This window comes from Pseudonaja textilis, chromosome 1, assembly GCF_049901715.1.
Source record: "Pseudonaja textilis isolate UNSWEBS1 chromosome 1, rPseTex1.2, whole genome shotgun sequence".
Lineage (NCBI taxonomy): Eukaryota > Metazoa > Chordata > Lepidosauria > Squamata > Elapidae > Pseudonaja > Pseudonaja textilis.
The window spans coordinates 10670282-10872420 of NC_141990.1; the positions used below are offsets into that span (position 1 = coordinate 10670282).

Genomic DNA, 202139 nt, shown 5'->3' on the forward strand with positions numbered 1-202139 from the left:
GCTTGACATCCAAGATTATGATTCAACGTGTTATGTGAAGCTGGAAAAGTAGAATGAATCAAAGCTGGTGGGCTGAAGCCAACCACAGTTTCACACCAGAGGAAAACGTTTAAACTTCAGAATGGCCTTTTCAAAGATGTCCAACCTTGGCAACTTTTAAGATTTATGGACTTCAATTCCCAGAATTCTCCAGCCAGCCAGCCAGATTCTCTGGAGAATTCTGGGAATTGAAATCCATAAGGCTTAAAGTTGCCAAGGCTGGTCACCTCCTGTATTAGTTCTATCTATTTAGGTATGTGCTTATAACTAAGTGCTGTACAAAACTTAATTTTCTCCCATCACCACAACAATTGTGCAAGGTAGGCTAAGCTGGCAGGGAGGGGCCAACCAAAAGGAGCTTCCAGGACTTGGGGAGGGTTTTGCAAAATCTTCCTCCAATTCTTGACCTACCATCTGACCCGACTTAGACCTCACTTTTCTTTCTCCAAAACCACTTCCGATGCTTACACACACACACACACACACACACACACACACCACGCCCCATTTAACGGGCCTTTATTATTAGGGCTCGGCTGGGCAGGCTGGTAAAGCTGTGGGCTGTTTTGGTTTGCAGACTCACACACAGCGGACGGGGAAGGACGCCGCCGCGGGGGGGGTGGGGGGTGGGTGGGTGGGTGTGTGTGTGTGTGTGTGAGAGAGAGAGAGAGAGAGAGAGAGAGATGCGGGGGCCTAGCTCTTCCTTCCCCATCAAAACTACAACTCCCAGCGTCCCTTTCGGCTTTGACCTGGCGCCAGCTGATAGAGGGATTTATATATATATTTATTTAAACAATTAAAAAAAATAGAAAAAGAAAAGAAGCCTTGAAAAGAGAAAGCTAGACGAGGCGAGTTTACAGCGGTGGCGGTTGAATATTTTTGGGGGCTCTCCTTAGCCCCCCCCCCCAAAAACCCAAATAATCCTTTCCTTGCTAGGAAGACGCGAGGACTCCGCGGGGTGGGGGGCGATGTGCAAGCGGTGCCGCCCTCGGTCCCTTTTCCCGCGGATGCCCCGATGAACTCGAAGGGGCATCATCTTCCCCGGGCATTGACCAAGCGGCCAGTGCAATAAAAGCGGCGGCGGCGGCGGCGGCGGCGCTGCAAAAGCTCCAGCCCCGATCCTTTCCCCTCGGACTCGAAGGGGCAGCTGGAGCCGGGCCGGAGCCCTTCCCTCCCCCCACCCCCCTTGTCCGCCCTCCCACCCTCGCTCGCTCCGGCGCAGGGCAGCTCTCTCTCGCAGCAGCACCAGCAGCAGCAGCAGCAGCAGCCGCCCTGATGCCGAGACATGGATAGAGCCACGGTCGCGCGTGGAGGTGCCCAGAAGATGGTCGAGAGGAAGGAAGGCGGCGGCGGGGCAGCAGCTGGAGGAGGAAGAGGAGGAGGAGGCGGCGGCAGCGGCGGCGGTGGTGTTGGCGGTGGCTGCCGCCGACCCCGGGCAGCCGGGCTGGGCCGAGCCGGCTACGCTCTCCAGCAATGCGGCCAGCTTCAGGACCTGATCGACATCTCGCTCTCCAGCTTGCAGGGGCTCCGCACCAAGTGCGCCGCTTCCAACGACCTCACGCAGCAGGAGATCCGCACCCTGGAGGTAGGCAAGAGCCAGGCGCCCCTATCCGCCCGACCCACCCGCGGGGGTAGCCCCTCAAAAGATCCCCACCATCCTCAGGGCGCGCAAGCAGAAGCGTCTAGCTTCCCACCTCCGCCTCCCCGCTCGTCGCTGCCCCCTGGAGGGTCTTCGGGGCTTTGCAGCTCGCTTCCCTTGATCCTGCTGTGGGGGTAGCCGTGAGGGTGGGTGGGTTTTTTTTTAATTTTTATTTTTTTTGCGTGGGGTGGGGTGGATGGTTGGGTATCCGATCCTCTCCGGCTTCCTTCCCCGAGGAAGGCTTTTTCAGACACGCGCGAGAGATGTGCGGCGGTTGGTGTAAACTTTCCCGGCCTTCCTCAAAGCCACCGTTCTCCCAAAATGGGTTTATTTTAGAGTTTTGTTTTGTTTTGTTTTGTTTTTTGAGGAGAGGGGGGTGTTATCTACTAATTGAAATCCTCCAGACTTAAACTTGCCAAGGTTTGGAGACCCCTGATCTAGGACTTAAGATCGTGGAGTCTTTTATTCTCCCCTCAAACTCTTCGATACGCCCAGGTTGGGAGACGGCGGTTTAAGTAGATGCAAAAAGAGATGCGGTGCGTGGTTTCTTGCCACTCGTGAAGGCGATGAGCCCCCCCCCCCCAAAAAGGACAGGGATCGAAGCCTTGCTTGGGTTTTGTCCTTTTAATGAATCGACAGTAATGTTAGGAGCGTGTTTGGATCTCGCTGGCAGGTTGTGTCTTCATTATACCCCCCCTTCCCCAACATAATTTACCCATCATTTACTTCACTTTCCTGGGAACGGGAGTTGCTTACTCAGCGGTAACTGCCCCTGTTTGAAGCGACCTTACATTGGTGCGAGTGAAAGATAATATTGTTCTCTTTGACTCCTTTGACAAGGCGTAGTAATCCTTGGTTGACTTAACCGTGGTTAACTGAATTACGCCCAATGTACTGAATTCATAAGACACACTTGAACCAGGGATATCTGACTTCCGTCCAAATGCTAAGCCTCATCCAAAACCCTCTTTTAACCTAACACCCATCTTGGGTGCGCCCATCTTTTTCTGTATGGATGAGTTAATTTATATTGCCATCATCCAGTCAGTCATTCCCCCACCCCTAGAAATGTTAGGTACTGGAGAATTATTTTCCCTTCAGTCTTCTCTCACCTGTTGTGGAAAGGTGAGTCTGCTTGCAGTATACAGGTATAATCCCGAATAAACCATACCTCTTTTCCAATGGATGCTTCTGTTTATCGAAGCATGTTGGTTTATAGATCGAGCCACTTTTCTTATTTTGCCTGAAAATAAATTCCTCCAAGCAACGGATCAAGCAGCCTAAACAACAGAAAACACTTGATAATAGAGAAACTCCCGAGAGAGGGATCCAAATGGCTTTTTGCCAATCTTTCCTAAACTGGCTTATTTTTTATAAACGCATATTTTCTTGGGAAAGAAAAAAAAAGGGAATGTGTATATAATGGAGTGTCTCAATGCATTCCATGCTGCAAGGAAAGGAAATGCTTGCTTTTTGACTCGGAGGGGTGGACATAAGTGACTATCTTCCTGCAACAATAGATTTTTTTTAAGGGAGGGGATTTCTTTGCCCCCTTCCTGCTTGGATATTTTCGACTCACCTTGGTGGCCTTTACTTAGACAAGATATACATGCTGGCATCTTGGGGTGTATTTATTTGTTAGAGGTGGGGGGAAATGAAGAAAATTAGCTCCTGTTTTGGTTCGTGTTCTCTCTGTTTGCATAATATGCTAAACCAAACCAAGCAACCATATTTTAACATGTGAACCCAGCCCAGTGGTGGTATTCAAATAAAGTTGCCACTGGTTCGGTGGGCGTGGCTTGGTGGACGCACTTTGCACGCATGCCCACACTTTGCATGCACGTGCGTGCCAAACACGCACTTTGTGCGGGCGCAGAGGTGTTCTAAGTCTGCACGATGGTGGTCACTGCAGCAGTTGCCGCGCGGCGCTATTCTGCGCCACACAAAGCAGCTGCGCTTTGAATTCTGGCCATAAAAATGAGTATGGGAGCCCGGGCGGGTGGGCCAACCACAGAGCAGTGAAGAGAACCGGTTCGGTCTCCACTGCTCATTGCCTCTACAGGTTCTCCAGAACCGGGCAGAACCAGTCGAATACCATCACTGACCCAGCCTATGTTGGTGATTTGTGGTAGAGGCAGTCCTCTACTTGCGACCACAATTGAACCCAAAATTTATGTTGCTAAGTGAGAAATGTGTTAAGGGAGTTTTGCCCCATTTTACGACTTTTCTTGCCACATTTGTTAAGTGAATCACTGCAGTTGTTAAATTAGTCACACAGTTGTTGGGTGAATCGGGGTTTCCTCTTTGACTTTGCTTGTGAGAAGGTCGCAAAAGAGGATCGCATGATCCTGAGATACTGTGATCATAAATGTGAGTTAGTTGTCAAGCATCCGACTGTAAATCACACGACCACGGGGATGCTGCAACAGTCATAAGAAAAATGGTCGTCAGTCATTTATTTCAGTGCCATTGGTCACTAAGCAAATTGTTATAAATCAGTGAAGTTTTTCCCGAATGCTATCACTCTGCTAAACAAATAATTCCCTCGACACTGTTCAACTATTACGAAGTCTGCACTACTATTACTATTAATCTTCTCATTACTCCTTATCACCCATCCCCTCCCACTTGTGACTGTAACTTTCTTGTTTGTATCCTTACGATTTATATTGACTGTTTCCATGCATTTGATTGCTTATTGTACCGTATGACTATCACTAAGTGTTGTACCTTATGATTCTTGACGAATGTATCTTTTCTTTTATGTACACTGAGACCATTTGCACCAAGACAAATTCCTTGTGTGTCTAATCACACTTGGCCAATACGAATTCTATTCTCTTCTATCAAGTACTACCTGTATTGTGAGTTGTGCCAACTCAGAAAAGTGAGTTGAGTGAACACAGTTAAGTTAGTCCTACACCTTGTCTGATCTCAAAAGACAAAGTTAAGTGGGGTCCTTGGTGCTTTCTGAACTTGGTTGTTTGCTTGCAGACATTTCATTACCCAACTAGGTAACATCTTCAGTGTTAGAAGGGAGTGGGGTTTGCTCTGTCTTTATATATGATGACTTGCCCTGTCATTGTAGGTGGGAGTGTTGTTTTCTCCTTGGTTGTTTGTTTGTCTCTGTTGGAAGTTCCTTGATCGGGGCATTGTTTACTCCTTGATTGTGGATCAGGTATTAATCGTGGTGTTAATCCCTGCTTATTTGGGTGCTGATTGCTGGCCAAGAGGGTGTTTTGGTCATTTTATTTCCTTTTTAGCTTTTTGATTCTCTTTCTTGAATAGTATAAATGTAGGTTATCTTATGTGCCTGTGAATGGCTGATTTATCTTCCACAAATTCCCTAGAGTTTTTGGATTTATCTTGGTCTAGGACAGGGGTCTCCAACCTTGGCAACTTTAAGCCAAGCGGACTTCAACTTCTAGAATTCCCCAGCCAGCTTTGCTGGCTGGGGAATTCTGGGAGTTGAAGTCCGCCAGGATGCGCTCACGGATACGCTCTGGTAGTCTTCTGGCCATCTGTCCTGCATACAACCTGTTACAGTAGGTTAAAATGTTAGGGGGAATAGGATTGGACCTGGTTGATAAATGAACCTACTAGGACAGGGTCTCCAACCTTGGCGACTTTAAGACTGGTGGACTTCAAGTCCCAGAGCAAACTGGCTGAGGAACTCTGGGAGTTGAAGTCCACCAGTCTTAGAGTTGCCAAGTTCGAGACCCCTATGCTAGGATATATCCAAGGTTATGGGCTTAAATAGAAAATAGAAAGAAAATCCTGAAAGAAGGGAAAGATTTCCCTATGGGTGTAGGGAAGATAGCTATACGTAGTGATCAACTGGAGTCAAGTTCGATTTGCAGAGTCTTTGCTTTTTTTTTTTTTGATAATTGTATCCTTCTGCCTATTTTTATCCATGAAAAACAACAGCCATTATTTTGATTTGGGTATTAAGCTCATTGCGTTAAACCATTCCAACCCTCACTTCCAAATTTTGAAAGGTAAAAAGGCTATTGATTAACTGCTCTTAAATAAATGAACAAAGTGCAAGAGGTTTGCTTACTGAAATTAAAATTTAGTTCATACCCTCAAAGCAAACCAGACAATCTTCTGCACAAAAGCTTTATTCAAGAGGGGCGCCTCAGTTTTGCAATTTATCCAGTTAGCACTTTCTGGTGCTAACACTTCTGAACTTGCAATACCCCCTTCCCCTCTCCCTTTCCCCCTCCCTCCAGCCTGGATTAGCCTGGCATGCTTAACCAGGTCAATAGCAGGGTAAGCTTACTGTGGAAACATAAGCAGCAGGTCAGCAGTGGGACAGCATCTAAGTCTCACCTGTCAGTCCTCCAAGAAAAGGAGCTGGAGGGCTAGATAGGCAAGAGGGTGGAGTTGCAAACTCTCCAACATGGCGCCCTTAACTGATGGGTTACCGGCACAGTCTTCAACTCTTGTCTCCTGCTGCTCAAACAATAGGGAAGGGTTTCATTTGCATATTAAATTCTCCTCTGTATTCTCCTAGTATTAAGGGCTTACAAGATCACCCAAGCAAAAATGTAAAAAGGACAAATTATAATAGAATAACAGAGTTGGAAGGAACCTTGGAGGTCTTCTAGTCCAACCCCTTGCTCAGGCAGGAAACCTTATAGCATGTCAGACAAATGATTATCCCATCTCTTCTTAAAAACTTCCAGTGTTGGAGTATTTACAACTTCTGGAGACAAGTTGTTCCACTAATTAATTGTTCTCACTGTCAAGAAATTTCTTCTTAGTTCCAGATTGCTTCTCTCCTTGCTTAGTTTCCATCTATTGCTTCTTGTCCTGCCCTCAGGTGCTTTGGAGAATAGCTTGACTCCCTCTTCTTTGTGGCAGCCCCTGAGATATTGGAACACTGCTATCATGTCACTCCTAGTCCTTTCTTTTCATCAAACTGGACATACCCAGTTCCAGCAACCATTCTTCATATGTTTTATCCTCCAGTCCCCATATCATCTTTGTTGCTCTTCTCTGCAATCTTTCTAGAGTCTCAACATCTTTTTTACATCGTTGCGACCAAAACTGGATGCAGGATTCCAAGTGTGGCCTTACCAAGGCATTATAAAGTGTATTAGCACTTCATGTGATCGTGATTCTATCCCTCTGTTTATGCAGCCTAGAACTGTGTTGGCTTTTTTGGCAGCTGCTTCACACAGCTGACTCATATTTAAATGGTTGCCCACTCCGAGATCCCTCTCACAGTCACTACTCTTGAGTGCGGTGCCACCTATACTGTACCTGTGCATTTGGTTTTGCTTGCTTAAATCTTACTGTTTTCACCATTGAATTTCATTTTGTTACATAGCGCCCAAAGTACACAGGGATCCCTGTTTTGTCAGAATGGCAATATTTTCATACGGTAAATGTGATCCTTTATTGTCAGTAGACAATGCTCTGTCCAGGTTAGTGACTGACTGGATTAAATACTACAAATATGTCATGGTTTTCACTGAGTTTATTTGCTTTGGGTGGAAATGAGACAGGGCTTTATTTTTATGTGATGTGAGATTGGTAGATAACCAGGCTGTGCATGGAGAATAAATGTGTGGAAGCAATCACTTAGAATCCATCCATCTAAGTGTTTAGATCCTGGTTGTAATCGTTTTGTATACTCTTCCAAGGGTTTGGTAACATGCTGCCCTCCAGTTGTGTTGACCCAAACAAGACAATGGGCTTAATGAATAGTTCTCAACTTATAACCATTTGTTTAGCGATCGTTCCAAGTTACAATGGCACTGAAGAAAATGACTGGTCCTCACATTTAAACAACTGTTGCAACATTCCCGTGGTCATGTGATCAAAATGTGGTGCTTTGCAACTGGCCTGTGTTTAGGACTGTTGTAGCATCCCAGGGTCATAGGATCAAAATTCGTGACCTTCCCATCTGGCTTCTGACAAGCAAAGTCAATTGAAGGAGCCAGGTTTGTTTAATGACCATGTGATTCACTTAACAACTTTGGCAAATTCTGGTCTCAACTGTGGTCATAAATCAAGGACTTCCTGTGCCACTGAGCTGTGGTGGCGTGGTGGTTAGTATGCAGTATTGCAGGCTAATTCTGCTCACTGCCGGCTGCCAGTAGTTTGGCAGTTCGATTCTCACTGGCTCAAGGTTGACTCAGTCTTCCATCTTTCTGAGGTTGGTAAAATGAGGACCCGGATTGTTGGGGACCATATGCTGACTCTGTAAACCCCTTAGAGAGGGCTGCAATAGCACTGTGAAGCGGTATATAAGTCTAAGTGCTATTGCTAACTGAAAGGCAACCACCAGGCTTTGCTTTCCTGCTTTCTTGCTATTGTTATCCTGCTTGGTATGTAATAAGAAGCTATCTAACCCAACCATTCTTCATTCCCATTATCAATCCTGGACTATCAGCAGAGAGCATATGTCATCCTTGGAAATGTCCGTCTTTGTTAGAGCAGGTCGGCAGTGGAATCAGTGACCCAGAGAGGTGGTGACCTCTTAATTGGAGATCTTCAAGCGGAGATGCTCTCATTTGAAAGCCTTTCCTAAAGATTACATCATGGGAAGCTGGGCTGTTGTGCTGCCAAGATAATTTTTTTTTCTGGGAAACAAGGAATCAAAGAATTGGAATGACTGTTCAGTTTGCAAATTGGTTCGACCGTTTGATACCTATCAGAACATGCATGTTTAGGCTCTTGTTTTAGCCCTTGGAATCCCGCTGTAGGGATAGCTTTATAAGCTAGATCAGGGGTGTCAAATTCAAGGCCCAGAGACCGGATCTGGCCCATGGGGTTCTTAGGTATGGTCCACAGTACCGCCCTGGAAATAGGAAAGGACTGGCCCGCGGTATCTGTGCCAGTGAAAATGGAGCTTGGCCCCCCTGAGGTCTGTTTTGTCTGGCAGAGGGTTGCAGGAGACTATTGCAGCCGAAAATGGAGCCCGGGAGCCTGTTTTCGCTGGCAGAGTGCTCAGGCCACCACAAGCACACCCCCCCCAACACAAATGATATCATGCTGGCCACACTCATCCTGGCCATACCCACCCCGGCCCTCCAAGGCCAAGCACAACCCTGATGTGGCCCTCAATGAAATCGAGTTTGACAACCCTGGGCTAAATTATAAATAGGTGGTTTCTATATGTTCTGCTTCTCTGTGTGGGAGCCGCAAATGTTCCTTTGGTAACTTTCTTTGGGGCTATTTCCATAATTTTTGGTATCTTCAAGACAGTGTAGACTCCTGATAACTGCCTGGAGAAGTCTCTGAAGTTTTCTTGGTAGGATTTTAGAAATGACTTCCACCTTCCTAGATTTGAGAGAGATGGACTGGCCCAAGGTCACCCATCTGGTTTGTGCCTGAAGCAGGACTAGAACTCGAATTTCTGGTCTCCTAGCTTCTAACCTATTATCTTCACTACACCATATTGGCTCTCTTTCCAGTCTTGGTCCTTCTGTGATCTTGTGTAATTATGTGCTTGGCCTGTATTGGAAGAAACCACGGAAGACAAGAAAATGAAGTCATCAGTAGTCTGTTGGACATGCTTGGTGGGGGAATTCAGTGGATTATATTAGAGCTGATACGGGCACCTTGTAACCTACCATTTATGGCTCATTTTAGTCATGCCCAGCCAGCTTGGTCAATATCCAGGGATAAGGAGAGCTGGTTTGCAATAGCTGTGATTGCACATCACTCTGTGTTGTGCAAACTGAGCCCAAGGGGATCAGTGTATGTTCCATGCATTGTGCAAAGTCAGATAATCGAGCTAGCTAAGAAAGTCATAGATAACTATGTCTTTCTATTTGATCTGATGTTTGATGCTCCAATTCCTACTCCACTCTGGTCTGCTCACAAACTAAAATACATTGCACACACACAAAAACAAGTGAATGAGAGAATACTATTGAGGAGGTAAGAAATTGCAAAGTAAGTTAGAAAATAGCAATCCAGACTATATACAATCTGTAGCAAGGGATCTGTCTACCCTAGCCCAAATCCTGAGAGAACAGACAGGTATTTATGGCCTTCTGAAATGTCAGCATATTAGGAACCATGGGGAACTTAGGGGTGGGGAAAATCTCATTCCAGAGGGCAAGTGCTGTTATGGGGAAGGTGTACTTCCTGGGTCCCAAAAGATGACGCCATTTAATCAAAGAGATGACAGGTGGAGACCCAAACTATCAAACTGACCATGGCTGGTCCTGTGAACGCAGTCAAAAATCTGAAGAAGCCATATATGCCAACTTCTTCATTGTAGCATCTTGAAAGGTGGGATCCTTGGTGCTCTCTGAGCTTGGTTGTTTTTCTGGCAAATGTTTTATTACCCAGCTAGGTAATATTAGTGATGTTGCACTGATGATGTTAGCTAGCTGGGTAATGAAACGTCTGCAGAAAACACCACGGACCCCTACAGCTTAACCCTGGACTCTTCCATTAGTATCTTGAAAGGTGTTTGAGGATCTGTGATACATCAGTGGTTGTGATTTGAGATGTTTTGGTTGGTAAACGGAAGTTTTACTTCACTGCAGTTTTACAATAGTTTAATTTACTCACCGCCATTCTTTAAAATAGGTGCCAACCAATATATTTTTGTCCCTCTTTCCGCTCTCTCACCTGGAGTTTGACTGGGTTGTCTGCTCTTCAACACCTGGTGAATAATTTCGGAAGCTTCCTGCCCTTCTCATCGCTTGAAACAAGGTTGTAGAGAAAGTGGCAGGATGAAAAGAAAAACCTTAATTACTAAATTGGTTGAAGTTTCAAGATGCCACATCCAACGAGACATTAATTCATTAATTCATCTCATGTAAAAATGCTGAAATCTTGTATGATTTTATGCTTCTTGCCCCCAAAAATCCATTTTAATTTGTGCATTGATTTCAGATATTTCAGACCATATCCCCAGATACCTTGTTGCTGAATTTTGTCTTAAATTATCAACTGGAAATTTTGGTGAGAAGATGGATTTTTTTTTTCTTTACAGTACTTGAGCTTTCCAGCAAAATAATCCAAACCAAACAACCTTGACATTTCTCCAAGAACATTTGGCTCCTACAAATATGCAACAAATATGGGAGATAATTTTGGTGGAAAGGATTATCCAGTCCTCCCACTCCCATGTTGTTCTTTTTACAGCTGATAGAGAACACAATGCCTGTGAGAATGTCTTTGATGCGTTCTGGTCTCAACTAAAAGCACGTTGGGGAAGAAAGCAGACTGCACAGCCCCAATGGCAACCTAATCTTTGATTACACAACTGTCTGTGGACCTTCTATCAGCCTTATGATAATTCTCAGAAAACATAAACCATGGTGGATGTAACCAAGTGCTTTGTTTGGGATTGTGCATATCAGCCTTGGGAGGGGTGGAACAAAGCCGATGATGTCATAATAGGGTTTACCAGATCTGAGCCTTCAGAGCTGACCAGCAGATGGCAGCACAAGAGCTAGTTGTTTGGGTATTTCTTTGCTTCCATCTAGAGATTATCCAAGGGGTTGCATTCCAGATCTGATATCTTAGTAACAGAAGACCCTGATTCACTTAGATCTATAGTCATTCAGTTAACAACCATGGCAAAAACTAAAAGCACGTTGGGGAAGAAAGCAGACTGCACAGCCCCAATGGCAACCTAATCTAAACAGAGCAGGACTTGTTTAACAACTGCCTTGCTTAGCAATTAAAATTCTGGTCCCAATTGTGCTTGTAAGTTGAAGACTACCTGCAGTAACAAGGCCAGAATGGGAAGGGGGAAAAAGTGTGCATGAAAGAGAGATGCAGAGTGTCAACATCTTGTTGTTCATCTAAAAGGGAACAGTGTTTTGTATGAACCTGATCATTTGTGGAGGAAGCGGCAAACTATGGGTTAGCATACAGTCTGGAAGTCTGTCCTTGTGTGCTTCTCCATTTTTTCCCTCTTTCATGTTGTTGGAAGAAATATTCATCAGGGTTCAGTTCCAAGTGGGGCGAAAGACACTGGAAACATGGAGGCTGATTGGAAAGATGGTTTAAAGGTGAAGCAGAACCACCAAGCACATGTGATTCTGGGTAGCTGACCACATGGAGTGGAGAGTGACGGTCATTTATACCCTCTCTCTCAAGTTTTGAACTTGAGCTTCCTGTTCCTGTGGCAAGAGCATTTATTCTATTGGTTGCTGTGGGGTCATAGCTAACTTTTTAGGCTGTCTGAGTTAAGTGTCAACCCTGACATTAAGTTTGATTGGAGTTTGGACTCTCTGAGATGATGTAATGAGGAGGCTAGTATCTTGAAAGGGTGTTGGGCCATTCTTGTTGTGTCTTAATGGCTTTCCTGGTTTGGATCTTGAGTGAGAGCTGATCCTTCTATTCTACTTAATTCTGTCTTTGTTCAAAATATCCTGTCTTGAATGGATTACCAAATTTGCATTTCTAAAAGTTGGCCTCAGCTTAGTATCTGCTTGGGGGCAGGGAATTGTGGCTCTGAGTTTCTGTCTCCCTTAAGATTTCTATTTCTCTTTTAGGGGAAATATAATATTCTGCCTTTTTAATATTTCCTAAAATATTTCATTCTTCTAGGAGGGCTGGGTACTACCTTTCTACAATGTGAAATTGTAGGCCATCTTCTTCTTGAACCTCTATTAAGACTAGAGAAGACCTCCTGAGTTGGATAAACATCACTTAGCAGGCCACCAAGCTGACTGTTCCTAAATTAGCTTGCAAAGAATCCCTCCCTATTATTAGGCAGAGTAAGGCTGAAAGTTGTGATTTGGTGTAAGGCTGTTCTTTGCATAAGGTGCCTGCGAAATTGGTCTCCTGTTGACAAACAGGATTTCATGTCCAGGAAAGGAAGGGTTGGGAGCTTGTAGGCAAGTGTAGGAGGAAGTGGGTATTTGCTCTAACCCAGTATTATGTGTCCATAACATTTAGCTGCTTAGTAGCTGCCTTGAATTAATCTTTAAGTGCTTTGATTCCTGTTGAGAAAAGTCAGACCACATGGGAAGGATCTTATGAACGGGATTATATTGGCAATCCACAGGAGGAAAAACGAACACTTCCAATAAGTTCAAATCTGAAGCCAGGTAGAAGACAGAGGCAGTCCTTTGAGGAGATCAGGTGAGGTGGCCTTATAGGATGGTAAATTTAGGGGGGGGAAGAGGGTCGGAGGGCAGGTTCTGCTGTCTATAGTCCAGGGGTGTCAAACTGTGGGCTAGATGCGTCACGCGCAGGCCACGCCCACCTCAGCTCCATGAAAGGGAGAACGTTACGATAGGTCATCACACCTGTGGTCTACACAATGAGAAAAGCAGAAGAACCGGCTCGCATAGAGGTGTTGGTAAATTGTAGATGATAGATCTTTTGCTAAAACTGGCACTAGCAGAATATATATTTTTTTTTTGCCATTTTTATGCAGTATATGTTGGAGGTGGTGACCCTTCGAGAGCTGTATGCAATGAAATTTCATTTTAATGTACGCTGATTAGTGTACATTTAAAGTGACAACGTTTATTCAACTCAACTCAACTCTACTGTATTTATTACTGTTCGTATCATCACAGGGGTTGTTTATGAGTGATGGTATCAGTGACTGCTCGCTTAATAAAGAAAAATCCTGTAGTTAGATGTTCAAAATGTTCTGTTGCGGCAGTTTCCCTTTTGAAACTCACTAGATCATCTCTGGAATGACTAAGCTGATGTGGTCTAGAGTGAAAATGGAACGTTCTGAAGTTCTTTGGAATGTTCTAACTCCAGAACAGAACATTTTGTCAATTCTTACTTTTGTAGCATCTGGAGGATTAACCAAGGGATCCTTGCATGGCTTCCATTGGGTCACATGGCATATTTTACAAGAGGCATTTGCACTATCTTAGATCAGCTCCTCCTTGCCTCTGTGATTCCCGCATCTTCTGTTCAGCAGCTCATCTGATTTATTTCTATAGCTTTGCTATTGTTCAGCTGGAGGAACATTGAAGGGCTGGAACTTGGTGGAGTTTAGCCGTCGTCTGTTGTTTTGCCGTTGGTGGGAATTCTTGCCTCACTCCTTGAGATGTCAAGAAAGCATTGCTTCACTCATGCTATGATTTCTCTGCTGTTTTAATAACACGAACAGACGAATGGCATCATGGTGGTTTTGCAGACTCAGCCCAAAAGAGACTGCTTAGAGGTTCTAAAATCAAATCAAACTGATACTAGTTGGATGCTACTTTTTTTAATGTCTGTGGTTGTTCAGTTGCAAGTTGCCTAGATAATTTCAAGAGAACTTCTTTGCTTTTCCAAGAGAAACTCTTTCTGAAGGTTTGGAATTAGGAACCAAGCACGGTGGTTGAAGGGCTCATAATCCCCTTCATCAAATGTTCGAGGCTCTAGTCTTAAGAAAAAAAAAAGGACATGAGACAGGGAGGGGAGAATGGACTTGCTTTATTATACTTGTTTTCAGGGCTGGGCTTCTGTGGGCTCGCAGGGATTCGGGAGAGCCCCTAGCTAAGATTCTGCGCAGTTCAGAGATCCCCCAAATCCCATTCCTGGCTGGCCCCACCCACTCCTCCCCTCCCCTCCCGGAAGTCCCCATGCGGACCATTTTGGATGCAGGTAAGTGCAGGGCGAGTGCAGAGGCTCAGGGAGGGCAAAAACCGGCCTCCGGGAAGTTCAGGAAGGCCAGAAGTGGGCACGTTTCCAGCTTCCAGAGAGCCTCCGGAGCCTGGGGAGGCAGTTTTCGCCCTCCCGGAGGCTCAAGGAAAGCCTCCGGAGCCCGGGGAGAGCAAAAAACGCTTTTGAAAAATCACAAATGGTGAAAGTAAGAGGAGAGACATATAGGGCTTATGAATAAATAGTAGTTAAACAAGCCACACTTTCACACCAAATAGTTACTTAACACAGGTAAGTGACACAAGACGTCTTGTTTCTTCTTTTGATCTGCCAGCCGTCGTCGGTGAATTCTAGCTTAACAGGAGAAATTTGGTCTTCGTAATTCCTTTTTTGCAAAGGCTGCCTGGGGAGAGAGAGAGAAGCGTGCCCCCAGCAGTCCTTCTTGCCCCTCCTTTCAGTCTTTTTGTGCAGGCGTCGGACAAAGTGGGTCACGTTCAGTGTCGTGGGGCGTAGCTGAAAGATGATAGCGCATGCTGCCCTGTTGTAGGGCGAGCTGCGCATATGTTCGCACAGGTCTCCTTTGGTTTTCCACCTGCTGGATATTTCCACTCTATTTGCTGTGCATATTTAACTACTACAAACAGCCTTGCGGCTGCAGAAAGCTCTCCAGGGACCCATAAGCTCAGAATTGGCCGATGCTGAGAGCTGCATGGGGAACTGAATTTACAGCTTGTTAAAACTTGGTTTGGGAGTTGTCAACGAGCTGGGTATAAAAGAAAGGAAGGAAGGATGTGGTTTGGAGTTACAGAGGGTTTCACTGGAATGAGACTCCTGAAGGCTCTCCTGGTTTGGGGCTGCACTAGTATATTTTTGACTGCATGGATTGGTTTTTATCTGGTGGAAACAACTTTATGGTTTTGTTTTGTTTTTAAAGTGTCTAATTTTCCTGACAGGTTAAATTGACCGGGGGACACATTTATATATTGAGTAGCATGGAAGATATTGTGGTTGCTTGATACCTAATTACTGTAAAGCTGTTTCTTCTATGCCCACGCTGTTTATTTCTTTTCCTCTGGGTGGGCAGACATAGTTCAGTAAAATCTGGAATATAGGCAGTCACTATTTTTATTTTCTAAGAATGACTAAGTGGATCCAGAGATGCCTTATAAATACAGGTCGTCCTCGACTTACGACTCCAATTGAGCCCAACATTTCTGTTGCTAAAGTGCAACATTTGTTAAGTGAGTTTGCCTCATTTTATGACTTTTCTTGCTACAGTTATTAAGTGAATCATTGCATTTGTTAATGTTACTAACTGTTCTGATACACTCCCTTTTCCAACAAATCAAACACAATCCAAAAGAAACAGAAACCTTGTAACGCTTTTACAAAATAATTAGATGGGATAAGCACAAGCCTTGCCAAACTGTGCGAGACTTGCCAAAAGATAACAGACAAGAAATAATTTGCAATACAAGAATCTTCAAATACAAACTCAGGATACTGGAATGTCCACGAGGCTGGTGTTTCAAAACGTCTTTGCCTTCTGCAAAGTATGTTCCTTTCACAGCTGGCTTTTACCTTCTTGAAGGAGGGGCCATTACCTTGCAGCCTTACTCTCCATGCTGTTGTAACTGCTCTTTCCCCCAAGCAATCCTGCACGCAAGCGCACGTAGCACAGGCTCCTCAGGAACCTCCTCATCACTGCTGCCAGGCCCCACAATCTCTGAAGGCAGCAGTCCACTCTCTAATGGTCCTGGCCCCTGATCTGAGTCCTCGCTGTCCTCAGCCGTCCACACCTGCGGCTGGCTAACCACAACACCAACACGGTTGTTAAGTGAATCTGGCTTCCCCATTGACTGAATGTCAGAAGGTAGCAAAAGAGGATCACATGCCCTCCAGGGCACTGCAGCCGTCATAAATATGAACCAGTTGCCAAGCATGTGAATTTTGATCACGTGACCATGGGGATGCTGCAATCGTTGCATGTGTGAAAAATGGGCATAGGTTACTTTTTTCAGTGCCTTTGTAACTTTGGTCACTAAATGAACTATTGTAAGTTGAGGACTACCTGGAAAAGTGATGATAGTTGCTGCACCTTTCAGGACATTTGTCGTGGTTTGGGGGCAAGAGAGATACTTCTGGGCACCCTAGAACAGTGTTTCTCAACCGTCACAACTTGAAGATGTGTCAACTCCTAGAATTCCTCAGCCAGACTGCTTTTAAGATCAGAAATCAGAAGTTGATTTGCTTTTAAACAGTAATTTGATTTGATTTACTTTTAAACAGTAGCAGTGGATTCCAGAAGCTTGGACTATACCAATCTTGGCCACGTTAAAATAGCAGTAGCACTTAGCGTCATGTACCACTTCATAGTGCTTTATAGCCTTCTCTAAGTGATTTAGAGAGTCAGCATATGGCTCCCAGCAATCTGGGTCCTCATTTTACCGACCTTGGAAAGGTGGAAGGATGACTCAATCTTGAGCCAGTGAGGTTCGAACTGTTGGTAGTCAGCAAGAATTAGCCTGCAACCACTGCATTCTAACCACTGCACCACCATGGCTCAGCTCTGTTGACTTCAGCCCCCAGAATTCCCAGTTGTGGCTGGCTGGAGAATTTTGGGAGTTGAAAGTCCACACAGATTCCTAGAAGAAGAAAGAGCCACGTGGGAATGAGAAGAAAGGTAGTTTAAACTCTTATCAAGTATCTTTGGCTACCAAAGTGGACGGAAGTGTAACCTGTCCATTGGCAATTTACAACATTAAATTTGGATACATAGAAGCTAGATACGTGGAGGTAACCTAGAACTAAGGAGAAATTTCCTGACAGTTAGAACAATTAATCAGTGGAACAACTTGCCTCCAGAAGTTGTGAATGCTCCAGCACTGGACATTTTCAAGTAGAGAGATTGGACAATTTGTCTGAAATGGTAGAGGGCAAGGATGTCAAACTCAGGTCGTCACAGTGGCATCACGTGACGTATCAGGACTTTTTTCCCCCTTCGCTAAACTCGGCACGGGCAGCATGTGACACATCCGGCCTGTGGGCCGGGAGTTTGACAGCCCTGGAATAGGGTTTCCTGTTTGAGCAAAGGGTTGGACTAGAAGACCTCCAAGGTCCCTTCCAACTCTGTTATTCTCTTCTCTATTGTTCAGGGCAACATATTTCCAATTGTGTGTGGGTTTTGGTGAGGATTGAGACTGATTGATGCAAAGATGCAACAACAACAGCAGCAGCAGCAACAACAACAACAATATATGTCTTGAGGATGTGATTTATATGCCAATTTCCCTCACATCTGGCTATACTCTCCTTCCTCAAAAAGGAAAAGGAATGTAGATTTGATTTGATATGAATTCTGGGGAGGTGTTTTTTTCCACTGTTGCTTGTTAGCCGGGTGGTATTTTCTGCTCACAGATTTTCAAACTCCATTCTTCCCAACTCCCATAACTCGAAGTTCATGTATACGTCTTCGGAGCACGCTAGCCAGATGGTAGCTGATACCTGAAATATTACATGCAAAGCCAGCCCAGCTCAGTTTGCTTTCCCACCTACTGTGCCTTACACAAACACGGGTACAGTTTTGATTTGATGCCTGGAATAGAAATAAAAGATAATCTTCATCTTCTTCTGATGACAGGCCCCTGGAGTTTTCTTGGCAAAAATACAGAAACGACGAGCAGTTTTCTGGGACATTTTCTTGGTTTCTCCAGCTAACTTGCAACTGAGAGCCACTGCAATCTAGCAGTGAAGGTGATAGACTAGGACCGTGATGGCGAACCTATGGCATGCATGCCGGAAGTAGCACGTACAGCCACCTTCACTGGCACACAAGCCATCGCCCTAGAGAAGGTCTACTGCGCATGCACGCCTTCTGCCCGCCCACCAGCTGAGCTTTGGGTAGCTGCTGTGCATGTGCAGGGGGTGCGGGGGAGATGCACCAGGGGTGGGATTCTACCAGTTCACACCTATTCGCTAGAACCAGTTATTAGAAGAAATTACTGGCCTAATCCTGTAAGGAAGGCAGGAAGGAAACATTCTGGTGTTGCTTACATAAACTGACTCTCCGTTAACCCTTATTACATTCTTGGCAGGACTAGACTTCCTGTCTCAGGAACATCTCTGGAGTTTTTTTCCCCCTGCTTTGCTGGTACTTTGCTTGTGTGGAGTGACCATTCAAAGTTACAATGGCACTGAAAAAAGTGAATTATGACCGTTTTTCACACTTACGACTGTTGCAGCATCCCCACATCCATGAGAGGCCAGGCAAGGAGATGCGTGCCTCCATGTGAGTGATGTTGAATTGGCTATGCCCAGCCAATCACATGACCACCAAGCCACGTCCACCCAGTCACATGACCACCAAGCCACGCCCACCACCTAAGCCATGCCCACAGAACCGGTTGTTAAAAAAATTTGAATCCCACCCCTGAGACGCACGCACATGTGCAGAAAGGCACGGGGCGTGCAGCAGGGGTCATGCGTGCATGCGCAGGATTGTGCGACACCCGGATCATGTGTGCATGCGAAGAGGCATGCGCAGGGGGTCGTGCACACATGCACAGGGGGCGTCGGAGGTGCATGCATTGCCTTATGGGTGTTGGTGTCCATGCATGTGTGCACACACTTTTGGCACATGATGGTGGAAAGGTTAGCTATCACTGCACTACGAGTACAGAGTCTCAAGCTAGGAAAACCCACTCCATCAATTTGGGCCAGTCCCTCTGTCAGCCCCAAACAGTATCAGCCTCTAGGACAACAAGCTAACTGTAGAATAAGCCCTCCATTGCATCAGTCATTGGTGGTTTTTGTGCAGTACGGTCCACAACAGTCCCAACAGGAGGCCTTGTTAGGGATACACCCTAGCAGAATCTGCACGGCAGTCAGGCAGGCAGGCAAAAATATGTGAGATAAAGGTTTTTGTAGCTTACACTCAGTAAAACAGATACACTGTGCTAGTTAAATAGTTTATTCCAGCAAGAGTTTTAGCATAGTTGAACAGTCCATATATCATTCACTAGTTCAGTCCATTGGGGGATTATTCAGTTGCAAAGTCCAGTGTCGAAAAAGAGGTCAGTAAACTTACAAATATCAGTCCAGTAATATATCTCCTCGCAGTAGAGATATGAAGAAGTCAAACCTCCTTTCTTCCTTCAGCAGCAGGGAACACACAGTTAACAAGCCATCAATCAGCAAACCAGCAGGTTCTCTTGCTCCCTCTTATGGCGGTTTCACAACCGCACCCAAAATTACATGCTTGGCAGTTTAAAGTGACACACACTTAAACTTATTATCATAGTTTATATATATTATTTTACCCAAACTACGTTAGGTAACCTTGTTATTCCTAACAGGCCTCTGCAACCAAGCAAGATATGTGTTAAAAGAAAAAGATCTAGCTTCAACTCTAGGATTTCCTGGTGGTCTCCCATCCATCAGAGATGGGAGTCCAGCCACCCTGTGTTTATTTCAACAAACTTTGGATAATCCTTCAGACCAACGAGAGCTCATTGCTGCATCTGAAAGGATGTCATTTGCATGGCTGGCAATTCTGCTTCGCTTTATCAAAGAATAAAACTTGATCCGGTCATGGCTTATTGTTTAAAGCCATTGTGTCTGCTGAACAAGTTCTTCTTGGAAACCCCCTCTCCCCTCTCCAATGCTTTGATGGGGTTATTAAGAAGACTGCCTTGATAAATTTGGGGAGTTTTTAAACGTGTGCCCGGCAGCAGTGCTACGGTATAGGAAGAACTGTGCTTCGTTTGTCATTTGGAAGGCCTCACCTCGATCATGTGGCCTCAATGTGGACTGCTGGCCTAGGAGGGGCTTTCCTTTTAGAAAGCAATAAAGTAAAACGTGAAATGGGGTTAGTAGGATTTTGTTTCGGTGATTGCAGCACCACTCAAAAGCAGAACATTGAAGAAAGATGCTGCACAGTATGGAGATGAGTCTCCAGTTTCTGCAGAAGGAAACACATGTGGCTGAGAATGCTGTAAGAAAGACTTGACTATCAGATGAAAAATGAACTTTTTCATCTGAGTTCCTTCCTTCCTTCCTCCTTTCCTTCTCCCTCCTTCCCTCCCTCCCTCCTTCCCCATCAGTCATCTTTTCCTTCCTTCCTTCCTTCCTTCCTTCCTTCCTTCCTTCCTTCCTTCCTTCCTTCCTTCCTTCCTTCCTTCTCCCTCCTTCCCTCCCTCCCTCCTTCCCCATCAGTCATCTTTTTCCTTCCTTCCTTCCTTCCTTCCTTCCTTCCTTCCTTCCTTCCTTCCTTCCTTCCTTCTCCCTCCTTCCCTCCCTCCCTCCTTCCCCATCAGTCATCTTTTCCTTCCTTCCTTCCTTCCTTCCTTCCTTCCTTCCTTCCTTCCTTCCTTCCTTCCTTCCATCCATCCATCCATCCATCCATCCCTCCATCTACCCACCCACCCACCCACCCATCCGAACTGTCTTCCAACACTCGAGGGATTGTAACAAAGAAAAGGGGATTGACTTCTTCTCCAAAGCACCAGAGAGTAGGACAAGAAATAAGGGGTGGAAGTGTGTTAAGGAGAGATTCAACCTAGAATAAGGAAAAAATTGTTTGACAGTGAAACAATTAATCAGTGGAATAGCTTGCTTCTCGGAGTTGTGAGTGCACCATCATTGGAGTTTTTAAAGAAGAGATTGAACAACCATTTGGGATAACATAAGGTGTTGGACTAGAAGACCTCTGGCATCCCTTCCAGCCCCTATGATTCTATTTCCTCCCTTCTTCCCTTCTTCCCTCCTTTCTTTCCCCCTTCCTCCCTCCCTCCCTCCTTTCCTCCCTTCTTTCCTTTCTCCCTCCCTCTCTCCCTCCCTTCTTTCCTTCTTTCCTCCCTTCTTTCCTCCCTCCCTCCCCTGTTGGACCATCACATTGCCTACAATTACCCTCTACTTGCACTTTTGCAGCCTTGGGAGGGAAGAAAATTGCAGCATTTTCCTGTTTTCCATACGGCACTTTGCTAAACAAAGTGGGAAACGATGGTGTGAAGCTATCTGCAACTGTTTGTTGGTTGGTTGCCTTCCTTCCAGCCTCTTAGGCTGGGCGGTGTATAAAAACCAGAACACCCTCTGTGTGTGTGTGTGTGTGTGTGTGTGTGTGTAGAGGAGAAGGGAGAAAGTTCTACCAATAGGCTGCTGGGAACTTGTGACTGTTCTATTGTGGTTTGGCTGCTAAAAATACCTTGCGGTCTCCCCCCCCCCCCCTTTTCAAAGCAAATGAGAAGAGCCAGCTGGGGTGGAGTGAAGCAGCGCAGCAGTTCGGCAAGAGCTGTTATCTGTCTTTCTTGTGACATGGCCTCCCGTGTGGACTGTCTGAGGTTTAATAGCTCTCTCTGTTGCTTTGCTCTGAAAGTGAAATGCATAGTTTCTCAACCTTGGCCCTCTGAAGATGTATGGACTTCAAGTCCCAGAATTCCCCAGCCACCATCTCCTCCTCAAATAGGCTGCCAGGCGCTAGTAATTAGAACAGCATGCTGGCTGAGGAATTCTGGGAGATGAAGTCCACACATCTTAAAGTTGCCAACTTTGAAAAACTGAGGTGCAGAAGTAGAAGCCTCCAAGGCCAGTTCCTGAATGACTCTCCAAGAATAGATGGGCTTCAGATCCTCCCCCAAAAGCCCTTGCTTTCTTGGGCCACAGGGCCTGCCTGTTGATGGCATTGGGGTTTTTCACCTATATTGAGCACAGGGCCTACTTTGTTTTCTGATGACATTTTGCCATTGATCCTTAATAATGCATTCAGGGATCTTTTTTTAAAACATATATTTTTTTTTGGTCAAGATTCCTGCTTTTGTTGTCCTGTGTGCCTGCTTGCTGCTTTATTTTAGGCCAGGGGTCCCCAGACTTGGCAACTTTAAGACTTGTGGACTTCAACTCCCAGAATTCTCCAGACACCAGAATTCGTCAGCATAGCTGGCTGGAGAATTCTGAGAGTTGAAGTCCACAAGTCTTAAAGTTGCCAAGTTTGGAGACCTCTGGTTTAGGCTACGGGAGCTTCAGCCTCATCCCACACTGTTTCAGGAATCCAGGGAGTGGAATACTCACAACCAATCCTCACACTTATGGCCCACTGCAATGTCCCTGTGGTCACATCAAGGAGAGAGAACCAACCTAGGACCAAGGAGAAATTTCCTGACAGAAACATTAATCAGTGGAACGACTTGCCTCCATTTGTGGGTGCTCCAACATTGGAAGTTTTTAAGAAGAGATTGGACAACCATTCGTCTGAAGTGGTATAGGGTTTCCTGTCTGAGTGTGCCTGCATGCTTGCCCATCAGTCATGTGGAACCGTCTCCACCCCCACCGGTCCACAAAGCTGGAAAGGTTGGGGACCACTGTTATAGATAGTCCTCATTTACCAACTGTCAGCTGGTGCTCCATTCAAAATCCAAGAAAGAAATATAAAAAAGATATCTTTTAGTGGAGGTCAAGTGGTAGCAATAAAAGAATTCTGAATCTGAGGAAATAGGCACGTAAATCACATATACAAAGTGATGGCAATGTTCCCACCCCCAATAGTTCAAATGGTTCCTCCAATTAAAAGGTGCAATTGTCATCATGTGGACATCTTCAGGTGGTGATGAGGCTTCTGTCCGTTGACCTTGGCATAGTTTGATAAAGGTTTGCAGCTGCATATAGAAAAGAAAGCTAAGCAAGAAATAGAAACCTAAGCAAGAATGTACTCTCCGCCCCACCTCAGTTTATACAATACTAGTTTGTTACACCTCCAGCTCACTTCCCATACTTTTCCCCCCTCCTCCCCCCGTTATTTATGACAGCCGAAAGATGCAAAGCAAAGGAATAAAATCTTGAAGGCTGACACCAACCATGTGTTCAGCGACGGAAATCACGACACTGCTGAAAAAGGAGATTTAGAACGCTTACGTTTTGGCTGTCACAGCACTCGTGAGATAATATAATTGTGATTCTGGGTGCATGACAACCAGTCACACCTCGGTGGTTGGACTAGATGACCTACAACAGGGGCGTCAAACTCGATTTCATTGAGGGCCACGTTAGGGTTGTGTTTGACCTCTGAGGGCCGGAGTGGGTGTGGCCAAGGTGGGTGTGGCCAGCATGATGTCACTGATGTTGGGCGGGTACCTGTGGCGGCCCGAGCGCTCTGCCAATGAAAACGGGTTCCTGAGCTCTGTTTTCAGCTGTGACAGCTTCCTGCAACCCTCTGCCAGCAAAAATTGAGCTCGGGAGGGCTGTGCGCAGCCCTCGTGAGTTCCGTTTTCACTAGCAGAGGCATCGCGGGCCGGTCCTTTGTTATTTCTATGGCAGCCCCATGGGCCAGATCAGAGCACCCCGTGGGCCAGATCCAGCCCCAGGGCCTTGAGTTTGACACCCCTGACCTACAAGGTCCCTTCCAACTCTTTTAATCTGTTATTATTATTCTGTTATTAATTGCAGCATCCTATATTAAAATGGCCATTATTTCTTAGCTCCCCTACTGGCTTCCCATGATCAATGTCAAGCTGGTGGAAAAATTGCATGTTGCTCCGGTGTGTTGCTTGCCAGCAGCAGCCTTACCTACCTGCCAACCTGCTTGCCAGCTGCTTGGGACTCACTTAAACGATGTGCAATTCTTAACTACAGCAATGGGCAGTGCCAAGTTTGCCTTTTGTGAAACGATGTGACATTGTGCCTTATGATCACATTGCTTCTCAATGGAAATTCGAATCCCACTTATCTTAGTTAACCAAGGTCTACTGTATTGACAGGAATCGACAATCATGAAATAAGGCTGAGGCTAAGACTTGATAGGGCAGCAATGAACACCTTAGAAAAGTCATTCAGTTGCTGCGATGTGTCTGTAGCCACAAAGATCAGAATTGTGCAGGCAGTGGTTTTTCTCTCTGACACTCTATGGAAGTGAAAGTTGGACTTTATAGAAGCAAGAGAAGAGACTGACACTTTTCAACCTTGGTGGTGGAGGAGACTCCTGAGAATACAATACAGGTAGTCCTCAACCTACGACCACAGATGGGGCAGGAAATCTGGTTATAAATGGCTATAGTTGAAGGTGCAGTGCCCATGGGACAAATCCCTTTTTTTTTTTACATTTTTTTTTGCAACGATCATTAAAGGAACCATTGCAGCCATTAAGTGAATCATGCAATACTTAAGCAAACGGCGCAGTCTGAATGGTTTTTTTTTTTTGCCAGAAACTGTAGAAAAATGTTGACAATCACTGTCATGTGATCACAGAACCAGATCTGTGATCTGGATGTTAAAGGCAAGCCAGTTGCCAAGTGGCTGAAATGTGATTGTGTGACCGTGGGAAGAGGGGTGGGATATTTTATGATGATCAGAAGTGCATTAAGGGGCTGTGAAGCACACCCCTTGTGAAGTGTTGTATACTGAACAGTTGTAAAATGACCCCTTATAAGCTAAGGACTCCTTGTAGAAAGCCAAGCAAACAAACAAATGCATCATTGAACAAATCAAGCCAGAGATTCCCATTGAGACACAAACAACCAGGCTCGTATTATCCTACTTTGGATGCATTATACAAAGAAGCTGGGAAAGATGGAAGGAAAGAGAAGAGGAAGATGGAGAGACCCAATTACAGAACTTTGGAATTGCTAAAGGATCAGGTTAAGGACGGATCATCATGGAGAGTGCCTGTTTGTGTCCCTGCTGAGAGTTGACACCAACGTAATGACATATAAGGGCAGGGGTGGGATTCAAAAATTTTAACAACTGGTTCTGTGGGCGTGGTTTAGGTGATGGGCATAGCTTGGTGGTCATGTGACTGGTTGGGCGTGGCTTGGTGGTCATGTGACTGGCTGGGCGTGGCCAGCTCAATATCACTCACATCGAGGCACGCGTCTCCTTGTCTGGCCTCTCATGACTGTGGGGATGCTGCAACAGTCGTAAGTGTGAAAAATGGTCATAAGTCACTTTTTTCAGTGCCGTTGTAACTTTGAATGGTCACTCCACACAAGCAAAGTATCAGCAAAGGAAGGGAAAGAATGTAATAAGGCTTAATGGAGAGGCAGTTTCTGTAAGCAACACCCAGAATCAGTGGTGGTATTTGACTGGTTCTAGAGAGCCGGTAGCGGCGATGAGCAGTGGAGACCGAACCGGTTCTCTTTGTTGCTCTGTGGTTGGCCCATCCGCCTGCCCAGGCTCCCATATTCACTTTTATTGCCAGAATTCAAAGCGCAGCTGCTTTGCGCGGTGCAGAATAGTGCCGCGCGGCAACTGCTGCAGCGACCACCATCGTGCAGGCTTGCATGAGGCAAGTTAGAACGCCTCTGCGCCTGTGCAAAGTGCATGTTTGGCGTGCGCGTGCACGCAAAGTGTGTGCAAGCGCAAAGCGCGGCCAAGCCACACCCACTGAACCAGTGGAAACTTTATTTGAATACCACCACTGACCAAAATGTTTCTTTCCTACCTTCCTTACAGGATTAGGCCAGTGATTTCTTCTAACAACCGGTTCTCCGAACTACTTAGAAAGTTAACTGGTTCTAGCGTATAGGTGCGAACTGGTAGAATCCTACCCCTGTATAAGGGTCTATAGGACAACTTGCTGGGACCAAGTTGCTGCGGCCAGTTCACCATGGCCAACTCCCCATGAGACAATTCACCATGGCCAACTTGCAACGGGACAAGAGTTAGATTATTATCAAAGAAATGGGGGAATAGGATCATTAAAGGATACCAAAGGACGGACAAAATGAAATGAAAATGACCAAAATTAAAATATTTTTATAATTATTTTAAATAATTAAATTGAATTATTGAGGTGTTCTGTGGTGTGTTGGTCAGCAGTGAGTTGACTGGCGATTTGGCCGGGGCGACTTGTCCCATTATAGCATATAATCAATCAAAAGTTTATGATTTGCTATTCTGTGACCTCAGAAAATTATAATTCAGGGGTGTCAAACTTGATTTCATTGAGGGCCGCATCAGGGTTGTGTTTGACATCGGGGAGCCGGGGTGAGTGTGGCCAAGGTGGGCGTGGTCAGCTTGGTGTCACTCGTGTCGAGGGCGCCTGTGGCCAGATTGCTCTGCCAGTGAAAACGGGCTCCCGAGCTTCGGCTGCGACGGCCTCCTGCAACCCTCTGCCACCAAAAACGGAGCTTGGGAGGGCTGCAAATGGCCATCCTGAGTTCCGTTTTTGCTGGCAGAGGCACCGCGGGCTGGACCTTCACTGTTTCCACGGCGGCCCCACTGGCCAGATTTAAGTACCCTGTAGGCCAGATCAGCCCACGGGCCTTGGGGTCAGTAATCCGTAGTTAAATAAACTACAGTTTATCAGAGTGTGTGAACTTTACATTGTCCTGTTAGGTTCTTGTAGCTACCAAACTACAAGAAGATAGAGGATGCCTTGTACAAATATGGGAAGGTCAATGCCTGGATGCAGTTATTTTTCACCCTCTCAAATCCTGAATATAGATAACACTCATTTTTGTTGACTTTGCCCAATCTTTGCCTGTGACCATGCCTGTTAGTGTAATCCCCATCTAGTCAAGGCAGATCTTAAGAGGAAAACGTTTCCCAGTCTCTGCCTACAGTGAATAATTTGAGGAAAAGAGAGAAATACACACCCAAATAATCCTTTGTGTAAATAGAAAACTTGTATGACAGCAAAGAATGAATTAGATACCTTTGCCTTCTCCAATTTTATGGGTGTGTGTGTGTGACAACCTGCACTGTCCTGATGACACTTGTCTAATAGCCACAAGCACAAAGGATTTGCAAGGTCTGCTAATAAAGTCAAGGGATTTAGTGAAAAGAATGGGACTAAAATTACATATAAAGAAGACCAAACTAATGATAGCAAGTACAACGACCAGCCTTAGAACTGACAATGAAGATAACAAAATGGCAGATAGTTTCTGCCTTTTAGGTTCAATCATCAACAGTAAATAGCAATAGCACTTAGATACCGTTTTATAGTGCTTTATAGCCCTCTCTAAGTGGTTTACAGAGTCAGCATTTTGCACCCAACAATCTGGGTCCTCATTTTACCCACCTCGGAAGGATGGAAGTCAATCTTGAGCCTGTGAGATTCGAACTGCCAAATTGCAGGCAACCAGCAGGCAGCAGAAGTAGCCTGCAGTACTGCACTCTAACCACTGCGCCACTGGAACAAGCTGTCAAAAATATGTTGCAAATCAACACTTAGAGCAACCATGAAGACCTAGGAAAAGGGGTTCAAGTACTGTGGTGTGTCTGTATCAGTGTTTTCCACTCTTAGCAACTTTAAGATGTGCGGACTTCAACTTCCAGAATTCCCTAGCCAGCATGGTGTCAGCTTTGGAAGCCATATTACTACCAGAAGCTTCCACGCTGCCACATTCTGGCTGGGAAATTCTGGGAGTTGATGTCCACACGTCTTAATGGTGCCAAAATTGAGAAACTTTGATCTATACCTACAAAGATCAGAAATGTGTAAGCCATAGTATTTACTGTGATACTCTGTGGAAGGGAAGGTTGCACTTTGAAGAAGGGAGAGTATTGATGCTTTTGATGTTGGACTCCCAAGAATAACTGTGGACCGCTAAGAAAACAAACTGATGAACCATTGAACAAATTAACCCAAAGTTCTCACTTGAGGCACAAACAATCAGGATCAAGTTATCATATTTTGGATATATTATGCGAAGGCCCAGCTCTCTTCCCTGATGCTGGGAAAGATGGAAGGAAAGAGAAGAAGGCCACTTATGGTGGCAAGTGGTCCACAGTTGGAAAAGTTGATGGACCAGGATTTGGACAGACTGTCCCGGAGAAAAATCTTTCTGGGGGGTCAATTTATTTTCCAAAACATCAGAAGGCAACACAAGAAACAATGGATGGAAACTAATCAAAGAGAGAAGCAACCTGGAATTAAGGAGAAACATCCGAACAATGAGAACAATTGGCCAGCGGAACAAGTTGCCTTCAGAAGTTGTGGGTGCTTCCAGACAGCCACTTGTCTGAAATGGTATAGGGCTGTGATGGCGAACCTATTACACGCGTGCCACAGGTGGCACGCAGAGCCATTTGTGCCGGCACGCGAGCTGCAGGCAAACTTACCTCACTGTGCATGTGCATGCCTCACAGCTGATTTTCGGCTGGTTTGAGGCCTTTTTCGACTTCCTAGAGGCTTGGAAAAAAAGCCTCTGCAGGCTGAATAGGCCCGTTTCATCACAAAACGGGCCTATTTGGCCTGCAGAGGCTTTTTTAAGCCTCTGGAAGGCCGAAAAAGGCCTCAAATCAGCCAAAAATCTGCTGTGAGGCGCAGTGCAGGTAAGGGGGTATGGGAGGCATGGGGGGGATTGCGCACGCATGCGCAGGGGGTTAGGGGGCGCATTGCCTTTTGGGTGCTGGCACGTGAGCGCCAGTGCACACACAATTTTTGGCATAGGAGCCCCAAAAGCTCAAAAAGGTTAGCCACCACTGGTATAGGGTCTCCTGCTTGAGCAGAGAGCTTGGACTAGAAGACCTCCAAGGGTCCCTTCCAGCTCTATTCTGAGAAGTATCAGCTACAAAATCAATTGTGCAACAAGCTAGACTAGGCCAAAATGGGTCTGGGAAGTTTCTGGCTTAGTGTCAGAAACCCATACATTGACTGAAAAGGTTGTGTGTACCAGAAGATTATGTTAAGCTATGGTGGAGTGCACTGTGAATTACGGAATGATAGCTTTTTCATGTTTTTCAAGCATACCAATCCTGATCGGTTAACATTGATTTGGGATTATGAGTGCTATGTAACCTTTGTGGTTTTTTTTTTTTTTGTAGAGTAATTTAGCTTTGTTTCTCATTGCAAAACAACAAAACTCAGTTCTCCCATGCCTTCACACTGCTGAAATTTAATTCCCACAGCACTGTCTTAGGCCTAAGAAATTTACCCATGTAGTAGGCTCTACTGTTATTATTATCTTTCTCTTTCTTTTCTCATCTTCTCATCTTTCCTACTATCTTTTCCTATTGGTATCTTAAGATTTATCACTTGTTGCTTGTAACGGTTATGATTAATGATTGTAACGTTGATTGATAATCTATGACCTATCACTTTGTTGTTGTATGTGTGTACACTGAGATCGTATGCACCAGAGACAAATTCCTTGTGTGTCCAATCACACTTGGCCAATAAAGAATTCTCTTTTATTCTAAATAGGAACACAAAGACTCTTGGGATTGTGCCGGGTATTAAATGAACAGATGAGCTTTGGTTCTTGAGTTTTGGCTAGACCATTATTACTTTTGCATTTCGGTCAGGGGGCACCTTCTTAAACCTAAGGTAGAGCTCTGCTATTCTTCCTGCATGAAGACGGAGCAAAACACCCCAAGATAGAGCCAAGACTCTTCTCATCCTGCTTACAATCTTTGTGAACGGCTACCTTCTGGGAGAAGATACAGAACAATTAAAACTCGGACCACACATTTTCTGAACAGTTTTTATCCCAGAGCTATATTTGCATTTAACAATGAACTTAAAGGACCACCATCAGTGAGCTGTTGGACAGTAGTATTTGGTCTGTTGTGTGGATGTATTGGAAGAATTATCTTTCTGGGTTCAGTTCCAAGTGGGGAAAAAGACACTGGAAACATGGAGGCTATTTGGAAAGATGGTTTAATGGTGGACAGGATCACATGCCCTGGTGAAGAAAGAAAAAAAAAGGCTGAGATGCTGAGCGACCCTTAGTTTTATAACCTCTGTTGGGCCCCACCTTAGTGTTTCCTGTTCCTGTGTAAGAAATGTATCCCATTGACTGCCAGACTCCCGGGGCAGGGGGTCTTAACTAACTTTGTAGGCTTTGTCCTGGACCACATGGCTTCACCTGAGTGTTGGCTGATACAATCTTCCCAGGCCAGGTGGTGAGATGGTAGAGACCTTTGTTATGTGGAATACACTGGCCCAGGCCTTTATGGCCCATTAGCAAAGGTGAGGGGGCTGAGTTTCTGCCTCTCTGAGGTGAGTTTCTGCTTCTGAGTTTCTACTCTTTTTAGGGGGGAATATTCTGCCTTTTTAATATTTCCCAGGATATTTCATTTTTCCGGGAGAGGCGTGGGTGCTAACTTCCTACAGATGTTTGTGTGTTTTTAGGGGGTGGGGAATTTTGTTGGGTGGGTGGCTGTTTGGGGATTGTCATATGTGTGTGTGTGTGTGTTGGGTTTAGTCTCTGGGTGTTGTGTGAATTTCGTTGCATGTATACTGTGTAGATACGTACAAAAACAATAAAGAATTCAAAAATTCAGATTCAAGATGGGCAGTTCCACAGTTGAAGATGTATCAGCTGTGGGGTGGGCTTTCCTTCCCTGCTCCTTCCACCCATTGATACAGGTAAACCTCAACTCACAACCACAAATGAAGGTCACAAAAGGGGATCACATGACCCCGGGGACACCACAACCGTCATAAATATGAGTCAGTTGCCAAGCCTCTGAATTTTGATCACATGCCATGATCGTAAGTGTGAAAAATGGTCATAACTCCCCTTTTTAAAGGGCCGTTCGAACGGTTGCTGAATGAACTGTTGTACATCGAGGACTGCCTGTATTTTATGACTTTCCTGAAATGCTGCTTTTTGGGATGGTTTATCAGCCTGTCCACTCTTTCAGTAATTCTGTTGGTTTTGCAGTGACTAAGCACCTTCCCTATCTCAGAGGTACTTTCCCTGCCTTCACAATGTTGCTACAGGCAAAAGGGAAATGATGGGGCTCTCTTAGCTTGCGACATGCTGTCTTTCTCAATCCTTGACAGGTGTTTTTTTTCCCCCCTTCCATGTCTCTCTGAGTCTTGGCAATTGGTGGAGGCACCAAACAGCTTCTTAAGACATGGTTTGTGTCATGCCCCTGGTGGAGACTGACTTTGAGGGAGAGGAGGAACAGCCGACAGGGAGTGGAAGTGTGGCTCCAGAGGTTGTGGAGGAGGCTGGGGAAGGGCAGAGGCCGGCTGGGCAGTCAGAGGAGGACCCAGGCCCATCCCCTCTCCATCCTAGGGCATGCAGGGAGGAGAGGATAAGGGAGAGACATGGTCTACTTGGGAGGAGAGGGCCTTGATCCTCTTCATGGGCTGCAGCTGTGACAACTGGATAAGAGGACGGACATGCGTATGTGCGAGTGATGGAAACAAAGCTTGGAAATATCTCTAGTTTATTGTTCCTCTCTGAGTTTGGTGTCCTTCCCAGTGTGTGTTCTAATATATGTGGATGTCTTCAAGCCCTTATCTTGCCTGGTTTGTGTTGTTTTTTACTCTTTATAATTTAAACAGCATTTTCTCCTTCTTGTAACTGCTTGTTTGGGAGTTTTTTGTCTCCAGTCGAGGATATTTGGAGCTTGGAAGCAAAGTGAAGGAATAAAAGGGTCTTCACCTGTTTTTTTGTGTGTGTGTGACTGTGTTTATTTTGTATCCCACCCTGGGTCATCACAGTTTGTTTGTTTGGGTCTGCTGTTTGCATCTTCATTTTTTAAAAATATTTTATTGTACATTTTTTGTTATTATTCACCCCATTTCCAATTTTACAATGGCAGTGTACTGGCTGTATCAAGTCCTTTTTGAATATACATCATAGTATACAGCCTGGCTATAACTCATATTCTCGTAGTCATACAATATAGTCCGGGTGGTCAGCAACCCGCAGCTCTGGAGCCACATGCGGCTCTTTGGGCCCTCTGCTGTGGCTCCCGGTTGGGTGATTCTACCACTGGCTGGCCCTGCCCCTCACCCTCCCCTCCCCATCACTCCTCACCTGGTCTCAGAAGGTAAAACACAAAAACCAGAAATTGGAGGGAGGGAGGGAGGACGAGAAAAAGAGAGAGAGAGAGAGAGAGAGAGAGAGAGAGACCCATTTCTCAAAGAAAACACCAGGAGCCACAAAACCTGGGTAGGTGTGGCAGGCGGGGTGTGTGTCATGTGACATTGAGTTGGCCACGCCCACCCAGGTTTTGTGGCTCCCAGTGTTTTCTTTTCTGTGGGGGTCCAAATGGCTCTTTGCGTGTTTAAGGTTGCAGACCTCTGGTTTAATCTCTTTTGAATACATAGTATTCTACATCATAATTATAACTATTATTTTCATAGTTGTACCATAACAGACCATTACATTTATCACTCTATACACTTTAAACTATATTCACGAACAGTCCGATAGTGATATTACTTACATTGTGTTGTTCTTACATATTTCTATGTATCTGTATTTATTTCTATTTTATTAATCTTCTTTTCGTTGTTAAGTACTAATCTCTGCACCTGTTATTTAACCATTTATACAATACATCCCATGTTAAGTAGTAGTCTGTTTCCTCTTTGTCTTTAAGTTCCATTGTTAACCTGTCCAATTTGTCACATTCTAATTTTTTAAAAATTACCTTAAGACATAGTTTTTGAGTGCAGCATTAGACCTTTGTTGAGGGGGATGCAGGCTACCAATCAGAGCCTCGCCGGGAGTGGCAATTTTGTAAGTGGAAAATAGCAAGGGGTCATGAGTGAATTAATTCTGCACGGCTCTTTTAAATACTGAAATGGGGTAGTATTTCAGAGTTAGAAATTCAGAGAAGAAAAGGTATTTTGGCGGTTTCTGTTCCAAATATCAAGCTGCAGAGGATGGCTGTGCAGTCCTGATAAAATATTTATTAATTTCATTTATATTTATTCAATTCAAATTGCCACCCACCTCACATTCGTGACTCTGGGCAGCGTACAGTTAAAACATAAATAATACCCCCAACCCACAAAAAATACCCACTCAAAAAAAATAAAGCATCCATACCACAGTGCAAATGTTGCAAACAATGACAACTATTTATTTTTGGTATTTATTTTCAACCCATCTCACCCTGTAGGGTTATTCTGGGTAGCTTAAAACAATGAAACGATACAATACATGAAATAAAATAAAAATGATAAAATGAAATAAAATTTAAAAAGGATACCAATAATGAGACAAATGTAAACACAACAATAACAAAACAATAGAGATAAATCAATGGAAGTACAATAGCATAAAATGAAAGATGATTTTTTTTTTTAAAGATGCAGCTGCTTTAAGCAGACAAGTGCCCTGGGACTGTCTTTCTTCACTCTGAAATGCTGTTTTGCCTTCCAGATGTATAAGACTGCGTAGTTCATTAAATGCTTTTCCTCTCTTTCACTGGATAAGGAAATGCTTCCTATAGCCTTGTGTTCATGAAACTTTCTGGGAAACTCCAATATATACTGTATAATAAACTGTTTATGGATTTGCTATTCCCTGGAATGTGGGTATATTCATTGCACGCTTTCATGTGTGTAAAAATATGAATTCAAGTAGTGCTCTTGGTGTGCAAATCTTTAAGGGAGAGCAATAGATAGAGATTGCATAAGGAATCTTGAGCATTAGAGAGATGATTTCATCTCGTATCTTGTGCAACCACCCTGCTGATTATAGCCTCCGATTGTGGTGTTTGGGATTGTGTGTCCGGCAAGCATAAGTGTAGACTAGAAGTTGCTGATGCATGCTGGACTGTTGAGAAAGAAAAAAGAAAAAAAAACCCAAAATAAGTCACTGTGTGTGCTTCATTAATTATAGAAAGCCCTATGAGTGTGTTTGACCTTTTCAAGCTGTGGAAAGTGCTTAGGAAAATGGGAAAGCCAGAACGTTTCCTTAGCCTCCTGTGAAGCCTATACATAGAACATAGAATAACAGAGTTGGACGGGACCTTGGAGGTCTTCTAGCCCAACCCCCTGTTCCAGCAGGAGACCCTATATCAGGGTTTCCCAACCCCTGGGCTGCAGACCACTACCGGGCCGTGGCCTATTTGGAACCGGACTGCTCAAGCAGTGGGCTGGCACGCATGGTGCGCAGCTCAATTTGTATGAGCGGTGGGCTGACACATATGCGTACACACATTCGGTTCGACTTGCGTGAGCGGAGGGCCAGTCCGCCATTCATACGGCCCTGTTCCACCCCCCTCCTTGCTGGGCCGCCAAGCCATAAAGGCTGGGGCCCGCTGATCTAGAGGTTGCAAACGGATGACAGGAGCCATTTACCCTTTACTTTATTTATTTGTTTGTCAAACATGTACAAGATAACAAGTATAAGTATGAACATAAACAAGAACAAAAGGAATAAATACAGATAAATAGGGTTAGTGGGCACACTGGTGCGCTTATGCATGCCCCCTTTAAGGACCTCTTAGGAATGGGGTGAGGTCCATGGTAAACAGTTTGAGGTTGAAGCTGTGAGGGGCTGAGGCTGTAACAACGGAGTCGGGTAGGGCGTTCCAGGCATTGACCACTCTGTTGCTGAAGTCGTATTTTCTGCAATCGAGTTTTACCTTGAGTTTGTATGGGTTGTTTGCCTTTGTATTATTGCGGTTAAAGCTGAAGTAGTCGTTGACAGGTAAGCTGTTGTATTAGACAATTTTGCTAAGATCGGACCACAGGCGGTACAGTTCTAGATTGTCCAGGCCCAAAATTTCGAGCCTGGAGACATAGGGAATTCTATTGTGAGTGGAGGAATGGAGTACTTTTCTCGGAAAAATACCTCTGAACCTGCTCAATTGTGTTAATGTCCAATGTACAGTGCAGGTATATTAATTTAATACCTCAGTATTAAAGATTACACAGTAGGATCACGGTTAATACAGGAACAAATAATAACACCATTGATCGTCATGAAAAAAAAGGGCAGCGTCTAACTGTGGAGACACGAAGGAAGTTTAAACAAAAGGATTGCTTTTCCTGTCATAAAAACAATGTGCTCCTTGCTCTAAATAGTAAAGACTGTTACAGCCTCTTTGTTCTACCTTCTCACTGCTGTGTGTGCGTGTTTGTGTGTGTGCCTGCGTGTGCGCGCGCATGCTTTCAAGTCAGCATCAATGCTGGCGATTGCCTGGATTACTCCCTGTAGTATTCTTGGCAAGAATTGAGAAATAGTTTGCCATTGCCTTCTTCTTAGAACTGAGAGAGAGGCGCTGGCCCAAGATTTCCCAACTGGCTTTTTGCCTAATGTAGAACTAGAAACCAGAGCCTCCTGTTATCTAGCCTATTGCCTTAAACGCAGAAGTGGTATTCAGCAGGTTCTGACCAGTTCTGGAGAACCGGTAGTGGAAATTTTCAGTAGTTAGGAGAACCGGCAAATACCACCTCTGACTGGCCCCGCCGCCATCTCTTCTCTGCCTCCCAAGTCCCAACTGATCGCCTGTATCTTCTTTTGTTGCCCTGCACAGGAGAACGGAGCTGGAAAGCAGGTTAGTGGGGTGGGGAGGGAGTGGGATTTTGCAGTAACCTTCCCCTAGGAGTGGGGAGGGAATGGAGATTTTACAGTATCCTTCCCTGCCACACCACCAAGCCATGCCATGCCCACCAAGCCATGCCCACAGAACTTGTAGTAAAAATTTTTGAATCCCATCACTGCTTAAATGCTATATCAAACTGGCTCTCACTGCATTCATATAACGAAAATCTTGCATATCATGACAGTAGTGAAAAGCCATCTATAGCAATCCTCAAGTTACGACCACAATTGGGATTGGAATTTTAGTTAGAAGTCATGAAGATCATAAATTAAGGCACCCAAATTGTACAGCTGTTTTATGGTGGTTGTTAAGCAATACACGTGGTCATAATTCCACAAGTCGAAGAGCTAGCCCTGTCCGAAGACGCCAAAAGCGCATGGAACGCTGTTACCTTCCCACCAAAGTGGTTCCCTGTTTTGCTACTTGCATTTTTACAAGCTTTTGAACTGCTAGGTTGGCAGAAGCCGTTGACAAGGAACGGGAGCTCACTCCATTACGTGGCGCTAGGGGTTCGAACCACTGAACTGCCGACCTTTCTGAACGACAAGCTCAGCGTCTTAGCCTCTGAGCCACCGCTATTAATTCATAGTTAATAATAACTATAAAGCGGTATATAAGTCTAAGTGCTATTGCTATTGCTAAATGACCGGTTCTAAGTCAAGGACTGTTTGTAGCCTATGCACAAGCCACATTTCCTTCAGAGTGTGACTTCCTGACTTGTGTGTAGTCTACAAAAAGAAGGACTAGAGGAGACATAATCGCAATGTTCCAATATTTGAGGGGCTCCTACAAAAATGATTTTCCAAAGCACCAAAAGACAAGACAAGAAACAATGCTTGGACACTAACCAAAGAGAGAAGCAACCAAGAATTAAGGAGAAATTTCCTAAGCAATCAACCAATTGAACAGCTTGTGAGTGATCCATCACGAGAGGCTTTCAAAGTGAGACTAGATAACCATTTATCTGAAATGATATAGGGTAACAGCCCCCAATCTTTTAAGGCTTGGCAGTCTGGTGGGATGTGGGAGAAGGAAACTGGGCCACACAAATCAAGCTGTGTGTGGGGGTGTGGAGTTCCTGCCACTCCCGCAAGTTGAACTGTGTGCATGCACACCTATGCACTAGCCTGCTATTCATACAAGTTGAGCTGCACGCATGTATGCTGGCCCACTGCTCGCATGGCCCAGTTCCAAACAGGTCTCGGCCCAGGGATTGGGGCCTGCTATTGTGAACCACCAGGAGCCCTATTGGTAGTATGTACATCAATATTACTACTACTACTGCTACTGAAAATAATAACAGTACAATCAGCTTTCTTGGAGTCATACTGGAGGGATTTAGTAATTATTTGGATGTTATAAAATTTATTGGACTTAGGACTGTTGAATTTGCCAAAGAAAAAGTTCTTTGCGTGGAACTTCTGACATATTATGACAATACTTCCATGACATTATGAGACTAGCTGGGAAGTTAAAAAAAAAACACATCCTGTAAAAAGGCTGTGGAAAACCACGTAGATATTGTTGCCACAAAAAACTGGAGAGTTGAGCTCGACTCAGCAGTGTCTTTGCTTTTAGATAATCAAGGATTTTGCATCTGTTGCCTTGAGGAGATTAGAAGTGTTCATAAAAGACCGATAACCTCACCGGTCTCAAAATTGTGACTTCTAAGGTAATAATCACAGATAAGATAATTTCTTTATCCCAAACATCTGTTTGCAGAGAAAGGAATGGATTTGTGGACTCAACGCTGGGAGGATCCAAGTTGTGGAGATCAAGAGCGGCCTAAGGCTTTGGCAAAAGTTGGTTTGATGTAAATGTGGCGTGTCCTGCTCCCTCTTGATACGCTGGCATGATTTTTATTTCATGTAGGGACGCGTGGTCAGGAAATATAGAATTGGAAAAGGTAATAGATGCTGTGCAGCCAGCTCTCTCATCAGTTGAGAAGGAGGGGTTGCAACTTAGGAAAAATGCGATTGAACAAAAAGTGATTGTAGGTCTTCTTGCAAATTGGCAATACGTACATTTTTTAAAAGGCAGGGAGGGAGGGAGGAAGGCATAGAAGGAAAGGAAAAAGGAAGGAGGGAGGAAGAGAGGGAAGGAATGGAGGGAGGAGAAGGAAAGGAAAGGTCAGGGAGGGAGGGAGGAAGGAAGGGCATAAAAGGAAAAGAAAAAAGAGGGAGTGGGGAAGGGGGAAAATGGAGGGAGAAGAAGGAAGGGAGGGTGGGAGGAAGGAAGGAAAGGAAGGCTTTCAGTTTCTGGTATTTACTTGAACAAAAAATATCTACTGTAAGTGATTGAAGTCCTGTTGCAAGGTACTTTTGATTCCAGTTTTGTCATTTCTGGATTTGGAAGTGCTTTGGCTGGCAGATTGTGGTTGTCCATCCATTCTTTTAATGGGTTTTATCTACCCTCTCCTCCATCTCTTTTAATTAAATGGTCTTTCTTCTTTCAATCAGTGTCAGCCAAGAAATGCCAATAAATTATTCACTACTGCACTGACACAAGGGAGCAATTACCTCAGTGGAAAGTGCTGAGAAAAGACAGGATTATTCTGTCTGGCGACTGGGGAGAAAATGCCTTTCTTTAATATTCTTTTGGGGGAGGGAGGAAATTGCTGAATTAGGCCAAACACCAGAGCAGAAACATAATCAGCAAAGGTTACATTTCCAGAATAATACAAATTTGATGAATAAAGTCAGAATAGTGGACTTTGCAGGGCAGGTAGTCCTTGCCTTACGACCACAATTGAGTCCAACATTCCTGTGGCTAAGCAAGAGGGTTGTTAAGTGAGTTTTGCCCCAGTCTACGACCTTTCTTGCCACAGTTGCTAAGTGAAACATTGCAATTGTTAAATTAGTAACACTGTTGTTAAGTGAATCTGGCTTCCCTATTGACTTTGCTTGTCAGAAGGTTGCAAAAGTGGATCACATGACACCCCCCCCCCAACAGTGCTACTGTCATAAATATGAGTCAGTTGCCAAATAGGAGAATTTGCCACTTGAACTTTCCTGGGGAGAGCTAAGATAGCAGTCAAAGTGGACGTGACTGGTGCTATGCTGGCTGGAGAATTCTGGGAGTTGAAATCCACAAGTCTTAAAGTTGCCAAGTTTGGAGGCCTCTGTTTTATATAGAAGAACTGGTGTTAACTTCAACCTACAGACTTTCTGACAGCTTCTCTCCGGACTGAGTTGGTTTAGCAGTGTCCTGGTTCATGTATTAGACTTAGCTGCAGCTTATTCTGCCATGATTCTTTAATAAATCACAAATGTCTGGATTCATGCTTAAGCCAAAAACAAACAAATAGCAGTTTGACAGAAAGCAGAAGAAATGATTGGGAAATGCCTGTTAGGCGTCACCTCCCAGAGTTCCTAGCCAGGATGCTTGGAATTCTGGAAGTTGAAGTCTCACCAATCTAGGAGGGGCCACTTACATGAAGTTTGTTCCTGAGCATCCAAAATTCACTAATTTGTGGCAATGTTGATGTTGTGATGTGATCACAGTCTCTCCACAGAATTGCGACCTTGGTCTCTCAAATCTATCACCTAAGATCCAAGCATACAAACATACGTGTGTGTCTGTATGTATATGTAAGTGTGTGTGTGTGTGTGTGCATACACGTATGTATGCATTTATAAATGAATGTATAATTTTATTGAAAAAGTATTTTACGTAGTATTAGACTACAAAAGTTTAAGGGAAAGAGTAGAAAAAGAAATAAAAAGATAAAAAAAGAGAGAAAAAAGATTTAACGAAACAACTTTTAATCTTTGCAGAAGTTACTACTGTGACTGTTACCACTTCCACCTTCCCAAATTACCAAATTATCTTAGTTCCCTTCTTCCAATAAACAACACTTTTTAAAAGCAGTAAGCCCCAAATAACCAATTATTTTTTCTCTTGTTTTCAGCAAAAAGTCCATATAGGTAAGTCCTCAACATATGACCACAAAATGAGTCCAAAATTTATGTTGCTAAGTGAAACATTTCTTAAGCGAGTTTGCCCCATTTTACTACCTCTCATGGTAGTTGTTAAATTAGACAAACTGTTGTTGTTAAATGACTTCCCCATTGACTTTGCTTGTGAGAAAGTCACAAAAGTGTGTGTGTGGGGGGGGGAGAATCACATGACCCCAGGACACTCCAGCTGTCCTAAACCTCAATCAGTTGGCAAGTGTCTGAATTTTGATCACACGACCATGGGGATGCTACAATGGCTGTGTGAAAACTGGTTGTACGTCACTTTTTTCAGTGTCATCGTAACTTTGAGCGGCCACTAAACAAAATGCAAGTTGAGGACTACCTGTACTGTAAAGGGTTTGCAGACTTTTATAAAAGTAGTTACACAATTGATCCTTCCCTGATCCACTTAGGGAAGGTCCATGTAGCTATTTCAGCAACTTCTAACCATCTTCATAGTCCTCACTGTAAGTATTTCTGTATTTTTCCATCTTTGTGCACCCTTTTTTAAGATCCTAACATTTCCACCTGAGGTATTTTTATTGGGGACTTTACCTGAAAACTATAGTAAAGAAAAAAAACATATTTAATCATACCTATATTAACAGCAGCTAGAATTGTATTTGCTCAAAACTGGAAAAATGAAAAGATTCCGATAGAGGAAGAGGTGATTATGAAAATATTGGAATGTGCAGAAACGAGTAGATTAACACTGGCAATTAAAGAACAAGAAACAGCAGAATATTATAGGACAGTGGTTCTTAACTTTTTAAAAGAATAGCCCCCTTGAGCCATTGAGGAAGTTATCATCACCCCTCTTCCCCAACATAACCTCTCAATCACAACACAGGGAAATAATTCTTCAATTTATACAAACACGTTTTTTGGTTTCTTTAAAATTGTCATCAGGACATATCGATGCAAGTAATTTATTTCCAGTCTTTTTCCCATATCTCAACTATGTGAAAAATTCTGATGCCAACCCATCACTTTACTCCCAAACTTTGTGATACATGTATTTCATTATTATATTATTTATTTAAGACACTTAAATGCAATGACCACCGAAAACAAAATTCAATTGCATGAAAATGAAATGTCCAAGAAAAAAAACCCAGTAACATTTAATGATTTAATTACAAGTGAATTTTAAGGTGCAAAAAGAAATATAAAAAGGGCATAAGAACAAACCGCAGTGCAGGAACTAAGAATTTCAAGATGAAAACTCTGAAACTAAATTAAGATTCGAGGAAAATATATATTCATGCACACTGTAAAAAGGGTTAAAAAGACACAAAGAAAATTTTTACAGAAGGAAAGCAACAAAAATCAGAGCGACAAATTTAATGGGTAGAGTGACAGAGGCTGCTGCGCAACGCGCATGAAGATGAGCGATGTGTATTCACATATGTACGGCGTTCAGTACTGAAGCTAGCTGGAGGAACATTTTAAAACACAGTTCAATCCACTAATAGCAAGCGATCTGATATTTTTGTACAACAGATATACAGCGGTTCACTGTATGAAAAAAGTCTCAAAAGTCCCAAAACTTCTCGCTCCATCGCCCCCATATCGCTCCCCTTCCATTCCTTCGCCCCCGTGTCGCCCCTTTTCGTTCCATTGACCCCCTGAAAAACAAAATTGCCCCCCAGGTTAAGAGCCACTGTTATAGGATATGGGAATAATTTTATAAATGGTTGGAAAATAAAGAAGCTAAATGATAAGATAAGGTATATAAGGTTGAGTAGTTTGTAATATGAATGTAATCTTGATGAGAAATGTATACAAAATATAAATACTTGCACAAGATATATGTACCCAATCGACACACTGTATAACTGAAAGAAAGATTTATTTTGTTGGAAGAAATACCCTTCTGGATTCAGTTCCAAGTGGGGAAAAAGACACTGGAAATATGGAGGCTGTTTGAAAAGATGGTTTAATGGTAGACAGGATCACATGCCTTGGAGCTCCAAAGTGAAAAGGACGATCACATGCTTCAAGATGTTGGGTGAAGGAAAAGAAGAAAAGGAAAGTGATGTTGAGAATCCCTGGGTTTTATGCCCTCTGTTGGGTCTCACCTTAGTGTTTCCTGTTCCTGTGCAAGAAATGCATCCCATTGGCTGTCAAACTCTCAGGGGCAGGCTTAGCTAACTTTGCAGGCTTTGTCTGGACCATACGACTTCACCTGAGTGCTGACTGATGCAATCTTCCCAGGCCAGGGGGTGAGATGGGCAGAGGGCTTTGTTATGTAGAATACTCTGGCCCAGGCCTTAATGGCCTGCCTGTTAACAAAGGTGGGGAATGAGCTTCGGCTTCTGAGGGGAGTTTCTGCTTCTGAGTTTCTACTTCTCTTTTTAGGGGAAATATTCTGCCTTTTTAATAATTCTTAGAATATTTCATTTTTCTAGGAGAGGGTGGGTGCTAACTTCCTAGACTTTAAAATAAAATAGAATAAAACAAAAAAAAGATCCTAACATTTCCCTTGTTGGCCTGGTTCTTCTTTGTCTTCCCAAAAGCATTCTCTATGGAAAGCGATAATATCCCTTTTTATTGGGCAGAGTTTGAATCCCTGGCGTGAGGCATCAGTGCCTGCTTTCTGTTCCAGTTGCTTTCCGATGCAAAGGGTTGTTGTGCACTCCTGCTGGAATGCATGACAGCATGTGGAATGGGAATTCTCCCTGCCCCTTCCAAGAGAAACACGGGTGGATCCTTTGAACCTTCCCCATGTGCAGCCGAAGGATGCTTTGGCTTGCTTCTTTCCCCAAGGAGCTGAACCACTTGGCCCCGCAGACGAAGCTGGCCGAGATCTGCTAACTGACTTCATGCTGATCCGGTGGCAGCGAGGGAACAGGAAGGAGGAGTGTGGGGGGGGGGGGTGTTGGCTGTGACGACAGAGCCGACAGGGTTGGACCGGTCTAGCCACCCTGCCTCTGATAAACTGCTATACAGTTGGAGCCAGGCGTGCAGGTAAAACTCTCGAGCCGTGGACTTCCTGGTGGGAAGAGCAGCCGCTCAACTACAGCTGGAAGAAGTGATGGTTTGCGCCAGGTAAGAGCCCAGAACTGGTTGAGGACATGTTTTCCCTCCCGGGTGCTGTGACTCTGGGATCCCTCCACTCCTGCTTGCTCTCCAGCATCTTGGAGAGGCGGATAGATCAGAGAGACAAGAAAGGGCCGACGCTTGGATCCACTTCTTAGTAAGAAGGATATTGTACGAGGCTGCACAGTTCAGAAACCTCTTGAACGTTGCAGCCGGTCTCAGTTGGTTTAGCTTGTGGGAGTAAACCTCTGACTCATTACAGTGTGTGCGCTTTGGACTTTCGGTGTCAGGAGCTGTGTTTTCTTCTCACTGTGGCAGGGTCACGCCGTTTTTGTGAAGCAAAGAGGGAGCAAAATCGCACCTTTCCACTTTAAGAAGTTTGATTGTTTTATGCTCCTGTGCCTGGCAGGGTAGTGAGACTGCAGCTCTATTGTCCAGTGAGGGGAACAAACCCTCTGGAATTCATGGTTGCAAATCAGTTTTGTTTAGGAGTGATCAAACAGGCCAGCAAAAATCCAGGTGATCACGAGAGGGCAGCATGGGCTTGGGAGTTCTTTGCATCTTTGAGGGGGGCTTTTTTTTTGCAGCTCTTTCTGTTCCAATAGAAGGCAAAATTTGGAATTTTTTGCCCCCCCCGGATCTGGGGTTCTGCTCCCAAAGTTTTTGAACATGCGTTCACTTCTCTGCCAACCATTTTGAGATGGATGGCATGTGGGGCCGAAAAAACTTGTGCGAGACTCAATAACAGGAAAGGCACCTCTGAGAAAGCACATATGTACTGTAGAGGAATGTGAGACTTTAGTAAGAGGTGGGGGTAGGCAGGGTTTTCATCGCTGTTCTTTGTGGGTGATAAGTGGGGGGGGGGGGCAAAGCTCTGAAAAAAACCCCACATTTTCCTGTTTTTGTTCTTGCTTTCATGGATTTTATTTTGTTGCATCTGCAGTTCATTAAACATTTTCCATTTTCCTTCAGCCACACTAAACAGAGCATGGTTTTTCTAAAAAAAAAAAACAACTTTCCATTAAGAGCAGAAAATCGTCATCTGTCAATGGTTCAAAGTTATGTAGGAGAAAATACTTCTTTAATTAAATCTAGTCCTTTATTAACTTATAATGTATATTTATGTTCAAAGGAGCCTTATTAACAGGAAAGCATGCTTCTGATCAGGAAAGATCACTACTGGATTCACAGCTAAATCGTTTGCTGCTCTAAGGTGTCATTTGTGGAATAGATCTCAGCAACTTGAAGATGTATGAACTTCAACTCTCAGAATTCTTCAACCAGTATGGGAGCTGAAGTTAATCTTAAAGCGTGCTGGCTAGGGAAGTCCACACAACTTCAAGTTGTCAAGGTTGAGAAACACTGAGCTAAACTATGAATGATAGCTTATAAACACATTGGCTGGATTCACACAATCTGAAAAAAAACATGAATTGGCAGGCCATGTGATGCAGGCCACGTTATGCAACTCATTAACCTGGTGAGTTTTGTTTGGGAGAAGAGTAAATTTGCATTGAAAAAGATGGATCTGTGGTTTTTAAATTTACAATTAACATCCCACCTACCCTCACAGATTTATTCAGTGTTCTAAGGCCAAGGCCTGTAAGATAGAAGGAATTAAAATTGACTACCTTGTAGGGTTGGTTTATGGCTCAGTATTTTCCCTGCTGGTGACTGCTCCATCCCCAGTTCTCACAGGTCTCCCATCTTCCTGCAAAATGCCACATTTTCCAACATGATTTAATCACCTGGGCAGGTTTGCCGTACAATTTAGTCCTGGGGTGTTGGCATGCTTAGCAGATGATCCCATATTTCTAGTTGAAGGGATTAAATTGTTTTATAGCAGAGCCATTTTTAACCAGGGGGCTCTCCAGCTTTCTTGGACTTCAACTCCCAGGATTCCGAGTTAGGAATTCTGGGAGAAGAATTTTATAGGATGTAGCACTTGAGGCCCTTTGGCTCCTCAATGCTCTTTCAAAGATTACCATTAAATAGTAATTTTTAAAGTGCCAAAGAGGAGATAAATAATGAAATATCCAGGAAGTGATCATATTGTCTTCATGGAATTCTTTTAATTATGTGTAAAATGATGTTCCAGTTTTTTTCTTGGTCCCATTTCAATATTTAACTTTAACAACACTGCATCCAGTTTGGGTCACCATATTATAAAAAAGATGTTGAGACTCTGGAAAGAGCACAGAAAAGACCAACAATGATGATTAGGGAGGTAGAGGCTAAAACTTATAAAAAGAGGTTGCAGGATTGGGTATGTCTACTCTAAGTGAATAGAAGGACTAGACTAGGGGTGACATATCTCAGGGGTTGCCACAAAGAAGAAGGAGTCAAGCTATTTTCTAAAGCACAAGAGGGCAAGGCAAGAAACAATGGATAGAAACTAATAAAGGAGAGAAGCAATCTAGAACTGAGGAGAAATTTCCTAACAGGGAGAACAATTAACCAGTGGAAAGTCTTGCCTTCAGAAGTTGGGGAAGCTCTATCACTGGAGGTTTTTAAGAAGTGATTGGACAACCATTTGCCTGGAATGAGGATTGGAGTAGAAGACCTCCAAGGTCCCTTCCAATTTTGTTATGCTGTTATTTCAGTGGATCTCTAACAGAATAGTCAAAAGTGGTGTGCAAGCCTTGGTTTGAAGCCTTGCAAACTTCTGAAGACAATAGAAATTGGGCAACCCTGTGCCATAGGATGCCATAAGCACGTGAGGGAAAAAAATAGTAACAGTACTATAAAATCTCTTTCTAGTTGTGCTCCCGGGGGCGATTCCATGGCTCTTTCCATGGCTCTTTCCATGCGGATTTTTTGGAAACAGTATGCAGACGATGAGTTGCTAGCTTGTGGGATGTTTTTTTAATGCCTCTGTTTATTTACTGCTTTGGGATTCTCTGGAAGTTTCCCATTCAAGTGCCAACAAAACCAGTTTTTACTTAGCTTTCTACGTAGCCAGGTCCTCATTTAATATCCAGAATGTTTTGGTTCCTCGTTCCCTGTTCCCAGTTGTGTCACTCAGGAGAACAAGGTGGATTGGAAGTAGATTAGCATGCTAATTTTTGAGACTGGTAGGTGCTGGGGCCACCAGAGCACCTTTCCTTGTCTGTACTGTAAACAGGTATTCCTCAACTTATGTTCGTTGTGCTTAGCGGCCATTTGAAGTTACAATGGCACTGAAAAAAAAAGTGACATGTCCAGGTGTCACAGTTATGACTGTTGCAGTATCTCCGCCATTACAGGATAGCGATTTGGATGCTTCGCAACCATTGTTTATTTATGACAGTAGTAGCACCCAGGTGACGTGACCAATATATGCATCCTTCCCAGCTGGCTTCTGACAATCAATCTCACTAGAGAAGCCAGCAGGGAAGGTCACAAGTTGCAATCACGTGATATCCTGCTTAACAACTGCAGTGATTCATTTTACAACTGCAGCAAAAAAAAAGAAAAAGATCGTAAAATCAGCTGCGGTATAATTTATCATTTGGCATACAGTAGAAGACTGATACAATACATCAATTGGAGGAAAAGAATGTCCCTTAAAGCAGGGCTCCCCAACCTCCGGGCCGCGGACCGACAGCGGGCCATGCAAGTGAGCGAAATCCCATTTGTGAATGTGCGGGATTCAGGCAGTGCGCCAAACCGCATATACAGCCTCTCTGTGGAAAAAATGCCCTCCATGGAACTGGTCCCTAGCACCCAAAAGGTTGGGAGCTATCCCATTGCGTTAAAAAAATGTCTAAGTATGTGATTTATGTTGGTGTAATTGATCTTCATGCAAAACTGAAAATATAATCATACAATTATGAAGTGAATGATGTCAAACATCAATTCTGTCATTCTGAAGATGAAGAAAACTAACTTACTGGAGGAATAAAATTTATTTATTTTTCACATTTCTGAATCACCCACCTCCCAATGGGGGGAGGGGGTGTTCTGGATGGTGTACAATAAATTGTTATAAATATAAAATAGCATATAAATATTAAAAGTTTAGACACTTTAGAATTTAAAAGGAGAAAAACTGCTGGTGACCTTCTACCGCTGCACCATAGAGAGTATTTTAACATACTGCACCTCTGTATGGTTTGCCAATTGCACAGTGACAGATAGGAAAGCACTCCAGAGGGTTAATGTCATTGCCCAGAAGATCATTGGTTGTCCTCTCCCCTCTTTGGAAGAGCTTTATAGCTCCTACTGCTTTAAGAAAGTTCAAAACATTCTCAAAGATCCATCTCATCCTGGGCACCCTTTTTTGTGAACTATTACCATCTGGCAGACAGTGCAAGATAATAAAAACAAGGACAAATGGGCTGAAAAATAACTTCTCTCCCAGGGCGGTAACTCTGTTGAATTCTAATGCATAGTGCAATATTAATGCAATATCAGTAGTTTTCAATTCAATGTATAGAATGTGAAGGATGTGTGTTTGTGTTTATTTTCATAGTCATAATGTACACTGAAGATGGTTTTTAATTTCGTTGTACGAGGTGCAGTGACAATAAAGTAAACTCAATTAAAAAAAGGATGATTAAAAATTAGTTACAAAGGCGAAAGGTGGTTCTCAGGGCACCAACCAGCCCTACAGTCCTCTGAGCTCCCCATGCAAGGACACAGAGCCATGTTTTAATTCCTTTACAGAAGAGCAGGAAAGCTGGGGGAGGATATTGAACAGGGTGGGGACCAATAAATATATTATTACATAGGCTGTCCATCCTGGTTCAGAAATATAGGATTTGTTCTTTTAGGGTAAAGTTCGGTCAAATTTTGTCTGTTTAATCCAAAGTCCATTAAACCAAGATCTTGAAAACCAAGAGTTTGCTGTGCTGTGAGAATCCAGACGATCAGTTAATTCCGAAATCCGATCAGTTCTTTTAATCAAGGTCATTGATTTAATTAAGTTCATGTCTGAAACACCTGAATTTGCTGGGTGTGTAGAGAGTCCTTTGCTTTCTGTAACATTTGGCTGGATTCTGAGCTTTAAAGAATTGGAAAGTTTGCACACTTTTTAGATGGCATTTGCTAGAACAACCGTTCAAACTTTTTCCTACATTGTACAGGTAGTCCTCGACTTACAGCAGTTCATTTGGTGACCATTCAAAGTTACAACAGCACTGAAAAAAAGGACTGATGGCAACGGACTCATATTTATGATGATTGCAGTGTGATCCCCTTTTGCGACCTTCCGACAAGCAAAGTCGGTGGGGTGGCCAGATTCACTAAACAACCGTGTTCCTAACATAACAACTGCAGTGATTCTCTTAACAACGGTGGCAAGAAAAGTTCTAAAATGGGGCAGAATTCACTTAACAAATGTTTCACTTAGGCACAGAAATTTTGGGCTCGTTGTGGTCGTAAGTCAAGGCTTCCCTGTTGACTTGGCTTATCAGAAGATCGCAAGGCTCCAGGACACTGCAACTGTCATAAATATGAGCCAATTGCCAAGCGGCTGAATTTTGATCAGGTGACCAATTGATGCTGCAATGGTCATAACTCTGAAAAACAATCCTAAAATCACCTTTTTCAGTGCCGTCGTAACTTCGAATGGACACTAAATGAACTGTTGTAAATCGAGGACTACTTTTACTATAAATGCAGTTGCTAGATTTGTCACTGACTTGTTCAAAAGTGTGGAGGGAGAGCAAACTTTTGTGTCATTTGGATTGCACCTAATTCTATGGAGGATTTTACATTTTGTTTTTTATTCTTAGTGCTCCAGCATGGTTGTACATACTTGGGTTTTTTTTTAGTCTTGCCTCTCCTGTAAAAGTAAATTCTTTCTTGAGCTGAGATTGTAATTTTGTTGATATTGATGTGGAAGGGGGTTCATAGTTTCTTCTGGGAAATTTATTTTCCTTTGTTTTTGGTTTTTTTTTTTTCTGTCTTAAATGGGCCCAATCAGCTCTGAGATTTCCTGATGCCCCCCCATCTAAGTACTGATCGAGTCTGATCCAGTTTTAAGACCAACCAAGACTATCTGAGTTTATGATCTGCTTAAGTCAAAAGTTTCAGGGAAAACCAGATTTCACTTTAAAATGTCAGTAAGTAACCTGGCTGGACAAAGATTGGTTGGAAGTTGGTGGGTTGACCTTCTGGGAGACCTTCTTGAATTCTGGGAGTTGAAGTCCAGCAGTCTCAAAGTTGCCAAGTTTGGAGACCTCTGAGCTAAACTCTCAAGTTCTAGTCTTACTTAATAATCTTTATCAATGTGGGTTAGCAATTCGTTGTCAGCCTTTCTAGGTAAACCAGACAGGAAGCAGACAGGTAAGCAAATTCAACTTTATGTGAGGCCACATTAACAGAATTTTGCAAGTCTGAAAGTTCAGATCTGCTGCCTAGCCTCCTTTTATAGCCTGATAAGTTAGGGCGGATCTTTTCTGAGTTTCTCTGCTGCTTATGCTACACCCTCGGTTCTCTGCATCTCTTCCTTTTTCTCCCCAAGGTCATTCCCACATACCCTTATATCTGGGTTCGTTTGTTTTTTAATTGTCCTCTGCTTTGCAATGAGGTAGCTCAACTCCCCAAGCCTGCTAAGGATGAAACACCAAAATAGAATTTACTCTGTCCCTCCCTACTAGCGGACACTCCCACATTTGGACTGTTGACCTTGATGTTTTAAAGCCCAAAGAGCAGGCAATGGCTGCTAGTTCAAACACAATAATCTCGCTGTTCTGACGTCTCAAATCCTTAAAGAGTTACCATTATCACTTCTTTACAAACCACTTTCTCTGTTTTGGTCCATTCCCATTGGAAAGAAAAAAAAGTGGGATATCATTTTCCAGTACTGATAGTCCTCAACTTTATAGCAGTTTGTTTAAAGACATTTCGAAGTTACAGCAGCACTGAAAAAAGTGACTTATGACCATTTTTCACACCTACGACCGTTGTAGCATCCCCAGGGTCATGTGATCAAAATTTGGACACTTGCCAACTGATTCTTATTTATGACAATTGTAATGTCTCGGGGTAATATAATCTCCTTTTGCCACCTTCTGACAAGGCAAAGGCAAATGAAGAAGGCAGATTCATTTAGCAACTACAAATCTTAAAGTTGCCAAGTTTGATTGATTTAAAGTGACAATATGAAGTTAGTCTAAGTCTAAGTGGGATGTAAAATTGCCCTGAATCCTTGGGAGTTGGGTAAAATAATAACCAGGGTGATGGTGTGGATTTCAACTTTTGGCTTATAGGTCACCCCATTACAGGTAATTCTTGACTTACAACATTTTGCTTACTCACCGTTTGAAGTTACGATGGCACTGAAAAAAGTGACTTATGACTATTTTTCACCCTTACGACCGTTGCAGCATCCCCCCGTGGTCAGGTGATTTTCATTCAGGTGCTTGAGAACTGGCTCATATTTATGACGGTTGCAGTGTCCCAAGATCCCGTGATCATCTTTTGCAACCTTCTGACAAGCAAAGTCAATGGGGAAGCCAGATTCACTTAACAACCATGTTACTAATTTAACAGCTGCAGTGATTCACTTAACAACTGTGGCAGGAAAGGTTGAAAATGGAGGAAAATTGGCTTGACAAATGTCTCACTTAACAAAAGAAATTTGGGGCTCTATTGCAGTCATAAGTCAAGGACTGTCTGTACTTTCAGATGAAGAAAACGAGAGAGGAATGGAGTTAGTTGTTATAAGCCAACTAGCTGGCATCCAGATGACCCTAGAACAGTGGTGGTATGCTACCGGTTTAGACTGGTTCAGCCGAACCGGTAGTAAAACAACAAAAACAAAAACAAAAAAACCTACTGGTATGGCCAAACCAGTTCCTCCGACGATCAGCTGAGAGGATAAAAGAAGCTACAAGCTCATGGGCCACTCCTAGCTTTCTGTTTCTTCATCCTCTCAGCTGATTGACATGTTAGGGGCGCGCGTGCATATTAGTAGCATGTGCGCACACGCAATCGCTCACTGAACCGGTAGCACCCAAGGTAGGAACTGACTACTGCCCTGGAAGCTTGAAATCCTGCATTGCTGAGATAGTAACCACCATTCCCTACCCAAAAATCTATCAGAAGGTTTAATGCAGACTTGTATGTTTTAAAATAGTCAGAATTCAGCAGGAATAGGAAAAACCTAGAATGTTCGTGTGGACATCTGGGTAATAAAGTCTGAAGGTCTCAAAAATCTTGTTTTATCATCTCCGCTGTTTGTTGACCGCCTAGAAAAAGATACAGCTGTGACCGCATGGCTGACTAATTGCAGTGGCTGAGTTCATCCACTTTCTGGATTTACACAGTACAGTCATTGAACTTATGACCACAATTGAGCCGGAAATTTCTGTTGCTAAGTGAAACATTTATTAAATGAATTTTCCTGTATTTTACGACCTTCCATGCTCCGATTAGAAAGTGAATCACTGCAGTTGTTAAATTAGTAGTATGGTTGTTAAGTGAATCTGGTTTTTTTTCCATTGACTTTGCTTGTGAGAAGATTGCAAAAGATGATCACACAGCCCTGGGACATTGCAATCGTCATAAATATAAACCAGTTGCCAAGCATCCCAGTTTGAATGACGTGACGATGGGGAGGCTGGCTACCATGTTTGTTGTTAAGTGTGAAAAATGGTCATAGGTCATTTTTTTCCTGTGCCGTGGTAACTTCAAACAGTCACTAAATGAACTATTGTATGTCAAGGACTACCTGTACAGTGGAACCTCGGGTCATGACTGTAATCCGTTCCAGGACTTTGGTTGCAACCTGATTTGGTTGTGACTGGAAGTGAGACTGACTGCACATGCGCACACACACACACACACAAAAAATGCCATGGAAGGGAAAACCGCCACCCGAGGATGTACGCACAACCAGAGTCAAAAATGTGGATTTTTTGGTGGGCACTCGATTTGGTCGTGGTCAGAAGCGTTTGTGACCCAAGGTTCCACTGTACTTAAAAATAAAGAAATATGGGTTGGCTAGCTTTGCCCAAAAGACTAAGCCGCCAAACACCTAACTAGGGTTAAACCTAAATAGATTTAGCATCTTGAATGCATTCAGTCACTTAAGAAGTTCACTAAATTGGCCAAACCGAGCCTGTGTGTGTGTGAAAAAAACACAACGGAGATTTTTCTCAGTCGTAAAAAATTGAGACTGTGAGATGCGTTGGCTTAACCTCATTGGCTACTGAGCGTGTTTAACTTTTGAAATTCAGAGGTTTCTGGTCTCGAGTTTTGAACACAGCATACTTGAGATCAAAACCTTATATAAAAAGCCGAACTCACATTTGTTGTGTTTCCCATAGGCCTTTTCTTATTTCTTGTTTTGAAGTCTTGATATTGTCTATTTAAATCAAGAATTGGATTTTAACGTTTATCCTGAAATTGACAAATCCAAGGGTAGTTTTATTTTATTTTTTAAAAGAAATCAGGTCAGCAAACAAAAATCTATAAAGTTAGTTATAAAATCATGTCAGCAAACTTTGCTCTCCTGTGGTGTGTGTTGTTTTTCTGATGGTTTGACGTCATGTTTTTTCCCCCTTCAAAGGCAAGCTTGTGTACTGAGAATTTTGCTTAGTTATTGTATAAATAGCAAGGAAGGAAAATCAACTCTCTCTGAGGGTTTGACCCCTGGTAGCTTCATAAACATGCCCGTATAATTTTCTTGGCAATGCTTCGGAAATAGTTTTAATTGCTGCCTTCTGGGATTTTTTTAAAGGATGATTTCCCAGTCTAATTTTCAGTCCCCATGGAATGGTCTCCCATCAGAATACGGACCAGGCTTGACCCTGCTTAGCTTCTAAGCCTAGACCAGGTGCTGCCACTTGCTGAGGTGGTATAAATAGCCAATATATAATATTAACATTGGCAGGAATCTTGCATACGTCTGTGGGCGGGTGAGTGTACACATGCACATGCCATTTGATCCTAAAATATTGTCGTGCCACCGACACACTTTTAAAACTCGGTCCCTATTTTGGATAATGCATCTCTCGGCTCTTACGTGTATTCAGATCAACATTGAATGATATTGCCAGTCTATTTTACTCCAGATTCATTAAACTTCTGGAATAAGAGCCTTCCTTGGAGTAAATTACATTTAGCTTCGGGTTGGTTGGTGTGGCAGACAACGGAATTTTAGCTTGCAAAGTTAGAGATCTTATCTTGCGTAGAAGAAATGTCCATATTTGGGATGAAATGGAATTTTGGGTCGAAATGTGCCAAAGTGTGCCAGATTGGTGCAAACAACCAAATTCAAGAGCTTTAAGGACAGTTTTGGTCACCACAGTGTAAAAAAGATGTTGAGACTCTAGAAAGAGTGCAGAGAAGAACAACAAAGATGATTAGGAGACTGGAGGCTAAAACATATGAAGAACGGTTGCTGGAACTGAGCATGGCTAGTCTAGTGAAGAGAAGGAACAGGGGTGACATGACAGCAGTATTCCAATATCTCAGGGGCTGCCACAAAGAAGAGGGAGTCCATCTATTCTCCAAAGCATCTGAGGGCAGGACAAGAAGCAAAGGATGGAAATAATCAAGGAGAAAAGCCTAGAACTCAGGAGAAATTTCCTGACAGTTAGAACAATTAATCAGTGGAACGACTTCATCCAGAAGTTGTAAATGCTCCAACACTGGAAGTTTTTAAGAAGAGATTGGATGACCATTGCTCTGAATGGTCACATGATCATGGGGAAGTCACAAAGGTCATAACCATAAAAAAATGGTCATAGGTCACATGTTTCAGTGCTGCTGTATCTGAACGGTCACTAAATGAACTCTTGTAAGTCAAGGGTTACCTGTATTCATTGAAATTATGGAAAGTTGCACCCTGGTATGTGAGAAGAGCAATTGCAAAAGAGAAAAAAATACTAAATAAAATCCAAGAAAGAAATAGATATGTTTCTGTGTCCTTGTTAAAGGTGCACCTGCGAAGGTATTGTGATCCAAAAGGGATATATGTAAAAAATCAGCACAATGTGATTTTGTACTAAACACAGCTGGAGGTATCAGTTGTATTTCCGACAAAAGTAGGAATGTTATGCACATTTGTTGATTTAGAAAAAGTGTACAGTAGCATTAATATGCATGGATTAAACATTGTTTTAAATGTGTAAATATAAAATTTAAGCTTGGCTCCTGAATGTGATAGCAGTAGGTGATGGAAATAAAGCATCTGTGAATATAAATGAATGCTTAGTGAATGGTTTAAGACTTATCAAGGAGTACAGGTAAAACCTTCCTTAACAACAGGCCTGTTTAGGAACTGTTTGAAGTTGCAATGGCACTGCAAAAGTAATTTTATGACTAGTCCTCACGTGACCATTGCAGTGTCTCACAGACATTTCCTCACCATTTGTATGCTTCATGGCCAATTCCTGACAAATACAATCAGTGGGGAAGCTGGCTGTAAAATTGTAATTTGCAGTTACATGATGTCTTGTTTAACCACTCATGGTGACTTGCTTATTGTCCAATTGGAAATGTTTAGTTTAGTTTACTTTATTGTCATTGCACCTCATACAATGAAATAAAATACCGTCTTCAGTGTGAAAATAAACACAAACACACATCCTTTGCATTCTGTACAGTGAATTGAAAATCCCTGATATTGCATTAATATTGCACCATGCAGTAGAATTCAATAAGAGTTACTGCCCTGGAATAGAAGCTGTTTTTCAGCCTATTTTTCCTTGTTTTTATTGCCCTGTACCGTCTGCCAGATAGTAATAGTTTAAAAAAAAGGGGGTGCCCAGGATGAGAATGTTTTGAACTTTCTTAAGGCAACGAGAGCTATAAAGTGACATATAAAATGACATCATAAGTCAGTTGTATTTATGTGATGTTTCGCTTAGTGGCTGAATGGCTGGCCCCAATTGTGATTGCTTAAGTGAGGTCTATAAGACAAGGTCATGTTAACATACACACACACCCCGGACCCTTAATGTATGTAAGAAATGTTTGTAGTAAGATTAGTGGCTGGTATTGTGCATGTATTTGTTCTTGATGGAGAACTTGAATGTTACATACAGGTAATCCTCAACTTATGACCACAATTGAGCCCAAATTTTCTGTTGTTAAGTGAGCCATTGTTAAGTGAGCTTTACTCCATAATATGATCTTTCCCGCCACATTTGTTAAGTGAATCACTGCAGTTGTTAAATTAGTAACATGGATGTTTAGTGAATCTGGCTTCCCCATGGACTTTGCTTGTCAGAAGGTCGCAAAAGGGGATCACGTGACGCCGGGACATTGTAACCGTCATAAATAGGAGCTAGTTGCCAAGCCTCTGAATTTTGATCACGTGACCACTGGGATACCGCAATGGTCGTGTGAAAAACGAGCATAAGTCATTTTTTTTCAGTGCCTTCATAATGGTCCCTAAGCGAACTGTTATAAATCGAGGACTGCCTGTATCTTGCAGATGCAGACGGACCAAATTGAGGATTCAAAACCCAACATTATGGTATTTGACAGGAAAATCAGAGTGAATAATTCCAAATGAGGCAAGACCCTAAAACTAGAGAACTGCATTTGTATACGCTACTGTGGCAAATATCGGAATGGGGAAACGGCTATTTTCTTGCTATAAAAAAGTCACGTGATTATTCCAGGTCCTTCCCTTCTGTATAACTCCTGTGTCGGCCTGAACACTCAAAGTGGAACTTTTTAAAGAATTTAAGATTTCTTAAAAGAATAGGCTTTCTTTTTACATACATATTACAAGTAGAAAATGTGCAATTTTGCCACAATTGCAAACACTGGCAACACATGGTGTGTGTTTTTCTCAAGTCTGGGTTTTCCTGGGTATTTTTAGAGTTGTGTTGTAAGACTTCAATAACCTCAAATGTATTTGGGTAGGAACCAATGGGTGCTGCATCAAACTGTTGCAGTGCTCAGGGTCGGTGAGTCACTTTTCTTGGGTATTCAGTTTCCTTATCCATTCTAAGGAATAGAAATTCATTATTTAATTCACTTGCCTGCTGGTAAAAGAGAGCAGTATTCATCCTGTGACCATAATGTCTGCTCAATCCTCAGAGAGCAGTTATTAAGTTTTTCCAAATACTTTGAAAAATTTACATTGCCCCCAAATTCATTGATCTGTCTTGTTTTTGTGTGGATTAAGCTGTTTTGAGTAAAATAAAGACCTACCTCCCAAGCCCAAGGAGCTGCTGATACAGTTCTACAGAGGGATTATTGAGTCTGTCATCTGCACCTCTATAACTGTCTGGTTTGGTTCTGCAACACAAGACAGACACAGACTTCAGACAGTAATTAGGATTGCAGAAAAAACAATTACTACCAACCTGCCTTCAATCGAGGACCTGTATACTGCACGAGTCAAAAAGAGGGCCATGAAAATATTTACAGACCCCTCACATCTTGGACATAAACTCCTACCCTCAAAACAATGCTATAGACTAGAGCACTGCACACCAGAACAACCAGACACAAGGACAGTTATTTTCCCCCAAACACCATCACTCTGCTAAACAAATAATTCCCTCAACACTGTCCAACTATTTACAAAGTCTGCATTACTATTACTATTAATCCTCCTATCCTTCCTTTCACCCATCTCCTCCCACTTATGACTGAATGACTGCAACCTTGTTGCTTATATCCTAATGATTTTTATTGACTGCTTCCTAGCATGACTTGGTTGCTTATTGTACCCTATGACTATTATTAAGTGTTGTACCTTATGATTCTTGACTCTTGATGAATGTATCTTTTCTTTTATGTACACTGACAGCGTTTGTACCAAGACTAATTCCTTGTATGCTCAATCACATTTGGCCAATAAAGAATTCTACAACTACTACTACCCTAATTTATGTGTTACAACATTTGTATTATATTTTTCTTCACTTCACTACTTTCTGTTCTGTTTAATTGTGGCTTACTTTTTTAAAGCATTCTGTATACTATTGTATTTTGGTATTGCCTCTTTATTTACTGTCTTTCTAATCTAAAAATTCAGGAGTTTAGAAGGACTTTTTCTGACTAACAAGTGTTATGAAGAGTTCATAAACTCTTCATTCATTGAAAAAGGTTTGGGAGCTGCTGATGCATGGAATAGCTAGATCAGTGTGTTTCAAAGCTGACAAGTTTAAAATGTCTGCTGGCTGGGGAATTCTGGGAGTTGTGATCACCTGACCTTGGAGATGCTGCTATGGTCATAAGTTTGAGGTCCCTAAGGCACTTTTTTCAGTGACATTGTAACTTTGAACAGTTGCGAAACAAATAGCTAAGTTGAGGACTATGGTCCTCAGCGTAGGACCACAGTTGAGCCCAAAATTTATGCTAATTGACACAATTGTTAAATGAATTTTGCCCCATTTTACAACCTTTCTTGCCAGTGTTGTTAAGTGAATTATTGCAGCTGTTATGTTAACATGTTTCCCTGAAAATAAGACCCTGTCTCATTTTTTTTTGCTACCAAAAAAGGCACCAGGTCTTATTTTCGGGGGAAGCCAGCCACTGACTAACCTCACTTGCACGTGTCACCCCTGGTCTCCTTTTTGCTGTCAGAGGCCTTCAGAAACTTCTTCTATGGCCAGCAAAGCTTTCCTGAAGGCCTCTACAGCCAATAACAGAGCTCCAGATGATCTAGAACTTTCTTATCAGCTACAGAGGCCTTCAGGAAAGCCTTGCCAGCCTTGCTGGCTGTAGAAGAAATGGGCCGGCAAGGCAGGTGTCGGGGTGTGCGAGGCCTGGCTACAACTGTTCAAAAGTAAGTAGTAGGGCAGCTCCACCCTGCCATCCCCACCCTAGCTTAATTTTTACCCATCCACTCTGGAGTGGGCAGAATCTTAATTAGGGCTTGTTTGGGGGGTAGGCCTTATATTGGGCGCACGTGTAAAAACTAAGGTAGGACTTACTTTCAGGATAGGCTGTATTTTTGGGGAAACAGGTTAATAACTTTGAAACTTTTAATGATCACTGAATGAACTGTTGTAAGCAGGGGTGGGCTGCTGGGGCTCACAGGGGCTCAGGAGAGCCCCTAGCTAAAACTCTGTGGGGCTCAGAGAGCCCCCCATAACCTCAGATACACAAGCAGCAAGGAAAAGCTCTTAATAGGCTTAATTGAATTTCTGGGCATTCTGCCAAGAGCATTTCACACCTCGCAAAAGTGTTGCAAGCTAGATAAACAATCCACTCAGCACTTGCGAGGGAGAGCCATTGAAAAAATCAGATAACATAGCCACTAGCCCCCAAGGGGATTAATTCCCAAATAATAAAAATCACGTAACTCACCAGAAACTCCACTAAGACTCCAAGATCCCTCTCACAGTCACTGCTAGTAAGCCTGGTTTTACCCAGTCTTTTATTTAAGTATTAAATTAAATGCACGAAATAATAAACAACTTTTGGTATATATCTTTTTTTAGATAATTAGGGCAAAGAAGAGACATCGAGTAGGCCACACCCACCCAGTCACATGACCACCTGATCACATGACCACCTAGCCATGCCCACCCAGACACATGTCCACCCACCCACCCAGTCATTAGGGCAGAGAGCCCCTTGCTCAAAAATTTGAAGCCCACCCCTGGTTGTAAGTCCAGCTGTATTGTCTTTGTAGGATAAAAGGACGAAACAAGTATGACGTGCTTTGTGGGATATAAACCTAATAAGTAACAAACTGCCAGGTATAAAAGGCGAGCCCATGCAAATCTTCACTTTATTTCAGTTGCCTACAGAATGAGATCTTTGGGGCTGGAGGTGCAGTTCACCTGCTATAATGGGCCTGGCAATCTCGGATCTTCCTTTTGAATCTTGCTGAGTTAGGACTTGCAATGTCTCCACTTCCTCAAAGGTGAAACTGAGGATAGCAATAGGAATAGCACGTGTGATCTTACCATAGCATTATAAAGTAGTACTAACACTTTACATGATTTTGATTCAGAGATTTGGTATGAAGACTGTTAAGACCTTTTTCCTAATCTGAAATGGGCCGACAAGCCCACCAAAGTTGAGAAACCTTGTGACGCAATAATTTCATTTGGCTGGCTTTGCCTTTGTTTAGGGTTTGAATCCTGTTGTGGCTTGATATTCTAATTCAGGGATGTCAAACTCACGCCGTCAGGGCACATCATGTGATGTATCGGGACGTTTCCTCCCTTCGCTAAACTGGGCATATGAGCAGTGGTCAGTGCGTGGTGCATCGGACCCACGAGCCGGGAGTTTGGCAGCCCTGTTCTAATTGATAATACCGGACAGTGTTTTCCAAACTGAGCAACTTTTAAGATGTGTGGACTTCAACTCCCAGAATTTTGTACTGCGCATCCTAGCTGGGGAAATCTGGGAATATGAGTCCACACATCTTAAAAGCTGCCAAGTTTGAAAAACGTTAAGACTAGAGTGATGTGGGAATTCAGCCAATTGAGTTTTATTAAATAAAACTTTAGCATAGTATGGTGCAACATATGCAACTGAGCCAATGCATAGCACAGAAGGATATCATAGCAGCTAATTCAATTTTCCACACTGTCAATTATATTAATTTAAACTACTGTATATTATCTGTCCTCCTCCCAACCCTCCAAAAATAAGTCCTGACATTTCACTAAGTGTTACTTGCAAAATCTTTTGGTCTGGGAGTTAATTTTCTTTCTGGTAAAATATGCATCTCAGAAAATATAATTATTCATCTAGAGAAGCAATTGGTATATCAAACAATTTCCATTAAGAAATATGCCACTGAGACAATTAGGAACAGACCTCTGCCTCTTTCATTGTGTATTTCTACATTTTCAACAGATGTTTTCAATCTTCTGTGTTTATAGACGTGCTATTATTTGAAATTTTTGGCACAGAAATATTTTCTTTGCGTAGTTTGACCTAAAAAGCAGATGGGAATTTATTGGTTTGTTTTTTTAGCCTGCTTTTTTAAGGGTTAGAGGAGTTCTGTGGTGGGTATATGTGTGACCCTATTCACTTCCCTTTCCTTCCTTCCTTCCTTCCTTCCTTCCTTCCTTCCTTCCTTCCTTCCTTCCTTCCTTCCTTCCTTCCTTTTTCTTTCTCTCTTTCTCTCTCCCTCTCCCTCCATCCTTCTATTCTTTCTTTTTTTCTCCCTCCCTCCCTCCCTCCTTTCCTTTCTTTCTCAATTTACACACAATTGAGCCCAACATTTCTGTAAGAGACATTTCTTAAGTGAGTTTTCCCCCATTTTATGACATTTCTTGCCACGGTTGCTCAGTGAATCATTGCAGTTGATAAGTGAGTAAGCCGGTTGTTAAATGAATCTGGTTTTCCCCATTGACTTTGCTTGTCAGAATGTCGCAAAAGGGGATCCCGGGACACTGCAATAGTCGTACGTCTGAAACGGTTGCCAAGCATCAGAATTTTGATCATAAGATCATGGGGTGGCTGGAATAGTTGTAACTGTGAAAAATGGTCATAAGTCCCTTCCTTTCAGTGCCGTTGTAACTTTGAACAGTCACTGAAGTGTACTATTATAAGTTGAGGACTACCTGTATTCATCCGGCTCGTAGCCAGTTTGGGCTAACCGTGCAAAGGGAGAGGCAGAGATTGAACTGGGAGGGGCCCACAAATATATCTGATAAATGTCTCAGTGCTTTTCCGAGCATTGCAATAAATGTCCCCGGAAAGGAGGATTCCCCAGCGTAGTCCTGCCTAAGCAGCCTTTCCCTTTCCCCTACTTTACAGCCAGCCTTTCCTGTAACTTAAATGGGTAACTGATGCAAAAGGTCTTTGCGTAAGGCCTCCTTGTCTATCAAGATGTTAATGTCCCAGAACATGCACGGGCTGACCTGCCATGCAGAAAAACCCACAAAAACACAGTCGCATATTGTATAACAACAGGGAAAAGGTAGCTTTGGAGTCAGTTTAGAAGCTGGTTTGCTAAATGCAAGTTGCCAAGACTATAAGCGCTGTGTGCTATAAGCTCGAAGCATTGTCTACAGACCCCACACATCCATTTCAGGGTCTATTTCTGTTGCTCCCCTCTGGGAGGAGGTTTTTCTAGCAGGACTACCAGATTCTGTAACAGCTTTGTTCCCTATGCCATCTGTCTGGTAAACAAACAAGATTCGTTTTTTTCACCATGTATATGTATACATCCGAACTAGACTGTGTTGTTTCTCTGAGTCATATAATACCGGTATATGTGGGTAATGAAGGTACATGCATTATCTATCTATCTATCTATCTATCTATCTATCTATCTATCTATCTATCTATCTATCTATCTATCTATCTATCCATCCATCCACCCACCCATCTATCTATCTATCGTCATGTTTATGTTGTGCATATTGGAGTGGTGAGAGCTGTATGCAACAAAATTTCATTTTAATGTACGCTGATTAGTATACATTTAAAACAGGGCCCCCCAAACTTGGCAATTTTAAGACTTGTGGACTTCAACTTCCAGAATTCACCCAGCTATGCGAGAATTCTGGGAGTTGAAGTCCACAAGTCTTAAAGTTGCCAATGTAGACCTCTGATTTAAAGTGACAATAAAGTTAGTCTAAGTGGGATTTAAAATTGCTCTGAATCCTTGGGAGTTGGGTAGAATAATAACCATGGTGATGGTGGCTTTTACGTCACCCCATTACAGGTATTTCTCAATTTACAACATTTTTCTTAGTCACTGTTCGAAGTTACGATGGCACTGAAAAAAGTGACTTATGACCATTTTTCACCCTTATGACCGTTGCAGCCCCCCCCCCCCCCCAGTCAGGTGATTTTCATTCAGATGCTTGAGAACTGGCTCATATTTATGACGGTTGCAGTGTCCCAGGATCCCGTGATCATCTTTTGCAACCTTCTGACAAGCAAAGTCAATGGGGAAGCCAGAGTCACTTAACAACCATGTTACTAATTTAACAACTGTAGTGATTCACTTAACAAATGTGTCAAGAAAAGTTGTAAAATGGGGCAAAACTCACATAACAGGTTTCTCCCTTAGCAACCTAAATTTGGGGCTCAATTGTGGTCATATGTTGAGGACTACCTGTATTAAGACACACCATTTATTTAGAGGGGCTGCTGAAGAGGTGGGATGCAGGATGTTTTATTTTTTTTAGGTGCTTTTGTTTTTATTGGTTCAATGATCAGGCTTTTAAAAGGTACTTTTAATTCTGTTTGCTTCTGCTATTTAGTGAAATGGAGCCCCCCCTTGTACATGTAAACCGTGACATATAACCAGGGGTGGGGCTGCTGGGGGTTTGCAGGGGTTCAGGAGAACTCTTAGCTAAGATTCTGCACAGTTCACAGAATCCCCAAATCCCAGTCCTGGCTGGTGCCGCCCACCCCACCCCTCCCAGGAGTCCCCACCTGGCCCATTTTGGATGCAGGTAAGGGCAGGGCACGCATGGAGACTCAGGGAGGGTGAAAAACAGGCCTCCCGGAAGTTTGGGAAGGCTGGAAATGGGCCCATTTCCAGCTTTCAGAGAGCCTCCGGAGCTCAAGGCTGTTTTTGCCTTGTCCAGGGAGGGCAAAAACGCCCTCACCCCTGCCGTGGTGCAGGAGGCCGACTAGTCCACACCAGGGCTGGGATTCAAAAATGTTAACAACCAGTTCTGTGGGCATGGCTTAGGTGGTGGGCGTGGCTTGGTGGTCATGTGACTGGGTGGACATGGCTTGGTGTTCATGTTATTGGCTGGGTGTGGCCAACTCAATATCACTCACATCGAGGCACGCATCTCCTCGCCTGGCCTCTCATGACTGTGGGGATGCTGCTACAGTTATAAGTGTGAAAAATGGTCATAAGTCACTTTTTTCAGTGCCATTGTAACTTTAAATAGTCACTCCACACAACCAAAGTACCAGCAAAAGAGGGGAAAAAAAACTCCAGAGATGTTCCTGAGACAGGAAGTGTAATCCTGCCAAGAATGTAATAAGGGTTAACGGAGAGTCAGTTTCTGTAAGCAACACCAGAATGTTTCCTTCCTGCCTTCCTTACAGGATTAGGCCAGTAATTTCTTCTAACAACCGGTTCTCTGAACTGCTTAGAATGTTAACAACCGGTTCTAGCGAATAGGTGCAAACTGGTAGAATCCCACCCCTGGTCCACACCCACCATGGCCATGCCTACCCAGCACCGGGTAGAGAGCCCTTTGCTAAAATTTTTGAAGCCCACTTCTGCATATAAGCATTTGTTAGCGATAGTTCAAAGTTATAATGGTAAGGGAAAAAGCGATTTATGACTGTTCCTTATACATACAAGCGTGGCAACGTTCCCAGAGTCACGTGATCAAAATTTGGGGCACTTAGGAACTGGCGTCTATGATCCCATCTGTGATCGCCATTTGCAACCTTCACAACTGGCTTCCAACAAGCAGTGTCAATGGGCTGGAACTGGATTTACTTAACAATGATGTGATTCACTTAACAACTGACTGCAGTGATTCACCTAACAACCATGGCAAAAAAGGTCGTAAAATCAGGCACAATTCACTTAACAGCTCTTTGCTTAGCATTGAAAATTCTGGCCCCAATTGTGGTAATATTGGGTATTGTGACTGCATATTATGAATAAAACATAATGAAGATGAATATACGTCTCAGGATAATGGGATAATGTTGCAGGATCCAATCTGGGTCGGTCATAGGCGACTAGAGATTTTGTTTTCCAAGCTTTCAGACTCGTGCTGGAACTTCTCTGTGTGCTTTAGGCTGTTCTGTGTGTGATATTTATGTGGTGCCTGTTGTGCATAGCTTTTTAAATGTAGATTAGGGTGTTGATGGCTGACTATTAAGTCCTTGGCTATTGTTTCCTTGTGATGCCCAGCCCTCGCCTTCCAAGTATTTGATAAGCTGTGGGTAAATCAGAACTTCTGCTGATTGATGTGGGGCCTGTTTCCCAAGCTTCGATCACTTTCCTGGCTGTTTTTGTGCCTGCTCGTCCAACAATCTTAGTAGCTGCAAAATCGAATGTATGTCCTTGTTTATTACAGTATGTTATACCTTTGTGCAAGGTATGATCGGATGTCCTCTTCCAATAAAGCAGAATTCTGTTCTGGGGAATGCCACGGATTGTACTTTGGAACATCACACTCACGAAAGTACTGCCGTGAAGCCCCAAATCCAAGTCATGAAGATGCCCACGGCCCTGACCCTCTTCTTCTCGTAAGCTCACCGATGTAGATCGCAGATTGCAGGCAAGCCAATGATGGTTTCAGCCGAAAGAGATTTCACTGCGTCTCTGAAATGGAAATGTTGAAAATCTTGTCTACCTGGATACTCGCTGAAGCCACCTGTAACCTCAATGTTTCTGAAAGTTGGCACCTTTAAGCCAGGTAGACTTCGACTCCTAGAATTTCTTAGCCAGCCAGGCTATGTAACTCATAGGTCAGTGATGGTTAACCTCTTTGTAGTCGCCTGCCGAAAGTGTGCGTGTGTGCCTGCACCCATAATGCACTGTGTGCACGACCCCCTCCTGCTCACCTTGTCCTCTGTGCATGCTCACGTAACCCCCGTTCACCTTGTGCATGCATGTGTGTGACCCTCCTGGGCTCCCCTGTCCCCCTTGCACATGCATGTATGACCTCCCCCTGCACCCCATTTTAGGCCTAGTAGGGCTCCCTTCAGTCTCCTGGGAGCAAAAATGGACAACGGAGGGGCGTGCCACCCCCCCATGCTCCCCCGTCCTCTGCGCATGTGCACACAACCTCCCTGTGCACCCCGCCCCCTGTGCATGCGCACACAACCCCCTGCACTCCCCGCCCTGCACATGTGCACACAACCCTGCGCTCAAACTGCCCCCTGCGCATGTGCACGCAACCCTCCTGTGCTCTCCCCATTCCTGCGCATTCACATGCAATGCCCCTGCGCTCCCCCACTGCATGCGCATGCAACCCCCTGCTCTCCCCCCACCCCTCACATGCGCACACACCTCCTGCATGCGCCCTGCCTCCTGTGCATGTGCGGCAGAGACCCCAAAATCAGCTGGTTGGTGGGAGGAATGTGCTAATGCACGGTGGACCGAGCGACGGCTCGCGTGCCCACATGCGTGCTATAGGTTTGCCATCACGGTTGCTTGTGAAGTTTTAGTTTAGTTTACTGTCATTGCACCTCGTATAACAAAAATCAAACACCATCTTCAGTGCACATCCTGACCATGAAAATAAACACAAACACACATCCTTCACACTCCACACATTGATTTGAAAAGCCCCGATGTGATTGATTGAAAGTGATGTGATTGTTTGTCTATCAATCTCAGGGAGACAGACAGGTTGTTGGGCTAAACCGATGGTGGACCAGAGTGATGGAGAAGTTGCCTTTTTGCTTTTTTATTTCAGTGGATACAGAAGAGAAGACAGACCCACAAGAACCTTCTTCAAGTCCTGTTTGACATTGACTTCTGAAGTGGGATAGAATGGGCTGAAGGCTCATCCCTTACATATATAACCATCCCAATGTTTTGTTTATAACATATTCTGCAATTAGCTAAGATTTGCTTCTTCTTCTGTATTTCCTAGACTGGTCCAATGTGGATGATGTGATAAAAGTGCAACTCTTCATAGAAAATTAAATGGGATGTTTGTGATCCAGACTGCAGAGTCTGGATGCTGACCTTTGGCCAGTTCTTGTATGGAACTATATCTGGGAAAGGAAATAAAATTTGTGGTCCCTGGAACTGACGTAAGAAAGACTCTATTTCTATCTTCAAGCTTGACAGCTTTAAGACTTCTGGACTTCAGCTCCCAGAATTCCTCCTCCAGTCACATTAGCTCAGGAATTCTGGGAGTTGAAGTCCACAAGTCTGAAACTTGCCAAGTTTGAAGACCCTTGGGCTATATCAATGTTTCTTGGCAACTTAAATGTGGGTAGACTGAGGGATTCTAGGAGATGAAATCCACCTATCTTCAAGTTGTCAAGGTTGAAAAACATTGCTCTGTATCGTAAATGTATTAAACAAAGCAGAAAATTAGAGCAAGACAGCAGGCCTTTATTTCTGGAAAACCTTAAAAGAATAACAGAGTTGGAAGGGACCTTGGAGGTCTTCTAGTCCAACCCCTTGCTCAGGCAGGAAACCCTATTCCAATCCCTTCTTTAAAAACTCCAGTGTTGGAACACCTACAACTTCTGAAGGCAAGCTTGCTGGGTGGAAAAATTAAGCCTCCAAGTTTAACAACAATCTACCACTAAACAGCAATGGTGGTGGTGGTGGTGGAACTATAAGTTCATACAGTTTGTACAGTTTGTAGGATGGACAACTGTGAGCAGCTTTCACAGCTCAGTTTGGAAAAGAAAAGTAGTGTGGAATGGTATGCTAGTTTCATTCTCTTGTCTTTTTTTTTTTTTTACAAAACACACATACACACACACACACACACACACACACACACGCACAAACTGCTCTTGCTTTTAAATTAATTCCTCTTATTTTAGAGTACACTCCCTGCCCAGACTTTAAAAACAAAGGTGAGGACTCTTGAAGATATTCACAGGCTGTTCTAAGTCCCAAGAAAGCAACAGAAACAATTGAGTTCATCAGTTTTATGGCTTGTGCAAAACACACTATGAAAATCACATTGTCCATCTGGTTGGGCAAACTCCAGATATTATATTGTAGCAGCGTAATAGTTGAAATTGTTGTGTCGGCACTCTGAAAGTTGTTAGTTTGGACAAATTTGGTTTCAGAAAAAAACTATCCTGTAATCTGCAACTCTTACACTGCAAAAACATATGGACTACACAATTCGATCAGGGCAAAGCAATAGACGCAATCTACATAGACTTCTGGAAAGCCTTTGATTCAGTGGTACACGACAAACTACTCCTAAAACTAAAATCTTATGGTATCTCTGGACAACTGCATAACTGGATAGAAGCATTCCTGTCAAACAGACAACAAATGGTCAAAATTGGGAGCGTCCTATCAAATTCTGTACCTGTCAACAGTGGTGTCCCCCAAGGCAGTGTTTTAGGACCAACTCTCTTCATACTCTACATAAATGACCGCTGTGATCATATTAAGAGCAACTGTGTTCTCTTCGCTGATGATGTAAAGCTGTTCAACACTATAGACAATACTACTACCCTGCAAAAAGACCTCGACTATGTATCACAAAGGTCAATCAAATGGCAACTTCAAATCTCAACAAATAAATGCTCTGTCTAACATATTGGCAAAAAAAATCAGAAAATAAAATACAAGCTAAATAATCAAGACCTTGTTGAGGATCCAAACTTGGTCAAGGACCTTGGAGTACTCATCTCTAATTATCTAAGTGCTAGAGCCTACTGTAACGACATAGCCAAAAAGGCATTAAGAGTTGTAGCTTCTCTGGTAATATCACACTACTAACTAGAGCATACAAAACTTTTGCTAGACCTATACTTGAATATAGCTCATCAGTCTGGAACCTATATCATATATCTAATATTAACACAATTGAAAAAGTCCAGAAATATTTCACAAGAAGAGTTCTCCACTCCTCTACTCGTAGCAGAATACTTTATGCCACCAGACTTGAAACTCTAGACCTAGAAAATCTAGAACTACGCTGCCTCTGGTCCGATCTAAATATAGTATATAAAATCATACATTGCAATGTACTACCTGCAAATGAATACTTCAGCTTCAATCATAACAATACAAGAGCACACAATAGATACAAACTCAAGGTTAACCGAACCAAACTTGACTGCAGAAAATATGACTTCAGCAACAGAGTGGTCAGTGTTTGGAATACTCTACCTGAATCTGTGGTTTCTTCCCCAAACCCCAAAAATTTTAACCTTAGACTGTCTACTATTGACCTCACCCCTTTCTTAAGGGGCCTGTAGGGGATGTACATAAGCGCACCAATGTGCCTACCGTCCCTGTCCTATTGTTTCTTTTTATTATTCTTATAAGTATCTATCTCATGTATTCAAAACTATGTTTATTCTTATACCTATATCTTGTAAGCAATTGACAAATCAAATAAATACTAAAATACTAAAATGGTCTCAGTGTACATAAAAGATATATTCGTCAAGAGTCAAGAATCATCAGGTACAATACTTAATAATAGTCGTAGGGTACAATAAGCAATCAAATCATACTAGAAAACAGTCCATATAAATTATAAGGATACAAGTGACAATGTTACAATCATACAGTCACAAGTGGGAGGGGATGGGTGATAAGGAGTGATGAGAAGATTAATACAGTGGTAATAGTAGTGCAGACTTTGTAAATAGTTGGACAGTGTTGTGGGAATTACTTGTTTAGCAGAGTGATGGCGTTTGGGGAAAAACTGTCCTTGTGTCTAGTTCTGGTGTGCAGTGCTCTATCTAGTCTTAGAAAACATTTCAGGACATTAAAGAGATCATAAAGCATTTTATGACATAATACTAAGTGTCATAAAACAGTTCCTGTGCTGATGTCTCACTTGGCTATATAATTCAACATGGGCTATTTTCAAGACAGACGCATCTCTGAAAGTATCTCTCCTCCAAACTCCACCAGAAATGAGTCTTTGGGACCCCGCAAGGCATCCTGCTCCAAGACGCTGCATCATTCTGGCGGAGTTTGGGTGGGAGAAAGACTTCTGCTGCTTTCCTTGCATGAAGCCAAAAGTCTCTCTCTCTCTCCCCGAGAACAGAGCTGGTGACGGTATCCTGTGATCCCAAATAAAGAATGATTGATCGGTAGGAAAATGGGGTGGGGAATTTTCCTGCAGACTTTTGGGGGGATTTTCCGAGGGTCTCTGCTCCGCGGGATTTAAAATTATGAGTTTGGTGGTCCTTGAGGTCAAAAGGTTGCCGACCCCTGGACTAGAAGACCTCTAAGGTCACTTCCAATTCTGAGATCCACAGTGAGAACTCTGGAGAAACTAAGCAGTGACCGTAAAAAACAGGTTCTAAGCCTGGGGAACAAAATAAAAGTATTAAAAAGACATTCAAATGAATACTGTCTTTATTTCCTGGGTCTAAAAGGAAGGGGAAATGCAGTCGGGTTTTCAAGATCTTATTTTACTCTATGTCAATAAAGTAAACTTCTAGCCATCTTATGGAGTGTGTTTCCTGGCTTGGTCTACCTCGAAGGGCTGACAGGTGGACATCACCTAAGTGTAGGCAGCTTTCCCTTCTTTCTATAGTTGACTCTTGGCAAGATCTATGGGGGTTTAATGCCCTGGCAGTTTGCTCAGTCATTTACTTGTTCTCCCAGCTCTGGTTCTGATGAGCAAGTCCTACCCAGTTCTCAGATAACATCTCAAAAACACGACAGTTTTGCAAAAGAAAGAATTTCTTCTTAAAATTTTACAGTCTAAATCAGGGAGGGTCAACCTGGAACAGCATCTGCCCCCCAACCTCTTTTTTTTTTCTCCCCACCCTCCTGCCTGGAAAGATTTGTGGCTTCATTTACTGAAAATTGGTGTGCGGGGGTTTTCAGACTTTTGAGACAGGAAATTTATGAAAATTTTAGTATGGGCCCTAAAGCATGCTTGAATTATCTGAGTTGGAAAAATGAAGGAAGGCCCTGAAAGCTTCTGTCCATAAACCCAGGATAAATAAAATCTTGCCTCTGTCTCTCCACCACTTCCCACTTTAGTTTTACCCTGAGGAAGGAGCTGCTTAAACAGTTTCAGCTCTGGAGCACTCCAACTTTCCTTCTGGATCTAGCTCTGTCTTCTCCAACTTGGTGCCCTGAAGTTCTCAAGAACTTTCAGATGTCTAACTCTCTTAGTTGTTTCAGATGAACCATGACCATGCTGGATTGTTTTAACTGGAGATTCTAGACTTTGAGGATGTCATAAAGCATCACTTGTTAGTGATTTGCTAGGTCGTTGGAATTGGAGTTAGCAAATGAGAATCATGGGTCAACCCTGCATTCCTGCTAGGCAGGCCACAAGGAGGATTGTGCATAGTTCTATCCAGATGATACAAATTTGATCCAAACAAACTATAGGTAGTTTTCCTCTAGTTGATTTGGAAGGAGTAGGGAAAGAGTTACCTATGTAGAAAACTAAAAGGACGAAACAACAATTAGTTCATGAAAAATAGATAAAACTGAGAAGGTCTCTATATGGTGTTTTTTTTTCAAACTTCCTTTAGGGCAACTGAAACTTTTTTCTTCAAAATAAAATTATAATATTTTAAGGCCTGACACATTTATTCTGGCTGTGTGCTTTCGTTGCTGAAATTACTGGAAAAACAGCACAGGAAAAACTTTATGGCCATAGGCAAAGGAAAGATTGAGCATGTTATTTATCAAACAAAGAAGATATTTGTAGCTTGTCATTTCAGAATTTTTTTCCAATTGCCCCAGGTGGGGGAAGAGTATTTGATTTTAGATATGACTATGAAACTTGTTTTTTTCCTAAGCTGACATAGTGTAAAAAGCCATGAGAAAAAGTTATGAGTTGGCCCTTTATGGATTTTTTGCTGAAAAAAGGGAAAAACAAACTTGTGATTTATGAGTTTAAAGATCAGAAAGTTTATGCAAAGAATGAAATTAAGATGTAATTTGAGAGAGAGAAAACAAACTATAAACGTAACTATAATTGCTGTCAAGAAGATCGGAAGCCATTTCTTTATCTTTCTTTTTCTTTCCTTTCCTTTCCTTTCCTTTCCTTTCCTTTCCTTTCCTTTCCTTTCCCTTCCTCCATTCCTTCCTATTTTTCTTTTTTTAGTCTTTATTTTCTTTTATGTTTTTTATGGGCTGCAAAGATTTGGGCTGTCAACCTCTATCAAATCAAAATTTTGTACACAAAGGGGAAAATTTGATTTTAAAAACCAGGTTAGACAGGTCTACAGGGCTGCTCCAAAAAGTCAAAATGGCATCCGTGACAACACAAAGAAAGCCTTGCCGTCTTTTCACTAGATCATACATTAAAGGGGGAGGAGCTTCAGCAGTGTGATCTCAGTTAACCTCTTCCTTTTTTAAAAAATCATCCCTAACGGATGCTCCTGATGTTAATTTAAAAAAAAGCTTTTTAACAGTCTACATTAAGGAAAGTTGCAAGGGATTCTGAATACAAAAGTTTCCATCTAAAAAAAATACTAGAAATATTGAGACCTATGACATAAATTGGATTGAGGCTAATAATCTTATTACAGGTAATCCTTAACTGACCCTCCTCCAAAGTATGTACTTATTTTTTTTTATTAATTTAGAAAAAAAGGTGAAAAAGTGACCCATGACCAATCCTCACGCTTAAGACTGTCGTTGTATAACCCTGCACCACATGATCCAAATTCATGCACTTTGCAACTAACATGTATTTTTACAATGGTTGCAGCATTCCAAAGATCATGGGATTGCTATTTACGACCTTCTCAGGGGGCTTCCGAAAAACAAAATCAGTGAGGGAAGCCACTTAACAAACATGTGATTTGCTTAACCACCGTGGTAAAAAGTTTGCAAAATTGGGTATAACTCACTCTTAATCACCCTGCACAGCGATAGAAGTTCCCATCCCAATTGTGATCATAAGTCAAGGACTACTGTTGGAAGAAATGTTCATCTGGGTTCAGTTCCAAGTGGGAAGAAAGACACTGAAAACATGGAGGCTGCTTAGAAAGATGGTTTAATGGTGGACAGGACCACATTGAGGTCCTGGGCAAAAAAGAGCACATGGGTTAAGAGAGGGAGAGAGATTTATAACCTTTGTTGGGCTTTGAATTTGCTTCCTGTTCCTGTGGCAAGAAGTGCATTCTGATTGGTTGTCAGACTCCCATGGGGCCATGCCGGGTTAATTTGGTTGAACCTTGTGGGTGATGTAATCTTCCCAGGTGCCATGTGGTGAGATGGGTAGAGGGCTAATCCTATCATGTCCTGAGGGCCATGTCTTCATCCCATCACCCTGGAGCTGGAGGGGGTGGGGCCAGGGAGCTGCAGGAAGCTGCTTTGTCTTTAAAAACATCCAGGGAAATATAATATTCTGCCTTTTTAATATATCCTAGAGTATTTCATTCTTCTAGGAGAGGGGTGGGTGCTAACTTTCTACAATACTCTTGTTATGATCCCAGGAAATCTGTTTTATAATGCCATAGTTATTTCCCCCTTTTTATTATATTATTATACTGTAAATCAAGTCAGTTTCATGAAACCTTAGTTATTTCCCCCTTTTTATTATGTTATAAATCAAGTCAAGTTTCATGATACCTTAGTTATTTCCCCCTTTTTATTATATTATTATAAATCTTAATACATTTGTGTTGTTTCTCTACTATGATGTTTGTATAATGTATTTAAGAATCATTAATATTGCTTAAACAACAGAATACTGAGAATAGAAAAAAAAGATTAATTACAATTCAGCTGGTAATATTACGGCTCAAGCATAAAATAATACTGCTTTTTCATCTGAAATTAAGTATAGCATTGAAAAGAAACCACTACAACTGATATCACAATTATTATATAGTAGAGGTTTTGAACTTAAGATGAGTACTTGTTAAAGTATTACTTAGTGTGTGTGTATATACATACATACCCCAATGTGTGTGTGTGTGTGTGTGTATGCACACACACACACATATTTATAATACTTTGATTAATTTTAGTGAACCAAGAGAAAATTTCCTTTGTTCAGTTTACCTTCTTGTTATCAGACAAGATACAGTTTTCCTTAGCAGCATCTCCTAAGTCAAGTGATCACATTGTAGAGTTGAAATCGAATGTAGTCAGAAGGGCCTGGAAAATTGTGTTTTCTTAAAAGCTAAGGCAGGAAAATGGGGATGGAACGGTGAGAAAGCAAAAAAAAAAAATTGGAAGGAAAATAACATCAAGATAACTGACTAGATCACATGTTTTTTGTCTTGACAAGAAGGAATGTAACACAGCTTACATCCCCTCCCCCCCAAGTTATAAAAATTCAATTATTCCCATTTTACACATGTGGAATACTGAGGCTGAGCATTGATTACCAAGCAAAGGGAGTGTGAATAAAATACCTGGATGCATCCCTAACTGTTGACAGAATGAGCAACACTGAAAGGCCACCTGGTTTCAGTTTGTGAATAAGATGAAACCCATGTCAGTTCCTTCCCATGTTGCTGTTTCTGACTCATTTCTTGGAGCCATTTTAATCTTTTTCTCCTCCTTCCACAGGTGAAACTGGTCCGTTATATTGGTATCCAGTTACAGTGCAAGCTCAGCGTCCCCTTAAATGACAGGACGGTTGAGCTGAACAGCTATCCCAGGCTCAGCGACTGGTTGTACCTTGTTAACCTGCGGAAGGACGTCATCCAGGTAAGGCAAAGAAAGTCCATGGTTTTCTCATGGATATAATTGAATAATTGTCGTGGTTAATGACTATACAGTTGTGCTCATAAGTTTACATACCCTGGCAGAATTAATGATTTCTTGGCCATTTTTCAGAGAATATGAATGATAACACAAAAACCGTTTCTTTCACTCATGGTTAGTGGTTGGCTGAAGCCATTTATTATCAATCAACTGTGTTTACTCTTTTTAATTGATAATGACAACAGAAACTACCCAAATGACCCCGATCAAAAATTTACATACCTGGGCGCAAAACGTAATCACCGAACTGGTAGTAACACCGCTTGAATCCCACCCGTTTCTATCTCTGCAGAAAGGTATTCAATGTCTAATGCCCTGATTTCTTACGCCTTGTTATGGCTTTTGTCGGGAGGGTTCTTTGGGTTTTTCTGGCAGTCTGTTTTTGTGACATATTTTCTTCCTCAATACATAATCCCCAGAGTTCGTTGTCCATACAATGAGTTTGCTATTAAACCTCACCAAAACTCAACACAATTTTTGGGCAGATGTTAAAGTGTAATGAGGCTTTACACCATAACTTCTTTCTAAAGAGGAAACTTTGTGTGTGGGTGTTTGTCCGAATGGTTTGAAAGGTGCTGGCATGAGAAGGGTGTTGGAAAAGTGTGTTGGAATGCACAGAAAAAATCATTGCAAGGTATTTTTTTCCAACTGCTTATCCCAGATCTCCCTTTATTTGGAAAAGCACAGCAGGAAAGAAATATTATTCATCGACCTGCATTGTATTTCATGTCAGTCCTTCCTTTTGTGGGATGAGGTCTGACAGCTTTTGCACAATTTTGTTGACTTCTGCCTGGGTTTTCAAGTAAAGACACACATCAGCAAAATGCATGAGATGTTATCACGTCTAACCAATTTCCCTGCTCAACTTTCCACCAGGGGAAAAAGTAAACTTGTTTAGCAACACATTTTCCTGAACTATTACGATCTAATCCTGTGTTTATTTTAAGAATTGCCCAGAAAAAGTAGCTGATAGCTGGGGAATTTAACTTGTGAATGTCTGCTTTTATGTTCGGCAGAAAATAGCAAGTTTTTAAACCTTCAGGTCCGCTGAGGCAAGCAACCTTTCCAGGGGCTTTCAACAAAAAAAATCAGTAGGGGAAGCCAGATTCACTTAATGACTGAGTGATTCTCTTAATAACTGTGGCAAACTAGATCATAAAATTAGGCTCATTTAACAACCGTACCACTTCACAACAGACATTCCTGTCCCAATAAAATCAAAGACTACTGCACAGTACTTAATTGTGTCATACAACAGCCCCCACCAATATTTCACAGAAAATGCTTCTAGACTCACTTCCAGTATCTCGAGGATGTTTACCTTGCCCAATAACAATTTTTGCCAGTTTCATCATTTTAAGAAATCCCCGCTTGCCCTTCTTTCTCAGGATTGCTCCTTTAAATCTTTAAAAGAATCCACTTTTTAGGCAGTGAGATTTAGATTTAGTGTACATAGCATGCTGAGCCATGGCTTGTTAATTGTGGTTTGCTGAATAAAACATCATTGCTTAGCTTTGCATAACATCTTAAGTGCCAAATAAGGAACTTGTGTGCGAATCTTGAGTAGAGTCACTTACAGATGTGATAATTGGCCACAAATCACATGGAGACTAATTTTCATTAGAAAGAACGTCAGAGGCCATCAAGTCCAACTTCCCTTCAGTGCCAATTGAGGCTCTGAAGATTTCTGGTGAATGAACATACTACTTCATGAGGCAATATATTCCACCATTAACAGCTCCAGGAAATTCTTCCTAACCGCCATATTGATTTTATTCATAGTCTCTGAAAACAGAAAACAAGTTACCTCTTTCAGTATGCAATAATCTTTGATATATTAATCATGTATTTATTAATCAAGTGTACATAGCTGCCCATCTCACCAAAGGTGTTTTGATATCTGTAGCTGGAATTCTGCTGTGTTTCTGTGACTAATTTGCTAATTCAGTTTAAACTAGCTGGTTTGGTCTAGTGTTCTCCAACCTTTCTGCCTTCGTGGACTGGCAGAGGGTGGAGAGGGGAGCATTCTGCACCAGCGGCAGGCATGCACATGCACAGCTCCATTGCACGCGCCCACCGCTTGGGCAAATGGAGCCCACGTGCTCGCCTACTGCTCACGCAAGAGGGGATGTGCGCATGTGCATACATGCTCATCTGCCACTTCCATGGCCTGGTTCCGATCGGCTCAAGGTCCGGCAATGGGCCGCGGCTTGGGGACCCTGCTCTAGTGGTTAAAGCCTGGTCCAGAAACCAGGAGACTGAGTTCTAACCCTATCTTAGGCATGAAAGCAGCTGGATAACCCTTCTCTTCTCTTCCTTGATGGAGAATTTTATATTTCCTTTTAGTAATTTCATTCTTTTGGAGTCTGTCTAGATCTTTCTGACTCCCTCTGCTAAAGTGTTTGCACTCCTCCTAAGGGTTTTTTTTTTTTTTTTGCCAGTTCTTCAGGAGTTCACAAAGATCACAGCTAGCGGTTCTGTTAGTTCCTTCAGTACACTATGATGTAACCATCTGGCCCTCAAGATGGGCATTTGTTTAAATTAGCTAAGAGTTCTTTTATGCTCTCTTGTTCTGTTCCGAGCTGCAGCTCCCTCCTGCTAGTCACACAACAATGCCCAGCCACAGTTTCATTTCTCCTGAGAAAAGAGAGATTAAAAATATGAGCTACCACATTCTGCCTTCTTGCTGTCATCCATTACCAATGTGCCCTTTACAAAACTTCTGTGCTTTTCCTTTTGTAACTGATAATTGTTGTTGTTGTTTGAGACATTTCTTGCCAGCCTCAGCTCATTCTGACACAATCTCTATCATTTCTGGCCTTTCCCTTGTATCTGTCTTTGTATACATGTCCCCTTTTCTAAGGATGGTTTGATTATGTGCTATCAAATTGGAGTCGACTCTTAGTGACCACATAGAGGTAGTCTTCAACTTACAACCATTTGGGAATCTACAACCCAAATTTGAATTTCCAATGGTTGGGCTTTCTCTGTGGTCATGTGGTCAAACTTTAGGTGCTCAACAACATGGCAATAACATTTACACTTGGCTTAACAACCACCATAAAAAACATTATAAAATTATGACCATCCTGACATACTATCGTAATGGGCAGGCTCCATTATGATCATATGTCAAGGACCGTTTAATTGAAAGGTTTTCTCCATTCTGATATAACACGATATTTTGAATATTCTAATGATGTATCCATTGTGCTGTAACCAAGTCCCTCAGTCTTGTGGTTGGTCATTCTGTTTTTTTTCCTTCCACTTTTCCCCTTATTAAAGTATTATTCTGAGAGCTGGGCCTTTGCATAATGTACCCAAAGTAGGCTAATTTGAGCTACATCTTTTGTACCTCAACTAAGTATTCTGGGTTGATTTGTTATACATGGGAATGATCCTGGAAAACGCTCTGATAAAAGTCAGCTCAGACTTCCAACAGGAATATGGTCATGGCATTACATCTCTACATTGAATTTCATTTTGTTAGTCTTGTTTGAGCAACTTCGAGACTGCATTTTGGGACAATCTCCAGTATCTTTATTTCTGCAGCAAAAGTGGAATAGATGCTAGGTTTCTGGACAATCCCTTCCTACTTCCATGGTTCAGATGCCTCCTGTATATCTTTCCACCATTTCCTTCTTGCTGGGCAGCAACAACTGGATCCAAAAGCTCTCTCCATGCTATGGAAATGCGAATGCTGCCTTGGGTATTGGGCATCTCCCTTCTTGACCGCATCACAAATGACATCATTTGACAACACTTTGGTGTGGCTGTAATTATAGAGAAGATGAGAGAAGGTCGACTCCGCTGGTATGGACATGTCCAGAGAGCAGACCTTCCACCGTGGCCAAGACTGCGTACCAACTAAAAGTCAACGGCTGGTGACCTCGTGGGCATCCAAAACAGAGATGGCAAGATAAACATATCCAAGCTGCTGGCTTGCACCCTTGAGACGGAGCTGACCATGCAAAGTAGCATTCAATGGTCTGAAAAGCAGACCCTGCAACTGTGGGAATGTGCTAGGAAGAAGAAGAAGATTTCCTTCTTGAAAAGAGTCCTCGCAGATACCAAAGGATATAGCCACCTTTATCTTTCTCATCCCATGGTGGTCTTGATGACCACAGGTTAATCTACTGTTGTTACTGGCTCATCAAGATTATCTTCAGCTTCTTAAGATATCTGAACTTGCTATCCATCCTTAAGATCAGGTCCATCATCTAGACTCATCTACCTTCACTTCACTGGTGGAGAATTCAATCCTGAATCGGTTAGGACTAAATCAGATACGGTCATCCTACCCTCTTCTTCAGAGCTTCCTATCTGGTTAACCTAAGGTACTTTCTTTCAAAGATTGTCCATAGATATCTGGCTAAGTGAAGAACCATTCAAGAAATGAACATTTTAATCTCCTCACGTGTCCAATTTATTAACACAGCTTGATTTTTCATCCACAGAATGTCAACCTCGTAGCAGTTCCTCCCTTCTCTCTTTCATTGAACGGTATCTCTTTGAGGGAGATGGGTGGTTCAAAAATGTGGAAAAAAAAGGTCTTTTTTAAAATCTACAATTTCCTTTTAAAGCTTGTTATGAAGGATTTGGAAAAAGAGTCTGAGGATCATATGCAGCATATTACCGAGTTGGTATTATGCTATTTAAAAAGAAAAGAAAAGAAAACACTAATCTGTCTGGAGCCTGAACCTAGTGATCATGGTTCTTCCTTGCATTCGAGAGAGAGAGAGAGAGATTAGAGACATTTAAGCTGAGATGGGATTTAAATCTTCCCAGTGTTAATCTGACATGATAAACTGGTGCCTTCCAATGAAATAAGACTGCAACTCCTGTCATCCATACCAGCAAAGGCCAGTCAGGTATAATGGGTTGAGGCACACTGTGCCCCAGATTATTATGCACCTCCAAGATCTTTAACTAGCCCTGCAGATCCTTTTGCAAATATCTCCGAGACCAGGTGCAGAAGACCAGACATGTCACTAGAAGGCAAAATGTCTCACTTGCTTTGGCCACGTCACGTGGGGGGAATTCACTGAAGAAAGCAATTATATTTGGAAGAATTAGCGGTAAAAGGAAACCAAGATGCAAAAGAACATGATGGCGGGATGCTAACATAGCCAGAGCATAGAACAGCACAAAGAAGTAGGGCAAGATTGGAAGATGTGGAGAGACTTGGCCCATAGAAGCACCAAGAGTTAATCAATCAATCAATCAGAATAGAGCTGGAAGGGACCTTGGAGGTCTTCTAGTCCAACCCCCCTTCTCAAGTTCTATACCATTTCAGACAGGTGGCTGTCCAGTCTCTTCTTAAAAACCTCCAGTGATGAAGCACCCACAACTTCTGAAGGCAAACTGTTCCACTGGTTGATTGCCCTCAATGTTAGGAAGTTTCTTCTTAATTTCAGGTTGCTTCTCTCCTTGATTAGTTTCTCTCTGTTGTTTCTTGTCAGATTTGATTGAATGAATAACATCATCATCGTCAAAGAAACAGCTGGGAAAGTGCAAACAGAGCTGCTTTTCATCTGGTCAATATCAGAAGATACTAACTCCACCCCGGTAGCTTCTCCAAACAGACCATTAGCCCTTTTTCTCCCTTTCACTGCCTTTATATTTTCCCAGCGTTGGGATGCTGTTTCGTTCCCTTTCTGCCCAGCCAATTCCAAAAATAAATCTTCCAGACAGGTTGGAAAGCCCCGAGACCCTTCCCCCTCCCTTTTTTTTTTTTCATAAATAGCCCGTCGACTACAATTTAAAATATCTGCTGACTCCACAGATCCCAGAGCGGCTTGTCTTTCCAAGGCCGATGTTTTCCAAGCAGCTCCTAGTTTCAGGGGTGGGAAAACTCTGCCCGGTTCAAACAGTGGCTTGCTTTCTTACATCGGTTCTTTCTTTCTTTCTTTCTTTCCATTTTAAATCTAGAAAGCCTATATTTAAAGCCAGGCTAATGACTGGCTGTCAGATCCTTTAGTTCGGGGGAGAGATTGCCGTTTGAACAATGGAGTGTTTATGGAACTGGGCCACTGGGAAAGTTCCTGCAAGCAGGAAGGACACTCAGCCCGTTATGCTGCGGAGTGTGAGGGGCCTCCTCTGCCCGGATGTTGCGGTTCTTGAGGTAGGTGAAACAACCAAAATCTGTTTTCATCCATCTATCAGTCCAGCTCTCTCTGAGCAGAGTGAAGGTGGTGGGCTGGCAGCAAGAAGACAGACGCATAGAAAACTGATAGCAGATACCTAGTGGTTCATCGGGCCTGCCCTTTGAGTTTGTTTTATATCTATTTCTTCATTTTACTTTTAACATTTTTGTTGGATGATGGGCATGCGTTTATCTCAAGTATGTTTAAACTCATTTACTGATGATTGACCCATTACCTCTGCTGGAAGTTGGTTCCAACCTTCCGCCACTCTTTTCTGTGGAGTCATTTCTGTGGAGTAAGATGAGAAGCGGTGTACAAGTGTTATCACTATTGCTATTAGGGGACTGGGGGCTTAAAACCAATGAAGAATGGTTGCAGGAATTGCAATATCTTAATGGAAACCCTCTCAGTACCACAGAGGAACCTTCATTTCTTTTCTTCAGGAAACATGAATTGCCTACTGCCAGTTTTTTAAATATATATATAACCAAGACTGGGGACTGTTGGGGGGGCGGGGGGAAACATATGAAGAACAAGGTCCCTTCCAATTTTGTTATTCTATTCTATTCTATTCTATTCTATTCTATTCTATTCTATTCTATTCTATTCTATTCTATTCTAGACAATTAGAACAATTATTCAGTGGAACAGCTTGCTTTTGAAGTTGTGGGTGCTCCATTACTGGAGGTTTTTAAGAAGAGACTGGACAATCAGTCCAATGTCCAATATCTATCGTCTTCCAGGCTGTACATATTCAGTTCCTCCAATATCTCCTGATACGTTTTGTCCCTCAGACCTTGTGCCATTTTGTTGCCCATCTCTGGACTCAATCCTATCAGTATCTTTTTTATAAAGTGAGGTCTCCAGAATGGACAAATGGGGTCCAAATGGGGTCTGACTAAAACCTTACATAGCGGGATTGGGACCTGGGTTTTAATTCATCTTATTGAAATAACTTAATAGAAACCCTCTCAGTACCACAGATGAACCTTCGTTTCTTTTCTTCAGGAGACATGAGTTGCAAGCTTACTGCTAGGTTTTTTTTTTTAATATATATATATGGAAAAGCAGAGCTCATTCTTGGGTGATTTGGATAATTCAGTTTCTCTCAGGTCATCTTACTTCATAAGATTGTTTGAGGGACAAAATAAGAAGGAGCTGGTCCACAGATGCAAAACCTGCTCTCTCTTAGCTTTGTCTACCTCACAAGGTTGTTGTGGGCAACCCTGCTGGGCCTTCCGGAAGGCTGTAAAAACTGTGTTTTCCCTCAGCATTTTGGTCAGAGCCTGATACATATATAGAACCTATGGTGGCATAGTGGATAGAATGCAATAGAGGTAGTCCTCGATTTACGACCACAATTGAGCCCAAAATTTCTTTTGCGAAGTGAGACACTTGTTAAGTGACTTTTGCCCCATGTTATGATTTTTTTTGCCACAGTTATTAAATGAATCACTGCAGTTGATGAGTTAGTAACATGGTTGTTAAGTGAACCTGGCTTCCCCGTTGACTTTGCTTGTCAGAAGATTACAAAAGGTGATCACATGACCCTGGGGACACGGCAGCCGTCATAAATACAAACCCGTTGCCAAGCATCTGAATTTTGATCACGTGACCATGGGGGTGCCTGCAATGGTCATAAGTGTGAAAAACGGTCATAAGTCACTTTTTTCAGTGCTATTATAAATTTAAACGGTCAGTAAATGAATAGTTGTGTCAAGGCTAACTCTGCCCACTGCCAGGAGTTCGATCCTGACTGGGTCAAGGTTGGCTCAGGCATCCATCTTTCTGAGGTCAGTAAAATGAGGAGCCAGATTGTTGGGGGCAATATGCTGACTCTGTAAACACTTAGGGCTATAAAACCATTATGAAGCAGTATATAATTGTAAGTCCCATTGCTAGTGCAATTGTTATACAGGTGTTTGGAACTATACGCAGATCTTAAATTAAGATCCCTAATTTTTTTAAAATAAACTTTATTGAATATTTATTACATTAAAAACATAAAAATATATCACTCAATAACAGTGGTGCTTATCGTATGACAATAATTTGTGCAATATTTACAGATATTAATTTATGCATAATTACATTCTTATTCTATCTATAAGATCCCTAATTAAGATCCCTAATTGTGTCTGGAATTATAGTCATAAATCATTGCAGTTGTTAAGCAAGTCACTGTGTGACTGGTCCAAATTTTGGGGCATTTTTGGGGGGTGTTTGCTAAGCAAACATTAGTTGTGAATCTGTTTTACCTAATGGGTGTTTTTTTTTACAGGAAACTGAAAATTAGTAACCAGAAACCAGTAAAAAAAATATTATGTGTTATGTGACCATGGGATGCTGTAAATGGCCATGGAGGCGAGCACCCAAAATGCAGTCATGTGACCATGGGAGAGGTTGCAGCTATCATTATTTCAAAATCAGGTTGTAAGGAAATGTGGGATATCCAACATAACTTCAAATGGTTGCTCAGTGACCAGTCATAAATTGAGACTGTCAGTATTTTTTAGCCAGCAACTGATTCATATTTATGACCGTTGCTATCTCCCGGGGTCACGTGATCCCCTTTTCCAGTCTGGCTTACAGCTTGAAAACTCCTGATGGCCTCTCAACCGCTGACAAACCATCTACTATTGTAGGTAGTCCTTAACTTACAACTGTTTGTATAGCAATCAATAAACATTAACAGCTGCACTGAAAACTTACAGTTGGTAAATTACTTACAATTGATCCTCATAAGGAGCTCTCCCACAGTCATGTGATCAAAATTTGGGGACTTTGCAACCAACAAGCAAAGTCAATGAGGGAATCCAGATTCATTTAACGACTTCATATTTCAATTAACAACTGCAGAGATTCACTCAATAACCATGGCAAAAGAAACAAAATCAGAAAAATCGTGCTCAACTCACTTAACAACTACAGGTAGTCCTCAACTTGTAACCACATTTGAGCCCAACATTTATGTTGCTAAGTGAGAAATTTGTTCAGTGAGTTTTGCCCCATTTTATAACTTTTCTTCACACAATGGTTAAGTGAATCACTGCGGTTGTTAAATTAGTCACGTGGTTGTTAAGTGAACTTGGCTTCCCCATTGACTTTGCCTGTCAGAAGTTTGTAAAAGGGGATCACGTGACCCCGGGAGATAGCAACTGTCATAAATATGAATCAGTTGCCAAGCATCTGAATTTTGATCATATGATCGTGGGGTGGCTGGAATGGTTATAACTAAGAGAAATGGTCATAAGTCACTTTTTTCAGTGCTTTTGTAACATTTGAATGGTCACTAAATGAAGTTATAAGCTGAGGGTACCTGTACCTTGCTTAGCTATGGTCTCAACTGTGGGTGGCAATTGGAGAACTACCTGTAAAAATAAATCACTAATAAACAATCTACTAATAGGTCCAGTGTTTTGTAATCAGCCTGCTGTCCCCTAACTCTTTATCAGTTGGGAAAAAGGGCATATGTTCTCCCCTAAGCGAGTTCTATTCATACTTGTGAAACGTTAAATACACCCTTGGAGCAAATCAAGTGCTATAGACTCAGTGGCACAATTAGCTAATTTTAGACTGGAGGAATTGGGTGGGGAGCGGGGAGAAGTTCTTTAGATGGTAAAACTGATTTCTTTTTTCCCCTGCTGTATCCTCTGCTTCTTTTATCACACAGCTTTACCCGAAACTCCATCCTTGGCAAGCCCTCAGTTGAGATTTTGATTAACAAAACAAGATTGAGCAAGGAAGCAAGGAAGCAAGTAACGCAGGGGAATAACATGGGTTTTTTTTAATCTCCCTATGTCCCATCAGATCCTTCGCTGAATATCTTTGTTGTTGTTCTGTGTGTTTGTATACCTGCTCATGTTTGTGTTGTGAGGTGTTCCAAATAATTAACACAACTCCATTATCTTCAAGGCCTGTTTGAGTAAGTCATCCCTTTTATATTGATCCTCCTTAGTTTTTGGTATTTGATGGCTGGATTCATTGGGGAAATTGCAATGGCTGGAACAGTGAAATAATTTCCGGGAATGGCAAGATGTCAAAAATATTGAACAGAATAACAGAGTTGGAAGGAACTTGGAGGTCTGCTAGTCCAACCCTCTGCTCTGACAGGAAGCCCTATGCCATTTCAGATTAATGTTTGTCCACTGTCTTCTTTAAAAAAATCTAATGTTGGAGCATCTACAATGTCTGGAGGCCAGTCATTCCACTGATTAATTCCTCTCACTGTCAGAAAAGTAGTTCTAAGTTGCTTTTCTCCTTGATTAGTTTCCATCCATTGCTTCTTTTCCTGGCTTCAAGTGCTTTGGAGAATAGCTTGACCCCCTCTTGTTTGTGACAAACCCTAAGATATCGGAACACTGCTATCCTGTCGCCCCTGTCCTTCTTTTCATTAAATTAGACATACCCAATTCCTGCAACCATTCTTTAGATGTTTTAGCCTCCAGTCCCCTAATTTTTGTTACTCTTCTCTGCACTCTTTCTAGAGTCTCAACGTCTTTTTTTATATCGGGATGATTAAAACTGGATGCAATATTCCAAGTGTGGCCTTATAAAATGGCCTTATAAAATGGCATTATAAAGCGGTATTAACACTTCACATGATCTTGATTCTATCCCCCTGCTCCAATTTTATAGTAATTGAAGAATCATCCAATCGAAAAATTGATACCGAAAGTTTCCCCCCACTTCTGTGGTAAGCTGCTTTGGACTTCAGTGTTCAAAGTTGGTTTGGAAATGTTTCTGTCATTTCATTTTCCTTCCAGTTGCCTTCTTATTAAATTTGAGAAGTGAGGTTTAGATCTTGGTTTATTTACATCAATGTTTTTCAATGCGACATCAATTCCCAGAATTCCCCAGCCATCAAAGCTTGGGAAAGTGTTTTTTTTTTTTTAGCCAGTAAGTTCTGAATTGTTGGTAGAAGTGAACAATCCATCAGTTTTACACAAAACATATGATCTGTACTGGTGTTAAGCTCCTAGGATATGAGACTTAAAGTCATCTTTGCTCTAACTTTGCTTGTACAACTGCAAACAATCCTCTTTATTTCTGAAGCAGGGGAACCACTTCAAGTAAAAAGTTTCATTTTTAGAAAGGTTTGTACTTTTGAACTTTCTTTTTGAGAAGTTTCACTGCTAGCATACTCTGCTCTACAAACACAAGTCTAAGAAATTGTAAAGATGGATTATGGCTTGTTGAAACCAATCAGTCCAGAAACCAATCAGTCCCATTTTTTCCTAGCTGGCTGGGCAAATCCATTTATGTTGATTACAGGGGGTCCTCCACTTATGACTGGTTGTTTTGTGACTGTTTGAAGTTACAATTTTATGTAACTTTACTGAAAACAGTTGATGGCTGCTCACAGCATCCCACAGTCACATGAATGCATTTTATAAGTTTTGCTGAAAACTTCCATTGACTCACAGTTTTCAGCAAAAGTTGCACATAGCAAACATTGCTTTGCTTAACTATTGTGGTATTCACTTAATGACTGGTGCAAAACACTCATGATTTGGGTGACCCAATTTACGGCCATCATGACTTACAACTGTGATGGCCAAGCTCCATTAAGGGCATAAACTGAGGATTAGTGTTAGGGATACACCCTAGCAGAATCTGCACGGCAGTCAGGCAAGCAGGCAGGCAAAATATGTGAGATAAACGTTTTTGTGGCTTACAGTCAGTAAAACAGATACACTGTGCTAGTTAAATAGTTTATTCCAGCAAGAGTTTTAGCATAGTCAAGCAGTCCATATATCATTCACTAGTTCAGTCCATCCGGGAATTATTTAGTTGCAAAGTCCAGTGTCGAAAAAGAGGTCAGTAAACTTATAAATATCAGTCCAGTAATATATCTCCTCGCAGTAGAGATATGAAGAAGTCAAACCTCCTTTCTTCCTTCGACGTTCAAAAACTCAGCAGCAGGGAACATGCAGTTAACAAACCATCAATCCAGCAAACCAGCAATCGTCAGGTTCTCTTGCTCCCTCTTATGGCGGTTTCACAACCGCACCCAAAATTACATGCTTTGCAGTTTAAAGTGACACACACTTAAACTTACTATCATAGTTTATATATATTATTTTACCCAAACTACGTTAGGTAACCTTGTTATTCCTAACAATTAGTTGTAGTGATTTACACAGAATTTCCCAAATTAGCCAGCTCAATTTTGAGAAACTTTAAATTGTGAGCAACTTTTTAAATTGTGTGAACTTCACCTTCCAAAATTGGCCCAACCAGTGCTGGCTGGAGAATTCTAGGAATTGAAACCTACATACAGTATATCTTAAAATGGGTGAGGTTAAAAAACATGTTTCAGACAAATGGTTCTCTAACCTTTGTTTGAAACCCTGAAGGGATGGAGCACATGATTTTTAGAAGACAAACTATTCCACACCTCAGTAGCTCTCACAATCCGGAAATTCCTCTTTATTTCAGGTTTGGCTCTCTTTCTCTCTCCCTGAAAAACTTCTTCCCACTGGTTCTTGTCTTATCCTTGGGAGCACTGAAAAATAAGTCCACGCCCTCTTCCCACTAACAGACACCCTTCAAGCATTAGAAGATTGCTGCCATATCTCCCATTGACCTTCTGTTTACCTTTAATAGCTCTTCATAGAACTTGACCTCTTAGCCTCTTATAATCTTCTTCACTCTTGTCTGCACTATTTCCTGTTCCTCAGCATCTTTTTTGTATTGATGACCACAACCGGGCAATGTTCCAGCACGGAGTGATATTAAAACTTCCTTTGTTCTTGACATTATGCCTCTGTTGACTTAGCCCAAAACTGCATTGGCTCTTTTGGCAGCTATAGCACATTGTTGGCTTGTGCTTAATCCAAGGTTTACCAAGATACCCAGATTCTTCTCACTAAGTTAGCTACCGCCTAACTTGTACCTGTGCATCAGGTTTTTCCTGCCTAAATGCAGGATCTTAAGTTTCTCAACACTGAATCTTGTTTGTTGGATAGCGCACAAATACTCTGTCAAGATTATTTTGAAATCTGTGGCTGTGTTTTCAGCTGTTAGGAATCCCTCCAGCTTTGTGTTATCCATACATTTCACAAGTGTCTCTTCTATTTTCGCCTTTAAGTAATTTATAAGGATAATATACCCAGAATGGACTGTAAAAAGCCCAGGCGCTAGACTGGATTGTGAATTCCAGTTAAAGGATATTTTAATATCCTTCAGATTGTAGAGATGCGGGTTTTGCAGAAGTCCCTTTCCTGATTTCTCTTTCTTTTGAAACTCATGCCAAATTCTTTTTAAGATATGCTGAGTTAAACTTTATAGAACTTTCCAAACATGGATACACTGTCTTATAGTGGCAATTTGATATTGATAGATCTAGTCCTAATGATTCCCAGTGTGGGATTTTCCTTCTGCATAATAGACTTACACTTATATGGTAAATTCATTAGGCCACGTGTCTATTTCAGTCTTGGCAATTTTAAGCTGTATGGACTTCAATTCCCAAAATTCCCCTGTCAGCCTGCCAAATTAGTTTAAAGTCTAAAGGAGACTCTAAATATAATCACATTGGCTGTATTTACTTTTCTTTACTTTCCATTCTGATAAAAAATTCTAAAAGTTCTAAAATTCTTATGATGAAACTTGGATGGCTTGGACAGGAGGGGAACTTTGGATTTGAATGACCCACCAAATTTAAAAAGAGTAAGGAACTGAAAACAGCAATCTTGAATTTAGAAAAGCAAGCACCAGGCATTAAGTCTTCATTTGAATTTTTCTCCTTGCTTAATTTACGAGCGTTCTCAATATAAGTTTTCTTAGCTTAGAAGTTTTCTAAACCTACCAGCCTCCATTTGGAATAATTTAGCCAAGTAAATGCCAACGTTTAAGTCTTTGCCAGAATTACTCTCTGTCCTTGATATGCTAGCTTTCTAGATTCAGGGAACATATTTGTATGAGATGCTTTCAGACCTCTGGGCTTCCCCCAGTTACTATCTGGGGCAGCCCAGCCCAGGCACAAGTCTTAATAAGAACGAGGCTTCTACGCATCTCCCAAAGTTGGCACTGATCTTGTTTGCTAATAATAGCTTGCTTGAGCTAGAATATTGCACTTGTGTGTGTTTGTGTGTATGAAGGGTGCATTCCTCTTGGGCTGACAGGTGTCCCGGGTTCTGCTTCGCTTGAATTCTGACCTTTGATACTTGAGCAGCAATTGCAAAATTCTTTATGCATTTCTAAGCAAGGATCCAGCCTGGTGTTGATTAAGGAACCGGACTCTTCCTGGGTTGCTCAGAAGACCTAGCAGTTCAATCAAACTTTTTTTACCCTCCCCCCCAAAAAACTCATTACTATGACCCATGCTGTATATCCCTATTAAATCATACAGTTAGACCAGGGGTGTCAAACTCAAGGCCTGGGAACCTCATCTGGCCCACGGGGTCGCCCTGGAAATAGTGAAGGACTGGCCCACGGTGCTTCTGCCAGCTAAAATGGAACTTGGGAGGGCCGTGCATGGCCCCTCCTGAGCTTAGTTTTGCTGGCAGAGGGTTGCAGGAGGTCGTCCCAGCCGAAAATGGAGCTTGGGAGCCTGTTTTTTTCTGGCAGAGAGCATGGGCCGCCACAGGCGCCCCCCTAACACAAGTGATGCTGAGCTGGCCACACCCACCCTGGCCCCCAGAGGTCAAACACAATCCTGATATGGCCCATAATGAAACTGAGTTTGACGCCCCTGTGATAGACCAAACAACAGTGAGAGATTTTCACCAGGAAATCTGACAAGATAGCAATAGCATTTAGACTTATGTACGGCTTCACAGTGTTTTACAGCCCTCTCTAAGTAGTTTGCAGAGTCAGCCTATTGCTCCCAATAATCTGGGTCCTCATTTTACCCACCTCAGAAGGAGGAAAGGCTGAGTCGACCTTGAGCCTAGTGAGATTTGAACTGCCAAATTGCAGGCAGCCGGCAGGCAGCAGAAGTAGCTGAAATACTGCATTCCAACCACTGCGCCACCAGGGCTAGATCCGGACTGGCAGTGTAGGCTGATGTGTTGTTTTCAAAACAAAAGATGCACATTGAAAGTTTTTAATAAGTATACACACGGGAGTGAGTAAAAGTCAACTATTCTCATGGGTTCTTACTGTAACCCCCCAACCTTCTCTGCAAACTGACAGCAGATCTTTTTAAGATTCTGGGTGTAAGCCAGCCCATTGGCAAGCATTAGCAACATGTTCCAGGATCCAGTTCTGGCAACTGATTATGTGAGAAGATAGCGCATGAAATGCGGAGATTGCCAGTTTTTCAGCATGCATAATTATGTTAATGAACAGACTTATCAATGTTCCCTGAACTGGAATGCTCCAGATGTTTTCATTACATTTCTCCTCTTCCCTGGAAATCACATACAATTAAGTTGGTAAAGGCATTACTTCAGGAAAATGGCAATTGAGATTGGAGCATGCTCTTCGGCTAAACAAAATGATGGCTTTCATGGTAATCTCCTACCCAAAATAATTTTGGATACTTTTCTATGATTGTGTTTTATTTTCAATCTTGTCTAGGCATTTTTAAAAACATTTTTAGTGATTTTTTTTTCAATCCCAGATTTTAGTTTGCTGGTGCAATTTCTCACCCTATTTTTTATTTATTTGATTTGTATCCTGCTTTTAGTATTTTTATAAATAACTCCATGTGGCAAACAAACTTAATACAAGCAGTCCTCAACTTAACAACAGTTCATTTAGTGACCAAAGTTACAACGGTGCTGAAAATGGTGACTTGTGACCTTTTTTCACAGTTACCACCTTTCCAGCATCCTCATAGTCATGTGATCAAAATTCGAATGCTTGGTAACTGATTCATATTTATGACCACTTCCTTGTCCCAATGTCACCTTGTGCAACCTTCTGACAAGCAAAGTCAATGGGGAAGCCAGATTCCCTTAACAACTAGGTTACCAACTTATCAAGTGCAGTAATTCACTTAACAACTGAGGCAAGAAAAGTCCTACAATGGGGCAGAACTCATTTGACAAATGTCTCACTTAGCAACATAAATTTGGAGCTCAATTGTGGTTGTAAGTTGAGGACTACCTTATTCTTTTCTCCCAGTAACAATCCTGTGGAATGGGTTGGCTGAGAGAGAAAGTGACTGGGCCACAGTCACCCAGCTGATTTTGGTGCCGAAGGTGGAACTAGAATTCACAGTCTCCTGAATGATTGGCTTAAAGTCACCCAGGCCACGTTCATCTCTAAGGAATGACTAGAATCCATAGTCTTCTGGTTTCTAACCTGGTGCCTTAACCACTAACTACCTCTACCCTCTTCTATCTTTTTCTTCTTCCCTGCCCCTCTCCCCCCCTCCCCCTCCCCCTCCCCCTTGACTTTTCCAGGCTTGTGCCACTTTTTATATTTTATTTATCGGTGGCCAATTGTGTGATTTTATGGATGTGACTGTCATCCAATGGCATCTATGAAGTCCCCTTTGAATTGAGCTTAGCTCCTGATGATTTCATGGTCTTGTCCATACACTTTTCTTGGCCATAAAATGGAAGTCATTTGCTGTGGTTTTGATATATGAGAATCTGGCCAGGAATATGTTGAAGTTCACATATCTTAAGAATTGCCAAGTTTAAGAGACATTGACCAAATGCCTAGAGATGTTTTGGAGGTCTCCCATCCAGAAACTAACCAGGTTCCTCTCTGCTTAGCTTTTGGAGATCCCCAAGGACATGTATTAGGGCAGGCAAAGTTAAGGTCACATCTACTTTAAGCCATGGAAATGATGGGCAGTAACCCCAAATTCATAAAACAACAACAACAACCAGTTTCAAGTTTAAGACCATAAAGTGATGCAATTCAAACACAACCAAACAGCACTTCAAACCTAAGACAGCTTTTTGTCTAGCTCAAAGCTCTGACAAAAATTCTCAAAACAACCCACTTTGCACTTGAAATGTTCCATTTAGCAAATGTTTGGACTGTAAATATTTTCTAGTGAAATGTTTTGCATATCCTTTTGGGCCAGTTACTATTTCTTAACTCAACCTGCTTCATCAGGTAAATAAATAAGTGTGTGTTTATGGAAGAGGCAGATAAAACTATTTTGTCAATTCTTCCAATCTATTTTTTTTTTCTGTTTTCAGTCTGTCCCTTTCAGTACTCCACTGTGCATGGATTTACCAACCAGCTTTCAAGAGTATACTTTGCTCTGGTGATCAAAATGCAACCATGCCATTCCTTCTAACATTCTTTTAATCCTTCTTAAAGGCTTGTCACCTTTTCTCTGTGGGTGCTGCCCGTTTGCTGCCGTTTTGGCTGGCCTAGATAATTGTGTGCTGGTGGCAAAGCAAGTTCTTTTCAGGTGCCACTTTCAAACCACTTCAGAGCTGTGTTGCAGTTTGCCCTTGATATCTAGAAGCTGATATATCTTGCACATGATTGCATCAGGTTGACAAGATGGGAAAATGCATCTGGTCTGGTGTACTTTGGACTTATTAGTTGGTTGGGTAGTTGGCCTATGGAAAGACTTTCTACAGGACTAGGAGTGACATGATAGCAGTATTCCGGTATTTGGGGGGGGGCTGCTACAAAGAAGAGGGGGTCAACTTATTTTTCCAAGGCACCAGAAGGCAGGACAACAAAACAACGGAGAGAAACTAATCAAGGAGAGAAGCAGCCTAGAATTAAGGAGAAACTTCCTAACAGTGAGGACAATCAACCAGTGGAACAACCTGCCTTCAGAAGTAGTGGGTGCTTCATCACTTGGAGGTTTTTAAGAAGAGACTGGATAGCCACTTGTCTGAAATGGGATAGGGTCTCCTGCTTGAACAGCGGGTTAGACTAGAAGACCTTCAAAGTCCCTTCCAGTTCTTAGTCTGAATTATCCAGGATAGATGCCTTATGCAAATAATGGGGTGTGTCTGTTATCCTCCAAGTAACCTTACTTTATTGGAGTACTGAAGTAACCCATTTTCAGGGATTTCCCTACGCTGAGCATTAAACTAGCCAGCCAAGATACAGAGAAATACCTATATTTGCAAAATATGCAAATGCCTATATTTGCAAAATATTTTCCCTGACTTCACACTACCGTATAGTAGTCCTTGACTTATGACCATCGTAGAACCGAACCATTGCAGTCCTAAATCATGAGGGTCATAAAGCGGTTTATCATATGTCTGACCTGATTTTTTTTTTTTTAATGGCAGTCATTAACAACACCATGGTGGTTCAATGAATCCGTGGTCATTTAGCAGACCCATTGTTCGCTATGGCCAGCAAAGCTGAGGAATTCTGGGAGTTGAAGTCCACAAGTCTTAAAGTGGCCAAGGTTGGAGACCCCTGCACTATGGTATACTTTTGTTGAAAACCAGAAGTAAGTGCAGTTTTTAGCAAAAAAGTCATAAATCACAGTCATCTGATTGCAGGATGCAGCAAACAGCTGTAAATACCAAGTGTATGAAATGCAGTCACGCGAACAGGGGACCATTAGAACTTGGAACAAGGTCATAAATACCTATTGGGGGATCTGTTGCAGAGGTGGTATTCATCAGGTTCCGACCAGTTCTGGAGGACCGGTAGCAGAAATTTTGAGTAGTTCGGAATACCACCTCTGACTGGCCCCGCCCACATCTACTCTCTGCCTCCCGAGTCCCAGCTGATTGGCTGGATCTTCTTTTGTTGCTCTGCACAGGAGAATGGAGCTGGAAAGCAGGTTAGTGGGGTGGGGAGGGAATGGGGATTTTACAGTATCCTTCCCCTGCCATGCCTGCCACGCTTACAGAACCAGTAGTAAAAAACAATTGAATCCCACCACTGACCTGTTGTAACCTTCTCTGGTTCTGATCATCATCATTCTTCCATCCTATAAGCCAATGTTTCTCAACCAAGCATGCTGGCTGGGGAATTGTGGGAGTTGAAGTCCACACATTTTTTTTAACAGTTGATTTATATTTTTTCCTTAACATACATAAGTGCTTTATGGATAGCGTACTGTCTGGGTTAATTTGCTTATATAATAGTATATAATATAGTATATTAAACATAAGATATACATAATAGCATTTTTCCAATTTTAATTTCTACTACTATTGTCCAACCATCGATAAAATAAGTCCCATGTTTGAAAATATTCCATATCTTCCTTATCTTTTATCTTGAATGTCAACATATTCATTTCTGCACAATCTAGTATTGGTTTAATTACATCTTCTTCTAAGGGTGGTTTCTCATTTTTCCAGTGTTGAGCATATGACAATTCTTGCTGCCGTCATTCATGTAATATTAAATATATATTCTCTTTATCGTATTTTTCTGGTACTATGCCTAAGAGAAATATTTCTAGCTTATAGTCTATGTGTTGCTTTTACATTTTTTCAACCATGTACGTATTTTTGTCCAATACTTTTTTGCCTTTGCCCATGTCCACCACATATGCTAATATGTGCCCGGTGTCTGATTACATTTCCAACATTTGGCAGACATGTTTTTAAACATCTTTGCCAGTCTTGCCGGTGGTAAATGTCACCTATAAAACATTTTATAGAAATTTTCCTTATACGCAGTTGTCATTGTCAATTTATGCTTTCTATCCCAAAGTTTTTGTCATTCGTCTAATTCTATAGTATGCCCAAAGGTTTTTGCCCACACATCTTAAAGTTGCTAGGGTTAAGAAATATGGCTTTAGATCAGGGGTCTCCATACTTCACAACTTTAAGACTTTTGGACTGCAACTCATAGAAGCTGGCTGGAGAATTCTGGGAGTTGAAGTCCACAAGTCTTCAAGTTGCCAAGTTTGGAGACCTCTGCTTTAGAGCATTGATGTTGCTAAGGGTGGGTAATTCCAGTTCTTATGCCTTCTGACTTGCTTTTTTTGTTTTCTTTTTTTGGTTACTTATTCAGGGGAAGAAAAGGGGAGGGGGAATCCACCCCTTCTAGAAGCTCAAAGCTGTCGTTTTGTAAAAGTACAGTACACATTAAGCCATGTTCTTGCATCATCTGGTGTTAGAACAGATTTCTAGCGCACGCTGCAGCTCCTTGGCTTCGTGACTTGGATCTCGGCCTGCTTTCAGTTATCTAACCCTCCCTGGCATGCTTTTGGGCTGCACACGGCCCTTTTCCTTTCCAGACTCCCATCATAGGCTTTCATGTATTAAGACAAATCCTGTGTTTTGACAGCTGATGCAGCTTGGTGCTTGTGAGAGGGAGTCACGAATCCGAATGCTCTCAGTTTGAATCTCCTCTGCACTTTGAACTTGTCGGTTGGTTAGGTAGATGGCCTATGGAAAGACCTCCTCTCCCTCTCACAGGTTGGTTTTCGAGTTGGAGGGAGTAATAATTGGGAGCTAAGATTGTCCCAAAGGTGCTTTTTCAGAAGGCAACAGAACTTCGTTTTTTCCTTGAAGATGTTTCGCTCCTCATCCAAGAAGCTTCTTCAGTTCTGGAGAACTTGTAGAAGTTTCTTGGATGAGAAGCAAAACATCTTCAAGGAAAAAACCAAGTCCAGTTACCTTGTGGAAAAGCACCTTTGGGACAACCATGACCTGGATGACTGAGAATCTTCATAGACGCTTAGTGCTAAGGTGTATATTTGAAGCTGAAGCCCCTCAAGACTTCCCAGCGCCCTTATGAAATTGTAATTATACTGGGCCCAAGGAGAGGCTATTAAATAATAATAATTGCCTGCTTTCAGAGAGTCCTCTTATTAATGCATTGATCAGAAATATGTTTAAAACGATTTCAAATAAATCCATTTTTGTTTTGTGTTAGCCTCTAGCATTAGGAGTCAGATCCTATGTAAGTGATAATGATTACTAACAATATTTTTCTTAACATGTCTGATATAACTATCTTCGAAAACAATGTTTGATTCATCATTGTTGTACCAAGTGTTGCAAGACTTAGGAAAAGCTATTTTAAAAAATTACAAACTATCATGACTTGCAAATCAAAGTCAAATGCTCATAGAAAAAGAAATTTGCTGTTATACTAATCATGATGGGAGTTTTTGGAGCAATATCTGTAGAACTCTCTTGATGTTTGGACACTTTAAATGTGTTGGACCTGAATGTTCTATTTTTTTAAATAGCTTGCTTGGAACTACCTATATAGAGATACTATCAATAATTCTTAGGTCCTTGGACTTGAATTATTACATTTCCCCCAGTTTTTGACTGTGAATCTAATAGGTTACCCTATAATTATGGTTTGTCACACAGCCAGATGTTTAGAAGATATGGCATTTTGTCAAAGTATTGAATCCTTGAAGCTGGATTCCCAAGGACCCAAGCTAGGCAGATGTTGATGTTTAACATATATTGTCACAGGATGTAAGCTATTCCAAGCAAAGCTGCCTTTTGCAATTGATTGAGGGCAATTTTGTCAATACAGATGGTATTCAAATGGTGCTGTGGATGTTTTCAACTTGCATCCAAGACACCTATTAGAATTGTTGCCATCTTTCTGATGTCTCCAAGTATTATAATATCCACTGTCCGTGTTTTTTTAAATCTTATCGACAATTGTTAACTCTGGGGTGTTGTGTGGCAGCTGTGTTTGAATTCTAAAGTCGCCAAGCATTTAAGCTGTTATATTTTCTATTACTTTGCCTAGGTTGTGGTCTCTCCCAGTACTTGCCTTCAGGCAAATGGTATTTCCTGCAGATATTCCAATTATTATTATTCTTATTTCGGGAAGGTGGAAATCAATCCCTAGCCCAGTTTCCGTCCTAGATTACTGAAAGTTCCCTCCTCTCTCCAGCTTTATTGGGCCGATTGAAATCTTGCTTCCCCTAATTTTGTTTCTTCTAGCTGGCTGTAACAGGCTCGCCTAGCTATTTGCGATGCTGGGTGGAAAGTTTTGGCAACGTTGCGATTCCGGCAAAGGTCAGCGCACAATGTTGCTCTTTTGCTTGTAGGGGGAGAGTGTAGGGTTGATGGTGCATGAACCTCGGCCAGCCTTTCCCGCTACTGCTTCGTCATTGCCCGAAAGCCGAAGTGACTGCACCATTGAGCAGCAAAACCCATGTCTTCTTCCTTTATTCTTGTTTTAAAAGAGAGAGAGAGAGAAAGAAATGCAGGAAGGATTACGAGCCAGAGCAGCTGCAGCAATGCTTTGAATGCATTGTGTGGAGGCCTCTGTTTTGACCTGGCGAAATCCTTCATCATAGCCTAACCACGAAGGGGTGACTCATTCAGTCCCCAAATACCGAGGAGAGCAAACTTTCAGCTCTGAAAACTTTCCCAGCGGGTGGGGAGAAGGAAACCAAACCCCCTTTTGAAAATATCTCCCTTCCCATCTCTCTTTTCTGCAGAGGATTCCAGAAGACCTCACTCTCGATGCCTTCTTGGAGATGAACGACTTGAAAGTCAAAGATACGATGAAGAGATACGGGGCCAGCAATGAAGAATGTTCCCGCCTGAATGGAGCCCTCACCTGCTTGAAGAAAGCAACGCGGATGGGTAAAGAAAGGCTCCTGGGTACAAGTGGGATTTTGTCCAGGGCGGGAGGAGAAGAGAATGGGGCTTTGGGAAGGAAGAAGGATTCCTTGAGTTCACAGGGAGGTGGGGGCTAACCCAGAGAGAAGAGGGGAGTGGGAAAAGTGGGAGCAGGCTTCAAGCACTGTGGGAGGAGTTGTGACTTGCCGACGTGCTTTCAGAAGTCGTGAGTGCTCCAACACTTGGAGGATTTTAAGAAGAGAGTGGACAACCATTTGTCTGAAATGGTATAGGATTTTTCTGCCTGAGCTGGACTAGAAGATCTCTAAGGTCCCTTCCATCTCTTATTTTGTAATTCTGGGTTTGTTTGTTTTGCACATGGCAACAGGTTAGACCTTAGAAAGGTGTGGGTGGAAGAGTTAAGGTGGGCTGAACACTAGGAGGGTGGGATTTTAAAGATAGCGCATGAAAGCGTTGAGGGGCAACCTCCCAACTCCCAAAGCTAATATCGTTTCAAAATATTTAACCTGGGAGAAGGAGAATATATTGAAATTGATGAATTGGAAAAATAGCCCAGTTAACCACATTTAATTTAAATTCAAGGGAAGTGAAACTGAATGGGGTTTTTTGGGGGTATGTGTGTTTCCTGACCCCCTACTTTATGGAAGGATGCCTGCTTTGGGTTCAAAATCTCCCACAGTCCCCATGCAGCCCTATTTTTCCCCGCCCTCACTCCCAGGAATATGATTCTTGGCAAAACAAGATTCCCCACTTCCGCTTTTAAGCCGTTATTTATGTATTCAGTTGTTATAGCATGCATTAAATCAGTATTATTTCTCAGTCTTGGTGAGTTTAAGACAGGGGTCCCCAGACTTGAGAACTTTAAGACTTGTGGACTTCAACTCCCAGAATTTTCCAGTCAGCTGGCTGGAGAATTCTGGGAGTTGAAGTCTTCAAGTCTTAAAGTTGCCAAGTTTGGAGACCAATGGTTTAAGATGTGCGGACTTCAACTCCCAGAATTCCCAAGCCATGCGCACTTGAAATGGGGGAAAAAGTTTAATGGGGAATTGAAACATGAAGTCATCTTACTGATTTACAAAGCAGTCCTGTGTATGTCTGTGAAGTCCTTGGTGCTCTCCTAGTTTGATTGTTTGCTCGCGTGCAGACGTTTCATGACCCAAGTAGGTAACATCATCATTGCTAGAGGGAGGGTGGAGTTTGCTCCCTGTTTATATACAGCTGCTTGTCCTGCCAGGGTGGATTTTCTCCTTGGTAGTTTCTCAATGAAGGTATTGCTTTTTCCTTGGTTCTTCATCTCAAGTAGTTTCTTGGTTAGGATATTATTACCCAGTTAAGGCATAATTAAGCAAGTATTATTAGGTAACTATTAGGGTGTTGTCTCGTCTGCAAGCAAATAACCAAGCTCAGAGAGCATCGAGGACTCCACAGCTCAACCCTGAGCTACAAATGCTCTTTTCTATTGAAACCGTGAGTAGGGACACTACCTTGTAGTGCTTGTAGTAACTGAACCATGCAAATCTGAAAATACTTATTTCGTCTCCTTTCCAGAGAACTAGGGTGTTCCTTTCTGAGATGCTGTTTCCACCCTGCTCCTACTGTGAGCTATCTCTTCTCCGAATATTATCTAGGCTGTGGTTTCCACCACCACCCCGCCACCCCCACTCTTTATTCTTACAGCCCATTACATATTTGAATCAGAATAGAGCTGGAGGGGACCTTGGAGGTCTTCTAGTCCAACCCCCTGCTCAAGCAGAAGATACTATTTCAGACATGTGGCTGTCCAGTCTCTTCTTTAAAAGCTCCAGTGATGGAGCACTCACAACTTCTGAAGGCCAGCTGTTCCACTGGTTAATTATACTCACTGTTAGGAACTTTCTCCTTAATTCCAGGTTGCTTCTGTCCTTGATTAGTTTGCATCCATTGTTTCTTGTCCTGCCCTCTGGTGCTTTGGAGGCTCACTAGTCTCTGTACAGGAGAAACTAAAGAGGAGAGCATGGAACTTTAGCAAGGCAGGAGTTGTTAGTTTGAAATTATAGTTGCCAGCTATATATATGTTTATATGTGTGTACACACACACACACACACACACACACACACACATACACATATAAATTTCCATCTTCTTGGTCTGGTGTTTCTCAATAACAGAATATAAGATTTGGAAGAGACTTTGGCATTTTTCTTAACAAGTGTCTCACTTAGGAAAAGAAATTTTGGGCTGAATTGTGGCCATAAGTCAAGGACTATATGTAACAGAATAAGAGAGTTGGAAGGGACCTTGGAGGTCTTCTAGTCCAACCCCCTGCTCAGGCAGGAACTCCGACCATTTCAGGCAAATAGTCGTGAATCTCTTTTTTAAAACCTCCAGTGATCAAGGCACCCACAACTTCTGGGGGCAAGTTGTTCCAATGGTTAATTGTTCTCACTGTCAGGACATTTCTCCTTAGTTCTAGGTTGCTTCTCTCCTTGATTAGTTTCCATCCGTTGCTTCTTGTCCTGCCCTCAGGTGGCTTTGGGGAATAGATTGACCCCCTCCCCTCTTCTATATGGCAGCCCCTCAGAGATTGAAACACTGCTATCATGTCACGCCTAGTCCTTCATTTCATTAAACTAGACATATCCAATTCCTGCAATCTGTTTCAGCCTCCAGCACCCGAATCATCTTTGTTACTGTTCTCTGCCCTCTTTCTAGAATCTAGAGCAGGGGTCTTCAAGCTTGACAGCTTGAAGACTTCTGGACTTCAACTCCCAGAATTCCTCCTCCAGTCATCAGGAATTCTGGGAGTTGAAGTCCACAAGTCTTAAAGTTGCCAAGTTTGAAGAACCTCTTTTTTATATCGGCACATTTAAAACTGGATCTAATATTACAAGTGTGGCCTTACCCAGTCATTATAAAGCGACTTTATAATACCACGTGATATTTTTTGTGTGTGTATTAGCCCTTTATGTGTGTAGTCCACTAATTTTGTCAACCCCGACAACTTCAAGATGGCGTTGACCTCAACTCTCAGAATTCCCCAGACAGCATGCCCACACAGTGCTTCTCCACACATGTTGAAGTCACCAAGGTTCAGAAACACTACCTTAGTCTGTCGTGTCCCACGTGCTCCTCATTGTTTCATCTATGGCTTTCTTGGAACAGTGTCTTCATAAAGGGGTGGGCTTCAAAAATTTTAGCAAGGGCTTCTCTGCCCAGTTGCTGGGTGGGCGGGGCCATGGTGGGCGGGACCTAGTTGGCCTCCTGCACCATGGCTGGTTGAGGGGGGCATTTTTGCCCTCCCTGGGCTCCGGAGGCTTTCCTCGAACCTCCAGGAGGGTGAAAATGGCCTCCCTGGGCTCCAGAGGCTCTCTGGAAGCTGGAAACGGGCCCATTTCCAGCCTTCCTAAATTTCTGGGAGGTCCGTTTTTGCCCTCCCTGAGCCTCCACGCGCGCCCTGCACTTACCTGCATCCAAAACGGCCCGTGTGGGGACTCGGGGGGAGTGGTGGGCTGGGGGGGCAGGCCGGAGTGGGATTTGGGGGTTCTCCAGACTGCACAGAATCTTAGCTAGGGCCTCTCCCGAACCCCCAGCAGCGAACCCCTGTCTTCATATCTCCTTGCAGGTGGAGAGTACAAAGACCACCTGGTGTGGAATCCACCCGATGTTTGCCGGGAAACCAGTCTGATGCCCCCTTCTGAACTTTCACCCTGCCCTCCAGGGCTCATGTGGATACCAGGCAGCCTTTCCCATTTGAAAGGCAATGGCCCACAGCCTCGTTCTGTCTCGGTCTCCACCATCCCTTCTTCGGACAACGTGCTCACGAGTCAAGGTCCCCCTACCTTCGCCGATAGCCTCTTGGAATCCTTCGCTTTCCCCACTCACTGCGGGCGGCGGAACCTCAGAACTCCTCACAGTACCGCCGTTACCCCACCAACCACGCCTCAGCTCAAGAGAGGGAAGCCACCACGGACTCCGCCCCCACCTAGCCGAAAGGTTTTCCAGCTGCTCCCCAACTTCCCAACTCTCACGAGGAGCAAATCTCACGAGTCCCAGCTCGGCAATCGGATAGATGAAGTTCCTCCTATGAAGTAAGTGCCTCTCCCTGCTATTGGTATTAGACGTCAAACTCGATTTCATTGAGGGCCACATCACGGTTGTGTTTGACCTTGGGAGGTGGGGGCAGGGGTGTGTGGCCGGGGGAGGCATGGCCAGCTTGACGTCACTCGTGTCAGGGGCACCTGTGGTGGCCCAAGCGCTCTGCCAGCAAAAATGGGCTCCTGTGTTCTGTTTTCGGCTGTGATGGATTTGTGCAATCCTCTGCGTCATTTTCTGTGTCAGAGGCTGGCAGGAAGCTGTTGCAGCCGAAAACTGAGCTCGGGAGTCTATTTTCGCTGGCAGAGGCACCATGGGCCCTTTGCTGTTCCCAGGGTGGCCCCATGGGCCAGATCTAAGCACCCCATGGGCCAGATCTGGCCCCTGGGCCTTGAGTTTGACATCCCTGGCGTAGCACATTCAAAGGCCTCCTGCATTGCTCCTGACCCTGGGAAAAATTCACTTCCGACTCTCAGGAAAGATGTTAAGACCTTCTTGTTCGGCTGTTGTTCCTTGAATTGTATTATTCTTCATTGTTTTTCTTCGGGTCATCAGTAGTGTTTATTTGAAGAAGGTAGCCCCCTTGAATGACTAACAGGCAACCCTCAGTTTATGACCGCAATTGGGATGAGAAACCTGGTCATAAGTTGTTATGGTTGTAAGTCAAGCCAGCCACAGGAGAAGAAGTGATTTTATGGTCTTTTTTGCAGCGGTTGTTAAATGAACACACAGTTGTAAGTATGAATCCATGCATTTGAATGGACAGTTTTTGCCAGAAACAAAAAAAAAAACAACCCACGAATCATGATCACCTGACTACAGAAGGCTACAATTGGTTGTGACAGTGACCAGTTGCCCAACTGTGATCACATGACCATGGGGGAGGGGCCCTGTCCCCATTTACGATGCCAGGGGATGCTTTACGGTTTGTAAAGTACTCATTCCGTGGCCACTGTAAATGCGGACAGTCGAAGAATCATTAAGCCATTGGTCACAAATTGAGAACTACCTGTTTAGCAGTGATTTCCAACCTTGGCAACTTCAAGCTGTATGGACTTTGACTCCCAGAATTCCCCAGTCACATGCTAGAGTTGAAGTCCACGTAGCTCAAAGTTGCTGTTGAGAAACATCAGCTAATAGGTTGGAAGGATAATAGGGTTGTTGTTGTGTGGTTGTTTTTTTTGCAAGATGCTGCATCTGAGTCAGAGTGTTGTGTTAATGGCTTTTATGCACAGCCTCTTAGCACATAGTTTGCAAAGTTATGGGCATCCTAATATTCAAATGGATCTAGTTTAAACATAGCCAGAGACCGCAAGAATGGAAGCTTGAGGCCACTTTAACATTGAAATCCTTTGCAGTCTAAATATTTGTACAGAATTCATGCACATCCTCCCAATAATATACATGCTTTGGGAACCACTGGGGATGTGTGAGCAGAACTAGACTGACTGTTGAGACTGGGGGCTGCTGTAGTATTCTGGGGAGTATAAGGGTCTCCATTAATTGAATGGAATCAGGATATAGGGGAGTTTTAGGGAAGATCTTTGTTTTAAAAATCAAAATTAAGTACAGGTAGCCCTCAAGTTATGACCACAATTGAGCCCAAAATGTATGTTGCTAAATGAAACATTTGTTAAGTGAGCTTGCCCCATTTTATAACTTTCCTTGCTACAGGCGTTAAGTGAATTATTGCATTTTTTAAGTCAGTAACCTGGTTGTTAAGGAAATCTGGCTTTCCCATTGACTTTGCTTGTCAGAAGGACACAAAAGGTCCTACACAATAGGACCTTGGGACACAGCAATGGTCATAAGTATGGACCAGTTATCAAGCCTCTGAATTCTGATCGTATGTTCATGGGGATGCTGCAAAGGTCATAACTTTAAAAAGCGGTCATAACTCACATTTTTCGGTGCCATTGTAACTTTTGAACTGTTGTAAATCGAGTACTACCTGTGTACATGTAAACATACTGAGTAGTTAAGAAAAACAAAATAAAAACAAGGTAAATCAACCCCCAATTTTTAAAACTGCTGTTTGGTAGTGACAGAATTATGCAATGATGGTTAGCCAACCATGATTTGTAAGCCTTTTTCAGACCATGGTAATTAAAACAGCTTGGGTGGAAATGACACAAACCATACTTTGCAAGCCAATTTTGGTGATTTCCCACAACGTATTTCAAGCATGAATGAATAACCCTGGTGGGATTCTGAATCCCTCAAAACTCTTATTAACGTTATTAATGTGGCTGAAGATACTATCTAATTGAGTAATGATCAAATTACTGTGTTTCCCCCAAAATAAGACCTGTCCCAAAATGAGTCCTAGCATGTTTTTCTGTGTGTGCCTAATATAAGCCCTACCCGCAAAATAAACCCTACTTAAATGCCTGCATAGCCGGCCGGCCGCTCACCCATTCCGTCTGGTTGCTTGCGGTGCCACAACCTTGAGGTGAGACGGGGGAGTGGATCTGCCCCATGTGCCACACGCCAGCTTACCTCAAGGCCCCTGCAGCCAGGCCATCCATGCTCCGACAACTGCTTCGCGGTGGCGGCAGCATCAGCAGCCATATGCAGCAGGAACCCACGGGGCCTCCAGCCCACTTCTTCTGCTTGCTTGCAGCTGCAATGGTGCAGGAGGCTAAGTGGTATGTTGGTGTTGTGGCTGCGAGGTGAAGAAGGTGTCAGGGTGAAGATGGCCTGGCTGCGGGGGCCCTGAGTTAAGCTGGTATGGGGTCCATGGTCTGCTCCACTACCCGCACCCTGCCTTGTGGCAACCACATGGAATGGGCAGTCAGCTCACTCACTCAGCAACTTCTGAATGACCCTGAACAAAGTGGATTTATGACCAATCCACAAGGTTCTGGAAGGTCTTAAAGAGCTGGTTCTTCTCCCAGCAAGAATATAATATAGTTCCTCCTCGACTTACAACTGGTTACTTCATGACTATTCAAAATTACAATGCACGTCCCTGGGAATACTTACAACCTGGTTCCAATGGGTGCTCCCTTCGTGTCATCCCACCCCCGGCCTCCTTTTATGACCATTTGCAGCACCCCTTGCTCATGTGACTGTGTTTTATGGTAGCATTGCTGAAAACCAGCAGTTACTTCAGGCCTTCAACAAAACTAGCCCAAAGCAAGCCATTAGTTTGCAGTTCGAAAACATTCAAATGCAAGTAGATAAATAGGTACCACCTTGGTGGGAAATCCAAGGATGCAAAAGGAGCCTTCTTGGGTGTCCTCTGGGCAGTGATGATATCTGGCTAATCCTTTCAATCCAAAATCGCCTTGATAAGGTGCTTCCAATACAAATGTAGTAATAATGATCACAGTATTTGTTTAATGGCCACAGTGGTCACTTAACAACCACGGTAGTCACATAACTGTGGCGGTTGTTTAACGATTGCTACAAAAAAAGTTGTAAAATCAGAACAGTGAATGCTCCATTATAGTCCTTAATTGAGGACTACCTGTAGACACCCTTGTAGATTGTTTTCATGTTTGTCAGGTTTGCTATCTTGCTACTGTTTTGTGCATTTTGGATTACATGTTGTTTTTACACTGTAGACTGCCCGGAGCTGATTGGAATCAGGCCAAGAATGTAGAGCTAAGACTGTTTCTCTTGAAAGTAATTAGAATACAGGCTGAAAGATATTTGGAAGAGCTTTTAATTCTCATTAGCTTGTAGGTAGGTAGGTAGGTACTCCTTGTTAGTAGCTTGTAGGTAGGTAGGTTACTCCTTGACTTACAGCCCCAATTGGGACTGGGAAATTCATAATTAAGCAGCACAGTCATTAAGTGAGGCATCAGGTGACCGCAGCTGATTTTACAACCTCTTTTGCCATAGTAATTGAGTGAATCACTGTGGTTGTTAAGGGAGGCACCACATTATCACAACAGAGCCCTGGTGGCTCCATGGTTAATGTGCAGTACAGGTTGTCCTCAACTTACAGCAGTTCATTTAGTGACCGTTCAAAGTTACAACGGCACTGAAAAAAGTGACTTATGACCATTTTTCACAGTTATGCCCTTTGCAGCATCCCCATGATCACGTGGTCAGAATTCAGATACTTGGCAACTGGTTCATACTTATGACTGTTGCTGCGTCCTGGGGTTTTACAAGCTTCTGACAACCAAAGTCAGTGCGGAAGCCAGATTCCCTTAACAACCAGGTTACTAACTCATCAACTGCAATGGTTCATTTTAACAACTGTGGCAAGGAATGTCGTAAAATGGGACAAAACTCACTTATCAAATGTCTCACTTAACAACATAAATTTGGGGCTCAGTTGTGGTCGTAAGTCGAGGACTACCTGTATTTGCAGGTAGTCTGACCACAGGACTTCGATCCTGACCGTCTCAAGGTTGACTCAGCCTTCCATCTTTCTGAGGTCGGTAAAATGAGAACCCAGATTGTCGGAGTGGGGACAATATGTAAATAACGTTTTGACATTGTAAACCACCTAGAGCAGGGGGCTCCAACTTTGGCAACGTTAAGACTTGTGGACTTCAACTCCCAGAATTCCTCAGCCAGCTTTGCTTGAAGTCCACAAGTCTTAACGTTGCTAAGGTTGGAGACCCCTGACCTAGAGAATGCTATATAAAGCATTATGGGAAGGAATCTAAAACTAAAATGCTATTGCTGTTATCATGATTTACGACTTTCCTTGTTGGCTTCCCTTTGATTTTGCTGGCTGGGAAAATAGCAAATTGCGATCACGTGACCGCAGGATCCTGCAACCCTCGTGAATGCAAGCTGGTTGCCAAGCATCTGAATCTCAGTCATGTGATCACAAGGATGGGCTGGATGGTCGTAACTTCTAGGACGGGTCATAAGTCATTTTTTTTCCCAGCAACATTGTAACTTCAAACTGTCGTAAATCGAGGACTGCCTGTCTTCAGAACCCATTGGTTAGATCAGAAGACAAAAGTATGCACAAGAAGAGTTGTTATGTGTGCTTTTTCATTGCTTTGCTTAGATCGGTGTTTCACAACTACGGCCATTTGAAGGTGTGCGGACTTCAACTCCCAGAATTCCCCATTGCTGGCTAGGGAATTCTGGGAGTTGAAGTCCACCCACCTTCAAATAGCCGAGTGTTAAGAAACACTGGCTTAGAAGATTTGCCACGTTCTGCCTCACATACATACAATCCCAGATTCAACCCTAAACATCCTGGGAGCTGCAGAAACGCCTCCTTGTGAAATCTTGCAGAGAAGTTGTCATGCAGCAATGCTGAGTTGGATGATTCAATTGTGTGACTCAACTATAAAGTGATTTTTGTATGTTGACACAATCAATACATGATTACGACTCACTTTTTCTCCTTTCTTTTTGTCTCTTTTTAGATTTGGTAAGCGATGCTTTGTTTTGGCAAACTTTATTCCTGATCCAGAGAGGGTGAAAAGACCACAGAAAGAATTATCTTCCTCAGAAAGTTGACCTCGGAATAGTAGGACCAACTTTTTGTTAATGAAAGTTTAAAAAAAAAAATTAAGGGCAGGAGAGGAAGCTGACAAAGTACTTCCCCAAAGAGTATTCTGACTTCTCTCATACTTTCAGTGATTATCAAGATATACCCATGTTTAAACATGAGTCTCTCCAAGATGGTATCGGATTCTTCGTGGTGCAACGTACTGTGGGAATCTAGCATGTTGTGTGAATCAGGCCATAATATAAAACAATACCTTGGTTTATTTGCTTTGGCAAGTCTGGAGCATGGTCACTGTGTTTGGTTAACCTGGGTTTTATTTCGATTAATCTAGCCACAAATTTTGTGTTTGAAGATGTATATATTAACGTTCAGAGAATAATTTAAAGACACGATGGTACTCAACTTTCATCCACAATTGGAACCAGAACTTTGGTCGCTGATCAAGGCAATCACGAAGTGTGTCATGTCTGATTTTATGACCATATCCCACCACATTGTTAAGCAAATGACTGCGGTTATTAAGGGAGTCATGTGGTTGTTAAGCAAATCCCAGAATTCCTCAATTATGGTAGCCATTGCTGAGAATTCTGGGAATCAAAGGCCGCTCATTGGGAGAGCCTCCAGATTTGGGAAAGTTGTTTTAGGACAAATAGACCTGTCATTATATAGGTTCTTCATACCAGTCTTTCTCATCCTTGGTGTCCTTCAGTGTATTCGATCACATCACATCACCAGCTTATGTGTCAAAATGGTGGGACACTGATGGGTGTTTTAAACCCTTTTGTCAGAGAAACCTGAAGGTGCTTTTCCAAAAGGCAACTAGACTTTCTTGGCTTTTTTCTTTGAAAACATTTTGCTTTGGGGGATGAAACGTCCTGTTCTGACCTAGGCTTTCCAAGATCGTGAAGCAAAACTCCTCAGCCTGATAAACCCTCTTTTATTTAGGTTAAAATGAGCTCCTTTCCAGCAAAGTCCTGGCAGTCCAGACTTTGCTGGAGAGGAATTCACTTTAACCTATATAAAAGGGGACTTATCAGGATGAGGAGTTTGCTTCACAATCTTGGGGAAGCCTAGGTCAGAACACGCCAGCAGTGAGCGCTTGTGTGCGATGCTCCATTTGTGCTTACCTGGAACCAACACATACACACACACACACACACCCCACGCCAGTCTGCAAAGCCAGAAAGGTTGGAGACCCCTGCTTTACATTAAATGACCCAGTTACAATGTTCCTACCAGATGATCTTTTACTCATGCTTGGCTAAAATTGGAGACGAGCAGAGGGATTTTCTTGTATCTTTTTTTTCCCCCAAGGCTCCTCTTTCAAGCTGATAAAAGGGAAATTGTTTTCAAAGTGCATTTTAGAGAGGAAGAGAATTTCAGATTGGTCTCGTAAATGGAGCGCAGTCATTTTGCACGTGGCATAGTGCAGTGGGTAGCCAAGTAGGTTTTATTAATATTTGTGCTGTGATCTTTAGCCATTCCTCTTTAAGAATACAGTGGGCATTTTTGAAAGGCTCCTGGAATCCAACCCTAAATACAGGTAGACCTCAACTTACGACCACAATTGAGCCGAAAATTCCTGTTGCTAAGTGAGACACTTGTTAAGTGAGATTTGCCCCATTTTATGACTTTTCTTACCAGAGTTGTTAAGTGAATCACTGGCTATTTTAGCAACAGGGTCGTAAATGTGAACCACTTGCCAAGCATCTGAATTTTGATCACTTAATTATGGGGATGCTGCAAAGGTCGTAACTGTGAAAAATGCTCAAAAGCCATTCTTTTCAATGTCGTTGTCACTGAACAAACTGTTGTAAGTCAAGAACTACCTGTACCTAATCAGCTACCAAACAGTTTTGATTTTAGGAATTTTCTCCTAAAAGTCTGTTTCTGGAAAATAAGGGTTATGTCCTGCCTGCTGTAGCAGTGGGGATATTCACTCCATTTCTGCCTGATAAGTCTTCGTGTATGCCTGCTTCTTACTCAAGTTTTTCAGTAGATACAGGGCTCCGGTAGTAACCCCCATTTAAATCATGAGTCTCTAGCCTGATTTTTCAAAGCTCAAAGAAGATTTATTAGGAGAGGACATGTCAGTGCTGCCTGGGTATAGCCGACCCTGAGAAACATAATTCATTGTCACCCTTGACCAGGGGTGGGATTCAAATTTTTTAAGAACTGGTTCTGTGGGCGTGGCTTAGTTGGTGGTCATGGCTTGGTGGTCATGTGACTGGGTGGATGTGGCTTGGTGGTCATGTGACTGGCTGGGCATGGCCAACTCAACATCACTCACATCGAGGCATGCATCTCCTTGCTTGGCCTCTCATGACTGTGGGGATGCTGCAACCGTCATAAGTATGAAAAATGGTCATAAGTCACTTTTTTCAGTGCCATTGTAACTTCAGATGGTCACTCTATGCAAGCAAAGTACCAGCAAAGTGGGGGGGAAAAACTCCAGAGACGTTCCTGAGACAGGAAGTCTAGTCCTGCCAAGACTGTAATAAGGGTTAATGGAGAGGCAGTTTCTGTAAGCAACACCAGAATGTTTCCTTCCTGCCTTCTTAACAGGATTAGGCCAGTAATTTCTTCTAACAACCGGTTCTCTGAACTGCTTAGAATGTTAACAACCGGTTCTAGCGAATAGGTGTGAACTGGTAGAATCCCACCCTTGCCCTTGACCCTGGTTTCCTCCCACCCCCTGGGTGTATCATAATTCATATGCTCCAATGGGACACATCCACAGCCAAGAATCATCAATCATACTCTCCAGTTAGAATTTTGCATGGCAGAAACTTTGGTTGCCTGGAAACTATCTATGAAACATCCATGAAATGCAGTTTCATTTTTGCAGCTGCTACACTACACCCCACCTCCCTTTTTGTTGGCAACTCTAAAAGACCAGAGAAATATTGTATGAGTTGACATAGCTCAGGGTTGAACTACGGGGTTCTTAGTGCCCTCTGAACATGGTTGTTTGCTTGCAGATGTTTCCTGACAGAACCAGGTTACATCATCAGTATGAAGGAGTTTAGATATTATCTAGTTGGGTCAGGAAACATCTACAAGCAGAGACTAACACCAAGAATGTCCCAACTCAAGTGTTTTAAAGAGTTTGAGAACAGAGGGATCAAAGAGAGAAAGAGAAAAAAGTTTGAATGCCACATCCTTGAGAATGATGCTGACAACTAAAGTTACCTCTCCTGATAAGTTCACAGAAACATCCACTTTTCTTAGAAAGAATATGGATGTGCCTTTTTCCTTTTTTTTTTTTAAAAAAAAAAATGAATTTAGTATAAACTTCTGGGGTTTGGTAGCTACCAAGTAATTTCAACCGTGGTTAATTCTTCAAAATCAGCAAAAATCAGCTAGGTATTCTTGCCTTTATCTTAGAATATTAGATTATATCAAAACAGGGTTGGGTAGTTTATGGGTTTTCACATTGTGGAATTTTAATGTTGAAAGCTGCCTAAAGTCACCGTGCCTGAGTTGGGTGATCATGCAAATGTGTTTAATAAATAAATAACTCTGGGGTGCCCCCCTCTTCTTCTCTTAATGCCCTCAGCACAGTCTTATCTTGCTTAATGGTTAATCCAGGGCTGTGGCTGAAGTTTCTGGAAATAGTGGTTCACAGCCTCTGCGAGGCCACCTATATAGGCTAAGGCCACTATAATGCAGTTTGCTTGCTTATATTATAGCGTGCTGTCTGAGGCGGCTTTTATACTTTCTAAAACATGGTTTATGAGTTAGCATATGGAGTGAACCCTGCCCATTATGGCTGATTTAATAAACCGTGGCTAAACCAAAGTTAGTATTTTGTTTGAAGGCAGCCTGCATCTATGCTAATAACTGTTCCTGTTGCCATAAATGGTCGCCAATCGTTGGGCCGGGGACCACTGGTGGTCTGTGAGAAAATTTTGGTGGTCAGCAGAGAAATCTCCCCCCCAAAACACTTCCTCCAAAGCAATTAATCCAGGCTGCACAGGAACACAAGGCTATACCGCCCACATGGCCTGCCCACCCGCTGGCCCCCACCCTTCGGCTGAGCGCAAACCTTACCTCGAGTAGAGCCACGCAAGCTGGAACTGGAAGGTGGCGGGAGAGGGAAATCCGCCCCGCCGTGGCTTGAGGATGTCAATGGGAAAGTTGGTTCCGTATTCCAGAGCTGTAGTAGTCACAGGACTGGCCCTTTGGTCATCCCGGAGCAGCTCCTCCAGTCCATGGCAGGCCGGTGCACCCAGGTGGAGGAGCAGCTGCTCTGGGATGACCAAAGGGCCAGTCCTGTGACTACTGCAGCTTTGGAATATGGGACCGACTTTCCCACCAACGGCAGCAAGCCAGTGTCAGTCAAAATTCGTATTAGTGGTCTGCGGGGGGTTATCCTGGAAGACTTTCAGGGCCCCTTCCAATTCTGTTATTCCTACCAGCCTACTTAGGAATCCTAGCTGAAGTGGAGGAGCCCACATCTGAAAACAGTAGCCTTCCCCAAATATCAAGCCTGAGGCTTCTGGTTTTTCATGCTGCATCCTCTGTTACATTTCTCTATCTAAGATTAGGGTTGGACTTGATTTGTCAAGAGTTCAAATCATTGGCCTTTCTCCCTATCCTTGTTTAATCTTACAATGCTCACATAAGGCCAGGCCAGATTAGAGTCCCCAGAGTGAAGTGAAGTGGAGTGCAGCGGAGCGGAGAGGAACGGAACGGAACAGAACAGAACAGAACAGAACAGAACAAGCAGAGTGTCAACTCATAAAATATTTCTATGGTCTTTTTAGAGTTGCCAACAGAAAGCAGGGAGGGGTTTGCAAAGAGTAGTGCAGCAGCTTGCAAAACCGAAACTGCATTCCATAAATGTTTTCAAAGATAGTAACTAGGTTACTGAAGTTTCTGCCGCACAAAATTCTAACTGGAGAGCATGATTGATGACTCTTGGCTATGGATGTGTCCCACTGAAGAATATGAATTACGGTAGTGGGGGAAAACCAGGATCAAGGGTGACAATGAATTATGTGCCTCAGAGTCAGCTGTACCTGGGCAGTGCCGGACAGTTTAACTCCCAATAAATCCTTTTTAAGTTTTGGAAGTTTGGCTCGAGACTCATGATTTAAATGGGGGTAACTACCGGAATCCTGACACAGAGTTGGAAAGGTCCAAACCCTCTGTTCAAGCAGGAAACCCTATATTATAGGATTGGAAGGTATGTAAGAGGTCACCTAGTCCAACCCCATGCTTAATGCCAGGCTATTTAAGACTCAGTTTTGTGACAAAGGTTTATGACCTTGCTTGCAATGGTCATTAAGTGAATGCTTCGGTTGTTAAGCAAACCAATGGCTCACTATATGGGCAGTTTTGCTGAAAACCAGACTTAGATACCAGTTTTCGACAAAACCAATACAAAACATGGTCACATGATCGTGGGATGTTGCAAATGGCTGTAAATGGTTGTTGAACATCTGACGTGCAGTCACATTACCGCAGGGGCAGGGGGTGCATGTCAGAACTTCAAATCCAAGTTGTAAGTGCCCGCAGGTATGTCAGAACAGTTGCTAAGCAACAGGTTAGCAAGTTGAGGACTATCCACATAAACCAGGACATAACAATTCTTAACCAGGAGTTCCAGAAAAAAAAAAAATACATCATTTTTTCTAACTTTCCCATCAGTCCAGCTGGTGTCTGCTGGTATTGTTGCGGCAGATGGGAAAGCCCATTTGGGCAACCATCTCGTATGTGTGTACAAGTGTGATGTTTTGTGATAATAAAACTACCAGTGTCCCAACCTGCTGGAGTCTTATAATTGTCAGCAAACAGAATGACAATGCAATTAGAAGGGGGAAAGCTGGGAGAAAAATTCTCATAAAATGGAGCAGATTTTATGAGAGTAAGACCACACCTAGACTGCTGCATCCAGTTTTGGTCACCACACTAAAAAAAGATGTTGAGACTCTAGAAAAGGTGCAGAGAAGAGCAACCAGGATGATTAGGGGACTGGAGACTAAGACATATGAAGAATGGTTACAGGAACTGGCCTTGGCTCGTCTAATGAAGAGAAGGACCAGGGGAGACATGATAGTAGTCTTCCAATATTTGAGGGGAAGGGGTCAAGCTATTTTCTAAATTACCTGTAGGCCAGACAAGGAATAATGGATGGAAACTGAACAAGGAGAGATTTAACCTGGAGATAAGGAGAAACTTTCTGACAGTGAGAACAATCAACCAATGGAACAGAAGTTGCCTTCAGAAGTTGTGGGAGCTTCATCACTGGAAGCTTTCAAGAAGAGATTGGACTGCCATTTGTCAGAAATAGTGTAGGATCTCCTGCTTGGACGGGGGGTTGGACTAGATGACCTACAAGGTCCCTTCCAACTCTGTTAAATCTGTTCGATTCTGGATGCTCAGTAGCTGTGCATCTGGATTGTCAAATATTTGAATTCTTTTTTTTTCCTAGCTCCCTTTCCTTTATATCAGTGTTTCTCAACCTTAGGAACGTTAAGATAATGGCTTTCAACTCCCAGAATTCCCTAGAGGTCAGCCACGTTGGCTGGGGAAATCTGGGAACTGAGCTCCACTTCTTAAAATTCCCAACGTTGAGCAACACTGCTTTGCATAGTTCCTTCATTTCCTCAGCCACCCAAACAGCATTACTACAAAATCGCTATCAGACACAACTGCCAAAAGACTGCTAACCCAAACCTCAACCTCATTATGAAGTGTTTCAAAACTCTGAACCATGAAATCATAAGCTCACAACCACAGATGTATGTAAAATTAGCCTTCTTTATATGACTAGGGGCAGAACAATCTAACCCTTAAGTGACAACATTATGCTTTCAGATATATGCATTGCATGTTCCTGCATTAGCAGATTTAACACCTAAAAGTTTTATATTCATTTGAGAATAGTTTATTCTGTTCTATTCTGTTCTGTGCGGTTGTAACTTTGAACAGTCACTAAGCGAACTATTGTAAGTCAAGGATTACATGTATAATAAGTTCTTGGTAAGACCATACATTTGGTCACCACAATATAAAAAAGATGCAGAGACTCTGGAAAAAGCGCAGAGAAGAGCAACAAAGATGATTAGGGAGTTGGAGGTTAAAACATATGAAGAACAGTGGAAGGAATTTGGTTATGTCTAGTCTAGAGAAAAGAAGGATTAGGTGTGACATGATAGCAGTGTTTCAGTATCAGAGAGGGGTGCAATTTATTTTCCAAAGCTCCAGAGGGCAGGTTAAAAAGCAATGGATGGAAACTAATCAAGGAGAGAAGCAACCTAGAAATAAGGACAAATTTCTTGACAGTGAGAACATTAAACCAGTGGAACGGCTTGCCTTCAGAAGCTGTGGGGGTTCCATCATTGTAGATTTTCAAAAAGACAGGCATTTGTCTGGAATAGTATAAGGTCTCCTGCTATCCAAAGGGTTAGATTAGAAAACCCCCAAAGTCCCTTCCAACTCAGTTAATTCTGTTATTTTAATCTAAAGTGACCTCTAGTTGCTTCTGCTTCTGGAAGGACTTTGTTGTTATTTTAACAACTTCATGGATTTATGGAAAATGAGCTTGATACTCTTACATTCCCAGCAACTGACTGCCATTGTTGGGAAAACATTTTTTTTTTAAAGTAATTTAAAATTCTGTTGAGAAATAGACACGCAGTACCAGAAGACATTGAGAAATGAGAATTTGGTGCCATCTAGAGTTGGGAAGTGGGGGGAAAAAACTGCTAGAAGCTTTATGAGGAGTGTTCCTCAACTTCGTCAAGTTTAAGATGGGAAGACTTCAATTCCCAGAATTTTTCCCAGCACTAAATAGCATTGAAATAAACCTTCCAAAGACTTAAGGTACCCACTTCATCACTTAAAATGTCTGGCTCCTTCTTCCCCAGGGGATCCTGTAAACCACTATGGGTTGTATATAAGTCTAAGTGGTACTGTGTTTCCCTGAAAGTACAACCTACCCTGAAAACAAGCCCTAGCCTGACTTTCACATCTGTGTCTAATAGAAGTCCTACCCCCCAAAATAAACCCTAGTTAAGCCCCGCCCACTGCAAAGCTCAAGCATAAAAACCAAGCCAGGGCAGTTGGAGTTGCCCCATGTGCCCTGCACCCACTTAACTTAGGACCACTGCAGCCAGGCCACCCATGCGCCGACACCTGCCCAACTTCTTCTGCAGCTGCTTGATGTGAGCAGCAGCACCAGTGCAATGAGCCTCATGGGCGTCTGGCTGCAAGCGGCCACTGAAGAAATCAGGCAATGGCACGACAAGTGTCAGGGCGTGGGAGGCGTGGCTATGATGGTCCTAACGTAAGCAGGTAAGACATCCCCTGAAAATAAGACCTGGTGCTTATTTTGGGCCGAAAAGAAAATAAGACCGGATCTTATTTTCGGGGAAACACGGTATAGCCATTACTATTGCTATCCTGTCCCCATCCCCTTCTGGAATGCAGCTCTTGATGTGCTGTGCAAATCTAGATGTGAACCTCAGGCTAAGAAAAACTGCCCTTCTTGGGTAGAAGGTTGGTTGGTTGACATAGAGTACAGGTACTCCTCAACTTACGACCGCAGTTGGGACCAGAATTTCCATTGGTAAGCAAGGCGGTTAAATGACTCATGCCTGATTTCATGAGCTTTTTCCCCATGATTGTTAAACAAATTATTGCAGTTGTTAACTGAAGCATGCGTCCATTAAGCAAATCTGGCTCTTCCCCCCGCCCCCCGAATTGCTTTTTGGAGGCTACCTGGGAAGGTCACAAATGCCGATCATGTGACTCTCTGAGATGCTGCAACCATATAAATCCACGCTGGTTGCCAAGCACCTGAATTTTAATCACGTGACCAAGGGACGCTGCGATAATCAAACTTTTGAGGATTGGTTGTAAGTCATTTTTTTCACTGCTATTGCAACGTCCAGTGGTTGCTAAATAAATCGTTTGTCAACTCATAAAACATTTATGTGGTCTTTTTAGAGTTGCCAACAGAAAGGGAGAGGGGAGCCGTGCAGCAGCTTGCATTCCACAAATGTTTTCAAAGATAGTAACTAGGTGACCGAAGTTTCTGCCGTGCAAAATTCTAACTGGAGAGCATGATTGATGACTCTTGGCTATAGATGTGTCCCATTGGAGAATAGGAATTATGATACACCCAGGTGGTGCGAGAAAACCAGGGTCAAGGGTGACAATGAATTATATGTCTCAGAGTTGGCTACACCCAGGCAGTGCCGGCATATTAATTCCCAATAAATCCATTTTAAGTTTTGAAAGTATGGCTTGAGAATCATGATTTAAATGCGGGTAACTGCCAGAACCCTGACATCATTAAATAGAGGACTACTTGTACCAGAAGGTGCAAATGAGCCACCTAAAGCTGCCTCATTTGTATCAAGGGTCCGACGGATGAGCCCAAACAAGTCCGCACTCCGAGACAATCAGACTTCTTCTCAAAGAACTGCTTCATCAAGTACACCATTTCGGCACGCATGAAAGCAAAACCAGCTCTAACTATTTCCTGCTTTAGTTTTAGTATTATTAAAGAATAGATGTTCTCCTCCCTCCTCGTCACAGGTCACACTGTCCAATTAAGTGTTCTGACAACTCCTTCCAGTCTGTGGCTAGCACCTTTTGAGATGACCTTGTTTCCCACAGGACAGTCTGGTATTATTTTCTGGTCTGGGATTCCAAGCCTCTTCCTTTTCCATTTTTGAGAAAAGAAAAGATGGCTGCGATAGCCTAGATCTATTTCAAAGTTGGCAGGCTATCTGCCTTGCAGGCCATTTACATCTCAGTCTACTAATATGTCGACTTTTAAAAATCTTTCTTTTCCTAGATTTACCCCAGGGATCGCCACAAGCGGTACGAAGAGATATCGGTCTGTCTGTAACACATAGGTAAGTTTTTCAGGTGGTTGAACACGCAAGTCCAATGTCAGTGAAGGTGCTCAGCCATCCAGGTAGAGTTGTCTGCAGGTTAACCATCCAAGTTAGAATTGTCTGCAACATACTTTGGGGAGGAAACCCCTGAAGTTAGTGTGGCAGGAGTTGGTATATTACAACGACTCTCTGCCTAACTGCCTTGCTCTGACCAAGGAAGCTGCCTGGATGCCTCTCAAACTAACCACAAAAAGTTTTAAGTTGCAATGATTCAACCTTCAGACAACCTCACACTAACCTTCGTGCCAGTCTGTCAAAGGCAGGCTCCGATCCCCCGCAAGCCTTTGGCTGATTTGGGTGGGGCTGGAATAATTTCCCAGTTTAGTTGCATAATGTGGTGGGTGGGGGGAGAAAAGTTTGACGTGACAAGAGCCCTCTAAGAAAACCTACCTGTACAAGCACCGTCATCTTAGAGACGGATGGCATTGTTGCTTTTCCAACTTTCGTTGCTCATTTAGCTATCGGGGTGGAGACGGGGGAAAAATGTGGAATCAAACAATCCAGATTTGAGGTATATTTCAAAACTCATTTACTGAAGCTAGGATGGGGAATTGTCCGGAATTGTAAGAGTTATACAGGTAGTCCTCAACTTGCAACCACCATGGGGAATGGCATTTCCATTGCTAAGCACAGCGGTTGCTTAAAAGAGTTGTACCCAATTTTATGACTTTTTTTAATGGTTGTTAAGCGAATAACTGGTTGCCAAACGCTCAAGTTTTGACCAAGTGACTGTGAAGATGCTTCAGTGGTCAAAAGTGCGAGTACTGGTTGTCAAGTCATTTTTTTCAGTGTCATATTAACTTCACATGGTCACTAAATGAATGGTTGTAAGTCCAGGACAATTTGTAGTCCGAAGTACAAGATGGTTAATAGGTTGCCTGCTCTTGTGTTAAGCAAAGTTTTGGATGCCTTCTACCAAAATTCAACTACTCAGATTCAGGGACTTTGAAATAGTTGCAACGGATTCTGCTCTGGGTTATTATTTCTGTTATTGTTGGTTTGGGGTTTTTTTTTCCAATTTGGATTTAATGGCATTTATTCTGAAGTTGCTTTCTGATAGAGGACTCCTTTTATACTTTCCACGATAAGGCATTTCACTCTTTCCTTGTTTAATGGATTCCTTTGTTAAGCCTCTTTCTCTCTCCCTCTCCAACATCAACCCAAAAAACAATAGTATCGAAAACTTGGCGGGCTTCTACGAGAGTGTTTCTCGACCTTGGTTGTAGAGGTGTGGACTTCAACTCCTAGAATTCCCCAGCCAGGAAGCTGAATTCCACATATCTTCAACCTGCCACGATTGAAAAACACTGCTCTGTAAGAATCTGAAATAAGGCAGGTTATGCTAAAATGAAGTCTCATCTCAAGACTGCTTATTAGGAATTTTGTGATGATTTCAGATACAGTTGTCCTCTGTTTTGAATCTTCCCATCCTTCATCATCTATTGTTTTCCTTTTAAGGAGAGAGGAGAGGAAAAAACAGTTTTGATTGGTTTGTTTGACATTAAAAGTCCTTCCTGAAAGCACCCAGAATAAGCATTGCAGAGGCTCCTGGTGACTTGTTCAGTTTGCATGCAAAGATGGTTACATCAGAGGCGAGAGACATGACCGAGCCTAACTCCTATACAGCATTTGGTTCTTGATCAGTGAACTTTCTAATATCTGTCATTATAGATCTGATTTTGATTCTATAACATCCATGGAGCTCCAATTTCTATTAGTATTTTTATTTCCCCTTCTCTGGATTTACTATTCTACAAAGATGATTAGGGGGCTGGAGGTTAAAACATACAATGCATGGGTAGTCTAGTGAAGAGAAGGACCAGGGGAGACAGGATAGCAGTCTTCCAGTATTTGAGGGGCTGCCATAGAGAGGAAGAGGTCAAGCTATTCTCCAAAAAGCACCTCAAAGCCAGACAAGGAATAATGGATGGAAACTGAACAAGGAGAGATTTAACCTGGAAATAAGGAGAAACTTTCTGCAAGTGAGAACAATTCACTAATGGAACAGAAGTTGCCTTTGGAAGTTGTGGGAGCTTCATCACTGGAGGCTTTCAAGAAGAGACTTGGAATGCCATCTGTCAGAAATGATGTAGGGTCTCCTGCTTGGACTGTGTGTGTGTTGAACTAGATGACCCTTCCAACTCTGTTTTTTTGTACTTCTGTACCTCTAAAACATTAGATCTTCTGTAGGGAAGGTATGGAGCCAAAACATTCCCTAGAGAATTTCGTCACATAATACAGATAGTCCTCAACTTACAACCACAATTGAGCTCAAAATTTCTGTTGCTAAGCAAGATGGCTAAGTGAATTTCCCCTTATTTTACGGCCTTTCTTCCCACAGTTGTTAAGTGAATGACTGCAGTTGATAAGTTAGTAACATGGCTGTTAAGTGAATCTGGCTTTACTTGTTAAGAAGGTCACAAAAGATGATCACATGACCGTGGGATGCTGCAACCATCATAAATATGAATCAGTTGCCAAGCATCCAAATTTTGATCACGTGACCATGGGGATTCTGCAACCGTCATAAGGGTGAAAAATGGACATAAGCACTTTTTTTAGTGCTGTTGCAACTTTGAACAGGCATTAAATGAACTGCTGTAAGTCAAAGACTATCCTTATTTTGATATGTGGCCTCATAGTTTGCCTGGGTATCTTTCACCAATAATATTGCTTTCCTGAATCCAGTGTCTTCTTTTAGAGCAGGGTTGTCCAACCTTGGCAACTTTAAGACTTGTGGACTTCAAAGCAAAGCTGGCTGAGGAATTCTAGGAGTTGAAGTCCACAAGTCTTAAAGTTGCCAAGGTGGGACAACCCTGTTTTAGAGCTTTATTCTGTTTCCTCTCATTCAGGTTTTCTACAAAATCCTGGCTCTCTCAGGTGTGCCAAGTGTGTCAGAAAAGCATGATGTTTGGAGTAAAATGCAAACATTGCAGGTAAGCCAGTGATAATGTGTATTCTCCTTGTGGTTGAAAGTTATAGTCTAGAGGTCTCCAAACTTGGCAACTTTAAGACTTGTGGACTTCAACTGTCAGAATTCTGGGAGTTGAAGTTCACAAGTCTTAAAAGTTGCCAAGTTTGGGGACCCCTGTTACAGTCTGTAAAAACACAGCAAGCAAGCAAAGAACCCTAGCAGGGATTCACTTGGAGAATTCAACAGAACAGAAAGGAGGGAAATGACCAGAGAACCTGCATATTTTTAAAGTTGCACACTCAGTTCCAGAGCAGAAAAAGTCATTCTCAGAAGAGCTGCTGATTACAAGGATGGCTGTGTAAAATCTGCCAATTGCCAGTGACTGATTATATGACTACTTCCAGCTGAGTAAGCGGAGATCATAAGAAAAATACAAAGCAGCCAGTTCCTAAGTTCACTTGTTGAGTGTACAAGTTAATGGGAGTTTTGGGGAGAACCCCAAACAAATGTTTCTTCCTTAGTCACAAGATTATCTTTTGCTAAGTAAGAGCCTGGGAAGAGAATTTTTTTAAAAAAGCTTTTTTTTTTTGCCCTGCATAGGGAAAGCAAAGGTCTGGAGTCTGTAATTATAATGTTTATCTTTCTGTCAGGAAAGAGTCAAAAGGGCACGAATCACTCTATGACTAACAGTGATTAATCAGTTCAGATAAAGTCTCTGCTATGAAAAGTGCCTGTGAAGCAACTTAAAGAAAATGGTCAAACAGGGAATAAGATCATTGGATGAGAATAACAAAAGCGAGAGAGGCTGAAAATACTCTGTGTAACTTTCCCTGAGCGTTCAAGAGGAGGAAAAGCGACCTGGCAAAATGGGGATATAGTATGGTTCATTCCTAAAGGCAGAGAGGATGCAGCTTTACACTACAAGAAGTAAAAAAAAAAAAGAGTCATTGTTTGGCCTATACAGGTAGTCCTTGACTTACCACATAACTGACTCCCAAATTTCTGTTGTGAAGCGAGACAGTTGTTAAGTGAGTTTTGCCCAGGGGTGGGATTCAACCGGTTCTCACCCTTCGGCTGAACGGTGGCTGGTAAATTGCTGGCTGGTAAAGAACCTGCTTAACTAGCAGAAGACTTAAGGGTCGATCCTTAGTAGTTTGAGGGACCAGCCTTCACTGGTATACCTAATCATGACACAAACATGGTCATTATGATGCTATATTTTCCCTAACTTTAAAAAAAAACACAACCTCCAGCATGATGTAATGGTTAGGATGCTGGCTTATGTTCACAAAAAAAAAAAGCATTCTGATTTCCATTTAACGACAGAGTCATTGGATCAGTGGTGGTATTCTACCAGTTCGGCCTGCTTCTGGCGAGCCGGTAGCAGCAATGAGCAGCAGAGACCAAACCGGTTCTCTCCACCGCTCTGCTGTTGGGCCTACCCACATGCCCAGCCTCCTTTACTCCCCTTTATCCTCTGGTTTTGAAGCACTGCTTTCCGCGGCACAGCAGAGGGCCGCACAGCAGCTGCTGAAGCGACCGGGAGAGTGCAGGCTTGCAGGAGGTGAGTTGGAACCAGGGGTGGGTTTCTACCGGTTCTGCCCACCTCTGTAGAACCAGTTGCTCCGAAGAGCAGCAGACATAGATCCGGTTCTATGTCTGCTGTTTTGGCCCACCCACCCGCCCGGGCTCTTACCTGATCTTTTACTTCCTGCTTTTTCAACTTCAGCTGTCATGTGAGGCACAGCTGCAGTTAAAAAAGCAGGAAAAAAGTGCTTTTTCAAAGGCTGCTTCTCTGCACACAGTGTGCTGGTGACAATTTACAGGCGTGCGCACAGCATGAAGGGAAGCACATCGTAAATCACCGAACCTCATAAATCACCGAACTGGTAGTTAACCTTGTCAGATCCCACCCCTGGTTGGAATGCCTCTGTGCCTGCCTGCACAGAATGCGCATTTGGTGCATGCGCGCATGCAAAGTATGTGCACTAGAGGTGGTATTCAGCAGGTTCTGACCAGTTCTGGAGAACCAGTAGCAGAAATTTTGAGTAGTTCGGAAAACTGGCAAATCCCACCTCTGACTGGAGATTTTACAGTATCCTTCCCCTGCCATGCCCACCAAGCCACACCCACAGAACCATTAGTAAAAAAATTTGAATCCTACCAGTGGTGTGCATGCATGCAAAGCGCGCCCATTAAGCCACACCCACCAAAGCAGTGGTAAAACTTTTCGAATTCCACCACTGCATTGGATGATCTTTGATCAGTGGTAGTTATGGTTAATGGGAATTTCAACCCAACTCAGCTGCAGGACCTTGGACGCTCATCCCACCCCTGGTTGGAACGCCTCTGTGCGTTCTAGCCAAGTTCTGTGGCTGAATTTGGTCTTTCCAATCCCAACTTCACGCTCTGATCGGTGCCTCCTGCTTTCTTTTGAGAAAAGCAGTGGGAGTATTTCCTCTGTCCACTGTTTAGCTTAGCTTGTACCTAATACGTCTTTTCCTTTTGCAGATTAAAATGTCACAATAAATGCACCAAAGAAGCCCCGCCCTGTAGAATATCTTTCTTACCAAGTAAGTGCCGTTACATTCTTTTTAAACTTTTCTTCCTCTTACCGGATTACTTGCTGTTTAAGTTCAGTTTTATCCGGTTTGGGTCACTATATCATAAAAAAGATGTAGACAATGTGGAAAGAATGCCGAAAAGAGCAACGAAGATGATTAGGGGGCTGGAGGCTAAAACGTATGAAGAATAGTGGCAGGAATTGGGTTTGTCCAGTCCAGTGAAAAGAAAGGACTAGAGGGGACATGAATGCAGTGTTCCAATATTGGAGGGGCTGCAACAAAGAAAGAGGGTCAACCTATGGCATTTTCTAAAGCACCCAAAAGGCAGGACAAGTAGCAATGGATGGAAACTAATCAAGAAGGGGAACAACCTGGCATTAAGGAGAAATTTCCTGACAGCGAAGAAAATTAATCATTGGAATGACTTGCCTCAAAAGGCAAGTAGGTGCTCCATCACTGGAAGAGATTGGACAACGATTTGTCTGAAATGGTTTCCTGCTTGAGCAGGGGATTGGACTAGAAGACCTCCAGAGTTCCTTCCAATTCTGTTATTCTGACTAACTGAGATACTTTGACATAACATATTACTCCATATTACTGTGGTTGGCTACAGAGTTAATCACTGGGATGGCATAGCATAGCATGGCATGGCATAGCATAGCATAGCATAGCATAGCATAGCATAGCATAGCATAGCATAGAACAGAACAGGAATAGAGTAGAGTAGAGTAGAGTAGAGTAGAATAGAATAGAATAGAATAGAATAGAATAGAATAGAATAGAATAGAATTCTTTTTGGCCAAGTATGATTGGACACACAAGAAATTTGTCTTGGTGCAAATGCCCTCAGTGTACATAAAAAGAAAAGATACATTCGTCAAGAATCATAAGGTACAACACTTAATGATATTCATGGAGTACAAATAAGTAATCAAATCATACTAGGAAGTCAATAAAAATCGTAAGGGTACAAGCAACAAAGTTACAGACATACAGTCACAAGTGGGAGGAAATGGGTGATAGGAACAATGAGAAGATGAACAGTAATAGTAATGCAGACTTAGTAAACAGTTTGACAGTGCTGAGAAAATTATTTGTTTAGCAGAGTGATGGCATTTGGGGAAAACTGTCCTTGTGTCTAGTTGTTCTGATGTGCAGTGTTCTATAGCATTATTTTGAGGGTAGGAGTTGAAACAGTTTATGTCCGGGATGTGAAGGGTCTGTAGATATTTTCACAGTCCTCTTTTTGACTCGTGCAGTATACAGGTCCTTGTTGGAAGGCAGGTTGGTAGTAATTGTTTTTTCTGCAGTTGTAATTATCCTCTGAAGTCTGTGTCTGTCTTGTTGGGTTGCAGAACCAAACCAGACAGTTATAGAGGTGCAGATGGTTTGCCTTCAGAAGTTGCAGGTGCTCCATCACTGGAGGAGACAAGGAAGAGACTAGACAGCCATATCTTTAGAATGGTATAGGGTCCCCTTCTTCAGCAGAGGGCTGAACTAGAACAGGTGTGTCAAACTCAAGGCCTGCAAGCCAGATCCGGCCTGTGGGGCCAGCCCGGAAATAGCAAGGGACCAGCCTGCGGTGCCTCTGGCAGCCAAAATGGGGTGCAGGGGGCTGTGTGCACCCCCATGTCTTATTTTTGGCCTAGACAGCATCTGTCATGCCCCGATCGGAGTCTGAATCTGAGGAGGAAGATGAACAGCTGACGGGGAGTGAAAGAGAAGCTCCGTTGGCTGTGGAGGAAACTGGGGAAGGGTAAAGTCAGGCTGGGCAGAGCAGGGAAGAGATAGAACAAGGGAGAGGGGGTTCAGTGGAAGACCAAGGCCCACTCCCTCTTCATCCTAGGGCACACAGGGAAGAACAGAGAGCAACATGGGTTGCATGGCTTATGAGGGAGGAAAGGGCCCTGATTCCCTTCACAAGGCACACCTGGGAAGGGAGTTTAAAGGAGAGGCAGTTTGGGAGGGACGTTTGTCGGAAGCAAACATTGAGTTTATCTCATGTTGGCTGCTGTTATGTGAATTCCTGGCATCCTCCCAACTGGTTTGATTTATTGCCGTGTTACTTCACTTCTGGAACTCCTTATCTTGCCCTGCTGGATTTGTTACCTTATCTTGTCTTGCTGAATTCATAGTTTAAAGTTTTCTGTTGATAACTATTTGGGGCTGGAATATCTGTAGTCAAAGGCTCTTGCAGGTTCCTGGGAGAGTTTTTCTCCAGACCGGAAGATAACAGGAACATTGAGGGCAAAGTTGGAGCTAATAAAGAGACCCCTACTTAACTATTCTGGCTCTGTTGCCTTTGTGCCACGTCCCGGGTCATCACAGCATCCTGCAGCACTCTGCCGGCCAAAACGGGGTGGGTGTGGGGCCTTGTATGGCCTTCCCATGCCCTGGGTGCTGCAGGAGGTATCCATCCTTTTTCCCCCACCCCCCCACCCCTGGCTGACCCATAGAGGAGAACTTCAATGCTGATGCAGCCCTCGAAGAAATCCGGTTTGACACTCCTAGACTAGAAGATCTGCAAGGTCCCTTCCAACTCTGTTATTCTGAATTCAGTGTTGCTGTTATAGTTTTAAGAAGGCTAGGTAAAATGTTGACTTCTTCTCTCTGCTTCAATAGTACCACGGTTAAGGAGAACAGAGAGCGTCCCTTCCGATATCAACAATCCGGTGGACCGGCCTTCAGAACCGCAGTTTGGGACTCTCCCCAAAGCCCAAGCTAAAAAGGTACAGTATTGAATTTTACAAAGAACACATAGACAGCCATGTGGGGTGAGGCCAAAGTTTTCAGTTGGATTCCCACACAGTGTTTAGCCAACACATTTTAGGGAAACCTAAAATGCTAACTGAAAGCCAATATAGGTAGTCCTCATCTTATGACCACAATTGGAACCAGAACTTCTGTTGTTAAGCAAGGTAGTTAAGTGAGTCACGCTCAATTTTACGACATTTTTTCCCAAGATTGATAAGCAAATCACTGCCTTTGTTAAGTAAATTACACAGTCATTAAGCAAATCCCCATTGAGTTTGCTTGTCAGAAGCTGGCTAGGAAGATTAGAGATGGCGAACATGATTCCAAGATGCTGCAACCATTGTAAATACACGCCAGTAGCCAAGTGCCTGAATTTTGAACACATGACTACAAGGATGCTGCAATAGTTGTAAGTTCCAGGATCATTTGCAATTGTAGTGCTGTTGTAATCTCAAATGGCTGCTAAGTGAATGATTATAAGCCGAGAACTAACTGCATCTAGATGCCAGATTTTAGCAGCATTGTGATCTATGGAGAAAGCCATTTTGGGATTAAAAAGGCTGCAAAGTGTCTTAGGAATTGACCATCCTGGCTTAAGGGGTTGGCCAGACATAGCCAGTTATGGCTTGATCTCGGAATCTTAAAACAGCTAAGGGAGAAAAGCCAAGAAGGATGTTTTGTCTCATGTCCTCAAAAGTCGCTAATTTCCAAGATTTCAGTGTTGCTTTGATCTCTTACAGGACCATCCCACAGCAATCAATCACCTCGACTCCAGTAGCAACCCGTCTTCTACCACCTCTTCCACACCATCCTCTCCAGCTCCCTTCCAGTCTTCCAACCCCCCTAGCGCAACACCTCCCCCAAACCCATCTCCCATGGGACAGCGGGACAGCCGGTTCAACTTCCCAGGTAAGTTGTTTCCAGAAGAGCAAAAAACCCAGGTTTGCTGAAGACTTGCGCAGCCAAAGAAGAAATACAAATGAAAATTCAACTCAGTACATTTAAGATATAACCTGTTTGTCTTAATGTGCTTTTCTTTGCCATGGCATCTTGTTCTAATTCATCAGTTACTCACTAACAAGAGTTGTCTGGGCAATGTTCATATGAAAACAGTAAAGCCACCCACCCCACATTTATTTATTAAATTTATGTGCTGCCCACCTCACTAATCAAAGCAATTTTGATGATAGAAATGATTCTCCTCTATCTTGTTCCAAGAGTGCCTAGCCTAGTCAAAAGAAAAACATCGTAGTTTTGTGATATTAAATGTCTGCAATTAAAAGTCCCGCCACAAACCTATTTCTTTGCCTGCTGACATTTTTGCAGTGAGTCTCTAGCAGGTCACTTAAAGATCAAGTCTGCTGTGTTCCCCTCCCCAGAGAAGTTGGGCACTTCCAAAATATTCTTAGCCTGAACCTTTTCTGGAATAGAACAATGTTCATATGTTCATCAGATCTTCTGCTGTAATAATTACTTTGCCCACATGTTCTCTGGGAATTTATATACTTGCTAAAACATACTGATGTCATTCCCTCTCTGGAAAAAGCAAACATTACACGGAGTCCTCAAGTTATGACCACAACTTAGCCCAAAGTTTCTGTAGCTAAACAAGACAAGTGAATTTTGCTCCATTTTATGCCCTTTTTTGCCACAGTTGTTAAGTGAATCATTGCAGTTGCTAAATTAGTAGCGTGGTTGTTACTTCCCCGTTGGCTTTCCTTGTCAGAAGGTCGCAAAAGGGGATCACATGACCCCAAGGCTCTGCAACCATCATAAATATGAGCCAGTTGTTAAGTGTCTGAATTTTGATTATGTGACTATGAGGATGCCACAAAGGTCATAACTGGGAAAAATGCTCAAAAGTCACTTTTTTCAGTAGCAGTCTAACTTTGATTCTGCAATGGTTGTAAGTGCAAGCACCCCATCGTAAGTCACTTTTTCTAGTGCCATTGTAGCTTCAAACGGTCACAAACCAAATAGTTGTAAGTTGAGGACTACCTGCAAGCAGCATAAAAAGGAGGGGAAGGGAACTCGGTTTCTGAATTGAGGCGATACCCGCTAGATCTGTTTCTCCGCTAGAGACAGCCATATTTTGCTGCCTCTTCTAAATAATAAAAATAGCAATACAAGTAAATAAAATAATAAATAAATAAAAAATAAAAGCATTTTCCAACTGGCTGCATGCTTCTCTAACTGGCTGCACTCAGAAGCATTGGTTGCTTATTTACAGTTTACTAACTCTGAACTGGGATTAATTTACTAGACAAACACACACACACACACACACACACACATTGCCTTGTGTGCTAACTACTGTGATCTTTTATTTTTTCTTTTTCTCTTCCCTTTTCCTCTCCTTTTCTGCCTAAACCAAACCAAACTAAACAGCTTCTCACTACATTCAACATAGACAACAGTTTATCTTTCCAGGTAAGTTTTATCTTCTAACAAGTAGCTGCTCAAACATTACTTGCAACGTTTTCCTGCAATATTTTTTTTTTGTTAAGCACAGAGAGAAAGAGAGAGACAGATTTTTCTTCTGCATGTTGCACTCACACTACCCTCCTGCTTTACTGAAAACACACACCATTCGGTTTTCTTGTTCCAATCCCTGTTATTTGAGGTCAAAAGTTTTATAGGTGTGTGTTACTGCGACATAAAATAAAGCATGATCTTTGATCTTCCTCTGCACAAATCATTTCAACATATTTTCCCTTTTATGAACCATTAGACAACCTGTGATCTATTGGAGAGAGATTTCCTTACCACATTCTTCAAAGTCTTCCATAGGCACAGAGCTTCTAATGCGCTGCCTTCACTGGAAAAGTCGGGATACAATCAGAGATGTACCTGAGATATAGCCCAGGGGGGACCTGAGATATAGGCCAGAGATGTACCTGAGTTATAGCCCTGGCTTACTTCAACTCCCAGAATTTCCCAGCCAGCTTTGCTTAAAGTTGCCAAGGCTGGAAACCCCTGATATAGCCATGTAGGACTGTATAGCATAAACACCAGCACAGGAAAATATTTAATGGCATTTTGCTCTGTGTCATAAACCGTTTTGTGGTAATTTCAAGGTCATGAAGTGTTTTATAAAATCTGCCAAATTTCAGTTAAATGGGAGACTCACATTTTGGTCCCGTGTTTTGTAAATTGACCTGTTTAAGAGAACCTTGGTTCAAGAATCGTTGCACTGTTTCTCCCAATGAAAGGTTACAGGGATGAGAGTTTTAGTCATACATAGATACCTATACATAAAAGTAGACTTTTATAAGCTAAACAGAATAGGACTAAATTGAAACAAGCTTGGAGGGCAAACCACTGCCAAAACATAAAGTAATGCTAATGTCAATTATCAATTGTACTGTATCCATAGGGTTGTGGCAGAAAGGCAAGACGGCAGATATGGTGTCATAATGCAACCCCCACCCCTCATACCTTTTGAGCAGGCAGGGTCTGCATCACAAGGACTCTGCCATGTTGCCTTTTTTTTTAACCCTTCCCCTCTCCTCCTGTGAATGCCACTCATCATGATTGATGGTTTTTCAGATTGAAAAGTTGGGATGCAATAGAGGCAAATCCCATTTTGGAAGGTTCCTATGTGTGAAAACAAATTAATAAATCCATAATTGAGAGGTCCTTGGTGCTCTCTGAGCTTGGTTGTGTTTTGGCAGACATTTCATTACCCAACTAGGTAACATCATCAGTGCTAGTAAGGAATGGGGTCTGCTCTCAGTTTATATTCTACTGGCTTGCCCTGTCAGTGTTGATGGGAATGGTCTTGGAGGTTCTTTGGTTGAGCTTTTTACTGTTGGCTTATTTGGCAGTTCCTTGATTGAGGTATTGTTTACTTCTTGAATGTTGCTCTAAAAACAACAAGACTCAGCCCCAAGGATGCCTCTCTCAACCCTGAGCTACAAACACTTTCCTTTATTAAATATTTCATCGCTTCTAGATAGGAATTTATAGAGGGTGTCTGATCCCCCAACTAAAACTAGTCCGGCCTCAAGCAAGCTTTACCCTGTGGCTTTGTGGGTTATACATTTTGTCTTTTTAGTTCTCTATAGCTAAATATTTATTTGATGTGTGTTACTGAACTTGCTAAAAGCAGAGAATTGTGAACATCCGTCTTTCCCTCCTACCCCATATATTCTTCTTTCTTTTAGAAATTCCTGGAACTCCACAAATAACGCAGCCTCCTGAAACTACGGAAAGTACTAAGTAAGCCCCTCTTTATTTATTTCTAGCATTTCTCTTTACTAACAACCATTCATTCAGCGGCCGTTCCAAATTACAACAGCAGTGAAAAAAGTGACTTATGAATGTAATTGCCAAACTCAAATACAGTCAAAGGTCCGGAATTACCTGTATATATTCACAATATGGAGGCTCTTACAAATTCCAATCCAAGGACAAAAATCAGTTGTATGGTGCCCCCTAGTGGTCAACAGCAAATATAACAACAACATTCTTTTTTCTGTTCTACAGTAAAGATTTGATCTGGGTATCTGATTTGTGCTGAAACAACCTTACTCAAAATCCTTTTAATGAGATGTCTTTCCACAGGGTTCCTTTCCTACCCAAGCAAGATAAGCTATAGACAGCTAGAGGTGGTATTTGCCGGTTCTCCAAACTACTCAAAATTTCCGCAACCGGTATGCCAGAACCAGTACGAACCGGCTGAATACCACCTCTGGCTATAGGGTTAGCTTATCTTGCCTGTAGAAAGGTACCCTGTGGAAAGAGGGTTTCATGGCTAATAGTGGAGGAACCCCATTTAATTAAACGTCATATGTTTACTATGGCCTAATTAGAGAAAAAAAAAATCTTTCTGCATGCAATATGTGCTGGCCAGAATGATTGATTCTTCCTAGTAACAATTGCTGATAGGACAGAAAAGAAAAGGGAGATAAAAGTGGCTCTCAAGAGAAGAAAACCTATGCCTGTTGCAGCAAGATTGTGTTATATATATATATATACATCCTGTGGTGTTGTGTTACACATTTTATTCCACCCTTCCTTCCATAGCCTTCCCTGCATGTGTTCTTCACAACCGTCACACTGTCTTCTTTGCAGTCTAGACTGGAAGCAGTTAATCCCAGAAATGAGAATTGGAGAGCTTTGATGACTAGTAAACTCATTATTATTTGTGCATTCTGTTACCATGAATTCCCTCACAATTCCAGCTTCTATAAAGCTGGAACCCATTGTTCATCGATTGTAGTTTGAGTACAGCTATGCAAAGCCATGTCCATTAGGGAAAACAGTCTGAGGGTCTTACTGTACAGCATTAACATGAGCTACACCAAGGGAATTGTGTTCTTGTTTTCACAGTGTTTGTTATATTAACATATGTCCACATGGTTCTAGTAATAGATTACATGTTCTCACACTTCAGTGACTGCGGTTTTTGCTTCCGTGAGAGTTTTCAAGAACATTACAGGTAGTCCTTGACTTACAACAATTCATTTAGCAACCATTCAAAGTTACAACGGCCCCCCAAAAGTAACCTAAGCCCAAGTCCTCCCACTTATGACTGTCACAGCTTCTCCATGGTCATGTGATCAAAATTCAGGTGCTAGGCAAGGTTGAGAAAAGTGACTTTGGTAGATCATGCTGTGACTTTGATGGTTGAATGGAGTTTTGAACCCTGATATGGTCCAGCACTGGAACCGATCTACTGAATTGTCTTTCTTGGGCTTTCTTGTTTTTCTTTGAAGATGTTTTGCTCTCTCAGAGCTTGGAGAAGCTTCTTGGATGAGAAGCAAAACGTCTTCAAAGAAAAACCAAGTAAGTCCAGTTGCCTGTTGAAAAAAGGCACCTTTGGGACAACCATGACCTGGATGACTGAGAATCTCCATAGACATCTACTGAATTGTCTTCTCAGCCCTGAGTTTCCTTCTCCTATAACAGTGGTGGCTAACCTTTTTGGGCTCCTGTGCCAAAAATTGTGCATGTGCTTGCATGCTCGCACTCATGTGCCAGCACCCAGAAGACAATGCGCGCCCACGCCCCCTACACATGTGCGTGTAATCCCCACTCACCCACCCCCGCTGCCCCCTTGCCTGCACTGCGCCTCACTGCTGATTTTCGGTGGGTTTGAGGCCTTTTTCGGCCTCCCAAAGGCTTGAGGAAGGCTTTCACAGGATTTGCAGGCCAAAAACTAGCCCCATTTAGTCACTTCCGGTATTTTTGGAAAAACAGGAAGTGATGAAATGGGGCTAGTTTTCAGCCTGCAGAAGCCTTCCTCAAGCCTTTGGGAGGCCGAAAAAGGCCTCAAACCCACTGAAAATCAGCTGTGAGGCATGCACATGCGCAATGTGGTAAGTTTGCCTGCAACTCGTGTTCTGGCACAAATGGCTCTGCGTGCCACCTGTGGCACGCTTTCCATAGGTCCGCCATCATGGTCCTATAACTTAACTCCTGCAGCATTATTTTGATACGATACCTAAAATGAATATTCTTCTTTAACATGAGTCTGAATGGAGTTGACAGCATGCACATTCAAAGAATAAGGATGATCTTGCAAGATCAGTACACCCATTCTCTCTTCTTTTGCTTCTCTCCAGCAATGCTGAGGTGCCCCTAGAGACTGATGGAGTTGAAGAACGGGACACAGAGGTAAGTTCCCCCTTTCTAGCAGTGCTTTCTACTAGCAGTGATGACGTGACCTAGTTTGGGTTAAGGAAACACCTGCAAGAAAATAATCAAGTTCAGAGAGCGCCCAGAACCCCTCATTTCAACCCCAAGCTACAAATAATCTCCTTTATTGACTATAGCTCATTTGGTGAATATGTCAGTATCCACAGAAGCTGAAAGTAAGAGGATGACATAGGGAGGAACAGTGTTTCTCAGCCTGGGGAATTCTGGAAGTCCACATATCTTAAAAGGTGCTGAGATTAAATAACCCTGGGATAGAGAGTCTGTAGAGATTCTCAGTCATCCAGGTCAGTGGTCCCCAACCACCGGGCCCCGGACCGGTTCCGGTCTGTGGATCATTTTCTATCAGGCCGCCGGTTTGCTGGGCGCCGCCATCTTGTTTCGACGAGAAAGTGCTTCCGGGTGAACTTTTCCGGTTGGAAAGCAGCATTTGGGTCCTGAAGGAATCCTCATGCCTTAGTTTCATTGAAGTGGGGGGGCGGCTTCGAACGAAGAGCCGTCCCGATGGCGGAGGAGATTAAGAAAGCACAAAAAAGCACAAAAAAGGTACAAAGGAGGAGTTGAAGGTGGCGGGGTGAAGCGGGGGATGGCTATCTGGCTGGTCGCTCAGCTCGCCTTCCCTTGGTCATGTATGCTGATGCCGGTACCGGGCCGTGGATCATTTTGTGATGCCGGTACCGGGCCGTGGCACAAAAAAGGTTGGGGGCCACTGATCCAGGTCATGGTTATCCCAAAGGTGCTTTTCCAAGAGGCAACTGGACTTTCTAGTTTTTCTTTGAAGATGTTACGCTTCTCATCCAAGAAGTTTCTTTAGCTCTAACAGGATTGTGGGGAAAGGAAGGATTTATATTCCTTGCAGACAGCTGGTCATTTGCATTCTTTTAGAGAGTCACTGAGGCCACCTAGAGGTTTATCTGTGTCCTCAGGGCCACCTGTAGTGCTCCTGGTTTCTATAGTCTGCAATTTTGTTTCCTTTCTTTTTTCCTCTGGAAATCCATTCCTACTCCCATACCATTCAAAGGGTTGGTTAAAAGTCTGTAGAGATTTTCAGTCATCGAGGTCACTGTTGTCCCAAAGGTGCTTTTTCAGGTAGCAACTGGACTTCCTTGTTTTTTTCTTTGAAGAAAATAGAGAATAGCCTAAATAGTTTCACGATTGGTTCCATTGGGGGATGTGTGGTAGGATTCCAAGTCTGGGATGTTCATCTTCATTGCGATTGTTCCCCTTTTCTTCCCAAGCACACGGACGACCAAGAGCAAAACAAGATGGAAGCTGAGGATGATGAAGACGAAATTGACGACCTGCCAACTCGGCGTTCGCGATGGCGGGGGATGATCTCACGCAAGGCTAGCCAAACCAGCGTCTACTTGCAGGAATGGGACATTCCCTTTGAGCAGATTGAACTGGGAGATCCTATTGGCCAAGGACGGTGGGGCAAAGTGTACCGGGGGAGATGGCATGGAGAGGTGGCCATCCGCTTGCTGGAGATAGACGGAAACAACCAGGATCACCTGAAGCTCTTCAAGAAGGAAGTGATGAACTACCGGCAAACCAGGCATGAGAATGTGGTGCTTTTTATGGGGGCTTGCATGAACCCCCCTCATCTAGCAATCATTACCAGGTAAGGATCATCATCTTGGTTGATCTCAGGCTGTTTGTTTCCATTTGTATGGTTGCTTATCTCCTAGTCAAGCCTTTGTGTGGCCAGCAACAATTACAAAATAGAACCTAAGAAGAGCATCAAAGGATAGTCTTTTCATGGTAGTACGTTTTTTTCTGAATTGCAAGCTGCCCCGAGTGATTGACTAAGATGGGTGGCTGTAGAAATCAAATGAATGAATGAATGAATGAATAAATTTCATGGTTGACTGAGCTGGATAGCTGTAGAAATCAAATGGTTGAATGAATGATTGAATGAATGATTGAATGGATTTCATGATTGAGATGGGTGGCTGTAGAAATCAAATGATTGAATAAATGAATGAATGACTGAGATGGGTGGCTGTGGAAATCGAATGAATGAATGAATGAATGAATGAATGAATGAATGAATGAATGAATAAATTTCATGATTGACTGAGATGGATAGCTGTAGAAATCAAATGGTTAAATGAATGATTGAATGAATGATTGAAAGGATTTCATGATTGAGGTGGGTGGGTATGATTGAATAAATGAATGAATGACTGAGATGGGTGGCTATGGAAATCGAATGAATGAATGAGTTTCATGATTGATTGAGATGGGTGGCTATGGAAATCGAATGAATGAATGAATTTCATGATTGATTGAGATGGGTGGCTGTGGAAATCGAATGAATGAATGAATTTCATGATTGACTGAGATGGGTGGCTGTAGAAATTGAATGAATGAATGCATGAATTAATTAATTTCATGATTGACTGAGATTGGTGGCTGTAGAAATCAAATAATAAACAAACAAACAAATAAATAAATAAATAACATTCACAACCTTCCCAGTAGTTTTTCTTAATGACTACGTCATTCACTTAACAACCGCAGTAGTTTGCAGTTGCAACATGGCAAAAAAAAGATAGTAAAATCAGATATGACTTGTTTAACAATCACCTTGCTTAGCAATGAATATTCTGGACCCAATTGTGATGATTCGTCAAGGACTACCCGAATGCTTCAGTGCAAGGTATCAATTCAGCCTAGCTTTGGTTAGTTTTCATCAGACATAGCAGGTTGTATTTTTTGTATCAGGTTGAAGTTAAAGATGGGTTAATGATGACGGAATTTCTATTTTTTTCAAAAAATAAGTGTTGCAATGGTGCCAATATTGAATATTTATTGAAAGCCAACAATAAATCTGTGTGTTTTTAAGGTCTGATTTTACTACCATAGCGAGTGGTTGCAACAACTGCAATTTATTTTGGCTGCAATCTACTTTGAAGTCTTGCTAAAATGTAACATTTTTGAGAATATCATCCATGACATATTCTACCACTTGGGCATGGTTAAGCTGGTTTTCTGTTTTGGCGGGCAAGCTGTGTTTTCATGGTGAACACGGCTAGCTTTGATGCGACTGGGTGAAGAAGGGATATTGGAATTGTATGAAATGGGCTGTGCAGAGGTCCAAATTAGAAGGGGAAAAGTGATTCAGAGCTTGTGTGGGCACAAAAATATCATCAATCAGCATCTCCTTAACTCAAGCATCTTCTCCTGGATTGCATTCCATCTGCAGAAGGGCATCTAGACAACCCCAGGACAAGATAAAGTTTCTTTAAGGAGCTGCTCATACTCTTCCTTCAAGTCATTTTTCCTCCTTGGAATCCATCACTCTAACATGTAAAGGTAGCCCTCAATTTATGACCATTCTCCTCAAATGGCAATTTCAGGTTATGATGGCTGCAGAAAAATACTTATGAGCCATCCTCAAATATATGACCGTTGCGCCACCTTCAAGGTTCCATGATCCTTTTTGGTTGTTTTTTCTAATCTTAAACCTTTCACTCTTTCCCCACTTTTCTTTTTTCCCCCCACTTAAAATTATTTGATCATTAAAGATGGCTTCTTCTTTGTCCCAATCTTCTTGTTCTGCAAGCGTTTCTTGTTGCTTCTCATAGTTCCAGATCTCCATTTCTAAGAACTGAAACACGAAGCCAAAAGAACTTCTCCCTTCTTGTGCGTCTTCTTTCCATTTTTTAAGTTCCGTTTTCAGTTCTTCTAAGAGTGATACCATTTTAAAAAATTTTAAACAACCACCCAGTTAATTTTAGTCATCTATGCAAAAACCAAAAATCACCAAGTAATCCAAATAATCCAAGGCTGTTTCTACTTGCTTCTTTTTTCCACTTTCTCTTCCTGGGGTTCTATTATTTTGTTACCAAGTTTCCATTAAAATGTATCTTTGAGGAATCTTGTTAAAATTTCACTGTAAGTTTCTTTTAATTACAGTTCCATTCCTTAATTCCAGGCAGTCTCCTCCATTTTTCCATATCCTGCCCTTCCATTCTTTTTTTTTCTCCTTTCCAGCTTTTAAAAACTTTTAAATGTCCAGAAATCTTTATTTATCCCTTTGACTTTTATTTTCAGCTTAGATGCCTATTAACGTCAAAGTGGATTTTTTTTCAGTCTCTTGCTTAAGTCTCTTAGCTGTCAGTATAAGGAAGGGAAGAAAAAAAACCCAATCCTTTCCCTTCTCTGTCTCCTTCGCAGCTTCAAAATCTTCTTTGGGAACAATGTTGTTAAGTTTAAATTCCAGGGTACCTTATTTGTTGCTTTTGCTGTTTGACCTGGTCAACCAAAACTTTCTCTTCTTATCTTCCTCCTGCACATTCTTTTCCGGTCGAGTTCTTCTTTGTGGCGGCCATTTCTGACCACCGCTACAACCGCCTTCGGGAAAGGGAGTAATGGCCAGCTGGGGAGGAGAGATGCGGCTTTCCTCAACCCTGCAGGCAGTCTCCCCCTCTTCACCACCTCTACGGGGTGGCTTAGCCCCGAAACCAGCCGGCTCTGGGCGCTCCAGCGGCAAGCACGGATTGAAGTCTCGGAGAGATGAGGTTTCAGTCTGTCGCGAAGAAGCTCAAACCGGAAGTCCCCTGCACATGCGCGCACTTCACAGCTGATTTTTTTGGGTTGGCTTGAGGCTTTTTTCGGCCTGCCAGAGGCTTAGAAAAAGTCTCTACAAGGCTTTTCAGGCCGAATTATAGGCCCATTTCATCACTTCCGGTATTACAGGAAGTGACAAAACAGACCTATAATTCGGCCTGAAAAGCCTTGCAGAGGCTTTTTCCAAGCCTCTGGGAGGCCGAAAAAGGTTTCAAACCAGCCAAAAAATCAGCTGTGAGGCGCAGTGCAGGTAATGGGGTGGCGGGAGGGAGGGATTGTGTACGCATGCGCAGGGTGTGTGGGGAGGGGAGTGCGCATTGCATTCTGGGTGCTGGAATGCAAGTGTGTGCACACTGGTGCACGCACAATATTTGGCACAGGAGCCCAAAAAGTTTAGGCATCCCTGCTCTAGAAAGAGTGCCCAGAAGAGCAGCAAGGATGATTAGGGGACTGGAAGCTAAAACATATGAAGAATGGTTGCTGGAACTGAGTATGTCTAGTTTGATGAAAAGAAGGACTAGGGGTGACATGATAGCAGTCTTCCAATATCTCAGGGGCTGCCACAAAGGAGAGGCAGTCAAGCTATTCTCCAAAGCACCATTAGGCAGGACAAGAAACGATGGATGGAAACTAGTCAAGGAAAGAAGCAACCTAGAATTAAGAAGAAATCCCCTGACAGTGAGAACAATTAATCAGTGGATTGGCTTGCCTCCAGAAGCTGTGAGTGCTGCAACACTGGGGGTTTATAAGAAGAGATTGGACAAGCATTTGACTGAAATAGTATAGGTTTCTTGCCTGAGCTGGGGGTTGGACTAGAAGACCTTCAAGGTCCCTTCCAATTTTGTTATGCTGCCACGATTCTCTGTGTTGCTTCATTCGGTCATTCTATTCTATTCTACATAAACCATCTGAAAGGGATGGGTGCAGAGGTGGTATTCAGCAGGTTCTGATTAGTTCTGGAGAACCGGTAGTGGAAATTTTGAGTAGTTTGGAGAACCGGCAAATACCACCTCTGACTGGCTCCGCCCCCATCTATTCTCTGCCTCCTGACTCCCAGCTGATCGGCTGGGTCTTATTTTGTTGCCCTACACAAGAGAATGGAACTGGAAAGCAGGTTAGTGGGGTGGGGAAGGAATGGAGATTTTGCAGTATCGTTCCCCTGCCATGCCCACCAAGCCATGCCACCAACCCACGCCATGCCCACAGAACTGGTAGTAAAAAATTTTTGAATCCCACCATTGGATGGGTGGATCAAAAATCAGAGAGACGGAGACACACATGAAATCAAGTACGGTCATGTGATTGCTGATTCAATAACCACATCTCTTAGCCACCGAAATTCCAGTCCTAATTATGGTCATAAGTCAAGGACTACCTGTATTGCTTCTACAGTAGATGCCAATTGTTGTTAAGCTTTCTTGCTAATGTACTTGTCTGCCTGTGTTCCTTAGTTTCTGCAAAGGAAGGACGCTTCACTCAGTGGTCAGGGATCCCAAAACACCTCTGGATATCAACAAGACCAGGCAGATAGCTCAGGAGATCATTAAGGTAAGAAGGACTTTGCAGAGGGATTTGTGTTGAATGTCTTCTGAAGAAGGCAGCTGCTCTCTTCCAAGGCTTCATTCTGATGGAGGAGAGAATTTTGGTTGTAAAAGAGTCTCTGGATTTTATTTAGATACATTAAAAAGTTTATGATTTTCTCTTTTGCTTTCTCCTTTCACACAATGTTTATTCAAGGCAGTTTTCCCCAACCCTAACCATTTTTAAGATGTGTAATGAATACAGTGCTTACTAGGATATCCTGGAAGTTGAAGTCTACGCATAAAATGGTTAAGGTTGGAAAACACTTAATTCAAGGCTACTTTCTCTCCCTTGAATCGTCTCAGCAGAAACATGACTGTGATCCAAGCCATAAGACTTATTCATTGGCCTCAAACCTAGAAATGTGTTCATGATTCTTGACTGTGGTGACATCTTAAAATAACGTGAATCACAGGTCTGTTGCAGCTGGGGAACCTTTTAAAACAAACAGCCATTGCATCATTGTTTGGGTGTTTCCACACTGTGCTAAACTATTGTCCTTTAACCATGTTTTAGTTAATTACAATACTGAATTCATACACAAAGCTGTTAAACTGTGTTTCACAGTGGCTACCTTCACACAATTTGCTAAGCAACAATCGAACAACCCACCTAGGGAACGTAAATCGGACAATTGAGTGGCTTTTGAATGAAGACTGAAACAAGATCGAAATAATGATATATTTTTCTGTTTTAACATGCTTTCTCCCATTCATTAAACATACAGGTGATTATTTTTCCTCCTAGGGCATGGGGTACCTTCATGCAAAAGGGATCGTGCACAAAGATCTCAAATCCAAGAACATTTTCTATGAAAATGGAAAAGTCGTGATCACTGACTTTGGCCTGTTTGGAATTTCTGGAGTGGTTCAAGAAGGAAGGTAGGTTTTTTCCATGATTGTAGTTCTGGTTAGTTTCTCTTAGCTGTCAGGTTCAAAATCTACACCTCTGATTTAGCTGTGGAATCCAGAATCCATCGAAAGAAGTATAGGTAATCCCTGACCAGTTGCTTAGCGACTGTTTGAAGTTACAATGGACTCCCAGAAAGGAACTTATGGCTTGGATTTCAGGTTCCAATGTCAATTCACATACATTGCAGTCAGATGACTGCATTTTGGGTGTTCTGCAACCAGCCCACATTTATAACAGTTTGCAGTGCCCCATGCTCACACGACCACGATTAACTATGTTTTTGTCAGAAATTAGAATTTACTTCTGGTTTCCAGCAAAAAGGGGTTGCTTAGTTAATGGTGTTCACTTAATGACCGCTGCAAAGATCATAAAATTAGATATAGTAATATAGTGACCTACCTTATGACTGTCACGACTTACAACCAAAATTCAGGCTGAATTATGGTTGTAACTAGAGGACTACCCGCATTTCTTTTCAATTTGTAACATCTGTACTTTTATTTTTGCAAGCCTCCCAGTGTTATTTGGAATTGGGCAGCCTCTAAAACCAGTGGTTCTCAGTTCCAGCAACTTTGTCCACCTATGTGTGGATTTCAACTCCCAGCATTCCCCAGGCAGAATGCCTATATTAACAACACGGTTGGATATGTAACTATTGGCATGGGGCTTTTCTTTGGTCAAGGTTTATTTTTTAAAAAAAACCCAATACTGATTTTCAGTACCTCAACCATTTATGATCAGAAAATAATTTCATCCTATATGGACTTGACCTGGCTTTCCATAGAGAAAGATTTGCAAATTCAGGTTTTGATATCCACAGATGAGATGGAAATAAAAATAGGGATCATCTCAGTGGTAGTCCATAACGATGTCATTTCTGTCTAATCAGACAAGAGCTGGAAGGTCTTTTAGTGACTAGTCCAAGCAGGAGACCCTATACTATTTCAGACAAGTGTCTGTCCAGTCTCTTCTTGAAAGCCTCCAGTGATAGAGCACCCACAACTTCTGGTGGCAAGCTGTTCCGCTGGTTAATTGCCCTCACTGTTAGGAAGTTTCTCCTTAGTTCCATGTTGCTCCTCTCCTTGATTAGTTTCCATCTGTTGCTTCTTATCTTGCCTTCTGGTGCTTTGGAAAATAAGTTGACCCTCTCTTCTTTGTGGCAGCCCCCCAAATACTGGAATACTGCTATCATGGTCATATCATATCATCATATCATATGTGATATCTTATCATCTAATAGAAATTCCCCAATGCTTTTTTTCATTCACCTGGATTTAAATCTCAGTTTTGCTACTTTCAAATTTACAGCCTGGTTCTTATCTTGGAAACTTTCGTAACAATGTGACAAATTTTTGTTCTTACATTTTATTTGTTTGATGTATTTGGCTATTTCATTACTGGAAAGCCGTTTTGTTCCAACAGAAATAAAATGCTGATAAACTTGTGTGACATGCAACGCGTCAAATATTTAAAATTTCCTACGAGAGGCAACTAACGTTAGAACTTGCTTTTGATTATTCACCCAATTGCCACAACCATGTAGTAATTCTAGGAAGCCAATGACCACATTTTTCCCGGACTGTCGGTTCCCAGGCTCGCTGCCGAGAAAGAATGAGATATATTTGTTCTTTATCACTTATTTTGCTTGAAAACAGCCTTCTGCACTTGGAGGCTCATAATTTGCACCAAATAAGGACTTCCTGAAGTCCCATTGAATCAGTACAAAGACTGTTAAGCCCCTGTTTTGAACCCTCTCGTTGAATTCAATGGGACCCCTTCAAGTTGTAGATCCGAGTAAAGAAGTATGAAGTTGCTGTCAAAGTGCATAAGTTTAAGTGGAACATGCTTGATTTTCTTTGCAAGACTAAAACTCACTATCGAAATAAATTTTTTAAGACTTGGAATTCAAGCCGAGAGCCATATTTCAGGAATGGAAGAGGCTACATAGAGTTCATGTTTACTGCTGTTGCCTCCAAACCCAGGCACCAGAGTTTGGCTTGATAAGAACTTGATCCCTGAATTATAGAGACACACTTTAACTTTTGCAAAGGGGTTTCTTTGTCCACCTGAAAATATAAATCACCACATCATTCAGGGAAAGCAAAAACCATTTATTAAAGGGGTGGGGGTTCAAGTCTTTTTATAGGGTACAGAAACAAATGATACATACATTCAGTATATGTCATACGTCAGTAAGCAAACGATCAAACAGTAAAAGACATTGATTGCATGTAAAGCTTGAACAATAGAAAAGGCTGATTCTAGATAACATTCCACAAGTGACAAATTTACGGGCCACATTACTCTTTCCCAGCTAGATTTGTATCTTTCTTGAAAGTATTCAAAGACTTTCAGATACACGGTCTATTGTGTAGTTGCTGAAAAAGCAAGTTCTCACATACCAAAGAAATGGCCTTGGATAAGAAGGGAAAAATGTGTTTTCTTAAATTTGAAAAAAGAGGCCTAGACCGCCGTGTTAAAATAGCTAATATCCCCTTTTAAAACGCTAATAATGAAGCCTAAAATTTGAGGCAACAGTACCTAGGACTTTAGGAAACAAAGGTCAGAATATTGTCCAGTCTAGTCCAACCCCCTGTTTAGGCAAGAAACCCTACACCACTTCAGACAAATGATTGTCCAATCTCTTCTTAAAAACCTCCAGTGTTGGAGCATTCACAACTTCTGGAGACAAGCCATTCCACTAATTAATTGTTCTCACTGTCAGGAAATTCCTCCTTAGTTCTAGATTGGTTCTCTCCTTGATTAGTTTCCATCCATGGCTTCTTGTCCTGCCTTTGGGTGATTTGGAGAATAGGCTGCTATCATGTTGCCCCTTTAAGAGGTGTGACTGGTTGAGGAATTCTGGGAGTTGAAGTCCACACAACTTAAAGTTATTGAGGTCAAGAAGCACCAGGGTAAAGAATCATTTGTCAGTGGAGCAATTACATACTTGGGAATCAGAGTCTGGGCTTGTTTGGTTCAGGTCCACTTGAATTCAGCCAGCCCTGCCTGCAACCCACCCCTGTTTTAATCTCCTTCTTTCTGACATCAGGCGTGAAAACGAACTGAAGCTGCCCCATGATTGGCTCTGCTACCTGGCTCCCGAGATTGTGCGCGAGATGGCTCCCGGGAAAGGCGAGGATAAGCTGCCCTTCTCCAAAGCTGCGGATGTCTATGCTTTTGGGTAAGAATGTGGAAAGGTCATAGTAGGTGATTCTTGTCAAGGTCAGCCAAAATATCCTGCCTTTCTGGAAAAAAAGAAAGACATCTGGAGAAAGCTAAGCGGGTCTGGAAGAGGTTAGCAGCTGCATGGAAGACAAGCTGAAAACCCCCTATAGTCCATTTTGAAAAGCTTGTCTGGAAAATGTTGAGAAAGACACAGTCAGTGCCTTGATGGCACCCTCTATCATGCACTGGAAAAGTCATACTATGTTGTACACAATCATGAATTCTAACCATTGTGCCACCAGGTGGCGCAGTAGTTAGAATGCAGTATTGCAGGGAAACTCTACCCTCTACCAGCAAATTCGATCCTGACCAGCTCAAGGTAGACTCAGCCTTCCATCCTTCCAAGGTGGGTAAAATGAGGACCCAGATTATTGGTGGTGATATGCTGACTTTGTAAACTGCTTAGAGCCGGGGTGTCAAACTCATGTCACCGCGTCATCACATGATGTATTGGGACTTTTTTTCCCCTTTGCTAAATCGGGCATGGGCGTGGGCAGCACATGCCACATTCAGCCTGCGGGCCAAGGGTTTGACAGCCCTGGCTTAGAGAGTGTTGCAAAGTAGTGTGAAACGGTATAGAAGTCTAAGTGCTATTGCTATGGTAGAGCAGGAAGGCTAATTCCCACCCGCCCCCCTTCCCCCTCCAAATAGTTCATGTACTGCTAATACTCATTGTCGTGACTTTAACCGGGTCAAATAGTATCTCATAGCGCAACTGTTTGTGAACCAAGTACCTCAAATGAGCTAAATTACACAATGCGTGCAAAATACAAGGAGCCATGATTCCCAAGGGACTGAAATTTGGGGAAGCTGTGGCTGCTTCAGTGTGGCTGGGTTGTTGCTACCGTCACATGATTTTCACTTCCACTTAGCAGTTATACACGATGCAATTAAGCATTTGAAACGGTGGGAAAAGGGGCTAACATGTTTTCAAAAATCTAGTGAAATATTTGCATACGTGGGCGTGAGTATTAACCTGTATTCACTGATTTTTATGTTTTACATTTTGTGAAAATTAATTGCATTTCAAAAGTCATGACATTTGAAAATTGCTGTTTCGGAAAACCTCAACTCTCCCTTTTTAGAAAAAGAAAAAAAGAAAAATCGTTTTTTCTCTCCAAGCACAGTCCCAATCACAGGTAGTCCTTGACTTAGAACAGTTCGTTTAGTGATGGTTCAAAGTTACAAAGGCTCTGAAAAATGTGGCTTATGACCCTTTTTCATAGTTATGACCTTTGCAGCATCTCCAGGGTCACATGATCAAAATTCAGACGCTTGCCAAATGGTTCGTGTTTATGACCGTTGAAGTGTCCCAGAGTTATGTGATCACCTTTCGCAACTTAACAATTTGCAATTCACTTAACAACCGGGTTACTAACCTATCAATTGCCGTTATTCACTTAACAACTGTGGTAAGAAAAGTCATAAAATTGGGCAAAATTCACTTAACAAATGTTTCACCTAACAGAAATGTTTTGGGCTCCATTACGGTCGTAAGTCAAGGACTTCCTGTACAGCCATCTTCTCTAACTTAAGAGGTTTTTTTTTAATTTGTATAGTTTGTCACACAGTCAGCCAGATGTTCAGACTGCATTGGCATTTTTGTCTACCTCTTATTAACTTAAATTATTAAGAGTTGTCTTAGTGTTTTATACCAATAATCCTCGATTTACAATGGTTCACTTAGTGACCATTCAAAGTTACAATGGCAGTGAAAAAAGTGACTTATGACTGTTTTTCACAGTTACGACCATTGCAGCATCCCCATGGTCACGTAATCAAAATTCGGACTATTGCAGCAAATGACTCATATTTATGACGGTTGCAGTGTCCTGGGGGTCATGGGATCCCCTTTTGCAACCTTCTGACTAGCATAGTCAATGGGGAAGCCAGATTCACCGAACAACAGTGTGATAAACTTAACAACTGCAGTTATTTGGTTAACAATTGTGGCAAGAAAGGTCGTAAAATGGGGCAAAACTCACTTAATAACTGTCTCACTTAGCGACATAACTTTTTGGTTCCATTGTGGTCCTTCACTGAATTAGATGTGGGTTTACAACCCGACAATTTGAGAGGGGCCCCAGACTGGAAGGGGTGCATTTCAAAAGTAAACTGTTTAAGTATCAGGATGCCAATTATAGGAGGTCTATATGTTGGAAAACTCCAAGGGCAACGTGTCAAAAACATGTCAATTATGCTTTGTCCCAAACATACGTGTTTTACGTTGACACTGCATTTGTGTGTCATGCTTAATTAAGCTAGTGAAACCTGGCAGCTTCATTTGTGCATTTTCTACTTGTTAAAATGTGTTACGATAATCTAGACTGTGGGATTTTCAGTGGTACCTTGATACTCATTTTTAATTGGTTCCGGGAAGCCCAATGAGTACCAAAAACGATGAATGCCAAACAATTTTTCCCGATAAGGAATAATGTAGTGAGTTGCAAGGCAGCCAACACTGAGAAGTTCTAACTTGTGCATTGAATACCAAACAAATGATGAGTACTGGGACAAAATTTTTTACCAAGTTTGATGAGTTTCAAAGCAGTTGAGTATCAGATACCACTGTATATAGTTAATAGTTCAGGATGTTGTGCAACCCTAGAATATGGAGTTAATTCAGGAACAGAATTAAGCACGTTGGACAATTCCCTTGCCCAGAGGCTAGACAGGGGCGTGGTTTGCTTCCTGGTATATGCAGGTTTTGTGGTAAGTGGTAGCCACTTTATGAAAACGCCAAGAGCACGTTGTCACAATACTGGTTTCCAAGTTTCCTTCCAGCTATTGAAACAATACTCCCGATGGAATGTTTTGGTTTGCAACATCCGACAACACCAGCCAGCATGACATTGTTGGAAAGTCGGCAGAAAAGCAGTGTTTTGCAAGAGCTTGTGTCACTTTCAGGATTCTGTCAGCCCCAGAATTTAAAAAGATAAAATTCACCTGGGTTGGCTTGGCATTTGATTTATTTAAACCTCACCTTTTATCTAGATGTTCAAGTGGCAAACACAGTGTTCACTCCTATCTTCCAGCTAGAACGTGCTGCTTCATGTGGCAGTCTGTTCTACTGGCTGATTTTAAAGGAGCTTGAATGAATGAATGAGGGAATGAGTGAGTGAATGAATGAATAAATGAGGGAGGGAGGGAATGAATGAATGAATGAATTAGGGTGTGCATGAATAAATGAATGAATGAGTGAATGAATGAAAGAATGAAAGAATGAGGGAGTGAATGGGGGAGTGAATGAGTGCATGAGTGAGTGAGTGAGTGAGTGAATGAATAAATGAGTGAATGAATGAATGAGGGAGTGCATGAATGAATGAATGAGGGAGTGAGTGAGTGAATGAATGAAAGAATGAGGGAGTGAATGGGGGAGTGAATGAGTGCTGAGTGAGTGAATGAATGAGTGAGTGAATGAATGAATGAATGAAAATGAATGAGGGAGTGAATGAGTGCATGAGTGAGTGAATGAATGAATGGGGGAGTGAGTGAGTGAATGAATGAATAAATGAAAGAATGAGGGAGTGAATGGGTGAGTGAATGAATGAATGAATAAATGAAAGAATGAGGGAGCGAATGAGTGAGTGAATGAATGAATGAAAGAATGAGGGAGTGAATGGGGAAGTGAATGAGTGCATGAGTGAGTGAATGAATGAGGGAGTGAATGAATGAATGAATGAGGGAGTGAATGAATGAATGAATGAGGGAGTGAATGGGGGAGTGAAAGAGTCCATGAGTGAGTGAATGAATGAATGAGGGAGTGCATGAATGAGGGAGTGAACGAGGGAGTGAATGAATGAATGAATAAATGAAAGAATGAGGGAGTGAATGGGGGGAGTGAGTGAATGAATGAATGCTTATTTGGCGACATAGCCGTCAACATTGCAGACTTTCACCACGGAACTGCTTTGTTTCTCAGGACCGTGTGGTACGAGCTCCAGGCCAGAGAATGGCCCTTTCAGAGCCAGCCAGCAGAGGCCTTGATCTGGCAGATCGGAAGTGGTGAAGGAATGAAGCACGTCCTGCAAGCAAGTAGCCTGGGGAAAGAAGTTGGGGTAAGTGGATACGGGCTCTGCCCTCCTGGCCAAACCTCAACGCCATGGAGTCCCAGAGTCGGATCCAGGAAGCTTGGAACGAGGTGCTGCCTGGGGCAACGGAGAGGAAGAATACACTTCCCACTCACATATTCTGCCTTTGCCTCATTGATCAGATGGGGCTTGAATTTAACTTCTCAGTCCTCCCCAGGAGCCTTTCCTTGGGCACCCAAGCATGCCTCCTTTTTATTAATTTGGTTTACATCTCACTATTCATTTAAGAGCTCAAGGTGGCACACATCGTATTCTATCCTCTTTAAAATAATTAGCAGTACAGGTAGTCCTCAATGAAATGATCAGTCATTTAGTGGAAGTTACAACAGACCCAAAGTATTTACGACCCAGTTTCAGAGTTCCAACAGTGGCACTCCCCACCCCCCCATAGTCACATGACTTACATTTCAGGTGCTTGGCAACTGGCTCGCCATTATGATCAGTTGCCATATTCTGCAGTCATGTGATGCGATTAAGACTTTTTTTTTTTTTTTTTGCTAGACAGGCTGGTTTCAGGCAAAAAAAAAAAAAATCTCATCGGAATGCATTGACTTGCTTAATGACTGCCATGTTCACTTAACCATTGCGTTTGTTTTACAATTGCCGCACTCACTTAATGGCTGCTGCTGCAGCAAAAAAAAAATCTAAATTCAGACCAGTCATGTAGGTGCCTCAATTTCAGATATTTCTCTCTCTGGGCACACTGAAAATATATCTGGCGAACAAAACTCCGTAGTGGTGACAGGAAGGGCATCCGGCCAGTACAGCACTCTGCTAGCGCCATTCAACTGCCCAGATTCCTCCCTGCAAGGGATAACGGGGTCGTTAAAAGAAGATGATGATGTAGGTGCCTCAGTTTACAGCCATCATGACTTACAACAAAAATTCCAGATTCTGTAAGTTGAGGACTAGCCGTAGGCTCTCCTTTTTCATCCTGCCCAGTTTCCCAGGATAGTGACTTCCCCTGCCTGATACCTGAACCTCCCCTTCCCCTTGGGTGGGCTCATGTCAATTTACTATCCACCTGCAGCAGTTGACAGATTGTACAGGAGATGCAAGATGAAATAACAGTATGCTTGATTCCTGTGCAATTGGGGGGCCTGTTTTCTGTATCCAATTAATAACAGAATAGCAGAGTTGGAAGGGACCTTGGAGGTTTTCTAGTCCAACCCTCTGCTCAAGCAGGATCCCGATACTAGGGGTGTCAAACTCAAGGCCCGGAGGCCGGATCCAGCCCACGGGGTGCTTAGATCTGGCCCACGGGGCCACACTGGAAACACCAAGGGACTCATGGTACCTCTGTCAGCTCAATATCACTCACACCCCTCCCAAACTCCGTTTTGGGCTGTGACGGCCTCCTGCAGCGCTCTGCCAGCAAAAATGGAGCTCGAGAGGGCTGTGTTTCCCAAGCTCCGTTTTCACAGGAGTCCATCGCAGCCAAAAACGGAGTTTGGGAGGGGTGCCCCAACACAAGTGATGTCAAGCTGGCCATGCCCACCCTGGCCACACCCACCCAGCCCCCAAGATCAAACAGAACCCGGAGGCGGCCCTCAACGAAATCGAGTTTGCCCTGTACCATTCCGGAGAAGTGGCTGTCCAGTGTCTTCTTAATGAATGCCTGTATTTATAGACGCGATAGAGCCAGAGATCTGCAGCTAAGTGCAATCTGTTAATCTCGAGGTCTAACGTATGGCTTTACAGCTCCTTCCAAGTCAGGCTGGTTAAAAGCAGCTCTTAGAAGTCGCCATCTTCAAACTGGCCATTCGGACTACATTTCCACACAGGATTATAGATGTTGTAGTGCAATTTATTGGTGCGGCTTGCAAGTTAACCCAGGCTACGTTTTAAACCTTGTAGTTTTGGGCTCTTCATAATTGAATGTCTTTCTTTTCCAAGGATGCTGTGGATTAATTATTATTTTTTTAAAAAAAGATGATTGTCGTCTTGTAGGAAATCCTCTCGGCCTGTTGGGCTTTTGATGTTGCTGAACGGCCCAGCTTCACCCTCTTGATGGAAATGCTTGAAAAATTGCCAAAGCTTAACCGGAGGCTTTCTCACCCGGGACACTTCTGGAAATCAGCTGAGTACGTATTCTCTCTCCTTGTCTTGCCTATTTCCAAAAATTGCATTTTGTTAGGCTTTTGATTGATGAACAAATGAGACATGGTTCTAGCGAGGCAGGTTTGATAGACACCTCCATATTTATTGTAACCTATTAATAGGGAAGGCTTGTGTGTATTTCCCAATTACAGTGGCTATTTAATAAAGTGGGACTTCTTTAAACAAATCATAATACCATCCAATATTAAATCTGCCTCCTCTGTCTCCTCCTGCCAAACGCTTTTTCTTCCACTTTCATTTGTTTTCACTGTGGGTGTGAGTATGCCAAGATGGAGTTTTCCAAGGAGTCTTGTGCCATTTAAAAAGTTTTTTTTTTTTGATACCTGAAGCTAGCTGGCTGAATGGTTGGCAGGCAGGCAGGAAGCAAGGGAGAGGGAGACAGGAGGAAGAACATGGGAGAAAGAAGGAAGGAAGGGAGAGAGAGAGAGAAAAAGAGAGAAGAAAGGATGGAGTGAGAGAGAGAGATAAAAAGAGAGAAGGGGGGATGGAGAGAGAGAGAGCAAAAGAGACAGAAAAGGAAGGAGGGAAGGAAAGGAGAGAGGAGAAAGGAAGGACTTCGAAGAAGGGAGGAAGGCTGTCAGACTAGGGAATTCTGGGAGTTGAAGTCCAGGTATTGTAAAGTTGCCAAGATTGGGAAACACTGCCTAACAGAGCTTGAACTGCCATCTTGACTTTTGAGATCACCTCATGGACATCCCTGAAGCCTAGACAAGCCCTCCTAGCCAAAATGCAGCCAGCCGTATCCGTCTTACAGATAGTCCTCGATCTACCACCATTTGTTTAGTAACTGTTCAAAGTTACAATGACACTGAAAAAAAGTGACAATCAGTCCTCTCGCTTACAGCCGTTGTTACAACCTCGGTACTTGGCGTTAATTGCTTCTGGAAGTTGTGATGAATACTAAAAAGGAGGAATTCCAAAAAAACCCACATGACTTTACTCTGTAATCCTTTGTTTTGGCCGGAAAGAACTTTCTGTCTGTCTGTTTTCCACGGCCTTTCCAGCATGGCCAACTTCCTGCCTGTTCTCCGCAGTCATCCCCCTATCGTAGCATGTCGAGTACTAAACAAACACCGAGTAGTGGGACAACATTTTCACTTTAAAATGCATTGAGTACCAAATTCAATGAGTTTTGAAACAGTCAAGTACCGAGGTATCACTGTATATGGCTTCTTCATATGTTACGTGAATCTAGGTGTACTGTTTTACAAACCACAGTTTCTGGTTCTGGATACTGCCAAGTTTAGGTTATTCATCAAGCCCTAGTCTATGAAGTGAACCTAACGATTGATCTCTAGTTAAGGATCTTCTCTACCCCCTTGAGGGTTCAGAGATAGCGTGAATATCTAAGAAGCATGGAATTGCAGGTAGTCCTTGACTTATGACCAGTCCCTTAATAATGAACCTCTCCTCAGTTACTTACACATTTTTGGCATTCTGCAACCAACCCACATTTATGACCATTTGCAGTGTCCCAAGTCACATCACCCCAATTTACAATGTTTTGTCAAAAAAGTGGGGTTTATTTCTGATTTCCAACAAAAACTGCCCAGTGCAGACAATAAGTTCATTTAATGACTGTGGCATATGCTTTACAACCAGGGTGATCCATTTCACGACCACAGCAAAAAATGGTCACAAAGTCACTTTCACTGGTGACCCACTTAATGATGGACATATTTTATTATTGTAATTCTGGACTCAATTATGGTCATAAGGTGAGGACTATCCGTATTGTTTTTATTTTCAGGATCTTTTATAGAATCCTAAGATCTAATCATGCTAATCATGTCAGAAGAAACCCCAGAGGTCTTTTTTTTCCTCCAAGAATGTTATTAATAATTTCATAAATGTATTAATTTCATGAGGTAAAAGTAAAATAAAGAGGAAAGGGGGAAAAGGAGAAAAAAAGGAGAAAGTGAAGTGTAGGGCAAAGAGGCGGAGAGGAAAAAATGGCATTAACTTTCAACTTTTTTCAGCCCCGTCAAACACAAAAGAGAATGGGACTTTGGCGTTCTTGCCCGGAGCAAACAGAAAACAAAAAAAAAACCCTCAGACCATCCAAGACCCCCCATTTCTGTGGGATCAGCTCAGTTGTCCTGAAGGTGCTTTTTTCATGAGGCAACTGGACTTTCTGGTTTTTCTTTGAAGGCGTTTCACTTCTCCTCCAAGAAGCTTCTTCAGCTCTGGATGGATGGTGGAGAATTCCAGTCAGAACCGAATAAGCTTCTTGGAGGAGAAGCGAAACGTCTTCAAAGAAAAAACCAGAAAGTCCAGTTGCCTCTTGAAAAAAAAGCACCTTTAGAGTAACCATGGCCTTGATATGACAGAGAATCTCCAGAGATGATCAGTTCAGTTACAAAAACGAGCTCTGAAGGGCCAAACACACAAATCTCCTTTTTTTCCCCTGTGCTTCTGACCTTCTAACCTTTTTGACTGTGAACTAACTCTCCTCCCTTTTTGTGTGTCTTCCTTCTACTTTCTCTCTTACAGGTTGTAGCTCCTGGCACAATAGCTGAATTTCCTCTTGCATGAGCACTTGTGACTAATCCACCCAGCAGCTCGGACCTTGTGCGCACCGTTTCTGTTTTTAACCCTTGAGTGCCCCCCGATGCTGCTAACGGTTCCTTCTTCCGTCCCGCCTCTTTTCTTGGTGTGGGCTGCTCATGTGAAGTAACCTGTCTGTTAAGAACTCTTTGCTTCTCTATTAACACTGAACTTAGAGGAAATTTTTTTCCACTTCTCCAGGCCCCTTGGAGCAACTCATCTTGTCAGGTTCCCCCCATTTCCCTCCCCACCCAGTGCTTTCTCTGTCACTCACACACACACACACACACACACATTCTCTCTCTGTACTCCTATCACCAGCCTGGTGTGCAAGGCGTAAGCAAACACAAAATGCAAAAACCTAACAGCATTGTGTGCTTGTCTTTTGTAGGCGAGTTTTAAAATAAAGACACGTTGAACTGTAGTGTGCATTTTTGACTTCCAGCAAGAGAGACATTAAAAAAAAAAACTGGGTTGATTCTTCCATAACAGCTCCAGTGGGGCTAATTAGAAATGTATAAATTTTTATCCTACTCAGCCAGGGGATGAATTAAAACTGAGTCTTTAAAACAAAAAAACAAAACCTGAACTGATGAGTAATTGTAACAAGTGCTGAGTTGGCTAATTTTTCATTGTGTCAAAAGTGGTATATCTTTGCATGTTTCAAAGGCGATGGCATCACTTCCATTGTCTTTTAGAATATTGTATACTTTTCCTGTTTATCACTTTAATGTATATTCTGCCTTTCTATAAATGGACGAAGCATTACTGCATGCTTGAAAGAGAAAGAGGGGGGAAGAGAAATGCTTCCTTTTAAGATCGTGCTTCGTACATTATTATTATTTGTATTAAAAGCAAGAACATTTTAAAATGGCTGTCCGGTAGAAATGGGTACAGTAGTTTAACAAGGAATTTGAACACGAAATCATTTTACTAATTTACAGTGTAGTTCTATTTATATTTGTATTGTCATTGGTGCTCTCTGAGCTTGGTTGTTTGCTTTCAGACATTTCGTGACCTGACTAGGTAACATAATCAGTGCTAGTGAGTGTGGGGTTTGCTCCCTTTTTATATACAATAGTTTGCCCTACCAGTGCAGATTGGGATGTGATTCTCTTCTTGGTAGTTCCTTGATTAGACTATTGTTTTTTGCTTGATTGTTTGTGTGGTGTTAATCCTTGCTTATCTGGGTGTTGATTGCTTCTTTCTTACTGCTTTTATTGTCTCTTGAATGGTGTGTAAATGTGGTTTACTTCTATGTGTCTGTTGAGGGCTGAACAGGAAGCAAACCCCATACTCACTAGCCCTGATGATGTTACCTAGTTGGGTTATGAAATATCTGCAATTAACAAGCAAGTTCAAAGAGTACCAAGGACTCCACGGTTCAGTTCTGAACTCCTGATTCATCCAAATGCATTTATGTCTGTTATAAAATAAGCAAGAAATCATTACAGCCTAATTGTTTCAATGTTTCCAGGTTCACCTATGGCATTTTTCCTTTATGGAAATTTTATAGCAGAAAGCAAGGGAGAGATTAATTATTCCTGTTTGGCTAATCAACTGCAGAAGGAATTAAATTGATGATAATTGATGCCTTATGTCAACTCATAAAATATTTCTCTGGTCTTAAAGGGAGCGGGGAGTAGTGCAGAAGCTTGCAAAACTGCATTCCATAAATGTTTTCAAAGATAGTAACCAAGTGACCAAGATTTCTGCTGGGCAAAATTCTAACTGGAGAGAGCAATGATTGATGACTCTTGGCTATGGATGTGTCCCATTGGAGAATATGAATTACGATATACCCAGGCAGTGCCGGCATGTCCCAATAAATCCTTTTTAAGATTTGGAAGTTTGGCTCGAGACTCATGATTTAAATGGGGATAACTGCCGGAATCCTGACACCTTAGACTAGAGCATGGGAAACTACAGCTCTTCCAATTCCAGCTTTTCTTCTGTAAAGGATCCCAAAAGGAAAGGCCTATAGTCTGATAGCTAGAAACAACCTGGGTTTCATTCTACTTAGGCTTTCAAACAGCCAACTACATTTCTTCATAGATAATAGCGAGCAAAGCATCAGAAGAGAATTACCCAGCTAAATACAAAACCTTTCTCCGTGTTTATATTTAAATGTGGCCCATAAATAACATCCCTCACATTATTTCCTTTCATAGTACAACTAGTCCTTGACTTACAACTGTAAAGGAGCCTGGAATTTCCGTCATATGTCATGATGGCCATAAGTTGTGGAACCCACATGACCAAACCACTTGTATAAAAATTTATTTTGCCATGGCCATTAAGTGAACATGGCGGTTGTAAAGTGAACTCTGCTGTCATTAAGCAAATACTGCAGTCATTCGGTGAACCCACTGTCGGCAATGGGTACTTTTTGCTGGAAACCCAAAAAAAAACCCAGACCAGCTAAAAAATTTGTAAATTATGTGACTGAGGGGTCCTTGGTGCTCTCTGAATTTGCTTGTTTTCTTGCAGATGTTTCATTACCTAAACTAAGTAACATCATCAGTGCTAGTTGATGTTACCTAGCTTAGGTAATGAAACATCTGCAAGAAAACAAATAAGCTCAGAGAGCACCAAGGATCCCCTCAATTCAAGCCTGAGCTACAAATATTCTTCTTTAAGGATTATATGACTGTGGAACGTTGCAAATGGCCATTGATGCAGGCCAGTGGTTGAGTACCCAAAATGCAATCACCTGGCTGGCAGGTGGAGGATGGCCATCAGATCTTTGAATCTGTCATCACTTAGAATGGTCGCTGGGAAAGAGTTCACTTTATGACCATGGTGGCTCCTTAACGACCTTCCCCCCAAAGGTAATAAAATTGCAGCAGTAGATGATCTATTTTATGACTGTCACAATGGGTGATGGTAATTGGGAGGCTCAGTTAAGGTTGTAAGTCCAAAAAGTGCCCCAAGAGTCACAAATGCTCTAGAGTTGCCCTTCTTGTAGGACAGGGATATGAATGAGGTTCTCTTAGCCTGGAAAATTATTTTTTTATGAGACAATGTAATGGGAGAAAGTCCCTAGTTGTTCAAAACATTTGAAGTGCGCACACATTTTCTATAGGAGAGCCTCAATGTATCTCCTTCTGTGTTGGAAATTGGGAACAATTAGAACCAGTTTGTTCACTGGCATTTCATTTTACTATAGAAATTAACATGCAACTGTTTTAATTTCCTTTCCTTCCTCTTCCCCCGCCCTCCCCAATTCTCCTCCTTTTCCCCTTCAGCCTTAACAGTAGCAAAATGGTTATTCGTTTTGAACGATTTGCTCTGGGAGATCTGGAATCCAGTAATCAAAAGATATAGCTTGCTGTGTTTTAACGATCCTTGGCTCCTGGTTTTTTTCCCCCCCTCTGTGACGTTCACACGCCTGGGAAAAAACTTGTCTGCGATCTTAAAATGGAAAATCCCAAAAGTTACAGAAGGAGAAGATGGCGAGACCTCCCGCCCAAGCCGCCCTAGCAATACGGATGTTTGATGTGTTTGCTTAAGTCAGAGACTTCCTTTTTGAAATGTTTACATTTGAATGACTTTTTTTTTTTCTGTGTGAATTAACGGTTAATAATAAACATGATAAAAAGGTGTCTTTTTTTAAAAAAAAAACAAAAACCCACCACCAAGCATTTTCACCAGCACTTTTCTTATTTCAAATTATTTGGGCGCTATTTAAACTGATTATAAAACTGGGTTTTGTTCGTAAAGAAGCAGAAGTTTAGAATGTTGCATTGGGAATGGGCCTTTTGTCAGCTGGAAGATTTTGACAGGTCTTGAGGGCAGCCTGGTAGTATATAAGCCATGGTGGGGAACTACGGCCCTTTTATGGCTTGTGGACTTCAACTCCCAGAATTCCTGAGGCATACTGGCTCAGGATTTCTGGGAGTTGAAGTTCACAAGCCATGAAAGGGCCGTAGTTCCCCACTTCTGATCTAAGGTGTCTGCAGGGCACCGTTTCACCCTTCCCAACGAGCCTTCCAGCTTGAGGGAAGGCCTGGAAAATTGTGGGCCCCTTTTTCCAACCTTCCCTGCCTGGTTGCAGTTTGAAAGTGTTATAATCCTGCTGGGTAGAGAGGACCACTGAGCCGGCGTGTGCATCTCTGAAGCTGCCAAATTGAAAATGAGCGTGAAATAAAATACATGCCATAATAAAGCCATCTCACCTGGAGAACTGAGATAGGTTGTGGCTGTACCTCTGAAAATCGCCATCTTAACTTTTATCTTGAAGAATTCCCTCAGACTGTGTCTATGCTGGTGTCCAGGGGCATTCCAGTCATTTTTTTATTTTTTATTTTACAACAAACTGAAAGTGGCTTACTATCGATTTCTGGAATCTTGTTAAACCACCCAATCCCTTTCTTTGTGATCTGCATTCTAAATTTCTTTTCAGATTGTGTAAATCCCCATTTATCCAATGCAGATTGGAAGCAGAGTTTCTCATATATGAGACAGCAGGAATGAAGTTGGGGGTTAAGGTAATTGTGTGTGCATGTGTGTAGTTCTTGCACACTTCTACACAGCTCCCACCCTCTCCTAAGCAACAATTTCTTAATATTATGGCATGAATAGAAAAACTTGGATGGTCTTGATGCTCTTTTGTTGACTCTAGATCCCATCATTCTGGCCTCTTGATAAGAGGGATAACATCCAGGTTAAATCCATGTTTCCCCTGTCGCCTTATGGAGGGATGTGGAAGTCCTGTGTATTCAGGACTACCCTTTTTATGAACATAATAAATTAATAGTATTAACACAGTATATTGCCTTTAGCTTAATCTGGACCCAACTCTTAGGTTGTTGACACAATATTTTATTTTATTTCTCATTTCTGAAACGATCTTTGGATTTAACATTCAGAAACATAGAATGGAAATAATATAACTGGTATAAACATTCTTTTTCTATCTCTCTGATCAATGAAACATGGAGAATAAAAATTGGAGTGGTATTATGGATCCTGGGAAATGAGTGACTGGTGACATTATGTGCTCAGTCCACTTTTGACATATAAACACTCCACCTTGGCAACTTTAAGATTGTGTGGACTTCAACTCCCAGAAATCCCGAGCCAGCCATGGAAATTCTGGGAATTGAAGTCCACAAATCTTAAAGCTGCCCAGGTAAAGAAATAGTGACCTGAAGTTACAAGCCAACCCTCTCTGTCTCTGTCTGCCAGTTCCTTAAAAGGTTCCTTAAAAAATACAATTATTATTTTTTAATATGCCCGGAAGGAAAATTACAAAACACACAAAAGAGAATTCATACAAGTTGTAATTATTATAATAAACACTTAATAAAGTTGAGTTTATTTCTTGTTATGTCCTTGCTCCACCGAATTCCTGTGTCCTGGCTCATGTGGCAGCCGAAACTCTGTCCCCCGCACCCTCTAATCTCTACTTTTACTCTGTTTACACTTATATATCCAGATGCATCTTGCCAGCAAGTAAGATAATGACTCACGTTTCCCCCTCATCTAAGGTAAAAGGAATATTTCACAGGAACACCTATACAAACACAAAACAAATCAAGAAAAAAACTGTGCTATCATGTGTTAATTACTCTTTATGCTGATTGTAAGAAAATGAATTAGCACTGTGAGATTGTGAGGTTATGTCTTTCTGGTTCTTTTTAAAGGGAAGCACATCTGTACATCAAGAGTCTCCCTAAGTCACAATTTAACCCCTGTACGTAAACTTTTAAGTCTGTAATATTGGAGAAAATTTACTTTTTCTTCTAAATGTAAACTTTGTACAGTAAATACACACACCTATATATAAATATATATAAATATATAAATATTTTCTATCAACTCAGTTTGTCTTCTGAAATGGCTATTAATTTAATTTAAAAATGGTTAGTATTAACAAAGAAGGAGTTCTGTATTGTTTTTTTCAGCTGTTGAAAGGGAAAAAAAGTCTGAAAAAGAACGTTCTATGCTAATGAAATTCTGAATATTTTAGAGTTTCTTTAAGTGAATAAAATTTTGCTCTGGATGAAACACCTGGTGTGATGACATGTTTACAAAAATAACGCTAACTATTGATGTGACTTTGGGATGTAAGTAAATATAACTTGGGTTAAGATAACTATAGTTGGAAATTGAGGATTCTGTAGAAAACATCAGATGTCTTCATCAATTCCTGAAAAAGGAGCTGCTATCTTTTTCTTATCTCATGCAAAAATACTAAATTTTTAGAGCTTTGAGTGGGGGGAATACAGGGAGGCATAGAGGGCAAATGACATGTGTTTTGTGATATCACAGGTGAAATAACACATCTGTCTTCACAGCCAACCTTATGATACAAATGATGCAATCCCATGGAAGTTATCTTGATACATATATCATTGTTAGACACCATTGTATGGATATTTCTGGATAGGCGCCATAACGGCGCAGTGGTTAGAATGCAGTATTGCAGGCTGATTCTGCCGATTGCCAGGAGTTCGATCCTCACTGGTTCAAGGTTCACTCAGCCTTCAATCCTTCTGAGGTTGGTAAAATGAGGACCCAGATTGTTGCAGACTCTGTAAACCACTTAGAGAACGCTGTAAAACACTATGAAGCAGTCGTATGTCTAAATGCTATTGCTATTACTATATTACAAGCCTAAAGACAGAAATGGCCCAGGAGAGACATTGGTATACTTAAACTTCCAAACCCTTAAAAATAATCCTTTGGCAAACATTTCTGAATGAACTGAACAGTTGTAGCATGAAACAGGACAACTAAAGTATATCTTATACCAGTGGTAAGATTCAAAAAATTTTACTACTCGTTCTGTGGGTGTGCTTGGTGGGTGTGGTATGGCTTGGTGGGCGTGGCAGGGGAAGGTTACTGCAAAATCCCCATTCCCTCCTCAACCCACTAACCTGATTTCCGGCTCAATTCTCCTGTGCAGGGCAACAAAAGAAGACCCAGCCAATCAGCTGGGACTTGGGAGGCGGAGAATAGATGTGGGTAGAGCCAATCAGAGGTGGTATTTGCCGGTTCTCCGAACTACTCAAACTTTCCACTACCGGTTCTCCAGAACTGATCAGAACCTGCTGAATACCGCCTATGCCTTATACTAAAGCGATCTTTGTAGTTCCTGGGCAGTCCTTTCAAAGTGAACAAGGACAAAATTGTTAGTCCTTTTTTACATGCTTATAGGTCTTACACATAAGATATGATCCATTTGTCTCCTTAAAACTTCATAGACTCGCCAAAGGATCCGGCATCAATCTGGTATATGGACACAGAACTGATAGGGGTTAATGCATTCCTAAGGTATGAAGACAGAGCCTTCCAGGAATAGGGAACTAATGGAAGAGGAAGAGAAAATAAAATAAAAAATTCGACAAGTTTTACATAGCTAAGGTTGAGAAACATAAGCCCAGAGACTTGTGACAAATATAAGGCAAAGGGTACCCAAGTCCTGAAGGCCAGCATGGATAGTTTGCAAAGTCATCACCATACCAGCCTGCCTCCAGCCTGAAATTGTATGCTCAGGTAGTTCTCGATGTACAAGCACAACTGGGACCAGAATTTCCATCGCTAATCAAGGCAATTGCCTAGGGTAAATCTCAATCATTCAAAACGCAACTGGACTTTCTTGGTTGTTTCCTTGAAGACATTTTGCTTCTCATCCAAGAAGCTTCTTCCATTCTGAAGAACACTTGGGACAATCAAGGCAATTGTTTAAGTGAGTCAGGCCCAATTCTGTCAGGCTTATTAAGCAAACCCCTGCAGCTGTTAAGTGAAACAGGCGATCATTAAGGGTGTGGGAAGCTACCCCCTCACAGAGGAATGAAATGTTTTGAGAAATATTTAAAAAGGCATGATAAAATGAATTTCCCCTTGAAGAGAAATAAAAATCTTACGGGAGACAGAAACTCAAGAGCGTCAGCTCCCTGCCACCCCCGAGCAGATACTGAGCTGGGGCAGCTTTAGAAATGCAGATTTGGTAATCCATTACTGCCTGCAGCAAGGTCTGAGCAAAGGTAGAATTAGCCCTCAGCCACAATAGGAATCGCCCAACAAGCCCCTTCATTGCATCAGCAGACCAAGCTTCAACCCAGCTTGGCTCAGACAACCTACAGAGCCAGCTATGACCCCTACAGTAGCCAATAGAATACATGTCCTTGCACAGGAACAGGAAGCTCAAGTTCAAAGCCCAAGAGAAGGTATAAATACCCCCACACTCTCAACTCTATGTGGCACCACCCATATGCTTCTGCTTCATTAAACCATCTTTCCAATCAGCCTCCATGTTTCCAGTGTCTTTCTCCCAGCTTGGAACTGGACCAGATGAATATTTCTTCAAACAAGGGAATCTGGCTTCCTCCGTTGACTCTGTTGGTTGGAAGCTGGCTGGGAAAGTCATAAACGGCAATCACATGATTTGCAACTGTCGCAAATACACGCCGGTTGCCAAGCATCCAAATTTTGATCATGTTATTGTGGGAATGCTGCAATAGTCGTTAAGTGTCAAGGTCAGTCAGTCATATATCACTTTTTTCAGTGCTTCGTAACTTTGAACAGTTGCTAAACTGTTGTAAGATGAGGACTACCTTTAACATGTCCTGGTGCCCCTTCTTTCCCCTGTGTTTGAAGTCTGGGCTTCCTTTCTGAGTACATTCTGGTCCCAATGCTGGTAGAAACATGGATGTGCCTAGCTTTGCTGATAGGTAGGCCATAGCTATGTAGCCCCTAGCCCAGAGGTGGCATTCAGCAGGTTCTGACCTGTTCTGGAGAACTGGTAGCAGAAATTTTGAATAGTTCAGAGAACCTGGCCCCGCCCCCCATCTACTCTCTGCCTCCCGAGTCCCAGCTGATTGGCTGGGTCTTCTTTGGTTGCCCTGCACTGGAGAATGGAGCTGGAAAGCAGGTTAGTGGAGTGGAGAGGGAATGGGATTTTGCAGTAACCTTCCCCTGGGAGTGGGATGGGAATGGAGATTTTACAGTATCTTTCCCCTGCCACGGCCACCACGCCCACAGAACCGGTAGTAAAAACAATTTGAATCCCACCACTGCCCCAGCCGACAATAGCCATTTTAAAAAGGTGGTTTCCCTATTGCTATTCTGGGGATACAGCTAGTTGAAAAAAAGAAAGAAATACCACTGCTTTGCTTTCAAAACTGAAGTGGTGTAGGATTTCCTGCCTAAGCAGGGGGTTGGACTAGAACACCTCCAAGGTCCCTTCCAACTCTGTTATTCTATTCTATTCTACTATTGTTAAGAATTTAGCCCAAATCTGTTCTGAACAATATGGTAGGCTTGGCACACAGTGCCATTTTATTCCAGCAAAAAGAAAAAGACCTTTTTTGCCCCCCAGTTTACACTATTTTTAAACTATTAAGCTGCTGCATCCAAAACTGTAGAGACGGCGAAATTAATCATTTAAAGGAATCATTTGGAAGAATAAACTTTTAACTTTGGGTCACATGCCATTTCATTTGATTACTCAGTAATGTCCGGCTTTGGCCAAAGGTTAACTTTAATTTCCTTTACTGGAAGGGGTGGCTCCGTCTTGTGTAATTTGTTGAAAGAATTTGCCAAAATCTCTGTAGCTGACGTGCTTAGTGGAATATTTCTCTCTCTTTTTTCCCCTCAATATTTTTTTATTTCTATAAACACATCATTGTTTTAACAGGGTGGTTCCAGGGTGTTTTACATTTTAAAACAAACAGGACAATAATTCCGTCTTGCTATTATTAACTTTTTTACATCATTTGATATTAATACATATTATTAGAATTAGAATTCTTTTATTGGCCAAGTGTGATTGGACACACAAGGAATTTGTCTTGGTGCAAATATTCTCAGTATACATAAAGAAAAGGTACATTCATTAAGAATCAAGAATCATCAGATACAACACTTAATGATAGTCATAGGGTACAATCAACCATCAAATCATACTAGGAAACAGTCAATATAAACCATAAGGAAACAAGCGACAAAGTTACAGTCATGTAGTCACAAGTGGGAGGGGAGGGGTGGTAAGGAGTGATGAGAATAACAGTAATAGCAATGCAGACTTTGTAAATAGCTATCAACCTTAATTATTCCATATTTTAATGGAATATTTCTCATTGGCTTTCTAATGCAAAATAAAAAATAAAAATAACCCTGTCCCAGAGGTTATGGAGGCTTCATACCAATCTTCCCAGGCTAAGGATTATGGAGATTGTAGTCTGCCTCTTTTGATCATACTGGAAGGTTCTGGCTTGCGAAATCCTCTTTCCCCTCCACCCCAAATAGGCCGAATTTGGAAAGCAATTAGTTGCACGCTAGTCCCTGTGGTATAAAGGCCCGCAATATTTCAGATGTGGTCCCATGACCCCGATCATGGGTATTAATTACCCTATTGGCATGCTGCAATTCTTCCTTAAGTTGACCCATAGCCTCCCTCCAACCCACCTCCGCGACTAGCACTTGGGAAACACCAGAGAGCGGGTGGAAAATCGAGGGGTCGTGGGAATGGAGGGAAGCAGATCGCGTGACCAGTAGCATCCCTCAGTCACATTCAAGCTACTTTCGGCCACTTCGGGCTTTTAGGAAGCAGCACTGACTCTCACTTTATCTCCACCCCACACCCCACCCCCGATCTCCAGGCAGGCTCCGCCCCTTTCTTTTACCCCACTCCTTTTCGCGGTCCCGCTTCGCTCCATTCGAGCGCGGCGCCACATCTGCGAGGACCTCATTTCCTTGCGGTGGGAAGAAAAAGTCCGATCGTCCAACTTGGCAAACTTGCCGGAATTCACTTTCGTTTCTCGGATTCCGCGGCCAGCTGCCGAAAATGGCCTTGCAGTCGCCTTATTTCAAACCGGTAAGTTGGGTCGATTTAAGAAGGGACGGAAAGAGATTCTCACCCGCCCACCCGCCTCACTTTACGACGCCAGGCATCCTATAATTTAGTATCTTGTGGCGGGTGCGCTTCCAAGATAGATTGAGCCAAGTTCAGGTTACGGGGCTTTTTAGGATAAGGTTCATCCCGTTATTTAACAGAATACCAGAGTTGGAAGGGACCCCTGGAGGTCGTCTGACCCAACCCGTTGCACAAGCAAGAGTTTATTTTTTATGTAATATATAATTTTATTTTCTTTAAATCGACTTTATTAAGTTTCAAAGAGAGACGAAATACAAAATAACAAAAAAGGAAAAATTGAAGGAAAGGGGATCCAAAACGGGGAAAAGTTAAAAAGTGACAAAATAGAGAGATTTACTTGGAACTTTCTTCAGTACAGATATACATATGAAGTTAAAATAATATCTTACTACTAATCAAAATAAAAACACAAAAAGTCAGATTAAAAAACATTAGACATCAAAACAGAGTTAGAACTATATAAGAAAACAATTCTTACTCCAAGTTTACACCTATATGTGTATGTGTGTGTGTGTGTATATGTATAGATGTATATATGTATGTATGTATGTGTCCAATGGTAAAAGTGAAAATACACAATATTTCTAAAATCATAACAAATCTGATCATCAAATCCCAAAAAAATCAAAGCTTCATTTTTATCTTTTCCAAGCAAGAAATTCAAAGTAATACTTTAAAACTTAAGAAACATAGTAAAATCGATCACCCAAATTATACTGAACTACCAATATAGTAACAAAAATTAAATTATGCAGCAAAACACATTTTCTGGGTTCAGGAAAACGTTGGTTCTAAAATTGTTCTTTTTTTGAACGAATGGAGTGCTTTATCTTTGTTGGAGCTATCCAGCACATTATGAAAAGCCTGTTTCTGAAGGGTGGCAAAGGGTGAATTTTAATGACTGCATAAACAAAAGTCATAATAATTTATTAAATGTGTATCTATATATATATGTTGGAGGAATTATCCTTCTGGGTTCAGTTCCAAGTGGGAAAAAAGACACTGGAAACATGGAGGCTGTTTGGAAAGATGGTTTAATGGTGGACAGGACCACATGGCTTGGAGCTCCAAAGAAGGGTGATCACATCCTTTAAGGTGAAGGAAAAGAGAAGGAGGAAGGGCCAAGATGCTGAGAGTGCCTGGGTTTTACACCCTCTGCTAAGATTTGAATTTGAACTTGTATTCTGATTGGTTGTCAGACTCCCATGAGGCCATGCAGGGGCAACTCTGTAGGCTGTCCTGAGTTCCAGGCTTGGTTGAGCCTTGCTGGTGATGATGTAATGAAAAGGGCTTTGGGCAATTTCTATAGTTTTACCTGGAGATCTTCGTTATGTAAAATATTCTGGCCCAGGCCTTAATCACCCACCCATTAATAGAGGTGTGTGTGAATTGCTACTTCTGAGGTGAGTTTCTGCTTCTGAGTTTCTACTCTTTTTAGGGGAAATATTCTGACTTTTTTAATATTTCCTAGGATATTTCCATTTTCTAGAAGAGGGGTGGGTGCTAACTTCCTAAATATATATAAAAGCAAAATACCATTCACGCATCATCACAAAACTTCCAGAATCGTAAAGCCTACAAACTTGAAATTTGGCACATATGTTCCTCTTGGCTTCTAGGTGCTCAATAAGAAAGGATTTTTCGAAATGGCCATCAGAGCATTAGTATTTCATACGTTATTAACACACTCTGATGCTAAGGAGTTCTACTCCACCTCCCCACCTGAAAAGAAATCTGTTCCAAATGCAAAACACAAGCAGAGGAGAGGAGTTTCAGTTTCTCAGCAGCAACCAGCTTTAGTACAGAACAGTTGAGCTAAGCCATGCCCAGGCTCCTTGCTGTCTCCTTCTTGCTTACACAGCAAATACTGTTTCAGTTTCCAAACAGCCCTCAACTGTTTCACAAACTGATAGGACGCTACCCAGATGAATACTGATGAATGCTGGTAGGCAGAGGCACAATTTCGCCCCTTCCCCCTTATTTTCCTCCCCAGAATCCAAGCCCAATCACATAGTTTCGTAGCGAAGCATGGGTATAGAGCTACTACTAAATAAGACAAACCAAATAAAATGGCATCAACTGTAAATGTGGGCTGATTGCCAAGCTCCCAAAATGCAAACTTGTGTGTGTATGTCACTCAGAATTTTGAATTTGCATTGTAAATACCCTTTTGAATGTCTGTCATACAGTCATTAAAGTGACCAGTCACACTTCCCATACACTGGCTATCTTGCTTGCTTTAGGATGGAGATGTTGGTCTGATTCCTTCAAGGTGCACATGTACAGATGAAACAATGCTGCTGCTAAGGTTAGGGCAGTGATTCTCAGCTTCTTCTGAACTCCCAAGAAGGTGCCATTTTTCTCCCCTCAAGATGGCATCTTGGTTAAGGCCTCTCACTCACTGTTTCTCAAGCTCAGCAACACTGAGATGTACGGACTTCAACTCCCAGAATTCCTCAGTCAGGGAATGGCTGGCTGGGGAATTCTGGGAGTTGGAGTCTACAGTTCTCTCCCTGGCAGCTTCTGCCATCTTTTTCCTCCCCGTGTTTTTATACGAAACCCCTGCACAGAGCTGTGTACACGCAACTCGTATCCATGATGTTCCAAAACTTGCTTTATTGAAGCATTTGAATTACGATCAAAAGGGTGAGTTCTAAAGCATAACTTTATGGTTGAATATTTTTATGATTGTTCTAGTTCTGGGTTTTATTTTTGTTGTGAGCCACCCAGAATTGTGTTTTAAGATGGGTGGCTGTAGAAATCAAACCAGTCAATAGCAGTTGTAGATAGCATCAAACTGCCACAGCATCATTTTTTGCACAAAGCCACTTCCTTCCGATCTTGTGACGCCAGTGAGCCTCTTGACATCTCTGGTTTCTGTTTCAGTTCTTTTGTAGCTCATAGTCTGGTTCACTTCCTTTCCTAGTAAAGTGGAATGTTCTTTTAAGGGAAAGGATCATGTTTGATTTGTAGTAAACTCAAAAACTATGGTAAAAAGCCCCTTTTGGCAAAACCACCCTGCTCTTCCAAATCTGTTAAGGTGGTATTTTGTCAACCTAGGCAACTTTAATCAATCAATCAATCAATTAAGAATAGAGTTGGAAGGGACCTTGGAGGTCTTCTAGTCCAGCCCGTTGCTCAAGCAGGAGACCCTATCTCATTTCAGACAAGTGCCTGTCCAGTTTCTTCTTTAAAAACCCCAGTGATGAAGCACCCACAACTTCTGGTGGCAAGCTGTTCCACTGGTTAATTGTCCTCACTATTAGGAGCTTTCTCCTCAATTCCAGGTTGTTTTCTCCTTAATTAGTTTCCATCCATTGTTTCTTGTCCTGCCCTCCGGTCCTTTGGAAAATAAATTGACCCCCCCCCTCTTTGTGGAAGTCTCCCAAATACTGGAATACTGCTTCCATGTCACCACCTAGTCCTTCTTTTTTCTAGACTTACCGAACCCAAATCCTGCAACTGTTCTTCGTATGTTTTAGTCTTGCCTTTAATCATCTCAGTTGCTCTTCTCTGCACTTTTTCCAAAGTCTCAACATCTTTTTTGTAATGCGGTGACCAAAACTGGATGCAGTATTCCAGGTGTGGCCTTACTAAGGTAGGGTTGGGTTTCAAAAATTTCAGCAACCGGTTCTCTTCCCGGTTGTTGGATGGGTGTGGTCATGGTGGGCGTGGCCGGTGGGCTGTTTTCACCCTCCTTGGGCTCCGGAGTATTTTGTTGAACCACTGGGAGGGTAAAAATGGCCTCCCCAGGCTCCAGAAGCCCCCTGGAGCCCCCCAGAGCCTCTGTGCTGGCCCTGCACTTATCTGGCATCCGAAACAGGCTGCGTGGAGATTCCTGGGAGGGGCAGGGCAGGGTGGGCCAGGGTGAGGATTTACCGGTTCACCGAACCAGTAATTAAAAATGATAAAATTAGATACTGGTTCACTTGAACTGGGCCAAACTGGTAGCAGCCCACCTCTGTACTTATAAACTGTACTTATACTTCCCATGATTTTGATTCTATGCTGTTGTTTATACAACTAAGGATTGTATTAGCTTTTTTGACTGCTGCTGCACACCACTGGTTCATGTTTAAGTCATCATCCACTGGGACTCCAGTACAACTTTAAGATGTATGGACTTCAACTCCTAGAATTTCCCAGACAACCCTGCTTGAAGATGTGTGGATTAATTGTATGCTGCCCAGAGTCGCCTTTAGGGAAGAAGGGTGGTATAAAAATTTAGCAAATAAATAAATAAATGTTGACTCCCAGAATTCCCCAACAAAACATGCTTTAATTGTATGGACTTCAGGTCCCCAAATTCCTTAGCCAGCATGATTCTTAAAGTTGAAATCCACCTATCTTTTTCTGAGAGCAATTTTGTCTAGCGGTTAAGGCATCCGGTTAGAAACTAGGAGACTGGGAGTTCTAGTCTAGCTTTAGTTTGTGTGATGACCTGGGGCGTGGCACAAAAGCAACAAAGTCACAATAGTAGGTAAAGTCCCTTTAATACCTCCAACTTGGCCCCCAATGTCCAATACACGTTTAACAGCATGTTTCTCCATTTTTCATTTGGGGAAATATAATATTCTACCTCTTTTAAAAGCCCACAAAATATTTTATTCTCTAGAATGGGGTGGGGGTAGCTTCCCATAGTAGCTAGTGAAGGTTTACAATGTAGAACATTTTTTTCAAACAAAATCAAAGGAAGAAGGGCTATTAGATCACATTGGCCACCTTGAGTTATTTACAAACATCGTAAAAATGGATAAAAAACTTCTGAAAAAATACCATGAGGAATGAGTCCCATGTATGAAAATGCTAATGCTAACAGATAACAGATAATCAGAGTTGGAAGGGACCTTGTAGGTCATCTAGTCCAACCCCCTGCCCAAGCGGGAGACCCTACACCATTTCTGACAAATGGCAGTCCAATCTCTTCTTGAAAGTCTCAAGTGATGGCAGTCCCACAACTTCTGAAGGCAATTTCTGTTCCATTGGTTGATTGTTCTCACTGTCAGAAAGTTTCCCCTTATTTCCAGGTTAAATCTCTCCTTGTTCAGTTTCCATCCATTATTCCTTGTCTGTCCTACAGGTGCTTTAGAAAATAGCTTGACCCCTTCCTCCCTGTGGCAGCCCCTCAAATATTGGAAGACTGCTATCCTGTCTCCCCTGGTCCTTCTCTTCACTAGACTAGCCAAGCCCAGTTCCTGCAACCATTTGTTGTATGTTTTAGTCTCCAGTCCCCTAATCATCCTGGTTGCTCTTCTCTATACTTTTTCTAGAGTCTCAACATCTTTTTTATAATGTGGTGAACAAAACTGGATGCAGTACTCTAGGTGTGGTCTTACTAAGGCTTTATAGAGTGGTATTAGTACTTCCCTTGATCTTGATTGTATCCCTCTGTTTATGCAATTTAGGATTGCATTGGCTTTTTTGGCTGCTGCCCCACACAATTGGCTTCTATTTAGCTGGTTGTCCACTAAGACTCCAAGATCCCTCTCACAGTTACTGCTATTGAGCCTGGTTTCACCCAGTCTATATGTGTACTTTTGGTTTTTCTAGCCTAAGTGTAGGACATTACTTTTCTCTACATTGAATATCATTTTATTAGATAAGGCCCAGTGTTCTAATCTGTCAAGATCCATCTGGATCTTGAGCCTATCTTCTTGGGTGTTAGCTATTCCTGCCAGCTTAGTATCATTTGCAAATTTGGTAAGTTCCCCTTCTATTCCCTCATCTAAGTCGTTAATGAAGGTATTGAAGATTACTGGGCCTAAAACAGAACCTTGTGGCACCCCACTGCTTACTTCCCTCCATGTAGACTTAGACCCATTAAGGACTACTCCTTGAGTATGGTTTGCCAGCCAGTTGCGGATCCATCTAGTGGTGGTGCTATCTATTCCAATTTTTTCTAGCTTTTTCTAGCTTGGCCCAAGAAGTAGGTTGTGGTCTACTTTGTCGAATGCCTTGCTGAAATCTAAATATATTATGTCCACAGTATTTTGCTGGTCTACTAATTTAGTCACTGTGTTGAAGAATGAAATAAGATTGGTTTGGTATGATCTGTTCTTAACAAACCCGTGCTGAACTGCTAGTTATTACTTTACTTGTTTCTAGATATTGGCAGATCTGTTTTTTTATTATTATTATCTTTTCCAGTATCTTCCCAAGTATGGATGTTAGGCTGATTGGTTTACAATGCACCCAGTCAGTCACACTGACAGAAGGAAAATGAGCACGCTGGCTTGGTGATGGGTCTAATTCTCCTTCTCCCTTCTGCGCTGCTGAATCATTTCTGGAAAGATTTGTTCGTGGGCATTACTGAAAAGAGAGGGTGGATTCTCAGCTTTTTTCTTTTTTTGCAAAGCATCTGCTGCAGGCCTGGAGGAGTGAAGCTGAGGAAAGGAAGGAGGGGGGAAAGGGTGGAGCTGCTCCATTATCAAGTGCTGGAGCGGAAATCAGCTGTGTCCCACACACAGGGAAGCACAGGGAAGTAGAGAAGCAGGAAAGGAGCTCCCTACCCAGCCCCTCCAGCGTAAAAATAAGAAAGCGAACATAAGTCAGATTTTATCCTCCCCGGGGGCGGGGGGCTTTGCAGAAACAGCATGTGGTTCACGGTAGGTAAGGAGGCGGGAGGACTTTCTTGCTTCCCTGTTCTACTGACCCCTGTCACTACCCCTCCTCCCCATCCTGGCGAGTGTTGTTTCCAGCTGGTCCTTGCTTCACTTCATTAGAGTGTAGTGAGAGGGGTGGAGATTGCAAATCGATTTTTTTTTGTCTTTGTATTTAGTCATACTTGACATCTCGTTGAAGTATCACCAGATGACTTGGCCCATAAGCAGAATACAGAATAAGGGAATTGGGAAGGGGCTTTGGAGGTCTTCTAGCCCAACCTGCCCCTCCCCCACAAGCAAGAGACTTTATACCAGGGGTGTCCAACCTTGGCAACTTTAAGACTTGTGGACTTCAACTCCCAGAATTCCTCAGCCAGCCAAGCTGGCTGAGGAATTCTGGGAGTTGAAGTCCACAAGTCTTAAAGTTGCCAAGGTTGGACACCCCTGCTTTATACTATTCCAGACAAATGACTGTCCGATCTCTTCTTAAAAAATTCCCAGTGTTGGAGCATCTGCAACTTCTGAAGGCGAACTGGTCCACTGATTAATTGTTCTCTCCTTTGTTCTAGGTTGCTTCTCTCTTTGATAACTTTTCCAACCTCTTTGACAAGTTACTTGTCCTGACCTCTGGTGCTTTGGAGAATAGTTTAACCCCCCTCCTCTTATTTGTGGCAGCCCCTAAGATATTAGAACACTGGTATCATGTCAGCCGTAGTCCTAAGCTAGACATACCCAATTCCTGGAACTATTCTTCATATGTTTCAGCCTCCAATCCTCTAATCATCTTTGTTGTTCTTCTCTGCATTTTTTCTAGAGTCCCAACATCTTCTTTTATATCATCATATCATTATATTACATTACATCCAAACTGGGTGCAATATTCCAAGTATGGACTTACCAAAGCAGTATAAAGCAGTACTAACACTTCATGTGACCTTGCTACAAACCCTCTGTTGTGACAATCTAGGAGTCCATTGATATTTTTGGAAGCTGCAGCACACTGCTGGCTCATACTTAAGTGGTTGTCCTCTAGGACTCCTAGATCCCTCTCACAGTTACTACTGTTGAGCCAGGTACCTTCTATTCTATTCCATTCCATTCCACTCCACTCCACACCACACCACACACCATTCCAGTCCAGTCCACTCTCACTTCTATTCTACTCTACTCCAGTCTATTATTATTTCTGTTGTATTCTACACAGTTTTTTTCTCCTAAGTGTAAAACCTTATTTTTCTTGCTACTGAATTGCATTTTGTTGGATAGGACCCAGTGTTCAAGTCTTGTCAAGACCTTTCTGGATCTTAAACCTATTTTGAGGCTATTCCCTTATATTTAATGAGTTTCTCTCTTACGCCCTCATCTAAATCATTTATGAAGATGTTGAAGAAAGAATCCTGGGAGTCTTGTTTTGTCTGTTTATTTGTGCAGTTTGCTTGTTTTGTTTTGTTTATTTGTTTGTTTATGCAGTTTGCCTGAGATTTATGTATTTATATATAAAATTTATTGACTGCCTGTCTTACCACGGGATAATTCTGGGTGGCTTAAAATCATAAAAGATAAACACATACACCCAACTGCTAAATAAAATAAATAAATTAAGAGGCTAGATGGAGTTAAAATCTGTCAAGGTAAAGACTGAGATTCAATCATTATTCTCTTTGTATATTGTTGTGTGTGTCAACCTTGGGCACTTTAAGAGGTGTGGACTTCAACTCCCAGAATCCTTCAGGCAGCTCTCTGTCTGAGGAATTCTGGGAGATGAAGTCCGCACATCTTTAAGTGCCCAAGGTTGACAAATACCGGTTTAACAGTTGTCAAGAGCTCTTGCTTGGGCAAACTATTACTGGTGGTAGACCTGGGGAATGCTGGGAAATGAAGTCCTTGAAAGTTCTGAGATTGAGAAAAAAGTGTTTTAAAGCCTTTTGGGGAGGATAGGGGCAAAGATGCTATTATATTTCCCAGGCATTTATTCATGAACCAGTTGAATCAATGTCTTCGAGCTGCAGCAGATTCTCCATTTAATGGCTATTTTTTTTTCCTTTTAACTTCTGGTCAGACTGTTCCTTTTAGTGGTCCAATTTATGGTGGCCTGAAAGATGGGATGACCATAATAGTCACTGGAACTGTTTTGAAGTCCTGCAGAAGGTGAGTCATTCAGGTGAAGGAGAAAAGAAGTGTATGGGAAGTTCCACCAAATCTTTTCAAAATATCTGGACAGCCATGGAACTAGTGAAGCGTTTTAACTGTCTCTGAACAAAGTGGACCTTTCAGTCCATATTGTATAACCATCATCTATCACCCGGGCATTGATGGGAATAAATTCTGAAACAAAATGATGCCTTTCCAATAGATTTGAAGTTTTGCAAATAAGTACAAAGAAATTGCTGGTCAGGTTGAACTTCACTCATGTTGGTTTATGATACAAACACTTCTTAAACAAACCCGTTCCCAACACATTCATATTGTAAAACAGGATTGGGGAACCATGACTCTGGACAACTCCTCTCATTCTTCCTCAGAGGCTGGCTGGAGGCAGGATGAACTCATTCCTGACACATCAGGAACTGGGTTGATGAATGACTCTGAACTGCCAGCTGAAAGAGATTTGCAAAGGGCTTTGGATGGGGACAGTTTGCAGATCAGTGAAGAGGAGGAGGAGGAACTACCTTCTGTTATGGATCCAAGAGTACACAGGGCAGAGAAAAGGCAAGAGCAAAGGAGATCTACCAGATTACTCTGGAGAAGGCTCCAAAAGAAAGTTATTTATCGCAGCAGGCAGAGGGAGGCGTTGCTGGGAACAACTGGCTGTGTGTTTTTTCATACTTCCTGCTAGACTTGCTGGCTTGGAAACTGTAGTTCTCTTGCCAAGTGAACTCTCCTGGGTGTACTTTCATTTTAGCCTGGTGGATTTAAATTTGTTTGGTGGACTTACTTGGAGCAATTTTCCATGGTTTTATGGACTATTGCCTTGTGGACTAATCTTGGCCTGCTTATGGCTGGCTTTATTTGGGACAGTTTTGAGGCTGAGTGAAGGGAACAGCTGAGGTACATTAATAAACTCTCTAAAACACACATGTGTGAGTGAGTGGGGCAGCACGGGCCCTTTTATAACTTGTGTACATGGACGGCTCAGGAATTCTGGGAGTTGAAGTCCACAAGTCATAAAAGGGCCATGGTTCCACACCCCAGTTGTAAAGTATACAACTATATAGTTCTGTGCAGAATAAAACTGGATGTCTTTCAACTAAATCTGTTTGAAAATCCTAAAAATTAAATAAGGAGCATGTCTCCTACGCACACAGTGGAAATACAGATAGTTCTCAACTTACAGCAATAATGGAAGCTTGTCTTTCTGATGTTGTAGAAAAGGTCAGCCATGTGACCAACTCAATTTTACAATTTTTTTGCAGCCGTCATTAAGCAAACCAATCATTCACTATAGGCTGATTTAGCCAAAAACTGGAAGTAAGTGTGGTTTTCAGCAAAAATGTCATCAAACATGGTCATGTGACCACTGCAAGCAGCTAGTTGCCAAGTGCCCAAAATGCACTCATGGGACCTGGCAACTCTTGAAGCTTTGGAATCGGATTGTAAGTAGCCCTGTGGAGCTCCACTGTAACTTCAAACAATTGCTAAGAAGCTGGTTATAAGTTGAGGATTATCTGTATGAAGGGTATCACACTCTGAAATGTCGGCACCCATTTTTGTGGGTATGTATTGCAAAATAAGAATAGGAATGGAATGGAACAGAACAGAACAGAATAGAATTCTTTATTGGCCAAGTGTGATTGGACACACTAGGAATTTATCTTCCATGCATAAACTCTCAGTGTACATACAAGCAAAAGTGATAAATCATGATCCTAATCATAAAATACAATTATCATAAATCATAAGATACAACACTCAGTGATAGTCATAGCATACTAAATAAGCAATCAATATAAATCATAATACTAAATAAAAACAAGCAACATAAATCATAAATACAAACAACAAAGTAATAATCATAAGAAGCTAAGGGAATAGGGAAGATGAGAAGGATACAGTAATAGTAATACAGCCCGATTAGGTAGTTTGACATCCCAGGGGCAGAAGACAATGTTATGGAAATTAGGTGTTTAGCAGTGTGATAACATGTAGGGGAAAAAACTAGTGGTGTCCTGAAGGGAGCAGTTGAAACAGTTTATGTCTAGGATGCAAGGGGTCTATAGATATTTTCATAGCCCTCTTACTAGCGTAAGAGGGTCCTCAATGGAAGGCAGGCTGGTTGCAATTGTTTTTACTGCAGTCCTATCTATCTGTTGAAGTCTGTGCCTGTCCTGTTTGGTTGCTGTGCCAAACCACAGAGTTATAGAGGTGCAGGTGTCAGACTCAATAATTCCTCTGTAGAACTGAATCAGTAGCTCCTTGGGCATTCTGAGCTTTCTGAGTTGGCGCAGGAAGAACATTCTTTGTTGTGCTTTTTTTGATGACATATTTTATGTTAGGTGTCCATTTTAAGTCTTTTGATATTATAGAACCTAGAAACTTGGTCTCTACTGTTGAAACTGTTCTGTCTAATATTTTAAGAGGTCGTAGAATAGGAGGGATTTGTTATGACCCAGGTGGCCAAGGCAAGGCAGGCCCTTAGAGAGTCCTTTATTGTCCTCACAAAGTGTTCAACAAACGGTCCTCCAACGGCTAGTAAGGCTCCATCCTTAGCTCCCTTGAAGGCAGCCACCCTCAAATGTACCCTCAAATGACAGCCCACATATTATCAGGAAAGTCCATATGGCAAAGTCCAGGCATAAGACAAACGGCAGTCCTCAGGGCAAAGACAAGGCTCAAGGCAAAGGCAGCTTTGAAGGCAAAGCAAAGCAAAGGGCAAAAGCCATCCACAAGGCAGGCCTCAAAGCAAGGCAAAAAGGCCAGAGTCAAAGCTGGGGGGAGTGTAATCCAAAACAAACAATTGTCCCTGGCAAAGACTAGCTCCCCACAGCTTCTTCCTCAGTCACTCCAGTCCAGGTGTTCACCGTGAGAGGGGGCAGGGTGGCCCTCTCCCAAGCAGCCCTTCTCAGCCTACACTCCGCTCTCCTTGTCCTTGGATCAAGTGGACGAGGCAGCTGTTCCTCATCAGAGGAGATCCGCTGCCTATCAGCACCACTGCCTGTCAGCGGCCGCTCCTCCCTCGCATCCGTGAAGCCAGGCAGCTCCCCATATAGTCGACTACCTTCCCCAATGCCTGAGGGGCCTGGGGCAGATTATCTTCAGCCCCTGGCCTCTCCAAACATGCCAAGGGAGATGTGCCATCCCCATCAGACAATCCCGGTTCCAACTCCTCTGATCCGGGTCCCAACGAGGCCACGACAGGATTCTCCTAAAATCTACTATCATCTCTACAGTTTTGAGTGTGTTTTGTTCAAGACAGTTCCAAAAACACAGATTAAAACACAGGTTAGCCTTTCAAGCCTGCCGTGGCAGTGTTTCCTTTTTAAAAAATATTTATTTTATTTTATAACATTTAAAGATTCCATTTTTAGTTAAACAGTGTGTTGTCCGGGTACAAATATTTTTAGGAAATAATAACCAAAATGTTTACAACAATATTAATTACCTTGGTTTTAGTTCTATAATAATAGAATAATAACAACCACCACCACAACAATAATAATAGTTGCTTATCCATTTTAACTCTTTTACAGTTTTGAGTGTGTTCAGTTCAAGACTGTTCCGAAAACCCAGATTAAATTTAGCCTTTCAAGCCTGCAGTGGCAGTGTTTCCTTCTTTAAAAAATAATTTTTTAAAATAACATATAAAGATTCCATTTTTAGTTAAACTGTGTATTGCCTGGGTACAAATATTTCTAGGAAATAATAATCAAAATATTTACAACACTATTCATTACATTGGTTTTAGTTCTATAATAATAATCACAACAACAATAATAATAGTTGCTTATCCATTTTAACTCTTTTACAGTTTTGAGTATGTTCAGTTCAAGACTGTCCCAAAAACCCAGATTAAATTTAGCATTTCAAGCTTGCAGTGGCAATGTTTCCTAACCTAGGAAACTTTCAGATACTGGCTGGGGGATTATGGGAGTTGAAGTTCATACATCTTGGCCAAGGTTGCGAAACATTTGTATTGTGCAACACATGAATAAAAATAGGATTTGTAAGTGGTTTGCCAGGGCCATCTTTCTTCAATTTACCTTAATACCGCAAGGTCCTCATCCAGATGGGTAGGGGCGGGGATTGGACTAGATGACCTACAAGGTCCCTTCCAATTCTGTTAATCTGTAAATTTCTCTTTCTTGCTCTCTCTGCAGATTCCAGGTTAACTTTCAATGTGGCAATTGCGAAATGCCTAAATCAGATGTAGCTTTCCATTTCAACGTCCGTTTTGATGAGAACTGTATTGTATGCAATTCACACGAAAAGGGAAGCTGGCAGCAAGAAGAAAGAAAACATGATATGGTTTTCCGCAGAGGGCATCCTTTTGAGATCCGGTATCTTGTGGACATCTCTTCCTTTGTGGTATGAAGACGATAAGTCCTCTTTGTGGGTTATAATCACCATCTTTTTTTAAAAAAAAATACATTAGATTTGGGTATTGATTTTTGCCTTGTAGCAATGGAAAAGCATTTTTCAAAATGTGTGAAATATAAAATATCACAAAACATCTCTTGCTGAGCGCAAAACTGCTATCTCAAATGCAGAGTGGGCCCAGTCAATGCCCACATAAACTGGTGGAGTTTGAGCACACTTTCTTTTGATCTTGTCTTTATTATTTATCAGTTTAGAAACTGTGTCCTTCACAGAGCAACTCATCAAGTCTCTTACCCATTTTGGGTGCTCCTTACAGTCTCCCAATGGAGCCTGTCCATTATAGTCATCAGTTGTTACCGTCATAATGTAGGCCATCACATGATTTGATCTGTTTTTGATGCCTTTTTTGCAAGGTTCATTGAGTGAGCCCATTTGTTACTATGGGCCATTTTTCCTGAAAATTGGGATTAAATGCTGATTTTCTACAAAAACAATGTAAATTGCAGTCACATGATAGAGGGTCTTTGCAAATGGCCTTAAATGCAGACTGGCTGCCAAGTTCCCAAAACACAATTGGGAGAGAGGGGTAGCTCTTGTAAGTTCGCAACAAAGTTGTAAGTACGGTTTGGATAATCTGTCACTAAGTGTTTGGTTGTAAGGCAAGCGGCACCAGTAATCTCAACTTGGTTTAAATGTTTTATAGGGGTCTAGTCTTTATCACTTCTAAAACATGGTTTGTGACTTCCCAGTTGGCCTTATTCTTAACCTACTAACTGGGGTTAGCTTGTTAGGTGAGTTCAACCATTGTTTTGCTTCCTTCTCTGTTGTCCCAAAGCTACTTTTTCCAAAAGACAACTGGACTTCCTGCATTTTTTTCTTTGAAAACATTTTGCTGGGGAGAGGGCGGAACTGGCGTCACGGTGGTACAACGCGCGACCTTGAGGCTCCAAGATTGCTGTCAATATCTCCGCTGTTAGACAGTCCCACTGGACCTAAACCGTCCCGTAGAGACGGTGTCAGAGAAGGGCACATCCTGTCGATCCCAGGGACACCGCAAAGTCCCTGGTAGATCCAGGAGAAGCCTTTTTTGCCGATGGTGGAGAGGCAGCCATTCAAACTGCTGAAGCCGGGACAGCTCCGGAACGGAAGAGATCTGGAAAGAAAGTGTGTCAGTTTGGTGAGATGAATTTCTACTTACTATTTTTTGCAGAGAACACCCTAAAAGACTTAAAGTGAAATTAAAAGTGAAGATAAAAGAGGTAAAGCAGCGAGATTAAGCTAAGTTTAAACTGAAGGGTTTTCCCCCCTTTTTTATTGAAACCTGGAATTTGGCAAAAGCTTCTCAATTTTAAACTGGACTGGTCTCCTTTTCTATTTTTTTATTTTTTAAATAATTTCTTTGAAAGTCTCTTTTGATTAAGATTCTTTTTTTTAGCTTTTTCATTTGAGGTTTACTTTTCTTCTTTTTTTCTAAAGCCTTTACTTTAAAAAAAAAAATCTATTCCAGGCTTTGGATATATGAGGAGAAGTGAAAATGAAGGGAAATAAGTAACACTGCCATCTAGAGACTTGGATACATTGTTTTCTCTTCTTTCCTACTTGTTTATGCATTGGTGTTACATTCAAGGACTCTGAGCTATTTACTGAAAAGATAGTGGGATCACTGGGATGAGCACGGTAGATTGTTTATACAAGTGGTCTTCTGTGAAACTATTGACAGCTGGAGTTGAGTTGAAGTTGAAAGAAAGAAGATTGAAGTGACCTTGGAAAGTCTGATTTGATTTACTAAAGACCCTTGGACATTTAGTGGCAGTGGTTCGCTTTCTGTCAGAACTGTTTGTTATCCTTTTTTTTTTTAACTTCCCCTCCAGCTGGATTTTTATGTTTGGACTTTAGCTTTTTGATCCAGGAATTAGAGTATATCCCCCCCTTTTTTTCTTTTGCTTTATCTTTTTTATTAAGGGAAATACATAGACTTCTATTTTTTTTAAAAAAAATTCTTTTCTCTTTAAATTCTTTTACTTTTTCACCCTCTCTTCTTTTTACATTTTTTTCTTTTCTTCTTTTTTTATATTATACAAGTGCCTGAAGATTTTTCCTTTTCCCCTTTTTACTTTTTCTCTTTATATTTTTTATTGGGGTGGCACTTGTCTGCTCTTGTTTCTTCTTGTTTCTTTTTTTTTTACCAAGTATAACAAGATGAACAGAAAGTCAGCAGCCTCAGCTTCTTCAATACCTCTTCACCATCTGAAGGACAACGATCAATACAGATGATGTTGCAAAAGGAGAAGAAGTAAGTGACACTGCAGATGATTATGCAAGGAATCCAAAAGATACAAGCAAAAACAGATAATATTGAAAAGAGAGCAGAGAATATTGAGCAAAGAACTGAAAAGACAGATGAGAAGTTGAGAATACCCAACAGATGATGATGAAATATGAGGATAGATTTAAGAAAATTGAAGAACAAGATGTACAAAGAGATAAGAAAATTGGAGATATTGATACTCGATTGAGTGAAGTTGAAAGAGACAGGAGCGGATCACTGAGATGGGAAATGGACAGGTCAGAATTCTATTTGAGATTCCAAAATATAGAAGAAGAAAAGGGTGAAAACCTTGCTGGAATAATGACAGAAATCCTGGCAGAAGCGTTAGAGAGAAGATGATGGATGGAATGGATGAAGTGTTCTGTGTCTATATGAGAAATAAATTACCAAGAGAAGTTCATATCAAATTTACTAAGAAAACTATTAAAACACAGATACTGCAGGTAGAAAGAAAACATTAAAGTATAAAGACAAGGAAATTGTGATTCTGAAACAAGTACCGAGAAGAGTGAGAGAGATGAGAAGAGAATACTTATTTCTGACTAAAGAGTTGCTCAAAAGAGGAGTAAATTACAAATGGTTGATACCAGAAGGTCTCATGTTCACCTGGCAGGAACAAAGACACAGAATTGACACAGTTGAAAAAGCTGAGCTATTCTATCTAGAATATTTTAGAGGAAAGGAAGAAGATACAAGAAGAGTCGTTAATCAAATTTCAAGAGGAGTGTATACCAGCAATTGAAAAAGAAAAAGAAGAAGGTACAGTAAGTGGTGTACGTAGAGAGCAACAAGAACCAAGGTCTACTAGAGCAACAAATCCTTATAAAGTCTAAAATGGATGAAAGAAAATTGATTACGATGAATATAAATGGACTCAATTTAACTACTAATAGAAGAAAAGTATTCCATAAACTAGAGAAATTAAAGTTTGATATAATCTGCCTACAAGAAGAACATATTAAAAAACAACATGAATATATACTGAAACAAAAAAAATTAGGGAAATTATTCACATCATTGATACAATGTAAAAAAAGAGGTGTAGTCTTATATATTAGAGATACAATTTCTGTGGAACAAATTTATGCAGATGACGATGGAAGGATTTTGATGGTGGAAATAATGGACAATAATGTCCATTATTAACTTTTAATAGCAATTTATGCTCCAAATGATAACCAAGGAAGAATTTTACAGGAAATTACCTATGAAAGTAATTGAACTGGACTATGTTAATATTTGTATAATGGGAGATTTTAATGGAATAATTAATGATCAATTGGATTATAAAACACAGAAAACAACAAAGAAAATTAGAAAGACATTGCCAAAATCCTTTTTTCGAATGATAGAGGAAATAAACTTAAAAGATGCATGGAGAGAGACAAATGTGGAAAATAAACAATATACTTTTTATTCAAATAGACATGCATCATGGTCTATGTTAGGAATGATAGTCACCTAACAGTTGGGTTGGCAATATATAAACCAGAATAGTCATTTAATACTCTTGTATCTTTAAGAGAATGTTGTAATTGTGATTGGCTGAGGTTCCTCCAATGGCCATAAGATGGAGCCAGAAACTTGGTTTCTTCTTTTTGCATTTCCTTTGCTTTCCTTTTGCCTTTTGCCTGATCATCATTCTGCTTGAATTGCTGTGAGTCTTGCAACTATTCCCAAACTCTGTTTATTGAACTTTGTCTATGATACTGGTAAAGAAAAGGACTTCATTTTGGGATTATCCCTGGAGTGATTATTTTGAATACTAACTGCTTTAACTGTGTATGGTTTGGACTGTTTGTTGGACTTTGTTTACCCATTTACAGGAAGTAAAACTTACATTTTACTATTCAGTGTATCTGTGTGCTGGTTGTATGTTATTCATCACCACTCTCACTATGTTTCCCTGAGTGCACTCATTCTCCTAACAGGGAATACCTCAACAGTCTAGAATAGATATGGCATGGATGTCAACAGAATTATTTTTCAACATAGAAGAAACTGAAATAAAAACAAGTACTTGGGCAGACCATAATCCAATGACAGTTACATAGAAAGGATAAAAGAGGAGATCTAGATGGACTTTAAATAATATGATAGGAAAGCAAAAAGGAAAAAGACTTTAAAAACAGAAAATTGAGAGAGAATTGGTTTTCTTTTTTAAAGAAAATAAAAAAGAGGTTACATCTTTACAGAATCTCTGGGACATGATGAATGCCTACACAAGAGGTTTGATACTAGAATATACAAGAAAAAGAAATATAAAACAGAAAAAAAACCTTTCAAAATACTGGAAGACGACTATAAGACACTGGAAAAAGAGTTACAGAAATTTCCACCAAAAGAAGACATTAAAATTAAAATGGACATAACTAAACATAAAATGGGATTAATGGAAAAAGAGGAATTAGCACAAAAAAATAAAAAATGCTAAACAGAATTATTTTGAAGATGCAAACAAACCAGGCAGATGGTTAGCCTATAAATTGAGAAAGGAAAGCGAATAAAGAAGGATAAGTCAACTAACAGATGAAGAAGGATGTGTCTGCTATGGAAATAAATTATACAAGATTATTATGGAAAATTGTATCATCAAGAGAATATTCAAGAAGAAAGAATTAAGCAATATCTACAGGAAGTGAATTTACCCCAGATACCCAAAGACATTTAAACAATGTTAGAAGGGAACATATGATGATGGAATTAACAGAAGCTTTTAAAAAAAACAAAACATCGGAAAAGCAACAGGTCCAGATGGATTGCCAGTGGAATGTTATAAGACATTTCAGGAAACGCTGAATCTTCAATTACTAGAAGTTATGAATGAAGATATGTCAAAGAAGAGAATACCCAAAACATGGTCAGAAGCATGCAGTACACTTGTACCAAAGGAAGATACAGACCCACAGCAAGTTAAAAACTATAAACCTATATCCCTATTAAATTCAGACTATAAAATCTTTGCTTCAATCTTGGCAGAAAGACTGAAAAGATATTTAAATAACTTTATTCATGCTGATCAAAATGGATTTCTGCCAAAGAGACAAATTAAAGATAATATGAGAATAATTCTGGATACTTTGGAATATTATGAGGCACATCCTGAAAAGCAAATGGCTTTGATGTTTTTAGATGCACAAAAAGCCTTTGACAATGTGAGTTGGCAATTTATGTTATTGCAACTGGAACAAATGGGCTTTGGTAAAAAATTTATTCAAGCCATAGAAACAATATATTATAAGCAAACTGCAAAGGTTCCATAAATGGAGAGTTAACAGATTCTGTAGATATAAGAAAAGGGACTAGACAAGGTTGTCCACTGTCACCTCTGTTGTTTGTGTTAACATTTAGAAGTGCTGAATAGGAACATTAGAGAAGAAAAATAAATAAAAGGAATGAAAATTAAAAAGGAAGAATATAAATTGCAAGCTTTTGCAGATGACCTGGTATTTATATTACAGGATCCACTGGAAACAGCACCTAAATTAATAGAAAAGATAGAAGAGTATGGAAAAGTAGCAGGTTTGAAAATAAATAAAGATAAAACAAAGATATTAACAAAGAACATATTAGCAAGATGAAAGAAAGAGTTGGAGGAAGTCTTGGAAATCCAGGTCACGAATAAGGTTAAGTATTTAGGGATATATATAACAGCAAGATGTAGTACACTGAAAGAGGATAACTATCCTAAACTCAAACAACAGATTGCGACAAACTTGACAAAATGGAAAATTTACAATTATCATTGATTGGGAGAATATCTACAGTTAAGATGAATGTATTGCCTAGAATCTTATATTTATTCCAGACAATTCCAATTAGACTAGGAAAAGAGTTCTTTGAAGATTTAAACAAAATATTGTTAAAATACATTTGGCAGGAAAAGAAAGCGAGAATAAAACTTAAACTGTTACAAGATGCAAGAATAAGAGGAGGGTTTGCTTTGCCCAATTGGAAATTATATTATCAGGTGACAAACTTGATGTGGGTAAAGGAATGGATAACATTAAGGAACAGTAGATTATAGACTTTAGAAGGACATGACTTGCTGTTGGGATGGCATGCTTTCCTCTGGTATAAGGGAACTAAAACACAGCGGTATTTTAGAAGACATATTCGAGAGGCATTGTTTTTAAACTGGGAGAAGATAAAAAAGCAATATTATTTAAAAATTCCATTATGGATATCTACTATTGAAGCTTTTTCTTATCCAATAACATATAAAAAGGAACAAACAGTTAGATATGGTGAGATAAAGGGTGAACTTAAATCTATGCAAGCGTTGGAAGAACAAGGTATAAAAATGAGTTGGTTTTCATATGTACAAATACAATCTAGATTTGATAAAGATCTTAAAACAAAAGGTTTCTATGATAAGTTGACTGATTTAGATAAAATTTTGATGGATACTGATGAAAAGGTAATTAAAAAACTATGGACATTTATTAGAATTTAAATTAGAGGAAGAACAAGTTCAAGAAACAATTATTGCTTGGGGGAAAATTTTGGATATGGAACTGATTTAGAGAAATGGCAAAAATTGTGGTCTCAAAATTATAAAATGACAAGGTCAGTTGCTTATAAAGAAAATGTGTATAAGATGTTTTACAGATGGCATCTACCCCCGACGAGAATTGTGAGAATGTTTAAGAAAACATCAGATAAATGTTGGAAATGTCATCAGATACATGGTTCTTATTACCATATGTGGTAGACATGTTTGGACACAAAAAGATATTGGACTAAACATGTTTTCCACACATGATTGGAAAAAATGATAAAACAACACATATACTTTAAACCAGAGATATTTTTATTGGGAATTATACAATAAATAATTGAAATATTTGATTGTAAATGTTTTAACAGCGGCTAGAATTTTATTTTCTAAGAATTGGAAAAAATGAAAAAATACCTATGCAGGAGGAAGTTATTAAGAAAATTATGGACTGTGCTGAAATGAGTAAATTGACATTGGAAATTAGAGAACAAAAAAAATAAACAATTTTATATGATATGGGACTTATTTTATCAATGGCTAGATTAAAAGACATGGTAATGAAATAGACTAGGAAGTTTTGTAACAGAAGATTAATATATATATATAGAATATAATACAAAATATATAACCTTTGGATAAATGTATAATATAAAATTATAATAAAATCTAGAATATCTCATATGAAATGATGGAATAATAGTTTAGTTAAATGAATGATTAATAATTGATAGATATATAAGCATTTGTTAGATTGACAATTTGAGAACCTTTACAACTTGTGAGTAAGGACTATGAAAGGATAACACAAAAGATTTGTAACCAACTGACACACTGTATATATATAATTGAAAGATGGTTGTATGTTTTTGTCTGTATATGTTTGTCTTAAAAAAAAAAAATTACAAAAAAAAGAAAGAAAACATTTTGCTTCTCATCCAGAACTGAAGAAGCTTCTTGGATGAGAAGCAAAACATTTTCAATGAAAAAACAAAGAAATCCAGTTACCTTTTGAAAAAAACACCTTTGGGACAACCGTGATCTGGAGCCCGGGTGGCGCAGTGATTAGAATGAAGTATTACAAGCTAACTCTGCCCACAGTCTGGAGTTTGATCCTGACTGGCTCAAAGGTTGATTCAGCCTCCCATTGTTCTTAGGTCAGTTAAGTGAGGACCCAGATTGTTGGGGGGCGATATGCTGACATCGTACATCGCCCAGCTAGTCTGTAAAGCACCATGGGGCAGTATATAAGTTGGAGCCCTATTGCTGGATGATCAAGTATCTCCACAGACATTTCCTTCTCTGTTGTTCTTGTGGTGACTCGATATGACAAGTTGCTCCCTTCTTTGTGTGCCAGGTTCTGGTAGATGGAAAGCTGTATTTGGAATTCAAGCACAGGATCCCTCTTTCCCGGGTAGATACCATCGGAATTTCAGGAGAACTAGATGTGATCTCGATCAGCTTCCAAGGTCCAGTTGTAGGTATTCCATTGATTCATTTTATTTATAAAACACCTTTCCTGCCTTCTTTTGATAAACAAGAGGGTACCCTTATTTTTCCTGGGGTTAAATGTGTGGAGTGTTTAGACAGGATAAATATATGCCTTCCCTCTTTCCTTCTGGTCTTTGAATCATTGCAAAGATTTTCTAACAGTTTTCTGAGTGATTTGAGGAAGGGGAGATAAAAATAAAGTCCAGGTGGTGGCCTAATGCTAACAATCCCTCATGTGTGTCGAGACAGGGGTGAGCTGCTGGGAGTTCACAGGGGTCTGAGAGAGCCCTTAGCTAAGATTCTGTGCAGTTTGGAGAACCTCCAAATCCCACTCCTGGCTGGCCCCACCCACCCCTCCCCTCTCCTTCCAGGAGTCTCCACGTGGCCTGTTTTAGATGCAGGTAAATGCAGGGCGCACACAGATGCTCAGGAAGGGTGAAAAACGGGCCTCCTGGAGGCTTCCAGAGAACCTCCTGTGTCAGGGCTCTGGCAGTTACCCCCATTTAAATCATGAGTCTCGAGCCGAACTTGCAAAACTTAAAGAAGATTTATTAGGAGTAAACATGCCAGCACTGCCTGGGTGTAGCCGACTCTGAGACACTTCATTCATTGTCACCCTTGACCCTGTTTTCCCTGCACTCCCTGGGTGTATCATAATTCATATTCTCCAAAGGGACACATCCATAGCTAAGAGTCTCAATCATGCTTTCCAGTTGTGCGGCAGAAACTTCGGTCACCTAGTTACTATCTTTGAATACATTTATGGAATGCAAGCTGCTGCACTGCTCCCCCCTCCCTTTCTGTTGGCAGCTCTAAAAAGACCATAGAAATATTTTATGAGTTGACCTCTGGAGCCCGGGGAGGGCAAAAACGCCCCTGCCCCCGCCATGGTGCAGAGACCAACTAGGCCACGCCCACCATGGCCACGCCCACCCAGCAACCAGACAGAGAACCCGTTGCTAAAATTTTGGAAGCCCTGTCCAGGTCACAGACATGATGCACTTCAACAGAGACACAACTGCTTTGCTGGCTGAGGAACTCTGGGAATTAAAGTCCACAAGTCTGAAAAGTTGCCAAGGTGGGAGACTCCAAGAAGTGTTTTTCACTGCCAGAGGAATTCTGGGAGTTGAAGTCCATACATCTTAAAGTTGCTGAGGTTGTGAAACCCTGATTTAGAGGTAGCTCTTCATTATGATAGCTCATGCAATTTCCTTTGATTTCTGTTTTTTTTCTTCCAGGCTTATCCAGTTTGTTCCAATCCAGTTTTCCCAACATTCTCACAGGTATGACATACAGTCCTTTTATCTATCTATCATCTATCTATCTATCTATCTATCTATCTATCTATCTATCTATCTATCTATCTATCTGCTATCTATCAGCTATCTATCTAAGCTCTATATCCGTGCTTCACTATGAAACTATGTGGTTGGGCTTAGTTTTTGGAGAGGAAAATAAGGGGGGTGGGTGGGTGGAATTCGCCTCTGCCTACCAGCATTCATCGCTATTCATCTGGCTAGTGCCCTGTCAGTGTGTGTGTGACAGTTAAGGGCTGTTTGGAAAGTGAAACAGTATTTGCTGTGTGAGCAAGAAGGAGACAGCAAGGAGCCTGGGCGTGGCTTAGCTCAACTGTTCTGTACTAAAGCTGTTTGGTGCTCTGAAACTGAAACTCCTCTGCTTGTGTTTTGCATTTGGAACATATTATCTTTCAGGTAGGGAGGGGGAGTAGAACTCCTTAGCATCAGAGCGTGTTAATAATAATAATATATGAAATACTAATACGCTGATGGTCATTTTGAAAAATCCTTTCTTAGTGAACACCAAGTAGCCAAGAGGAACACATGTGCCAAATTTCAAGTTGCAGTAGAGACTTTGGGGAAAGGGATTGTCCTAAATGAAAGATGGTACATACAGTAAATCTAACAAGCAAAGAAATAAAAAAAATAGAAATAATCTGGTTAGCTTAAACGTATTTGGACTGAACTGAGATAGTTGTAGGTAGTCCTCAACCTAGCAACCATTCAGATCTGGAAAAACTCGTTCTGACCTGGATTCTAATTTCCAACATCCCTCCCACAGTAACAGTCACATAACCACATTTTGCGTACCTAGCAACAGGCCAACATTTATGGCCATTTGTATCCTTGATCGTATAACCATGATTTATGTTGTAGGAAATGAGAGTTAGTTTCCAGTTTGTAGCAAAAAAATGCTTGCTGCATTTGCTGTATGCAGATTCAGTTATGATGATAAGTCGGGATCTATCTTTATATAGATCCAATCACTCATCCTGCAGGTTAAATCATATTATAAGACAAACTGTAGATATTGTTTTTATGTACTATATACATATCAATAACTGCACCCCTTTCCTGCAGAGCAAAGTGGTATGGTCCTTGTTCTGTCCTCACTATGCTTTACAGGTAGTCCTCGACTTACAACAGTTCATTTAGCGACCGTTCAAAGTTACAATGGCAGTGAAAAAAGTGATTTATGACCGTTTTTCACACTTATGACCGTTGCAGCATCCCCATGGTCACGTGATTTGCATTTGGATGCTTGACAACTGACTCACATTTATGACCGTTGCTGTGTCCCAGAGTCATGCGATCCCCTTTTTCAACCTTCTGACTAGCAAAGTCAATGGGGAAGCCAGATTCACTTAACAACCGCATTACTAACTTATCAACTGCAGTGATTCACTTAACAACTGGGACAAAAAAGGTTGTAAAATGGGGCAAAACTCACTTAACAAATTTCTCACTGAGCAACATACATTTTGGGCTCAATTTGTGGTCGTAAGTTGAGGACAGCCTGTACCTTGTGTGTAGGTTGTCATGCAGATAAACTCACCTATCCTTCAGTAAACCAGACCATTTATGTAGATTTTGACCAATGGTGTGTTTTAAAAAAACTGGTTTGGTGGGTGTGGCTTAGTGGGCGCGCTTTGTGTGCATGCACATCCTTTGTGTGCATGCATGCGGCAAACACGCACTTTGCACAGGCGCAGAGGCTTTCTGACTCACCTCCTGCAAGCCTGCACACTCCCTGTCACTTCAGCAGCTGATGCGTGGCAATCTACACCACGCAAAGCAGCTGCGCTTCAAAAGCAGGGAATAAAGGAGAACCGGTTCAGCCACTGCTGCTCATCAGCGCTACTGGCTCGGCAGAACCAGGCTGAACTGGTGGAATACCACCCCTGATCTTGACGCTGTCAGGATTCTGGCAGTTACCCCAATTAAATCATGAGTCTCGAGCCATACTTCCAAAATTTCAAAAGAATTTATTAAAGGAACAGGATGGTGGAACTGGGAGAAAAATAGAAATACATACAATAAGAACCCGAATACAAAATAAACAGTGTTGAGCTGCTGATGAGCATAACAATTAACAAATACAGATAGAGTTCAAATTTCACCAGCAATGCTATGTATATGGGATGTAGATTTTTGTCTTTCGATGAACATGCGCCACAGATTAGACTGGATACTTCCAGGTGATTTTGCTTCCTCGGACTGTTAAAAAATGGAGACTGGCTTCTCAGGATGTATCTAGGTTGTTTTTTTTCCCCAGAATGAGGAAGGATAGGAGGATGAGAATTTTTCTGTAGGATCAAAACAATACTAAAAACCAACTTTCTAAACAGCAATAGGTTGTATCTTTGGCCACTAGATGGCGCTCAATACATGTTTAGAGAGCAATAACAGCATACAGATACACAAACTCTGCTGAAAGCAGAACAATCCTTACTATTTAGGACTCTGCTACTCTGAGCAATCTTTTGGGAAACGGAGAGATGGGAATGGGAAGATTTCATTCATAAACATTGGCAGAGATAGATGACATTTGAGAGCTGAGAGTTGCCACCAAGATGAATGGCAGCCCAGGGTGTCACTGCACAGTTGACACAAAAGGGAAGTTATACAATGACATCATGATGCACATGGTGTCTTTGTGGATTGTACCAGATGCCTACAAATTTCTCCCAGTTTGCCTCTGCTAAAACAGGTATGCCAGGTTTTTCAACTGGGGCGATACCTGCAAAAGCTATTTGACTAAAATGATCAGTGACATAAATTAAATATGTAAAAACAAAGCAGAATGGGTTGCTGGGAAATGCTTGCCAAGAATTTGAGACCAAGAGTAGCATCAGCATCCACTGTCTGCTGTTTCTCAACCTTGGTAACTTTAAGATGTGTGGACTCTGCTTCATCCTTGCTGGATAATTTGGGGAATTAAAATGCACACATCTTAAAAGCTGCCAAGGTTGAGAGACACGGGGACAACAGCTGTCAAGAGCTCTTGGTTGGGAAACTTACTCATGCTGTACCTGGTCCTTGGATCCTGGCTGTGATGTTGCCATACTCTGGGTCTTTAGGGAAACAGGAGTACCCATTGTGAGCTGCTAATGAAATTTCCTAGGTATGGTTGCCAGGGCATTATGGGTAACTAAAATGGCAGACATTTTGTAGCTGGCATAAAAAAGCAGTTAACTCTTGAAGGAAGAGGAGAAACCAGGATTAAAAATGTGTCTTACTGAGTAGGAATTACTGTCAGTCCTGCTTTAAGGAATTGTAGGATTCCCAAGTTTTTTTTATAAATGTTTGTCTTATGTATATATTTGGATTTTTTTAAAATAATCTAAAACCTTTTCATGTAAAATCCTGACTGCTATTCTTTTTGCTTCGTAGCCAAGTGCCTGTCCCATTGGACAATGCTTTCCACCACAAAGTTATGTAAGTCTTTATCATATTAGTAATATTTGCACTTAAGTCATTTTTTTCTGACCCATCACTTATGAAGGATTTCAACTCTAGGCTAACATGAGAGTCAAAATCCCACACATTTAGGGACCTGATACTACTCAGTTAGGAATCCTCTAAAATGGAGCATGGGTAGGAATTTTGGCTCAGCGTGAGAACCCAGTCCCCATGTTTGCACATTATGTGAATCAGGCCATCGCTGTCAGACCTGCTCTGACTTGGTCCTTTAGTCAAGAAAGACCCTCGACTCCATTTGTTGTGAAAGGTATATTTTTACTAAAAGCCAAGTGGATAATAGCAAACACCAGAACTAAAGTTTGCACACCAACATTCCCTGGTTAACTTTCCCTATCCAACTCCTCTCCTCCCTTGGTCCCTTATTGCCCAAATATATTTGAATAAATAGTTTTGGGAACAGTCGCTTCAACGGTGGGCAGGTTGGTGAGTCATTGCATTCCATTCCCAGAATTTTGACCTTGAGCTGATGTCTCTGGATGGTAGGATGAGTAGTTGGCTTCATTAGTTTCACTTTCCCCCCCAAGCATTCAACCTTCCCTCCTTTGGCTCTCCCCTCCCTCAGTTCATGGCAGACTGAGAGCAAAGGTGAAATTCAGACAAACGATGGCAGTTCTGACAATCACCTTCAGCCATAATGTTGTTGATTAGTGTAGGCTGTGCCTGGTATGGGAACTCAGCAACTGGGAGGTGTTAACATGTCTTAAGATTAAGCATGTGCGAGAGCGAATGTGGGGGGCAATTAGGTGTTGAACTCAGCTTCAAGCCCCTCATCTGCCATGGAGGGCTTTGGGCGTGCTGTTCTCTCACAGCTCAACCAGCCTCATTGTGTCATTGTTACACAGAGATCACGGAGGGGGAGTGTTATATACGTCCCTTGAGACTCCAGAAGGAGGGCATAAATCTAAAATATCTAATAAAATGAACCAGAATGAACCCAACCTTGGTAATCTGATGTATCTTTTCTATTAAGAGCTGCAATAGGAAAGAATCCGCGCTGGGGGTTGGGCTTGAGCATCATTGGAATTTCCCACAATGCACCAGATTTAACTAGGCTCCTTGGGAAATATGAATGCCTTGCACTAGAAAACCTTCTGAAAAAAAAAAAAAAAAACCAAGAAGTCAGCAATGAATCAAGGTATGGCCTTGGTGCTCTGGAAAAAAACTAAAAGATGTCAAAGGCTAAAGCCATCAGTGGACACTTGCAAGTATGAGCAGGAAGAACCATTGGTGCTTTCTCAGGGGAAAAGGCTACGCTTAGGTGGATAATCAAAAATGTCCCCAGGAAGAGGTTATAAAAGTCAACATGGCAATAAAAGCTCTGTACTCTTTTTATGTGAATGAGCATGCACGTTAAAAAGAGCTGGGATTTGATTATGTGGTGGCGTCAGACATTTTGATTTTTTCAGACTCACTGCCCTCAACCCCTGTATACCATCAGCCTTTGTTGATGAGCCGTGGTGGCGCAGTGGTTGGAATGCAGTACTGCAGGCTACTTCTGCTGACTACTGGCTGCCTGCACTTTGGCAGTTTGATTCTCACCAGGCTCAAGGCTGACTCAGCCATCCATCCTTCCGAGGTCGGTAAAATGAGGACCCAGATTGTTGGGGGCAATAGGCTGTGTAATCCACTTAGAGAGGGCTGCAAAGCATGGTGAAGCGCTATATAAGTCTAAGTGCTATTGCTATCTCTGATTGATTACTTGAAGGTGCAAAATGGGGGAGGGAAAAAGGCAGATTAAATCTAATATTGTTTGTGTGTGTGTTCTCTCCACAGCCTCTCCCTTACCGAGCTACCATCTATGGGGGCCTTTTTCCATCCAAATCAATTATAATTTCAGGCTCTGTGTCACCTTCTGCTCAGAGGTAAGGACTAAGAAATATTGTTGGTAAAAACTTCCTTCCGCACAATTTTATTCCGGATTCATTTCTTCTGAATTCCTTTCAAATGAGTGGTTTGGAGCTGCACAGTTAAAAATGGACAAGTCGCCTTTTGAAAAAGCACTTTTGAAATGACTGTGTAATGCAAGTGGTATCATCTATCAGAATATTTGTCCAGGTAGTCCTCGACTTACAACAGTTCATTTATTGACCATTCAAAGTTATAATGGTACTGAAAAAAGTGACTTACAACCATTGCAGCATCCCCGTGGTCATGTGATCAGAATTCAGGCGCTTGGCAACTGGTTCATATTTATGACGGTTGCAATGTAATTCACTTTTGCGACCTTCCAACAGGCAGTCAGTGAGGAAGCCAGATTCACTAAACGTGTTACTAACTTAACCACTGCAGTGATTCCCTTAACAATTGTGGCAAGAAAGGTCATAATAAGGGGCAAAGCTCGCTTAACAAATTTCTCACTTAACAACAAAAATGTTGGACTCAATTGTGGTCATAAGTTGAGGACTGCCTGAAATGTCTATAAGATACATCCACATAACAAAAACTCTTGAGGAATCTTCAAGACTAGCAAATAGATTGTGATGTAGGTGCAGTGACTGAGGATAATATATTTGTGCAGCATTTTGAATTCAAAGGGGAAAATGGTGTTTTGTAGCACACGAGGGCGCTCCTGTTGCACTTGTCAGTAATTCCTAAAATAACCTGCATTTGTTTTCCCTTGGATCAAGCTGACTTCTAGAAAAGATGCTGCATTTTCCAGAAGTTACAGAGGGAACTGTCATGTCCTTGTTAGAGTCAGACTCTAAGGGAGAGGAGGAACAGCCGACAGGGAGTGGAGATATGGCTCCGGAGGTTGTAGGGGAAACTGGGGAAGGGCAGAGGCTGTCTGGGCAGTCAAAGGAAGAACCAAGCCCATCCCCTCTTCATCCTAGGACACGCAGGGAGGAACGGAGAAGGCAACAACTTGGCTTATGAGAGAGGAAGCGGCCATGATCCCCCTCATTAGTTGCAGCTGGAGAGAATAGTATATAAGAGAGACGGTTAAAACACAGTGTTGCCAGAAGCAAAGCGTGTTTTATTTTGGGCTGAAGTTATCTTGGTTGACATCCTTCCAACAGACCGTGCCTTGTTATCTCCTTGAATTTGGTAATTACTTATCCTGGTCCGTGGTGGAAATTTCATCATTGTAGTTTGTTTGGTTTTTTATTTCAGCTCTTAAATTCGGACTGCATTGCTTTCTTTTGAAAACTATTTTTGAATAAGTTTTATCTCCAACAGAGAATTATTGAACAGTGGGGCCAAGTTGGAGGCATTAAAGGACATTTATTTACGTTTTGGATTTTGTTACGTTTGTGTTACACTCTGGGTCATCATAGGAACCTGTGAAGTACCTTTTCTCTTTCAATCCAAAATGCTGCATGGCTGTAATTTATTATTGCATTTATTATATTTATTATTAAATGTATATGCCCACCCATCTCACCACTATAGCTTTAGGCGGCTTATAAGATTTATCAGAATGTAAAGAGAGGCTCCACCCTTTTCTGTGTTTTGTATTTTATCTTTAGCCATAAAAAGTAAATCAACATGTTTAAAAGAAAAAATAATGAAGCGAGGTTCCATCAACAGATGCTAAAAGGGATACTGCAAATGAACATCAGCATGCTGAGAGTGAGCTGGCAATACTTCTTAAATAATCCTTTCAGGAACAAAGTTGGACAACCAGAAGCCCAGCCAGTTGGGTGACAGAATTAACACACCTGTGTCACTTATCCTCATTGTTTAGATCTGTTACCTTGCCCTATGAAATAAAATGAGTGGAAAGGACACACACTCGGGCAAACAAGCTAACTGCACTACTAACGTGGGCAGCCTCCTGCTCACACCCTATTATCTTTCTTGGTGACCTCAACCTACCTCTAATTAATTGGACTCTAAATGAATATACAACATGCATTCACACACCCATTCTAAAAGTACTGAATGTGATAAAAGGAACTTCGTTGTACGTTTATTTTCTTAAAGAGCAAATAAAAATAAAGAATCATTACTAGTCACACTCCATGCATGATAGTATGATGTGGTTATCTCTAGATCATCAATCTATGTACTGTATCTATCTCTAATCTGTCATCTCCCTATATCAATCATCTATCATCTCTATATCAATCATCTATCATCTCTCACATCTATCATCTCTATTATCTATCTATCTATCTATCTATCTATCTATCTATCTATCTATCCTATTTATCCATCCTATCTATCCTATCTACTGTATCATCTATCTAATCATCTATCGGGTGACCCCTTTTTTCCAGAAGTGGGGCTCTCTTGATGAAGTCCTAAAAAAAGAGAATCTATTTGGCAAAAAAGATTCTTGCTCACTGCGGGTTCACACGGGAATTTCCTTTGAGAAGAATAATGGCTTTTGAATCAGCAATATAATATCTTCAGAAGTTGGAATGTTCATTGTATCCTTTCTGGATGCGGAGGGGTGCGTGTCTCCTGTTTATTCTGGAACACAACATTTCGGTCTTTTTATGTAGGTTCCACATCAATCTGAAAGCAGGGAACAATACTGCTTTCCATCTCAACCCACGGTTTGATGAGAACACAATTGTTCGAAACTCTAACCTCAACATGTGCTGGGGCTCAGAGGAACGACACCTGCCCTGTGGGATGCCTCTGATGCGCGGCCAACCCTTTACCGTAAGTCAAAGCAGTCTGGTTGCTCCACCTGGGCCAGATAATTGTGTAAACTGACTTAAATTTGCATTTATCAGGCTAGCCTAATGCAGGAACGTCAGGATCCTTCATTTGCTTTACTCCTTTAAAAGCTGCACGGCTTAGAATCAGAAATTTTGGTCATAAATTGGTGCAGTTGTAAGTCAACTCATCCTGTTACCAGACCTGATTTTACAACTATTTTTACAGTGGCCATAAAGCAAATCACGGTTTCACAATTCAGTCACCAACTAAAATCACTGTTAAACCTGAACTAGTAATAAATATCAGAACCATGATTAGCACAATATAAATCACCAAATAAAATAATACATTATACAGTAGAACCTCTGGTCACGAACGCTTTTGACCATGATCAGATCGGGTTCCGACCAAAGAATTCACAAAATGTTTTAATCTGGTCACGAACACATACTCGGGTGGTGATCTGACATAACCCCTGACTCAGACATTCCTGAAGATGAAACATTAGAAGATGAAGACATCGCCAAAGTTATGGGACTTATTATAGTCATGACCAGATGTTCTACTCTACTATGTTACTAATAATATAATGTATAAATAATATAGTATAATACAATGTATACATTTCATAATTATTAAGCATTTATTCTGATTTAAATTTGTAAAACTGAAATATGGTTCTAAGATAAATCCAAATTTGGGTGCAGTACCAAATCCATGTATTAGGTTAAAATCTCAGTACTGAGTTAAAATCTGTATCAAAGTTACTTTTTAGTTATTCTGGATACTCATCATTTAGTGACTTTGAGGACATCATCAGAATTTGCAGGTGTTGCTTCTGGGAAACACCTTTAATGTTTTGTTGTTTGGGAAATGGGTAATTTGTGATGTTAATAGACAAAATAAAAATTTAAAGATCTGAGTTATATTATCAGGTCTCATTAAAGTGATCTCAAATGTGCATTTTCTTTTTATAGATCTGGATTCAATGTGAAGCACACTGCTTCAAGGTAGCTGTGAATGGACTCCATCAGTTTGAATACAACCACCGCATACATAACCTGCTTCAGATAAATCTTCTCGAAGTGGACGGTGACATAACATTGGCCAACATCCAGGCTTAAAAGTCGCCAGTAAAGGCCCATTTTTGGATGGAGATGCAATTGATGTGAAATGTTGAGCTTTACTACCTGAAGTTTGAATAAATGCTTTTTTAAGAGATTAAGAACCATAGAAGTTCAGTTTTTTTCCCCTTCCAATCTAATTGCTTTAATAAACTATTTTTGCTCATATCTAGTTTTGTTTACTGAGTCACATGTGGTAACCTGACATTCTGATTCTGAATTAGACACCATGGAAATTTCAGGATTATATCCTCCCTTTTTGCTATTTTGGGCTAAGTAAGTGGGAAAAGAAGTTCAATTGGACAAGTGCCAGTAACATTTCTGACAGATGGTGCCCAGTTTATTTGGGTGATGTCAGAGTATTTAATAGAATGGTACAGTGGCCTAGAAGTGGAGCTCTACAATCAGGAGGCTGTGAGTTCAATCCTAAGTAGAGGCAGATATTTCTCTCTGGGCACAATGAGAATATATCTGCCGAAACAATCTCCTCATTGGCGACAGGAAAGGAATCCGGCTAGTAAACACTCAGCTCCATTCAGTTGGCCAAGACTCCACCCCGCAAGGGATTATGCTTAAAAGTAGGTGTCAGCGTTCCAGCAAACTTCCATTCCAACCAATAACTCTGAGACAGACGTATCTCAAAGATACCTTTATTTCGATAGAAACTGGCACATCTGTGGAATCCCAAATCTTGCACTAACAAAAGAATTTTACTTTGTCTATTTAGAGATATTCAATTGAATCTCTCCCCACCACCCCCGCCACTTTTTCAGGCTTGTGGCAGCGTGGGAAAAATCGAATCTCAATATGGCTTCCAAATCTGACAGTAGGCCAGTTAGACTAATAGTCATTAGGTTTGTTATATTGGAAACAGGTGACTTGTCTGAACATATGACGTTCATTTGTGAAAAATCCCTGAACTTACAGCAATTGTTCTGACAATGTTTTTAGCTTTTTGAATACTGTCAGGAATTGGATATTTCTGGAAATTAAAAAAAAAATACACAAAATCTCGATAATCGTTAATATTAATTTGGTAATTAAAATATCACTAAATACAAGCAATTGTTCTTCAGCTGCTTTCCATGGAACTACTACTTCAATATTCCAGTAATCTGGAAAAAAATGAGAAATTGTAATTTATTCATGTCTTGAAATTGGCTACCTTTTTAAATGTTCACAATCCATTAGTCTTTCATTCAAATTTATTACGATGCTTTCTAAAAGTCTTTCCCAGGGAAGCCCAACAATCGATGATTTTCTACAAATTTTATATTTTTGAAGGTTTCTGAAGTAATAAATTCGTCAACTTTTTTTTGTATACACCCTTTTCTAAGCATTTCAAATGCTTTAATTGATCTTATCACAAGTTTTTCAGCCTTTATGATGTCTACATTTCTTGTTTGCAGGTCCAATTGAAAGAAGAGAAATTTTGTTTAGAATATCAATCATCAATGCCAAATCAGTCATAAAATATATATTTTCAAGACAGGCCTTTGACAAGACCTTTGATTTGAATTAAAATAGTGGTGTAGCAGTGGATAAGCATGCCACACAGCTAGCATTGATCTTAACTTATAGGCAGCTCATCTTGGTCCCAAAACTCTACCAATCTATAATTTCAATTCCATTTTGGTCAGTTTAAATTGGCTCTTATTGGATTGATGAAAAATAGTATATATATTTTATCAATAAATTTTTTAAAATTTTTATTTTATTTTAACAACATAGACATACCACATAAAATATAAAAACTTCATCCTTCATAAATTTACAAACAGTACATCGGTTGGTTTACCACGTTTTTTTGTGCATCCATTTCCTAGTCACTAATATAATTATATTACATAATAGCTCATATTATCAATCAATAATTGTATAACCTAATATCATCACTAAAAAAATCATTTATCTATAATTTTGTTAATTCATATTTTAACGAGATAACTATAGTTTACTTAGTTTATTTTGCAATAAATCATAAGATCATACCAAATCTATCTTGATAATGTTTTATAAAGATAATATCGAAAAAAAAAGGAGAAAAATTTTTTTTTATGCTAAATCTGAATATTCTATTATTATGTTTTATTATCTAATCATTGATAAAAAAGATCCCAAACTTCATAAAATTGTTTATCTTCTTGTTCTCTAATTTCAAATGTCAATTTACTCATTTCAGCACAATCCAATATTTTCTTAATAATTTCTTCCTCTGATGGAGTTTTCTCACTCTACCAGTTTTTAGCAAATACAATCCTAGCCGCTGTTAATATATTTACAATCAAATACTTCAAATTTTTATTATATATATCAGGTAAGATTCCCAATAAAAAATCTCTGGTTTCAAGTCTATATGTGTCTTTGTCATTTTTTCCAACCATATGCGAATCTTAGTCCAATATTTTCTAGCGTCCTCACAAGTCCACCACATATGGTAGTATGAGCCAGGTATCTGATGACATTTCCAGCACTTTTCAGATTTGTTCTTAAACATTCTTGCAATTCTTGTCGGGGGAAATGCCACCTGTAAAACATCTTATACAAGTTTTCTTTATAAGCTGTTGACATTGTCATTTTATAATTTTGAGACCACAATTTTTCCCATTTCTCCAAATCAATCCCATATCCAAAATTCTTCCCCCAATCATCATTTCTTTAACTTGTTCCTCCTCTAATAAAATTTCCAACAAATAACTGTATAATTTTTTAATCACTTTTTCATCAGTACCTGTCAAAATCCTGTCTAAATCAGTCAATTTATCATAAAATCCCTCCGCTTTAGAATCTATAAGATACCTTGAATGTATTTGCACATATGAAAACCAATTCATCTTTATGCCTTGTTCTTCTAGTTTTTGCATTGTTTTAAGTTCACTCTTTTCATCCAATATTTCCCCACATCTAACTGTTTGTTCCTTCTTATATATTATAGGATAAGAAAAGGCTTCAATAGTTGATAACCAGACTGGGATTTTCAAATAACATTTTCTCTTAATTTTCTCCAACCATAAAGACTCCCTTATATAATGCCTTCTAAAATAGCCCTGCGATTTAGTTCCCTTATATTTTATCAATAAATATTTTTAAATGATTTATTTGCTTTATTTCTTTTATCAAATCATCTAAAACAAGTTGGAGGCGATGGTTTAAGCAGTGCCACATTATGTTTGGAAACTCTTGCTGTTCTAGTGCTCACTCCAGATTTTCTCCCAAGCATAACGCTGGCACCATCAGAGCAAAATCCTATCAATTTTTTTTTTAGGTAGTTCTTAGTTCAACCCAACATTATTTAAATTTTCAATAACTGAAGAACATATTGTCTCTGCAACTTCTTTTTCCAATTCAACTAGCTTAACAAAAATTGTTGGTGAGGTAACTGAATCCTCAACTTTTAAGAAAAGTATCACAACTGGTTTGTAAGGTTGAGGCATCATCAATAATCAAACATATTTTCAGATTATTGTCAATAATTTTAGTAAACAGTTGTTTTTTATTTCTTTTGCAATGAAATCTACTATTTTCACTGCAGTTTTATGTGAATGAAATCCTAGTCCCAAATCTAGTCCATTTTTAATTTGCAATTCTATCTCATCTTCTGTGTCTGAAAATGTTTTACACCTTTGTGCCAGGCTGTAAACAATATTTTCAGTCGTCTTACCTAGTCAGCAGAAGTAGCCTGCAGTATAGCACTCAAAACACTACACCTCTCTCTCTCTCTCTCTCTCTCTCTCTCTCTCTCTCTCTCTGAAATTTGTTTTTAGATTTGTGTTCTTGATACCTTTGCATTCATGGTTGTTTTTATAATGCTCATTTGGCTGAAAAATGCAGTTTATAAGATATATATAGATATTTATTTATTTATTTATTTATATTATTTATATTATTTATTTTTGTCAATTGCTTACAAGATAATAGGTATAAGTAAAAACATAGTTATGAATACATGGATACATATAAAAATAATAAAAAATAAAAGAAACAATAGGACAGGGACAGTAGGCACGTTGGTACGCTTATGCATGCCCCCTACAGACCTCTTAGGAAAGGGGTGAGGTCAATAGTAGACAATCTAAGTTTAAAGTTTTTGGAGTTTGGCGAAGAAACCACAGAGTCAGGTAGAGTATTCCAGACATTGACCACTCTGTTGCTGAAGTCGTATTTCCTGCAATCAAGTTTGGTGCGATTAACCTTGAGTTTGTATCTATTGTTTGCTCTTGTGTTGTTATGCTTGAAGCTGAAGTATTCATTGACAGGTAGGACATTGCAATGTATGATTTTATATACTATATTTAGATTGGACCGAAGGTGGCGTAGTTCTAGGTTTTATTGGGCTGCATGGCCCAAATCTCTCTGAAATCAGTGTGTGGAGTTAGGATAAATCATATGTAATTGTTTTTAGAAATTTTAGGATTAATGTTTCTTTACATTGCCCTACATACAATAGCTTCTACGTTATTATATCTGGCCATTACATTTAAATTTTTCATATATGCTAGTGGTATTCATTTTGTTATGGATGGAAAAGACTGGTAATGTAATATTTCCTGGTAATGTAATATTTTTCTACTTCATTTTAGACCAAGTGACATTTTCTCAAGTAGTTCAATCCACTAAATCTTCTTAAACAATTGTTTGCAAGTGAAAAGATTTCCCCAATATTTATGTGGAAAGGGAATTTCACGAGGGCAGTAGTGTCACAAAAAACAGGAAAAGCCCAAGGGGAACATCAGGTCAGCCAGAAAACAAACTTTCATAGGAAAAGGAATCAAATAAAAAGTATTAAAGAATCCCTATAGACAAAAGCCTAAGTAATGAAGAAAACTAGACAAATAGGAAAAGGAAACAAAAGATAATTTAGAAAACCCTTACAAACACAGGACATACCAAATAAGCAAAACAGACAAAAGACACAAAATATAAATTACAAAAGGGACAGACAGGAGATTGCCACAGAACAAATATGAAAAACTATCTTTTTTTTTTAAGAACAAGTTTTATTGATTTTTTGAAGACAAACAAAACATAGAACATAAAAGTATAAAACCTCCTTTCTAAAAATTACTTATAAATTTTAGCAAGGCAAATAAAGCATTATTTTTTAAGACATAGTTCCACATTATCACATTTCCATTTAAACACATACATATCTTTTCCAAATTTCTCATTGTTTCTCCCTTCACTTTTATTCAATTATATTTCTTTCTATCAAGGTTTTATTAATTCTCAATCAGTCATAAACACACAAAATGCAAAACATAAAACAAGACATAAAAAGATAAAACCTCCTTTATACATGTCTTTTCGAAATTTCTCTCCCTTTAGTTTTTATTCCTCCAAGGTTTTATTAATTCACAATCAAACATAGCTAACCAAAACACAAAACAAAAAACATAAAACTTCTTTTGAAAAGTGGCTTAGCCCCGGGTTACATCTTTTTTTACAGACCTAAATCAAATTCATGCTCACCTTATATACCATTCATATCTTATTAACCATTTTATATTTTCTATATAACTTCTCCCTTCTTTTCACTCTCTTAATTATATTTTATTTCATCTTATTTCAAAATCATTATGCTTGTATCTTTTGTCCGTTCTTTTCCAATCATCTATTTATCTCTTCTCTTTAGCAAAGAATTTCCCCTGTAATCACTTTTAAAGTGTGACGCCTTTCTATCTTTCCCCTAAAGTAAAACTTAAAATAATACATAATTTCCATCCTGATTCTGCGTAGTACATTCTACATATTACATCTTAAAATAAAAGAATAATAAACTTATAGTATAGTTAAGTGTTGTGACTGGAAGGATCGATCCTGCTGGGAGTTTTGACTCTGATGACTCTGACGATGCAAGGTTGGAGCCTGCTGTGAATGTGGAGTCTAAATTATCAGAGGACACAGACGTGAGCCAGGAGGATGAGAGATTGTCGCAGAGACAATCCTCCCCAGAACCTTCGACTTCGTTCATGCCAGCAAATGATCAACAAAATGAGACAGAAGTTTCCAGCGAGGAAACTGACAGATGTGGGTTGACGCCAGAACTAGGAGAACCAGGAAACGTCAATCTGAAGGGAGGCGTCAGGCCAAATATTGATTGGAGAGACTGACATGCCTATCCAGGTTATTTAAAGAGGCGTGCTGACTCTCAAGCTTTGCTTGGAAGCAAAGTGTTTGATGAGTCGGAAGAATACATTTGAAGTGGCCTTGTGAGTTATGGACAATTCTGATTAGCCTGACAGGTTCCGGGAAGTCTGCCAAGGACTGGAAAACTGTGCTAATTTAACCCTTTTGAATCCGGTTTTGTTTCTGCTTGAATATTTTGAATTCTGAAACCTTGTCTTCTCATCTATGAATATAGGTGAGACATAACATTTTTGCTTCCAAGCCCAAACAAACCATCTTCAAACTGAGATGGATTCAACTCAACTGCAGCATTTGGTGGAGCAGCAACAGCAACAAATAAACCAGCTGTTACAAAGTAACCAGACCCTCCAAAACCAGGTAACCCAGTTGGTGAATCATATTTCAAGCTTGCAAATTCCTGCTGCTCCTTCAGCCCCCTCCCTTGAGGAAAAGCCCAGTATCCATGCCAGAGAAATTTTCAGGACAAATGGACATGTTTCCAGAATTTCTGGGGCAGTGTCAATTATTTATGTCCTTGAGGCCTGAAGACTTTCCAAATGACCGGGCTAAGGTAGGATTTATTATTAGCCTTTTGTCTGGGCAGGCTGCCAAATGGGCTACTCCCTTGTTAACTCAAGATAGCCCTTTACTGGATAATTTTCAGGGTTTTCTGCAACAAATGAGGGTTATGTTTGAAAACCCAATTAAAAGTCAAACTGTGGCTAGACGGCTATGGGACATTAATCAGGAGAAACGTTCCCTGCAGGAATACATTGCAGAATTTCATTTACTCTGTATGGACTCTAACTGGAATGAACCAACCCACATGGATGCATTTCAAGAGGGCTTGGTTGATACCATTAAGGATGAGTTAGTACATGCAGAGCGGGCTTCAACCCTGGATGCATTAGTGATACAGTGCTTACGTATTGAAGCCCGTTTACAACAGTGCGGAAGCAGACGGCCCATTGTGGAACCACCTTCTCTTTTTCGTTCACAAACTATGGTTAAGACGGAGGAGCCGATGGCGTTGGGAGCGCTCCGCCTTCGCTTAACGGCGCGAGAACGTTCGAGAAGGTTTCAGGAAGGCTTGTGCCTTTATTGCGGGGGTTTGGGACATTTTGTTAATTCCTGCAAACGGAGAGGGACCCACAGACCCGTACCTGAAACCACTCCTGGTTCGTCGGGAAAACAGGGTAGACCTGACCTCAAGGAAACCCTAGGTCAGGCACGTTTCACATCCCCACCTCAAATTGCTGAAGCAAATCCTGGCCCTCCTCGGCATTTACTTCTGGACACTCAAATCTTTTTACAGTCCCAGAAGGAGGGAATTCCTGCTGTTGCGTTGGTGGACTCAGGGGCTACAACCAGCTTTATGGACCGAGCTTTTGCTATGCACTATGAGATCCCATTGGTTGCTGTGGATCCACCCATTAAGGTGGAAACCATGGATGGGCGTGAGCTCAAGTCTGGGCCCATTCGTTTCGCCACCCAGCCAGTGTGTATGATCATTGGGGATCATGAGGAGGCGATAAGTTTTTACATCACCTCGAACCTTCATCTCCCTTTGGTTCTCGGCGTGTCCTGGCTGTGTTTGCACGATCCGTTGGTGGCTTGGGCGCAGAATGCCATTTCTTTTCCAAGTCTTCAATGTGTAGACCATCTGAGACATATCAGCGCCGGTCAAGATATCGCCACTCCTGCTGTTTCTCTACCTTCGGAGTTGTCGGACTTCTCCGACGTTTTCAGCAAGAAGGAGGCAGATCAATTACCACCGCATCGTGCTTATGATTGTCCTGTGGACTTGATACCGAATGCTCCACTGCCCAAGGGTCGGTTATACTCCATGTCAGAGCCCAAGTTGGCTGCGCTTCGAGAGTTTCTAGATAAAAACTTGGCTCGGGGGTTTATTCGACCATCGTCGTCTCCTCTTTAGTCTCCTGTTCTTTTTGTTAAAAAGAAGTAGGAAGAATTATGCTTATGTTGTGATTATCGCCGGTTAAACTCTTTCACAGTGAAAAATAGTTATCCTTTGCCGCTCATTCCAGAATTAATGGAGCGGTTGCGGGAGGCTACTATCTTCACTAAACTCGATCTGCATGGGGCCTACAACCTGGTTTGGATGTGCAAGGGGGACGAGTGGAAGACGGCGTTTGGCACTTGTTATGGTCATTTTGAGTACACCGTCATGCCATTTGGTCTGACCAACGCTCCTGCGGTATTCCAGCATTTGATGAATGACATTTTTTGGGATATGCTGGATAGGTTTGTCGTGGTGTATCTGGACAACATTTTGATCTACTCCTGGTCCAGGGATCACCACCTTCATCAGGTCCGTCAAGTGCTGCAGCGTCTTCGGGAGCATAAGCTCTATGCAAAACTGGAGAAGTGTTTCTTTTTTCAGTCTTCAATAGAGTTTTTAGGGCATATCATCTCTCCTGAGGGCATCGCTATGGACCCTAAAATAGTTGAGGCCTTGTGTAGTTGGGAAGCCCCTCGTCGAGTAAAGGACATGCAGCGTATTCTGGGGTTCGCCAATTACTATAGGACCTTCATTCCAGGTTTTGCTAAGTTAATGGATCCTATCACTCAGCTCCTTCATAAGAAGGTCCCGTTCCGGTGGGGGCCTCTACAACAACAGGCTTTTGAAACTTTAAAGAAAGCGTTTGTGGCCGAGCCAATATTGAGGCATCCTGATCCGAATCGTCCATTTGTGGTCGAGACAGATGCCTCTAATGTGGCTATTGGGGCGGTATTGTTGCAAGCTCCAACGGATGGCGCACCTCTTTTCCCTTGCGCATAATATTCTAGGAAGCTCACAGCTTCTGAGCATAATTATACTATTTGGGAAAAGGAGTTGTTGGCCATTAAAGCTGCATTTGAGACCTGGCGACATCACTTAGAGGGAGCTCGGCATAAGGTGGAGGTTCGGACGGAACACCGAAACTTGGAACATTTGTCTACCGCCAGGAAGTTAAACCAATGCCAGATCCAGTGGTCATTGTTTTTCGCAAGGTTCAATTTTTCTGTTACTTATGTTCCAAGCGGACAGAATCGGAGAGCAGACGCGTTGTCTAGGAAACCCGAATATCTCGGCCCCGAGGATCCTCTTCCTCCACGAACAGTGTTGCCATCGGAATCCTTGGCTGTGCTTCAAGATCCAGTAGATTTGCGGGCTCGAATACGGGAGGTGCAGCGATTAGATGCATGGACGCAGCAGAAAAGGGGGGAAGTTGGACCTGATTCCCCATGGACTTTGGAGGAGGACTTGTTAAGACATCGGGGTGTATTGTATGTACCCACCAGGATGCTTAGAGCCCTCATCATGATGCAATGTCATGACAATCCCGCTGCTGGTCATTTTGGTTTCTACAAAACTCTGCACTTGGTCACCCGGACTTTTTGGTGGCCTCGAGTTCGACATGATGTGTTTGCCTATGTTGCTTCTTGTGTACAATGTCAACAAGCGAAAGCAGCGTCGGGTGCACCTCCTGGACTCCAACCACTGCCAACTCCGGGCAGACCATGAGGAGAAATCTCCATGGACTTTTTAACACACTTGCCCTCGTCGTTGGGTTATACGACGGTACTCGTGGTGGTTGATATGCTCACTAAAGTGACCCATTTCATCCCATGTAGAAGATTACCCTCAGCTCGTGTTACTGCCGGGCTTTTTATACAACACGTATTCCGTTTACATGGCTTACCGGACAGAGTTGTTTCAGATCGCGGTGTTCAGTTCACCGCTAAATTCTGGAAAAGTCTAATGAATGCTCTATGAGTACAGGTATGCTTAGAGTTGGCGCACTATCCGAAAACCGATGGTGGGACTGAGAAAGTAATTGGCATCCTCGGCCAATACCTCAGATGTTTTGTAAATCAATGACAAAATGACTGGGTGACTTATCTTCCATTGGCAGAGTTTGCCTTTAATAATTCTCAACACACCTCCACCCACATGATGCCTTTTTACGCCAATGTGGGTTATCATCCAAGGTTTTTCCCCCTGTCGATCGCAGATTCTCCAGTTCCAGAAGCACAAGACTTTTTGTCGGAGTTATATGCTGTACATCAGTTAATTTCCAGACAATTGGAATGAGCGAAAGCAGATTATAAACGTTTCGCAGATCGTTCGCATCGAGCAACACCTCCATTGGCTGTGGGTGACAAGGTGTGGTTGTCAACGAAACATCTTTGAGTCGATCATCCGATTAGGAAGTTGGATCATCGCTTTATTGGTCCCTTCCCTATCGAGGCGGTTATTAATCCTGCGGTTTATCGGCTCACCCTACCTTTTTCTGTGAGCGACTTTGTCTATTGGTTAAGGCACAAGAGGTAGAAGTTAGAGGAAGAAAACGCTGAATGTATTAAAAACAGAGATGGTTTATAACTACTATACTAAAAATATGAATGAGTTAAACATAAGAAATCTAGTTCAAATTTTTGGTGATACTTTTACTATATGGGAGTTATCATAGTATTATTAGTGCTAGTAATTTATGTGTTAGTATATTATTATCAAATAATGGGTTAACATCTATTATAGTATTAGCTATGGTTTTTATTTCTTGTAAATGGTTTACT

At 41.8% G+C, this 202139-nt stretch overlaps 2 protein-coding genes across 5 annotated transcripts; both read left to right on the forward strand.

The window, feature by feature from the left end:
• Positions 1-1209: 1209 nt before the first annotated feature.
• On the forward strand, positions 1210-154586 carry KSR1 (kinase suppressor of ras 1). Of its 2 annotated transcripts, XM_026710283.2 has the most exons (20): positions 1210-1624; positions 72437-72577; positions 95060-95207; positions 98807-99272; positions 104625-104629; positions 114525-114585; positions 117480-117563; positions 120053-120114; positions 122728-122834; positions 123600-123768; positions 125248-125289; positions 127026-127080; positions 129429-129480; positions 130758-131140; positions 135546-135642; positions 136423-136556; positions 139640-139771; positions 143738-143873; positions 145857-145990; positions 151823-152204. In XM_026710283.2, exons 1-20 carry the CDS (start codon positions 1325-1327, stop codon positions 151899-151901), a joined length of 2787 nt encoding a protein of 928 aa, XP_026566068.2. In that variant the 5' UTR covers positions 1210-1324; the 3' UTR covers positions 151902-152204. The 2 variants fall into 2 exon arrangements, with proteins under 2 accessions (XP_026566068.2, XP_026566069.2); XM_026710284.2 differs by lacking the exon at positions 125248-125289 and having other exon boundaries at positions 1211-1624; positions 151823-154586.
• Positions 154587-158996: 4410 nt separating this feature from the next.
• LOC113442554 (galectin-5-like) lies at positions 158997-191597 on the forward strand. Of its 3 annotated transcripts, none has more exons than XM_026710216.2 (9): positions 158997-159399; positions 168121-168209; positions 172376-172583; positions 180780-180899; positions 182152-182196; positions 185605-185649; positions 187468-187556; positions 190143-190305; positions 191283-191597. In XM_026710216.2, exons 1-9 carry the CDS (start codon positions 159370-159372, stop codon positions 191427-191429), a joined length of 936 nt encoding a protein of 311 aa, XP_026566001.1. In that variant the 5' UTR covers positions 158997-159369; the 3' UTR covers positions 191430-191597. The 3 variants fall into 3 exon arrangements, with proteins under 3 accessions (XP_026566001.1, XP_087781993.1, XP_026566002.1); XM_026710217.2 differs by lacking the exon at positions 158997-159399 and adding an exon at positions 165922-166064; XM_087925867.1 differs by lacking the exon at positions 168121-168209 and having other exon boundaries at positions 159018-159399.
• Positions 191598-202139: the final 10542 nt, after the last annotated feature.

Excerpts from the sequence above, each read along its gene's own strand:
- KSR1 (XM_026710283.2), top strand. The coding sequence starts at position 1,325 with ATGGATAGAGCCACGGTCGCGCGTGGAGGTGCCCAGAAGATGGTCGAG. Across the intron at positions 122,835-123,599 it reads CCAAAGCCCAAGCTAAAAAG|GACCATCCCACAGCAATCAA; the intron begins GTACAGTATTGA and ends GATCTCTTACAG. Across the intron at positions 125,290-127,025 it reads ACAACAGTTTATCTTTCCAG|AAATTCCTGGAACTCCACAA; the intron begins GTAAGTTTTATC and ends TCTTTCTTTTAG.
- LOC113442554 (XM_026710216.2), top strand. The coding sequence starts at position 159,370 with ATGGCCTTGCAGTCGCCTTATTTCAAACCG. Across the intron at positions 159,400-168,120 it reads AGTCGCCTTATTTCAAACCG|ACTGTTCCTTTTAGTGGTCC; the intron begins GTAAGTTGGGTC and ends ACTTCTGGTCAG. Across the intron at positions 182,197-185,604 it reads TTTTCCCAACATTCTCACAG|CCAAGTGCCTGTCCCATTGG; the intron begins GTATGACATACA and ends TTTGCTTCGTAG.